Raw genomic sequence first — 288,358 nt, 5'->3', positions numbered from 1 at the left:
TTTCTCAGTGGGAGTGTTTGTCAAACCTTTTTTGGCAACAGCAATAAGTAGTTTATGGTCAATTTCATCTAACACTGGCCTCCCATAAATAAAGATGGGGAACTTTTTACACTGGTAGGCTCGGGCCAAAGAGGTTTTTCTTTCCGTACACATCAACACTTGGAGATTTCAGACACTAAGGGAAAAGAATATTGGTCTCCAGTTATGTTAAAAGCAATTCTTAGAATCTGAGAAACTGACTGAGATCTTAACTCATCATTGTCTCTATCACTGAAAAGGGAGGTTAACACTCACTTCATACTGGTTTATCTAAATGAGATGCCAAGTTACAAAACTGAATTTACACTCAAAGGAATCTCTTCATTGCTTCCTTATAACTGCTCTTATTTGGAAGTGCATGATCAGCACTGGCTTTCAAATACTGTGCATTTTTGTTGAGTTCTCTTTTCTCCCTGTTTTATTGCTTCTATTACAGGCAATTAATTAGTTTTTTCCCCTTTTTCATTCTTCTGTCCCTTAAATTTCTATCTTACTATATTTTTTCTCCTTGTTCTCCATTCTCATTTCTCCCTGTTTGAGCTTCAAAAATACTTGGTTGTGTTCTTCTCTTTCTCCTTCAAATTAGAATCTCATTCAGGTACTATCCCTTTATACCATGCATAAGGGATTGTTTTCTATAAAACTTTTCTGAACACAGAATAAAGTGCAATATGAGGAAATTAAGTTTTCCAAGCCACTGGAGTGCTTTTTGGGATTTGGGTGTGTATTTAGGTTTTGTCTTTTTTTTAATAGTAGGCCTTTGTAACGTTATCAAGGAGTGAACAATGATTTCTTGGCTATTTCTCCTGGACTTTCCCATCTCAGTAGCAGGAAGAAAATATCTTATGCTCTTCCCCATTTATTTTGGATGCATGTATGAGTTCTTGCCTTATACAGTGAAAAGGGAATGAGCCTTAATTTCTCATTTTGAGAGCGACTTGAATAATTTAACAAGTTTCCCTTGAGGAGGCCAATATGGACATTGAAGATTTATATAATATATACCCATATATAATAAAATTTGGTAGCTATCTTATTTTTCTTAAAAACATCTTTAGATATGTTTCCCACATTTTTCAGTCCACTGTTCTTCTGTTGAGTTTATACTTCACATGAAACAATGGACAACAATCTATTCTTAGCCCTATATCAGGCATTTTCAACTTCAGTGCAAATTTTATCCCCCATTTGTTGTCCTATGTATTTTCCCCTAAGTTTAACTCCCTGTGCCTGCCCATTCATCCTTAGGAACACTCAGATAGAACCTGGTTACTCTGACATTCGAAGCAACCTTGTGCCTTCCATAGTTTGCTCTCCAAAGTAATTTCTTGAGAGCTCCAGTTTTGATGCCTGTTCCTTGGGTCTCTTCTTAACTGTTTGATTGTTTGTGTCATCAGATGACTGGAAAGGTTAATTTTTTTTTCTTATTCTATGTCAGTCCTGATGGATGCTTGCCCATTTTGCCTTCAAATGTTTCCTAATGATGGAGACTCCATAGTTTCTGCAGGAAGCCTCTTGTATTTTATCATTCTTACCTCTACAAAGTCTTATCTGCAGACCAAAACTTCCATAGACAACTTCAAGTTTGATATTTCCACTTATAATAATCATGAGCATGATGAACATATTGTAAAGATGAAGACCACAATATCTTTTTTAATATTTAACTACTTGTTCAACCTGGCTTTTTTCCCCCTGAATAGAATAAAAAACCAACACTGGTTTCTTTAGCCTGCATTTAAATTCTTATTCTTATACATTTGAGTCTCCGTGTTAACTTCCTAACCTTTCCAGTTGGTTATACCTTTCATTGAAGTATTTTGTAGACAGAATCCCTTGAGACCATTCCAAGGGTGGATAAGACTGAAGTGCTATATTCTGTATCTGATAGGCTCCATGCCTGTTAATGCCTCCCAGTACATGAGGTCTTTACCCAGTGTTGCAATAGCATGATGCCGTTGATGGGTAGTCAATTTGTAATTTTTATAATTATGTTGTAAAAGTCTTTGTATAATTCTGTTACAATTGATTTTTGCTTGCTTCTTGAATTGTAATCTCACTTCATCCTAAAAATCAGATATCCAGTTTTCCAGGATCCTTTTAAATTTGGTATTTTCACTTATTTTGTCCCTCCCATTCTGGTGCCATAAATAGTGTTTAATAAGCATGTGTTCATTCATCAAGTTTTTATTGATTACATATATTGATACTATAGCTAAGGAGGAGTCCTGTAATGATGTCCTCAGTTTTAGCATTAAGTTGTTGATAGCTAGTTTGAGAAAAAAAATTCTAAACACTTGGGCAGCCTCCTGAGACCTTTTGTAATTCCTGAGTCAGCCAACAAAAATGGCATTTGAGGTAAATCCTCTACTAAAGCTAAGATGCATAAAAGACCAGTTCATATATCCACAAAACTATTTTTCTGACAGAAAAGGAAAATAAATTAGTTTGATCTAATCTGCTTATGTATGCACAGCATGTCATTCATGTCTCTGTTTTTTCCCAGGTGTTTTTAAATCATGTGAGTATTTGAATGGAAATTTGAATCAAGACTGAGTCATTCTTTTTTCTTTTTTGCTCTTGAAGGATGTTTACCAGATTTCCCATCATTTAGCCTTTCTGTACCTTACCCACTCTCCAGAGTTGAACAATATATTCCACAGATCATCATTAATTACATGACCAAGACAAAAAAAACCTGTCTCCTAGGACAACCTGTTCCAGTAATTGCTAGTGTCAGGGTGGAGTAGTTTTTGCTGTTGTTCAATCTGAACCTTCCAAGTTGCAATTTATGGCTGTTGTCCCTTGTTATGTTGTCTGCCAGAACTGAGTTATTGTTTGTTTGTTTAGAGAGTGTTTTTTCTGTTCAGAAGATCTTTATGGATGGAGGTTCTCTGTCTGCCTATGTTTTGGGCTAATAAGCAGAATTTTTTTCTTGGCCTTTACTGGAAAGATCATTTTAAGTGGAAAATACCAGTAATGCCTTCTAATACAAAAAACCATATACTTACCAGTTTGATTTTGTTATAATACCTATAGCAAGTGTTACTTGCATTACCAGAGGCATAAGAAGTGTGTTTAATAAAAGTCATAAGTTTTTGTAAGCTATGATATTATGAAAAGTGAGCCTGTATTTATGCAGAACTTATTCATAATTTCAGAACACTGGTTACTGTTCCTGTGGTGTTTCTTTTCTCTGCCTTAACTTCTTTTAGCCAGGAGATTCATCCACAGACAACTGAGATTTTTAAGTTGATTTGGTATTGATTTAGTTTTTCACAGAGGCTCCACAAATTCCAATAAACTGAATTCATGTTCTAGGGCTGTAATTCTAAGTTCACCAGGCAGAACTACCTAATGTGATGTTACCCAACAGGTGAGAAGAAACAGGAGACCAGAAAAATACCTTCCCCCTTAATCATGACCCTATCAAGGCTGCCTGATTTGATGCTGGGGTTTTAAAGAACTAAATTCCTGATTAAGTGAAGTCTTTAAAACCATGTATAGCTTTAATCATTTGAGTAATTGCAATGATGCTCAACAGAAGAGGTGAAATTGAATTCTTTTCCTGAGAGGTTTGTCTAATTTATACACTACAGTTCGTTGTATTCAAACAGAACTGTAATATCAACTAAAGAGAATCAGTGTTTTGCCTGAATTCCAGCTTCCTTGTATCATTAAATGAAAAACTAGATCATAGATTTGAATTTGTTAAATGTGCAAAGTTTAACCAAAATTGTTTTTAAAAAAACTGAGATGTCTGATTTTAAATTAAAGGGAATATTTTTCACAGCTTTATCTATTACAATATAAGCAAGTCTTATTTCATGCAACACTAACTTAAAGATGCTCTCCTAAGAGAACTATTATAGTATTTGTTTTCTTGTAGACAGTCAGTATCTTTAGTAAGTCACACGTGAAATTTATCAGGACCTATTAATTTTCTCTTGCTTTTAAGAATCACAGATGCTTGTATGTACTCTAGATGATTTAGAATTTTTTTTTCTGAGAAGTCTGATATGAAAAGTATGAAGAAATACCTAAATGTCAATAAAGTTTTGACTCTTATGAACTGACTTCATAGATAAATTATAAATAATTATTATAGGGCTTAAACAATTTTTACCATTTGAGGCTATTTTAAGACTGATTGCACAAGTCTCAGAAAAATTGTGGGCAGGAAGGTGATACAATGGCTGTAGAGATGCCTGTAGCCCATATATGATACTATTTCTGTAGCTCATGTCCCTCCTATATCTAAGCCAATTCTGTTTGCACTTTGCAGTGGTGCAAGTCAGAGGAGAAACAGACATCTTAAGGGCACAACTTTAAAGATGGTGTAAGTTCAGGTGAGTTTGTCTTCAGATAACCAATTTTTTATAACTAGTTCCTGATTTAACTGCAAGTGAAAGCAAGAGTACTGAAGGCCTTGGTGAAAAAGTAGTATTCTCTCACTAAATATTCAGATCCAGCAGTTATGGGAAGTATTTATGTATTATAAAAACAACTTATTTGTCAGTCAAAAAACCCCATGCGGCTGGATTGTAACTTTTAATTGCTGTGGTAATGGTTATGGCACTGTATGCAGGAATGCAGCTGCTGTTTTTTGATTTAATGTCCCAGTAGTGAAATTTAGGTGTTCATGATATGGCACAGCCAAAACTGGGCCAAAACTCTTCAAAAAGTGGGACTAATACAAATTTTCCTTTTTTTCCTACTGAAAAAAGGTCTTTTTTTCAGTAACACTGTCCAGAAATGACATTGTCACATCCTAGATACATCAAACAGCAAAATGAAAAACAGTTTACCTAAAACCTCTGGGAAAACAATAAAACAAACTTATCAAAATCAAGCTCTTCTAAAATGTAACTGAGAAGCAAAGGTTTCTCTTCTGTCTGAAAAATGAAAAGTTTCTATCAAATTTGCATTTAAAAAACAACAGTTAAAAAGTAACAGGGTTTGAATATCTCTCCCTAAGAAATGAAAATACAGGTACAGATCCTGGGGCTTCCACATGGAAATACACTGCATCTTGAAAAACATTTTCCTTTGTTGTCATCCTCTGAAGGCTCTCTGTTATTTCTGTTTCAGTGGGAAAAGTAGTTCTAATAGGTCTTCAGCAAACATAAGATTTCTGTCAAGGACTAAGGGAGAGGAAGGGAAGAAGACTACAGATGTAGATATAGATCTGATCTGTCTACAACAACTATGATGTCATTTAGATACTTGGTATCTGATAAGTGTTTGATGAGGGAAGGCATGCTAAGCAATTAGCTCTAGTCAGGAGAATTCAAATTAGACATTCATACATGAATGGATTACAGTCTAAAGAGAATTGACAAGATCTTCGTCTGTGGCACATCAGATAAGACACTAGACTGTATCTAATGTTTTGCAAAGCTCTGATTTTGTGAAAGCAGTAAGACACATGTTAAAGTAATTTTCAAAAACTGGGGTGATCCTTACCCAAAATTCAAGTGGACTCAACAAGCTATACTGTATTTAGCACACTCAAAAGCCTGCATAGAGTAGTGAGTGGTTTCCTCTTCACTAATATAAATGTAGTGCACTCACTGTATGCATAAAAGTGTATTTATTATTAAAAAAAAAATATATATATATAGTATTATATAAGCACTATAGATACTATTTGTATGTATATGTATATATGTATATTACAAAGCCTTTTTTTTGCAGCCTGTGGGAAGGGCTTGTGCTGGAGACATTAATAGAGGAGTGTCTCTGGGAGGAACCCCAAGATGGATCAGGGGAAGAGTGAACCACCCCCTTGGGGAGGAAGAAGCATCAAAAACAGTATGTGATGAACTGATCACATCCCACTTTTCCTGTCCCCCTGTGCCACTGGTGGGGAGGAGGTAGAGGAAATTGAGAGTGAAGTTGGAGCCAAGCCAGAGTGAGGGATGGAAGTTTTAAGTCTTGTTTTTTAATTTTCATTACTCTACTCTGATTTGATTGGCAATAAATTAAACACGTTTCCCTGATTTTTCCACACCAGTAATCAGTGAGTGATCTCTACCTGCCCCATCCCAGCCCAGGAGCCTGTCATTATATGTTCTCTGGTCAGCTGTAGAGGGGAGGGACAGAGAATCTTTGGGCACTTGGTATCCAGCCACAATCAAACCGCAACAACTAGTTTTAATATTTTGGCATAATAGCAGCATCGTTCACCCCAACAAGGCATGTAGAAGTAATTTTTTTTCTTTTTTTTTGTATGCTTAGATAGAGGTTTCTGTGTAACAAAACTACTGAGCTTTGCTGGGAAAGGGAAAAGTCTTTTTTATCATTTTTGCAGCTCATTTTATTTTGCAAGACTTAGAAATGCCTAATATAAATGCTGATAGCTAGAGATAATAACAAATATGTGCAAATATCAAAAAGTTCCTTGTATATTGTTAAGTTTTGTTCTTGGTTCTTTTCAGCCCTCTCTATCAGGGCCCATGAGGCCCTTTTAATACATGTCATTAACCTAATATATGATAGTCTTACTCTGGGTCTCCAGTTTCTGAAGGACTAGGAATCATGATCTCACATTCTGTCTTGCATTGATAGCTTTTATCACTGGAAGGCTTAAAAGATCCTGTGAAAGAGGTGTAAACAGGGAAGAGAAGAGTGGTGGAGGGTTGTTTCCTATTGTCTTTGCTCATGAGACTCAGAGCTTTTTAGCTAAAGGAAAAAACCTAAGGTTTCTTTTAAAGTACTAAAAGGTTTTGCACATGTGAAAAGATTGGTATGAGCTTAGTCATTTCTGCAGTTCAACTGGACAGTATGAAATGACTAACAGCTCACTTTAATGCTGGGAATCTGGACTTGAATGCCATATCATTCTGATAATTTACATTTTATTTTACCTTCTTTGTAGTCAAAATCCTGTGTTTGAAACTTTGGAAGTGATTAATTCTTATTAGATGCTTAATTTTTTTTTTCTGTAAACATACATGTGTTTTGTCAGTGTGTGTCTGTGCACCTAAATTCTAAACTAATTCCCTGTAAAGATGAACTCAGTATCCTTACCTTCAATGTCTCCCCTTCCTCTGGCTCATATGCAGCTAGGTATAGATGGGATCTTTAAAGGACTTTATTCCCTTGATAAACTTTGCAAAATTATTTATTTTACGTCAGTATTATTTAGGACCTGCCTCCATCCGTTCCAAGTATCTATTATCTCTATGATCTGCCAGCCCTGATGTTCTCTCTGGCAGTGAACTGCATGAAATCCTGCACACAGCATATCACATGGGTGTTGCTGATTGTCTCTTGGCTGGCAGGGTTGGAGGGGAAGGTGGGAAAAGGATAAACGAGAAGAGTCTTTAAAACTCCTGTTATCTATTTACATATTTACTCAGTGTTGGTATCCCCAAAGAGTTTGGAGAGGCCTTCACTTCAGATAGCTGATGTTCCTGGAGGTACAGAAGTCAACAGTAGATTTTTGATGACATAGAAATTTAAGTGCCACTTCTTGCTGCACTTAACCTTGGGTTGTCCACAGGGAGGCTGATGAAATTCATTCTAAGCGCTGAATGTTGATGTTATTAAACACTTTTATTACAGCCAAAGCTACTGCACACTATCTTCACAAATCAGCAGCATCAGCCTGTCTTCTGTAGAGATTGAGGCTGAGACTCTCAGACCAAGGATCTTGGAGCAAGCTGCAGCCCAGTACTTTGTAAGCCCTTTGCCTTCCCCATGCCTGTCACTGCCTCTGCCACGCTGGCACACAGCCCAGGCTAATGGCCTCAGTGGACTTTTCAGTCTAGTCTGGCTCTCTGCTCTGATAGTAAGACACATTTAATTAGCTGAGAACCAGCACACTTCTACAAGTTTGATTTCCTGAATACTGCTGGCCTTTAAACTTTCAATCAGTTAACCCAATATTGGCTGCAATAAATACTTGGGGTTTTAAACAATTTGTCTTAGTTAAAGCTTGTCTTTTGAAAGAGTATCCATTTTTGATACAGAGTTAAGAGATGGAGAATCCAGATCATCTTTCTCTACTTTTTACTATAATTTTTTTACTCTTCTCATTTAATTTTATTTTATTTCAATTTGGTTTTAAATTCCAGCTCTTGGCTTTAGCCTTTACTCTTGGATTAGACAGCTTCATCCAACCCATTTTCCCCCTGATTTAAAACATTTTTATATTATAATCAAATTACCTTACAATCTTCTTTCTGATAAGCTAAGGAAACTGAGATCTTTGTTTCTCAGTGCAAGGCACTTTCTCCAAACCTAAACTAAACTGGCTGGCTTCTTTACACAAGTCCTTCAATTTGTCAACAACTTCTAAGAAAGAAGGATGCCAGAGTGATTTGGAGCATTTTTGTATAGGTTTCACAAAAATAATATACAAAGGTAGAATTATTTTCTGGGTCCTACCCTCTAATCCCCTGTTTCCTAAAAGAACAACAACTTAGAACTCATTTCTACAGTTTTACATAATTACACTTTAAATGGTTGCATTTTATTTATTTAAAATGTTGTTTCAAGATGATAAAAACTCCATGAGCTCCCATCATTTTCCTCAAATGCATTTAACCCAAATGAGTGAATTTTTTAGGACAATATCTTTCATTTTGAGTATTTTTTCCAAATAAAAATTTTGTTTCTTATTGGAAAACTGACCTGGGCTTTAAAGGAAGAAAGGATTTTGAAAATTTTCCTGATGTGATTCATTCTTTTTCTTTTAATGATGCTCACAATTTTTTTTTAGTAAACACTAACAACAAACCAAAACAATCTGCAGCTGTTCCAGCTTAATTTATGTAGCTGACGTGGTTATAGATTGCACACAGAGACCATTAGAATTTTTAATGCTTCATGAAAGGAGTAACTAAAAAATGGAGCTAAATTCTTGTTGGAGCACTTGTAAGTGAAAAATGTAATATAAATAAATATAATATTCAGGCAAATATTGCAGCTTTATGCGAGGACTAAGCAGCAAAATACACTCCAAGCAACTTCAAATAAAGCGTATTCTAGAAGCAATCCAACTGTTAGATTTGTGGCTATCTATTTCTTTCTCTTGTGGATATGAGAGGCTAAAAAATGAGCAGGTCAAATCCCTACTTCCATTCACTTTAGTAGAAGGAGAGTAGACCATGTATTCACACTCTTAGGGGTAGGGAATGCAACAGCAGCATTGTCATTGCAGGCAGAGGAGGAAATAAGATCTTGCATAATGAAGGGTGAATTTCTTTGCTTTGGCAAGATGGGAGCAATCATTAAGTAGGTGATAAGCAGATCAAGCAAGCACTTTGAATTTTATTACATATGGCATCTTTATGCCATTCTATCATACTTTTAGTAGAATATTGTAGGCAAAATGGAGAAAAAGACACCTTTAAAGTCTTAACTTCTCTTCCTACCCTGCTCTTTGCCGCCTTATTTCAGCATGCAGGAATTTTTGTCACCTTTCACTATGGGTAATGTTGGATGGTGGTTAGCTTTCAGGACTAGAACAGGCTTGCATAGAGGCAAAATATTTGTTATATAAAAAAGCAATTAGTTCTGGAAATGTCTTTTTTCCTACTGCAAATCCTTACACATGTGAACAGGCTGCTTGCTTTATTAATGTCAGCCAAACTGAGCCCAGCCTGCAAAAGATGGTTTTGCCACCATGTGACGGCACTCAACACCATGCTCCTCTTGTCTGAAGCAAAGCAGGGGAAAATTAACTATTAATTTTAGGCACATTAAGATTACCCTTTTCCAATTCAGTTTTTATGTGCCAATAGACACACTGGGACATGCAGCCATGGGACAGTCTGCAGCATAATTCACTGGATGCAGGTGATGCTCTGCTTTCTAGCTCTGAGGAGGGAGTGGAGTCAGCAGAGTTGAGGAGTCAAGCAACATTCACAGGTAATGAGGAACTGTCAACAGATGAGCACTTTGTACTGGTTCAAGGCTAAGGGGAATTTCTGCTCTTGAGTTTCAATCCCTTTGCTCATGGATCTAACATTCTTTGGATTTGCTTGACTGTGTCTTTGAATTCAGTGGCAAAACTGTCGGCCTAGAATCTATAGCCTTCCATTATTTAAGTAAAACACAAAACTATTCTGTTTATTGAAACAATAAACATACTGGGATATGTTTTCCGTCTCCTCTATAATCAGTAAAGAATTTCAGAGCATAGATTAAAACCTCCTGAAGAAATATAGCCTCTGACCTCACAAGGCAAGCATTCTGGGAAGATCCCCCCAAATGCTAGAACAAATGCAAGATTATAGGACATTGAAAGATAAGGTCAACAGTATAGATAAAGGTTATTATTTAAGCTTAACAAGCAGATTCAATGCCATGTTAACTGATTAACAGTAATATAATGATGAATTCAGTAAGATGTGTAGTAATATGCTATTTAAAATGAAAATTATCCGAGTCTATTATAAGCTAATTTATTATATTCATAGAGAAACTGCTCTAAAAATTAATGTTGTGTCATGCTCTAATATTATCATCAAGGAATATTAGATTTATTGAACAAAGATAATGAAAGAAAGGGGGGAGAAAATAAAATAATTAAGCCACCTAGTTTTGAAATTCGTCACTTCTTAGTGTTCTGTGAACGAATAAATCAGTGGTAGAGTTGATTACTGCACTGCTGTATGAGCTAAAGTCACAACAAAAATGAAAGCTGAATTAAGAAATTTTGCAAACCCCTTCTAAAGCCTCAGAGAGTCACGTGCCAGAAAAGGCAGATTAGCAGAGCTACCTGAATCTTCCTGGACTTCACCCTTCATGAACTAACGGGCAGGTGGCATTTGCCCAGAAGGAGGATCTCAGCTAAGGCAGGAGCCTTAGGAGCTCCATAGGAGCCTATGCTGCTGGAGACCAGCCTTCAACACAAAAATGCAGTACTCTGAGCTCTTATCAATCAAACAGATAGGTGGGTGCAGCCACTCCTCTATGCAGGCACCACTGTCTAACACACTGACAGTTATCCAGAATCATCTTGCAGAAAAACTGTGAACTTTAGAGACAGAAGGATCCAGCACACTCCTTTTGACTTCTGGAGGCATCTTTGGATTTTCTGGGCCTAAGTGATATAATAAATGTCTCAAAGAAAAACCTGAGGTAGATCAAAGAACAGAGAAATCCATCTCTACAGTTAGACTTCAAAGGTAATTAGTTTTTCTTTCTTTCCTCAACTAAGAAAAGCACAAAAATGAATGCAGCAAAGCATCCCCATGCAATTCCTATATTAAGGGATAATAAATTGTTCACTTCCTCACCCCAGCAGAATTTTCTATTGCTAAGCCTGACATCTGGAGTGCTGTATATAGCCAAAATAGAACTCAGAGGTAAGACAATGCTTTCATCTCAAATCAAGGTGTGTGAATGTTGTTAGGCCTAATTATAAACACTTTTATCTCATGTTCCAATCAATTAACAGTTGTTATTTGGTAGCTGTAAATGTCATGAAGCAGTGCAGTTGTTAGCTTCACTCAGCTGCACTTAGGACACCAAGGGCTGATTTCCCTCAAATGATCCTTTTTGCACAGAGGTTCCTTTTCTGGATGTGCCATGTTATTTCTGTCCTGAAGGAGAGATTCAGATCCTTTTCTTTATAAAGCAGTACAGCTTCCCTGAAGTTAATGGAGCTATGCAGAGCCACAGCAGCTGGATAGGTGGCCAGCAGGAAATTTATTATTTCAGAGCTCAATAGAAGAAAAAGACAAACTGGAGAAGAACATTCAGGAAAGGAGTGCTTGAAAAGAATAGGTTTAATAATTTGGTTTAATAATTAGGTTTTATTATCACCCTATTTAAAGAAACATAGGTGTCTCTCAAGTAAATCTTTTCTTTTTCTCCAGTAACCTTATCACTGCCTGATCAAATGTGTCTTAAGTTCTTCTGTGAACAGAAGTTGCACTCTTTGAAACTCACTTCTTAATGCAAATCAGCTTGCTTGTTTTCAGCTTCATAATCTTTTCCACAGCAACAGCCTATCTGGATGTCACAGATAGAAAATGATGACTTTTGATGAGTAAAAAGCAGCAGGGGCAAATGAATCCTTCAAAAAAGAGAGTGAAAAAAAAAATCCTCGTTAGATTAGACCCAGCAAAAAGAACTGAATTCACCAAGCATATAATTTAAACCCAGTGATGATATTTGCAAAGTTTATTTGGTCTTAAACTTCCTTTAAGTACTCTCTGTGCATGATGCAGCATAACTTGCTGGTCTGCTGGGCTCCCATCAGCACAGCAGCAGAAAGAGCCCTAGAATTTGTCCCAAAAGAACATGAAAGTCTGGCAAAACATTCTTGATTAATGAAACCAATAAAACAAAAAAGAAACATTTTCAGTGAGGGAATTGGGTGGAGTTTAATGTCCATGCACCATGCTGAAGATTTTTACATGGCAGTGCCTATGTATAGCAAGCTTTTGTCTCTCCTGTCAGAACTGTCTGCCACCTACTGCTTATTCAGAGGGTGTTTTCATAGTTAATAGCAGCATAACTAACAACTAAAGGATATTTCTGGCTGCAGGGATTTTGCATCGCTGGGAGAATTTTTGACTGACTTAGAGATTTGTTTTGCTCTTGGTTAGGGCTTATATATTTTTAAAAGACTTAATACAGAAATATAGGGGAGCTAGAATCTTCAGACCCCCCTGAGGCAATAAGCATTAGTGATTAGGCTGGGTCCCCTCTAGCCAGAGACGCTTCAATGATTTTTAAAATTAATACGTGGCCACTGTTAAAATCTGAGTGTTATTTGCCTTAGGGACATGCAGAATGTTGCATACTCCCAGAGAGGGAAAGATCTATGTGTTTTTAGCAGGATCCATGCTGGGTTTAGTTCTTTGAAGAACTTTGCTTACTTGACTATGACATAAGTCACAGCAGCCCATAAGAGGCACTAAATAAGCACGCAGCTTCAGAAGGAAGCAGGGAAAATGTAGAACTTAAATTCAGCCTTCCCCTTTTGCACTCCCTAATTATTTCTCTGTAGCAAGGAGCAACGTGCATATTTTAAGGAGGTGCTCTAGTTCAGTGAAACCTCCTACAGACTACAGTTGAGCAGACCCTTCTGATGGAAGAAGTATAATTCTTCTTTCTTCCCCTCACTAATTCACCTTTACATGTCTTTTCCACATCTCTATTAGCCTCCTTTAGTTTCTCAGACAACCTAAAGCAGCCATGTTGGTCACAGTCACAATTAGTGTACTTTTGCCTTCAGGAATCATTATTACCCCTCTTGGGAAGCACAATGTTAATTCTTCTGTATTTTTTGGGCACCTAGCAGTGTGCAGTATATTACTTCAAGTATCATTTTAAAGCCTTATCTCTTTAATAGCTGCAAATGGATCAGGTCCACAGTTGACCAAGGGCTGATGGAGGCGGACAGGTTGAAATTTTGTGTTTGAATTTCAGTATGCAGGTTTTGGCATCTCTTGGCAGAGGCTGTCTGTGCCTTTCAAAGCAGGATTCAGCCTGACTTCGCTCTGGCATCTCTGCTGGAGTAAGCACGCCATGCTGGACTGCCTGCTGTTTTGACATACTTCACTGTTCACAGCTTTTATAACAGTTTTACCTCATGGAAGTTGGGAGAGGGACATTACCCATTTATAAGCTGCTGATTTAAGCAAAGTCAGTGGAATGTGGTGATACTGGATGGTAAAACTAATGCAGTTATGAGCAAAGCTGCTGGAGAGTGAGGTGCTTAGGCTGCAAAGTATTGTAAAAACAATATGAAATGATGTGTTTTAGTCATAATGGCATTGAATAAGGAAGGCTTCAGTAGACAGATATAAAAAATCAGACATGACTGTATGCATTGCTGGAAAAATAAATAAAGCAAAAATAGTAACAATATCTCCTTGGCTTGCACTTTATATTAAGATTCTCCCTAGGATTACATTTCCAAATAGCTGCAGCATCAAAAGCTGCTGGTCTCATCCAGTTTTTGTGACCCTTTGTCTTAATCCCGTGGGATATCTGTGAGATATTATCAACAATGCTTGTGTACCAACTGAGCTGTCTCCCTCTCACCTGTGGGTTAAAATAGTCTGAGCTACTAAAATCACTTTAAGATAGCCAGTCATGGCCTTTGCCTACATTTTAGTAGTTAACCTTTTCAGGGTTATCAGTGGGCCCTGGTAGCCTGCCCATGAATATTGGTTCAGGAAGACACGTGTGGAAAGTCTTTAGCAAGCACAGGTGAAGACTGGAGAATCTGTTTGTCCATGGCCTCTACAGAAGTGTGTGTTTTAGGTAACTGAGGAGATTAAATAGAACCTCAAATCTGAGACTTCTGTTTCTCTCCTCCTTTCTGTGTTCTCCAATCTTTTCATCTGCTGTTTATGCCAAGATTGTGCCAGTTTCTCCCAAGTGAAGATTTGACTTCGAAGTCATGGAAACAGTCACAGCACAGGCGCTCCTAGGAACCTGTAACATGTTCTGAGTTTCCTAAAGAATACTTTCCATGTCCAGGAGAGCGTGTCCATGGCCAGATGAAACTGAACAGGCATATGCAGGCACCTCTGGGAGGGCCAATTCAAATTCACCTGAATGCAGCATCACTTGTGGAAGTGAGCAGGTAAAATCCAGAATGATTGCTCAGCAGTTAAGCTGGATTTAAAATGGACATTAAAAAAAAACATAAATAAAGGTGCCTTGTTCACTACTTTGATCTTTTTTAGCCATTTTAAGATTTTTAATGATGTATCTGTAAGTGCTAGTAAATTCTGTATGACTTATGAGTGAGAATGACGCTTCCTTCATTAGATTCTGTTGGATTCTTCTGGTCAGTTACAAAAATAATTGACCTTAATATGTGAAAACAAAGGGCAAGCTGTATTTTAGTACACAATTTTAGAAACCAATTCCAAATATTCACTCCAAATGTCAATTTTAACAGAGGGAGATGATACAGTGCAAGATACATTTTGCATGTATGACAGCCTCAGGCATATTGGTTCCAATGCATTTCTATCAATTCTGAAGATCAAGATTTGGCTTCAGTTTGAAACATTCAATTAATCTACACAAATAACAGAATTTTGGCTAGAGGGAAAACTTGAAAAATTTTGGAGACTCCCTCTTTGGGCTGCTATGCCATTGGTAGTTTAGAAGATAATATTTGATTTTATTTCTAATTGCAGAATGATGTAAGCCATCAGTTCATATAACTTAAAGAATCAGTTTATAGTCTCCTTTTAATTACCATTTAAATGCAATTGAAAAACTTCCCTTAAATCAGTCCAGAAGTGACCTGGATCCTCAGTATTTCCAGAACTAAGATACAGTTAGTAATATTTTCTTAGACTTTGAAAAAGTTGTAGTAAGTTTTCACATTTCACTAATTTGTACACAGCAAGATAAATCATGCATCAGTGCCAGGAATATTGTTACTATGCAGTTTATTATTCTTTGCTTATCCAAATAAAGATGACTCGAAATCAGGTAAACAAATTGCCTTTATTTTTTTTTGTTTTCCAACAATTTTTAAAGTTGAAATACATGTTAGTGAAAAATTGACAATTTAGGAACATCCAGAAGTACAAATAGATGAAATGGTTTATTCAGTTATCTGTTTTAAAAAGCTGCATACTTCAACTATTGTTAAGTTCCTAACTGTATAAAATTCTGTTTAAGGCATATCAACTCTTGGCATGAATACATTTTCTTTAAATAGATGCTCAGTAAATGTTAATGAAAACAGCAAAACTTGAAATGAGGCTGACACAGGCAAGAGTTAATGCACAGCACTGTATTTTTGGATAAATTTTGTTTAAAGAATGCGTGGTTTGACTACTTTCTGTTTATTCTAACATTCAAACCAAGTGGAACTCCAGGGAATTATTAGAGAGACAAATTAAAACAACAGATGGACTTGCAGTTACATGCATAAGGACATCCTTTCAAAAAGCCTCCTGACAATTTCAGATATTCCAAGTTATTCTATTTAATTTCAAATGAAGAATGTTTCTTTTTCTTCAGAGCTGTCAATCTCAGCAAGCCCATAAGAAGATGATTTAAAAACATCATTAAATATATTTTCTACTTGTCTTTTTTGAAGTACATTGACAATCAGCTTAAAAAATAGGTAGAAAAATGCATTCCATTTTTTTAACGGATACAAAACATGAGCACTCAGATCTTTCAAACCCAGCAGACTGCAATGCTTGCACAAAAATTATTCCTCTGCAGTCAAGTATATTGACATGGTCTTTGAAGAAAAGATATCAAATTTTCCAGTGGTTTGTCTACTCTTAGAACTGGCAAAAGTTTTCTGGAGAGTGGATGTTAATCAGATCAAACCTACCTGAATGACTGTAACCCAGGCAGCTGGCACAGTATTGGATTTGCCTGATTGCAATGTTGAAAGATAATGAAATAATTTGTGAATTGCAGGGCAACAGAACTGTTATTGCTATGCCCTTTGATTGTTTGGCCTTCTGCCACTTTCTTTCAGCTGTCACTATTAATCAAGGGAGAAGAGCAGAGAGGGAAACAGAATCTTTACTAGCTCGTCCTCAGTAACATGACTTAAAGGGATGTACATGCAGGTTTTGAAGCTTCAAGACAGAGCTATGTAAATACCATGCAGTTTGTACAAAATAGACAAATTAAACCCACAAGTGCCACAGAATAGCTGTCTGTAGCAGGGGAGTATGCTTGGCCACCTCTGTGATGGGCACAGTACAAGGATTTAGACAAATAGGGAAGCAGTGCTAACGAGTCCCTGACACTGACAAAGGGCACGTCAGAGCAGGACAGACCTTCCATATGTATCGGCTGGATGGGAGCTAGTCAGTGTCTGGCAAATATATAGTTGCAGGAATCATTGTCTCTGCCAAATGTCCCTTTTTGTTAACAAGCCTGTGCCACAGCTGGACCAAACCTGGCTTGCATTGCAACGTCACGGACCATAAATGCTTTCAAATTTGTCTGGGCGGCTTCTTACACCTCTGCCCATGGTAAATACTTGTATTACACACTGAGGATTTCCTTAATTAGTCCTTTAAACAGGGCTGAACTTCACATGAGCTACACCCATTTTTTCAAGTAGGTCTTCCACTTAGGTATGGATAGATATGATCTTTGTGTTCATGAGCAAATACAGAAAATGTAACAGGCTGAATTTCCTGTGCTTTAGTAAAGTCCTGAGATGGAAGTTTGCAGCTTCATAAATGGTATTACAGCAATGGAATTTCAGATATATTGGGTCTTTATGACCAATAAATGAGTTCCCCTTCCTTGAGCGTTCCCAGAACCTCTTTGAGAAGTTTGTTCATGTTCATTAATACCACTGCTTTCCTACGAGTTTTCTACAAAGGCAGCAAATCCCAGAACTGCAGAATCACTGAGCGTGTGGGAATGGAGGAAGGAAACAATTTTCTTTATTTTGTTTCATCTTATTTTGCACTAATACCTTGCAATCAGACATGAAGTGTGAGTTTGAAAACAGTGATTTATTCATAAAAATTTTCTTATTTGAACTTATGTGGGTCTACATTTGCTTTATAAACAATCACTTTAAAATGCTGCATTTGGTTACTGAAATTGTATCTGCTACTTCCCAAGTTTGACTGTTTTCTTTTTCAAAAGAAGTAAATTTTTTAGAAACACAATGAAAAAATTTTATTTAAAAATGCAAATAGAGTGTGAACAAAACTGTATTTTGCTATTAATTGATGCTCCCTCAATTCCTGTTTTAAATGCTTTTTCATGAGGTATTAGTACTCTGTAACAAGAAAACGTGCCAATATCCTTTAAGAAGTAAATCTTAAATAAGACTTCAAAAATCAGCTGACATATCCAAAAGTGGGTACCATTTACAACAACACTTAGTATTTATAGTTACTTTTAATCTAATGGGCTAGAGGTGTTTTATTTTTGTAGAGGTGTTTTGTTTATCTAGAGGTGTTTTATTTTTGTAGAGGTGTTTTGTTTATTGTAGATTTTTACAGCCTGATGGTAGCTTAACTAATTTAGCTTGCAGATCTAATGCATTGACCTATTCACAAAATGCTTTTCTGGGATTTATAGCCATTGCAATTAGGAAAAAAAAAAGGAAATTATTACTATTTTAGTTATTTCTTCTCAACACTGAAGTAAAGTAACTGAACAACTTGCTTGTACCCAGTTAACTTTTAGAGCTTAAGAAAACGTCGGCAAGCGGAAGTGTTTTACTTTGCATTTTCTATCATACCAAACAACAACATAGTTAACAACATTTTGAGTCTTCTATTCTTACATTCCAGTCAATCAAGTGAAATCATCCTTTTATGTTGCAATATTGCATAATGATTTTTTAATGCTTTCCTTGTACTTGTACAGCTTCCCCCCTGGACTAATACCAGCATTGTCATCAGTTTTCTTTGGATTATGAGTACATAGGCAGAGGAAGACTTGGGCTGTCTCAGGTCTCCTTGAGATTTTATGTCTCTATAAAATGACGTTATTCTTCTATAATTCCATGAAGTTTTTCCTAAGATAAGACCAAAGCTTGCAATGAATTCATTTCAAGTCGTGCTCTGTCTACAGTTGAAAGGCTCCTACAGACTTCAGTAGGTTTTTGCATTGGTCCCCTTGTATCAATATCTTTTCAGAATTACTCTTTGAATTAAATCCAGTTTGAAGTTGATTGCATACCCATTCCAGCAATGCTGAAAAAAACAACCAAATCTCACTCTCTCATTAAGCTTCTGGAAATTTTCTATTAATGGGATCATGATTAGACACCTTGAATGTGAAGAAATTTTTGCAGGCTTTGATTAGATGTTTTTTGGGTCATGTAGACAGCTTTTCAAGATTTTTTCAAGTGTGCGAAATAGCAGATATTTTTTGTCTAGCCTATCCTGTTTGAGAGAAGAACTTGAACTTTTTGTTCCTGAGAAATTTTGTTCCTGAGAAATTTTCAGGTCATACTGAATTAAACTTTACTTGACAAATGGTTGATCATCTCCAGTTCCAGATCTCCTCTGACACAAATAGGTTTTCAGATCTGTAGATCAGAGAATGAGAGTCCTATCCCACACTTTTACCGATATTGTCAGTAGATTAGTGGGATGGGCTGTGTAAAGATAACAAACAAAATTAGCAAATTTAGAACCACTTTGTGCTTCAGAATAAATACACACAGAGAACTGCGTTTGGGAATGAGGAATGTTGAGCCCTCCTTTTCAAGGATGGCAGAATACTAAGCAGTGATTACAAAGGCATTCTAGAAAGCCTTCTGTTTCTCTGTGCTGAGAGGAGCCAAGGAGAGAGATGAAAGTCTAGTCTGAAATTAATATTTTCAGCTCTGATAACAAGAGCTGAAAACTGCCTGTAAATTTCATTTTGATAGTTGAGTCTCTATCTCAACAAGAAAGAGCAGCATTTGAACAGAAAATCATGCGCATATCATTACTAGTAAGGAAGGTATAGGGAGAAATTCTTAAAGCAAAGGAAGTAAGCAGGACTCAACCATTTATCTGCCAGAGTCTAAGACCAGAATTCTTGAAATTAGAGAATTTCAGCTGTGAAGCACCATAAGGAAACATTAGAGAGAGAATCAAAGCTGGATCTCATTTTGGACTTTGCAAGTTTAGTTGTTGTACCAACAGAGTGTAACTTACCACTTGAGAAAGAAAGGAGACAAGGTTTCTAGATCTCTAAGCTAGGTTTTGCTTTGCAGTGTTCCATCATGATAGACTGCAGGATGCAGGCTCAAAGTTGTGTGGTTTTACAAAGCAAGGACAATGCCTAGCACTCCTACTGTAGTCAGTGATCACAAGTACATTTGACACAGTACATGCTCTCCAATTCTCTCTCCTCATTATAGCATTTCAACAATTTTCTAAGGTGTAAAGATGTGCAGAATGAATTGCTGATTTATCTATAAGACTTTAAAGCAGAGTCAACAAAGTGCAAAAGTAACTGGATTCAAGCACAAACACTGATAGCTTAAAAAGATTGGTTTTGTAGTCCACATAGAATGCAGCAGCTGTTTCTAAAAAGGATGTGAGGGGAAATGTTTCTTAATAGCATGAGAACATTTGGACTCCGTGGATATTTATTTCTATGAAAAATAAAAGTCTGTCAACAAATGCACAACAACAGACTAGTCCGTATGCTGCCTTTTTTCTTTTTAAAGCATCTTTTGTGTATAACTTCTGTGTAAAATATACTTTGTGTAAAATATTATGAGTTTTTCTCTGCAGAATGATTCTGCCATTGAGATAATAGCTGCAAGTTTTTCCTCATTTTTCTCTCTGCAGGGTCCAAACTACTCCAGAGCCTTGCACGTCAAGAGAGTATCTTCATTGTGGGGTCTGAACATGAACTAAGTCTCATTATTTTGCCAAGATACACACAATACAGCTAAAAAGTATATAATAACTTAGGAAACCATTATAATAAGTTTATGGTAGTCATAGAGTTGGACATTTCTAGGCCAGTATAAGACTTCTGATGTCAAGAGTTCCCAAGCCCCTAGATGATGCTGCAAAGATTCACTCACTGCTCTTGAACAGAGAATGAGTGAGAAAGTGAGAGTACTTTAGCCTATTTCTTTGCTAGCTTGGTTTCTTATCTGTTTTCTGAAAGCTGCTGGAAAGCAATGGAGATTTAGCTGCCAGGTCTAAACTGCAGGGGAGGAATTGGCAGTAGTAAAAGCAAAAAGATTCAGCAAATAAAAGATAATATAGATCGTCTCCTGTTGTGCCTGTTTTCAAATTACTGTGTTTAAATGAACTTCTTGTTCTGCAAGCTGTCTTTAGTCTCTCGCTTCCTGGCCTCCAATGACCTTTCTCTGATTTTCTTTTTCCTTTACAGTCTCATGACATTCAAACTTTTATCTGCTTCTCTGGTACTTTAAACATGGGCAGATTCCATGTATACTTTTAATCCTGTGGGAAGTCTGATCTCAATTTCTAGCTGTTTAGGCAATGAAATGCAGTGTAAGACCCTGCCTTGTGTAGTAGATGACTGTATCAGTTTTTAACTTGTGAATATAAATATTTGTACACTGAAATTCTCACTCTGCCTCTTCCTTTCTCTGTCTGTGTAACTATTCATGGCAATAAAAATCAAAATCTCTTGTGTTAGAGAGATGGGACCAATGTCAAAATCACGTCTCTCATCTTATTCAGTACCTGTATAAGGATTGTGTAAAATGCCTAGTCAGATTTAACAGGATAAATATTTATTCTTCTTTTTTTTTTTTCAATAAACCTGCATAAAGAGACCATGTCTAAATTTTGATGGTCTTCCTTGGGAGATTTTTCCTAGGCACCTTTCTTGACAAACATTATTAAAGAATAAAAAATTTGTGTGGTAATATGAAACTGAGGAGAAGTGCTACAGAGCTTTGGTTTTGGTTTTTTGTTGGTTTTTTTTTTTTTTTCTTTTTTTTGAGATATTTGAGCATTGTTTTGCACTACTTCATGAGTTTCAGGATAGCCTCTGAAGCATTTTCTGAAGTCTGGAAGATGTTGAAGATGTTGAAGATTTGTCAGAGAGGTTTGTTTAAGAGAGACTTGTTTAAGACATGTTAATGTTAAACATTCTGGGTTAAAACAGTGGATGGGAAAGACAGATATCTTTTGTGTTCTTAACATTGTCCTTCCCTGCCCAAACAGCTTTGGTGAATGGAACATCATTGCCCCAAGAAAAAAAGTTGCATCCAAGACCTCTCGGCTGCTTGTTCTTCCATGGCCAGGGCAGGCACAGTGGGGCAGGAGTGCTTCAGAATGGAAACTGCGCCAACAGTCAGAAGAGAAGGCTACAGCAGAAGCATGGTGATGGTGAATCTTCATTGCATTCCCTACAGGTAACAGCAACAGGGGGGTGCCAGCATGAGGGCTGTAGTCTTGAGCAATGGTAGTTAGCAGTGATTGCGTGAGCCTGGTGACCTAAATCATCCCAGGCTGATCAGTCCTTTGGCATGTGGGATTAAATGGTGGTCAGAAGTCTAGAACAAGTAACTATTGAAAGGTTGCCTCATGTAAAGCAAAGGACCATGGGTCAAAAGCCTTGCATGTTAACTTCTTTGTCACCATGACATCAGTGAGGATTGTTAGAGAGTCCCTCCTGTTAAAGTCCCTTTAACTGAGCCTAGATTCCTAGATTTGTAGCAGCATATAAGGAGCCTGTGTTTGATGTAATTATGCTCATAATGATACTAGATTCATGACAGCTGTAAGCACAGAGAGTGCCTTGACTGAGGAACTTCAATACCTACAGCAAAATATTAGACTGAATTTGGTTTTCGTAAGTCTGATGTCTTGACACGAATCAGTGTTTATTCTCTTTTCCATTTCTCGTTGAACTGCTTGTGCCAGGAATTTGAACTGCACCAATGTATGCATGTGTAGTAATGAGTTCAGAGTCAACACTCAAAACAAGTGTTTGGAATATGGGTTGTTTGGCCTCTCTTTCTCTTTTTTACTAAAGTGAGATGGACCTAATTAAACTGCCCTGTTTATCTGACTATGAAAAACTTTGAGAACCACATTTTGTGAAGTAACTTGACAGGTGAAAGGCACCTTATTAATATTAAATGCAATTCTTTTATTAGAAATGTATACTTCTACTAGCAGAGAAGATTGGCAAAGTTGAAAGAGAAAGTAAAACTAAGTATGAAAACTTAGGAATGTGCTCCTTCTCATTTTTAACACAAACCATCTCATGTTTGAGAAGTTTTGAAATCTACCCTGGTTTTCATCTTTATTTCTAACATGGTTCTTTCCTTCAGGGACATATATATTATTTCTTTCACCTCCTCTTTCTTAGTGCTTGTGGGTCTCACAATGCTTTTCATTCATTTCTTTTCCTGTCCCAGTGTGAAGTGTGCAGGGAGGTGAAGAAAAGCATGCTTCTTACAAACTGCTAGTTAAATAAAGCCACTCTTAAAAACTAGAAGCAATGCAAGTCCTGAAATGTCCCAGGAAAGAACTATAAAGAAAGAAATCTCATTCCTCTGAGTTCATTATTGCTAGTTTGTGGCATCATTTTGATTCAGAAGACAGAAAAGATGATATCTAAATATTGCATGGACAATAGTATTCAGGTGACAGTATTGCTAAGACTTTGTTTTCTTTTGATACATAACTTTCCCATAATTTTTCTTCTTTATGCCTATTTTTTCCATTCTCTCATGTAATCATACAATTCTTTTAAGTAATAAGGAACTACTGCAATTTCTTCCATTTCTTACACAGTTCTTTCTAAATATTTTCTGTCAATAGCAAAAGTGGGTGGTTCTACTTCATCAGACAGTCAACAAAGAGATTGAAAACTCACAGAGTCATAGAATCATATAGTCTGGAAAAAAACCTCTAAGATCATTGGGTCCAGCATCAACCCAGCACTGCTGTGTTCATCACTAAGTCATGTTTCAACCCTGTGGTGTGTCCCAAACAAATCTACACATCTTCTAAACACCTTCAGGTTTGGTGAAACTTTTTCTACATAGAGAAATGTTTCATAGTGTGAGGGATGCTGCTGACCATCTTTTAGAAGGTATTGCCTCCTGTTGGAGTTAGGAGATTAGAAAGCTCCTATCAGCAACCAACTAATTGGAAAACAACTCTTGCTACAGATATCCCAAGAAAGAGCACAATGGAAGAGGGATACAGAGGTGCACTACTTACCCCTTATTTGATATGTTGTAGCAGAAACCATTTTATAAATCTCATTGAGGGTCCATAGTTTCATGCAAACATAAAATTTAGAGACTTGTGAAAAATATTGTTTCAAAGGCTCAAGTACCTGAGGACAAAATAAATATTGTCCAACAGAGCCAAGCAACACAGAACTGATGGGGTTTTTGCTGATTATTCTGGGGTTTGTTGTTACCTGAGGAAATGCAAATTTCATAGGTAAAATGGCATCCCCAGCCATCAATGGTTGCTGATTTTTATCAGCCTTCTTTGGCAGAAAATTCAGTGTTTTCTCTATGACTGTGAGCTGATTTGCAAGCAACTGTTTTCTTTCCCTGAACCTTGCCCCCTCTCTCTCCCCATGCCCTCTGCATTGCCATTGCTCTCCCCATTGATGGTAGATGTTGCAGAGCAGTTTTTGATAGGGCACCTTTTTCTGTACATTTTGTGTCTTTGTTAAGGAAATCCTTGCTCACCAAATGTATCCTGACTCCTTTGTCTCTGGGGAGTACATGCTGTTTAATCCAGGTATATACAGAATCCCAGATGCGATTCGAAGTCTTCCAACTCAGATGATGCAGCTGAGAAAATACGCAAGAATACAACAGAATTTGTGGCAGTTTAGAATTAAGCAGGAAAAATGTGGGATATTTTCTATATTTATGTCTTTTTTAAATGTTTCTTTGCTAATTTATATCACCCACTGGACAGCTTGTCTCTCTGCCATCTTTCCTATTGCAAAGAGGAACTATGTAAGACTGGACGGTGGAACCCAACAATTCAGCGTTTTCAAGCATTCCAAATTCTCTCAGGGAAATTATATACATTTGAGTAATTTTTCTGTGCTTTACCACATGCACAAGACGGAACTGTGACTGCAAGGTGAGGTTTTTGGTATTTTATAACATAATTCCAGATTTCTTGGCCATTTCTTACTTTTATTAAAAGGACCAGCCCTGCATGGACCTGACACTCTTCATGTGCCTGTGAGTGACTTTAAGAGCTTATCAGAGATACCAAAGCTCACATCAGTAAAATCAGCAAGCTGTAATTATTCCTTTGCCCATCCTCAACATAACCACAGACAAAGCATCTTCTGGGCTCAGTCCTGTCAGTAAGTTGCCAAGACACCTGGCTCCAGTCCCCAAGACACCTAAGCACATACTTACCTTGAAACAGTCACCTTTAACTGTGTCTTCAAAGAAAGACTGTGCATATATAAGACCTTTGTTGATTCAATACCTAAAAAATACAGCATCTTTCAAGAAGTCCTCTGTGCCCTATTTCATCTTCTGTCCTTTATCCTTTCCTCTTAGGCTGTCAATGCTTGAGGCAGCAATCATTCCTCATCCTCTCTGAGTGTGGGTATAACATATAGTGATGGAGATTTTTATCTGAACTGAAGTCTTTAATTGTCTTCAATAGTTGTGACTACAGTTCTGTGAAGAGAAAAGAGAGGGACCTTGCATTTCTTTTTAATAGTCCTCATTATTATTCTTGGCTCTTTCTCTTGCTTTCCTTTATTCTTGTTAAGCATTCGATTTTCATCAGGCTTTCATATTTCAGGCTGCAACTCAGAAATCCCCTTGTGATATGTTACTATATGTATTTTTGTTTTGTTGTTTTCTTTCTTGTTGGGGATTTTTTAAAATTTATTTCAGTTTTCAGTCAGGAAATGTTCTCCACTTGGAAAAGTGGAGAAAGAGCATTTTCTCCAAGGCACTGAACTTTACTACTAGGAACATGAGTAATAACAAAGTCAGGAAAGCAAGCAGCAATGGACCACCTTGTGCCAAGCAAGGTAAGAATTTGATCAATCTGGTTGGCTTAATAACATGAAAGTGAATGAGGGAAATTTGTGTATTCACAATAAAGGAGAAGCTTGGTTCCTCTTCAAGTCCTTGTAATAGGTTGGTATCTTTACACTACAGCACAATGTTTTACTTTTGGATTTACAGCATCCAATTTTCCCCTACTGCCTTCTATGCCTCTGTTTAAATTTACTGGGTGAGATATACCTTGTTATTTTTCAACATTTTTTGTAGTATTTACTCCCCTATTAGGAATATATTCTGTATTTTGGGCCCTTTATAAATTCTCTGTTTCATCTCATTTGTCCTTGGAACGCTGTATTTTCCTACATGTTTTCCTTAGGCCACCTACAAACCTTAGGACGCTGACATCATCTGAGGTTGTGAACAAGAAATGCAGTCAAATTTATGCAGTGATTTTCATCCTGGTTTTGTTAATCTTGTTCAGTCACTTGATTGAGATTTTTTGGCCTTTCTTCTCCTATGTCAGTTCTTACTTTCCTGTGGAGCCTACAGCTGCTTGGACAGTGTTTTGTTTTTTCTTTATCAGAGAGTATTTATGTAGTACATGGATATAATGGTGTGGGACTACTGCTGTTTGTTAATTTTTGACTATCACATAATCTCATTTTACCTGTTTGCATTCATCTTTGCTCTCCTTCTAAGCTCCAGTGACCATCCATGTCTTCCTGACATTTGGTCTCACATCTTAACAATGATTCTTGTATCCTCTCCTCCTTCAACATGAATCATCTTCCCTCCCCTCGTTTCCATCACCTTCAGAAGAGCCCTTCAATGTTTGTATTGATTATAGTCAGACTGAGTTTACATAAGACAGTCGTTATCTAGCCAATGTTCAGCAGTTCTGTTAGTCTGAATTATCTCATTTTTGCTTATCAGTCATATATAAAGAGTTATTCTTTAGAGAAATTTAAGAAGCAAACATGTCTTTCATTTTTTGAGAGCACTCAATTATTTAGGAGATTATTGTAAAACAAGGAGCTAAATTCATGTTCTCTTGCCAGAAGTAATCATTGATTGTCCTTTCTTTTCTGCTTTCTGTTCCACCTGCATAAAGAAGGTCAGTCTGTCTCCTTCATAACAGTCTCTTGTAGTTTATTTCCTGCATGTATCCTGACTCCTTAGAGACACATCACAAGGCATTTACCAAAATTCAGTCTGTCTCTTCACTTAAAGCAAGAACAAAAATCAGAACTTTGTACAGGCAGAAAGAAATCTCAGAGACTGGTGATCACCCAGAGAATCCATGCTGTTGAAGTAATGTCCCTTGGTACTCAGCTAGAGATGTGTGCTCTGTCCAGAAGAGCAATGTGATTGGGATGGATGTAGTAGTCCTACTGTGTAACAGTATATTCATTTCATTATGCAGTTAATTCTCTGCTATAAATGGGCATCTTTTATAATGAAAGTGTTAGCTAGGGCAGGTGAACGTCTCTCGCCCCTAAAGGCCATTAGACATGAAACAGTAAAAGGTGGCTGTGCTGGCTCTATGATAGAGTGAAATGGGATAACGAGGCTACCTCACAATGAATAAAACCTTGCTCTCCACTGTATTAAAATGAATGGTTTCATATTTGATAAACGTATCAAATACCCACAGAGAGCTTGATGGATAATTGGCAAATCATGTCACCATTCAAGAGAAGGTCATCTCTTAAACTCTTGTGTCTCAGCTATTTTAACTCCAGCTCTGCTGTCATTTAAATACTTTGATATTCTCAGTGTTGGCAGCTGAATTTGTCTCATTTAATAGTCCTTTCCCTTACAGAGCATCAATGAGATGCAATCCCATGTGTGACCTCTCATACAGTGACTTCTCCATGGTTGGAGTTTAATTGAAGTAAAGAGAGACTGCAACAAGAGTAATGCTTCTTTTATTTAGAAAAGTGATATCAGCTCAGCATTAAAATGTTTGGAGTATTTTGGAGGTTGGTTTAAAATACTTTAGCATTTATTCCAAGAGTATGCCAAACTATCATATAGTCCTTTTTCTTTAGCACTAAATTAATCTTGATTATTTGTCTCTTACATAAAAAAAGATGCAGACAAAGATTTCTCTCATATTAATTGCCATAAGCCTCTGTGGCTATTGAGGACTAATTTCACAGATATTAGACAACAAATACTGTATATACTCTAGTATCTAGATATGTAAATGCCAGATTTAATTTTTTTAATAACTTTTTTTTTATTAATATGGAGGACAATGATAGAGAATATAGTATTCAGAAAGTCACAAGTAAGTGAGAGTTGATTGCAAGAACTAGTTCTACCACACAATAATTAAAACCAGCTCTGTAACTAACAGGGAAAAGACATTTTTTTTAGTTTAGATGTATTTTCTTTTAAGAAAAAAAGAAAATTGAGTACATAGTTGTGTCCCTCATTCCGGAGTGGTTTAGCACTTGACACTTGACTTAAAAATAAAAGTATCCAAAACATTGCTCCCAACACAGGAGGTAAGACTGAGTGCACAGAAATGTGAACTACCACATGTAGTATGGAAGGGAGCCTCCCTTGGCCTGCAGCCCCCTCCTGTTTTAAAATTGGAGGACAAGATATATGACTACTGGGGAAAAAAGTATCAAAAATACTGTCACCTTTATTGTTATTTTTTAAAATACTCCCTCTCTAACTTTTCTGTTGAGCAGTTCTATTGCTGGGATTAAAAATTGAAATTTAGAAAGAAGTCTCATTCCAGAGAAAAATTATTTTCATTCATTAGAATTTCAGGGTCTCGAGAGTTCAGAGCAGACAGTCCTAGCATTGATGGAGGCCCAGTTCTCTATGCTGTGACAAGTCTTTTGTTTCCTGAAGTAGCCTTTAGTGTACACTTTGAGAAAAACCAGCCACAGCTGTGTAATTACCTGTGTTGTTCCGCGCCCTGTGTGATGGAAGAAGGAGAATCAAATTAAGTCAAACTTTGTTATCACTTTGTGTACGGTGCTACTTGTGCTGGTGGCTTCTTAGGGCAAGGAACTGTTCCCAAAAAAACCCATGAAGAGCTATCCAATAGATTTAAAGTTATCCAATTCTGAAGTCTCATTTACCTCTTCATTAAGATTAGAGTCATTAAGGGATGTAGATACTTTACTCAAGAGCAAAACAGCAAACCTTTCCATTTCCTTTATCCACCAGATAACTGAAGTAACAGGGATCACTTACAAAATAATTTAGGAAATGGGAGATTAATTTGAAAATATGGCCCAGATTCTGCAGTTCCTCCCAGGGGCATGAGCAAGAAGCAGAGCACTAGAACTCCTTCATGGTGTTTCTGTAAGCTCCAGTGTGAAGGATTATCTGGTTTTAATACATCCTGTGTGGAAAAAAAATTCTGTGCTAGCTATCAGGCAGTCACATGCCATTAATTTTTTGCTGAAAATGAGTACAAACTAAGGCATAAGGAAATGGATTTTCTTGCCTGGCATGTTGTCATATGTTTGTTGCAGAACTTTCTGAGGAAAAGTATTGTGCTTTGTTTTTTGTAATAAAAATCTACCGATTTTCACAAAGCTTCATTGTATGCTCTGACAAGGGCACTTAAATCCCTGATTCTATTATCAGTAAAATAAAATGTGAAATCTCATTATCTACCATAATGGAGTGGCACACTAAAATTACTTATAGTCTGTTCCTTTTTAAAATACACAGGTTTACAGTAAATTTTCTATGAGCTGAAATAATAGAAGATTTGTGGGATAACTGGCACAACCTGTGTACCTTGAAAGCAGCACACTAGGGAAGGAATATAGCCTTGCTTATGCTGGGTTGCATGTGATTTGTTATGCCATGCTGGACTGGAGACAGCTCTGCACTGAGACACCTTTCATGGCCCTGTTCCCAGGGCACAGCTTATTTGAAGTGGATTAACCTCCCTGTGGATCACAGAAGTTGCAGCCACATTAAGCAGAGGGACCAAAAGAAGGGAAAGGAATTCCTGTCCTGTAAAAAGGTGTGAGACATTTCTCCATGACCATGACCTCTTGTAGGAAGAGTATGCAAATATGGAAACTCTGGGTTAGGAGATAACAGATCTGCTTTGAGGCAACATATGCCAAAGCAGTCCAATAGTGACTTACATCATTAGCTCTGAGCAGCAAATTCCTAACCTCTAGCTTTCAATTGCATGCAACTTGAAATTTTAACTTTCTTGACTGTAAATTCATTCTTCAACTCTGCCTGAAAATCAATACTTTGCTTCTAGTATCTGAGAAGAAAACAGTAATTTCTTCATAGGAAGAAATCTGGAAAGGAAAATAGACTCTGTAGTAACAAGAAGGTATTTTAAATAAGAGAAATTACTGTATTTTGAATTACCTTTACTGAGGGAATAAGGAGGAGATTGACTTTAATTTGGCCAATGTCAGCAGTTAGAATTTTATTTTTGAGAATGTACAATAAATTCTTCTTCTATCTCCTATTCTCTTGCCAAGTGTACAGACCAGCAGGGTGATCTGCAAGTACACGTGAGCACTACAAGCATTAAGTTTGCCACTTAACTACCCAGGCAATGGGGCTGCAGCTACAACAGGGCTCCTTCATCCTTGGAGAATCTTGAAGAAATGAATCTGCTTCGAAAACTCATACGCCACTTAATAAGAGGGTATTATTCTGCATGGAGAAGAATGGGCAGCTGTTCACGTTTTCTCTTGTATGATCTCTGAGATATTTTTATTTCTAACGTACAGAAAGGATATGTGATGCCTGAGAGAAGTTGATGTCCCAATAATTGTGCCCAAGTGAATGGAAAAAAGTATTGTTAGAAACTTAACTTTATCAATTCCTTTCTTCTAAAATTGACCCTTTGTGATCTCCTTGAATTTTCTTTTTGTGTATGAATTTTTCAGAACAGACTTTTTCTGTTCTGAAATTCCTTTTTAAAATTGGAAAAACTGCATTTCTGTGCCTTTGAATTATACGACAAACACTGACATTTTTTGTCAGCTACCTGATGTTACCTTGCTTCAAGACCATATAATTATCTTTCTTAAGAATACAGGAGCTTGTAATCAAACAGTCCATGAGCAGTTCCTTGGATACAGATGTGATTCCAATCTCACTCCTGTTCCAAGCTGTGTACAAACAGAGAAAAGGCCTTAGAGAGTCTCCTCTCATCATTTGATTGCCCCACTGTTTGGTCTTCATATTTGGTTACAGACCTTTTATTTGTCTATAATTTTTGATATTATTTTGCAAACATTCAGATTTGATCAAAATTTTTAACTGTATTTCCAGTAGTAGCTCAGTTTTCACCCTGCTTCAAAGCCCAAGCCAAATCTGCCAGATTTCTCACCCTTTTTATTTTACTAATAAGGACTTGCTGCAATGTTCTTCCTTCCAGTCATGTCACCTGATTAGTGGCAGTCTGATTTTAACACGTGTGCTTCAGAGAAGTAAAGTCTTATTAGTTCATAAGAATTTTACCTTTGATTATAATCTTAGCTTGAGTTTGATCAGGTTACACTATCATTATCCATTTTACAGCCTTTCTGGACATATCACATGCAGAGCCTTGTCCCTTTAGAATATCCATTTGGATGGGGAGAAGATGGAATTTACACCATGATACTTTGATAATCCATCAAGAAATATAGTCAAACTGGATTGTTCTTGAATATGTACTGATCCATTCTATGTTAAAAATAACTGGTTTTTTTTGGTTTTTTGGGTTTTTTTTTTGTTTGTTTGTTTTTTGGTTTTTTTAAAACAGCATTACTAGACTTCTTGAAGAAATAAAGCAGTAATGGTACCTGTTCTTTTCTCTTAGGATTCTGAGATTGTCTGGGTTTATTTAAATTGGAAGATAATTTTACTTTCATGCTTTGTGGTGCTACTGGCCTATCAGTTAGCTAATGCTACAACCAGATGTAATAGACCCTTCAAATCACTGTAGAACAAAATCAGTCTAATTTGAAACCTTCTGCTGTGATATTCCTGCAGTACTTTTGCTTTGCCACCTTTTTTGAAAAAAATCTTTGAGATAATTAGCATCTGAGTCCAGCAGGTGTTTTTTCCCTCCAACTCAAGGAAGAAGGGAGGGTTTCCTGAAGATAATAGCAGAATGTAAAACACATAGCTAGAAAGATTGTTTTCCTGCTGTCTTGTTCCTGTCTTTGAACAGTTTATTTCTTTAGATACTACTTAAGCCTTACAGCATGGTTTGAGTGGAACATCCGCTGGTATGTGGTTGGGATTAAAATTCACATGATTTTTATCTTGCAGTATTCCAGTACTTTCAGTCTTATACTTTTCTTCCCCTGTTAAATTCTGACTGGAGTAGATAAAGCTGATGGATAATCAGCTTAGAATTTATTTGGATACAATATATGGATTTGGATACAGAGAGCCTAGATTTTTTTTTTTTTTCAAAATTCAGCTAATAATTCTGAACAAAGCTTCTTCAGTGACATCCAGAAGTTACTTTTGGAAATTGTAGCCATGTAACCTTAGCACTTCTCTCCATGTGGTTGATTCTGCCTGTTTGCCATCATAAGAGCCCCAAAAGCTCTACCTTTGCAAGTGTACCACAATGTATGAATAAGCCCAGTAGCCTACCTCTAAAAAGGTCCTGGCTAAAAATAATACATGTTTTACAAAATAGCTACATCAGAAGTGAAAAAATGCTATTACTACTACCCACTTCACAACTTTGAATTGATCTGGTTTTTCTGATGTCATGCTTTAGGTGAACCTTCCATGTCTCATTTCCAAGTTAATGATCTGTTGGTCAGTGGATCAAGCCTGGAATATTTCACAGCCTGTCTCAGAAAATCTATATCGTTTGCAGAGCTCTTAGGTACAACAGCTGAACACAGTGTGCCTTATCCATAAGAGGGTGTGCTTTGTGACTCACAGTGTCTTGAGGGATCTGAGTCTCCATGATTTTCCAGGAGGGTGGCAAAAAGCCCTTAAAAAGCGAAGAAAGTCTGCAGCCCCAGTGACTCTTCTTTGCCCAGCAGTGTATCTGTAAGGGTATGGTTTGGAGTGTCCAGGGAGGTAATTAGCATAACCTTTTGCAAAAATTCATCTTGATGTTCTCATCTGTTCAGAAAAAAAACAAAAAACGTATGACAAGACCTGATGCTTCACTGTGATTCCTCTCTGGGTGATATCTACATCTCTTCTCCTTTCTGAGCTCTACCCACCCACGGCTGACTTTGCACCACATTAGTCTATAGATAGAAATGCCATGCTCAGAATGAATTACATAACTGATAGCATCACTGCCTTCCCTGGAGGATATTAAACAACTTAAAGCACTTGTAGGGAAGACTAAGTACTAACCATGCTGCTGACACCAAGGGTGTTGCTTTTAAGAAAAATGGTTTGTTAATATTGAGGGTTCTGCATGTGCTGCCACTGGTTTGGGCAGGGCAATTTTCAGCAGGTGGCTGGCAGGGTGGTGATATGAAGTCAGGGACAAGGGAGAGGAAGACTATTTGTGAGCTGTCTCATCTCTACATGAATGCAAATATATATAGATATAGATATATATATCCATATATACATCTGAATTAACAAAGGAAACTTGTCTCATTCCACATCTGAGTTTAAATGTATGGTCTTTATGTGTGTTGTTGCCTGTTGTTGCCTCAGTCCCAACCTGTGTGGAGGGTGAAGGACTGAGTATTACTTGTTATAATTTGTAATTGCTGCATAGGTGCACCATTGACATTATCTAATCCTTTTTTCAGAGTACTTCAGATATTTTTTTCTTGTGGAATGGAATATCAATATGGCTTTCACCTCGTTATTTGGTCTTTGACTCCATATTCTGTTGTCAGCACTAAAACCCTGGAACACTGTGCTGGGCTTTTAGTTTTTTGGAAGGATTTTTGAAGTGTTTTGTGTCTGTGTGAACAGCTGAGTCTGCCTTTTTACTATGTACCCATCAACACCACATTCCCAAGGAAGTCTAGTGAAACTTCTAGTCATAGTAGCATTTATTTTAGCTGATATTGTCATGAAAGTATACCATCAGCCTCTTGCTCCACTAAAATGTTGCTGAGGGGGGTATTAGCAAATGTACAAGGTAGTTGAAGCAGTTGAAAGTTTTTTTGGGTTTTTGTGAGGAATCTAAAAAGGAGGGCATCTGCTGCTTTGGCCAGGTACAGACATCCTTTGTCCAGCACAGTGCTTACATGCTGCCCAGGAGCTTGGCAGGGGCAGAGGTCCTGTTTGTTCATAGCCTACCTTGTCTCTTTCTTCCATGACAAAAGTAATTAATGTGAGAAAATACATGAAAATAAAAGAAAATATGTCCACTACCACAGAAATCCTGCTCTATACAAAATCTTGTGGTCAATTTGAAAAAGTACAGCTGATTTTAGCAAAGAAATTTTCTCTGAGTAGAATGTATGTTTTGATGAAAATTTCTGCAGGAAACTTTGGACAGGATTTTGCATTAATTTTTAAATTTAAATATGTCCAATGGGTATATAAGGTGGTTTGGTTTATTTACAAAGTACTTTTTTTTCTGGAACAAAAATACATTCAAAACCTTCACACAGGATTGTGTATACTCAGTGATGATGAGGCAGACCCCTTGTTTTGAAGGACTCTTGACCTGACCAAATTAGCAAATAAATGTTGTAACATATCCAGAGTGACCTTTTCCTGTGAAATTAACCTATTCTGATGAATCATCAGTGCCCATGTTTGACAGAAGGCAGCAACTGGCAATAATATCTTACCTCTGAAGATGGGAAGCTGGTCACGGAATGAGTGCACTCACCACTCTGTAACAGGAACAGTCTTCTGTTAGCAGGATGTAATTTCTTCTGTCCGCTTAGGGGAGTTGTGGTGATTTTCCTTAAAAGGAAAAAAAGAAAAAGGGTGGGGGCAGAGGAGGCAGAGAAAATATAAAAAAGAATGTACCTTTTCTTTAAAATTCTTTCACCAATGATGCAAAAATAAATCTTTATTGAGATGTAATACAGCCTGCAATTAGGGTATTGATTTTACATGTGATGCTGAATATACCATTAAGTGGAGATTTGTAGTTAGAAAAGAATGGTGCTGCCCCAGTCATTTTGAGGCACTGTTTGCTTGATCCCCCACTGATCCATGGCCCTACACCCTGTTGTCATATTTTGCCCCTCCTGTAGATACTGGTACCTTTCTCTCCCTCTCTCACGTAACCCTTCATCTGTTTCAGCTCTTGCCTCTGCCCATAAGAGGAGACATAATCGCAAAACAACATGGGAGACAGTGTGAACAGCCACCACCGGAGTCCCTTAAACACATGGATTTGTAAAATTTGACTGTTCTAAGCCTGTCCAAGCCAGGACTACAATTTGAATTAAACATAAGGCAACTCCTTTCACTGAATCAGTAAGTGCAAATAACATAGCTTGCAACCATGTTTTATTTCCCAGACAAAAATGGTTCTTAACAGCTTTCTGAAGGCTATGCTTCAGCCACCTGCTGCTAAAGTTGTTTGCATTTTCCTAGAAAATTTGATCTTCTACAACATTAAAACTGACAAGTATGCAGTCAGCATGCTTGTACATACTTGGGGCTAGATGTTTGAGAGTCATATTTTTTGATGAGCACTATAACTTTCCACAAACTTTATTTTAGCAAGTATAAATGACAGGGATGGAGGGTGGAGAGCTGGAACTGTGGGAATCTTTCTTTCAGACTCAATTTTAGCTGCATTTTGGAGACAAAAGCAATCCTCACTGTTACTGAGAAACATCAGTTTGGTGTTTTGCCACATACCTCTTATTTGCATTTCTAATAATAGCTTTCACTACAAGACCTCATTCTCTTGATATTTTTCTCTGGTATGTCTGCTCTGGTATTTGGGTTCCTGCAGGGACCTTAGAACATGTATTTTGCAGTACTTGTTTCCATTTTGCAAATACACTATAATACCAGTTGAATTTTGCAGCTGACATATGAATGTATTGTATTCCCAACAGGAGAGTGATTGAAATACAGACACTGAGAACAGCTGTTTACAGTGAGACCCCAGTTCCCAGTTGATTTGTTCTGTGCAAGAGAAGTTTCCTAGAAAAGCAGATAACCCCTGCTTTTACTTTTCTTCATGCTATTCTCCTTCCTAGAGGTGTAAATGCTGAATAAAGGTTCCACATTTGCTATTTCACAATTAGTTTCATTAGCAAAGTTAACAAGAATGAAAATGCCCTTCCCTAGGAGCTGTTCTCTATTCTGCTATTGCTTTTATCCTCTCCAGGCCACCAAGTAGGATATTACTTCATACCTTCCCCTTGGTGTTCTACATCAGCAAAAGCATTAGGTACTGGCAGGGAGAAGTCATAACCTTCAGCATTAAAGATCATTAGAATTTCATGGGATTTACTTTCTCTTCCAATTCTCCCATTATTACAGATCACTACCATTTGTCAGTCTATTTCTCTACACACCTAATTGATACTTAAATAGCTAACAGGTAAATGAGGGAGAAATGAAAATTCAGATCCATTATTTTTAAATCTTTTCTGAATCTAACATGCAGGACGAGGAAGTGAAAATTGTATGAATCAGCATTGTCTCTGGGTGCTAATTTACATTATAAGAGGATCTTGGGTGCTGCATAATTTCCAGCTTTTAAGTTTCTGTCTTAGAGAACCTCTGCAGCTATGCATTAAAGCTGTTGTATGGACAGCAGGCAAACTGCACATAATAACATGCTGCTGCTAAATCGAAACTCTTTTTTTTTTTTCTATAGAAGTGCTTAAGGGGAAAGAAAACATCCCAAATCCAGTCCAAATTGTGTCTTTATGGCGCAACAAAAATAAAAAGTAAAAGCCAGACAAACTGAACATGTTTTTTATTGTTATTAAAAAGAATGTGGATCTGGACTGACAGCTTGTAAACTAAGAACAACTTGATCTGTTTTCAACTGCTGCACTATCCTCAGAACAACCCATGGAAATCATGATGTTCTGTTAAATGATTCAATACTTAGGGATTTGATTTATCTTCTTAGTAAAAGGAGATTATTTCTCAGAAGATATTTTTGTATTGTCATGCAGTTACCCTTTGACTTAACAATTAAAACCAACAGAAAACAAGCTGTATCTCAGAAGCTGTGCAGACATGTGCTCAGGTAATCTAACCCTATACTCCAAATTTCCCCCCATTTGCTTTTGTACCTCCATCTCTCTTTCTCTGCAATCTTTGATGTGGTAAACTTAGAGATCATGTAAGATTTTCTCAGAAGTGCAACTATACCCTTTTTAAACAACAGCCTTTTCATGAATTCCACTTCCACCCTGGCTATTCATGGTTTAATCACACTAAGGGCAATAAAATTCCTCTTTATTTACACTAGATTAATGCTTTCTTGAGTATAATGAGACAAACTTTGCCAGGTGCAACTCTGCAGATAATTTGTAAAAGCCAAATCGACATTTATTACTTCCCTACCATTAATTATATGTGTTTGGAGAATGTGTGTTAATAGAGCTGAATACATATAAACATGTGATAGTAAAACTAAATGAACAAGACATAAACCAAAACTGACAGAATAACTTGATAGGGAAGGAATAACCAAAGAAAAGAGGACTGACTACTTAAATATTAGGAAAAATGCCACATCAATGCGATATTTGGGTTGCCCTGGCAGAGGAGTGAGCCAGGAGCTGCTGTTACTTCCCAGCAAATGTTACCAGGCATCTCTGCTGGCTGCCAAGCCCACAAGTCTGTGCACAGGGATTAGACAGGAGGTATTTAAGTAACAACTACCACCAAGTGAATTAATAACAATAGAGTATAACCAAGTGCTTAACTTCTGAGAGAAAAGCAACATCTCCTTAAACAGCGTGTCTGTCATTCCACAAGATATAAACGCTATATTGCATAAATACTCTACTTTCCTTCCCTAAATGATGTTTTGCAAGTATTTTTTAGCAGCCCCTAAAGCAAATTGTTTATAAATGTGGCAGTGCAAAAACTGCATCCATTAACTTTATCTGAAAAATAAAAAAGAGCCCTGCTGTTAGCGAACTAAAAAATAGCTGACAGACATTTCTTGGCTCTTGGTGGTTTCAGTGAGCTTTTCACTGTGATAGAGGGGACTACACAACCACAACACTGTTGAAAATTACAAATAACTCCATAAATAGGTGCTAGAAAATTAGCAGTGTTCAACCAGACGAATATAGATGCATTTAGCTGCTCCTTACATGTAACATTGACTCACTGAGAGAACACCTGGGGGTGAAATTCACAACCCTGTGTACAAAACGTAGATGCTCATTTAACAGCAACCTAGTTCATTGCCTTGGTGCTTGTTCCCTCAAGAAACAACAATGTCTTTCAGCTAGGTCCAGGTGCAAGAGTTGTCTCAAACCTAAATGTAAAACTACTGGATGAAGGCTACAATGTGGTGCTCGTCCAGTCTTAATGCATGTAAACACATTACAATAATTATAATTAATGTATTATAGTGCAATGCAACTGAAATTATAAAAACCAAAATACTTTAATCTGTGATTTTTCTGTAGTGGCCTTTTCCCTTCTCTTTATCCTGCTACTCCTTCAAGAATTTTTTCTTATATTTTAATGGAAGTAGGCTCAGGCTCAGATTTGCTGCATTTATAACTGCTTTGCTTGGGGAATTTGCAATATTATTTCAACAAAATTCTTAGGTGTCACGTCAAGGCTTCAGCTGACACTCTTTGCATGCACATGAATGTATCACTCTTAGAAGGGAATAGGAAGATGAGCAAGGACAGAAGAACTGTGAAGTTGAAGGAAATAGCAAGAGAGAGCAAACCATACATGGTAATGTAGAAAGTAAGGATGGGGTCAAAACCAATACCTAGTATATGAACACCTAGGACCAAGATTCAGGTTGGGAGCCAAATTACTCCTCTGTGTTTGCTGAAGTGAGGGGTAAAACGGGGGAAAACACCATCTTGTGATTCACAGGTTGCACAATTTTATGTATATAAATATATCACAGATATACAAAGTAAGAAATTTTTATCCTTTTGGAATTTTCGAAGGTGAATTCAACACATTTGGTAAATAATCATAGCATAGATCATGTAAACCAGGTTAATTTTTCTCTGACTTTTAATATTTTGCTGGTTTTGAAGGTAAGAAGGTTGAGTAGCAGAGACAAGAGAGATTCAAATCTCTTACTTTTATATCTAATTTCGAGTTAGAATTTATATTTTTTGTGTGAAACTTTATTATTGCTTCAAAAGTTCCCCTGATACCAAAGCAATGCTTCTAAAACAAAGTACGTTGCCCTAAGTTTAGGACTGGTTTTAAAATTAGTTCTACTTTGCAATCTTACATCACATTTTAAACAAGAAAACAAATGAGGGGTGTCTTGAGCTACATTCTGTTGTAGGTAGCAGAACCGATTTAGCTTGTTTCATGAGGGATAGAACAGTGTGTGTGAAAGAGTTCCTTTTTGGGGTTCTGCTGGAAATTGCTAAGGTGATGGGTTTCTTGGTCCTCAGCAGATGAGCTGCTCTCAGGTTCTGTAGATGTATGAATCCAGTGAGGTGAATGTCCAGTATTTGTGCTTAGAGCTGTGTTCAGATCTTGTAGCTCAAAGGAAGAGCTAAGACTAAACTAGGACAAAAAGTACAGCTACACACTGGAACATCTGTGGGCTATGTGACCAAAGGACACTTTCTGTGAGATAAAAAACAGAAAACCAGATTTTCAGCAAGACATTTTATTTTTAAATTCTGGCAGGATGAAGGATTTCTAACATGAAAGATCAGAGCAATTAAAAATCAGGAAGACTGCTGAAAAGGGTGTCACATTCACTACCACTTTCATCATCAAGACTATGAGTAGAAGGAAAAAAGGATATAATGGAGAATGACACTAATTGTGAACTGATCTTGCTGAGAAAAGGTAAGTGACTTCTCAGGAGCACTCCCTTTGGTTTTTTTCCATTTTGAATGTTTTTTCAGGCTGTTTCAGACACAAGAGTGCCAGAGTGATTTTGCTAAAATGATAGAGATCTGTAATGTTTAAAACAGAATTATAGAATCATTAAGGTTGGAAAAGACCCCTAAGATCCATGAGTCCAACCATGAATTCAGCACTGCCATCCATCAGGACACATCTCTGCGTTTCAGTGCAGCCAGTTTTAGTTTATCTTAAGTTAAATAGTTTTCAGACTTGAGCTAGCTCTCAGTTTTCGGTTAGGAGGACAGATGGCACTCATGTGACACTCCTTTTGCTGCTCCTGGTGGACATATCCTCCAATCAAAATGATACTATAGATGTCAAAAACATGAAGGAAATTACACTCATCAGACCATGTAGGAATAGCAAATAGGCACTATCCCAAAAGCATGTTAATCGTGGAGAGGCATTTAATACTCTATGGCTGCACTCCAGTTTGGTGAGATCTTCTTACATAAGGGAACAAGACAAGACTTCAAACAACTTGTGCTAACATTTTGCTTTCATTGCTTTCCTGGAATGTCCCTTTTGTTCTTCTAAGTCCCCTCTTTCTGAAGAAAATTAAAGCCCCAGCACAGTTTCACTGCTGTCTGTTGGCTTTCCAGGAGAATTTCTTTTCTTGGTTATATAGATGAGCCAGTCAAGAAGCAAAAATGCCACCACATGGATGTAATGACTGACAGAGTCACTTCACTAATGAACTTCAAATGCTCAGGTAAGTTAAACTAAACCTTAAACTTTCAGCTAATGAAAAACTAGCCAGCTGAATTGTGTTCTCAACCAAGCATCTGAAGGGCACTATTTGAATGACAGATCAGTTCATACATATCACATCATATCCCCATGGGCTACCCACAGTCAGAAGAAGTGGTTAATTTCAACAAATAATCTGCAGTAAATAAATGCTTTACTGTAGAAGCTTTTCTTATCCATCCATTTTTCTCCTAGTTTCTGCTAAGCACTTCTGGGCAGACTGTTTTCCCAGAGAGCTCTGTTGATTGCCATAGGCTGCTGTTGAGGAATAAAGTTCACTCACAGTCTCCAGTGTAATGTCAAAAGGGAAAACATTAATTAAAAGAAGAGGATATCTAATACTTATGCCCTGAGGAGAGACCCCAGCAGCACAGAGCTGATTCTTCTGTTTCATTTCTCCATCATACTTTGGCATTTGTGCTGAGTCAGATAGATGAAACTATGCCTAGAGCAAGACTCTTTAACTGCTTTTTTTTTATTTTTTAATGTGCTGAACACCTGTCCCCTACTCTCCCAGTGCATTTTAAAGCATAAAAGTCTCACAATATAATTTCTGTGTCTTTTTCTGAAAAAAAATTAATTGAAATCTCTATTGATATTTAACAACTGCTCTTTGGTGTGAGACAATAATTGGTTAAAGAGAGATGCCTTTAAATGAGTGCGTTTCAATGTGGTTCTGCTTGTGTTCTTAACAGCTTTCAGGCCTTAAACCAGGAGGACATGTTCTGACACAGTGTAGTGATTCTTATCATCCACAGAGCAAGAAATGGACAACAGATTATATTCCAAAGGGGAATGCAAGAAAGAGAGTCATAAACAGTTTAGGAATCATTTGTTCTTTGGTAAAGTCTCTCCTAACATTGAACATTTTAGTTGTTAGGTTATGTCCCATGGTATCAACGCCTGGATCTCCTCAACAGAGATGTTAATACAACTGGAAAAGGCTATGGACTCAAGTACAGCTTAAATGAAGTCCCAAACAGTACTTTGCCTCAATTATTTTTTTCCAGCAATGAGCTCTTCACTGAAGACATAAATTGTTGCATTGTGTTCTGCTTCACTGCCAGGTTCTCTTGTCTAAGAATAGAGGGTTTACCTGATTTAATTTCTGTAAGGCATTAGTCATCACATATTACTTTGTTACCTTTCTTTCTGTTAAATAGATCATATTTTTCTCCTCCTCCAAAAGTTTTTTTTGAGCTGTTGGTACCCATGTCCCCAATTCTGAAGCACTTTTTCTAAAGAATTTTCTTGACATAAGGTTACAATAGTGAACAGAACAGTGGACTTTCTGTGATGCCTGGATCATCATCCAGAATTACCACTGTTTATTTAAAAGTCAACAGTGTACCCAGGTAGGTCAAATGCTTTGTCACAATTTGTGTTACCTTGCATTTTATGTGTTGTGCTCTCAGTTCACCCAGCTTTATTGCATGTCACTGGAGTGCCATAGAGCCTCTAGTCCTAATTATTCCATACAACTCTGTGGCATCTGCAGGTTTTTGCCACCTTGCAAATCATTTTTAGATCTCTCATGGATAATATGAACTAACCTGTCTCACTGCGGGGCTTTGTGCAGACACTGACAACTTTTGACACATTTAAATTTGACCATTATTTATCCTCTTTAATTTCTGTCTTGCAGCCAATTGCTATCCACTTTAGCTTTGGGTTTGCGTTTTCCACTGTACCTGTAAGCCATAGAGAGGTATTAATTCCTTGAATGCCACCCTGTCTGGCAGCTAATTTTCTCCTGTTGTATTAGCTGTGGATACCAGGCCACCTGCAGCTGTTCCTGCAAGGCAGTAGGCTTGGCCTCTTTCCCTAGGCAAATCCTTTCCCACCCCACCAAATTCCTAGTTTCCTCTAGAGAGACTGGGAGCTACAGAGAATCACATAAAAAATACCAAAAGGCTGCCCTTCCCAGTAAGGGGGAAAATTCCACTCCAAATCAACCCAAAATGCACTGAACAAAGCAGCATTATCTGTGACAGTCTCATTACTTAAGGGAATGCAGTAACATTGCAGTAATATTGCCACACAAATTGAGATGTCTCCCAGGTCCAAACTCTCTCTAAATAATGGCCATCCATAATTCTGTACTAGCTGGTCTAGCAGTAGTGGTCATTATAATGAAGCAGTTTGGGTAAAAACAGAGTCATAGGAAGGTAGCGACTTGATAAATATTAACAAGTTAGTATCACACAGGGTGTAAATCATCTTAAACTCCTCTATAATCTCTAAAACACTATCTGTGTCTGCCCTTGGATGTAGTTGCACAGGTCTGAAAATTTGCTTCTAATTCAGTCTGGCAAGGGTGATGGAAAGCACTCACCAGAGAGCAGAGTCTGGTTCTTGAGCTGCAGATATCACTTAGCATATACTTAATTAATTCTTAGTCTTCCTTGAATGAGAATGAGTTTTTAACACAAGCACCCACTTCTCTAGAGCTCTCTGAACCAAGGTTGTGTTGACTTACAGCCGCAAGAAGCAATTTTTGACCAGTTTTGTTCTCAGACACCATCTCTAGTTGAGCACTGAAACTGCAGTGCAGAAAAAAAGATCTCCAAGTCCTCTAACTGGAAATATTGCTCCTCTTCCCCACTGGAATTAAATAAAAAAATGTGACATTCATTTCTACTGATGTAAGTGTTTGCAAATACGTATATTTGTAAAACTTTAATTTTAGGTCTAAGTTAATCTGACATGTCTTTTTAAGGAGCTTGCCCAAGGCCACACAGTGGCTCTGTGTCAGCCAGGATTAGACCTCAGGAATTGTTGCTTTTCAGTCCACTAGACCAAGCTGCCTCTCATGCTGCCATCAAAGCTCTCCAGGCCAGATCAGATCAGTCTGATCACTTTCTACATGGGGTTGATCTTTAAAAACATGTGTATCCTAACTGCCTGAGAAACCAAAATAATGCTTTTCTGTTCCAATAGAGGGCATAACTGGTTTTTCCTCTTTTTATTTTAATTTTTGTGAGACAAAATTAAATCATACCTATGCCTTAAACTTTAGGGGAAAAAAAGGCACTGAGGCACTTAAACTCCAGGGATGCTCGTCTGCTTTGTGTTCTCATCCCTTTATCTTCAGCTTGTAACAGGATTGCCTTTTGCCATTTGGCCAACTCCAGAAGGGATGTGGATAGCATTCACAGTAGCAAGAAATACACACAAACTCAGGATAAAAGATTTGAACTCAGTTAAAGCACTAACACCTTCTTCCTTATCATTTCAGGTATCCCTGGACCACAAAGCAGAGTATCCAAAGATTGTATTTTATCTCCCTGTCTCAAAGGCTGTGCAAAACAAATTGTGGCTGCATCATGCTCCTTAAGGAGCAGTGGAAATCATTTCCAGCCAAGGTCTGGCTCCAGAATTTGACTGCTTCCTCTTCCTTCCCCACTTAGTCCAGTTTGTCCTAAGCTCCAGGACAAGACACATTTTTTGCACACACTTTGTCAGTCTGCTGCAGTTTTGTCTGTCTGCCTGATATGTTGGACACGGGCTGCAAAAGAGGGGTCTTGCAGCTGTGCTGCAGCAGGCAGCACAACATCCCCATTCCTGCTGGCAGGAATATCCATACCATGCTCTGCTGGGGCTGTACATCCATCCCAATCCAAGCACAAGCTTCCCTCGCTGTGGTATCCAAGGGATGAGCTTTGGGGGTCATGCCACATGGAGAGATTTGGGGTGCTGATGGCATAACAAACAGAAAGATCAGAGGGACTTTTTTCACAGTAGTTGTGAAGTATTTGGAGCGTGAGAAGAAGATACTTAGCAGAACAGAAGTTTTTAAACCACTAGCTGAAGGCCTGACATTAAGGCAATTAACAAATCAAGATAGATTATGTAGATTTCTCTGGATCTACTGGGAAACTGCTGCTTATTGCAGTTTTTCAAGGCCCTTTAAAATTCTGCCTGTACTAGGCCAGACTAAGTAGAAGACTATTGCAGTTCCTTTTTGTAATGTTACAGGAAATTTGCTAGCCTTCAGATTTTCATGATATACACACAGTAGCTGTGGGAGAACTTCTTACCATCTGCAGGTAATAACAATAATGCCTTGCACTGTTACCATGCCTTTCATCTGTGGCTATCAAAAGGCTTTCTAAACATTAACTAGTTAAATGGCACCACTCCAGTGAGATATGTACTTCTGACTTGGATGGCTTGGGTGATTTCAATTAATCTAAGAGCTCTCATAAGGCTGCCAAAGCTTTGCTTACAAGGCAAAGATAATGATAGGCAAGATGTGTTGGTTTGGAGCCTGAAGACTAGGACAGCCTAGGGAGGGGGACTTTAACTAAGCCATTTTTATATATTTTCACTGTGTTCTTAAAAATCCTTTACTGACCTAAAATCTGAGTAGCCGTGTAAAAGGAGATAAATATGCATCTAGGGATAGCTGAAAGTAATGTGTTTTCTAGGAGAAGGAATATAAAAAGTCTTGATGTTGACTCAAGGTAAAACAAAACCTAACCAAACTACTCCCACAGCAGACACAAACCCTTTGGCAGCCTGTGGTGGTGTTCCATCAAATCCCTGAAAGTTGAGTTTACCTTTAGAGTTTTTACCATCCTTTTAATAGATTTACTTTTTAATGGCAAAAGAGAAAAACCTTTTCTGGCAGAAATGTTCTATTCTTAGATGGGTTAATTTTTAAAATATATTTCTATCTGAAAAACAGTGAAATTTCTTTGGTCATTTTAAAGGGAATCGCTGGGAATATGAATTTGGGTGTTCCTTGTACTCAGACGGTGTTGTAATCATCCTGTCAGAGCTGAAAAACCCTCTCTCATTACAATTCAGCCTTTACTGAAGCCCAGCTTTTCAGGAGAAGGAAGGAAAGCCATCGCCTCCCAAGAGAGACTGGGCATCTGGCACAGATCAGCCCAGATAACTCTGAAGTGTCTGAGCTGTTCAACAGGGACTGAAACCAGGGCTTACACTCCTGTGACATAGCTTCTCCTCTGCTGTGATCTGATGAATCCTTTGGGCAAACCCCACAGAGCTCCACCGTCAGTATTGTGGTACTAACTTGCTAAGGCAGGTATCTGAAATTCTTTGTTGCTCTTGTTTTGCAAAAATCTCCACACAGAGGAGATCCTAAAGAGAAAATGTAGTCATCTCTGAGGCCAAGTGAGATGAAGCTCACAGTTGGATTGCAGCTGCCCTGTGTATTCTTTATGTATCTGCCAACCACACTGTAATGGAAGTACTGCCCAATTCTATGCTGAGCTTTTTGAGGCCAACACCTTCACAGAGGAAGCCCAGAAGGGAAGGCCAGACAGAGTCACCATCTATTAAAGTGTAACCATCTGCCAGGCTCCTCAGCACTTTTTAAGTTAGAGTTGCTGTTTTTAAGAAACAGACATGTTTTAGGATGCTCTCATTATGTTATCCTGTTTAGGAGACAGTGTAAGACCTAGAGGCAAAGAACCATGAATATGCATTGAGAGCTGTGTTAGAATTCAGTCACGCTCAACGCTGAAATATCCCAGTATAAAACCAGGTCACTTTAATTTCAATCAATAGACTTCCTGTACTTTTAAGCATGCAAAGAATAGTACTGGCTTCAGTGGAACAGTTGGAATCCTTAATATTAAGGATGTATTAGAATCCATGGGGGCAGGAAGACTAGGTATGTATGTGATCATCTCACTCCCAAACCAACACTGCTTTATCATTACAAGAAAACAGTGGATACTACTTGGCCAATGTTTGTCCCTAAGGGAGAGGAGTTACACACTCCCTCCTTAAGAAATAGGTAAAAAATAATCCACTGTACATTTACTGTGTGGACCCAGCATGAGAACATCTTTAACACTGTAATAAACACCCAATACCTCAGCTGAACGAACATACATCTTAGCAGAAATGAGTCTGTAATTATCAGTTCATTGTTTAATTGTGATCATGCCCCAAGGACTCATACCATTTCAGAGAAGACACAGGTGGCAGTCAAAGTAAATGCACAATAAAATTCTTGTATGTCATGATTTTATTTTTTAAACAGAAAGTTTAAAATCAGTCTTATATGTGTTTTCAGTGAGTAATGCATGGATCTTCTTCCCTTGAAATACTTTCCACAGAATTTGTATGTGTTTCTGACTGATCCTGCTGGGGGTGGAAAATTTCTTGTGCCCTCTGACAGTGTTCTATTTTAGCATTGACCCACAGACCCCACATGAGCCCCCAAGCTAACTGCAGACATTCCAGCAAGGAGGGGCTTATGCAGAGTCCCACTGGTGTTAGGAGGAGCAGGGAAAAGCCTTTAAGGAGGGCTCTCACACTTTTGCTGTGCTCAGCTGGAGATGTGCTGAGATGCTCACCATTATTTTGAAAAGCAGAGAGCATAGTGTGGCCATCAATCTCAGAAGATCACAGTCAGGCTGTCCCTCTCACCTGCTGGTGCCAACTTCAGAAGAATTCTCTTGAACTCTTCTTTGTGTCTCCTTTCCTGTTTTTTTTTTTTTTTATTATTAAATACAGTCATTGATATCTTACAGATAGCAAGAAGATAGGTGTAAGAGGAAGAAATATTCTACATAGGTAGTTTGTATTCTAATTATTGCTTGAGCATTCAGATGCCTTTAACACACATACAGTGCACGTACAGTTCTTGCTGTAACTGCAACATAGCTCACTGCTCATGAAAATTTATGGACTCTTTCAATCTTTAAAGACAATCCCAAAAACAACTTTCAATATACCAGAAACTTCACACTCTTGAAGGAGGAGGGAGAGTCACAACAAATTTCTTTAGTGATACATCATGCTTCATCCCAAGTGTTGGCTAGCTTTTATTTTTTTAATTTAGAAAGGAAAGGAAATGCTTATCATCTGTTTATCATCTGATAAACCAATGTAGTGGAGGGCAAGTCCTATTTCTGTAAACAGGCATTGATGCACTGAAAGTATTACAATTGGTGGTTGATGAATATTCAGCTTATCCATTTTCTTCTCTGCGAATTTATTTTGGAATAAAAGGGAAGGCATAATGAGACTAAATCAAGTATATCTCTTCTCAAAATCTTTCTGCAGTTCTCTTATACTGCCCTGGATGCACAAAGGATTTGTGAAAGCATTCTGCACTTTATTTGTGTCCAAGAAAAAGCCTCAGGTGTTGTGATGCTCCTCAGCATCTCCTGTGGCTCAGCTTGTGAGAGGTGCTGAGACCATTGCTCAGGCAAGCACTTGCAGGCAGGCAGCGCATGAGCCATGCAGGGTGCTGCTGTGCCAGGCTCTGGGCAGCTGAGCACTGCCCAGGGAGGAAGCACCTCAGAGCTGCAAGAGGATCAGGGTAAAGGCTGAAGGAGCTGGGAGGATGTGACTTGGATGCATTGCTACCCCCCACATGCATGTGTAGGCTGGGGGGTAAACGGCAAAGCAGTGAGCTCTTAAGCTGTATATATGAGGGGCTGAATATGAGTGCAGTGGGTCCTAGGGCTGCTCTAGATGTTAGAGGCAGTTTGCAGGCCATGGATGTCTGTTAAGTAATTCAGTGCTGCTTGAGGGTGGGAGATTTAAAAATGTACTTTCAGTGGAAGATTTGAGGTCAAATAATGACATGGCAATGACTTCCCAGGAAACTGTAAGCTTTCTGCAATAGTATTTATATTGAACTCTTTTCCCTATACAACATTAAGGAAAAAAAAAAAAAACAAACTCACAACAAAAAGAAATAAAAAAGAAAAAGAAAAACCCTGTCATGTACATACTCACAAGCCATGATTTTGCTTAATTTGAGCACTATTTGCAGTAGAAACTCACTCAGCCACCCTTCTAAGTGCTGCCATCATTTAATGTAAATGGCTTCATAACAGCTTGGAACAGAAATTGTTACAAGTCAAAGGTGTCATTCAGAGCAAATCCAGAGAGAAGTCAAGTGACTCTGATATGTGAATCATATTGAATTTGGCTGACTGCAGGATATAATTGCCTCAATTTATTGTGTTTATGAACATTTCTTTGTATGAAAAGCTGTTTCTTCAGTTTTTAAAATACTTCGATGGACACAGATTGAGATAAATTCCAACAGAGTGGGAGAAATGCTTCCCTGCACCTGTTTCTCCAGCACCTGTTTCTCCACCATTAATCGTGTTAAGTAGCTCAGAACAATTATGCATTGTGTTCTTACAGTGTGAGTTTAAAGAAAATGCCAAAGACAAGAAAAAGAGACATTATTAACACAAATAATTACAGGGAGCACCTTTCTCTCAGTGGTTTCAGCATCACATTTTCTGCCTGTGTCATATCTAATTGCTAAACAAGGAGCACTGTTTTAGATGAGTGACCAAAAAATCCTTCTCCAGTTGAAGTTTACCTTATAAAAGGGAGGAAAAAATTACTCTTCCCACTACTTCATTTGTTGGCAGTCCTTCTGCCTATTCATCCTTGATGTCTAAAGTCTATATTTCCAAATGGAGAAAAACTTTTAGTTCCTCACTTTTCATCAGAGATGTTATTTCAAAGGTTAGAGAAAGTGAGACAATTTGCATAAAACAACCCTTAAAGAAGTAATGTAGAAAAGTGACTCACTCTGTTCTCCCAGATTTTCTCTCTATAGTCAAATCTGAGAATTGTTTCTCTGCTATTTGTTTTTCTGGCAGTGCAGAACTATGCTTCGAGGAGAGGAAACACTTGGTCTGTTGCAGACAAGCATTGAGACAATGAAGCATATGGGCATCTGGCTGTTTCACACAGGTAATTTCAGGGAACTCTTTAATCAGGCTTAGGGTCTGCAGCTATACTGCCCAGGGGTTCCCATAACATGTTAAAAGTGGAAAATATTTGCCCTTGGATATATGCTTAATGTTTGAAAGCTAGAAAAGTTTCCTTTTTCAAAAGGCTGGAGCACTGACTTAGTTTGGGACTGCCCCTGAAACCCTAGATCTACAAAATGAGCTTTTCTTTCAGTGAACACAAAGATAGGCTGCAATGGGGTGTAGCAGTCAGGGAATTTTGTTCTCCTGAGAGGAGGTTTCTCAGGCTAGGACACAATGCCAGATGCACCAAAGCTGTCTGCAAGGGTCTGCAGCTGCACTGTTCATAAGTTGTAAGTAAAGCACCTCTTTCCAATGGATTTTGCTCTTTATCCAGGGCAACAGTTGTTGGAGTCCATGCTTATTTAACCACACAGACAGCCATTAACATTTTAAACATCTTTGTTAACCAAGAACAGCCAGGAAACCCTGACTTCCAGATGCCTTTGGGCAGAATAGAAGCAAACATATTGGTGATTGCCATGTTTCTGGGTACATTTCTCTCACTTTCCATCTGAGAAAACATGGCCAGAAATCTCTTCTGCCAAAATGTGTCTTTACACCTGCCTCTGTTCAGAATATGTCTTGCCTCACACGCATGGATGACAAATGAACAAACGCTGTGAGACCTGGTATTTGAGTACCTGGGGATGAAGAGGAGTATTGGCATGCTGTGGCATCCCTAGGCTCCTGTTTTCTGGCTCCCCTTTCTATCAGCCAGTGCAAAGGTTATCATCCAGCTCCTGGGGTCTTCATTAATGCCTTCTGCACTGGGCAGCAGGAGGTAGAGAAGAAGTGAAAGACCTAAATGCTGGTTTTTACATTTTTGCTACAGAAGATGCAGTTTCACAGGCTGACACCAGCTGCTCATAGGCAAATGCAGACCAGCACACAGATACAGACAGCCTATTTTTCTCCTTTTTTATTTCTTTAAAGGGCCATCCACTCCCCTTGAAAAGCCCTTCCTTAGTGCACTGTGTGTGCCCGATGTATCCTACAGACAAAGTAGCAGTTCTCTGTGAGAAAACCAAACAGCACCATGTTGCTGCTACCCCAAAGGTCTGGCTTCACAGACTCATAGCAGTGACAGGGGGTAGGATTCAGGAGAAGGGATCACTCAGAGAGAGGATCCTGCAATCTTTTCAGAGGAACAGTCTGAAAAGATTTAGCTGGGATTACCTTGTGCTGGGTCCCACAAATTCAGTTTTTCACTCATACCCAAATGTCACTCATACCCATGGGAACCCTTCTTTCCAGTCCCCTCAGCAGGGACAAGACAGCACAGGCATTTCCTTACTCCTGGCACTTTTCTGGGTGCCCTCACACTGTGCCCAGATGTCTGAATTCACATCGAGCTTGTGCTCAAGATTTCTGCATTCAATTAACTCTCAAGCAGTGTGATTATCACTTGGACCTTTTCTGATAAATGGCATTAATTCACAGAAATATGCTAATTAAATTATTTGCATTATCCCTGTTGTTGAAGAGGCCTGAGCTATAACTATCACAGCCTGGACACAAATGCCTCTCACATGCTTATTTCATGAAATACCTCTCATGGAGGATGGAAATGGGCCACACATGGCTGCTGCAGAGTTCAGGGGGCTATCCTGCCCATGATAATATCTCCAGTCTTCTGTAAGAAAATGTAGCGGTTAGCCTTTCTCTTCTCACTCACCTCTCCTCTGCTAACCTTTTTTTTTTTGAGCTTTTGCATTTATGTTCCCAATTAATTTAACGAGTGAATTGTGCCATTTAATTCAGGACATCATATCTCTTTGTAGTGCACACTCTTCAGTAATAAAGTGGCATTATAAATTATTCAATTTTTCAAGCTTTGAGTCTAAATCAAATAACATATGATATCTTTGAAGACATTTTTATTGCTGTTCTTAAAACATATGAATATGATAGTAGTTTTCACACAATGGAAACCAGCACCACTTATTTGTTTTGCTTTGCTTTAATTTGATAGGAAGTATATGTATAATTATATTTCTCCCTTTTATCTGTCATTCTTCTTGGACCCCAAATGGAGCATGTTTTTACATAAAGCAGGAAATGAAAGGAATGTCACTTCTTGAAAGAGATTTTGCCTGTTTCCAAACAGAAATATTTTAAGGTAGATTGACTGTTCTGAATAGGTTAGAAGCTGACTTTCATAACCTCAATTATAATGCATTGATAACAACATTTGTGAGATTAGACACGGAATGAGGTAGGTTGAGAGGTATTAGAAAGTAAACTAAAAACATACAAATCATCCTGGAAGGGCAATTTCTAAAGCTGTTCTATTAATTAAAAACCTAGTTATTGATGTATGATATATTGTGTGTTTGTAAATAAACTGCATTGATATGAGAGGAGAGAGGGAGGGCTGCATGTGACATCTGCAGCCAATTTGAAGCTCTTGCAAAGGAGTTTTTCACAGCTTTTTGACTGCATATAATGTAATATAACAAACACATAGGTGATTTGAGATATCTTTTTTTGCAAGAGACCCACAGTTTTAGGGTTTTCAGTTAGAAGAGTATAGGGGGAAGCTCAGCATATACAGCTTTACAAAGGACAATGGTGGGGTCCTAAGCAAACTATATGTGAAGGGTGTTGTTCAGGTTTTGTTCCTCTCTACCCTGTAGGATATCATTAGGAGAGTTCCTTTTCCATTATCCCTTGTGTGCTTGGTACTTTATAAATAAAAGTTTATTTCTGCCTCAAGAGAACTTACCTTTAGCCATTGAGTGAGTTTGTGTGAATCAGAGGTGGGTTTGCTGATGGCAGCTGCAGATAAAACTAGGCTGAAAGTAGGCCGCACTTAGAAATTTATAAAAGGAGCAGAATTGCAATGCGTCTGATGCGAATTTCTAGCATCAGTATTTGATATCCATCTCATGGTCCAAATTGGGACTAGGTGGGAGAAAGCACAACTGCACTGAAGTCAGTAGTTTCAACTTTGTGCTCAGCTGCTTTGCTCATTGGAAAAGCTTACAGCAACTAAAACAGGCTTTTGAACCTGGCACTGAACCTTTTAGTGCTTTACTTTAGTTAATACTTTTACTTTGGGGCGTTGCTTGTTCTTTCTACTTTTTCATATTTTTGTTTTAATGGTGAATAATTCCTATCTGGCTTGTCGGCTTTCATAGCATGTTTTGGCTTTGTAAAATTTGGCATATACACAAGTGACTGTGAATATTTTTGTTTGTTTGTTTCTAACCATAAATACTGCATGACAGCTAACATTTTTTGTAGCTCCATTCTGATCAACCATGAAGCTGAATTTCTGAATGGGCTGTCTTTCAGTTTTCTCATTGACAAAGTTAGGAGTGGACATGAAACAAATGAAAAGTTACATTAGATTGTTATTCCCATCAGACTTATCCCTAGTGTCTAAGCATCGATTTTACGGCAAAGAGTAAAGCTCAATGTCTTCAGCTGATTAATGTCCCATTCCTAATTTGCATGCATGGGTAGTGTCTACCCAAAGGTCAGAACAGAGGAGTGAGGTGAGCTGTGTTAGTACCTTTTCCTCAACCATGAGTTTGACAGCAAAGAGATGGAGAAAGAAAGCATGCAAAGATCCATGCCCATGGGAAGGGATCAAAAAGGTCATTTTCAGCTCCATTATGTATATTTTTCTTTTAATCATACATGATAATAATCAAATATACGTAATGCAAAAATAAAGGCTTGTCTACTTCTGCTTATTCAGCATTTACTAAATTTAGCTCCTCTCAGAAGATTGGGGCTTGATTTGTGATAGGGTTTTCTGGTGCTGTTGTTTTCTGAGGCAGAGAAATAATGCATACAACAAGGGCAACCACAGAGGGTGATTGCCAAGAAGAATGTTGTGGGGTTAGTAGGAATGAGAAAGAAAGATGGGCAAGAAGGTGAAAAAGTCAGGCAAATTGACCATAAGAGTCTGTATATCCAATCACTAATTAGTAAAGGAGGTAATTGCATAGTTGAAACTTAGTTTGGTATAATCATATAAGCCCATTTCTTGGAAATTATGAATGCAGAGAGGGCCACCAGTTTTTCTTTAAAAGTTTGACTTTAAAAGAATGAATCATTGAATAATTTCTACAGTAACTATCTGCTCCTGAAAAAAGGGGAAAAAAAACTCATCAAGAAGAGGCTCCACAGATGCAGCTTCTCCACTCACCATGTGCAGGACTGTCATTTCCACAGCCCAATGGGTCCCTCTTGCTGTGCAAGGTTTCCCATGCTGTATGTCATCTCAATTTCTCAGTGGTGCTGTTTGGGCCCACAAAGAAACATGGAGGCCTGGTGACCAGGCATCCTTCCCTCTGCAGTGGTGCCTTCAGACCACCTGAGAACTGGGCACCATGTTGGAAGCAGAATACCTCATGCAAATGGAAGCTTATACCTGAATGTAATCAATGATTTCCTTGTATTGCTTTACTTTAGGTCATGTTTTAAGTGATTGAAAGTGAGGTCTGAGTCCTGCAAGCACTTGCATGTGGTGAAAATCACACAATCAGATCATGGGGTCAAGTTTACTGTGGTTTTTGAAATGCCTGAGCAGCATGTTTCCTCTCAGAAGATTTGTAGATAAGAACTATGGAGTAAAGAGAGGCTTATACAGCATTTAAACTAATGGGAGGTCTGTCTAAAGACTGAGTATAGAGCTTGTGGGTAACAGGGTATTATGACAGCTTGAGAGGCCACTTACCTGTGTCCTACAAAAGAAAAGCAGAAATCTGGATAGCAGATTGTGAAACTGTCATTTGTTTGTCCTCAAATGCCATGCAGGATTCTCCCATCTTTCAAAACACTAACTCAGTCCATCTTCTACTAGGAATTTTATGTATTTTCTGTGTTTCACTCTGAGACCAGTCCAAGGTCCTGGATTAGTTGGTGTTGTCCCTGTCCTGCCATCTCCTGGGCAGGCTGGACTAAAATGCAGGTTAAGATGGTGGCACTGGGGTTCTGAATGCAGCAGGGAAGACACAAGGGGCACAAATGGGTGTGGAAGGAGAGCAATTCTCCCAATATATTAGCTGCCTCCATGCCACTCATCAAACAGCGGCTGGCATGGCAGATCCAGATTGTCAGGTACCTGGATATTCCAGGTGCATGCTTTTGTCCTCTTCTCTCCCATTTAGCAGGGGAAGTCTGTTTTCAGTCTGGCACCATCTCCTCTTCATCCTTTTGGCAGCAAAACAGCATCTGCTTACATTTCTGAGGAGCTTTGAGCCAGCCCTGTCTCATAAACGTGTGCTTTGCATATTTACTTTACATGCTTTGCAAGTAACTTGTTACTTTCCTTATAAGTAGTGACATCTCCAGGTGTAATGCATCCAGGATCAATAAATGCCATTAAAACCTTTATGCATGTTGTAGCTAAGAGACTGGGAGTGTTTGAATGAGTCTCAAGTTAAGCAAGCATATAAAGTTGACAAGCATTCATTTTAAACTGTGGATGTGAAGGTCAGATCTCAAAGATGGTTTAGTTACTCGTTCATCTGAAACACCTGCACTTTTACTTTCTGACTTGTTTTGATTTATTAAAATAGAAAAGAGACATTTTTTTAAAGCATAAGACCTATTTTATTTTCTTGCTTTGGACTCTTAAAATTAACCCTTTTATGTTTGCTTAAAAATCTTGAGGGTTTTTTAATCAGCAACATTTTTTAAATTATTCCCACTTTATTTGATTTTGTTTTCTATGTACCCTGAAACCAACTTCAGCTCTTGATAAATTGTGTTTCAGTGCCCATTCAGATAGTGTGCAATTAAAAACTAAGCTTAAGGAAATTCATAAATGTGTGATTATGACAATATTGAATCTGATATTTTGCAGGGGAGGGTGTGAGGGAAGGTGGGAAATTTCTTCCAGAATTTTTCAAAACTGTGTGGGATGAAAATATGGGGAAGAACTCCAAATAATCAACTTCTGCAAGTCTGTGAAAGTAGCTAATATCCTTGATAACCAAATGTGTAGGGAAGTTTCTAGCTTACCTTGGTCCGTTTTCCTTTTACCTGCTTCAGCTGTATTTTACCTCTCCCTTCAGCACATGATGTCATTACTTTTCAATCCAAATACACTTTCAGAACTCTTTCCACTGCAGCAACTAGTCAGCTCATGTACAGAAAAGGTCTCTAACACTACTCCTTCCAGACTTTGCAAATATTGTATATTTTGTGACACTTTCCTTGTGCATCCCTATCCCTCTGCATCTACCCAGTCTGTGAGGAATGAGACAAGGTTTTTGTTTAGGATTTTTTTTTTTTACAGTGAGTACGACTCCTTTTTATCCAGAAGCAATCCTGGTACATGTTGGTGTTTATTCCCAACCCACCTTCTTCTCAGAATGTGGAATACTCACTCAGTCTCCTCAAAGATCTCTTGTCTCTGAGCATGACAAGTGAACAAAATTGGTAAGCTCTACCTTGTCCAAAGAGTCCCCCATGGTTTTGTACGAAAGTTAGTGCCTGATCATTTCCAAATGATGGCGTACGGGAAGCATAGTGAAAATGAGGAGCAGAGTTAAGAAATACACGTTAGTGACATCTCTGACAAATGCTTCTGTCTCAGCTTCATACACATCCATCTTAGCCCTCCCCCTCCAGTTTGACATCACTCCACTCGCATACAACCTCACCTACCTCCAGTGCATATTGCAAGAAAAGAAGCTATTCCATTTTGTTAAAGACGCAGCCCACAGTATGATTCATTAATTTATCATTGTAACAAGTTCTTGAAGCCACATCAGTTTTATGGCCACCATAAAGTGTCCCACCTAACACAGAACAAGAGCACCTTGCAGTACCTGCCTAATACCAAAGTGATAATTGCACCATTGCACAGTTTTATGAGGCAGTAATCCAGCTCCTCAGCAGACACACTACCAGGCTGAAGGCTGAATAGTTTATCTTGATGTGGAAACTGTATTATTGCATTGTGAAATAGCACGATGGTACTATCACCATTTTTTGTGGTTTTTGTAAGAATTCATTTTGTTTATGGTGTGGTTTGTAGGGGGTTTTTAAATATTTGAGTACAGGAGACAACACTGCAGGAGATAACAGTGATTCTGTTTATTTTGGGATGTGTGTCTGTAATTTCTGCCACTGCTGAGGCCTAGGAAAAGCCCCCACAGGCTGTGCCTAGCTGCCTGGCACATCGCAGAGGTAAATTTTAGCTCCCCGGGGATTTGTGACCTCTTCCACAGAAGTGCAGATATGTATACAATGGTGTTTGTGTACGTATTCCTCTCACGGGCAGTGACCTTGTGTGATGCCTAGTTTCACCCATTGTGTACCTACATGGTTCTTGATGACTTAGGCATCTTTCTTAAGCTGCTGGTTTTGTTTTACAAAATTTGAATGCTGAATTGTACAAAATCAATAAATAAAAATAGGAGGCTATTTCATCAACCTTTCCTGCAAGCCTCTATTCCTCTTGATGTATGCAGGGAATGTTGAAAGGCAAAATTATTTCAAAATCAAGTGATAAACAGTGCCCTTTGATTAAATTTTTCTTATATAGAAGATTTTGAAGAAAAAAACAAAAATGTTTCTCTTTCTTCCTCATAACTTCTTTCCTCAGGCTTAATAGAAAAAGATAAAATGAGAAGCATTACAATGGCATTTGCCAATTTGCAGGCAGAATATATTGCAGGTGAGCAGGCATTCACCTTCAGAGATAAAACAGAGGCAGAGAGAAAGAGTCCACATTGCCCTTAGAAGCAATGATCGTGCACATCCCGCTGGATGTTTGTCATGCCAGCCGTTTGTCAGTCAAACAGCAGATGTCTTTCTGCTGCTCTCTGGTCTCACAGTTCAAATAAAATAATGCCATAATAGATGAGGCTGTCCAGGTCACAGGAGTTATTAAATGTCTTTCCTTTGCACCTAAACCTTTCTTGTTTCCACACAAGATAAATGATATGGTCCCTGTAAGATTTCTTAAAAAAAAAAAATTAAAAAAAAAAAACCAAAAAACCCCAAAAATCACTTGCTATTGTTACTGAGGAAAAACAGGAAACTACAAGAAGAGGACAACCTCAAAGTAAAGGTCGATCTGCAACATGGTTTGCAAGGGGATACAAGAGACAAAAAGCCACATCCTCCTCTTGTTCCTGTGTCACCTGTGGAAATGCCAGATGGCAGCCTAAGGAGGATAGCAGCTTCCCTATGTTCCCCATGTCTCCTGCCCGTCCTGAAGAGACGGTCAAAGGTTGGAAGTGGATCTGGGTTTGTTTTATGGGCAGCTCTGGTAGTGCAGGCTTACACTGCCCCTTCTTCTGGCATTGTTGCATGATCTGCAGGCAGACTGAGGTGTACATTTTTCTGTGTTCCCAAATTCTCAGAACTGTCTGTTGCATCAGGATGCCCAGCCTGGCATAAGTCAGAAGATCTGGCTCTCAGAAGGTGCTAAACCCATCTTTCTTTTTGCCCTCTTTCCTTGCCTCCCCTTAAACAGAGTTCTTTCAAGGCTCTGAAGTACAGGACTTCTAATTGCTAATCGATTTTTAAAGACTGTGAGTGGTCTATAGGTATTCCTGAAACACCTTATCTCTGGTCTCCAGCTGGAAATGTAATGCAGCACATAATTGCACAAGTGTCTTAGTAATGGTGAAAATTCAAATTAAATCATGGGATATTTCACACAGTGCACATACCTCCTGATGTCTGTTTTACAGGCTGCACAGTTTAGCAGCATGCTTTTTATGATGTAGCACTACAGTGGACATTAAAAACAAGAAAAATAAATGTATGAACTCTGCAACAGTATGAGATTTTTTTCCCTTCCAGGGATGACACCAAGGTAAATCAGAACAATTTATTTAATTCCGTTTCATTCTTCCTGGCAACAATTTCTTCAAAAAAGCAGTACAAGGAAGGTGACCAAAGAAGCCCTTGGGCAACTAAGTTAGATTTGGATTTTTAGAATAATTATTTATTTTCTTAGACTCAAGTAAAAGGAGAGTATTCCCTGTCCCAACGCCTCTCTGTTACCAGGCTGCTACACAACATCCTCATTCTTTCTGTGGCTCACTCTGACAACTGTTTCTTCACAGGTCCACAAGGACCTCCTGTTTTACATCTAAAGTCTACCCCTCAGCACTGATGCAGTGCTCTGGAGTGTGTGCAACATGAATGACATGTTTTCTGTATTGCAGCTCCATTGGGAACCAAGGATCCAAAAGGAGACCATGAGCAGCCAGCCCCTGGCATCCAAACACGTGGTCAGCTTGGCTCTACGGGCCCCCCATGACTGTAGGTCACACTACATTCATGTGGGCAAAGAAGAAATAAAAAGCAAAAAAGCTGGTGTTTATCCTCCATTCCCTTTTGCTCTGCCTTTTCTCTAGTTTTCCACACATGGGGAGAGATAATAGAATGAAACCCCATTGCACCATCTTATCCAACAAAACTGCTTTGGCTCAGGGGTAGAATTGTTCTTGATTCAGTCCAAAAGGATTTGGGGAGTGACATATTTGTGTTTCCAAGCACAGGAAACAGACTGGCTATTTGTTTAGGTTTATTTTTTTTCATATGACATAATCTCCTTCCAAATAATGTTTGCCATTATCTTCAATGATGCTGTGCCTACACGTGCTGTTCACAGCAGCATGTTCTACACTGACATTTTGATGCTAAGGAAAGCAAAAGGTAGGGAGTTCATTACAGAAGCTCCCTTCAGGCTTTTGGCAAGATGTAGTGAGATGCCAGTGGTTCCCAGTCACTTTCTGGGAACAAGAATATACTGGAGCATTCAACCAAGCAGAGTATATTCACCATTATTTCCTTTTGATACATGCACTGTATTTTGTAAAAGCTTGATGAAAAAGTTAAGTTGATCATGATCATAAATTTCCTTTGTAGCATCTTCTAAAACAGCAATTATTCAAGATGCAAGAAACTTTGAAGGTTGCCTGCTCCATGTGGTATTCTTGCCTTCTCCCCACTCCCTGCCCCCATTAACAAATAGTAGAAGAAAAATTGAAAGGTATTCAAACCTATGTTGTTCATCAGAAAAGGCAGACAATATGAAACTAATTTTTTCTTTTCCAGATCTCACACCTATATTATTTCTCCTGATGTTTCATCTAGTTGAGTTGTGTTGTATGTTGTGACAGTAATGAATTACTATTTTTCCGGGCACTTTTTATATGTCATGCAAGTAATTGGAGAAATTATAAAAAATTGGGCTTAAGGTCTAAAATTTAATTAATGTAGGAGTGCCATACCTTAGCCCTGATGGATTTTATTATGAGAGACCTACCCACCTAACTAGATGCATCTTTCTTGCTGCTCTCCCTCACCTATACTGGGCACTCCATCAAGGAAGCTTATGGTCTTCCCTGACAGCCCTTGTGAGTAAATGCTACTGAGTCTTCATCTCTTGATTTCTCAGAAAGGAACAGAAAATTCAGAAGTTTGACAGAGATAGGAAAAGTTGGACAGTGCCTCCTCAGAGTTTTGCCTGCACACTTGCTACACAGAAACATCTTACCTGTCCCTGCTGGAACCTCAAAGCTGTGTCTTCCTCCAAGATTTTTTCCCCTGCTTTTGCAACATCTGTGAGCTTAGTTTGAGAATGTTTTGGTCATTTGCACTGCAGCTCATTTCCTCCCTAACCATTTTCTTGTAGTCAACAAATGTCCCAATTCTCTGTTTTTTTGGGGTTTTTTTCACTTGCATTTCATTTGATCCTATCACCTTTCCAGAGTGTTTGTAAGCCTTTCTTTGCTGGTTCACAAGATTCGGTTTCCTTTCGGGAAGGGAAATGGAATCTTACGATTTCAATGGGGACCAATTAGGCAAGCTTTGGTCCATGTCCCTGCACTTGATGGCATGCCATGCCTTTTGATGGCTTTGACTTTGGGGAAGATTTTTTTCTTTTTTTTTTTAAGTATCCATACCATGTCTCTGATATTTTCCCCTCCAAGCTGTGTCTTCCTCTGATTTTTTCCCATGCTTTTGCAACATCTGTGAGGTTAGGTTTGGCCTGTTTTGGTCCTTTGCACTGCAGCTCATTTCCTCACAGACCATTTTCTGGAAGGCACTAAATCTCCCAATTTTCTGGGTTTTTTGGTTTTTTGTTCAATTGAATTTCATTTGATCCTGTCTCCTCCTTTCCAAAGTGTTTGGAAGCCTTTCTTTTCTGTTTCCTAAGATACCGTTTCCCTTTCCCAAAGGAAATGAAATTTCCATTGGGGAAGGGAAACGAAATCTTGCGATTTCAATGGGGGGCAATTGGGCAAGCTTTGATGTATGTCCCTGCACTTGATGGCATGCCATGCCTTTTGATGGCTTTAAGTTTGGGGAAGATTTTTTCTTTTTTTTTTTTTTTTAAGTATCCATGCCATGTCCTTCATATCTTCCCCTCCAAGTTGTGTCTTCCTCTTTGATTTTTTTCCCCTGCTTTAGCAACATCTGTGAGGTTAGGTTTGGCCTGTTTTGGTCCTTTGCACTGCAGCTCATGTAACCCTGGTCCATTTTCTTGTAGTCACTAAATGTCCCAATTTTCTGGGTTTTTTGGGTTTTTCATACAGGACATCTTTTTTTGTTCTACATAGAATTATATTGCAAGTCTGTGAATACAGTGCTCATAGAATTGGCCTGGTTTCATTCTTTTATCATTCCACTATGGATGTTGAGATTTTTGCTTTTTACGTATTAGTTGATCAAGATTTTTCAGTGGGATCATCTAGCTTGCCTTCCTTCTGCAAGTGCCATTTTTGACTGGAGCTGCAGTAAAGGCTTTCCATTTCACTGGCCCACAAATACGCATGAAGTCTGAAAACTGGATTGTGATTTAAGCTAGGTGAAAGAAGAAAACAATACCTGCAACATTTGTCCTGCTGCCTCTCCATTATTGAGCACAGAATTCATGCTCTGTGTTCTGTAAACCACATTTAGGTGTGTCAGCAAGAGCCAGAACTATATTAAAGGCTTGACACTGGAAAAATAATTAAGAACATGCAATGGCAATTACTTTTCATCTTCAAACTGCTGCTTATGGTTTATTCCCTCAAATACTAAAAGATCATCAGCATTTTGTTTTCTTTTTCTTATGAACAGGTTATTTAGATTTCTTCTTGGTGTACTCAGCTCTCTGTGGTTTGGTACAGAAAAAGAGCCCAATAAACAACCAGCCAAAGAGCTCATCTCTCATACTAAATGAAAGTCAGACAAGGATACTCCATTTTTCTTTTTAATCACAGGCAGTATTCATAGCATTTCCTCTATTTTCTGTTTTCTTTCTTATTATCATGGATAATGCAGTGGAAATGTAATCATTTTTAATCAGGTTTAATTATATACTTTATTCTCATCCTTTATCTCTCTCTCTTGCTAAAAAGGTGAGCTTCTGTCTCATTCTGTTTCCTTTGTTGGTGTATTATGAAGCCATCAAATAAAATGTGGCTTCCAAAGCTGATGTGCCTCCCCAGATACAGGCACCCACACCAGAAGCTTGTCCTGACTTTGGAATCCTCTTGTGGGCTCCCCTTGCCAAGAGGTTTAATGTAAGGCATGTCTTGAACTGCAGTGTGACGTTGTGTTCTTGTGCGTCCCTGTGCCCTTGGAGCGACTCCGCATCACAAATTCTGGAGCATCTCTTGCACTGCTAATAGGTCTGCCTTGTACCCATCATATTCATCTCAGAGGTCTGGTGCTTCAAAGGAGATACAAGACTAATTCTCATAAATATTCCTCAATTTATTAAGGCTGAAAGGTGTCCCTCTCATCTTTTGCAATTTAAAGTACTGTTCTGAAGAAAAAGAGTTACAGTGCTGTGTTTAAAAAAAAATCACAATTAAAAAAAAAATGTTCTTAGTTATGTTGCTTTAAAACTTAGATTGTTTAGGTAATTATAAGAAAAAATTAAATTCATTTCTGTTTTTTCATATTCACTCATTTTTCTTTGCATTATGCTGGACAACCAAGGTTGATGAATTTACTACTTATTTTCCTCTCTCACATCTATCTCCAGGTGTCATACACTGGCAGGGTTTGTATTTTAAGTGCTTCAGGCAAGGGTGAAGCATATTTGTTTATTCACATTAATCACCACTGAAATAATAATAAAAAAGTCTTCGGTCAGATATTTATATTTAATGAAGTGTTGAGCTTAAGTTACAAAAGCATACTGAACACTTGGAAGAGGGAGAAGAGCTTTGCCCCCACTCTTTCTTTAAACTGTACCACCTGGGCATTCCTCAGACAAGGGATTTATGGTGCAGGTCCAGTCTCAAATAAGGTCCTCTCTCTTAAGTCCTTTCTTCAGTGCTGGTGTGCAGTGTATCCCACTGCTTCTTTCATTTTTATAACCTATTGCCTGTTTGGTAACCTTTCCTTTTCATCTCCAGCTTTCTCAGAAGTGAGCCACAGGCAAAAAAATGGGGGAGGATGAAAATGGAAACAGAATTGGCACTCACTGTTTCATCCAGCACATTTTTTTCTGTTCATAGGGGAAATCTTTATAACCTTGTCCAAAATGTCGACATATTTTTAAACAAATGCTGACAGGGGTGGGCAAACTTCAGCAAGAGTGTTTACTGTAGAGATCATTTCCTTGGTCACTAAGACACCTATGGTTTTGATATATGCTAAGAAGGCATTTTCTGGGTTGCAATAAGACAGTCTGATAACCCAGCCATCATTCTCCCAGTCAAATCTGAGGGAAATGTGGATTTGCTCCTAAGGCTGGCTTCTAATAATCCAATAGAGACTAGCTGTAGGCAAGGTCATTTAACAGCTGAATGGCTATCATTGCTTTATGAGAGTGCTAAGTTGTAACAGGCAGGGTGGAGTGAGTCACAGATATCGAAAACATAAAGTAAAATAAGAGCTTTTAGACAGCAGTAACACCAGGAGAGGGAAAAACCATATATCTTGAACTGCTGTAACACAGGTCTACTGGACCAGGCTACTCACAGACAGAGGTTTCCCAGCACACTGTGCCAGGTTATTTTCATAAAGAGTGGAAAAAATTGAATAAATACAGGATAAGATGGTTTGTCAGTGACAGAGATGGTCTTGCTTCAGAGTGGGGTTTTCAACAGTATGGGCAGTGGCATAAACTAAAGGTAAAGTCCTGGCTCTGTTCAAGATATGAAAGATGTGGGATTTTTGTCTTTGACTGAAATGAAACCAGGATTTCATGCCAGAACACTAGTGTGTCTAATGTTGTAAAATATATCAGTCCCAGAGCCAAAGAATAGGGTTAGCTGACACAGAATTTGTCATATAGCGATGCTGTAGCATCTTTCACGGTGCCTGAAGATGAGAAAGTACTAGTAACAACAACAGAAATTGAATCCATGTCCCTTTTGTGACAAATGTCACCTGAGTTAGCTATATGTGTGATTTTGATTGAAAATATGAAACTGGAAATGGGTAATGGAGTTGTTTATTCTTTGGCACTTGGTGAAAAATGCAGAAGTAACTGCTATACTTTAAATCAACTGTTGATATTTTTTATATGATTAACAAGGATTTTAAGGTTCATGAGGAATGGCTGAGGCTGTTATCCCTGCATGACAATATAAAAAGGATTTTATTTTTAATCCTGTGAAGGGCACTGTGAATTGCTTTGGTGGCTTTGACAAAATAACAGCTGTGGTGACTGACGGTTCTCCAGCTGTGGGGGAAGTCAACAGTTTTATTGGTTTACTTAAAAAGAAATATGGAGTGAACTTCCTACCTTTTCAATGAATGAGGTACCAAAAAAGCCTCATGCAGGAAGGTACTAGCACTGGCAAATGTCATGGAAGTTGTTAAAGTGATTAACCTTGTTAGAGCAAGGAATGGAGCTTTCAATGGCTATCACTCCGTCTCTGACACAAAAGTTGCTGAGAACACAGTTTGGGGATTGTTTTTTTCAAGTTAAAGTGTAAGAGGAGATATTTTGAGAAAAGAAAAATATTTTTTTTCTCTGAGAATTAAATGCTAATTTTCATGATGAAGTCTTCTGGAGTCAATAACCTACTGCTAGACTGTATCAGCACAAATTGTGTAGTATTGTTGATTTGTGTAACTTGGCATTTGCTTATAAAGTAATTCTTACCTCAGGTTTCTTTTTAATAGAAACATAAAAGTTATTGGAAAATACAGTGGACAGAAGAGATTATCTTCTTCCTAGTTATCACTTAAATTTCTGCTAGAACAAAAGATGAAAAATGAATTATCCATAGAAATTGTTAATGTAATTTGATTTTCTTCTTCAGCAGAGGTAAAATATTAGTTGACACATTTTTTTGTATAGCCACACTAATTGGTGTATGAATCTGAGACAGGAATACAGGAGACCTAACACAGACAAAATTTTTACTGGATTCAGCAATTCATGCTGTCAGTCCTGAAAGAGTAAAACATGATGTGATGCATTACAAGGTACATGTTGCCACAGTCTTATTTAGACCATGAAGTTTGAGTAGGCAGCTTCTGAGGGATATGGAGTCACCTGCCTCAGCCTGGAGATGGCTGAAGTAATTAATCACTTTTAGCTGTCAGGATAGAGTAAAAACACAGAGTTGCATCATCAACCTCTTATAATCCATCCCTGAAATTATTTCATCCTGAAAGTAGAAGGAAAATGAGGTGAAGAAGACTCCACAACCTCCCTGGGCAACCTGTTCAGTGCTTAGTAACCCACACAGTAAAGTACTTCTTCGCATTCAGGTGGACCTTCTTGTGCCTCTTGTCCCATATCTTGGCCAAGAAGACGGTCATCTCTTCTCAAAGCTGAGCAGGCCCAGCTCCCTCAGCCTTCCCTTGTAAGTGAGATGCTTCAGTCCCTAAATTATCTTCCAGCCATTCACTGGATCCCTTCCAGAAGCTCCATGTCTCTACTGTACTGGGGAGCCCAGACCTGGACACAGCTCTCCAGATGTGGCCTCACTAGATCTGAGCAGAGGAGCAGGACCACCTCCCTTGACCTGCTGATAATGCTTTTCTCAATGTACCCCAGGACACCTTTGTCCTTCTCTGCCACAAGGGCCTTGCTGGCCCATGGACAGCTTGTTGTCCACCAGGACCCCCAGGTCCCTCTCCATAGAGCTGCTTTCTAGTAGTCAGATCCTGGCCTGTCCTGGTGAATAGAGTTATTCTTACACAGGTGTAGAACTCTGTTTGTTATCATTGAATTTCAGATTATTCCTGATAGGGTTTTTTTTTTGAGTTAAGTTTTATCAGTTTTTAGAGAACTTAATACATTTGAGATAGCTTAGTTATTTTGAATGGTATAAAATTAGTAGGATGGTTTTTGAGGTAGTGTTGGAAACAGAAAAAGGTTTAATAAAAGAAAAAATGACAAAGCTCTTATAGAGAAAAACTGAGTTAGGGGTAAGAGATTCTTGTTTTTGCTTAAATACGTTACAAAAGCAATTATTTATTTTGTTCTCTTCTTTTTCTAGTGAATTACTTAGGTGTGACTTCTTGGCTTTTGTCTAATTGGACAGCTTTTTTCATGTTAATTCAATTTTATGTCAGTGGTCCTGATCTTTTGTCATTTTAAGAGACTTATTTTGGTTACAGGCTACTGCAGTATTAGAAAAAGATCATTTGGCTTTTCAGTAGAGGTAATTTCTGTTCTAAAGGAATTCCCTCCACCTGGAGGAAATGTTGGTATAAATAAGAGCAGACAAGTGATTGTGCCTTTCTTGAGAATTACTGGTGCTATAAATTTTAGCTAATCCCAGAACCAAGGAATCAGCACTCTAAAGCTCCAGGCCTTTAAACACATGAATAGCTCTATTGAAAGCAGTGGCACTTTGTCTGTGCTTAAAGCCAAGTACCTGCATAAGTCTTTACAAGACCAGGATCCAAGGCAGAAATGTATTACCCTGGTAGCTCAAATACCTAATTTTTGATTCATAATGCTAGTATTGCTTGATCCTGCTGTCACACTTGAGTTGTACTACCAGTCCACTGTAAGATCTTCAAGAAGCTTGACGCAACTTCCATGTCCTGCCTCTTGACACTATGGAAAAGGGCAGGTGTACCATATTTGAGCTAACCCTTGTTTTCCGCACGTAAAAGGAACAGCATTCTCATCTCCTTATCCCAAAAACAGGCAGGCTTGTGTTTACCAATGCAAGCCATACACTGAAGTGTTAAGGTTGTGCCCTTAATTCCAGAAAGTTGGTGTTTTGCATGCCTCTCTGATATGGGCAGCTGTTTATAATCACAACTGAACCATCACCTGCTTCTATGCTGCATCATTCCTGATGCAGAAGGTGCTAAAAAGGACTGACTGAGAGGTGTTGTAGACCTCTCAGTGAGTGTCAAGAAGTAGTAGCACTTTTGAGGAAAGCAGCAAAACCCAGCAGTCTAGGATTCTCCATGTTTGTGATAAGTGGTTCAAGTGGCTTGGCCTTTTGCTTTTTTTTTCCATAACTGATCCTCTCTTTCTGACATGGTTATGTTTTCTGCTGAACAAAGTAGCACCCTGGAGCTGTTTAATGAGTAATGTATCATGTCATTTAACTAAAAGTATGTGTGGGATACCTTGTAAAGGAGAAAAAGGGCAGGTGACAAGGACCCAGACTTTTGACTAAGGCTACCCTCTCATCTTCTCTCTGTCTTGAAGAGATGTGAGAGCAGAAAGAACACTTTTCTCAGAATAGGATGCATGTAACACTAACTCTGCATCAGTTTCAAGGATGGATACCACATTTCAGTAGCTGGTCTGGGTCTATGGTGAAAGATGCCCTAATACTGTTGTTTGAAAGAGATCTTAGCATGTGTCTGATAAGTGTGGAACATTCTTTGCTCTAGTGGTTCATTTACCAAGCCCTCTGGTATTTCCTTATGAATGAGGGATAGGTAGAGGCATTTTTGATACCTGCAGCACATGGATACATTAAACTTGTTCCATGCAAAATCCCCTGCAGCTCCTAGCAAAGTTCTTCTCACAGAAGGCTCTGTGATCTACTAAAATCTGACAGAGACAGCTAAAGCTGAAATGATAACCTTGGTCTTTTGGGAGAATGAACTGCATAAAAAGCTGGTTATCTGTTAAGTGACATGAGGAAGCTCTCTTCTTTTTTTCTTTTTAATTATTTGAAAATATTTGATAATTATTTGATTCAATCAAATTATAATTTATGTATGCTAAATAAAGTGGTGCCATAATATTTCTGCAATTGGTGGTGTTGCCTCTCTTGATGTTACCAGAACATTTATTTTCACCTCAGAATGTTTATAAAGGCACTCATAGGGCATTTCCAATATTTTGGTAGTAGCATCTTTATTTTTCCAGTGACTGTGAGACTGGCTCCCAGGGCTGTCCAATGCTTTGAAAATCCTCCAATTTAGGAGCAGCAAAAACAAACAAAAAAAAAGCATGAAGTCTGCATGCAGAGTGCTGTGTCTGAAGATGAATCAATTTGATAGGTGGACTGTTTGTTGGATGAGGAATTGGTTAGGTGCTTGCATGCAGACTGTAGTGGTCAATGACCAGAGAGAGATGACTGATGCACCTCAGGGGCCTTGGGCCAGTACTGTTTAATGTCCTCACCAATGACATAGTGGGATCAGTGCAACCTCAGCACACTTGCTTGACACCAAGCTGAGTGGTGCAGTTGATATGCCTGAGGGATGAATTGCCATCCAGAGGGACCTGGACAAGCTCAAGGATTTTGTCCATGTGAACCTCATAAGGCTCAACTTGGCCAGTTGAAAGGTGCTACACCTGGGCTGAGGCAAACCCCAGTATCAACACAGGCTGGGGGGTGAACAGACCAAGAGCAGCCCTGGCGAGAAGGACTTAGGGGTGCTGGTGGATGAGAGGCTGGACATGCTCCAGTAACATGCACTCCCAGCCCAGGAAAATAAAAGTGCCCTCAGCTGTACCAAAGGCAGCCCTTCTGCTCCGGGGAGACCCACCTGGAGTGCTGACTGCATCCAGCTCTGGGGTCCCCACCACAGGAAAGACATGGACCTGCAGGACTGGGCCACAAATTATCAGGGGAAGGAGCACCTCTCCTATTAAGGACAGGGTTAGAGAGTTGGGGTTGTTTATCCTGGACAAAGCTCTGGGAGACCTTATTGCATTCATTCAGTACTGAAAGGAGACTTATAAGACAGAGGGGAACAGACATTTTGTGGGGCCTTTTGCAAGAGGACAAGGGATAATGGTTTTAAACCAAGTGGGATAGATTCAGTCTAGATAGAGGAAAGACTTTTTTATGATGTAGGTGGTGAGGCACTGTGACAGGTTGCCCAGAGAGGCTTTGGAAGTCCCATCCCTCGTAACATTCAAGGTAGGGTTTGACAGGACTCTGAGAAATCTGATCTAGTTGAAGATGGCCCTGCTCATTGTAGGAAGTTGGACTTGAGGACCTTCAAAGGCCCCTTCCAATCCAAACCATTCTATGATTCTAAAATTTGGAGGTGGAAAGCCTTTCTGCAATGATGAACAGCCGTATGACTGAAGAGGGAGCAAGGGTAGGACACAGGTGGCTTTTGGGTAGCAGGGTTTCTTGGAAGCAGTGCCTTGTCATGGGGGATCCTAAGGACAAGTTTTAATGGGCAGTTCAAGAACACCTATGACTTCAAATAGTAATCTGACTCAACCAGACTCAGGAGTCAGCCATGCTGACTGTAGCATCCTGGCAGAAATATTCCAAAATCACTAGTGACATTAGCTGCTTCAAAAGACACATCCTGACTCTCATAAGTGTCCTAAAGCTTCCAGAAGTCATGAGCATTCAGACTCTGAAGAGTGAGTTTCAAATTTTAGTGTATCAATTTGCCACTTCAGTTTGTGGGATGAGTGTTTTACCCTTCTTTTTGTTTTTTTTTTTTTTAAGAAAATGGAAAGGATAGCTTTTGAAACCTTAGCCTTTAATCTTAGGAATTTCTGAACCATCCTCTACATGAGGAGAGGAGATAAATTATTATGAACTCATCTGAAGATTTATAGTACTATAACTGCTCATTGGCTGACCTGCAGCATTTGCCTTGAAATAAAGGGTCTGGTGCAGAGCTTTGTCACAGAGCAGGTGTCACATTGCTGTCTGGAGTGAGCAAACTGTGTGTGCAGGGGAGATATTCTTTCTTGTGCATTAGTATAGCTGGATTTATGACTGCTGATGTCTTCAATCCTTTGCATGTCCGTTTTGTGACACTTGAATTATTGCATTTGCTAGTAGTGCTGTACCTAAGAAGTGAATTTCAGGACTGGAAGTACTTCTTTAGCGTGGCTTAAATCAGTATACAACAAATATATATATATATATCAGTATATAACAAATTTATGACTGTTACTTGTTACATGCTTTTTTTCCTTAATTTTCATCCTGTCCTTTACTTCCCTCAATCCAGCACCTTCCATGTGGTCACTCAAACCACAAGGTTTATTCAAGTACTGTATTTTAATGTTTCTTTCTTCTCTGGGGGAAAAAAAAATCAATTATGGAAAAAAGCATAGCAACAGGGAGTTAACCTGGCTGTACTTCAAACCAATGATGAACATAATAAGGATCTGTTACACTGTGTTTCAATGTAGGTTAAGAATATAACTGCAAAAATGATAGATTTGTTTAATTATAGTGTGTCCTGCTAGATTCAGTCTTAACCATAGTGCTCAGGCAGGGTGAAAGAACCTTATGAAGGATGCACACTACAATATCCAGGTGCATAAGCCTGCATGTTAACCATATCCATATTGTAGTGGTAACACATACTTGCAACTAGAATTTTAAATTGTTACAGTAAAACTAGCTCCTGTGACAAGAATTCCTAAAACCTTAAAGCCTGTAAAATAGGGAGAGAAGTGCATGTGCTAGAATAGCTGATAGTGCTAATCACTTGGGATGTACAAACCCGCCTGTGGTCACTGTCTTGCGACGCAGATGGATGTGGAACTGCTTAACTGCTGCACTTCTCTCTACAAATTTCTACATAAGCAATTGAGCTGCTGCTACTAAAGCAGGCAGTTAGTGTGGGGAGGGCAGATCAGGTTCCAGCCCTCGGAATCTAGCAAGGATGTCAAGCTGGTTGTTTTGCCCCAACACCTTTGCTGTAAATACCCACTCACAGAATGAGGAACCTTTCTGAGATCCTCAAGGTGCCTTCCGTGGTAGGTTACTCCTTCTTGGAAGTACAGTTCAAAGGAAATGTTTTCTTCATCTTCCTCCTTCCTCACTGAATCAATACTTTCTAGTGATGGAAGAATTGAGGTGCCATCAAGCATTTTTTTGGAGCTGAATCAAAAGCAGAAGCTTTAAAATAGATGCTTAAGGTAGAACCTAGCATGGTATGGCATAACTAGGATGGATAAGATACAGATTTCAATGACCTGAATCTCCTAGCTTCATTTATCCAGAAATATAGAGATTTTCATAATACATAAGGCGGTTGAAAGATGTAAATTCATGTTATTTTTGGGGTGTTGTATTTTCAAAAGCTGTAGAGAAGGGTACAAGAGCATTTCTATGCATATGTAGGACTTGCAAACAACCCATCCTCTATCATTCTCACAGGTAAAATGCAGCTCAAAGGATATGGCTCAATGCTCTGCTTTCCATGTCTCCAAACAGAGCTGCCAAATCTCTGGAGATCTTAAATTTTATAAATGTGAAGGCAGTCACAAATTTGATGGCTGGTTCATGAAGTCAAAGGGAAGCTGCTGCCTTCAGAAACCCTGTGGCCTTTGAGATGGAAAGCTCCACGTGCGTTCCATGGAGGATATTTTGCTAGCCCTTCTGGAAAGGAGGCACGTTCATTTTCACTGAATCGCTGGTAGGCGAAGCTAAACCCTGAAGCTGTGACTTGGCATAACTCTTTCAGCTGACAGATAGGAATGCTGCACTGTCAACTTTATAGTTGTAAATGACACTTCAGTATTGAGGGAGGCAAAATTTATATTTCGCCTCAACAATTTTCTGCTGTTTCCTTGTGAATGGCACCAACATGATCTTCTGAAGATGGAAAAAGTGTTAACACTTACCACAATGAAGTGGGGCTTGTCTGCTTTCTGCACATTTTGCATCACATCACTGAATTTAACTTTGGGAGGCAGGATTTTTTTCTTTTCCAGAATAAAACCTAGGTTGGGTTAATTCAAATTTTGGTGATTCTGGTTCTGTGGATTCTAGTAATATTTTATTCTTAAGAACAAAACAAAAAATAAAAAAATCAATCTTCTCACAAAAGCACTTGTTTCTGGATGCTCTCTTTGCTTCATCCACTTTCTAGCTGTGTGAAAGGAATTAATGAGGCACAGACCACAAGCTGATGTTTGTAGTTGTTCAAGGGCTTTTTTCTTTTGCTTAACTCAACTAAATAAAGACCATTAAATCTCTTCTAATTTCTTGATTATCAAACTACACTTAGAAGTATTTTCTTATTTATCTGCAACAAACCATAAAATGTAATATTTTAACCATAACTCTGGACATGAAACTCGTCAGCTTTGTCTCAGGTGTATACAGTGTTGTAATAAAGGATGTTTTCCTTCTAGAATACTTCTGGTTTCTATTTAATTTGCATGCATGGATTATTACACTGGTTTTGGTTATCAGTAAATTACCAAGTGGTTTATGCCAGTGATGGACATGGGAGCTGAGGCCCTCTGTATCCCCTGACCTAAAAATCATTCTGTCAGAGATGCTTAACTGTTTTCCAGCTGCCTCCTTTTTATGTGTGAATGACCTTTAAAAAAGGTGCTGAAATGACAGAGCTGAAAAATGCAACCCTATTAATCATTTCTGGTGATTTTATCACAGGCAAGAGATAGTAAAGGTACAGCAAGCTCGCATAGCACTGTAATTGCAGAATGTGCAAAAGCATCACTGGAGGAATGTGCAAAGGGCAAATATCATCAGGGCAGGAATAGGTTCATCTGTGGGTTTAGCCAAAACTGATGTTTTGAGTGAAGTTAAAATGCATAAGCTTTTTCCACACTAGCGGTACACAGACCTAAGAGGGGGTTAAAGGGTTTGAGTACTGTTCCCAAGGTACTGGTGTATGTGATCCTTAAACCTTTCCTCTTTTTGAGCTCCTGAAATGCTTTTGATTCACTGATTTAAAAGCAGAAAATCAGATCCACCCACAGATGTCACATCAGTTAGAGTTTCTGACAGGTGGAGAATTACATCTCCCTTTCAGGTCTTTCTGGCTGGATTCTGGCAACATGGCAGTGTGAAACATTGCTGTTCTGAAGGGCCCATGCTAGCCCAAATCTCCAATTTGAGGTCTGTCTGTCAGACAGAAAATGCATGGTGTTGGTATCATCAACCCAGGCTTTGAATAGCCAGTGGAAAACTGAAAGTGGTAAAGGCACTTTTCCTTATGCATTAAGAGCTTTGATCACTGAAAAACACAGGTGTCAGCAAAGAACAGCGCTGGGCACATTTCTCTCTTATCCTATCTTTTCTCACTATTTAAATGTGTGTTACGCTAAAGTGTACTAAAGTCAGGATTTTCACACTTTTTTCCTAGCTTGAGTCATCTTGCTAGACTTCAGTGGGCTGTAGGAGCTGCCTGTTTTCTAACTGAGCAATGCAGGTTTGGATGGTCAGTCGTGACATGAAAATGTTTGTATTTGATACCTGACATCGACCAACAATCCAAAACAGGTGGGGAAAATAAGTGATGGGATAAAACCTAACTAAAAATGTTCCAACAGTGTAGGTTTACAGAGGATGTGTTAACAGAGCTGAAAATTTGAGAAGAAATGCTTTTCTTCCTTCCTCCCGTTCTTGCACCTATGACAATCAAGGAAATATCAAAGTCATTCAGTGATAATGATTTTAGTTTAAAACAGATAACCAAAGGAATTGTATGAATTTGTAGTACCTAGACGGCTCAGTAGGAGAAGTGCACTGTCTTTCACTTGGGTCCCTTTAGCTGGCACTGACCTAACACAGGACCTGGGTGTCTTTGACGAACTGTCTCTTCTAAGAGTCCCTTGCTGCTGCCACTTTATAAATAGATGTATACTTATTTTTACACAGACATTTATTTAGATCAGTTTCTACACAACATTTAGAAGTTCACGTAATCTACTGCACCTATGTGCAACACACACATTTTAAATGACAATTCTAATGCCATTGAAATGTTATTTATCTGTTGATTTTTACACTCCTCAGGAGAAATTTTGATATGCGGAGTGCACTATATCTACTTCCAACTATTTTTCTGCTGAGTATTAGCATTGCTCAGTCCCACTGTTTCATGGGATTAGAGACCAATTTTCATACCTAAAAAGTCAATGCCTTCTAATTTCCTGTGTGAGTGCATTGTAGTAGGATATGCAATGGAGAACTCTAACGTATGATGTATGAAAACTTGGACATTTGGTAATGATAAAATTGCTCAAGGAGCTCTTGTGTTTAGTCTCGTGCTTCCTCCTTCTGTCTTCATTTTCTTGTTTACAGATTTTATTTCACTTCTAGTTGAAACAACAGGATACAAAGTAACTTGAGGGAGAAGGAAAGGTATTACTTTGTTTTATGGTTCTCTGTTCTGCAGGGGGGAACTTGAAAATACAAAGTAGCACACAACGCATGAACTGAAAACTGTTATAATTTTGTTGCTTCTTTTTCATCTAGGAGGGGAAGCTGAAAAAAATACATTAAAGAGAAAGCCAAAGAGAACTCTGACAAACATATATTGTCTTAATGACTCTCTGAAATAGATTTTGCATTTTCTGCTGAAGGAGATGATATGCTCTTGAATAAGACTCATAAATTTATCTTAAGGTTTTTTGAGTCTTTGCCTGTCTGACTGTATATATGCTATGCTTAGCCTGCAAAAGTCATATCTACTAATGTCTTGACTGTTCCTTAAGGATTAAAGCAAGGCAACTCATGTAAGTCTAGGTCAAAAGTTAGTTTGACACATCATCTTTAGTAAGGTGCCTATCTCCTAAAAAAAAAATAGAAGATACTGATGCTTAATGCTTGGAACAGATCCATGGCTATCAGGCTTCCTGAACGCAATGCATTAAATGTAATCCAAGCTCTTCATAACTTCTGATTAAATATTTCTATCTGGTAGGTACTTTTACTGTAGTTCTGACAATTGTTCTTCATCCACTCCTTTGTCTTCTTTATATAACCACTGCAGCATTTCTAATATATGTTGAAATGTGCAAAAAAAAGTATTCTTCCATCTTTTACATAATTCTGAGCAAAAATCCATCATTATAAAATTTCCATTGGGAAGTTAAGTATCAGGTCTTCTAAATTTCCCAGAGGAAAATATATTTATGCTGAAAAAAAAATCATTTTTCACATAGCTCTTGAATGCATTAGACATTGAAGATATACAAACAAACTCAAACTAGTCCAAAACAAAATCCTAACCAACAGCAATTCAAATAACTCAACTTATTTCTAAATTTTCTTTGCCTGTGAAGTAAAAGGCCTGCTTTATTTGTTTGAGTCTTGGTTACGGTAAGATTAAATAACAAATGTTGAATTGAGCTGTAAACTATGCTGGAAGCAGTGTCACTGTCCTAAGAAACTCTTCAAGGATTTTCAAAAATGTCTCCTTAAGCAGAGAGAGAAGGAAAGTTGCTTGCATCTCTTCTCCTTCTTATCCCTGCCCCCAGCAACACTATTAGCAAGTTAAGCAAAACACCTACTTGGAGTGCAGGGAACAAGCCATTCAAAGAAGGCCATCTGGATTTTGCTGGGAAACTATCTCTGTTGTCAACCTCTTTCCAGCCCTTCTTTTTTTCATCTCCCTCCCCCAGGTAGCCCTGTTATTCAAAATAAAAAAAAACCTTGCTTGTTCTGTCTTATCAGAAATAATATGGTCAGCTGGACTAGGGAAGTGATCCTCCCTGTGTCCTCGGCACTGGTGAGGCCACACCTCAAGTTCTGTATCCAGTTCTGGGCCCCTCATTATGAGAAGGACTTTGAGGTGCTGTAGTGTATCCAGAGAAGGGCAACTGGAGCTGGTGAAGGGTCTGGAACACAAGTCCTGTGAGGTTCAGCAGAGGGAGCTGGCGTTGCTTAGCCTGGAGAAAAAGAGAATCACTCTCTCCTAACCACCTGAAAGGAGGGTGTAGCCAGGTGGGTGTTGGCTTCTCCCAGGCAACAAGTGACAGGACAAGAGGACCTATGTCTCAAGCTGCACCAGGGGAGGTTTAGGTTGGATGTTAAGGAGAATTTCTTCACAGAAGGAGTAATTGAGCACTGGAATGGGCTGCCCAGGGGCTGGTGTCATCACCGTCTTTGCAGGTGTTTAAGGAAAGGTTGGACGTAGCACTCAGTGCCATGGTGTAGGTGACATGGTGGCGTTCGGGCATAGGTTGGACTCAATAATCTCAGAGGCCTTTCCCAACCTAATAGTTTCTGTGATTCTTATCAACAGAATCATAGAATACCTGGAGTGAGAAAGGACCCATAAAGGTCATCAAGTCCATCTCCTGCTCCTCACAAGAGTACCTGAAATTAAACCATGTAATTAAGAGCATCATCCAGATGCTCCTTGAACTCTCAGAGGCCTGGGACCATGTCCACTTCCCTGGGGATCCTGTTCCAGTGACCAAACACCTTCTCTATGAAGAACTTCTTCCTCATGTCCCACCTGAACTTTTCCTGACACAGCTTCATTCAATTTCCTTCATCACAGGTCACAAGAGAGAGAAGAGCAGCACCCCCTCTTCCCTACCCCCAGAGAGGAAGTTGTAGGCTAAGATGAGATCATCCCTGAGCGTTCTCTTCTCCAAGCTGAACAAGGCAAGCAACCTCAGATGCTCCTCATAAGTATTGCCCTTGAGAGCTTTCACCATCTTGCTCATCCTCCAGTAGTGTGGTGTCCTTATACTGCACCACCCAAAACTGCACACAGTATCAAGGTGGGGCTGCACCAGCACAGAATAGAGCAGATCAGTCACATCCCTTGGCCAGCTGACAATGCCTGATGCACCCCAGCATGTGGTTGGCTCTTTTAGATACTCTTGACACTTTGAACCTGCTGTTGACTCATATTCCATTTGCCATGAACCAGAACCCTCAGATCCCTTTCTGCATGGCTGCTCTCCAGCCTCTTTCTCCTCAATTAGCATATATAACCAAGATTATCCCATCCCATGTGAGGAACCCAGAACTTGCTCAGTTTCGGTACAGCCGATGATTGCTGAGCTTGCCAGTTTATCCACATCTCTCTGTTAGGCCTCTCTACCCTCAAGGGAGTCCACAGCTCTTCCTAGTTTAGTATCATCAGCAAAATGCTTTATGTTCATTCAATCCATGTGTACAGATCATTTATAAGAAAAGCTTTAAAGAGCACTGGTCGTAAAACTGATCCTTGGGAATCCCCACTGGTGACTGGCCACTACCCAGGTCTAACTCCCTTTGTGCCCAACCCATGAACCAGTTGCTCACCCATGACATGATGTATTTACCCAGCTGTGTGCTGCACATTTTGTCCAGAAGGATGCATTAAGTGTATCAAAAAAAAACCCCCACGTCTTCTAGTTTCCCTTGGCCAACTAGATGGGCGACCTTGTCATAACAGGAAATTAAATTAATTAAGAAGTATTTTCCCTTCATGTGTCCTTGCTGGCTGTGATCAGTGCAGCTCATTTCTTTTGTGCAAAAGAAGTCCAGTATTTGATAGAATAGGTTCTACTTGAGGGTTTTAGGCTTGATGCTTTGACTTGAACTTTGCAGGATAGAGGCAAGGTCATGTAAAATGTACCTTCAGAACACTAAGGTCCCTATCTGGAAGTCTTTTTGCTTTCTTTTTCAGCCCTGTTTGGATGATTAGGCACTTGAAAAACAACTTTGAATAAATATTTAATCATAATTTGCTGGTGGACTCCAGGAATTAATATCTGGCATGAATGGTTATTACTACTGTGGAAGTTCTGAAGTCAGAAGCTGAGCATTTTTTTCTCAGTTGGATAATGCAGACGCTCTGCTGCAGTAATCAAGAAGCAAACTTTCCCATTATCAGAACACTTAGGGGATATTAATCTGTTTCTTTATTATGTTCATTAGTCAATGGAAGTCTTAGCTAACTTATTTTTTCATTTTTGTTCAGACATGTACATACACCTATCTTTTCCATATTCTATAAAATGTCTCCACACTAGAAATAAAACTCTTCCAGTAATGCTTATTGTAACATGAGTTAACAAATCCCTCCTCTGTAGGCACACCCTAGAGTATCAGAACTTCAAATGAGATTTTTTTGGCTCAAAATGGCCTGCAGTGTAATGTTCCATTACAGACCAGAAAATTATGGTTCACTTTAAGACCTTTGTTGCTGGCGGCATTGAGTGAATTCATTCAAAATTAGTCTTTCTTGCAGTATTTTCCCCCAACAGTTCAGCCCTTTTGACTGGTACATACATTGAAAATATAACAATCATCATCACTTCTACAAAATATCCCATTAATGCACATCAACAACTCTATTTACATGGCCTAGGTCTAGAGACTTACTCCACATGTGTGTGCAACGTAAATAAATAAAATAAAATAAAAAGGTGTTATTTTCTTTTTTTTAGCAGAGCCTTGGTTAAAATAAGCAACAAATTGGAAAATTCCCAGATATTCATCAATCAGCGACCTACTAAAATTGATTTAAGGGCATAGAGGCTATGGCAGTGTCATTAATACATCGTGTTACAATGACATGAAGATGACCTGCCTGCCTTCTCAAGCATTTCTTGCAGGGGAGTCCTAGACAAATCATCTCTTATTTTTCATTGAGTAAGTCTGTGAGATCATGATAATGTATTGATCATAGAGTCATAGACTCATAGAATGGTTTGGGTTGGAAGGATTCTTTGAGTTGGAAGGGACCTTGGCAGTTCCAACATCCCTGCCATGGCCAGGGACACCTTCCATTAGACCCATCCAAGGCAACCTTGAACACTTTCAGGGATGGAACCTCCACAATTTCTCTGGGTAACCAGTTCCAGTGCCTCACCACCCTAACAGTAAAGGATTTTTTTTCCTAATATCTAATGTAAACCTATTCTTCTTCAATTGGAAACTATTCCCCCTAGTCCTGTCACTAGATCCATAGCTCGTGTTGGGCACTAACTTTTTTTACCCTCTATACTTCACATTCACCTGTGGGGAAGGGGGGAAAAAATCTACACAGAAAACCCCCCCAAGAACAAAATAAAATGACTGAAATAATCTTTTTTTCAAGGTCACTTAAAAAGGATCCTTAGGCTGTTACTTCAATAGTATAACAATTGCCTGTTCATTCTATAGTTCCTCAGTTGCAGGATTAGGCCTGAGACTTGCCTGAGCACCTGTAGCATGAACTTCAGACCACAGAAATTTTCTATTCCAAAACAGAAAATTTTACTTCTTTCTAATGACAAAACATACACCATTTTTCTCCTTCTAACAAAGTGTTGTTCTGCCCTTGCATTCTCCTGTGTTTGATTCCTGAAGAGTTGCTGTGATTTATACTTGAAGAGTACCTGCCTAAATGGAACATTTTAGGGATGCAAAAATGTTTTAAGGAGTATACTACTATTCATTTGCAAGTTGCAAAGAGAATATAATGTCCAGAAGTATTAGATTTTCTAATATACAAGTTCAAAAAAAATGGAGCATGTTCATTAAGACTTTGATGTCAGTGCTACAAAGCTGGTTCTTGGTATAACAAAATAAATGTAACTTAGTCATGCTTTTAACCCGGGCACTCTTCATCCTGTTGAGTGAGAGAGGCTTTAGGAGAAAATGACCTGATATGTTCAGTGTTCAGCTGGGTCATTTAATTAATGTTCTCAAAAGTTTGTCAGTTCCAATTTGCTTGCATAAAAAGCCCCACATAAAAAAGACGTGGTGCAAAATTTTAGATAGATGACCAAAAAAAAGGAATCAATATGTAGATTGCAATTTAATTTTTGCTAGAAGAGTCATTTTGGAAAGAACTCAAATAAAAGAGACGGGTTTTTATGGATTAATCCCTTTTACCCTATGCATATTAACCCAAATCACAAAAGTTTCTGTCCTAAAGAGAGTCCCCGTTTTGAAATTACCTGGATTAGGAAGAGACTGCAAGCAGTCATATGCTTTATGCCATTCTTGACAGTGGATGCAATGTAGATCTGTAGAAGTCAAAAACATGCATTCCTCATCCCTCAATTCTTCTTTTCCTGTCTCTTTGCACCTTTATTCCACAAAACACAAGGACTCTACCCACACTGTTTCTGTGTCTTAAGGGAGGAGCCCATTTCACAGAGATGCTCTCAAAGAAAATCAAAGTTGCAGAAGGTGACTTTCACAGGAAGATGGCCAAAAGATGCTCTCCTCATCTTTGACTACAGAGCTGGCACTCTGAGCTCATGCAAGGAGATATTGGGGGGCAATTTGTCTACCATCCTCAGATCCAGACCCACATGCACATTGATTTAGGACAAACATAATTAAAGTAATCTCAATGGTACAGTGCAAGTTATAGTAACAACTACCCTGTATATTTAACTTTAGCCTGCAACTTTACAAACAAATCTGATACTGCTCGTGAGGTTTCTGACAGTTCTAGGATAGAGAGAAACCTCTTGGCGACCAATAAATCTGAAAACTTTTATATGTACAAGTATGCACCTACCACTGCAAACCAAGCAATGTTCTTTTCAATTTCTTTTTTGTGTTCCCGTAAATAGCAATGGTGTTCACGTTTTTTAAAAAGCACAAATACTTGTTTGTTATACTGTATTTTCTGGACTGTGTGGGAATGAGTGAAAATTGGTAAGCCTTGATTTTCAGGTGAATGACACTGTTTTCTCTTTTATAGAATTACAACTTACAGAATCTCTTCTTTCTATAAGAGAAACTGAAAATAGGTCATCCAAATTCTCCATTACTACACCATATGTGCCCTTCACATATTGGAAAAACTGAGATGTGTCACTTAAATACAGCAGACAAAATAATATGCACATCAATCAGTGACTGGAAACAGTGTCCAAAATGTTATTTATTGCAAGTTTTCATCAAATATGCATAATTCTAATGATCGATACATTACAAAGACAGACGCTTTGGAGAAAAATTATATGGAAGTAGACTTAAAAAGATTGCAGTCAACTTGGTGGGGAAATGTGGCTTAATTTAAAAATCATGTAATTGTTATGGAAAGAGACATATAAATCAAACTTGTCAATTTTGACAAGGTTTTTATCAGAATTTCTAGTTCCCTATAGTCTCCCAAAAATCACCTAATGAGTATGTATAATAAAGTCAATATCCAAGCTGTTGCACTAAGAATAATGATATAAGTTTTCCTTTCTCTTTTATATTAGGAAAGTTTTATCTGATTTATGTGGATGACTTGGGTATGAAAAGGGAAAAGTGTGTAAATAGGGAAAAAAATCCACTCTGCCTATAAACTTACATACAGTACATTGTCCTAGGCATAGTTCAACATACAAACTGAGTGGAAGATTGTCTGATTTTTGGGCACTTTTTAAAATGTTTTCTTTTTTCTTGGTTCTGGCATGAATAGGCAACAGCTTTAATGGAAAATAGCCACAAGTATCAACATCCCTTTCCATCCCTACCTCCCCACCTCACACAGATGCACACAAACATATGCACACAATACCCATGGAATCCATTTTTCTCCCCCATTTTACAATAAATTCTCTGTGTTATTTAGTAATTGTATTGTGGTTTGCTCTCACATTCCTTTTTTCATAGATGAAGATGTATGTATACTGCTGTTCTTGTAAAATTGTTAAAAACTGATGAGGTTTTGAATCAGGAGGCTGTATTTTAGTGTCTCTGCAAGGGCAAGTTTTGAAAGAGTAGAGAGTAGCACAAGAAAAATCCAAAACCTAAAGTCTGAGTTAACTGAAGACAAAGCAAGCCTGAAGACTTTATTGTAATTAGCCGCAGCAGCTTCTAGTAACAGGGTGCCTTAACTTTACAGAGTGACTTGACTATGACATGTACTACTTTTTTTTTTTAAGTAAGAATTTGATTCCAAAGACTTAGAGACTCTGTTGTAGACAGTATTTTCCAATAACTCTCACAAAACAAAATAGCACTAATAGGGAGAAGATGGAGAAGGAAGAAGATAAATTTGTGGAAAAAAGAGCTTGCATCTGACAGTGTGACATTGTGACAACTAACACTTTTGGGAGTTTAACTTTTAAATAGAGGGCTTGTGTGCCAGTTCCCTAAAATTAAAAATGGATCCAGAGGAAATGACTTCCCAGAGAACAAGCCAGCCACTTTGGACAGACTGGACACAAGCCATCCACACAGCTGCCTGTAGCTCCAGCCAATTGCTGGTCTGCATGCTGCTAGGGGAGTCCTGTATCTCCCATAGAGCAAAGAGCATATGGGCCTTTCCACAGCTGACTCAGACAGAGGAGGAGAAAAAAGTGGCAGCAAAACACTAGCTTGCTTTGCTTAATTATGGTGGTCATGAGAATTTTAAATGACAAGTAAATGTGTATAAAAATGGCAAGAGAGATTTTTACAGGAAGGTTGATGTTCCTCCTTACATTGTAGCATGGGAACATATTTTGCACAAGGCTGTCTGATTTTATCCAATGAACATTTCAGAAAAGCTCCTATTTCTATCCTCTGAGTAAACTCTAAGCCACATAAGCTGCAGTAATCTGTGCAGGGCCAACAGGTAAAAGAAATGTTCATTATTCTTCGGCTCTTACCTTTCCTGAAGCTGTTCAGAACTGGGAAAACAATTCCACAGTGATATTTTTATTGCTGGTCAAAAATAGTTCACTGGACAGAAAGGGAAGAAAATCTTTGCAAGCCTGGCATGGAGCCTATATTGTGCAGCTTTTTCTGGGTATAAGCAGAGCTGCTCACCATAGACAGGTCTAATATCAAGACTCCTTTGGAAATACACAACATCTCTGGTGATCACTAAAACATAAGAAAGAGTATTACAATGCCAAACAACAGAGGTGACTTGTATAATGCTATCTAAATAAAGGAAATAACTGAATTTTCAGCTCTTTAGAGATGCCTAGATCACATAGAAACTTGAACATTCAGGCCAATCCTTTTCATTATGAATGATGCAATAAAGCCTCACCATCTAATTACAGAATATAGATGTTGGGGATGTTTTACTTGGTTAGTTAGTTGGTTTTGTCTTTTTTTGTTTGTTTGTTTTGTGTTTTGTTTGGGTTTTTTTGTGATGGTTGTTTGTTTGATTGTTTGTTTGTTTCTATACCTGTTCCTAATCCTTCTTATTTTATGAATTGCATTTGTATAGAAAGAACACAAATACTGGAGGAAATTTTTCCCTTTTTTGTCAACAAACACCAAATTGTTCCTGTAAAGCTGAAATATTAAGCAAACAGGAAACCTACTCCATATTTCTAGACACAGAAGAGTTAATAAGTCAGTAGAGGTACCATTGCTAAATGTTAGGTCCACAAATATGATCACAACATTGCAATCTTGTTAGATGTCCATTTATAATATAATACTTTTGCATTAGCATATGGAATGTACGTATTTCTTTTGAAGGCCTCATTTCTCCCTCCAAAGCAGAGACTCATAAAGTAGTTCTTCATAATAGTCTGGAGTTGGATTATGTTCTTTTTATATGCATAAGCTTTTCACCTTTAAAGTAGAATTAGACTATGACCATGTAGAGGGTTTAGCTCAATGTAAAGGAATTGTAACATATGTCATATTATCTAACTAATGAGTTAGGCTTTGAGATCTAGAAATAAGGTTTGGTGTAAGAATCAGTTCTTGCTTTAAATACTTTTTCCCTTCTTTCTCTGCACAGTAATCTCACAGATCTGACCCAACCCTTTTCTCTAGCTTTCTCAGTGTGATTGCTTAAAAATAGAGAGCCACAGCAACAATCAGAATTTTCCACCAGTGGGAATCTTCCTGCTGGCCCCATACGTACGGTATTGGCCATGTTTCTCCCTGGACATGGTGCACAGCAAAAGGCTGTGTGGGACATGGCTTTGAGGCATTTTAGGCATGCACATAGGGGACAGGAGCATGTGAGGCTGCTGTGCCCCATGTTTCCAGTCCAGCACATGGAGTTGCAGGAAGAGGATTGAGCAAGGAGTTTAAGGAAGAGCTGCAAGGTAGTAAAGTGCAGTAAAAACAAGGACTTGCATCTACAAGAACCGTTAGAGTTGATGGCGAAGTCAGGCTGAAGTTTTGTCTTCAGTGACAGAAGAAGGAGAGGCAGAAATAGAGAGTGCTTTTCCCAAGATAACAAGTTTGTGTTAGCTACCAGGACATAAAATCTTATGCAGACCAAATTTCCATAGTTTCTTCCACAATTTCAAAGCAAAATTATACACCCTCTCCTCACAGGTTCATCTTGCTTAGATTACAACACAAGAAAAAAAATTACCATTATGTTTGTTTGTCTGGGACTTTAACTGCCAGATGTAGCTTATATACACCAACAACGTGTACTGTTGGAAAAAAAAAAAACCATGGGATTTTTGTTGGGTTTTAGTACTATTGAAGGAAGAACACAGCTTCATTACCCCTGGAAAAAAGTGCCATATCTCTTTTTGGGTTTCTGGTGTAATAATAAGATCAATTAAGTGGGCACCTTTATTAGCCTGCCTTACTATGCTGCCTTCGGTTCTTCTCTCTACTATTTCACCTACCTAGCTCATAGCAAAACCCTCCTGAATTTCTTTCAACTTAATGAGTTAATGAAACATTTCTTGCTGGCCTATTTTTCAGTCCTCTCCTTCCTTCAAAACATCTGTGAACAGTGACCTGTCCAGCAAAAAGTGGGTGTCTTCTTTTAGGGGAAAATTGTGTGGGATGAGCTGTTACCCAGTGTATTGGTAAAACAAATATAATACTCGTGTACAAGTACTATAGCCACAGACAGAAATGTCTATAAAATTGTATATATACAATTCAGCCATCCTCAGTACAATGAAGGATGGTGTCTGTAGGACTTTTTCTTAAACTTCACCTATTCTCAGTTTTTACTTTCTCAGGCCATGGAATTTGCCCCATTTCCTCTGGGAAATAACTTCTATCTTAATTGATCCTGCTCCTTTTCCTACTTAAATGTAGCCTTTTTTTTACTGCATCTCAATGCTATTAATTCATGGTCACTTCCCATCTTAATCATTTCCATTTGTTACATATTATTGCAATCCTTAAAAGACAGAGGTTAAGAAGCTTTGAGCTCAATGCACCATCTCAACTAATTTGAATTGTGCACAAATTTCAAACCTTATCTTCTAAATACCAGTGGATGGCTTTAGAAACAGAAGCTCTGATTTTTTGGAGAAACTGGTACAGGATGGGCTAGGTCTAGGAAGTCTAAAACCTTTGATAAAATCATGCTGTAAGCTTCAGTGGAGTGTCCTAAATCCAAACCCACATTATCAAATTTGGGTCAGAACTACTCTAAGCATAGTTTATTAATGTTGAGAAATATATATTAAAATTCTGTGTATTATCTTGGCTGATTTCTACAAAGGCTTTGAATTCAAAATGCTATTATGGGAGTGTGTGCCAATTTTGTCCTTAATTAACCCATTAAGCCTTGTCCTGCTGTCAGTGGATTATATAAATATAACCAGAGCACATTTACCCTGCAGACAAGAGGAAGACTTGCTACTCTTACTACATTCATGTTCTGGTTTGATTTTCCCAGAGCCATTGTTCTCCTTTGGAAGATGAAGAGCATTTCCCAAGTTTATGACTTTGGGCTGGATTCTACAATAGAGAAATCTGTCATAAAGTCTGCTGATTCCAGTCAAGATACAGACCTGATTTATAGGCAGCCCTGATCTATAGCTATTGGCCTTTTTGACTGAGAAATTTGGTCTCAAGTGTATGAGTTGAAAAATAGTATTAACAAGACCTGAAATAAAACTCCATCTTCCCAATCTCTCACAGAGAGCACCATAATTTTAATTAAATGTCTCTGAAGAACTAAAAAAAAAAAACTGTTTAAGGTTGCAAATGTCTTTTAATTGTGCTTTCTGTTCCTCTGGGAGAATTCCAGCTGAAACAAGAGCCTTGTGAGAAAGCTCAAGCAACCGATCACTTTAACCACATTGGAACTGCATTAAGCATCTGAATATCTCATTTTGTCACATTGCTCCCCTTACAAATGCTTGTGTTTAAGATGTCAAAGCTGTGCCTTGATTATAAAGGAAGAAAGGGTTCTGAGATAAACAAGAGTTTTGGGAAAGAAAAACAAAAGAGTCATTTATCTCCCAGATTGGGACAATTTGCCATGCTCCTGCTGCTATGAGAAATATTCTTCACACCAGGTCTTCTCAGGAGATTATCCACAGGGAGAGGAAAGTGTTCCCACCATGCCAGAAAGTAAAAAAACATCCAACAAGTATCAAAACAACCCTCCCTGAGGCCTGTTGGGATGAATTTTTTGGCAATCCTATGATGATGAGAATGAGGCTGGAGGGAAGGAGAAGGAGATTTAGAAGAAAAATTACTTTTTTAATAGAAAATCTCCTTTCTTGGAAGCATACACATATCTAGGATGCAAGATACCACTCTTGCTAATGCTTACCTTGTCACTAACAAATGAATCCCGCTGCTTGCAACCAGGAATTTTCAAATATAAACATACAGGCAAGCTGCTGAACAGCACTGTGTGAACAGCCTGCTGCCAGGGCTGCTGCTGCTGGAACTGGTGCTTGGAGACCTCTTAAATGTGTGCCACTGTCTTTCTGTGCTCCCTCGTGCACCCATTCTTTTTCGTGATGACCAGCTAACTTGAGTATTGCAAATTTACTTGGGGGTGTATAACCTGCCATAGCTTTAAAATTTCATGTTGCCTTGGAAATGTTTTAGCAAGCAAAGTGTATCCAGCAACTTAGGAGACATTTGACCTCCCTCACCAGTTTCCTACTTGTGCTGCTCTTGTAAAGAGGCTGCTGGCAGGTTTATATTTGCTATTTAAGTACCCACAATTGTACTGAAATTTTTATGGTCATGCAAATGAATGAAGATTGAAATCCATTTTCTTGATTACCCCCTCTGTGAGCTCATGAGAGCTAAGATATCTTGCTTACTTGCCATAATCTTAAAGCTCATGAAAAAAAAGCTCACAGTCTGCATAAATTAGATGTACTAAATAGAAAGGGCTAATAAGGCCTGAGGGTCTGATGCTCAGCATGGAGTTCAGCCATGTGAGCTTTCCAACACTGAGCTTAAGACATAAGCTCCATATCCTGTACTGCAGGGTGATTGAGTATCTCTCCTTTTCTTTCTCCTGAAGACTGTTTCCTGATGCAAATGTGCTCTGATAGCTGGGAGCATTTAACCTTTATTTCCTCAGTAACAGACCCCAGAACTCTGATTTGCATGTATGAATCATTACTGGATGCCATTGCTCTGCTGCCCACTTAGATTCCTTAAAGCAGGCCTTCACTTGCAGTTGGTGCCAGCTGACTTAATTCCAGCATGAAGTTTACTTGAGTCTCATTCATTGAGGAGCTGACCCCACCTGCTCTCTGCCAAAGGAGACCATGGCTATGACTACAACGAGAAGAGATGCAATTCTTTCTTACTTCCAAATTATTCTTACATGTTGTAAAAAAAGATACACGTCCAAAAGCATGGTTTTTATTCACAAAGGCTCTGCAGATCAGTTATCAACTGTACCTTAAGGGGGAAAAAAAATTATTTCTGCAGAGTGCAGCCATAACTGTTGTCTCTGTGTGGTTAGAGAACAAATTACTAATGCCAGGATGCATCAGTGATCTATCTTAAATGTGTCAATGAACATGAGGTTTCTTTGCTTTGTATTATACATTATACAAGAAACAGAAATGGGATTGGTCAAAAGAGACTTGATGCTGCTCCTTTCTCACCTTGAAATATTTAGTTTTCCAAAGAATTTTACAGTCTGAGTGCTCCACTATGACAGCTTTTGCAGTACTGCACGTTTCCACCCTGCTCTACATTTGAGACCTTATTGCAATTACTACTATATTCCATATATATGTATAAACACTTATAAATATATTTATAAATCTTCTATATATATAGACTAGCAACATGGCAATGCTGTGTTGGTCCTGGGAATCTTGCCTGAGCCCTGAGTGAGCCAATGGGCATTGGAATATGACTGTTAATATTCATGCAGATGCTGGCTTGGTCTCAGGCAGCACAGAGAGGTGCTCCCCTTTGCTTTCTGGAATGATGTTTGCTTATGGATGCTGACTCCTTAACTCTTGTCTGGGAGACTCAGTTGTTTCATGGTTCCAGATATAAAGCTGATGCTTACACCATTCTTCTCCTTAAAGAAATTATCATTAACAATACTTAAGATTCATAGCACTCTATTGTAAATGTTGATAGCTCTAGAGGCAATTTTCACTTCCTATTAATGTCAGGCATAAACCTGATGAATTTATTAACTGGATTTATGCAGTTTGTTGGTGATGACAAGAAAAATATTAAAGCTTTAGTTAACACCTTTTTTCATGGGTACAGAACAGCAGGCTGAGCTTTTGATTTGTTTATTTGAACTTCAAATCACTGCATATATGTATATATATTTATATATATAAAGTTTGCCTCTGTGTGGATTATGTGCTTTTAATGAGTATTAACAGCATTAATCTCTATATATTTTGATTGAATTTGACTGTTGAAATTGGACTTTGAAACAAGCCTGCAAAGAAGGCCTTGTTTCAAGTTTTGGCAGTAGATTTCTGACACTTGTTAAAAGAATCATGAGAATCTTCATATCACAGGTTTAGTACCTCAAGTTATGCAAAAGCATTAAAAACCAAATGCCACACTTAGGGCAGAAGGATCCCAGGCAACACAGGCTGGTTATGGAGCTGCTTTGTACACGGAGAGTCCACTCCTGCAGAGTGCCCTGGCAGCCCCACCCAGCACACAGCCTGCACTTCCAGCAAAGGGCTCTTTCTCCTTTACAAAGCACTCGGCCCAGTTTGGGGCACCTAGATAGACTTTTTTACCTTTAGAGTGAAAAACAACGGAGAATTTATTTCTAATCTTCTGCTGCCAGAAGGAAGATCACTGAGAATACCAAGCCATACTTACCTCAGAGGGACACAGCAAAAGGGCAAGAAGAAGTACTTAAAAGGTGCAGTATTTGAAGATCTAACTGGATGAAACAGGGAAGGAGAAGAGGGACATCCTGTTAAAGCCAGTTAAGCATTAGATCAGTGTCAAGAAAGTCATGGGATCTCCATCTTTGGAGATCTTCATAACTCAGCTCTCAAAGGCCATGGGAAACTTGATCTAGTTTTGAAATTAGCCCTACTTTGGGCAGAGGGCTGAACTAGATATTTCCAGGTGTCCCTTCCAACCTCAATTTTTCTCTTATTTTGTGAGTGCACAATGTTTAAGCAAGCTTTTGGCATTTTTGGTCTGCCTTTTCTGGATACACAGAGAATAACAAGCATGGGTCTGGGATAAAATCCCTGGGTGATGTTAGGATTTAATCACTCGCTAGCAGCAGTGGTGTTGTACCAGCAGCACTAAACCAGAGATCATAAGATCAATGTCAGCCTTGGATGGTCAAGCATTCATAAAAATGTCTTGCCTTTTAGCTACAGGTTTTCCACTGTATTCCTCCACTTCCTCCTGTGTTCTCCAGGCCTGCCTTTGAACTTGCAATTTCTCACAGCAATTAACCAGGCCTCTGAGTTGCCCTAGTTGTGGATGCCCAGTGTGGAGAGATAAGGGACAATAGCTTGAACTGAAATTACTAATGCTCTTACCAGGGCAAGGAGAAAGTGACCAGCAATTGAAAATAAAGGCCATTTTATGTGGCCTAATCAGAGGATTATATTAGGAGAACATGCACTTGGCATGAAAATAAAACAGCAGTATTTTGTCCCTGGAAAATTCCAAGCCTTCCATCCAAAACAATGCATTTTTTCATGTGTGATTTCCAGTAGCATAAATGTCTGGTGAATTGAGGCTTGATCAGTATATCAGTATGGAAAGTGCACAGACTATCAATGGTCTGTTAAAAAAAAAAAGAAAATAAGCAATTAAAAAAATTATAGTGTCTCTTTTCACTTGAAGGAACCTACAATTCATTTGAATTTGAGAGGAGGGACAGAGAAGAAATGGTCAGTAAGTTATTTCAAACTAATTTTGGAAAATTAAAGATTTTAATGCTTTTTTACTGAAAAAAAATCACAAATAATTTTCTGGCATTTATAGTCTTTCAGCAAAATAATTTTGAAACATTTTTTTAAATAATTTTTCAATCACATACTATCTGAAAACTCTCTTATGAATACAAATCTTATGTCATTTAATAAAGCACTAGTACAGCAATTTATTGAAATAAAATGTTTATTTACCTATAGCATCTGACAACAGAATTCACTTGGGTAAAATTAGTGTGATTTATCCCCTGAGCTTCACTAAATATTGCTGCAACTGCATGTTTTAGGCCACTGAACACCAAAGAAAAGAGAGACATTAATTGTATCTCCTACCATGGCCAAGACATACATTTACTAGATTACAGCAATCAAATAGCATGTATGTCCTTTTTCAAAAAAAAAAAAACCAAGTCTGTCTTCCAAAAAACGCTTGTGTAGGGGATTGTGCACCATATATTTCCCTTCTAAAAGACCTTGTCATCCTTTATACCAGTTGTCATACTGTCAGCTCTAAGTTTGATTAATGTGGAGGAAAATAGAGGGGAAAGTAAGTAGGAGAAAGAAATTCTGTACCCAGCTAATGGCTTTGGAGGGGGCAGAGGGTGTTGGCCACAGGTACAGTGAGTGAGGATTTCAGAAAGAGAAGAATACTGAGTATACATGCTTGTTTACATCTAAAATGTGTAGTTACTGCAAGACTGATCAGACCTGCCTTTTTCAGGAGCTAGCTGACTCAGACCAGTGGACTTGATGTAGCTGCGTCTTTTGCCATTTCTGTGGGCATTTAATTTGCCACAGTGATATTCCAAAATTTCTACCTCTTTGTCTTCGTCTGCTTCTAATTCTTTCCTTTAGTCATGTCTAGTTAAGCCAAAAGTGGCTGGAAGCTAGAGAAAGAGTTTAAATCACTTGGAACATTGACCAGTGTTCAATATCTTTAAATATACAGTCACTGTATATTCTAACAGCCTTCTGGCTTTGCCACAGTGCAGTCATTTTATCATTTCCTAGGCCTTTTCCCTGATATTGTTTATGTGTCACTTAATATAGTAAAGCAGTCTGACTAATTATCTTTCGTACTTTTCACTATATAAGAAAATCTTTAGAAAAAAAAAAAAGGTAGTTTTTTTCTTCTTTCTGTCTGCAACCTGCTATTTGTGTTTAAAGAAAACAGTTTCTGGATCCTTGTTTGGTCACTGATGGTTAAACTTTTACCAGAGTAGGAATGGCTTGACCGATGGGACTTTGTAGATCTGCATCATGCAGTGCAATCTTCTGGAGGTATGGAGTTAAGGAGATGAAGACCTTTGGCAGCATGCTTTCTAGAAATTATTATAGCAAGGTTATAAAATACAAAGTTTGTAAGCTTGATCCTGGTGTCATTTATGGCACTGCACCACTGCTGACAATTTGAGGAAAAAAACAGATGTGCACTGGCATGAGTAAGAAGAGAATCAGGTCTGTCCATGAAGCTCTTGCCATTGTGTACTTAAAACTTTTTCAGCTGTCTTTAGGAACTCTCCCTCTGCAATTCAATGAGACACTCACCTGGGCTGGAAACTCTGAACAGGAAAGGTGATATTCAACTCTCCTAACTTTTTTACAGTCTAATAGAAAGCAAATCATTGAGACTTTCTTTGTGATGAAGAGCTACAAACAAGATTGAAATACAACTAGAAATACAGCTTGGCCTGCTAAAGATAAGCCTGGGGTGGCACACCAATGTGTGAGGGATGGGCTACAGGGAGATCATCCAGTCCACCATACAGAGCTAGGGAATGGAGATCCATGCAGTAGAAAAGACAAAAGGGTTATTAGTGTGCTGGAAATCACAGAAATGTCTTAGAATCATCACATGGGAATTAGGGTTTCTCCTGCTTAATAGGTGGTGGGATCAACAAGATCCCGGCTGAAGAGCATCTACACTAATACACACAGCATAGACAACAAACAGGAAGAACTGGCAGTCATGGTGCAGTAGGAAAATTATGGCATGGCTGCCACAAAACAGACACGATGGGACAAATCACACAACTGGAGTGTTGCAATGTATATCTATAAACTCTTTAGAAGGAATCAGCAAGGAAGGAAAGTAGGGAGAGTTTTGGTTGTCTAGACCTAAATAATGGTGATGATAGGGATGAGTTTATGGGTGAGAATCAGGTGGAAAGCCAGCAAGGCAGATAGCCAGGTGGGAGTTTGTTATGTACCATCCAACCATGACGAAGAGGCAATGAAATTTCCTATATGCAACTGGGAAAAGTTTCACAGTCATTAGACCATTTTCTCAACAGGGATTTCAACTTACCAGATGTCTGCTGAAAATACAATATAGTGGAGAGTCTAGGATTTTCCTGGAATGTGTGGAAGACAACTTCCTTACAGAGCAGGTGAGTGTATCAAGTAAGGAAGTCAACCCACTGGACCTGTAGTTTGTGAACAGAGAAGGGCTGGTGGGTGATGCAATGGCCAGGAGCCATCTTGGACACAGAGATCATGAAATAATAGAGTTTTCAGTTCTCAGGGAAATCAGAAGGGGAGTCAGCAGCCATCTTGGGCTTCCAGAAGGCAAACTTAGTTTTTAGGAGCATGGTTGATGGAGTCCCTTGGGAGGCAGTCCTGAGGGGCAGAGGAATTCAGGAAGACTGGACATTCTTCAAGAAGTAAATCTTAAAGGCACACGAGCTAGCCATCCCCATGTGCCCAAAGACAAATTAGCACAGAAGAAGAAAAGGAAGGAAAAAAAAAAAAAAGAGAGTGTATGACCTTTAGAAGAATGTCCAGTCAGTTCAGGAGAACTACAAGGGTATTGTGATGTTATGCAGGGAGAAAATTATAAGGGCCAATGCCCAGATACAAGTTAATCTGACTACGTTTATAAAAGACGATAAAAGTTTTTCTTTACATTATCAACCAAAGAAGGGCTAATGGAAATCTACGTCCTTCATTGGGTATTGGGGGAAACTTACTGACAAAGGGTGAGGAAAAGGCTGAGGTACTAAATGCCTTTTTTGACTCAATCTTACAAGATAAATTATTCTCAGGGTACCTAGCCCTCTGAGGTGGAAAACAGGGATAGGGAGCAGAATAAAGTCACCATAGTACAAAGGTAATGGTCAGTGACCTGCTAAGCCACACAGGAAAGTCTAAGGGCCCCAACAAGATCTACTCAAAGGTTCTGAAGGAGCTGATGGATGAGCTTGCCAAGCCATTCACAATAATATACAATCAGTCCTCATCAGTCAAGGAGGTCCCAGTTGATTAAGTTAGCAAACACGACCCTCATCTACAAACAGGGCCAAAAGAAGGTTCTAGGTCTTGTCAGTCTCTGTGCCAGGAAGATTGTGGAGCAGATCATCTTAAATGCCATCATATGGCATGTCCAGGATCACCTGGGGATCAGGCCCAGTCAGCAACACTACAGGTTTAGGGAAGACTCACTGGAAATCTTCTGAATGGAAAAGGACTTGGGAGTGTTGGTTGACAGTGGATGAACATGAGCTCTCAATTGCATCAGAAATAGTGTGGCCAGCAGGACCAGGGCAATGACCATCCCTCTATACCCAGCACTGGTGAGGCCACACTTCGGATCCTGTGTCCAGTTCTGGGCACCTCACCAGGAGGACATTGAGGTGCTGGAGCATGGCCAGAGAAGGGCAACAAAGGTGGTGAAGGATCCAGAGCACAGATTTTATGAGAAGCATCTGAGGGAGCGGGGGTTGTTTAGCTTGGAGAAACAGAGAACTTATCACTTTCTACACACTACCTGAAAGGGAGGTTGTAGCAAGGTGGGGGTCGGCCTCTTCTCTCAGGTAACAAGCAATTGGAGGAAAGGAAATAGGCTCATACTGCAGCAGGAGAGGTCTGGATTAAATATAAGAAAAATTTCTTCATGGGAAGTGATATCAAACATTGGAATGGGCTACTCAGGGAAGTAGTGGAGCCACTGTGCTTGGAGATATCTAAAAGACATGTACATGTGGCATTTAGGGACATGGTTTAGTGATGGACTTGGCAGTGCTGGGTTAGTGGTTGGACTTGATGATCTGAATGATTCTGTAAAAATGATGGAGTGGTTTCCATACAAGGAACTATTTAATAGCTTAGAATTCTTCAGCCTGGTAAATAGGACAGCTGGTTCAGGCTGAGACAGCTGATTAATGTGAGAGTAAACATTAAAATTGCCGACTGGATATGTTTGGTTGATTGCTCAATATCTTCCAACACAAGACCTAAGGGGATCAAATAAAAACACCAAGTTCAAAACAAACAGAAGAAGGTGGTTCTCAGCATGTCAGGTTAGCTGGGCAATTCTTTGCCACAGCAGTTGTGGTAGCAAAATGTTGGCCTGGGTTCAAAATCAGAAAAAATTTCCAGAAGGGAAAATTTTACATAAGTAAAAAGCTATACATATTTTCAGATAATCTATAGCTGAAAGTTGTTGAAGGCTGAAAGAGTATTTCAGAAAGTAACATGTAATTTCATTCTTTTTGTCCTCTGAGGACTTTCTTTTGACTACAGTGGCAAATACACTGGGGCTGAGTGAGCCATTGTTCTGATCTATGGCTGTGTGTATATTCTTGTCAGGGATGTGTATTTACTACCAGTCTAATGGATGTGTTACAGAAGTTATTTTATGAAGACACAGAATTGGAGCTATCATACCCTTTTTCTTATCAGGCAAAGTAGGTGGCATGTGAGCAAATAGACAATTGTTTTTTGCTCTCCACTTCTACTCTAAGATATTTAACCTATTTGCTTACTAAGAAAAAAAAAAGTCTTTATTTATGCTTTATATACATGCCTATTATGTAGAAAAGAACAGAAACATACTTGCAAGGACTTGATAAGATCTGATGATAGGAAGTTGATATAAGTAAAATTCATATCATAAAAGAGTTATGGATTTTTTTTTTTTTGTGGAGGTAACTAAACCATGACATTACTAATTTTTTTTAACAGAGGGAATCCTCTATTAAGTAATTATTTTTAAAAAAGCTGGACATTTTTTGAAAAGTTGCGGTGCTGCTCAACTGGAAGTTAAATTTTTGATGTAGGGTTTTTTTAATGCAGACTCCCTTGTGTGTATCAGCATAATATCAGAGAATTTTTGGCTTTAAAAATCAATGAAACAACTAAGACGCAAAATCAGTTTCAGTTCTCAGAAAGGAAATAGAGGCACAAGAAGATCAAGTGATGAATGCAAGTTTGTTTTGGGACAGACTCTATCTTCCTGACAATAACTTAGTGCTTTGTCTAGATTAGGTATCCTCTTGTGAAGGGCTTTATGGGTCTGTAAGAAGCTTTACAATAAAGCCTTGACTAAAAAGCATATACTTAGCTTTTCAGAGAGTGCAAGGAAGCATAGTATTCTCAGAGCAGATGCAGAGATTTATACCAACCAAAGAACTGGTTTACAAAATCTGTCAAGGACACTGTGGTAAAAAGGCATCATTCTAAATTGTAATTGTTTTCTGTGTTAATTTGTAATAAGTAATCTACAACCAGGCTGAGACAGCATTATCTCTGATTTTGTGAGCTAATCTCCAATCTGTAAAACATGCTCTGTTTGGATTATCTACAGGGTCCACATTTCTCAGTGAATTTGTTTTCTTTGAGTTATGGGAATACATTCAAGGAAATTAATTTGCAAACAGATACAGTTGCTGCTGGATGAATGGGTTCTCTCTTTGCACTTGAGGTGTCATGTTGTTGGTATCGGCTGCTGGCCTGTGCAGGAATCTTTGGAATGCTTGCCAGAAATTTTCCTATAATATTCTCAGGAAACTTACCTAACAGCTTTGTAGTCTGAGAAGTAGATACAAACCCCCTGCCTGCCACCTCAGAGCTTAACTAGTTTGAGTTGGAGGAGGGGGGAGAAATATCACAGCGCAGCATATTTCTTTTGATGCACCTGCAGACTGTAGCACATATGTGACTGCCAGCAATAATTTGCCCTCATCACACTTTTTTCATTTCAAGTCTTTCCATGGTCCTAGTGTGGAAATGCAGCACAAAGCTGCTTATGACCCAACTGATTTTATTTCACAGCATTGGCTCCAGTATGGTTGGTTTTGTGTTTGTACTCCAGGCAAACTGGAAACCATGCATCTCTCAGAGTCTGGGGTTGAGCACAAATAATGACCAGAAATTTGGCTGCCTGAAGGGAGAAGTAAAAGGCCACCTCATTATCCCATTGAATCACATAGCAGTGATTTGTCTACAACAACAAAATAAAAATCAGAAGTGAAACATAAAGGAAGGAAAATTACAGAGGAAGGAAGGATACGATAGTTCATTACAATTGCACAAGGCAGGGAAGTAATGCAAGGAATCAGGTTAAAAAATATAGTTGAAAAATGAAGGATTGTATACATCTATGAGTAGAAAAGTGAATCTTTGAAAACATGATTTCCTGAGGATCCTGTATCTTGTTCTTTGAAGCTCTAGCTGTTTTTTTTTACCACCCTTATTGTTAATAGCTGCATTGATGGAGGGAAAGAATTGGGAAGTTCATTCCTATTTTAAGCTCTGCATTCCTAATGCAAAACAAAAAGCTCTGACTTCTATCAGAAGGCTCTTGTTCTTGACTAGGGCTCAATTTTTAATGGAGATAGGGCTGAGAAAAGTTTGTTTCAAAGTAAAGGCCTAATGGCAGTCTTATGGACAGGATTCCTCTTGCTTAGCTGAAGTACCTTGAAAGAAGTGTCAAGTATAAGCTGGTTATCCAAGCTCTCTCTATGGTTGCTCTAGAGAGAAATGATTCTCCAAAAGGCATTACTTCCCACCTAAGATAACTGTCTCAGTTAGCAAGATGATTAATTTCCATTAAATGTCTATATCTGCCCTCTGGCAAAAACCAGAAGCCTGACAACTAGATTAAACTAAATATGTAGTCACTGGATGGCTACAGATAGGTGAGACGAATCCCATCATTAGCCAGAAGCATACAGCATAATTCGATTTACAACTTACTGGACTTTTTTTCTGTTGTGCAGACAGCAGGAAAAAGGTTCTTACAAAAGAGTGAAGACATCTGTAACAGACAGTCCCATCATTTTTGTTTCAGTATCTTTTGTACAAGAGAAAAATAAAGCTTTTTCACTCTATTTCTCAGCTAGGTCAGATGATGAGGTGGTGTACACCATGAAGAAGTCCTGGGTGGTGTTCATGTTGAGAGGCACCAGGGAGAGCTGTCAGGTGAGTCAGGTCCCACTGTGCTAAGGAACAAAAGTCTCAGGTGGAGATGCCAGCTGCTGACACTATGGGAATCTGAGAAGACCCTTATTATAACAAGTTTCTCAGATTCCAAAAACTCTCTACCAAGAACTAACAGAGCCAGAATATAGCCTAAGTTAAATCTTTCGTGTTTGTGTGCGTATATATATCTATACACACACACAAATATATATTTATATAAAAATAATTATTCCTGTAGTTGTCTGAAGATAAAGAACAAACATAAATCTCAACACTGAAGAAAAATTATTTTAGCAAAAAACATTTTCTTTTGTTTAGTTGGATAAAATGGCTTTCCCATCTAGGCTGGGGTCAATTTTTCAATTTGTATAAATCAATGTACTTCCATGAAATGAAAGTAATTCTTGTGCCTTGCCCCTTCATTTTTCAAAATTTTTTAGTCTCATACCGGTATTAAAAAAGATAAAATGACATCTCGTGTCCTTGAGAGATTTAAGGCCTTGCATTTAGCTATATCTAAAGAAAAAAAAATATTTCAGGAGACCGAATTACACTATCTTTATCCCTGCAATACAATTAAAGCATGTCTCCATTTCTGTGGTGTGGAAGGGACCTAAATTCTCTCTTCAACCATGCTAAAGCCTCTTTATTCAAGGTTATAACATGGTTTGGGAATATGATTGAGGCTTTTGACACAGTAGAAATGATTGTCCTTTAGCTGTATTCAGGTCGTCTTTGAAGCTGCCCATGGAACAGAGCCTGACCTTCATGGGAGCACAGATAGCCTTTGCCATACTGTTTTGTAATGTCATGGTCTAATTGCAAGGGTCACTTTGGTGCCAAAAAATCTGAAGGCCAAGGGGGACCCAGTAATTTTGTGCTGCATATGGGGTGACAAAGACTACAGCTCCTTGTACTGAACCTATTATAAAGGACTTGTAGTGTAATGTGAGGGACAACCATAAAGTTTGTAAATTTACATCTAGTTAACTAGAAGTCAGAAAAGGAAAAAAAAATATGCGCAGTCCGAGCTTCTCTACTGTGGAATGTATGTGGAATAGACAGTCAGGAGAGAACTAAAGTCTTCTATCAAGTAGAAGGCAGACCTGTGCAATCATGTTCATTCTACAGAGTTTGAGGGGAAAAAATTACAGATTTTGTGATGTTAAAACCTTTCATGAAGCTATACCAGTTGGGGTTTCTCTAATTGTTCAATAGAGTGTAAAATACTTTTTAAGTATGGCAGAAAAGGAAGGAACATTTTGTTCTGACATTTTCTGAACAAACAGTATAGTATTTATAAAGCTGTTTTTCATATTCTCCTACAGTTCCATTACAAAACTTCCAAGTGTGTTTTAAATGGATTAACATACACACAAGATTGCGTGTATTTTCTCAAAATGAAAACTTTAATTTCATCTCATTACTGTTGAACTTTTCTGTTTGCTTAAAAATGAATTTGAATTGTAAGATTCCCACTCACATGCTTAAGCAAATTATTTAAATGAAAGAAACACTATTTCAATAAAACAAAAGTGATTTACCACAAGTAATTACAGTAGGCGGTAGCTACAGCTCTCACTTAAAGTACTCCTGGCCATGTTGACTAATGTGTCAGAGTGCATGTTTAATGCTACAGGAAGCTCCACCAAGTTTCTGTTTCTGAGGAAGGTAGGCCCTACAGAAGAAGTTGCTTTCCTGTAACACCAGGACCACAGAATATTGATTAGTTTACTTGAAACTGTGCTAGCAGATTTCTTAGGACTTTCCTAGCACAAACAGCTGAAGATTCAGGAGGTACTCTGTGTATTCTCTGGGTCTTTTCACCTTGGTGCTGTCTCATCTGTTCATGAATATTTGTATACCACAGGTACACACATAAAAAGTATCATTTAATTGAATAAAGAAGAAAAAAAACTAATGCTCTTCAGCCCCTTCCATGCACAGCTTAATGTCCTGATGCAACTTTATTCTTAAGCAAGGAATAAACAAAACTAAATGTACAATGCTAGATCACTAAGATCAACTTAATGATGTTTGACAACCTGTCAAAAGGCAAGGAAGAGGGACAGGACAACAGACTGTAAAAATGCACAATAGCTACTGCTGATCTGCCAAAAAATATGTTCAGCCCTTCTGGGAAAGGTTTGGCTTAGCACAAAAGTGATGCTGTTGTGTTTTCCATGAGTTGTCTCCAGAGAGTTGGTGGGATTTGCATGTGATGAAAAATAGCCTCAGATTATCCTGCCAGAGAAGGAAAAAGGGATAGAAGGCTTGGCTGGAGTATTGAAAATTAATCAGGTCCCTGTAAAAATTAATCAGTCCTGCCTCTTCATCCTGTCCCCTAACATGAGGAATAAAGTACATTTTACTAAACTGCAGTACCGAAAACACAGGGGGCCAAACAGAGCTGAACAGCATTTAGCTGCATATGTCAGTCACCAAATATCATGATCGGGAAAGCTTGTCACAAAAGGGAAGAGTTTTAATGGAGGAACTTCATGAATTTACAGTAAATATTTATGCCAGTGCAAGCAGAATTGGTACGAACAGTAACCCAGAGTGCCAGGCTGAGCAAAGATCAGGGTCTGCAGAACAGAGAAGCCCTCAGCCTGGCCAGTCTCACCCATGTGAAGTCAGTAGCCCCTGTCTGTGCTGGTGACACCAGCCCACTGCTCTGCCTCAGCTCCCCACGTGTGCTGCACTCACTGCCAGCTGCCAAGAAAACCCACCAGGCTGCCCTGGTGGTCGCAGAGAACTCTTGTTTCACCATTCTAAATCATGAAGCAGATAAGGAGAGACCTGTGTAGTGGCATGGCTTTCCACCATGGCAGATCATACACTCCTGCTCCCTGGAGGGAGCATGCTGGGTGGGCCTGGCTCCTGTCAGAGTGAGCACACCATATTTCTACAAAACATATTTTGCAGTATCACTTTCCCTGGAGAAACATACAGAGACTCTTACATGATAACTGCTAGATCTTTAAAACAAGCAAAAGCAAAAATACGCACACACCCCAACAAACAAAACAAACACTATGCTAGTTATTTATTTCTTCTCTAGGATGAGGTAGGAGCAGGGAGAGGAGGAAGGGATTAAGGGTTTGTGGAGGGTTTTTATTTTCCTTTTTTGTAAGGCACTGGGAACAGCAAGGGATAGAGCTATTTACAATGTGAAATAAATGTGCAGCTGTGTGTAGTAGTAACTGGTAATAGACAAGAGACTATAAAGGGTGATGGGCTGGGGAAGGTGACAGGGGAAGAGAGCCAGGCATACTGAGTGGGGAGAGAGGTTTTGGGAGCCCTGACAGAAGCAGTGGAATAAGGAAGAGGAATTGTAGTGGAAAGGAGAGAGATGGAAAGATAATGAGAAATTGGGAAGCAAGAAGGTAGTTAAACCTATTCAAGACAGCAAGAAGTAGAATGGAAACTGAGAAGAGGAAATGAGATTGAAAAGCTCTCACTGATGCATGTCAGAGAGAGCATGTAAGAAATTAAAAGGAGAAAAATGAGGAAAACAAGATGATTACAGTTATTTCTGATACAGCTTAACAGCAAGTATAAATCATTTTGCTTATATATGTATGCATATGCATGCATTTATGTTAAATAAAATAAAGCATTCCCTATCTCTGAAATATTTCCTTCATGGTTGGGGTGTCCCTTTTAAGGCTATAGAATGTGACAAGGAAAACCATATGAAACAGACACTTTGTGCTGATTCCATGCCTTTATCTCTCCCTACTATTCAACATTTTGGATGATAGTTTTGGTAGAATTGCACAATCATTTGAGATTCTGGATTTTTCAGGCATGCCTGTGCAAATCGCTCTGCACTACATAGGGATAACTGGTTCTGACAGCCTCCAGGTAGGACTTCTTCTCTCTCCATATCCTCAGTATGTAAATTAGATCCCTTCTAGATGTCCACAGATGATGTGAAATTGAGATAGATTACTTGTTGACAAACACTTCCTGCTTTGAACTATCCCCTTTTGCAGAACACAGGGAGTTTAGAGAAAAAAAAATTCAAAATTCAGGTCACCTTTCATTTTGGTTCTACCAAGAAAAAACCAAACAGACAAGAAAATTGTACTGACAAAACCAATCCTGGTTTGCTCAATCTGTATTTATTGGTTTCTGAAAATAGATGGAACATTCAGACCTCTCGCATGCACTAGCAGCAGGCAAAGTTCATTCACATCTTTCACTCCTCTTCTCCCCTTTGGACAGTATAATGTAAAAGCCACATAAATAGAAATAAAGCTTTAAAAAGCCTGAGAAAATCCCAGCAATATTTTAGCAATATTTTAGCAACCTCCATATGCCTCTCAAATCTGAAAATGTTTTTTTAAGCAGTAAATAGATGTTTCTGAGTGCTACAACCAATTTGCAAAAGAAAATAAACAACTGTTATGTCTTGGTACATAAACTCAGAATATTCATAGAAGACAATATTTTGGGCTATGTGACCAACTCTGCTTTTCAGAGTTCAAACATGAAATGCACACTGTCATTACATCAGAAATCTAGTTGGGATATCCATGCTCCAGTAACCTTTGCATCATTAGCTGCCTGCTGAATTGTGTGTTCAGACAACATCCCAACGTGATAACTTGGTTTCCTTCACTTTGCTCTAGTGTTATTTAGGAGGTTTTTTAAATATAAGTTCATATATCTATATTTTATATACTTTGTTTAGAACCTTTGGCCACATAGTTTCTTCATAAGTAATCACATCGTAAAAGAAGAAATCTGAACTGGTATTCCAAGTGCTTCTTACACAGTTGCACCTCAATGCAAAGCATTGCACAAGCATAAAATTAGGCTAAAGGAATGTTTAGTGTTTCAAAGTTACTCACTCAGAACAGAGGCAGTGAAATAAATTATGTTATCCACAACTTTATTTCGTTTTGTGAATTAATTGCTATGTGTAGTGACATCCTTTAACATCATTACCATGACCAAGTTTTCATAGGATTCCTGCTCCACTTGCACATAGGCTTTGTTGCACCCCAAAAATGGGTTGAAAACTAAAATCATAGCAAAAATGAGCAAAAAATTTTAAAAAATTAAAATCATAGCAAATGAGCAAAAAATTAAAATCATAGTAAAATTTCATCATCCTTGTTTCTTTGTTGTGGGAAATCAGAGATATCAGAAGAATGAAATAGGGAGCAAAGACACGATAATCTTGTGGTTAAGGAGTTGAAGGGCAACTAGAAGGGCACCTAGAAATTTTAACATAATCTCACTTATATCTACAGTTCCAGCATGATATTTTGACCAGAAACATTTGTCTGTATTGTTATAACACTCTCCTTATTTTTTATTTTTTTTAATAGTACTGTTTTACATTTTGGTCCTGGAATCTTATCAGTAGAAGAGCTGCTATTTGAATAAGGAGGAGTCTACACAGCACTGCAAGCTTCTTTCTTTGGTCTCATTGAAAGTCATTTTCCCACTTATGAAATACTAAACAGAACTCACAAAAGTGTTGAGAATTATTATTTCTGATATACTTCAAAAAATAAAAAAGTAATACACCACCGCTGACATAGAAAAAAGTCCTAAAGAATTCATTGTTCAATTAAAATTTGGGTCTTGTTAAGTATGAGTTGCTCATTCATTATTTTCAAAGCAGAAGTGCCAGCATCTGCAGAATCAGTGTTCTCAATGAGCAAATATCCATTACTTCAACATTTTTCAATTGTTTCTCAGGGAAAATCTAAACCATATATCCCTTCAGCTTTAAACCAGATAATGTGGAATACTGTCTTAAAGGAATTGTAATTTGGGGCTGCATATGGTCCTATGCTAATAAATTAAGCAGCTGCCAGGAATGTTCCCCGACACTAAAATGTTATTGTCTGTGTCATAAAATTGTAAAAATATTTCTTGGCGTGACTTTGGGCTCAGCTAATTAGCACTTTTCCTGAACAGTTGCATGGGCCAGGGACCATTCCTAGTAGGCAGACAGTGTGTGTGCATGCTGTTTTAAAAGGTAAAAGACTTTTACAGCATGCTTGGATGCCACTGCCATGCATGTCTGTTGGTCCCAGCGATAGACAGTGACCTTGGCCCAGTTATTTAGAAGTGTAAGCAGGGCCATGACAAACAGGGTCTCAGGCCAGTTTATCTGTCCAAACATATTGTTCATTCTTCCTTCTACATAAGCCCATTGTTGCTTTGTGAGATCCAATGGAATACAGATATATGGAGTATACCATGGAAAATACCACTTTTTCAGGGGGCGTGGAACATTAATCTAACTCTCATGACACAGGAAATTACTGCAGGGTAATCTCTTTTATTATAGGTATTTTTTTCATGAGGGGAAAAAAGGGAGGAAAACCAATTTGTATAAACAGGTCACACCTGTCTCTAGTGTGATTTGGACTCCATAAAGACTTTCCAACCCACTTTTATTTCATTTTACAATTTCGAGGTAAACATTTGACTGAGAATAAGTAAGGTGTGTGCAACTTCCTGCCTACACATAACAAAAACAGTGATTTTCAAGGCCATGAAAATGTTCTTCTACATGAAACCCTTGGATGAATGAAAGTAAAATAAATTTTATCCAATGAGGAAAATGCTGGGTTGAGAAAATGTAGCAAGATGGTTAAACTGCAGTTGAAATGGGAGGTTTTCAGTATCGGTTCTCTTCAGAGCAAAACAGCAAAGAAGCTTACCTACTGATACAAAGTAATGCCCCAGGGTAGCAAGGGAAGAGCACAGGCAGAGTTCCTAGCTCCCACACAAAGAAATGCTCATTACTCTCACCAGTTCTGACATCCATGACATGGAACACAAAGCTTACATCTTCCTTCTTCTTAGCAAGTCCAAAGGACTTCCTTGAGGATCTTTTCTAACCCAAATGAATGCATGAGTCTATGAATTCATCTGACAGACAATGAGGAGAAACTCACATGCGCTTCTTTAGAAGGTCTGTTCAGTAACTGTAAGACACTTTCTTGGAAACCATGCCTTATCTTCACCACTTCTGTGTGCTCAATTATTCTCATCCCTTAATGAGGGATAAGTCATTCTCATCCTGTTGTGTCTTTTTTGTTCTGACCTTACATTCTTTCTTAATTTGCCTTCCAAATGAAAACCTGCCCTTGAAACAGCCCTTCAAGTTAACTTCCATTGTTGGTGTCCACCATAACAGCCATCTTCTTCTCTTTGCTCCCTTAGAATTGTTCCCAGCATCTGTGCTTTCATGATTGTCTTCCCTTCATGTCTTCATTTGAGCAGAATTTTTCACAGCTGCTATCCACTCCTCAGGCTCACAATCCCCTTCACCCATGCTTTTTGTCAGTCCTCACTGTTCTCTTTGCTGTGCCTATCCTTAGAAGTTGTCCTTCCTCCTGTCTTCCTCATCACTGACCATCAGAGTCTCCACTATGCCTGCCGTTCCTCATATTTTCCTTTTCTATTGAGTAGTTCATGTTTCTCAGTGGACCTGTACCTGAAAACAGATGCAGTTCTGGAACCATCTCATCAAGCTCGCCAGGCTTTCTGGTGCCTGATACCATAAGATGATGCTGGGCTGCAGGTGGGCACAACCAGCTGCTATCAAAGCACTGTGGAGTCATCATAACAAAAAGGCATAACAAAATATGTAATGGGGAGAAAATGCTCCTGGCTGGACTGTCAGCAGCAGCCTTTTTTCCTGGTTCTGTATTTCACCTGGCACAAGTGACTGATGGGACTTAACAAGTGAGGCCATTATTACATGCCCTTTTCTGTCCTTACCTTTCAGATGTTATGGACAGAAAGAAAACAGATTATAAGCTGTGACTCAGGGCTTTGTTTACTCTCTTCTGTCCAGACCAGACCTAGAAGTTTGCAAGTGCATTAAAATCTTTCCTTCTTCCTTTTGCTTTTCCTACCCAGCTAAGGGACAGACTGTGTGGGAACTGAGACATTTGCAGGAGGCATTCATGAGTTATTTTTACTTTCAGTCATGTCTTGTATAGGAGACATACCACAGGCATATGTAGAAATAAGAACCTTTGCCAAAAGAATTTCATTCTTGGGAAAAAGATACATCTTCCCTCCTGTGCAAATAGGCCTACTAATTTTTCAATTACTGTTTCTAAGGACATGAAATTTAGAATATTTTTTTAAGATATCTATTGCTTGAAATTCGAGTTTATCCTGCTGTTCCAATGAAAAAGCCTGTAAATGTCCCACACTTGTCTGAAGCCCATGCAGGTCTCTGTGACCTCATGCTCAATTCTCTGGTTTGATAGGTACCTCACTCACTGCAGTGCAGCGTCAGAGCCTGTGCCAGGCTACACAGCCCAGTGTGTCCATTGTAACAGGTCATCCAACCATCCCACAGCTGAGCCCAGCATGTGTGGCCACACTGCAGGAGGGAGATCTCACCTAAGGAAGGATGCCACTGAGGGTGCCCTATGCCCAAAGAATTCCCCACTGAAGTCAGTCTCCAGCTGCAGCTGCTGTCTTGCCAGGTAACTGGACTTGCCAGGCGTGTCCCTGGCACACAGTACAGTCTCACAGGCGGAGTATGAAGAACTTCAAAGGTCTGAAGTTAATTATCTCCAGACTGGAGCCTACAAGGTGCTACTGTCTCAGGGCTGAACTACAAAATAGACTTCCCCATTAACATCAAAGAAAGAACCTGCTAGCAGTATCCCACTGTGATCATTTGCTGCTATCAATCAAGTGGTGTTGGTTCAAATCACAATTGGTAGTTCTCCATCAGTAATTTACTACCGAACATTATTTTTAATTTAAGTTATCCCTTTTGTCCCCAGAAAAATAAAAGATTCCTTCCCCGGAGTTCCTCAGTTGTTAGCCAGCAATGAGGGATTTCTCGCCTTTGCCAAGACCAGCCTGAGCTTTTGTCAAAGCACTGAGCCCCAGCTGGAACTTGCCTAGTCTACATGGTGCAAAGTCCTTGGGCTTTGGACAAAGGAAGCGCTGCACATATCAGAGCAGCTGATACAGTCTCTGGTATTTATTTATGATAAAGAAAAGAGCAGTCTTATGAATGGCTGAAGGATAACAGCAACTTATGCTGTGAATATTAGAGTATTAATAGCTATGCTGAGTTTTTCTAGTCTGCATCCTGGGGCATTCGTTAGTAAGGCTGTGGAAAGAAAAGACACCTTCCTATTATCCCAACTAGTATTCTTTGACAGATTTTCAGGTATCAAAACCTTTCCACAAAATGAAATACAGGAGAAGAAAAGCAATGTATTATAAAGGCCACCACCACCAAGCAAATTGAGATCACTTGGCCATACACTCAAATCAAAAAGCTCCACAATGAAGAAATTTTGGTTCTCCCTTACATGAGTGAGGACTTTGAGATGGTCTTTCACTGCAGGATCACCTGCTGTTTTCCCTCTATAACCCTGCTCATACAAATCAGACAAGGAAAATCCCCCTTAGTTCAACTTATTTCTGGCATATTAAATCTGTTTCAGTGTTTCGGTATTTCACTTTTCTACTTCCCATTACGGTAATGTACTTCTCTCACACATTAGGGAGACTCCCCACCTCTTCTTTCATAGCATTGTCACTCCAGGTTTGAGGAACACCAAGGCCCCCATCACCTGTAAGGTCTTTAAAATGTAACCTAAAGTTTAATTTACTGTTTCTGTCCAAGATCCTGGAAAATTGCACTTCAGCAGCAGTCACACCTCAGTGGGAATGCCAGTTTCAATCCATTTCAGAGAGGGCTTTGGAAACCTTCCCCAGCCCCAAAACTGCTTTGCTAGCTGTTTACTCCCTCCTGGAAATCCAGGACCATCTCTCACCTGTCTCATGGTCTCTTGGACTCCTCCACTGCTCTTCACAGGGGGACAGGGAATTTTGTTCTGGTCACTTGGTCACTTATGCAGTTCTGCCACTGTTCATGAAGGGTTTTGATTGTCAACCTTCTCAGTCCTTTTTTTTCATAAGGGTTTGTATGTTTGGGACTATAGTCCCTGGAGTTATTTAAACATCTATTCTTCAGCCCCATGCTGTTTAATAGCTTGAAATATGCAGCTTTTGGGGTGTTGTTTTCAGTTGCTGCACTTTCTCATGTCAGTTCTCTGTAGCTGCAGTTCAGTTATTCTGCCTCATACCGACATTGCAACCTCAGTGACAGAGTGTGGCCCGGGATCTCTCTCAGCAGAGAGAGACCTTGCAGAGGTCAGACACGAGTTACAGCTGAGCATCAACAAAAGACAGATTGCCATTCTGAGTCCCTGTAAATACTCATTGTGATCATATATTATCACCCACTCTATCCTTCCAAGGACGTGAATGCATTTTCAAGCATTTATCAATTAAGCCTCAAAATATCACATTGAGGTACTGCAAATTAGGTGACAAAGGGATCAATTTACCTAACACTGATATGCACCTACTTCAGAAATTAAATGGCACATCACAGCTATTCAGCAATGCACATTTAAATCCCTGAATGATGGACTACAGCCACAAATGAAGAAATTAAGTCCTGCGCTGCAGCACTATCTGGTTCATTTAGCAACGGACTCAGCCAGGAGTTTTTGAAAGTGAATTCTCCTGGGTGAGAAAAAAACCCACTAAATAGAATTGTGAAATACATGTAAGAAATAGCCTTATCTCTGCCAGTGATCTGCCAGTGATCTGCCAGTGATCTGCCACTATCTCTGGTGGATGACTAGATCCCAAATCTACCCATCAATTGGTTACCTAAAGTCTCCTTTATGAAGATTGCTTTGTCTGTCAATATTAAGACTGCAACTATGGAAAAAATTGTGCTACCTTAGACAGCATTGTTCCTGCTTTGATTACTTCCAGCAGTAAGATAAATTTCAACCAAAAAATAGAGGTACACACTAAATACAGGGAGGTATATGTATATTGTGTATGGAGGCTTATGCACATACACATTCTGATATATATACTTTAAACATGCATATGTATGTACATATATATATATAATATATATAAATTATTTGGTATTTATTTGCTCCAGTATATTTACGTGCTGTACACTGACTGAAGTACTCAAGTGTTTGAATATGGCATTATTTATGAGATTTCTTTAGGTTGCCTGATATCAAGAGAAAATGTGGCAAGGAGGTGGCAAATAATTTTGTTTATGGAGCAAGATGCAAAATCTTACTGGTTTTAAACTTTAAAATGTCATTAGGAGCAGAAAGTACTCTTCAGAAAATATCAAAATTTAAGAATCTGGAAACCAGACCATAATGGGATGGGAGTTTTTGTTGCAGTAACAAGGCATTCTAAGGTTCAAGTTTCACATTGTTTCCAGCAAAAATAACACATCTTTTACAGAAGCTGTGAGCCTCAAGAAACTGCAGATGTGGTCTTCTCAGAACTTTCAAGCTCTGTGCAGAAAGCAGAATGATCCTACATTTATGATTCTTTCTCCACAGAAAGGCCATCCTACATTTGTAAACCCAAGAAACCAGGGCTGCCCAAGTGAGTGTTTATATAAGTTGAGGAAAAATTCGGACATCTTTCCATCTGGTTTCTGTCAGAAATCCTTTTCCTGGCTCATTGGTAGCTCATTACATGGCATTTCTGAGAGATATTTCTGTTTCAAAGAATTGACAACTTCTGGTGCAAGCATGTTTCTTTGGAAAATTTCCAACTGCTTTCCTAGTTTCTTCTTGACAATATGATAATATGGAAATTTCTTCTTTTAGAACCCTGATCATCTTAGCACTAGAGTAAATCAGGAGTAATATTATTGGAGTCTTTAATTTTAAGTTGGCAGAAAATTGTTATGGGGAAACTGGGTCTCTACTCTCCTTTTAGACTCCTGGCTGAATATCTGTGAGTTATTGCTTCTATCATTTAGAAATATTGGTAAATATGGTCTTTGAAAAAGAATAATGTAGAGATTAGATTACATGTTTGGTGACCTTGGAGTCTGATTACAGCAATTTTTTCTTGATTCTCTGCTAATTTATCAGCAGGTTCTTTTTTACACATAATGCAACAGCTACCACAGATTTCTGGCATGGTCTCAGGCCAGTGTACTGCTTTATAAATGCATCTTGGTGACTCTGAAGCTGCAAAAGCCATTTTAATTGCACATGTGGCCAACCACCTTCCTAAGCATCTTCCCAACTTCACTGTATTTATCCTAATGCACTGAACACCAGGAAAAGAACCTCTATTGTTTCCATTTCTCAGGAGGGAGAAGAAAAATATCCTCTTTCTTCGCTGATCCATCACTCAGCTGCTGCTGCCTGCAATCAGTCTATTGACTGCTGAGCAGTGAAGAGCTCTTGCTTGGCACTGTCAAGGCTCCTTTGTTTTGTGTTAGTGAAATGCTTGGTGAAGCAGAGGCTGGCTCCTCAGCCCAGTGCTGGCTCTGTGCATGTGGGGTGTGGAAAGCCCAGGTGTTTGGCTTCTGGCTGTAGAAAGTGGGGTGGCACTCCCATGAGCTTTCAGATTCAGGCTCCTGGAGAAGAGAACTAGAGCACCATAACTCAGTGACTCGGGCATTCATCTTGGAGGCCAGATCAAACCTCCAGCCAGAACCAGAAAGAACAATGGCTCCTAAGTGTATTCATTAGCCAACAAGCTACTGGCTGATTTTCAGTAAAACTAAAAATTATATCCATCATTGACAGGAAGTTCCACATTCAGTCTCAAAATTCAGTCCTCTCAACACTTTAAAAAAATCAATAACTTTTTAGAATTTTTTCTTTAAAATTTATCTTTTTTTTTAATTTAAAAAAGAAAAAAAAACAGCTTTTTTTTTTATTTCTCAGGGTCTCTTTTATTTTCTTATGTGGTAGAAGATTTTAGATTTCTTTTGGGTATGGGATAAGTTTTTATACTAAACACCTTGAATGGATAGGCCTAGAACAGTCTGGTCACTGTGAAGAATATCATGGTGGAAAAACAGATGCAATAAATTCTCCCAGAGAATTTGAAACAAATTTATTTGAAAGCCCCCTAGTACTCCCACAGGACTGAAGTCCAGTACAGTGCACTACAGAAGCACAGTAGAAGAAATGGGTTCCTTTGGTCCTGTGTGAAAAACCTACCCAGAATATATATGTGTAATAAGGCTGCTAACAATTTACCCATTATTAGGTCTTTGTATTCCAATTTAAAATTTCTTATTGACTGATTCCAAATCCTGGAGATAAGATTTCCTCTTGCCTTTCATTTTTCACTGTGAATAGCTGATAATCTGATGCTTTACAGAAACCTGTCTGGGTCCCTAACCTTGGACAGCTTTTGTGCTCCACTGTCAATTCCTCTGAGTGCTATAGCTGCTATGCATGAATGCTGTAATTTTACAGCATGACCTGCAGAGAGGAACAGAATCAACTGGAATCTATTAGACCATGAACTTCATTTTCTGAGGACCTACAGCTCCTGTTGAAGTTGTGCGTGTTGGCAATTTCTGAAAATGAGAGCCCCTCCCCCACCTTTTTATAAGAAATTTTGACAAAAGCCTCTGGGGTTAGAGTATTGTTTCAGGAATGCTGATAGTTAATAAACCTTGTCAATTCTGCCTCATTATTCTAATCACTTTTTACAGTGTGTTTTGGTTAGTTTTTAATCTCAACAACTCTCTCCTCTCTCTCTCTCTCTCTCTGCCTGTATTTTTAGCTTTATGACTGAAAGCCCTTGTTGGGAAATACATACACATGCATCACTTGCAGAAAAGTGAAATGTGTTTCTGGCACTATTTTTTTAGTTCACAGTACATATTCCTTTTTTTTTTTCTTGAAAAGCTTTACTGTAAAACATTACCCTGTCTACATAAATGGAAACCAAAGCTTGTTTGTTATGGATACACAAATGTTTTCAAAAGCAGATTCTTTCTTCTAATAAAGAATGGATGCTCCCAACTTTGTCTAACTGCTGAATCTAAGGATGCGGCCACTATGAGTCCTGACAAACTGTAGGACTGTATCCTGTGTTTTAGAAAGTTCACAAGCAGAAATCAATATAGCTGCAATAAATCCAATGATGTTACTTATCATTAGATGTACACCATGAGTCCATGTTCTCAATCGCCTTCTTTAAACCTGGGAAATCTTCCTTATAATTATCAAGTTAATGATGTAAGAAAATAATATGTGTGTATACATAATTTAGTTGAGATCAGCTTCAGCTGGGTTATATCAATAAATGCCATAAATACAACAATTGTAAATAACAGGACTGCACTTACAGGCAGCAATGAGCATGCCGCAGTAATAGATTCTGTAAATCAAAAATATTACAGAGAAATACATGTAAACTGATTTAATACAAAGTAGTAAAATCAATGAAGACTAGATGATTTCTTGATTGTGTAATGCATTTATGAATGTGTCAGGTCATTGTGAGTGCTTGAGCTCCAGGACAGCTCAGTGGAATTGATTGTGGTTCCTATATAGAAAAGGTTTGTTTCCTCATCTACAGCTGCAGCAGATTTTGTTTTACCCTTCGGTCAGCCTGTGGCAAGCCAGCCAAAGTAACAGCTACTGCAAATGTGTGCAGCATTGGTGCTACTTTTGGACATCTATAATCAAACCCATAATTTTAGATTGAATATCAAATGAGTTTATCAGTTTAATATACATGCTGCAAATCTGTACCCTGCCAGGCCATTTGGTCCCGCCTGAGCGAATTTAGTGACTGCTCATAAACACCATGTTATGTGACAAGATGAGCTTTGCTTGCTGCCTTTATTCCAGAGCCACCATGCAGTTGGAATAAAAAGGTCACACTAAAGTGAAAGGGTCGGACTAAATGTAACTGTAAATTACCCTTTCCCGGAACAACGGGCTTAAACCAATAAGAAGTTTCCCTAGATGCGTGTTCTTCTGGTGCCACTGAAAATCAAGCTATTAATCTGTCTCTGAAAAAAACAGCTGTTGATCTTCTACTCAGTTGAATAACTAGTTCATACAGATGTTGAGATGTGAAAGACAAAACTCTGAGCGGCAAAGTCAGCACAAGTTAGGTGGAAAATATAGGGAGAAAAAAGGGCAATTGTGGAGAAGTTGTGGGGTGGTTTGCTAGAGCATGAAGCAAAAAATGGTCTATCTTTTCATGTTCACTGTTGAATGTGCACACAGACATTAAAAGATCTGATGGCTGCAATCTGGTCTAACCTTTTATGTCTGAGGAGTGATCTAATAACTCAACTCTGGACTGTAGCAGTTATGAGTTATCACTTCTCTCTCGCGCAAAGATGAATGCAAACATCTCCACAGCTCTCAGCCATTGTGCATTCTGCAATTCTCTGTGTGTGAACAAATAAGCTATGCTATTAAATTAATAACAAAATTTGGCTTCACTTAAGTTACAGCGGGGGATATAGTTTTCTTTTTCTCTCTTTATTAGTAAATGAGAATTTGTAGCTGCATGAATGTTAATCACAAGCCACTAAGTGCCTGCTCACATCCTTTCTGTATGTTGATGCAAATGAGCTGATAGGAAACTGTATATTTTAGATTATAACTTTTTTTTTGAGAAAAGTAAAAGCCTGTATTTCATACAGTAAAGCAAACTAAATCCCGATTGTTCTTCCACAGCAAATAGGCAGCAGAAGTTTTTCCTGTAAAAATATTAAATAGTTAAACTATTAAATACATTTTTACTACTGTACCAGTAAACTCCACAAAAGTGGTCATGATACCATTTAATGACTGATTTGATGTGTAAAATTTTCACATTAGCACACTCAGAGTTTGCTTAGGATCATTAAATAACTGTGTTATTAAGTGTTGCTAACAACCACTCTTTTCTGCATTATTTGATAATATATACCTTCTGTGTATCTCATATGCAGCTCAGCATAAAGGCAAGACTGAGTAGAAAACAGATCACCAAATTCTCTCAATTTTTCACACTTCACAGATTGAATTTCGCTGCTGTAATAATTCTGATGTGTACTGTAATTAGCAAAGACAATCAGTCTTTCTATATTTAAAACAAACATCCATTCCTACAGTTGAAATGAGGGATTATATTACAAATACATGGCTGGTGAAGTAGTCCTCTCCCCCACACCAGTACATTTCCAGTCTTACCCTCACCCCAAAATACTTCACTAAAGAAGTAAAAATTAAGTGTTTTGCGTTTTAGCCAAAAGGTCTGTCCTCTCAAATACTTTTCTTCATCAGGCATGTTCTTCATGAATAGAAATTAATTCAGCTGCAAGTCTACCCCTCAGTCAAAGAGGCAAAATGAGGTAACATAATTAAGCATCTCTTTGTGGGGAGGGCAAGGGAGGCTGGCAATGGAGACCTTGGGGCAGTGAGAGGCTGGCTGAGGCTGTGGGAACATCTCTGGGAGCTCAGGTAATTTCTGTAACTGCTCCTTACAGCTGGAGCCCAAACAGCTCCTCTCCCCAGCTTCATCCCCCAGCCACTTCTGCAGGGCAGGAAAAAGCCCTTCTTGCCATGAGGGAGGACTTTTCTGAGCTGTCATGGTTTAACCCCAGCCAATAATTAAGCATCACATGGCCCCTAGCTTACAAACCCCCAGCAGAATGGGGAGGAGATAATTGGAATGGTAAAAATAAGAAAACCCATGGGTTGAGAAATGAAAAATTTAAGAATTTTAGTAATAATGATAGTAATAATGGAAAACAACAAAGAGAGACAATAAAACCCCAGAAGTATAAGTGATAAAAATGAGAACTATTGCTCACAACTGACCAATCAATGCTCAGTGGGTCCCTGAGAAGCAGTCCCCCCTGGCCAACTTTCCCCCTGGTTTTATAGCTAAGCACGACAAGATATCCAATATCCCTTTAATCAGTTGGGGTCACCTTTTCTGGCTGTGTTGCTCTCCAACTTCTTGTGCACCTCCAGTCTCCTTGCTGGGGTGAGACACAGGAAAGGCTTTAACCCTGTAAGCACTGCTGAGCAGTAACTTAAACATCCCTGTGCTGTCAATACTGTGTTCAGCAAAAATCCAAAACACAGCCCCATATCAGCCACTGTGCAGGAAATAAACCACCCCAAAAACACAGTATACTGAGCACACCTGAGAGAGCGAAGGCAAAGGGATGCTCCTTTTGAGGGATCTTGTTTTATTTTTATTTTATTTTATTTTATTTTATTTTATTTTATTTTATTTTATTTTATTTTATTTTATTTTATTCCATTGATGCCTTTTTGAGGAGGAGTAGTAGTTTTACAATCTACTTACACTGGATGAAGCCTGGATGGCTAATATCTGCATTTTTTCCCCAAGGCCACATTACTGCACAGTTCTCCCACAGGGTTTAGTTGTGCAGCTTGTTCCACTTTCAGAGAGATGACTGATTCTGCTGAAGGTACTAGTGCATAAAATTGGAGTGCCAGGAGGACCAGTAACATCTCTAGGATGAGAATGGCTTTAAAAGTGTAATCAGAATGATTCTTTCACTTAGCAGACAACTTCCTGCAATACCTCTACTCAACTTTTCACAAGTATCAGGCCATGAATCTTGAAACAGTCTAGTAACAAAGACTAGTAATAGGAGTTTTCGCTGCTTAAGCATTAATATTAAAACAGGTGTAAGAAATAAACTTAAATGTCCACAAAGTTTGCATATTTATAGTCTAAAGCTGCAAAACACAATCTGTCTTAAATGGCCAGGGGGAACTGCTTTTAAGCTGTCCCCATTCAACCCAGTAGCAAAACTTTCTGTGATGTCAGTGGTATAGGATCAGGGTCTGTGTTTTAATACAGGTGTAGCACCTAGCACACCTTTGGGATTGTTTAAAATGGTATATAGAAGCTGTAGTGTAGCTTGTCAAAAGAAGAGAGCCTGTGGCATTTCCAGTGTGCTGTACTCCTGTACATCTTAAGCCAGCTCAAGGTTTTTCAGAGTTTTGATGTTGTGTAGGAAAACTGGGGAGGAAATTGGGATTAGGCTGCTGCTTCCATGAGAAGTGAGGATGGGACAATGGCAATGGCTTGGAAGGCTGGACCAGGAGTGACCTGGAGTTGCTCCCATCCTGGGTGTGGGGAGAATGGGTTTCTGTGAGGAGCTGCCCCATATCCACCAAGACTCTTGGCAGTCACAGCAGGGCAAGCCTACTTTTTAATGCAGAAATGACCACTCTCAGCAAAGGTATTTTGCTGTTCTGGGCAATTGCCTGCTCTGCTCTGCCACTCCACAAGCTGATTCTGTATCTGCCTGGATTCTGTCAAGACTGCTTTCCTTCCCATACTGTAATGTATTTAAAGCTTTGGGGATTTGATTGTCATATTTTTTCCACAAGCTCTTTGATGCACAGCTGCAGTTTCACTTCTCCATTTGTCAGACTTTCCAAACATGTAGGGAGAGGTCACACTATGAGCAACCCCATGGAAGAAATGCATCCCTTAATAAGAAACCCAGTAACAAAGTGGAGCCTATTTCCCCATGGTGTCAGATCTCATGGTCAAGTTCCTCAGCATCTGATAAGGTGCCACTTGAAGAGGTCTTTTCAGTATAAGGAGCCTTTTTTTCCTATCAAGTGTTTCTGCCTTGTTGAATTTTTGTGACTAACAAAAGGTGAAGTTGTCTTGCAACTTTCCCCTCTGTGGGGATGCTAATAGGATCATTCTTCTCCCAGCCACCTGTTTTCATGTTACTTGTGGGAGCTTAATATCTTTGACAGCAGTTTCAACTCGATTTGACAGCCCAATGGTTTCAGAAAGTACGGTGGAGGGGGACACAGAGCACACATTTAGGGGAGTGCATAATCTCTGCTTCCACAGGGAACCAAGCAAAGGCATGCTCTTACAGTAACAACATTACTGTTCACCAGAACCAAAAGTATGAAAGTTCGTATAAAGCAGAATGGAACAAACATGCAGAGCACCATGCAACACCAACAAAACCTTTCTCCTCTTCTTATAGAACTGCTCTGCATTGGCACTGTACTTTTTTAATCCAGGGAAAATTTTAGGGCTCATGAAATAGTTTTAATTGGCATGTTTTCATTCCTTTTCCAACTTGCATCCTCATGTTTTTTTAAGGAGAAAGTGAAGACTGTGTTAACAACATGTTTACCAGTTAAAACTAGGATTTGAAACTCCTTAAATACCAAGGATCTTTTCAGCGGCCAAAAGCTGAAGGGGGGGGTGGGAGGGGGGGGGAATTTTTCCATTGGAATAATTTTAAAAATTAACACTCTTTTTATTATAAAGCAAAATATTTGGAAGAAAATGAGAGCACTTTCACAAATATATAAAATAGCTCCCTCTCAATTCTGACTTCAATATTGATTTGAAGGAGTGTGGAGGCAAAACCAGGGCAGGTTTTAAAATGGCCTCAAATGCAATGTAGGATTTTTTGGAATGCATCAGCCAAGCTGGATGCAGAGTGCAGTAAGGTGCTGTTCAGAGACAGGGAGTTTGCAAGACTCTAATGTGGGACATCCTGAATGGGTGGCGTGCAAGAGGCCAAGGCTGGGTTTCATGGTGTGGCCTTTCCAATTTGAAAACACCAAGCAGCTTTTGCGTTTCTTGTTGTGTTCTCAGCACTGGGTGCACAAGGCTCCAGCTCAACAGGGCTGCAGGTTTGGTAGTGGGCTATGCTGTTGTACCATTGCTTCAATCATACAAATCACTGCTGACTGTGTGACTGGGCTGGAAGCTGCACAGTTAATGGATTAAATGCTTAGTAGTGCACGGTGCTGTGCTAGCAACAGCGTTTCTATTAAGTTAATTTGGCTGTGAGCGGCTTTCACTTATACTTGTGCAGTTTGGCCAATAGCTCCATGAGCTGGTCTCTCATTAATCTTGTCAAATATATCCTAATATCAGTGCATACTAAGTTCTTATAAACTACTGACATATATTTGTCAGCAGATTTGAGTATTTTCTGTGCATATAGGCAAAATTTGTATCTCCTTGAGGTCATATTCACGTTTCACAATAGGAATGTAAAAAACACCTCTAAAGACGAAAACTGCAATTGAATTCCTCCTATAAGAAAGAAAAAGTAGCTGAAATATAATATGACCTTCAGTATTTAAACTGCAGATTAAGTAAATTTCCCAGCATATGAATGAAATCATCTCTACTAATAACAAGAGTGCACTTCTTCAAAATGTAAACTCCACTGCTGGTCTGCAGGGGCAGAGCATAAAACAAGGCAGAGAAAGTAATTATATGAATAGAGTCAAAGGTTCAGTAAGACTGCAAAAACCTTTGCCTGAACACCACCAAGTAAATTAACCCCAGCACTAAGTGCCACATTCAGTTAAATGGTTTCCTTGTTTTATAAAAAATATCATACACTGAGCTAGAACACAGTAGAAGTTCCTGCACAATTTGTGGTCAGCATTAGTTTTTTCTGGACATGCCCAGCATTGGTGAACATGGGTTCTCCCTCACAGAAGGAGCAGTTCTGGCTGCAAATCAGCAAGCCCATCCAGCTCATTTCACTCAAAGACCAATGACAACAGCACTAGGCTGGGTAAGCCACTGCCATTGTTTAGCTTAGTCTTGCAAAACTTCACTGGCAGAGATTCAACAACCTTTACTGCTATCCTGGTTCTCTCCTCTAGTTTACTAGTGAAGACCTTTTTCTTATATTATCCTAATTCAATCCTCCTATCCACAATCTGTTACTCCTACCTCTTGTTATACCATCTACTGACTGAAAGAAGTCAGGCATCTTTGCACCTTCTCTTCAAATACATGTAGGCTCCATCACATTGCTCCCTACCATCTTCTTCACCAGACTTTGCACCAGTTCATTCCACCTCTCCTTGCAGTGCATGTGTCCATGGCTTGTAGTCACCAAGGCAGCCCTCTGCAAGACCATCTCCAGTTTCTCCCCTGTATGCTGGCACTACACTCAGTACAGTGGGGTCCCACAAGCTTTCTCATATTTATACATATAAACTGGAAAGGTTTTACTTTCTATTGTTAGTTCATATACATATTAAACAAATTGTAATTCATGTCACCAACGAGAATCATACTGTGAAGGAAAAGAGTGGTAAGAGCATGAGGAATATAATAGATTTCAAATAGATTTAAATCTGTGTAAATGTCCAAGCATTCAGTAATGATGGAGTCTGCTTCACTGACTTGGGAGACAACTAACCACAGTCTGTAAAGTACTGCCTAGGTTTGTTTCTGAGCACTGAACAACAATGATCTGTACTCTTGAACATTAGGATATCACCTCGTGTGCTTTTGCCCCATTTCCAGTCCCCTCAAACAATTCCCAGCCAAGGTCTGGGAATTGGAATTTTCCAGAAGATATTCCTAACAGGTGATCTGTGGTCACTGCACCCTAGAGGAGGAGAAAATTTAATAGCATAAATCTGTGACATCAAGTAGCCCAAGCATATTCAGAGCCTAGGCACAATCCTGGGTGTTTAACTTACTAGCACAGCCATACATGCCCGTCCCATACTCAGGTACCATGTTCATAAACCAAACTAATTGAGAAATAAATCATTTTTCTTTTATGACTGGAAAAAAATAAGGCCCATGTTACTTGGAATGAAGGACTGATCAATAAAGTTATGCCAAGAAAATAAAACCCAGTTAAGATGCAGCAGAAATCTTACCATTTTCCATAACAATCTTTACTCCTATCGGCATAATAGTAAAAAAGGACTTCTGTGATTTAGAAATAGGCAAATGTGCTGCTCTTTGCAGAATGTATTTTTATGTCAGCTCATCTCTTCATCAGCCCTTCCTCAAAAAAAAAAAAAAAAAAAGAAAAGACAAAAAAAAAGAACTTGTTTGGAAAATTTTGAGCTGTTTGGAAAATTTTGAGCTATTTACAGTCTTTGAGCTCTGGACATCTCTCCATCATACTCATTCCATGGTTCCCTCCATCCTGCTTCCCCCTTCACCACACCTTGTCCATAGCTCTGTTGCCAAGGGCAGATAGCCTCTGAACTCTCACTTCTGTTTCCTTCTCTGTGCCAGCCACGGCACCCTCAGTCTTTCCACAATGGCATATTTTGAAAGGCTGTGAAGGTGGTTGCTCCATCCTCCCTGAATTCTGATAATCGAAATTGGAAAGGGACCAATTGTGCATCAAGTGTCACTGCAACTATGCTGGAGTTGAACAACTCAGACTCCTGCTGCTACAGTGACAGCAATGAGCATTTTAGGTTCCATCATGGATTTCTGTGAGCATATACAGACAGCTCCCAAATTATCCCTCCTCACTGAATTTTCATCTATCTTTTCTTCTGTTCTTTTTTCACACTTTCTTTCTTTCAAAGCATTTTTATAAAAATACAGAATAATATGGATGACATATTGACATTTTCTAAATGTTTATGACTCAGACAAAACTTCTGCAATCACTGCTTTTTGTCTTGACATAGTTGTAAGAAGAAGCTCTTCCTGAAAGGTGAGGAGGCATGGTGGTGGTGTTAGCATCCAAGAAGGAATCACAGAGGCAGGTGCACAGATGAAAGAAAACACCACCTTTAATGGAATCCAGTGACAGCAGTACAAGAATAAAAAAATCTACGGAATTTATTCTGTCTGTGGTGTGGCCTGAGAGGAGTTCAGAACTTTCTCCTGCGGAGTGATTTCCTCATCATGTTGCTGGTTAACAGAGCTATGAACAGTTTTTGAAAATCAAAGAAATTGAAAGGCAGTTACCTGATTCTACCATATGCTTAAGCCAAATTAATACATTTCACGGAACTTCAGTTAGCAATTCCCTCTGCTCTATTCCATTTTCCTGCTGTAATGAGTCAGTGTAACCCCTGACTAAAATGTAGTGCAGGAGATGTAGTCAAGGCAGAGACCAACACATTCAAGAGAACAGCAGTGAGTGATTTAGAATTACAATTTGCAATAACCTGTCACAACTCAAAGGAGCATCGTTAAGTTGTCACTCCATGCAAAAACCTTGCTCCTTGACATATTTAAATGGATGAAAACTTGCAGAGTTCCTCACATCCCCTTTTGGCTTTTTTTGAAAAGCCAAAGCCTGCTTTGGCTTTTCATTATGATTCAGGATGGAAATGGTACGCAAGCATTGAATGACCTGCAGGAAGGGCTCATGTATGAGCATCTCTACTGCTTGGGGTTATCCTACATGGATACATCCCTGCTCCTTGGGCAATGAGTAACCCAAACCCTTATAACCAAATCACCTAAGTGATTCCCTAAAAGTGGTAATTCAGTGGTTCCAGTTAAAAACTTTCTCTTTAAATTTGCTCTCAAGGCCTTAAGACAAGATTAATGGTGAGTTCTGCAATGAGGGCATGTGACATGAGGCATGTGTTAGTACCATTCAGGACTGTTGTCACATTCTAACTTGCTTCAGCAAGTGTTGTCAGAGCTGTGCAAATGTTAGTAGACAGCTCATCAAACCAAGAATTTACTTCTAAAACTTTGGGTTTTCTTCTTATTTCTGGTTTATCATTTTTGAAAGAGCAGTATTTGCTCTTCCATCATACAAATTTCCTTTTTATATTCTTTTTTCTTAGTTTCAGGAAGCTTCTTACTGGATTTTGATGAGATCAAACTTTCTCTAGCGCTCTTAAATTGGTTGTCACGGTAGTATCTTATTCAGTAATATGCAAATGCAGAAATTCAGTTTTGTTCTCAGTGTGATTGTGTGTGCACATACAAAATTATATTTTTTAAGCATCGCTCTCATAATCTAGACACACCAGTCAGCATTGTTTATCTGAAAAACTGATTAAGTAGGCTCTCTAGTATACTTCAATTATTAAAAGCTAAGTAGTAATCAATCAAAGATTCTTAGAGGAAGTTACTTCATTTTAGTTCAAAGTAAACCAATCCTATTCAAGTAAAGAAATAAAATGTTTTCTATTGTGTTTCAAACACATAGAAGTGATTTTTTTTTTTTTTGCTTGCTTGTTTGTTTTCAGTAGAGCCAAAACAAAAACATTACTCTGAGTCACCAGCCCACAGTACAGGACCCAGAATATTGTTGAGGTTAATTGGTTCTCAGTAGACCCTCAGACATTACTGTCTGGAGTTCATTAGATGAATTGCTAAAATTGCGTGAAATTTTTGTGATGAAAAGGACATTTATTTAGATAAAGTGATAGTGATAGTTTTAAATCGTGCATTATTTATCAATACAGCACCAAAAAGGAAACAGGAGTAAAAACACTAGTGATAATACCCCATAGGATGCACTTTTATATTCTGATCTGGCCAACACCAACTTTGGTTTTTTGAGAATCCTACGATGTCTTTATTTATGAAGTTTCTCTCTGATTGTAGTGGCTAGTTTGCATCTGGCCATAGATGAGGCTGATAGTGTCATAGCTGGTTGAAGTCATGGTGATGATTAGCTGACATAAAGTTTGCAGTGTTTTATCCTCTAGAAATTAGTTTTAGAGGTTCATGAGAAAGGCAGCAGTGGGAAAGCCTTAAGTATATAAAAGAAATATCAAAAATACAATGGTAAATGGTGTTATGTAGGAGACAAGACAGAAAAAAAAGTACAGTAAGAAATGCTTTCTTTAACACGCAGCATTTAACAATGTTGCATCCAGCATTGTTAGCAGTTGCAGGAAACAAAAGGCAGGAATTAATTAGGTATTGAGTTCTTCCAATTTCTGTTAAGAAAAACCATTGATTTTTGCTCTGTTTCTTACTGACAGTAACTTTATAGAGAAGATAACAAAGGGCTACTGCACTTGCCATTCTTCTACTCCTGCTCTCTAAAGTGGGTTTAGCCAAAGAAATCTGGGATACATTTGCTTATGTAGGTGTTGCCAAGGCTTTGTTGATTCAACACCTTGCGGTGAGGTGGAGTGGGAACCTCACACCCTGTGTCTGGGCAAGTAAAGCAAGGAAAAGGCAGATGTTGCAGAGCAGCTGAGCATCAGTGGCAGAGCTTGCTGGAAGGGAAAATTAAGCACTGGTCTGGGAACAAGCTATCATTTTAAGAGCCCTGCTCTACCGAGTCTAACTTCCTGCCTCTAGCAGAGATGTGTACACAGCAGGCACAACACGCATTCTGTCTTTTTCCTAGGATGGATGTGTAGTTTTGAAATTAAGATATTAAAATCTTGCGCTGTGCCTGCAGTGAATAGGGAAAGCATGCTTTTGCACTGAACTAGATATCCCACATAAAATCTCACAATGGACAATGGAAAAGAGTGGAGATTTAAGTTCATATTGCATTGCTGTTATCCGCATCAGTCTTATCCAGTGCTGTTATCCGCTGTAAGGAGAAAAGTATTTAATGCTGGGTTACTGCTTATATCCCTGGTTAAAAAAAGGAGGGAAAAGGTGTAGACTAATTCATATAATGTGTTGCTTTTGAGATTAAATTAATTGTGAAATTTCTAATACTTTCAAAAGCAGAGTTGACTATCTTTCTAAAAACATGGATGAATGAGGTTTGACTCTAGATCTGTTGTAAAGATTTTGTTTCCACCCTCAAAATCTCTCATTCCACCTTATGCAGCATAACAAGTTGCTCAATTTTTCATTTATTTTTTGACATTTAAATTCTCCCAAGGAAATCATCTTAGCATCATATAAAATATGAATCTCAAGCTCCCTTCATCCTTCCTCACATAAAAGCCACCAACACTTGCAGTGTGTCCCAGCTCATTTGAAGCCTAATTATCAAGTCCAGTTCATTGGCTGGATAATTAAGAGACTGAAAACAGAGTTTCTATGGATCTGAGGACACCAGGGACAGCTCAGTTCCCCAATATTTTTCTCAACAAGTTTCAATATGTGGGCTTTAATGACTGAATCAATGTGTTACAGGACAGACATCAAGATGTTAAAATATTGCTTTATCAGACTTAATTTGCAATGCTTTTCCTTTCCTGTCAGCACAGTTAAGATGACATTGTGCAGTTATTTAGTCTTGAACAAAATTTTTTCAGGCCTTTTCCCATAAGTCTTTTTAAGTAAGGAATAATGAAAGTTCACTCATAATATTTTACATATAAATACAGCTAATTCATATTGCGTATAAAGATGTGTAAAGGGCTCTGTTTCTGAGATTTCTTCTACTTTTACAAAGGAAAACATATCTATAATTAAGCTTATACCATAAAGGATTTTCTTATTGAATTTTCCTTTTGACATGATTGATTTCTGTATTGACTCTAGGAAACAGAAACCAGTAAGTAGAGTCTGACATAAAAGAAATATTTGGGCTCTGCAGTAATACCATTTACTACAGTAAGAGCTAAACTAGAATGTGAATTGCCACCAGCTTCTTCTGCATATGCAAATGGATTTTTTTTTCCTCAGGGTCATAATTGCATCCTCTTTGAGGAAAGTAAATAAACACAGCCACTGATTCATCTGTCACTGCAGTGGGGGAGGGTGGGAGGGAATTTGTACATAATTAGGATGCCTGGCTCAGAATTTTGGCCTAGGAAATATTACTGTATAACATGTCGGAAAACTAAAGCTGCTCTTTCACATGGAATAAACATGAGAATAACCTGCAGGTGAGTGGCTTTCTGTGCCAACCTGAAATAAGCATTGGCTCTGCTCCTGTTGCTGTTACTCACTGCTCCAGATGACCAGTGATACTGATGTTGCTGTTCATCTGTGTTGAGCAGCAGTACTACTGTGTGTCAGATGCGCTATAGGTCATAAAATTGCAAAGTGATGGTGGTGATGTTCCAAGTGAATTTTTACCTACTGTATAATTTCATAAAACAATAAACACAAATCTCCTGCATTCATCCTGCAGCATAGTTAATTTGCAGAGCATCAGGTGAAAAATCACTGCAAGTCGCTCACCTAATAATAATAACGGTCAGCCAGCATTGCTAATAAATCAGGCTTAGGCACTCTGAGACAGTCTATCTAGATTATTTATTTTTTCATTACGGGGCTTGATTTTGCGATTTATTATTCCTTTTATTATTTACATTCTACTGGTGCCCATGCTTTGCTCTGTTATGGCCCAAATTAGGCAGAAGATGCACATCTCTGCCCCAAGAATCCCACACCAGCTGTCATGACCCAGTCCATGCTTTGTTCAGTGGTAAATCCTGCACAGGGATGGCAGCTCCAGCCATCTTCCCCCAGCTTGATCCTGCAAGCACATGACATGGGGAACACACACAGAGGTAGAAGTCTGGAGGAGCAGGTCCAAATGCTGTGCTGCACCTGGAGACAGTGAGGCTGCCCCTGGTGGGACAGGAGCTTGGCTCTCAAAGACTCTTCTCTAAAAGGCATCTCATGGCAGTGTGGCAGTGGCTGGGTTTGGGTAGGTATTTTTCAGCTGAGAAAATCACAGTAAGATGTGGAGCGAAACGCCAGTCATTTCTGTATCTCTGAATTTGTAATGTGCAGAATAAAACGTTAACATGTAACATTTCACTGTTGAAAAAGATGAAAAGAGGCTATTTTCAAATTCCCCAAATGACATGAGTTCTGCAATTAGAAGTAAAGGAACTTCAAAGTCTCCCAAAAATGCTACAATAAGTGTCGTAATGCCTCCAGGGGAGAAAAGCAATAAAGCTGTCATGAGACGCGGATCTTGCTTTGCCTTCCATTTTGTTTCTGGGCTGAAGTGTGCAGTCTGCACAGCAAATACGTGCACGTACAGTCATGGCTCCTCTCAGTCCTGGGTGTCACAGAGATCTTCCCTCTCTCATCTTATTAGAAATATAATAGACATTGCTGCTTTCACTAACAGCATGGGGTCCAGAAACCAAGCTGGGACAGACTGTGGAGGGAACAATCTATGAAATGTCTTTGGAGACTCACTCCTCCAACCTTTATCTGACAGTACTCAAAATTGCTATTTTCCAAATGCACCTCTAAGCTCTTATTTTTCTATGCTTTTTGTGCAGATAGAGTAAATGGAAATAATTGAGTTGTGAGGAAAGGCTTTCATTTGGGTGCACCAAGAGGCTTGTAATAAGAAAGTTAGCACTCTTATTAAAATGTCTTGTTTGTTCATGCCCCAGGGTTTAGACAGGAGTATTGCATTTTCATTAAAAAAAAAAAAAAGAAATCTAAATAAAAATCTAATAGCCAATTTCTGAGCACAGCTGACTAGATGGGAACGTGCTAACCTTAATATATTCTCATTAGAGAAATTTTATCCTGCTCCAGTCCACAAAGAAGACATTTTTTTCGTAGATAACACTCAGTTCAAAGGCAGGACAAGTTCCAGAAGCCAAGATTGCTGTTCCCTACTGCACTGCCAGAAGTTTCTGCTGATAAACCTGCCAATCCTGGGTGAACCACTGGAGCCAAGAGGCAGCATATGAGCTGCCATGTCCCACCCACTGGTTTTGGGGATGTGACCAGTAGTTCCCTATCTGGTTGTTGCAGACTTCACCAGACCCATCTGGAGCCTGCCCTGAGCCCATTCCTGGGCAGAGGGAAGAGTGAAGGATCTTTCATGGCCTTCCTCTCATCTTCATATCACACCATGACCAGTGGAGTCCTGCCTTAGGATGCCACCCATGTGCAGGTGTACCAGTGAGCAACATATTGCAGCGCTCTCATTTGGAGCCTGCATCCCAACTGCTTTCCCCAGCCCTTCTTTTTGTGGATAAATTGTGTGACTGGAATGTCTCCACAGCCACTGTGTGAGAAAAAACGAGCCGAAGCTCAGTGCCAGCCTGGCTCATAGCTGAGCAGAGAGCCCCACTGCTTATTAATGGATTTTCACCAGGCCTCAGCATGTCACACTCAGCTCCAGGGGACCATGGCACTGCGACCTGGATGATACATTGCAGTTTTGCACCAGGCAGGAGGCAGTAATTGGGTGCACCCTCCCTGTGAGCAAGACAGCTGCAAAGATCCACACCTTGAAGTCATAGCAGCTTTCCCACAGTTAGCAGAGATTATGTAAACCCTGAGCCAAAGCCCCCAACATCTATTCCATTTTGAACAGAAGGCTGAAACACAAATGGTGAAATGTTCCAGATTCAGCAACCATAAATACAGGGATGGCATGAACAGCAAAATTAATAGCAGGATCTCATTACAGTGCTCTTCCCCTGTAAAATAACAAGAACAGAAAAAGCTCCTCATATATGCATACGCATTCCTAATTAAACTGCCTAGAATAGAAAGAAAGGCATTCTCGATTGCCTCAGCCTTTGAAAGACATTCTGGCACTCAAACCTTCTCATTCCAGCTGGACAGCTGTTGGAGGCTTTGAGATGCTCTCCTTGGTGGAGGGAATAAGGCAGATGGCCTCAGTGCCTGAGGTGTGTGTGTCCCCACAGGGCCCCCTTCTCCAACTCTCCTGTCAAGTGGTCCATGCACAAACCCCTCTGCCTGCCTCTGCCATGTTGCTTAAGTATCTGTTCAAAGTTAAGCTTTCGAGTAGTTTCTATATAAACTGGAAGCTGACAGTTTTGTGTACAAGTAATTACACAATAGCTTTATGCTTTGCATGGACTCTCATCACTTCTATAATTAAAATAAATCAATAGATGTATTTACTGTAAATGTTGAAAATCTGCAAAGTAAAAATAAAATCACAGTGAGTTTAATATACTACATAAATTTGGAAATATGCCCCTTATAAATAAAAGTATAAATAAAAGCATCTATGCAAAGTGCAAAGTGCAAAGCCTACTGGAATTCTGAGCAACAATGTTCAGATATAGCTGAACAGCAGTTTAAATTATATTATTTACAAGATGTGTTTTCCCTAGCATCAAAAAAAGAAATTTAAACCCTCCAAGAAAATCATAAATATTTTGGATTTGCATCTAATAAATCATGACAGAGCTGAAATACTATAACAGTTTCTCACAATGCATGATTTACTTTGTTGGGAAGAAACTAGTATTTGGCAATTTGTTTATGCTAGGCAGTTGTTTCAGAAAGTCACTAAGAAAGCAAAGGTTATGTTACCTTTCATTTGCTCTGCTGTTTTAGGAGGAATTTATTCCAAATATCATCCCCTCAGTCTAATCTATCTATATTCAGAATTAGACTATAAAAACAAAAAAGAAAGAAGGAAAACTTTAGAGGAGTTCTGCAAACTGCAGAGTGAAGCGTTTCCCTGAGACAACCACAGATATCTGCAAAAAACCCTTTCAGAGGTTTATTAGGCTTTTGTACGATGACTGTGATGCCTCTGTGCATTTCTGTGTAGCACTTCATTTGATATGTCTTAAGTTCCTCAGCTGCCATTATTTGGCAGGCTTCATTTACCTCAGTGGAGCTAAGCCAGTTTACATCACATGAGCATCTAGCACATGGTTCTCAGAGTTGTTTGAGATATGCATCGCCTTTTTCTGGGAGGTTAGTAGAAGCAGACAACTTCCCTGAGGAGGGAATATCATGTACATCTGTGGGCAAACCATCACATAATATTTAAGTAACTGGTGTTATAAAATATTAAATTTAAAAAAAAACTAAAGAAAGAAAAACAAAAAACAAACAAAACCAAAACAAAACAAATGCAAACAAACAAAAACAAACTGAACAGACACACACACATCCCAAAAAAAGAAAGCCACAAGCCGAGATATATATATGAACAGACAAACAGCAGATTCAAAGAAATTAAATATAAAATATATCAAAGTGGGCACACAGAAACATGGGAGAAACATCCATCTTCCAAACTGACAGAGAAGAATGACTTTTATGCTAGAAGTATGATGGACATTGGGATGTAAACAGAAAATGTTCCAGGTGTATGGAATTTGTGTCCTTCCCTCTCGCAACTTCTGCTATCAGGGAGCTAACTTCTGTCATTTGATACGCGGAGCTTTAGGGTAGCTCTTTTTCTTTATTTCTATTGCAAAGTTGTGAAAGCTAGCAAGGCAAAAAAAATTGCTGATGTTGATGATAAAAACTTATTAAAAAAAAAAAGAAGCTTATTAACATTTCAAACATGCTAAATGAAAAGAAAACAAAGCCACAAAGACCTCTGGGTAAATCCACAGCTGGTGTTAAGCAGCAGAGTGTCACTGAGGTGCACAACATCTTCTTCTAGTTCAAAGAGAAATTAATTCAGTGAGGCTCTGTAGTTTTATGTCATGTAGGTCAGACAGGATGAGCACTGTGGTACCCTGTGGTTTTATATATAGACTGCAGAGAGTGGCCAAGCTCATCTCCTTTTTTTAAGTAGCATCATTTATTCCCACCGCTGAAACAGATTCCGGGGCTAGACGGACCATTGATCTGACCCAGTCAGATATTCCTTATGTTTTTGTAATCTTATCTATAAATCTTCACCAACCCATACAGGAAAATTTCAAGCCTTTGCGCATGAAATATTTATCAAAATGTCTACCTAGGCTGTATCCTTCCTCCTATGTTCCACTTCTTCCTTTGCCTATATTTATTTGTTCTGCTCTTCAGTTAAGTTGTAGGCTCCCCAAGGAAGGGTGTATCTTCTGTGTGCTTCCACCAGCATAACTAATACATATACTAATACTTTTGAGCAATAAAACAGAGTAATAAAGATATTGAATTCTCCAGGGCCACCTAGTTTACTTTTCATATTGCATAATTCCCTAATTTTGAGTCAAGGAAACCAACAGGAAAAGGAGTATGTGTCAGAAGAAGTAAACACAGGCAACATAACCATTACAGTTGTGCTAAGGGGTGGTTTGGCAGATTGTTGACTGTAGCTTCAATAGGTCAGGTCAGGGCCTTAGAACTCACTTTCCTCTCTAGGAGACAAAATCAGAAGGTGCCTGTCTTTAGTTGATAAAAAACATGATCATCAACAGGTTTTGTCTATATTAAAGTCAATATGGCTTTGAAATGATCCAAGCCTACTTGGCAGACAGTCTATGTGCAATAGCCAGCTGGAGAAAACTCCAGCCTAGACCTCTGACAGAAAACACCCAAAACACTGCAAGCAGATGTCTATTGATGGCATTACCAGCACTCATATGCCACGAATAGAGGCTTAAAGATGTGTAAAATAGAGAAGGAATGGAGCAGCTAATTCACAAGGCACAGTTACATTTAGAGTGACCTGTGTAAGCCCTAGATTTTCTGGAAAGGAAAGAAAAATGAAAATCATTACAAAATAGGAACACCCTTATAGAGCTTTTTCTGCAAATATCTCAGAACTTGTCTTGCTTATGTAGGCAACACCCTGTCAGCACCATGTTGCTGTTCTGACTTGCAGTGCTGGAGCAAGGCTGTGAGCTGATGCTGCCCCTGAGATCCTCCCCAGCAGAGCACTGAGTAATCTCAGAGCAACAACTCACAGAGGCAGCAGCTCTCATGTGTGGGAGATACAAATGTGCCCAGGAACTGGGCTGTCAAAGAGAAGGTAGAGAGAGCACTCGCTGTTGGGTGACTGTGGATGACATTTCACTGCTGCTCCTGTTGCAGCTTTGCTCTGTCTGGGACATAACACATCCATAAGCACAGTCACTCCCTGCACATCTGTACCATATGGGCAACCATACACCAACCACCATTCACCAATCTTTTGCTCAGGCATGACTTACAAACTCTAGCAATTTTCTCAGATTAGGGCTTGGGACCTCCATTGTTAAGCACGCTGAGCTACAGAAGCTGAAGAGTTCCTACAGACAAGTTCTACGGGGATGGTGTCCTGTCTCCCATGACATGGGAGCCTGGAAGAGGAGTAAACAGAAGGCTTCACATCACAGTCTAGCATAACAGCCCAGAGGACCAAGCTTTTACTGAGTTTTGGGCTGAGAAAGCAGTGAGTGAAAGGGTGCAGCTGGCACACTAGTACACATCTGATGCAGTAGGAGGACAGGAGCCTCTACTAAAAAGAGTCTGGGAAATAACCCTACACAGCACTCCAGCTCAGTTGGCAAAAGTTCATATGTCAGAATCCCAAACACTCCTTTCTGGTAGTGCCTGGATATTTGCTGAACCAAGTCATCTATTTGCAGTAGGGTTCTGGGAGCCACAATTTCCCCTAAGGTTTTAAAAACTGATAATCTAGTATTAGATAGGATAGCATTAGATTAGGGAAATACAATCTCATGCTTCAGGGTGTGTGCCAATTTAAAGCCAGAACAGGTAGGGAGGAAGGAAGCTGCGCTGTGAGCACGTTAAGCCATAAGTATCACAAGCCTTGTCCTAAAACACCTAGTACTGAGTGTTGTCTTGAGACAGGAGGCTGGATGAGAGAGATTAATTCTTGTCTAAGGGCTACTTTTCTCATTGTTTATACACCAGCCTTATGATGTTAGACTAGATATTTTTTGCAGTCTCTTGACTTCTTATAGCTTATATAGAATTATGTAAACAATAGCACTATACTCTGATAAAAATGCAAAATAAGAAATAATCAAGTAACCATTTTCAAGAAAGAGCCCTGTAGTGATGTGCTGGCAATCTACTGTGTATCTGAGTATTTCCACAGCAAATACAATATTTGGCACTTAGAGATATTGCAGTGCTAATCTGTGTCCCCAGGTAACTAGAATATGCCCCAAAAGGTGCTGTACAAAATCATTTTTATCTTCATTCAACATGACTGCCAAAATAGCTTTGTGTGTGAAAGTAGTGTGAAGAAAGATGAGCAAAGGACTTCCAAATAAGTATGAATGAGGATCTTTTTATATCCAGTTTCCTAGTTAGTGGGAAAGGCCTTGCCATATAATACAGCACTGCATTTCTTCTACAGTTCCTGTTGTAATAATACCCATGAGCTGTGTACATCTACATATGTATATCATAGAGGCAATATTCCTTCAATGTAATGTGGGTTATGCCTCTTGGTGATACAACACATATGAAAGCTCCACAATTCAGAAACAGCTAAAAAGCTATTTAGCACTTATTACCTGTCTTCATTTCTATGTTACACTGATTTCTGGCAAAATTAAGAGAATCAATTTATTTTTCCCTGGAGTATCTTCTAAAATTATAGGAGTTTTTCACGAGTTTTTCTACCAGTACTTCTTTCTGTTCAGCTATTGAGGTGAACAGATAAAACTGAAAATGCATTTGGGCTATACTGATTTTCTACAAACATGACAGTAAAGTAACTAGTTACCTGAGCAAGTGTCCAAAAACTGTGACATTATCCATTTACTGCAGAAATAGATTTCTTCAAAAGCATTTAAAAATTGACACCATATTTTCACAGACACCTAAGAGCTGGAATAAATGCACAGCTTTACTGTTAGTTGGTTTAAGACTCAAGTAACTATGTTAACAAGACACTAGACCTAAATTTGATCAACATATGGATCTGTGACTTCCATATAGAAATAGCAAACAGGCTGCTGGTCTACACCTCTCTAAATTTACTCTCTGTCTGAACATTGATGAATTTAATGCTCTAAGATTACTTGTGATGGTAGGAGTACCGATGTTAATTTTGCCTAGCAAGTACAGCAACTCACTGATTCAGAAATTAATTAATTAATTATCTAATTAATTAATAAAGTTATGTTACAATTCCCAAGCAGTCCCTACAGGAAATTAGCCACTTGGAGCACCCATGCACCAAAATGCTATCTGGCCTTTGCCATGTAAGGAAGTGGAGATTTCCACTACTGTAGAAAAAAAGGCAAGTCGACAAGAAGTACTCCTGATTCTTTTTTTTTCCCATATAAGGGGAAACAAGTTTGTCTAAAAGACACTAAGCTAAATTTTGCTGAACTTCAAACTTTAATAAGCAGTCTTCCTTTAAATTCAATACTGAACCAATGTAGCTGAGTTCAGTATTACAGTATAATACACTGAAATACTATCATCTGCAGGCTTCCTTGATACCAAAGGTCATGTTTATGAAAGATTTTACTCATCCTCTCCTTCACCTGATCCACATTTCTCAATTCTGCTTTGTGAGACTTGGAGAAAATGTATTACAAGGAATGCCTAATATTTGAGTGAAGATTAGATGATTTTTGTCTCCAAATAAAAAGTGTTAGCTGATAAAATCTGTTCTCACATCCCTTAAGAACTGCCTTGCATTATTCATTTGGAAAAGAGAAGATAGTGAATGACTTCATGTCGTCGTGAAATAGGAGCCTGCTTTGGCCAGTGGCAGAATGGCTGTCTCCTGCCCATCGAACTCAGTGAAGCAGTTTTTCTGAGTTGAGGAAATGTTTCCTCTGGTGCATTACTACAAAATGTCAAAAAGTGACAAAATCCATAACCAGAAAGTCCAATAAAATTTGTAAATTAAATTACTTAATTTTGATTTTTGTGAAATCTTTAGGCTGGTTTTGACCTTTTTGAAGTGATTTCTATGTTAGATTGCCTTTTAACATAAATTATCTTCAAATTGAGGATATTTTGAACAAAATAGTAGTATGCATCATTACGACAATATTGAAACAGATATAATGTTAAAAGGCCCATTTTTTCATTCATTCACTTACTTGCTTTTGCTGTGAACAACTGAAAGCGAGTCAACAAACTTTTTCATTGAAAAGGTCCTGAATTTAAAGACTCTAGATGAGATAACTGGTGTATAAATTAATTTGATGCTCCAATTCAGATACTGATTGACCTGTCTGTAGTTGTTAAGGAACTGTGAAATGCAAAATTTAAGTTTCATGTACTGGCTGAATGAAAATCTTAACCAAGGAGATCATACCATATTGAAAAAAAACCCACAGTACATAGATGCTTTCTAACTCCTCTGCCTTATGTCTCTCACTGTGAATCTGTCATTGTGATCTAATTACAAAAAAAAGTTACAAAATTAAAGGCATTTACTTTATTCACTTTATTAAAACTTGTTAAAGCTTATGTCTTTACATTGCTATTACAGTCATCTTCATCCTTTGTTCCCATAACCAGGTAAACCCTAAAATCTCTTCAAATATTATCTTGTGCTTATTTAGACATCAGTCCCTTGGCCAGTGATGCTATTCATATGGCAGACATGCTTTAGAAATACCTTATACATCCTTTGAACAATCAAAGTCTCACCCTATAAATAACTAGTGGCTATGTATTGTAAGCAGTGTACTAGGTTGTACAGTATTCAGCAAAATGAAGTTGTTGTCTTTGAGAAGCTGAGACTTCAACACATCAGTTCATAAAATACAAAGAACACTATGAAAGTAATCTCAAAGAGCACAAGGAAAATTCTAGTACTTTATAAAGTCAGGATTCATTTCTTTGTTGAAGCTAACCATCTCATTAAAATATTCAAAATGGAGTTTACCTAATTTCATCCTGGGTGTGTTTCTATCAAAGTCTATACTTCTTCTGATTGAAAATCCAATATTTGAGAACAGTGTTCATTTCTATGACACTTTTAGCAGTATTCAGGATCTTATTCTTGCAGTAATCCTTTTCCCATTTAACCATCCAACATTTCTTTTGTTTCTTTTATTCCTTCCACATTTTAAGTGTCTAACTCACAAAAAGCCTTTTGGTAACTTATACTTTATGTTTATTTATATTTAACCTGTTGATTTCAGCAGAGGAATCCGGCCTTTACTGCCATAAATACAGAAAATAATTCATTACACACATTATCATTTTGTACAGTTGGGTCTGGTAACTGTTCAAACCAGAAAAGGATATTTTTTGCTCTTCAGGATACTAGGGCATTTCTGAATATTTTGAAAGATGCCATGCTTTATATTTCCAGTAGTTAAAAATTTGAAGTGTATGTGTGTAATTAACAGTGTCAAAAGCAGGGAAAAATATATGGTTGATTTTTTTCTTCCTATAGAAATGAAAGCTTTAATTTCTGAAAGAAGATTCCAGACCAAAGGAATGCCCTCTGCTTGTTACCTTGATAGTCAGGAGACATGAATAGTATTATTGATGCACAAACACAAAAGACTGGAGGCTTATAACTCTGTTTCTGTTTGATTAAAGACCTGCAGGAGATTCTTGGTGGCAGTAGGCAGAGGGTGTTTCTGACAAAAGGCAGCAGAAATGAAAAGTGACCTTTCCTGTCAAAAATGACACTGCAACAACTTTGGGGCTCAATTTCCCTGCAACTGCCTCTTTTGTCTTCCCACCCCACAATTCTGTACTTTTGGATGCTTTGTTTCTTATTACTGTGCCAAAGTCCAAAATTTTTAGCCTGCCAAGAAAAACCTAACCTTTTCTTTCTACCAACAATCCTTCTGATAAAAAAGGATGTTCTTCTATTCTTGTCTTTCCTTTCCCTCAGATATCAGAGTGCCTCTCCCTGCTCCCAGAGTGTTCATGAACTTCAAAATAGCCTGGAAAAGACAAACTGGATAGCTGCATTTTCCTTGGATGAGTTTTCCCTTCACTCCTCAGCACAGCCAACAAAGTAGCCCTGATGGCATCAGGCAGAGCACAGGATGTGAATCACTCAGAAGGTTCCTGAGCTGGTAGCAGTTATAGCCTGGGAGCATCCCAGATACCACTTCAATCACAAAAAATCACCAGAAGTTGCCATCAGAAGGCCAGAAGGAGAAAAACACAAAAGGAGTTATTTGGCTGCAATTTACCACATACAGATATACCTGTATGCTTTCTGAGCGCCAGGAAAGTAGACTAGCACTTGACAAATAATAATTTTGTTAGACACAGGTGCTGTAATAGAACATGAAATCAGAGTCTTTATTTTCTTTGGCACTGTTTTCATTTATTCTTCCTCCTTTTGTTCTTTACAAATTACTCAAAATGGTAATAGTAATGCTCATTGGTAAAGTGTTCCAAGGATTAATGGCGCTGAGTATTGCCCTCATTTAATAAGTGGGCAGGCCAAGATATGTCAGCTATGATACAGCACCATAATTGTGCCACAGACACCTTTAAACTCTCCTAGCTTTAGTCTGGATGTTACTCCTAACCTCAGAAATGGAGTGGAATGACTGGAGTCATCCAATCTCTACTTAGTATAATTTCACTGCTCAATATACATAACATAAACAACCATATTAAATCAGAAACCCTGCTATAGGTGCCGTCATGGAGTAATTTAACCTTTCTCTTAGACAAATATTGCAAAACATCAGTAAAACTTACCCTTGTTCCCATGCCCTTAACCATCTCCTTTTTTTACCTCTTTTGATTATCTTGCTGTGATATAGTTGACATCAAAACCTTCCACTTATGAACCCCAATGTGAAATGCTCTATAGTTTATCCTGATAAAGCTTCTGGGTCACTGTCTTGGTCATTTCACTTGTTCCAAGAAGCAAAAGCCTCATAAATCTCTGGTGGCATAGCCACCATCTTGCAGCATGTGATGGCCACAGGTTGAACGCCACTTAATTGCTTCTGTGCTTCACCACTGGTCATTGTGGAGGAATATAATGGACTTATTTTAAAAAATAAAGTAAGAATTCCCAAATTGAAACTTTTATATTCCATTGTTGCTGGACTGCAAAGGCAGCAACACTGCCTGAGATGAATAACAAAAGACAGTGTAACAAATTAATACAAATGAAGTCATTGCTGAGCGACTCCATCTGCTTTGGAAATGAGGCTCGGACTTTCCAAAATGTGGCCGTGATCCAGATAATTAGGCTTAACTCCAAATGAAGCCACACAGGTAACTTACAGCTTCATTAACTCTCCTCAGGAAGGCAGGCATCCAAGAACTAACCTTAATAGAGCAGCATATGATCCATTGACAATCTGTTTGATATTAAAATATGAACTTTGGTTTTACTATGTTACATCAGTATTAGGCCAATAACATATGCAGAGCAAAATGTTAGGGATTGGACATGGTGTTGCATCCTGCATTACACACCAGACACTACATCCAGAGAACTGGGATCATAATTTTTTGTTTACAAGGTTTAATCAAAATACATTAATAATCTACAATATCTAAGCAAGGCACATAAGGTGTCTGCAAGTGTCTTTGCTCTGTAATCAACAGGAGGATTATTAGGTAATAACAAATGTTATTCATCTTCATAATGGCTAAATGACAGCCTGCTTAAAAATAACAAATGACTACTCTTCATCAACTATTACAGGGTGAATATGACCTTCACGTACTTTAAGCAAACAAGTCATCTTTCCAAAGACTTCCCTAGATCTTTAATTGATAATGATGAGATGCTTTATCTGTGCAGAGAAAAAAAAGAGCTCTAGTTATACCATTTATTTTAGTCTTGGAGGCATTTTATATAGCCCTCTGTCAGAAAAGATACTGAGATATAATACCAATTTTTTCATCAATAATAAATTAATGCATAATTAAAGTGGTTAGTGATGTGCATAATGAACTCCTGTGAGATGTTTTCCTTTAATGTCTATCAGTTTTCTGTCTGATTTTTTTCTGTTGACTTGATGCTGCTTTAATGTAACAGAACTGGAGAAAACTGGCCTGAAAGAAGCCTCTGGAAGTTCTCTCATAAATCTATCTGTTCCACCCCTGGCAGAAGTCTCTCTTACTGCTTCTTGAAAACCTCCAGTGCTGAAAATTCCTTCCCCAGCAAAACCACTTCCAATCTTTGTTGCTAGACAAATACTAGGTAAATACTTTTATAAAATCTAACCCGAATCTGCCTTCTTGTTATTTCAGCCCAAGTGGGCTGCAGAATAGGAACTGAAGTTTTCAGTCCCAAGATCTTCTATAGACCAAATTTTTCCTTCTAATAAAGTTTCTTTGAGCCTGAAAAGAATAAAGCATTTGCAATAGCTTACATACATCAGTGGTCAGACTGATGAGGATGGACACCTAAACAAGTGCCACAGTAACACAGTAAAAACTGTCATTCTGCCTAGCAGAATCTTTGTACAAAGACTTTTTTCATCATTTAGGTAGTTTTGCAATTTAGGTTGCTCTGATCCCAGCTAATAATGGTTTACAGGAGTTCTGGCCTTTTGCAGATACTCACAGCCATAAATATATCTGTGTCTCTGTGTCTGTGTATCTGTGTTAAAGTAATGCACAGTGGTTACACCTTCTAGTGAGGTAAATTAGGATGCTCTTTTGTGAACATTATCTACAGACAAAGCAAAAACACAGTAACTGCCATGCTTGCTTCTGTAGTCTGAAAGATGCTGCCTTTGCCAAGTCACAGCCATATTTGATTCATTTGCCATACAATTTACACCCACAGGAACTGAAATGAGGTGGAATTAGCAGCTTTCTACTACCTCTTGTTTCTCTCACTGTACTAAGAGGTGTTGCAAACAAAATTTCATTTGCGAGATATGCTCAAAGTAGGAAAAAAGTGATGCTAACATTGGTGGAGATCATTTTAGCAATCTTGGGCAATTACTTGGACTGAAGAGTGCTGTGCATTAGAAGGAACATTTTTGCCATGCTCCATAAAAAGCAATCCAGTAATAAAAAAAGTGTATTATTGGTTTTACTTAGTTCTCATATTAATTATAGCAGAGCATAATGCTCTATGTCAAAACTCTGTTGTTCATTTTAAGGGAAAACAGTGATCCACATCATTCCAACTTGGTCTGGTATGCTCTAGTATCTAGCTGTTCCTGCAAATCAGTGTGTAGTTATTCTTCACTGACTTCTCCTTATTCAGGGACAAAATGCAGGAATTGATTTTTACTTTTTTACCATGTTTATTTAATTATCCCCATTAAGTCATCCAATAACTGAATAAATACTGCCATAACCAAAAGTAAATGTTATCTTTTTTATTTTCCTGGGCTACAAGTATGTCAAAATGCATAATTGTGTCAGAGATGTGTGAACGCACGTGTGCGCACATGCACACACACAAAAACAGCATGTTTCTTATAAATACATACATTATAAATTTCTTCTGATCTTTTTCCCTTTTTAACAAAGGGATATGTGACAAAAATTAACTGAAGACTGCTCATTAGATTTTATTAATAGCTTTCTGATTATCTGATTCAAGCTAACTAGGCACAGCAGCAGCAGGCATATGGCTTGATGTTCTCAGTCACAGTCAACACATGGTCTACATCTAAAACTACTATTTGCTCTATAAGGAACATACCAGTTGTACCTTCAGCCTTAAAGAGACTATTTGTTGAAGTTATCAAGATCACATCTTAGAATATCAGTGCTTTCCTGTTTGTGACAAATTTGAGAAAATCTGGAGACTGTGGGAGAGGGAACGTTGTCTGAGATTTGCTTTTCTGAGCTTTCTTCTTCCAACTCACTCCCCCTTTCAGGAGTATTTGCAATCAAACTACTGTGTTTTCTATATTTATTGTTTGTGTTGTGATTTTGTGTCCATTAGTCTTCTACATGAAATTAGAGAATTATCAGTGTGTTTTTAGTCTGAAAGCTCTGCCTTTCTTGTTATAATTGTGAATTTCAGAGTGGCAGGTAATATTGAACAGGAGCCTGTTTTCCTAATCTGTCTCCAAGGCCAGTCATTTGTTAAATAAACTGCTAACAGTATAAAAATAATGTTATTCACCTCTCTATATATTATTTATTGGAAGTGAAATGACTACAGGACAAAGACTGTAAGAACATTTGTAACTACAGGGTCACAAGCTGAGGGCTAGCACACCAGAGTTCATTTACTGCCTTGTGCCAAGGATTCCAGATTTGGAAGAGCTCTAACAAAGCCAGAGGATTGCATTCCTGGTGACCAGACAGGGTCTGGATAGACTGCAACACCATGGATGGCTAAAATGGGAGGAGTTCCTGTGTAAATGAATATAGGTGAGGTATCCTTGGGGCTCTTGCCAGCAAAGCACAGACAGGACAGGATGCTGCATGAACTTGTCATGGCTGCAGGCTGAACAGTGATGAACCTGATATGCCTGGGCTAGAAAGTGAAGGGGCAAGAGAGTTTTGGGAATTGAGGAGTCTTGGCTTCTCCCGCCAGCTCCCCAGGAAGGAGATGGATGACACTGGGAGATGAGTGAGTGGCAGGCATTAATGCTGAAATACAATAGGTGGGAGTCAGGAGCTGTGAATGCTGTCTCTGTCCCTCTGTGACTCAAGTTTCCTCCAGTTTGCTTCTGTTCTGCACAGGGCTGGTGACAGTCACATCTGAGCTCTCAGCAGACAAATAATTCTCCCCTATTGTATTCCCCTCCTGTTTCCTGCCCTAAGATTTTTTTCTGGTGTCCTACAGCCAGCTAAGGAGGGGACCAGTCTTCTCTCCAGAAAGGGCTGCATTTTGGTAAAGGATGTAGTGTGTGTTGTAATTTGAAATCAATGATGCACTAGGAAGTGGGGAAATGGCACTGCATAAATCAGTCAGCTATCGATATTATGCTTGTTGCTTAATAGCATAATTTTAAAAGCAAGCTGTCTGCAGACAATGCCTTTAGTGTCAAGGCAATTGTTTAAAATAGAAGGTTGTAAGAGGGCTTGAGCTTTTTCAAGATCAGCTGAGTAGTCCTCAAAAAATTTTGCAAGGTTTGTAGAGACAGGCAGAAAAGTATTTGTTCCTTTACTTTTGGATTCATTCAGGATTTTGTATTAAAGATCAGTGTCATTCCATATCTAAGGCAGAAGGGTTCAAGTGATTTCTGTGGCTAGATGGAAAATCATATTTGGGCCTATCAAACAAGAAAACATAAGTTCAAGTACAACCAAGTCACAAGAATTTGAGCAAAGTTTGATGAGTACCTCCTAAATGAAAACCTACATGTAGATATTATAATGCAAATATCATCATTAATTGCAGTTCTAACAGAAATACTTAAACACAGTTGCTGAAGATTCCTACTCTCATTGAACCAAATCTTGTTGATTATAGGTATTCTTGATTCAGCCCGTTGGGAGCATTTCCAGCATGAGCCCTACAGTCTGTGTATTTCCTACCTCCAGTCAAAAACACTATTAAAGCTATAGATTGTTTTTCCCCCAGATATATCTGGCATTTTAAAAAAGGAAGAATACGCAAGTCCCTACCAATACCAGTGCATGGGATATGAACTGTAAGAGTCAGAATTTTGATGATCAGTGGCCTTTCTAGAGCTAAACAGACCAAAAAAACTGCATTTCATATGACCCATTTAAAGACAGATCTACAGATCTATTGAAAAATATTTTAAATTAGTGAAAAAATATTACATTTCCAATGTACCTTCTTTTTCACTGTGTCACTTGAAGCAGATTTTTAAATGGTCCTCTATTATGCTGGCCCAGTAAGATGTGAGAGCAAATGTCTGATTTAAATGTCTGATTTGTCAATACAGTTCTTGTTTGCATAGTTCTTCTACAAATCAGATAGGGATCTGTTAACCCTATTTGTGCCTGCCATTTAAGGGCACTTCAGAAAACAAGGTCTGTCTGCCATTTTTCAGTATGTTTACATGCCTCATAGTCTTTCTTATATCTTTCCCTAGATATAGGGCCAGTGCATGGAGCTAAACTCTTATGATCTATGATAAAACCATAGAATCACAGCCTGATTTGTGTTGGAAGGGACCTTAAAGATCATCTAGTCCCAATGCCCTTGATGGGGGCAGGGACACCTTTAACTAGACTGGTTTGCTCAGAGCTCCATCCAGCCTGGCCTTGAACAGTACCGAGTTAGCCTCAAAAAGTAAGAGGAAAGGAAGAGATTATTTTTATATTGGCCCATGCTGACTGGCATCACAAAATGTACCACAGATCTTTCAAAAGCTTCCAGAGAGGTGGGTTTGGGAGTGTTGTCTAAGGATTCTTTTTTGACAACAACAACAAAAGAAAAAAAGAAAGAAATTTTAAAAATAGTAATTTTTTGTGTCTATTCTCTATGAATTGTCTACAGAGGTGTTATTTCCATTGCAGATAGTGAATGCTCCAAACTCCAGTTGTTTCCACCCAGCATGTTTGGTCTGGAAGCAGTATTAATTAGGCAGACCAAGTGGACTAACCAGCTTACATCGTTGCTAGTCTAAAGGTCTCTATCCTCCATGGCAACAACATCAGTCTCTTCTATTGTTTCTCTTGTTGTGTCACTGTATGCCTCTGAAACCTTACTTACACTAAACTGCCTGGGGTTTATCCAAGCTAACACACTCCCATTTTCCCTCCCATGTTAGCCTGGGTAGTGAAGAGTTACCTCTGATACCTTCAGATGCCACAGAAAAACCACTGGATGCTGGACATTTTTTTTGGGCAAATCAAAGACTGTTTTTTCCCAGGGCAAAGATGAAACACTCCATTGTAATATCTGTATAAAACAACTTGACTTTTTATTCTAGAAAATAAGCCCCATGATATTGAAATAATAGCTGAAGGTTTTCTACTTCACTCCCACAACAGAACAGTAACTCTGCATGATCAAGTAGTACACAATTTGCTTTGTGCTTCAATTCCAAAGAAACAGCACCATCAGCATCATTCTCCCTCCTTTCCCCCATAACTGCAAATAGTATTAGCAGATTCTGTGACCAGAGCATGGCACTCCTTTATGATCTTCCTCCATCCAGTCTGGGATCTCTGTCCAACACTGGGAGCATGCAGCACTAGAAATATCCTGTCAGTTCTGGCCATAGCCAGCCTGTTCACCCACATACATGGAAGAGTAACTATGGAAGAGCACTAAGAGCTTTCTCAGGGCTTCTGATAGTAACTGGGTGAACAATTTACATCCCACATCTAGGCGTACCTTCCTCTCCTTTCAAAATGCAGTTTGGGCAAACAGCTTTATCTGATTTCTTCCTTTAAAGCAGTGTTGATTAACACAGAGCCACACACGGTTTAGAACTCCGCTTGCTTAACCTGCCTGTAAAATGACTTCCTTTTTTCTGGAGAGTGACACAGACAGCCCTAATTAAGCTGCTCTAGTCAGATACATAGTCAGTGGAAGTTGTCCTCAGCTCAAGTGAGATTCTTACAGCCAAAGCTCAGGTTTTATTGATGGCTGCATAGGCCTTTCCAGGAATGAGCAGACTCCTGATAGGATGGGTCAGGTGTTCTGAAAAGGAAAAGGAAAAGAAAAAAAAAGGATGGAAGGAGGGTGCCCATGACCATGCAATATTCTGAGAGAGCTAAGTGACGGCAGATATGGGCAAATAAATGTTTGTGTGTATGAAGCAAATGCATTGAAAGCTTTGCTCATCCCTGCTAATTCAGGTCTGCACAGTGCTCCACAATGGGCCCCAGGGGCCATTAACATTGTTTGCTGCTGTGTCTTACACGTAGGGAGGAAACCTGTGGGCAATACCTGATCTATTACACCATTATGTGACACAAGGTTTTACCTCCTGTCTAGTCAGTGGTTTTCCCACAGGAGCTCAAGCCAAAACTTATCTCATTTACATAAGGGAAAGCCATCCCAGTGAGTGCTGCATGTGATACTGGAACTGGTGCTGTGGTATTTCTCAACTGAAAAAAAGAAAAAAAAATATGTTGGGCATTCACATTCAGTTGCTTTTGAAAATCATTTTTAAATGCAACATTATGGAAGTCGGTAATGGGCTTGGAAAAAAAAGGGCAAAGTTAATTAAATTAAATTGCAGGAGGTTTATTTTTTTTTCTCAAAGTACTTGTTTAATATTAAATGAGTTATTAAAAATAACTATGGACAATAAATGGACAAAAAAAGATAGATCAGGTGGACTGAAAATTAAAGTGAAACTTAAATATTAATGGAGTTTTTTCCCAGCTGGTCAGAAACTTTTTTCGACAACATTTCCTGTCAGAAAATGTTATTTCATCAGAACAAAGCAATCTCTGTGGGAATATGTCAATTATGACAAACTAGGGGGGAGGGCCAGTGAATGACTCATTTAGTAGTATCAAAACATTTTATTTTGAAGTGTTTTTGAGCATTTTCAGCATGTTGCTTCTTTTAATTATAATAATTTTTTAGTCTGGTTTAAAAGTGAAGATTGGAATAAAACATTCAAGCACTATAAAACAGGTCTTTCCAGACTTTCTAAAAGTATCTCTAAAGATTGCATTTTATTTCACATTCTTCATATTCAAAATTACATTTTGGAAAATTATGTCATAATTTAAGACAAAAATGTCTCAGGTCTTAATTCTTAAAAAGGGAACTTTCACAATTCACAGGGCTTTATTTAATATCTGTTCATATCTTTTGCCTCATTATTTATTTTAGGTCACTTCACACTTGTCTCAGGAGATGCCATAAAGGAAACCAGAGATGTTGTGTATTATTTTTGTTGAAAAACTTCTTCATTTAAGATATTGCCTCCCTTTCTTTTTTCTCTGATACCGTATTCCTGCTTCATTCTCACCCCACCTCCCCCTTGTAACATAAATCACAGCAAAAAAATAATTTGGTGGTTTAACCAGAACACAGGAAAAAATGGGGAGGGGTGTTGGGGGGTTTTTAAAGTCTATTTCACAAAATACTGGGATTCAATGCAGATAATTTTGATAATTATACCTATAATGTAACCATAAGAGAGGTGTCAGAAGTTCCTGCAAAAGACACAGAGACCAGGAACAAAAGCAGTGAGGAAGGAGAAAGGAACCAGACAACTCTTCTGCCAACCTAAGTACTAGAGCAAGCATGTTGTGGACTTCTACAAAGGCTCAGATCCACCCACAAGGATAAGCCATGGAGTGACTTTTTTGACCAACTTATTTAAAACAAGTTAATCTCATTAGGTACACACAGGCAGCAGTGGGGTTGTTTCATCTGCATGAGCTGTAACATTGAAGTTGCTAAAACTCTGAAGGCTCCTGCCTGTAGTCTCAGCTTTCAGTATTTCCAAGACAGCTGTATACACTGTTCACACATAAAATATACCCCTACACTACACATGACATTGGTATCATGGTTAAAAATAGGCACTTTGTGTCTTTTTACAGATGACTGAATAGACACCTAAGCAGGTTGGGATTTGGTATGAGGACTCTTGTTACAGAGGTCAAGGGTTCAATTCAAAATCAATACTAACTGAGAGTTATTACCTTTGGGTGGCCTATGCAAAATGAATGGTGGTTCTAGCTTAATTTCTATTTGACAGATATCTGTGCCATCAAAAAATCCCATCATTGCATTTGGCATCCCTCACACAAGCTTCAACATAGAAGCCAAAGACAGACTGGGCACAGAGGTGGAATTAATCTCTTGTGAAAGGCCTCTAGTTGGCCTTTATTTCCAAAACAGAAATAAAACAGATTATGGAGGCAGTTTAAGGAGTACTGAAATGTTAGTTCTGGTAGTTGGCTCCTCCCTGTGAATAAAAAGAGGGCAGAATTTTCATGGTTTTTATCCAGCATCTTTTCACAAGTACCAAATTGACTTTTGCAGGGGAAAAGATATAAGATTTGTGTTAGCAAGTTAAGATTGTGTCAGTGTCTCTCTTTAAAACCCCACCAACCCATAATAATTTAATCTGGGCTAAAAGCTGGCAGAACAGTTCTCAGCCCTCAAGTATGTTTTAAACCCCATTAACAAATGTGTGTTAGGCCATGTTAGGCCACTTATAAGCTAAAATACTCAAGGCTAAATAACAATAATAGAAAAAGTCCTTTCATCTGAGTGTGGAATGCAAAGAGGAAATCAAATGTCAAGTATTATATGGCTTAAAAAATATTCTTGTGTGTGTGCATCAAATGAGGAAGCTTTGGCAAGTCTTTCTGATTAAGTCTCAGGATACTTGAATGGTTCTTTTTGCTTGAACTGTTGGGAATATGTTATCAGCAGGTCCTGAAGACAGATCACAGAGAACTTTAAAAAATGTGAGTGATAACGTTTTGAAATAGCTGCAGAACTTTACTGCCATGAAACAAAAATATGTAGATTTGGCTTACTCCCAATGGGAAGATGAGCTGCATAGTTTTGTGCAGCTTGAAGGCGTTAAATTTGCCTGGTGGGAAGACCAGTTAAAAGAGAATTACAGCAGTTTAAGCATGAAAAATAAGAGCAGACTGCACATCAGCACTCTCAGTTCTCAAGCAAGAATTGTTAACCTTAATTCTTGTTTGCATTTCTCAACTGAAAAAAGAAAGAAAATGGATGATTTTAAGAAAAAAATTATCATCTCATTTGTGCAGTAAAAAACCACAATGTTTTTCAATATTCATCTTCCAAGACATCATGAACCTGAAAAGGGATAGATATTGTCCTCAAAAATCTTATCAGATAAATGCTTTTAAATGGCATATAAAGGGCTGGATCTGAAATCCACTTTAGGCTACTTTAAGCTCTGGACCTTGTGATGCCTCTCATTTGCTATGGCCCTTTGCTGCTCTGCCTTGATGTCAGAAGAATGAGTCCAGATGTGAACCAGGCTGAAACCCAGTACGCAGAGAGCTGCTGTCTTCTCTAAATTGATCCCAGCATAAGCAACTCGGAATGCAGGAACACAGAGCTTGATATGGACAGCATCTCATCAGATATTTAAGTTTGCCAAAAGTGAATGGACATTGTGCACAAAACAGTTTTAAGCCATGTGACCCAGGAAAAAATACTTCTCACCAAAACCATTTAGCACGCTGCAAGTTCCTTAATCATAAATGCTTCTGTTCTGTGTATGTTTAAAGAGAAAAAAAATCCTACACAAGATACTTCAGGGAGCCGTGGCACTTTTATGGGAAGTATGCTAGAAAAGCTAATATATTTTTTTTTCTATCTCTAAATAGCATGGAGCTAAACTGTAGATAAAAATAACAATCTGGGAGTATGGCATGTTGATAGGAGTGTTAGTGCAGAAATGCCAATATTCCACTCACAGTTTCCAGAGATCATACAGTCTTAAATAACAACTCATAGCCCAAAATCTGATTTACACAAGTGTCTCTAGTAGATCAAATAATCCCTAGATGAGCTACCTCAGTAGTCAGTAAAAAGAAGAAGAGTACTTCATCCTGATTTAGCTCCTAGCTCGAGTGCTGCTTCAAGAGGCTGCTCCACAGTGATTGCACAGTGAAAGGGACATGGTTGCTCTGGTGCCCAGTTGGTGAGAGCCAGGGTCTGGCCAAGAGTCACTGAACAATGAGTGAGCTCTTTGCTCAACAATGGCTCTTTGCTCCCTAAGCAAACACAGCGTTTACAGAGGATAAACTGCACTTTTGGGGTCACTTTATTAAGGCTTATATATTATATACATGCACAATGTACGCATATGTTTTGTATCTGGGGGGGAAACATTAGTAAACCTCTGTTCTGGGTGCAGGTGCATTGGTGCTGGCAGAGACACACCTGCAGCCCCAGGACAGAAACCAGTGGGACAGGTGGACATGCCTTGTGGGAAGTGGTAGCCCATGGGGAGCCCACAGTGGGGCAGGTTTTTCCTGAAGGACTGCAGTGGGGAATGCCCCAGGCTGGAGCAGGGGAACAACATGAGGAGGGAGTGGCAGAGAGGAGCTGTTATGGAGTGACTGCAGGCCTCCATTCCATTGCACAGCTTAGGGGAGGTGGTAGAGAAGTCAGGAGTGGACAGTAAAGTTCAGGCTGGAAAAATGAGAGGGTGCTTTGGTGCTTTTTGGTTTTGTTTATCCACCCAACTTTATTTTAATTGGCAACAAATTAAATTTTCCAAGGTGGAGTCTGTTTTGCCCATGACAGTAATTGGCAAGAGAACTCTGTGACCCATGAGCTTTTCCATCCCATTTTCTCTGTCGGAGAAGGCAGTGAGTGAGCAGCTGGGTGGGCATCTGGCAGCTGGCCAAGGTCAACCACATCTCACAATCTCACAGCAGCAAATGAATTGCCAGAGCTCCAATGTGTACCTTGTTGACTGTGGTATTTAACCACAGAAGAGAAAGCTGCTTATTGTCTCAAATTACCTATGAGAATTTGATTATGGTACAACATTCAGCATTTATGAGCCAGAGAGGCATCAGCTGCAGAATACCAACCCTGAAAAGAGAGCTCTTCTGAAACGTGCCAAATAACATCGGATCAGGCAGGAAGGCTCTTGCCAGACACTGTCACAGAGACACTGCTCTGAGGAGGCAGTTCCTTCATCCCAGAGTGAGAGGTACAAAGTGAAGACTTGCTCTTGTCCTTGTGCAAGTGTCCCCAAGAAGCAGCTACAAAAAAAAAGCTGCTTCTTTAGCCCAACACGCTGTAGAGTCCTGTGCCACATCCATTGGGACAGGAGAATGCTTCTTTGACAAGGTGGGAACTCTACCATGAAGAATGTGTCATGTTTCTTACTTTATTTTTAGAAAATAGAAGAATTTACCAACATTTAGAGTTCTGGTGTTCTAATGTCCTCATGTGCACACAGCTAGTGAGATGTATGTCTCTCCTCTTCAATTGTTCTGCTGTATTGTGAAGGCATGAGGAGGTTCCCTAGGGCAGTTCCCTGCTCTCTTAAGACATCAGGGACAAAAGCAGAATTTCAGTGTAATTGAGTTTTAGACCTCTCTGCTATAGGGAATGCATAGCTCTTTGAATTTATCTCTACCCAAGGAAAAGCTTTCATTTTTTCAAAAATGCTAGGTCTGATATGTTGCATAGTCTAACTAAAGATTTTAATATGCTTGCTAATATAATAGCCCTTGTGCACCTTGTTCTCACTGTGATTTAAAAGTTTTTCATTGCAAAAGATCTAACTGCTTAAGAAACTGAAAAAGCACCCCTAATCCCCCTGCCCAGTCCCTAAGTAATTCTATTGCCCAATGAGGTTTGCTTTTTTTATGAAGTGTTGATTAAGCAAGGTTTAACTGTGTCAGTCAGTTTCCTGTTACAGTTGTTCAACTGAAGAGAAGTTCTACCAAGAAGCATAGAAAACCTTCTAAACCTGTATTGCTCACAGCTCAGAATGGAGGCCCAGCTCCATTTCACTCTTCCAAGACACCTCTAGGAGGAACCCTATCTCATTGCATTCCTTATTTCCCCCTAATGCTAATGAAGAGAGGAGAATGAAGAAGAGGCAATTCCAGAGAACAGCTCCCATCTTCCTCTCTCCTTCACCATTTGCTCCTTCACACTTCTTGTTATTGCTAAGTTCTTCCTGAAGGAGTTTCACCTAAGCAGGCTGAATCCAGTAAGTATGAATCAGGAATGCTTAAACTCCTCCTGATAAAATGAGCAACCTAAACAACAAAGGCTGGAGCCAATTACCCTGAAGCAGTTGGAGCACTAAGTGAGCTCTGACAGCCCCATGGTTCCAGAAGTAAAAGGCAATCAAAATATATTTGATTGTTGTGCTGAGAGGAAGAAGCAAAATATGGAAGTCCCAAGGTTGCCTGGAACTGTGGAAAACAAGGAGAAAGGGAGATGGCTTTTGACTGTTGTCTGCAAAGAGCACCCACAGGTGCATTAAGAAGGAGAGACAATCAGAAGGTAACCAGTTCTGACAGTGGCTAGTCCGTAGGCATAACATTTTGTTCTGCTAAAAAGAAGAATGCCACAGATATTAGGAACAGATGCCAGAGACTCTGGGAAATTACATATATGCAGAGTGACAGTAAAGGCAAAACAACCCCCTCAGTGATGAGAGTCAGGGGCCCCAGGGCCACTGCTACTTTGTGGGAAGAGACTGTACCTACCCACGTCAGTAAATACTGGCTGTGAATTGCCGTGGTACCACCAGAGGTAGTGGTTATCTGCGGTTGCCTGGAATTGTCACCCCAGACAGTGGAGTCACCTTCTCAGAAGCTCAGAGAGGAGAGAGTCTGGGGCTGCCTCGGGTCAGCCAGCTCCTTCTCGAGGGGTCCTCTGCCAGGCAGGAGGCGCGACAGGCTGAGACGGGGAGGACTTCCAGGACACACATGTCAGAGCTGTATCATAAGGTTTACTGCCTCCCTGGGCAAGTGGCATTGAGGTTGGAAGGGAGGTCTGTGAGCTTAAGTAACAGTGCTGCATACTCTGTGTAAGCCCCTGGTGTTGGTGTTAGTCTTTGCTGCAAGTATGTAGAGAAAGGTCTTAAAAGCTTTGCAGTCAAGCTTTTTAATGGTAAGCATTTGTGTTGTAAGGGGACAAAAGCTGGGCAGTGTGCTCAGCTCCCAAAACACAGCTTCTGCAAAGTACTGAGAAACTCATGAAGCTATGCAGAGCTGTCTTGTTTTGGCTATAGACCCAGGAGTCAGCTCTCTCAGAAGTCTTAAGCCCTGAATATCTAATGAATATCTCACCCTGCTAGCAGGTGGGGGGCCAAGGTGCCCCCTTCACTGCAAGAATCCGTACACTTCACCTCTGCAGGGAGGTGGGTTCTAGGTGTTCTAAAGCACAGAGAAAGGACTTCAAGCAGCACTCAAATGCTGGGGGCTCTGATGAGTGCAGGAATGGATGGAGAAGCAAAGGAAGAGCTTCTTATAAACACCCTCATAAGGAAATTCTAGGCTGCTTCTTTGGGGCTGAAATGGACAGAAAGTTGTACATCAGATTTTAGAGATACCAAACATGAATCAGGAGCCAAAGGGAGACAAGTTACCTCCACTGAGAAGATATAGAGGCATTTGCAAATGGCAAAGGCCAAGGAGCAGGACTTCAGTAAAGCAGGTGCTACATAACAAGTCATATCATTTTAGAAACTGTCTCTCACCTGTTTTCATCAAACTTGCCCTTAAGTCACTGTCTGGTGTAAAAAAAGACGAGAAAGATGTTGTGGGTTCTCAAGGGTAACAATGAGCAGTTTTGCCTGTTTGTTTCTGGCTTTTTGTTTGACATCTCACTGGATGATTTTTACAAATAAGGTAGCAACTCTGAAGTTCGGTGATGAAAAGATGAAGACTGCCATGTTTGTGAATTAATAATGCAGAAGAGATGTAACAAAGGTGCAAACTGAGTGAAGCGGAGAGAATATTACATTTTTATTGAGTACAACATCAGCATGGCATTGTCAGATTCAGACAGGGAGGAAATAATTGTAAGTTTTGCCATTTAAAATAAGTGTTTGAGCCACCAGCAACATTGGCAGCATGATGGTTTGTTAGAAATCTCTTCAGTATGTTCAGGTAACTGGAACGTCATTCTTATTTATATATATTTTCAGTCAGATGTGCTGTTCTCAGCTCAGCTGACATACCCCTCAAGCAGCTATAATGACAGAGAAGGCCTGATCTGGGCTTAGCTCCAGCACAGCTGAGAGCAGTGTGTTGCACTAGGGTGTATTTTCACCTGTTGGTGGGGATGGCAGGAGCATCTGCAATGGGCATGTTATGTAGAGGTTAAGACAATCAGTTCTAGTTTGCCTTCTGCTTAGCAGTGACTTCAGATAGATGAATAAGGTGCTGATGTCATTAGCACTTCTGGAGGTGAGTGTGGGTACATTTTTGCGTTGCTTGGGCTAAATAAGGCTGCCTCCCCAGAAAGGACTGGGGTGCAGTTTGGTGAGGTTCCATCAAGCCTACCATGATGTGCTTGACACAGTTTAGATGCTGCAGGAATTTATTGCTTGGGTTATGATCCAAAGGTCGTTGAAATCAATATTGAGAGACACACTGTCTCTGAATCAAGACTTCCTGTTGCCCTTCACACTTGTGCAACAAAAGAGTCCCTCTGGATAACTGGATCTGAGAATACACAAGAGAAGTTTCTTTGTAGAGATCTCAAGATAAATTTGAATAAACAAATCCAAGCCATAGGTAAACATTTGGATAACGATATGTTGTCTGATAAAAACAGGTGGAAAATCCTCTGCTGGACTCTGGATAGGTGAATACTAGAAAACCTATGGGCCATAGTGCACAGCTCACCCTGCTAAGTGAAAATGCCCAGTCAAAGAGTAAGCATATGAGACAAAAAAATATTGAAGCATAAACCAAAACTGACTGCAGAAAGAAATGTCAGGAGAATTAACCTGACAATACTTTACTGATGTTGTAGATATTGGTAGCATGTCATCCTTTCAGTATCATCTCTGGTTCTGGTGGTCTTCACCTCAGAAATTATCTGACCAAGTATGTCAGTTCCAATGTTACTATAATAGTGACATGTTTTATTACGCCTACTGAATTTATAATCTTACTTATCAGACACTTCAGAAGCTTTGGTTATCTTCTGCTGATGAGGTTTTATGCCAGTCAGCAAAGCTCTAACATTAGAAATAGATGTAAATGGGAATTCCTCCCTGATTTTTACAGTGTCTGTCCCATGCACTGAGCTCTAAATCTCATCTTTACTAAGAATATTGTTTGAACATCTGTTTGTGCTCCAGGGAATTACTAAGAGCATTTTTATTTCCTCCTCTTTCTGTACCACATTTTTTTTAAGTTTTATTTCCCCCTGCAGTCTGTCAACCAAATCCAAATGTTTCACAGGCTGGAAAACTTCAGGCAGTTCTCACCTCTTCAGAAGTCCATGTTAGTTTATCGCATTTAGACAGAGAGTCACAGCCTGTGCTTAATTGCAGCCTACAAAGGTGACATGCTCAGTGTTAAGTCCCAGTTTCTGTCTTCCTCATGAAACACCTTGGTCTTGACCAGATCTGCCCTCTCTGAAATAAGCTGTGAGGTGAGGGTGTGCTTTGTCTTGTTCTGCATGGGCCCCATCTCCCTGCCATCCACACCATCTGACCACATCTGAATGCCAGAGCAGTGTGGACACAGCAGCCTGAAACCTACACTGGAAAATTCACATGGGACCCTGTCACTTGTTTTCAGCATTAAAATTAATCAGCTACAGTCTCGTAGTATGGATTCTCTGACTTTCAGTTTTCTTTTGATTCCTTACATTGAAAACCAATTTGTCTCTAAGGTACCTCCACATAAGAGTTTCAGTTCAGGCGAGGAATAAGTTTTTCAAGCAAATTTCTCAGTTGTCACTCTTACTCTGCTATGTTTCATATTTCTAGTGAAAACATGCTAACTTCTGGATGAAAACAAATGAAAATATACACTCTGGGTGCTCCAAACACTACCAAGCATTCAGCTTACAGGATTAGACTAGACCCAGTCCAAAGTAAACCCATTCCAAAATGTGTACATTTTCCTGTATCACCTGTTGGACTGTACACATCCCTTCCTATTGTGTAGCACTATTTGCTAATATAGACCCAGGCTAGGAGGATATTAAAGCAAAGCTATTCCAGGTCACATTAAGCTGTCTTAGACAAGTGGCCTGTACTTGGCAATTGAAGGGTGCAATAATCGTGTAGCACAAAAAATGGTCTGGAGTGATGTAAATTCTGGCATTTAATTTTCTGGTACTTTATTTCAAAACAATCTGGATGTGGACAGTATCAACATAATTGTAGTGATGTTTGTGAATACTAATGATTATAACATGAAAACCTGGCATTTTGAAGCATAGTAAACATTCGGATTTGGACTCTCCTCTTTCCTATTTTTCTATAATTTTTTAAGGAGTTGCCCCCCCAAAAATTAACATGAACATTAACTTTCCAGAGAACATTGTCATGCCCTCAGAAATGTGCAACAAGATATCTCTGTTGTATCTTGTGTGAGCCCATGGTCTCCTTGAGAGTGGAGGTGCTCACTTGCAGGAGCAGTCAGGGTCTTCACTCTTCAGAAAATCACAGTAAATGGAGATTGGCACTGCTTTTTAAGTCACACATGTTCATCTAGAGGTAACTCATTGACCCACAGGACCTTCAAAACTTGAAGCTACATTTACAGGTGTCTTACTTGCTCCTAGCTCTGTGATCTTCAGGTTACCAGATATAAATGTGATGTTGTGGCCAGCAATCTTTCTGATGCTGTGTTTGGTGGGTGGGTAAAAGAACATGTAGAGAGCCAGTTTCTCAGTGTATTTAGCCAGAATTTAAAATGAGCAGAAACTTTAGGAATTGAGAATGTTTTTCTTATTACTATGCAGGGATTGGAGAAGTCAGTGGAGAATGTGCCTTCTCTGTATCAAGTCCCCCTGATGATATTGTGGCAGCCACCATAACTACAAAAAAAAAAGCAAATTGGATGGGGAACCGAGCTGAACTGAGAGCAAGAGAAAGACTTTTATTCTCAAATATTCATGGCAGGGTGGCTGTTTCCCATGGAAAAATTGAACAGCTGGGAGCACTGTTCAGTGTACAATGACCAAGGACAACTCCTCAGTCAAGGATGACTTAATTTGTCCTCCTAGTGAGACACACTGCAAACTGCAGAGGATGAGAGCAGACCTTAGTGAATTCTTATGATGCTACTCCTGCCTATTCATGCAAAAAAAACCTCCAGAAATCATCAGAGATGTGTTAATTGCAGGAGTCTCAAAGCAAAACTAGATAATATTTCCCAAGGGAGGAGCATGCCACCGAACCATGAATAATGTTTACTGCATGGGAATTGGTATACAATAAATTACCCTTGTCTTATGTATGTTCTCACCAGCACATGGAGGCAGTGGATTACAAAGAAAATTACTCTGGGAGTAAGATCCACTGATCTTTAAGAAAGGTAAAATATTACCCATTTTTTCTGCCTTTTGCATGTTGCTTTCTCTTTACAGTTTCCTTGGTCTTATAAGCCTATGTGCCATTTGTAAACAGGGAAATATACCCTCATAGGAGTTCTTGGGAAGGAAGCATTGAATAGTGCTTGTATGACTTAAAAAGAAAAAAAAAAAACAAAAAACAAAACACAATACAACAACCCAAATAACAAATCAAATTATTCTGATAAACTATTCAAAACTACATTTTAGCCATGCAAAAAGGAAATGGATATTCTGGAATGCCTGTTGAGGATCAAATCCTACAAATTGGCACCTACTTGCAAATTGATCTCTACAAAAGAGTGCAACAGAATGCCTATTCTTTTAAATGAAAGGGACAGTAGCACTCCCTAGAAGCTCTAATTTGCAAAAATTTTTGCAAGTGCAGATGGAAAAAGCTGACATACATAATGGTGTGATTTACTTTTGTTTGTCATGAGGAAAGGGAAGAAAGTATTCCAGTTCCAAAGGCAAAACAGCTTCTCATTAGAGCCTCTGTGTAACAGATCAGGTGAAGAAGAAATTTTGTGTTGCAGGTATGAAAAGATTTAGAAGTTTCAGATTTTTTATAGAAGGCAAGATCATAAATGGTACAAGCTCCTTTGCCTAGCTTGCTACTCGGCAAGGCAGGAAGGAGATGGTGATCTCTTCCTCCCTGGTAACCAGTGGTGGGACACATGGTAATGGTTCAAAGCTGTGCCAGGGGAGAGTCAAACTGGACCTTAGGAAGCATTTCTTTATCAAGAGGGTGGTCAAACACTGGAACAAGCTTCGTGGACAGGTGGTAGATGCCCCAAGCCAAGTGCTGAAGAGGCACTTTGACAATGCCCTTAACAACATGCTTTAGCTTGATCAGCCCTGATCTGGTGAGGCAGTTGGACTAAATTATCATTGCAGGTCTCTTCCAGCTGAAATGGTCTGTGCTAAGGGAAGGAAGGGAGGAAGAAAAAGAAGAGAAGAGAAGAGAAGAGAAGAGAAGAGAAGAGAAGAGAAGAGAAGAGAAGAGAAGAGAAGAGAAGAGAAGAGAAGAGAAGAGAAGAGAAGAGAAGAGAAGAGAAAGAAGGAAGAATCCAAGTCTTACTTTCACTTTGCTGTATGAAGTGAATTGTATAAATTTCTTTAACATTCATATGTCTTCACGTTAATGTATAATATTTACGTGCCCAGCTGGATTTCATCTGTGGCTTTTAGTATCCTTAATAATCTTTATAATTGCAACAAAAAACCCCAGCTGCCTATGTCCTGGAGCCCTGATGGCCATGAATTGGTATCTCACTTCAAGGAAATGCTGGTGTTAAGGAAAGCAATCTAAACCCCTAGTTCCTTTAACTCCTGGGTTATCTGAGGTATGAAAGAACATGAGGAGTGAATAAACACCCCTATTCTTCCCGAGTGGTTCTCGTGAACTGAAACATGGTTTTGATGTCTGTACCAGATCTGTTTGCAACTGCAGGAGTGTAAGTGCATGAAGGACATTTTTATCTAGTACATTCAGTCTGGCACCTTTTGTCAAAACAGAACTCAAAACATTTGTGTCAGCCAAAACAGGTGTTTGGCTGCTAATGGAGCTGAAGCGAAAGTTTGAACATTGTGTAGGATGAAAGATGAGCTTGAGGAATGTCTAGAGAATACATTTCAGTGTGTAAATATTCCAGGCCTCTCACTGTTGCCTGATTCAAGAAAAAACAGAGACAAAAACAAGCTTCTGGCAGCCTCCATCCCCATGCCTTCCTCTCTGTTTTCCTCCAGTAGGGTTAAATGCAGGGAAATAGGGAAGGCCAATGTGCCACAGAAAATAGGCACATCTATTACTAGCCAATGTGCTGTCATGTCTCAGTAGGAGTACAGTTTGCTGAATTTCCTTTTTCACTTCCAAGACTGCCTGTCCACAGTCTCCTTCCTCTCCCTTCCCATCAGCAGCACCTATCCTGCAGTCTGGCAAGCAAACATGGTGTCAGGAAACAAATACTGAAGTTCCCAGCAGGTGTCTAGAGCTCAGCTTTTTCTTCAGGAATCGCTTTATTTTATGTATATTTTGATAACTGATCTGCCAAAAAACAAATTAAACTGTGTAATTTATTCTGATTTGACAAAATGCAAAGTATTTCTTGGAAGAATTTAAGATAAAATTAAAATCTGTGGTCTACTCATCACATAACAGTCCAAACACTCTGAATAAATGATAACAAATCAGCTAGTGCAGCCTTTTGACACAATGAAGTCCTTAATCTTCAGTCATTATGGTTCTCTGGTTGCCCTTCTCTGGCTGTTAATACCTCCTCCTGAGTCCTAGTGTCAGGAATTAGCTGAAGTAATTCTATTTCAATTATGGCCAATTGATGATAATCTGAATTTCTGATATGCTTCATATAAAATTATTGTCAGGCTGGTACATTGAGTCTGTGTTTGTGTACCTTTCCTCTAGGAAAAAAAAACAGAAGACTTTTATTTGCAAATTCACAAATTATGCAAGTTCTTTCATGATCACCAAGGCAAATTTAAAGAAAAAACAGAATAATGTACGCCACTAGTCTGTGAAGGATACTGCTGAATTTGTCAAAGAGGGATAAAACCTTGGGGTGCTATCTGAATCATCAACTAAGCCTGGATGATCAGATGTAGTGCCAGTGACTACAAAACACCACCCACAACAGACACAGTCTCCCCACACACACTGTGTATCAGCTTCAGATTTCAGGCAAATGCTGATCCTTTATCCCAAGTGTGTCTTTGTTTCCTGTGATCCAGATTAGGCACTTAACAGCTCCCAGCTGGGTTAACAAAATCCCCTGTACCTAAAATGATGCATCAGCTGCAGCCATAAAAGTCAACTTTCTGCTGCCTCCAGAGCCTGATTGCTGTCTAGAAATAGTCCAAAAGCTCTTTGCTAAGGTGAATCTTTCTGTTATAGTGATGTGGTTAGAATTGTATGACATCAACTGCAACCTTCATTATTATAGGTTAATTTGCAGGAGCTGTATTGAGACAGCCCCAGTTATCAAAACGGAAGTCCAAAACCCAAAGCCAAATAGTGACGATCTACAGGCTAGAGAATGGATACCTGGATATGAGAATAAAATTACCTCTCCCACATTTGAAGTTATCAGCATTTTATAGCATCCTATTCTGTCTCCCTTTCTCCTGTTAAAATGTGGTTTATGACATGAGAGATCTCACATCCTATCCAGTCCTACTGAAGGAAAACTATTGCATCCATGTAGCCATGTCTTGGAAAGAGCATTGACTGGGAAAATTGCTTTCGAGAGACTCCAGAACAAAACTCCTAGCCATGGTTATGACCAGGTTATGACCAGACTGCACAAAAGGATGCCAACAGCTCACTAGATAGTTCTGACCTGCAGCAGATGTCCAAGCCCCAGCTGCAAGAGCCAGATGTGTGCCCTGCTCTCTGTGGAAGGCTGATGTGTTTGTGACAGGGAAGGCGGGGACCCCAATATGCACAGTGCCTCAGCCAGCACTGGTCACAGTCCTGCATTGTTAGCAAAAGTCAAAGGGGAAAGCAGATTTGTACTAACATGCCAGAGTGATATGGGACAACTGAGATATGGACACATTTTTTGCTGCCCTCTGACATCTTCTGTCTTAAACAGTTGCCTACACTATCTCTTAGGTAGCAACAGCCTTGATAAGAAGTGCAGGGGAAAAGGGTCTGGAAAAGAAACTGCAGCAATTATGAGCAATTCAGAACTATAAACCTGGTTGTTGGTTTGGGTTTTTGGTTTTGTTTTCTTGTGAAGGAGAAGGACCAGGATCCATATCTGTATCCTACTGCATGGGAAGAACTTATACTTAGTACTTTTTCTTAGAAATACATATGACATGGAGTAAAAGGAATTGCATCTTATGCTGCAGTCTTTTGTGTAAATATATATATGTCTAATGTCTCTGCAGCCTGGTTTTGCTGGTTGTCTTGCACACCATGACTATTCCTGATAGCATATAACCTTGCCATTTTGTAGTGAATCCAAGGCCACCCTACTTCCATATGTGTAATATGCAGCCACTTCAGGTATGTGTAGGAAGTCTAAGCAGCCTGGGCAATTGCAGAGCTGTTGTCCATGTGAAGATCAATTCTGCACTGCTGGAACAACACGGCTTCCACCATGCTACTGGTTTTAGAGCTACACACACTGACAGGGACATATGAACATAAACGCTGTGAAAGCAAAAATTAAGGGGCTGTGGGACCTGAGCTGTCTGAACAGATATAGGAGCCCCCAAGTTTCAAATGAAATGGAGTGACACAGTCCTGTAAAAAAAATACCAACAGGGAGAGAGAGAAATATATTAGGATGTTTGTAGGTCATTGTTAATTAAAAAAGCATCCGATTATCATTAACATAAATTGTCACTGAAGGAAATGGGGCCTGCATTGCAGGAGACAAACTTGCTGAGTTAGCTTAAATTGCCTGGAGTACCATGTGATGCAACCAGTGAAGAAATTGAAAGCAAATTATAAATTTGCATGTAGGTAACTGATTCAGAAAACAGTTACGCTGAAGTTGAACCTCAGTGTTTTGTTTAATTTCAATAAAGCAATATAGGTAGGGTTTGAGCTAAAGCTGTAGGAGCAGCAAATTTGCTATAGCTGAAAACAATGTCCCTCCATTTTCAAAAGCTAACATGTGAAAGAGAGCAACACAAAAAGTCAGAAACTCCTGATATTTAAAGGTGTAGCTCAAGAAAATAAAATCTTATCACCTACATCAAGTTGTATCTCTCCACTTGCCAGACACTTCTGTGCCAAGCACTCTAATAGTTTGATTTATTAGTTCTTTCCTACAGACTATTCCACATAGTTAGAATTTGACTTGGTTGTCTTCTTGATCCAGAATTCATTCTGCTTTACTCTTGGATTGCCAGTAGCTATGCCAGGAATAGCCCTGTGACTGACACAGCCTCCAAAGCACTTGGAAAATTGTATCTGAAACTCCACAATTTGGAGAGCTTTGGAAATGAAATGTCTTTTGTTCTGTTTCCCTATTGTGTGGAAGAAAGACACTTGGAAGATCATCTGAAAGAAGGAAAGATACTAAATCAAGCAAGAAAAGCTGTAAATGCTACTCAGATCCTTAATTTACTTTCTGTGATACACATAGTGATTACAATGCTGTACAACTGGAGGAGATATATAATGGTAGGAACCTTTTGAATAATTTTGAATTTGTTTTTACCATGTCAACAGGCAGTTTAGCAGCTGGAGTTTTGGGATTACTTTACAAAGTTACCGTATTAAGTAACATTATTGAGTACTCTGCATTTACTTACTGTATTTCCATTTTAGCTATTGTGGCTGGTGCTATTTAACTGAGCAAGTAGACTACTGAAGTTTGCCTTCAGAGCAAAAATCATTCGAGGTAGGACTGCAAAAAAGTGTAGTTTAAAAGTACTTATCTCAAGAAATGTAGTTTAGTGATTCTGCAAAGTTAGTTTATACTGTCGGAAAACAAAACTAGCTACCAAGACATATATGCACAGATGTATGAGATAACCACTAAGGTAATATGTTATTAGTAATATCATTTGCAGATAGTAAATCTGAGGAAACCAACATCACTTTCTTGATTTTGTTGGAGCTAAAAGGATTTACATGAACCACATATTTGCCCCATCTCCCATAAATGCATTTATCAGAGTATCATATCCCTCTTCTAAAGAAGTGTACTTGGAGATCAGCTCCTGTGGAAAGTGCTGTATCATTAAACATTAATTAAACCATCTACATTACAATAAATTAATAGCTGATAGAGTTTATTCGAGTGCTATCTCTTCTACAGATACTTTAAAAGTAAATGCCTTATTTCATTTAAAAGTCATTGGGAATTTTTTTTTATGTTTTTTCTTTTAATTTTCTTTCCTGAAGGTCTTTAATTTTCAAGCAAGCACAAATCCTACCTTCAAATGTGCCTTGCTGTTTTGCACTGGGGACTGTTTCTGCATTTCTGAAACCATTTGAAAATGTCCAGACCTGTCTTCTCTATAGTGTTGCTAAAAATGTCTGCTGAATTTGAAAGCAGGTTGAGCTCTCTAGAAACTCTTTCATTTTTATGATTTTTCAGCTGGCCTCTGACTATGACAACCAGTTACGTGCTTCCTGAAAATGTTCTCTTTGCTTCTCTTAGATTTTTCTCTAGCAGGTACCTTTCCTCTGCAGAAGGTGAATGGCACCTTCTCTTCAGCTCTTGGACCCAAAGAGGCTATCAAGGGTGAAACCTTCTGTGCCATTGTCAGTTTATCATGGTTTGTTTACCTTAAAACCCTAAATTTGGGGTCCCTAGTAGTGAGGTAGCCAGACGTTTAAAGTGAAGTTTTTGCCCCCAGCAAATAGACCAGAGCTAGAATTATGGCCTAAGGGCATAATGTCTTTGACAGAACATCCCCTGGTCTTGGCAGAGTCCTAAAAATGCACTCAAGGTGCGGATTTATTGACCAACAGTTACTATTTTGAGCCCTTTGGATATAAAATGCATGCTTCTCATATTAAAAATATTGCTTCAAAGGAAAGAAAATTCTGAGTGGTCAATACTCCTTTGTCTGACCATTGTGACTTGTCTTTAAAGAAACTCACTCTTCAAACAGTTTTCTTTACTCATCTGGAAAACTCAGAGCCTTCTAACATATCCTAAAATTATAAAACTAGTCCCTTTCTGGATTTAAAGGAGGGTTGTTTTTATTTTTCATTCCCTGATGTCTTGATCCCTGACTTAAAGAACAAACCCATTTTGTTTTTCGTGCAGATATTCAATGATACTAAAATATGCATGTACGAAAAAAGGCTCAATTGTGCACAGGTTCTTTGGGGAAAATGTTTGTTGACATCAACAAGATTTTTTGCTTGAGTAAGGTCCTCAGGATTTGGTCTGATAGGTGTCTTGAGGTTTTCTGCCTGAATTGTGCTGTGATGACAGCTACAGCGACAGTAGTAGCAGACCAGACTTTTTTTTTTTCAATGTTGTAAATCCAGCTCACACACAGGTACACTGGAAAGCACACTTCTTACCCTGGGCAGGTGTATTTACATATGCAAAACAAAGTTTCAGTTGCCTTGAAGCATGTAAATTAGCCCCTTCTGTGTCTGCTTGTTAACATGTGCCTCAGAATTAGCTAACGTGCACTGAACGCAGATTTTACCATATTCCAGAGAAAATAATTTCTTCAAAGGAAAATAAAGATGAGGCATTTTGTTGACTTTGCTCTTATTCTATCTATTCTAGGAAAACTGAGGACATATTTCATTTATGAAAAGCTACTTCAACCAGCTTAACAATCAAGTTAGAGCCACCTCAAAAGTAACATATTGCCTTTGTCATTTTTCATATATTTCTATATTTTATGTACTGAACTGATATGGAGCTTTTCTTGGAGAGTTTGCTTTTGAATCACTAAATAGTTGAACAGACTGTCACTAGAAAATGCTTTGGAACTTTTATGAGCATACTTTTATTGTAAATATTAATTTACAGTGGAGCTATTTCAGTACCAGAAGTTAAAAAGCAGTGCCATGAAGATTCTTAGCTAAAATAATTTTTAGTTTGTGAGATTTATTTAGTAAAATGTTCAGTTGCAGATGGCAAATTTTAGTCTGAATTAATAAACATATAGGTCTGCTGGTTTGCAGTATTATTTTAGCTTGTTTGCCTTTTCTGTGTATGCATAAAATCTTTGAAAACTTTAAGCTTTATCAGTGTCTTTTAGAAAACATAATTATGGTACAAAATTCATTCTTCCTCGCTCTGTTGTTGGGATCCCAGTGCATTTCCAGGTAATACACAAATTAGTATTTTCCTGCTTAACTTGTCCTCCTCCTTGAAGGCAGGAATAGCATGTCACAAGAACATAAAAGTTATTGTGGTAAGATGTGTTGCCCCAGTCCTGAATCACAGCTCTGGTCTATGTTTGGTCTCTACATGTGCCTGCTAAGACCATGCTCTGGCATGGTGTGTTTCAAACCATTGCCTAAATTTGGCTTTAGGGGGACAAACAGGTCTGTTCCTTGCGGGCAGCCCAACCCTGCAGATCTGTTGACTGCTACATTCTGCCTCTCCCTGTGCCCTGCCCATCCCTGAGGTGATGGGGACGGATGATACCTTCCACTGCCCTGCTCAGAGGGGTGAGCTCAAATCCCAAGGCAGCAACCCTTGCCTTAGTCTTTCTTCACTGGAAACTTCCCCTTTTCATTAGGCTTGAGCTGGTAACTGAAATTTATTAGCCTAAACTGGGCTGGAACTGATGAGATTTACGGTGATATATAGAAGAAATGCCGAGCTGGAGAAAACTGATGAAAAATTGAAATGATAAAGTTGTATTGGTAGCTTGTTGAGGTAATTGAAAAGCCTTGTTATGTTGTATTGTGATGGGTTCAAATAAAATATAGGTGCAATTTGTCTAGATCATGCCTGCAGCACACTCCGAAATAGATTCCTCTCCTCTAGAGTTAGGGATGTGTCAAATTTTTGCCTGTCAGTGGGCATTGTGAAGGGATGAGATGAGACTAACACTTCTCTTAATTGATGTAGTTGACAGCTCAGCATTTTTCCCACCACACTGCTCTCAGGAGGTCAGGGAGCGTTCTTCAAAACACCCAGAGGCATTTCTACAAAGACGTCCAGCACACCCATTTTTGTCCCCCAGCAATCTCCCATGCTCTGTTCCCTTCCCAGAGAAAACTGATTAGCTCTGGTGCATTTCTGAACCTCAATGCAGCACCTTCTGCGGGCCCAAGGGTCGTCTGCTTTCTAGCAGACCACTTCTAGCACAGCCACCCTGTGGCTGAAAATTGCTTTCCAAACCCTTCTTTAACACTTGTGGGCTCCAATTTGATTATTTCAGGTGTTCAGGAGAAGATTTTGTTTAAATGTATTCCCAAAGTATAGTGAAAACAAGTCAGATGCTATTAATAATGCAGAGGAGGAACCAGGTTCTCAGACAGGTATTTTATAATTACATAAGCAACAGCACTGTAACAGTCATGGTGATCTAAGATTGTAACAGTAGCTAAGTTTGCCCAAAGAAATATTTTATGTAGCCAGTTTGAGCACCTGGGGAAAAAAAGAGTCTTTTTTACTCTGCGAAGGGCTTGTGTTTCTGATCCATCTTTTCATTCTAATCAGTTGGTCTAATAAAAAATATTAGCCATGTCTACAAACCTTGCCTCGCAAATACATCTGACTTGAATCAATAAATAGATCTTCTTTGCACAATAGATAATCATATGATAATTCAGTGCCAGAGAGTTTGTCAGTAGTGACATATAAGCTGCACACAAGATCTTTTTATATATAACCATATTAAATGTATTTTGAAAAATACTTTCTCTTTGAAAAAAAGAGTAATTTTATTCCTCTGAATGGAACCTATAATGTGCTTGTGCAGTGGAATTCATCTTTCTCTGTCAATGTAGTATCTTTCTCTTTCTCCATAATGCCCTTCATTCTCTGCTTTGTGCTAAGGATATGTATTGACTTTGCAGAATTGCTGTAGCAAGCTGTAAATGATATATTCAAAGAAAAATCCCTGCTCAGTTCCCATAGAGAGAACATGAACAGTGCTGGGCAATCAGAGTTATGCTGCATTTTGTATTGTCACATTCAGTGCAAGCAGGAAAAGCAGCCCAAGCACAGACGTCACTGACTTAAGTTCTGACAATAGAAGCCTGTTCCTTTTTCTATTCATATAGAGACATCTGAAGTGTTTTTCCTTCTTCACTTTATTTCATTTCTATTAGCCCCTGTCATCCTGCATGGCAAGAAGACAATCCTTGATTACCTACAGTTGTCTGTAGCTGTCTGCAGACAAAGGTATAGCTAGCAATTTGACAATTGCTTGTTTACCAACCAGCATCCTACCTGTGATTTGTCCATAATACACACTTCATATCCTGTGGTACAGGGACCACAGCAAATAATTCACTTCTTTTACCTAAGTGGTGCAGTTAGAGATATTCAGAATTGGTTTAGTAAATGCCTGGAAGAGCAGAAAATCTGATCATCAGCATTCCACTAGAAATGCTGTGGAAAACAAAATTGTTAAGAGTAGGTAGAGTTGTAATAATACAGAGGTGTGTATTTTTCCTTTGTTTTCATTTGGAAATTCCACATGCCCTGATAAAAATAAGCAAAATGAAATGGGTACAGTCAGGGAGAGGCCAGGCTGAGGCCAAGATGACATGGCATTCCTTGGCAGCTCCCTCTGAGGCTTTCAGCCATGCAAGTCCCCTGGTGCCCTCCATCTGAGGTGACATTTTGAGATGTGAATAGGATGTGGTAAACTTTCTTGCTGCTGTCTTGAAACCAAATCAGGTTTCAAACTAAATTAATAAAGTCCAGAGCTGTAAAGCTGACTCCTACTCTTGGCATTCCCTGCCACTGCTATGGAGTTTTAAAGACTTGCTGAAGGAAAAGCTAATGCCTCTCTCAGCAGGAGAAAAAGAGAGTATTTTCCTCAGTGACTCCAGACCACAAATTACTTTTCTGAAGACACTGATGGAGCAAACCATGCTCATGGTCTTTTTAGCAGAAATAGATGTCCATATTCTAATTAATCTCTTACTTATGAACAGCTATTGAGAAAGGAGATGCTGAATTCTACAGATCTTCCAAGAAACAATAGACTAAAACAAGACTAATATGATAAACTGATAATTAACTTTAAGTAGAGGTGGCAGAGAGACAAAGACTTTATTTTAAAGAGCAGGAGATAGCCCAAAACAAGGCTATATTTCCAGGTGGCTGTCAGATTTGAATATATGCTTAAATTTTCTTTAATTAATATAGAAAAAAAGGTGACTAAAAAGAAAGCTGTGTGAGATTTGCCTTCCCCACCCTACATAAGTAACAGAAGAGATAAACCACTATATTAAGTGACTGAGTAAGGCAAAACAAAAAAAAAAAAGGCAGAGCAAAGAGGGAGGGGATCCCTCTTTTCTGAGGAAGGAAAACATTACAAAGATTTTTTGACAGTGGTAAGCTCAGATAACCCCTTGAGAAGGGTTAAAATCAAGCCTTACTCCCAAGGGGAGGGGAGGCCTGAGGGACACATCACTGGCTCCTTGGAAGAAAAGGACAGTGAAGACCAAAAGAAAAGCATGTGATGGGGAAAGTCATGTCTTGGAGCATTCTGGGGTACATCTGTACACATGTGGCAGAACAGGAAGAACAGGTTCAGCCATATACATGTCTTTGTGTCCCGTACTGAAGTCTTATTAATTTCTCACTGGATTTTGTGTGCATACATAATTTTTGAACAGACTGCACAGCATTCAGGAGTTTCACCACTGTAGCACGTAACAGCCTGGGCTTTCTTGGCTGCAAGGACTGATATTCTTCCTTGTGGACATGACAACTTGAAAGCTATTCCTATTACTGGTTTAGTAACAATTTACAGAGATGGATGTGACTTTATGACCGCACATATTCCTTTCACCATTCTTGTTATAGATGCATTGTCTTGCTATGTCACTTCTTCAGCAATGTGCAATATTGTTTTATTGCTTTGGAAACTTACTGCTTGTGGGTCGTGGATTCATTTTATTGTTTGGTATATGGAATCTTTTTTAGTTAATATTCACTCTTTTTGCCTTCTCAAATGGATTCTATAGTGCCCTTAACAATTGTTGTATTTTAAAAAGCTGTGATTTATTGCACAATACAAATCACTACAGTTTAGTCATGATCAACTCAACTACAAAAGCAAATCAATGGTGAAATAAACACCCACTATTCTAAAAAGTCACAGAGGTGCTACAAAAATTCCATCATATCAATTTCTCTGACATCTCTTGGTGCAAATATACCATTCTAGTGTTAGTAAAGAGTGTTTCTTGTTAGCCACCTCTAAAGTGACACCACACACAGTCCACACCTGCAAAATCCAAACCCTCTTTTCTTGTCAGAAGAATAATGAACCAAGCTGGATAAAGTGAGGCAGAGGTATAAGAGAGAAACATAAAAGCTGTTGTATGACATGCAATAACATAAAAGTGGAAAATAGTTGTTTTCCTGCTTTCTCCTCTCTTGCTCCTTCACCTCTGTCATTTAGGTAACTTGCAACTCATGTCTTGTTTCAGTCCTGCGTGACAGAAAGCTATATGAACACACAAGCAATATCCATATATAATGCTTCATCTTCAAAGTCTTCCTTGTAGGAGAACAGTGTAAATACCTTGCAGCATACAAAATTCTCTTGTTCAAACAGTGATAGCAAAATGCTTCTTTCATCTCTCAGAAAGCCTCTAAATTTTAAAACAACTCAGCATGCTGCATTTTCTAGAATTTTTTTTACTCTGTATGGTTTTAGAATTATGTATAGTATGGTGGCAGGGAGTATTGGAGATGAAAGATTCACTTCTTTCATGTAAGGACACTTAATCACAACTGTGCTTAATAAATGCTCTAGATTCAACAATTTATTTTTATTGTTCATGTAAGGTTTAATAGTTCAATTCCTTTTTTTTACATTTAAAATTGTAATTTTATTTCTTGTTTTTGAGGAAGGAGGTGAGACACTTCTTCATCCACCTATTCTGTATGTGCATTTCGCATACGAATGTTTGAAACCTTCTCTCATTTTTCCTGAAAAAGCCTGGTGGTTGAAAGCATGTGATGCTGCGACAGGTGAGTTGATGAACACATTCTTTGCCACAATCTCTCAACTCCAATTTCAGAGGTAAGGAAAGCACTCTTCAGAATGCATGATTCAGCTGTGTACTGGGAAGGGAGCATGAGACAATGAAAATGTAAGTTCCTCCTATTTTACTGTGTAGCACAGGTCTCAGAGAAGATAAGTCACAGGCACATTACTGAATCATGTCCCTGTGAAAGAAGACAACACATGAGACAGAATTTAAAGTGTGTAGCCGCATCTGCTTTAGTAAACACAATGTTTGGATAACCCATTTGGCTGTGTATGTGAAACTGAGGAGTTTATTTATTAAATGCATGGATTTGTTCAAGTGCTTTACTCTATGTATCATAGAATTCTCTTGTGTTCTCTGTGTCACATAGGAGTGCTGCCTTATGTACTATATATTAATCCTAAATTATAAACTTAAACAATAGACAGTACTGCATTTTATTTTCATGGTACTGTCATACCATGCAATAATCAAAGGACATCCATTAGAGTGGCCATTCTGTTAAAGCTGTCATATGTATTTTATTCTGACTTTTTTCCCCCAATTGCAGTTCAGCTTCTGGGAAAAAAAACAACTCACAGACTACACTGAAACTGAATGCAAACTTTTCAAGTGGTATCTATTTAGTCTTTAAGATTGCAATCAGACTTATTCCAAGTATACCACGTTGAAGCAGAGGAATGGGATGTGCACAAAAACTACCAGAAGTCAGTGCATCGATTCAGTAACCAGGTCAGTTCTAGTAAGAGGTCATTGCTCTTGCGATGATACTCAAAGTAGTAATGGTGTTCTGATACTTTTCCAGATGTTATTACAAGTATTCTGTGCTAGTATTAGGGCAAAGTGGTACCAAGGGGTCTGTTTTGCCTTATTTTTGTCAGAAATGTGCCAAGTCTCTGTGGCTGACCAGTAATGCTGACAAAGGCCATTCCTGCCTCCTCCAACTGCTGCATTAAAAATGTTCCATCAGCCTGAGGATTAGCTCAAAGATGAACATTAAATAGAGGAAACTGGGAGAACATTGTATGGCTTTCCAACACACCCAAGTATTCATTTATCATAGCTGTAATTCATCATTTGTTTTGGGCACTTTGCCAGCATTCAAACTTCCAGCAACTTCTCTCCAGAGATCTGACTGCCCTTTTTTCTTCTGTAATGCTGAAATGACTATGTTATGATCAATATGAAAAATGCAGGGCCAGAAAAACTAGCCAGTGAGACCTTAGTTCTGCAAATAATCATTAGTGCAAATCTGGAGAGAAAAAAACAAAAAAACTCACCCAAAACAAATCTTGACTGTATAATCTGAATCCTCATCTCAAGATCGAATTGTTGAGGGACTGGCAGCATCCCAGGTAATGGATAATGAGATTTAGAGTCTCCTACTGCCACTCACCGGCTTGGCCACAGACTGATGGGGCACAGCTCTGCTTAGCGGAGTTGCTTGAGATTTACCAATTTAACTGAGACAGGGAATGGGCTGTGTGCTGGCAGCCAAAAGGAGTTATTACTACAGGGAGCTATTAGAGAGGTAATAACCTCCTCATACCCAAGTGGACAAGTTTCCCTCTCTTTTTCATACATACACATCATCAAAGTTGTTGCAAGTTTGCTGCCTTCCCATTCTGTGCAGAAAGATGAGGGCTAGCACAGGAATGCTGGATAAGAAATACCTGCCCTCCTGGCTGCTTCAGGTCAAGATCGAGACAAATTAGCTGGCAGAAAGGATGCCGTGTCCTGCCGCTGCCTTTGTAGTTGTTGTTCTGTGGATGGGGAGTATTTCAGCAAGCCTGGCAGCTTTTACGAATACTAAAACGATCTTTAAAGGTGGATGTTATACCCCTTTTATTATTTGGTTGTTTTTCCAAAGTCTTACACAAACCCTCCAGGAGACTCTACTGTTTGCCTTCATAAAAGTATCTCTGACATTAGTCTCAGCGTGTTTATTAACTAAAATCGAGCCTTCCAAAGAAATTCAGCTTTTATCTCTGTACCCTTTTAGTTAAATAAAGGATAGCTTCGCCTCTCCGGTGTGACTTTTGGTCTACCTCAGCAGCCAGTGTGGTGCGTTTCGGCATCCTCCCGAGATGTAGCCAGCCCTGCGGAGGGGACACCCGGGGTTGCTCTCCCATAGCCGGGGGCTGCGTGGAGCCCGGGGGCCGCAGCTGGGGCGGGGGGTTCCCCGGGAAGGAGGGCAGGGGGCGGCGCAGGAGGGCGCAGCTCCGGCACCAATCGCCTCCCGCAGGTCCCCGCGGCAGCGTTAGACCCGCCGCGACACCCACGGGCAGCCGAGCCGGGGGCAGCGGCGGCCACTTCCCGCGGGCAGCTCTGGGGAGCGGGGCGGCCGCGGGGCTCCTTCCTCCTCCTCCTCCTCCTCCTCCTCCTCCTCCTCCTCCTCCGCCCGCGGCCGTGCGCCCCGCGCAGCCCCCCCAGCCCGAGCGGCTCTCGGCAGCCGGGGACAGGAGCGAGCGGCTGCTCCCTCCGCGGCACGGAACGGGGGGCGCGGGATGTGAGAGGCGCACCCGGCGGAGCAGGGAAGTCCCGTCGCCGGGAAGGCAGTCGAGAGCTCCTCCACACTGCAAGGTAACCCGAGCTCTCCTTCGCGGACTTTTTCTTCTGCTTTTTTCCTTTTCCCCCTCTTTCTCCCTCTCCTTTTTCTTTTCGCATTTGCTTTATTTTTGTTCCCTTTATTTCTTTCTTATTTTTCTCCTTTACTTTTTTCTTTTTGTTTTCTTTCCCTTTTCTCCTTTACTTTTTCTTCCTTTTCCTCCTTAGGATTTTAGTATTGTTTTCATCTTAGTTGTTCCTCCTGGTATTTTTTTTTTCTTCTTTCCCCGACCCCCTGGCTGTCCAGCCGCAGTCAGAGGGCGAGGAGGAGGCGGTGGGGAACGAAGCGAGCCCACCCCGGGTCGCTCTGGAGTTTGCTGGGACAAGATTCCCCCGCTCCGCAGGTGCCCTGGCGCGGCGGCGGGAGCGGGCAGAGCCGGGCAGCGCAGGGCGGAGCGGGGCTCGGAGCATCAGGAGAGGGGAGCAGCTTGGAGAGACGAACAGTAGGCAGAAAGAGCCGCCCGGGGCATGGAGCGGCTCCCTCCAACTTTCCCGGGGCGGGGAGCCTCCTCCGAGATTTCGGCAAAACGAGAAAAAACTGTGAGAGAAGGTTTGCGTGTGTGGATGTGTGTGGATGCTGTACAGCCAGAGATGGAAATTATCCCCCCCCCAACCCGCCTCCCGCCCCCTCTTTCGGGCTCCCAAGGAAGAAGCGCCCCCCTGTCCGGGGGTGTCCGGCGGCTCCGGGGCTGTCCGGGGGCTCCGGGGCTCGGCGGGCGCCGCCGGAGCGGCGCGGAGGGGGTGAGGGGGGACACAAATGGTAAAAGATACGGAAGGAAGAGACCCAGTGGCTGGGACATAAATCAGGCAGAATATATGGGGAGTTGATGAGAATAGGTCTTTTCACCCTTAAAAAAAAAAATAGCCACTTTGGAAGAGAAAAAGGAGGCTGATTATTGGCATCCAGCTCTGAAACCCAGGCAGCTGATGCTGAAGGGAGCCAAAGGGAGCAGTTCTTCTTGGTTTAAAAACAGCAAGACAGTCTCTGCCAAAGATTGCTGTAAACACTGAATAAAGATTTCATTGTGGCTTGGTGTGACTGGAATAATTAGGCAGTTAATTGTTCATTCTGATCTTAAAGTGCAGTAATCAGTAGTGCACAGTAGGAAGAATACGGGGGGAAAGGGAGAAAAAATAGCATTAGGGAAATTATAGGAAAATGCATCACTTTTTCCTCTTCCACAGGTTTTTGCGTTTTTTTCTGTGGGCTGCTTTTTTTCTTTGTGTGTGTGTGTGTGTGTGTGTGAGAGAGAGAGAGAGAGAGAGAGAGAGAGAGACACTGGGAGCACGTGGGTCCCAGTCTATTTAGATAGAGAGCACCTTTGTAAAGCTGGGGTAATTGTGCTTTTGCTGTCACTGTGTCAATGTCATTTTGGGCTGGACAAAATCAAATTATGAGACTTAAAGAAATCCTATTTTATGGAAATGAAATCTGAAGATGCCTAGAGAATGAACATTTTAACTAGATTGACTAATACCAATTAATGCATTTTACTTATGTGTGCACTTTATTGCCAACTCAGCAGGGATGAAAGCTAATGGTGCCAGATTTTCTGCTGCTCTAAGACATTTCTCAAGCAGTCACACAAGGCTTTAATGGTAAAATGTTTTGAGTTTTTAGCACTGTGATTGTGTCCCTGTTCAGCTCAAGTTCCTTGCAGCGTTGATTCTTTCATGGTAATCTAATGAAATGATCTCTTGTTACACTGTGTTAGCTATTCCCTGTGACACAGCAGGAAGATACAACCTGTGAGTGTTTGTACTGGAGGTGGTGATAAGTTGTTGAGCAAGATGCACTTATAAGCAACAGAATATGACTTACTGATATTAACTGGAAGATGGCACCCTAGGCAAAAAGGTGTTTTGCTTTGCTATATAGCATGTTTTTCCATATATATATACACACATTTGTGCTAAAGAAGAATAATAGTGAATTAACCATCAGAAAGGATGGAAGGATGTTGTGTTTAAAAAGAAAAGGAAAAACCAACTTTGAAAGCAGCCCATAGTCATTTAAGCAAGGTAGAAGGATTTCTAAAAGGAAACAGACTTATCATTTGTATAACTTCCTTGACCTTACAACATTTACATGAAAGATTTATTTGGCTTGGAGACATCTATATGGCTTGCACATCCATCATAAAGAAATAAATAAACATGCTGAAATTGGGCAAGGTTTTAAAAGTAATTCAGTTAAGTCTAATTTCTGTCACTGCACATGCAAAAAAAATAAGAGCTACCCACCATGAGAAAAAACAGAAGGAGAGAGCTTTCATTCAGCTCTGAAAAGTAAAGAAGTTGGTTATATTTTGTTGGAGCTGTGTTTGCTGAAGGTTTTGACCTGCACTTTCTGAGATTTTTGTGGAAAGACAAGAGGTGAAAACATGAGGCATGTTGTCCATCTAAAAGTACAAAACTAATATAAAACACTTCAGTCTTCTCTCAGGTCATAGAGTTTAGAAGAGCAAGGACAGAATAACGGCTCCAGAATGGCAAAAACATCTCTTAACAACTGGGTATGTAAGGGCCAATGTTAAGATCCACTTCACAAGCATTTTTATTAAGCTCTTGAATGTGCTCTGTCCTACTACAGTGATACTCAATACTCAGTCTGTGAAGAGTATTCCTGATTTAACAGCAATCTGTGTTGAAAGAATGTCTTCAAGACATTTACCTATTGCTACAGTCTAGAGAGGGATGCTGCCAACTTTATTTACACCTATGTAGTCTGAGAAATCTAGGGATGTTCCACTTTCTTACAAAAATCCAAAAGGTATGGTGACATGTGATCACATGAGACTCTGCTCAAGTTTCTGATTACAATGTTTTGTCAAAGAGGGTTTCAAAAAATTTGCATGGTGCACCCCTTGCACAAATATCATATTAAAGTCTAGAATAATTTGAAGATTGCTAAAAAGATTTTGCAAAGAGCCTGAAGTGCAAGTGGCTCCTCATTTCTATAATAAAATACATTGAAAGCACACTTAGGTCATCACAGTGAGTTTGGTAAGGGGTCTTTCTTGCATTGTTATATTGTGTAGCAAAATACACAGAGGATTACACACTTTTATTCAAGGAAAAAAATTTCCATCAGATTGTAGCTTGAATCCTGGATACTATCTTATACCTGTCCTTAATACCAATTTATACCATTTGAAATGCATAGTACATCTTCATAATAAAATTGCATTGTCACAGACATAATTGTTATTCATAACAAGTAGTCTCACAAACAGATTCCATCCCTTTAAGTACTGAGTCTCAGTCAGGCCAATTATGACTAAATTACTGCATGTTCTCTCCTGTATCAACTAATTAAAGGGTAATTAATAAAATGATAATTTCATTCCATGGCAATGTCTACATCTGGTTGTCATAGCAAAGATTGTTTGACATATGGTTAAATGGTCAGATACTACATTGTATGAATGCAGCATTTGCACAGAACACCTGGCAAGCCAGAGGAATTTAACCCTTAAGACATCAATTTCAATGAGTGTCAATGTGTTATAACAATGGTTTGCTTATTCTCTCCACCTAGTCTTCTTACGCCTTTAAGAAAATTTAGTGCTCCAAGTTAATTTAAGTAACTCTGTTGGGGCGGAGGAAGAGTGGGTAGACAACTTGGGATATTAGATTGGAAATGAGAGATAAAATAGTACTGACTTTTCTGTGGGAAATAAAATGGGTGGTTCTAAATTAACTTCTGAGAAGAGACACTCCATTGGTCGTCATATTACTGGGAGCTTCCCCTTTTCAGAAAATCAGGCTGAAATTAGCATGGCGACAAAATTATCTTTTTTTTTCCTTAGCTACTGTTGTATGCCAGGCTTAAGGCTGTGATTGTGGTCACAACAGCATGAAACAGTCTGCATTGCAGCCTTCCCTCACTGTACCTGTCATATATAGATAAAACAAAACTTACCTCCTCAAGGAGAGTAACCAGAAAATTCACACATGCCAAAGAAAAGAAATAATCTTTTATCAAGTCAACAGATTATATGAATAAGCATTTCTCCTGTAGGTAGCTGTTGTACAAAACAACATATGCACATACTCTGAAGTATTAGTGGTTGAAATTGTCAGGGCAACCCATACATAGGATTTTATACATATCTTAAAGGAATCTATATTAGGCCTCATCGTTGCCTTGAAAAATTTCAACCACTGCTTTTTCAAAGTGTTCAACAGACTGTCTGTCCTTTAAAACATAAACTCTAAGCAGCGATATTTTAACATAAACTAAATGACAATTTCTTATCTATATTGGGTCAAGCTGAATGCCTCATAAAACTAAAAACAAGAAGCAGCAGGCATAATGTTTTCCTTCTTTTTAGAACAAAAAAAAAAAGCTTAAAAGGGGGAAAATAACTAGTGCTTTTTCCCAAATAGAGCAAAGTAAAAAGGATGTAGTAAACTGCAGGAAGACATGAAATTCTGTCTTTTCCCATGCAAAGGATCCTCAATGAACAGTTCCCCCAGTGAATAGTCGGGGTCGCTCATCACCTCATATGGTCAGGTGCAGAGCGTGGCCAGTGGTGCTTATAAAGCGCTGTTTGTCCGTCTCTCTGAGAGCCTGAGTCCTGCTCCTTGAGAATTTCCAAGCACATGGATCCCCCTCATTTTAATTCGGCTCGTGCAACTCATTAACACCTGGAAAATCTTTTATAGCATTTAACTGCATCAGATGCACGGTCCGGCACATGTTTTCTTAATAGGGCTTTCACTGTGGTATTGTCAAAGAGCCCTTATGTCACAGCTGGGAACATGAATCTGTCATGTCAGTGCTGTACCTTGGGGTAGACAGTAATCGTGTATGAGTGTGCTTTATGGAGGAGCCGAACATTTCCATATACTATGTTAGCAGGGAAGAATGCAAAGCTTGTTCTCCTAAATAAAGATTCAGGCTGGTGCTAGTAGAGTACTTTGTACCATTTAAACACTGCTGCCTCTAAGGCATTGCACTTAAGGAGAGGGAAGTTTGAGGAAAGCAAGACACATCCTAGTATTTTAGTGGTGTAATGCTGCTAGTTAACGATATGTCATCATTTACATTTCAGTAGGAAAAAAATTGCCAGAGGTTTCTAATTCAACAGAAACAACCAGAAGTTGATATGAAAGTCCTTACCCTGGGAATATTTGTTTTTAAAACAAGTTTGATTTAAACATATTTGGCAATGTAAGAGGAAGGGGAAGAGAAGTAAATGTTTTCTAATTCCGTATGGTTTTTGTGCCCATTAGATCACTGTAAAACCCAGCTTTAAATAGATTACTTTGTAGCTCTGTAATCAGAATGCCTTGGGTAATTAAAAAAAGGATAGAACTGTGAAAACTGACAGCAACGTATGTATAAGACCTACTTTTTTCAGAGGAATTTTTAACATAGTTACATACATTTCATCTGAAAGCTAAACACTTAAAATTCACCAGCTACAACACTAGCAAGCATGTCTTGATGGCATTCCAAAAGATAGAGCCCACATTTGAAAAGTGTTTGCAGACTTGAGAAACCGTAACTGTTGTGAAGGAGTTGACTCGGGTCCTCATTTACAGAATGAATGGATGAAAGAAGCATTTCATGCAGTCACAGTCAGTTCCAATTTTTAAACTACTTGTTTTCCTTTGAAAAGCATAAGTGTAATTCACATGCTAAGAAATAAATTCAAGGTACACTACTAAATGCATTCTGTATGTTAAATACGTTTGTCTGTGACAATTTTTGTAATGGCTCTTCAAAAACCTGAGCATTCAGGGGTTGATACCCCAAACCACAACCAATTCAAGCTTAAGCTGGAACCAGTGAAACACAGAGGTATTTGGGTAATAGGGCTGCCTTCTGAATTTCCCTCTTGGTTTTCTCCTTTTCACCATCTTCTGTTATTTCTGACAGTGACAGCATTGGGATGTTCTTGTGCGTCCATGCCATTAATTCATGTCCTCACCAAAGAGGGAAGAAATAGTGCTGGCTAGGGCTGCCATGGAGCCCCTGGGGAAAATGTGGATTTGTTTTTCAGTAAGGCCTTTTTGTAAATTATTTTACTTTTTTCAGAAGATCTGATGCCCTTCGTGCTTCTGTGCAGATGCCCAATGGAACAAGTACTCACTGTAAGGTGTAGGGTTTGCCCTTTTAAGCTATGTAGCACCCAACAGCATAGACCAAGAGGTGCTAAGAGTTTTCAGAAAGAGAGCACACCAGAGCTGAGTTCTTCTACATGATTCCTTTCAGCAAATCAAAGCTAAAAAATGAGTCTGTGTAATTGGAGTGTGTTGACCCTGGCTGGACCCCAGTGCCCACCAAAGCCTCTCTATCCCTTCCCTCAGCTGAACAGGGTGAGACAAAATACAAGGAGAATACAGGTCAAGTTGAGGACAGGGGATATCCCTCACGAACTACTGTTACCAGCAAAACAGACTCAGCTTGGGGAAATCAATTTAATTTATTACTCAGCTCTTCTCCCCAGACTCTACTTCATTCCAAATTTCTCTGCCTCCCTGTGGAACAGGGGGACAGGGAATTGGGGCCACAGTCAGTTTATCATTCATTGTCATTGCTTCTCCTCCCTCATGGGAAGGACTCCTAGCACTCTTCCCCTGCTCCAGCATGGAGTCCTTCCCACAGGACTCAGTTCTCCACAAACTCCTCCAATGTGGGGCCTTCCCATGGGCAGCAGTTCTTCATGAAGTGCTCCAGCATGGGTGCCCTGCAGGATCGATCACAAATCCCAGAAGCATAGGTTACCTTCACCATGGGCTCTCTACACATTCACGGGCCCTGCCAGGAGCCTGCTAAAGCATGGACTTCCCATGGGGGTCACAGCCACCTTTGGGCATCCACTTGCTTCGATTTCAGGTCCTCCAGGGGCTGCAGGGTCACAGATGCTTCACCGTGGTCTTCACCAGGGGCTGCAGGGGAATCTCTACTCCAGTGCCTGGAGCATCTCCTTCCCTTCCTTCTTCACAGACCTTGGTGTCTGCAGAGCTATTTCTCTCACATGTTCTCACTCTCCTCTCCAGCTGCTGTTGCACAAGGGTTTTTTCTCCCCTTCTAAAATAAGCTATCCCAGAGGTGGTGCCATCAATGTTGATGGGCTCAGCCTTGGCCAGCAGTGGGTCCCTCCTGGAGCCAGCGGACATTGGCTGTAATGGACATGGGGGAAGCTTCTGGCAGCTCTCACAGAAACACCCCTGTAGCCCCCTCACACCAGCAAAGCCTTGTCACTCAAATCCAGTACAGTAATTAACCTTTGCACATGCCTAGGTATTGTGAGACACAGTCGAGAGCCCTTGCAATATGTCACTTTGTTACTGCGAAGAAAGTTAAGGATTGACGGAAAGGCTTAACTATAAATTTTCTTGCCTGTATGAGTTTAATTTAGAATTGCAATCACGATGTAACATAAATTAAAATAGCAGTAGTAGATCACTAGCTGGCAAATCTCTTAAGAATAATGTAGGTACTTCATTAGATTATGGAGTACCTTCTATGTGCTTAGCCCATTGCTGAAATTAGTCCGTTTTTTCAATTTTAAGATACTTTTGAAGAGGAGAGACAGGCTTTAAGAGATGAAGTTATGGTGGCTCTCTGTCTGATCTAGAAGACTGACTTCTGAAAGGGGAGCTTCCTTAATGAAAAGAAGCATTTCCCTTCAAATAAAATTTGAAGTTTTGCCCCAAGCATCCTCCAATCCATGCATAATCTGGAGGACATTAACCATTAAAGTAAATATTATGTATTACTTGACCTGCAGGTGTAATATATTAAGGCTTCAGAGCAAAAATGTGGTTTTAAGGAAGACAGTGGAGAAATAAAGAAGAAATCTGCAGACCTCGTGAAGGACCTATGAAGGACAGAAAAGTGCTTTCCCAGAAAGGGAAGTATGGGAACACTGTGTATCCTGTGTGTTTTAATTGAACACTCAGTTTCTTTCAATATCAAAGGAGGGCTGCATGCAGCAAACAGCTAATGTACCTCCTGAGAGGAGCTGCTGCTGTCTCCATCAGGAAGGGGTATGGAAATGGATAGTCTCCATGCAAAGAATGCATGAGGAGTGAGCACAGGTTGGTAAATTTGTTCCAATAGCAAGGTTAAACACCATCTTTTCTGGGTTTCACCCCATGAACACCCAGAGGAGATCCTGTCAAATGAGTAGTGCATATCCTTGACAATGACAAGGGGAAGGGCTGCCAGGCCTGTTGGAAAGGCAGCAGTCAGCTATTGACATTATCAGACCAGCTCTGTGGCCCACAGCCCCGCACACCTTCTCTCTTGGAGACGCTCCTCAGGAGGAAGGGCCACGAGGAGCAGCTCTGGTAGAAGAAGCTCCACATTAAACACTTGTAGCGGAGGAGGCGCATAGGCACAGCGCTGCAAGGAAGAGCTGAAATCAGCCTTCAAGCAGATGACAAGAGAGGATCTGTCAAACCAGCCTTCAAGAGGACAGAGAGCATGCTGAGACAAAATGATGATAATAGCAGCAAAACCTTGAGGAGACTGAACAGAGAAAGAAGCTGCAGGAGGGCAAGAAAACAGGATCTGTATAGTGAGGCAGACAGAAAGAAATGACAAATGTCTTCATAGAATAACAGAGACAAAAAAGGACAGATCTGATAGGTTGCAAGTACAGAATTTGGCTCTGGCTTGGAAAGAGACTAATACAAAAAGAAGACAAATAACTGTTCCACAGGGTTGTAAATGAGCATGGCAGTAAGCAGAGGAGTTTGTGGTAACAGATAAAGATTGGAATGACAGCACCTGGATCCCACAAGAAGTCTCCAGGGTGAGTAAAGAATATTGGGGGAGTTGTTAAAAAAATCATATTCCTAGATTTGCATGTGGTTTCATTGTAGCTCACCAATACACCAAGAGAAAGGCGTCTATCAGCAATGTGTTGTAGATATTAGGGCTATATACAAAATGTAACCATTGTATAGAAATGTTGGTCTGAACCATGGCTAAACATTTTTTTTTTTTTGTGTAGTATAGACTTGGGAAAGGCGAATCCTCGTGAGGGTGAGCTCAGTGGTGCCACTAAAGGCGCTGTGTTAAATACAGTGTGGTGGAGGATGCACTCTTCCAGGTGGGCTCCTGCTGTCTCATGCCCAGGGTACATCTCAGCATGAAGTGGAGGACAAAGGAACTGGCTGCTAGATTCAAATGTGTAGAAGCAATAATGGAAGCAAAGGCAAGAAAGGAAAGAGAGCAGCTCAACTGAGCTGTCAGTCTCTGCCTGTCTGTTTTGCTTCACTCTGCCTTCACTCTGCCTTGCCTGTTTGGCCTGTGTAGCTCCTCAAGTGCCCTCATTTGCTGTCCTGCTGCTCTGTGCAAGAGAAGGGGCTCCCATTAAAGACTCATTTGTATTACAGCCTGCTAAACAGACGACTGTTAGTGAGGCAATGCATCAGCCATGGCTAACAGCAGTGATACCCAGTATAGCTAATAACTTTTCCCTACTACTGTTTGCTATCTCCACCTAATTTGTTTCTCACCCGTGGGAGAAAGACCTCCACTGCATTACCTCTGTAATCCTCTATTGGGCTGTACAGGTGTTTATGCAGAACAAACATATATGGTTGTCTGGCAGGTAGGTGTTAATTTTTTACTACAAATTCCTAGCCTCAAAAAATCCATTCCCATTAAAATCTGTTGCCACTTTAATCCTGTTGCCAATGAACCCTTTGGCTGTGAAGTCCTTGTTTTGTTGAAACATCAGTAGTTACCATATAAAAAATAAATTATAAAGTGTTCCAGTTTCCTCTTCATTGTGTCAATTTAGTAAAACATTAGTAAAATGCTCATAGATAGCCATCTAACACTGGGGTTTTATGCAGTTTGTTCTCTTTCTTTTCTGAGTGTTTAAGTGTTAATACCTTAGCAGTGGGCAAAAAGTAGTTGTCCCCAGGGAGCATGGCTAAGAGTTTTGAAACTGCTGTAGGATCTGGACACTTAAGTTCCCATTATTTTTAATGATCACTGAGCATCCAAATTCCCCATGTAGTAACAGTTACCTGTCAAATTGCCTCATAGAGTTGGTGGACCAAAACTCTTTTTATTCTGAGATAAATTGCCTTCTTTTCTCTGGGAACTTATCGAGTTATTTATTGAAGAGGTAATTACCAAATGTCATAACAGATTTGACTTACTAGCTGTAAATAGCCAATCTATCAACAACTACGTGCATTTAAAAGCATTTTTAAGTCAACTAGTCAGGGGTTTTTGCCTCTTTAGGGGATATCTAGAGGGGATTGAACCACTTAACTTCTGATTTACAATATCACTCTATGCAGGATGATTGTTTTATTGGAAGACCACTTTGCTTTGCAGGGCTCCAGGAGAGTTAGGAGAATGTCCAGTTTCTGTGTTAAAGGTTTGTGTCTTCTCTGGCTAAAGAGATCTTTCCTGTTCTGTATCCTCATGGGCTATTCAGACACTGAAATCACTGCCTTGATAAACTTCATTTCATAATAATTTGCTCACCAGGGTACCATTTCACAGTGTTGGCCTGTTACTGTGTCATTAACATGACACAGGAAAGTAAAAATATAAATTAGAAACTTATTTTCTACAGAGATTTTTCTTTTTATTTGCTTTACTGTGTAGATGGAGATGACTCAAAAAGCATCAAGCCAACTACATAACCCTACCTTTGATAGCAACTTTAAAAATCATACAGTCCTTTAATGTTCACCATCTCCTTAAGGATAAGAAACACAGGGTGACGTAATGCTGCATAATTAAAAATTGAATGTTCAGCATTAGAAAATTTCTCATCAATGAAAAAAGAGTAGGAAGTGGGGGTTTTTTGGAAGCTTAATACTAGGTGAAAGTATTTAGAATGGACACAATATCAGTGAACTGCAAAGGAGGATGCATTTGCAAATTCTGTCCATATTGACCAATAAACAATTTATGGAGAGAACACAAACAAACCCTTAGAATATTTTAAGATCATAGCTTCTGACAAGTATACTTTATTTATGACTTTGCAGTACATTCTTCTCCAGTAATGTTTAGAGGAAATAAAAAGGGAAAGGGGAAGACACAGCATTCACAACGTTTACTGTCTTTTATCCGCTTGTCCTCTGCCATGTGTGGGGTATTGTCAACATAAGTTGATCAGATAACCTCAATGTTCCTGTCTTATATAAAACCCTGGAACCAGAAAAAGTCACAGATGTGACAATAAATGTTTAAGGATTAGGACTGCATAAAATGGTGTTCCTTTATCTGAAACTTGTGCAGTACTGGTGCCAGTAAATGAGTGCTGCCAGCATAGCCAAGTGAGTCTGTGTGAAAAAGGAGGCAGAGATGGGGTGGGGTAAGTGTCCAGCCTTAGCACAACTTCTGCCACCATTGGACACTGTACTGTCAAAGCCAATGGTTAACAATCTGATGGGATTATTTGCCTAGATAAGAGCATATTTGAGTTTAGCTTTGAATCTGCTGATACAACAGAATTTTTTTAGCTTTTGTCCACAGAGTGGATCTGAGTGCTTGAAGAGATACGTCAGGTTTAGGTTTCTGAGACTGAATCACCAGACAAAGATAAAACTTCTATTATTAGTTATAAATTGTGGTTTAGAGGTGCCTGCAGGTGTTAGGTAATATGCAGATCCCCTACAGTACAAACACATAGGACATAGTGCTTGCAGTCCAAATACCGGAGCTGGGAGATCACAGTTCTGTTTTGTCAAAGCTTAGATTTCAAAGTCATGTTTTAGAGGGAAACCAAAGCCTTTAGCAAAAGCTCAGACAAAAGACCTGTCAGAGCAATCACACTAAATAATGAACAGGTCAAGATTGTGATTTGTGTCTCAAAGTGCCAAGAAGGAGCCCTGATCTGAGAAATCTTTTCCTGGAAAAGGTTGAAGTTCATATGTTTCTGGTGGAAAAAAAAAATTGCTTTTTTTGCTTGAAGAGACTATATCTCAAAACCAAAATGCTGTTGAACACAAGACAGAGTGAATGTAAAACAAGCCCAGAGAACAGTGTGGGCCATCAAGGAAAAAGACAAGAGAAAAACCAAACATTGGAGTCAGCCCCTGGTTCCCAATCCCGTACCATGAATTTGCCATCCCGTTTCGCCAGCCATTTTCCTCTTTTCAGCCCAGGCCAAAGTTTCTGGGAAATGGGCTGCAGTCCCTGGGGTCAGGAGGCCAGCAGCCCTCTTTGCTTTTGACACTCACTAGTGGTTTCACATGCCCACAGCACTGAGGGGTGCAGGTGTCCACCCCACTGTACCAGGAGTCCCTTTGGACATCACCACATCTTGGGTCGAGGCCGCCATACAACCCCATAGCCAAGGAGGGTCCCTTTCTGGGGGGACCCTCTGCTGTCTGAGGACCCCCTCCTAGGGCAGACTGCTTCCATTGCTGGACAGACACGGTTGGGAGAAACCTGGAGTAGAAATAATAAGGAGGCCCTTAACAGTATTGTCTGCTTTAAAAGATACCCTGACAGTGTTGGTTAACTAGACAAGTGTGCCTCTAACAAACCCATCGAGCTTGATAAATGGTTCTCTATTAATATCCTAATTTTGATGGATCTCATGAGCAGCTTTTGGAATTCAGAGGCAGAAAAAGACTGCTTGAAAGATGGCTCTTACAAGAAGCTAATTGCATGCAGGGTTTCAGTAATATTAGGTCAGTTTCTGTTCAAAAGTTGGGTGCCTGTTCTTCTTTAGTGGCAACAAAATTAATTCTTCTGGGCTTGGGGAGAAAAAGAAGTACTTTGAATTTTACCAGTTAATGTACTGCTGAGTCTTACTTCAAGTAAGTTCAGAATTTTTTAAGTTTTCAAACAGTCCACAAAGGAAGGGATATAATTTCAAGGATGAAGGATGGTGTAAAATAATTTCAACAAAATTGATTGTGTTGGAAGCACTGTGTTTATATGACTTTTGTAAAATACTGCTTTTTTAATGTTAATATTTCAGCAGCAGAGAAGAAATATTGCAGTTGAGTTCTCTTCTGGACACATACATAAAAATACCATTTACACCAGTGCAGCAATGAAAACAATGTGATTTAAGTGAGGAAAGATCTTTCCCCATAGGCTATGTTTTAGTTCTAATTACAACCCATCTATCTTAAAGACCCAGGATTTACTGTGTAAGGACAGACTGGTGTCTGGAACAATGACCCATGTCATTATTTCAAAGAAAGATGTAAGGAACTTTTACAACATGGCATGTCTCTGTTACTCCGCTCTTTAATACCATAATGCAAGCTGACTGGTTTCAATGGGGTTATGGTGGTGCAATGAGAATACATTTCACTCAAAGAGGGTCTGAGGTCTCTTTGTAGCAAGCAACTGATTTTAGATTGTTTTTCTCTGATTTTTTTTTAATGAATTTATTGTTACTGTTCTGTTACAAAAATGACCCCATCAACCTCTGGCTTGGTCATTCTATACATCATGATAGACCTTGCACAGATTCCCAATGAGGTCTCTACCTTAATGAGAGTTTTATAGAAAAGTATTCCAGTGTGCTTCTTGATTTCTAGTTGTAAAATAATTTTTTAAATCAGTATTGCCATGAAAAGAATTATAAAAAGAGTTGCTTATAAAACTTTTATATACTTTTAAAACTTGAGGCTGCAAAGAAAGATTCATCTCAAATCTTTTCAAAGTCCTTTCTTATTTACAAATCACACTGAGATTCTAAGTTGAATACTAGTCTTCTTACCTGATATTCTGCCTTGATAGCCACAGCCAAAGGATTCAAAAAAGCAGGTTGTAAAATAACAACTAGGTTTGATCACTGAAGTATCAATTAAGTATTTTATCTGTTGTTCTGTTGTATCTGTTGTTCATTAAATCTAAAAATGTTCATAGTGAAAATAGACCCTTTAGTAAAATGCTCCACAGGAAAATCTGTCTGACATTTACATTTGTAATTGGGATGAGATGTTGCATTGGTGTGAAGCCTCTTGGGAGCAGCCACACCATGAGATTCTCATGTCTGGTGGAGTTCTAATTCTGTCTGGGGAGAGGGGTCCATAGTCAGATAGAGATGAGTGGATCAAGAATATCAGCTCTCAGCTGTGGCCATCTGAAGTTGGAGTGAAGGAGCAAGATCACCACGCCCTTCTTGCTCCTTAACACTAAACATTTTATTTCTAAAACTTTGAGATGACCCATATCATACCATAGATATTAAAGTTTTTGCCTTTTTAAACTGATTTTTAAGAACTCCATGGAAAGATAAATTGCATTATTTGGGCTTTTTAGCCTGACATGGAAGAAATGCCAAGTGCTATAACTTCTTGCAAGATGGAAATTCTGTTTTTCAATCTGACATAAAAATTGTATGATCATAGTAAATATTCTATCTTAAATCTCTTGTGAAAGGAAAAGTAATAGGTACTGTTACATTTCTTTCAAACAGTCTTAGCTAATCTAGACTTCGTAGTTGCAGTGGGTTGCAGTCATCACTGTGGGTGTGTGTGTGCGCAAGACTGGAGAAATCCCAGTCATCTAACTTGTGTTCCAGAGTGTCCTTCATGCAGAAGAATATCTTCATTATTCTTCCAATCTTCCTTCCAATGCATTCTATAATACTGAACTCTGGGAAATGTGTCAATTAAAAACATAATGAAAGGCAGAATGAGTAACGCAAAAAAGAATCTCCTTCATGAATGCAAAAGGCTTTGAGTATTTGGGAATCAGCTTTCCCAGTGAGATGAGCCCTTCCAGTGGGATGAGGAGCAGGAAATTCCAAACATTCCTTGGTTAAGGAAAGTGAAAATGACAGTGTCCTAATGCAGGGTGAGAGGTCCTGCCCTCTCATTTTTATCCCCTGAAGACTCATCCAACTAATGTGTTAGTGCTATTTTTTTTTTGCTGATAATTTCAATTAGATCCTTACACTGCAGTTCTGCCACATATCTGTCTTCTTTCATAGCCTTCTTTTTCCCTGTCTTACTTGATAATGACCCTAAAGTGGACTTGCATTTACATGTGCTTTTAGCCTGAGCTCATCCACAGAATTGAAATGTGGAAGTACTGTTTTGTGCAGCCTGTAGAAAGACAAAGACATAAGGCTAGAAAAGTGGCATGTGCCTTTTTGTACTTCCTTCCTGATCTAACCTGAAGGTATGCAATAGCCTTTCAATGTTTCCTGAGCATCCTTGCATCTCTAACAGCACATTTGCCCACTTACATGTTTCAAAACACATTGATAACCTCTCTTCTGTGCTTCCCTGTTTGGAGACAACCCCTAAGCTGTAGGATGTTAATCAGAAAAGAAAAGGGGAAAAAAAAAAAAACAATAATCAATGGAGTAGGTTTTGCTCTGTATTGTCCCAGCATGTAATATAACAAAGCAACAGACTCCTTTGAAATGTTGTGATAGGTAGGCAAGTGCTCAAAGCTGGACTTGAACTGCTTTTACACATGGAACAGATGCAATTTTCCAGTGCATTATCATTTCCAGCTCCCTGTGACAGTCTGTGAAGTTTGCACCTTTCTATCAGCTCTAGCAGCCAGCAGGAAGCTGTGTCTTCTGGGAAACTGGGCTGAGACTTTGACACTAACTTCCTCAGAAACTGATGACCATTTAAAACCCCACCAAAACCCCACCACCTTCTCCTTCACAAGCAAGGTGCTGCCCTTGTTTTCCTTCCCAATATACCCAGCATGTAGATTTAAAACAACAAAAACAAAGTCATGCCAAAACAAAAAAATCAAACAAAACAAAACACTACAATGCATACCCAGTTCTCCCTTGGGAGTAGGATGAGAGGGAGAAGCCTACATGGCAGATGTTGGTTCTTTAATGCTCTATAGAAAGACAGTCAGATGCTACAGTGATGTTTGACCCCATGGGGAGCAGGGTAAAACAACTTTCATGTCCCCCTCCTCAGTAGTGTGAGAAACAGGGACAATGTGCAGGTGGAAGCAGTCAAGCTAAAAAAATGACCAGGAACAAATACCAACACTAAGCAGACTTAGTGCTTCCACTAGGTCAAATCCTTGCTTTGGAGGATTTAAGTAGGACAGAACCCGATGCTGGGTTTCTTTCTGGCCATGGGTTCCACTCTTGTGTGCACATGCGTGTGTGCAAGCAACACCCAGTCTAGTCCAGGCAACAAACACAGCAAAAGTTCAAAGCTTTTGGATTCCTCTTCATCGTTTTTTTTTAAGGGACTACGTCTGATCTTTGCTTTTCATCCCTGGATTTATTTGGAAGCATTTCTCTTCCCATTTCTTCATGTGGCAGGTTGCATGCAGTTTGGTTTTCTGGTATTCAGTGACCGTCCGCATTGCTTTGTACTTAGTTTACATCTTCATGGCTGTAATGAAACCGAGACTTGAAGGAATAACTGGATAAGCAGGTCTCTCTCTCCAGCTGTCATGTCTAGTTGTGGCAGAAAACTGGTGTTTCATTGTAAAGGATGTTAATTTCAATCTGAGCTGTGGCTGTGTTGAGAGGAGCATAAAAGGAATTCTTGATTATCTATATCAGTACCGTTGTCCCCGGGGACAGGCTCTGAATCTTCAGATCACATATGGCAAGAGTGCTGTGATAAAATATGCATCAATAAAACTTTGCAATTTATGATAATAAAGGAGTGGAAAGTTTTATACACTGTGATAATTATTCCTGACTGGTACTTTTTTCCTTCCTTTCATTCTTCTGTATGCCTTTGTTTTTAAGCCTTTTCTGCGTGTTGTAGCAATGATTGCATCATTGAAACTGCAGGTTCACAAACTGGGGTACTCACCTTGTTTCTAGGTCCATTGACCTTCTGTAGCCATTAGTTCACTTCTAAAGCAGCAGGAATTTGCCATCTTTGGAAAGGTTCTGCAGTGCTGTGACTCCTGACTCTTCTTTCTCTTCTGTGCATGCACACACAATACATACAGCATGGATTTCAGAGTAGCTTCCAAAAAGGATCAAATTATATTCCTCTGATTTTTCTTTGCATATCTTATTACTATAATCAATGAGAGAAGTGTACATTTACATGCAGGTAACATTTATCCCATACTGCGTGTTACCTGCAATGTTTTAAACTTATTTCATCTAAATAGAATTCTTATTCTTTTGAAGCAAGAGAAATAATGATATGTTTACATTCACAGGAAGTAAACAGTAGACTATTAAATAAAACCAATATATTATCTATGAGCCTATTTTTTTTCTTCCTCAGCTCATTATATCTTTGGTGGCCATCCTATGAGAAAGCCTGTCCTCTGCTTTGGCACACTCTACTGCAATTAATCATACAGCTTGAAACGCGTGGCCTGGCAGTACAAACCTCTTGCATGCTTGGGCTCTGCTGACTTCAAAGGGACTTCCCCTTGCAGTGTTTACAGGCAACTGCCCTTCACTGAACACCCTCACTGACATGTTTGCACAGCGTCTCGCTGTGGGATCCCAGGCTTTACTGGGACATCTAAGCCCTGCTGCAACACAAATAGTCGTTAGTCCCATCTGTCTCCTGTTCCCCTTTTGTTGTTTTTTTCTGTTTTTTTCTTTTCTCAGTCTTTTGCTCTGGCTGGCCTGCAGGAAATAAATCAGCCACTCTTAACCATTTCCAGGCTTATTTCTTCACAATTATAGATGAGCTGTGAAACTAGTTAGGAGAAACAGCGTAGCCATCAAGCTATCTCAAGAATGTTTCCTTTACTCCTGCTCACTCCACTAAATTGTGAGCTCCTGTGCAGTGGTAGCAAAGTGCATATCTTGACACATGTGCTTACTTCCTATCAGCTTCAATAGTACTTGGTCACCTGCCTGAGGTTCAGTATGTGCTCAGAGGTTTTGCATGTCTGGGTACCAAAGCCCTACCTCACAAAATCCGTAACTATTCAGTCTTGCAAGTTCAGCCTTTTTCCCAGATTTCTGCAGGTGCTTGAACATCATCAAAGGCAGTAAGATTTAGATCATTTGTGTAGGTGCTTGAGTGGACTTTGACGTCAATAAAAGTTCTGCTGAATCTGGACCTGTCTGATTAAAAGAACCCAAACATTTAGCAAAAAGAATAGGAAGGCTATTGCAAGTACATTTCTTTTTTTGTATAGTAGCAGTTAAAAAGATGAAATGCAAAACTATTAGTTCCACATTAAAGAATGATGGGAGATTTAGGTTACAAAAATAATAATTTCTAATTCTACAGATGTAAGGAGAACTGGATGATAAGACCAGCAGTGAAAACAAAGGGGATAATGTGAGGGGTTTTCTGTCTCTGCACTTGTGTGAATTAATAGGAAATTAAAGACTGTTAGAAAGTTGATTGAATTTTGTTTCTTAACTTCTTCATTTTTCATTAAGATGATCCTAAAAGCAGGTGGCTTTCAATTAGTTTTGTTCAATGCTGGCTAAAGTTGTAATGATCCTTGGGAGAGTGAAAGAAAAGAGATTTATTGCAGTAGGGATAAGCTAGGCCAGGCAAAGAGACAGAGTACATAACCACTAATTAACTCATGTAGTCATTAAAAAAAAAAAAAGAAGAAAAGGAGAAAGAAAAAACAATGTGCAACCTGAAAGAGGATTGTAAAGCATCTCTGCACTGCAGATCAGACCCTTGAGCTTTCATTACACTGTGCATATCATATTAGATGGTATATATGAGCCAATTGCATATAAATCACATTCTCCCAATGTTGCAAGTCCTTGTCACAGAACATATTTAATTTAACATTGTAATATTTATTTTCTAAAGCTCTAAGTAGGCCAAAACATACCCAGTAAATTGAGTGCTCTGCCACAGCACAGAGCCTGACCTACACTCCAGTAGAAAATTAACCCTAATTCATCTTCATAGTGACCCTATGCCAAACAGCTATTCCAGATGCTCCATTCCTGCCCTTCACTGACTTAGTAAAGTGAAGCTGTAGCCGTTTTGACTAATTCAGTTTGGACTTTTAATTACATCTATTCCATTTATTTGTTTCCACTTAAAACCATCATGTTGTGGTTGGGTGGCTTGTAAGCAAGCTTTGCTTGGTCTTAGTATCCTTTAGGGACAGGCTTAAGCCAGAAGGCGTGTACGTCTGTTGAAACCATGTCAAATGGGAGCTGCTATCTTGGATTTGAACTACAAGTCTTTGTTTTCTGACACAAAGGGTCAAAGTCTGCCTAGTTATTTCCATGTGTCCCTTCCCCCTCTCACTCCCATCAGGATTATTTTAAATTCACATTATGGATGAGCGTTTGTGTGCATATGCACAACTCACTGGAAAACAGAGGCTCTTTATTGTTCAAAGCTTCTCTAGAAGTGACTTGTTTCAGGCATTCCTCTCACAACCATTCGCACATCTCTAAAACCAGAGAGATTTCAGTCAATCTGCTAACAAAGTCTATTTTCAGACGCCATGTGGAGACACCTGAAATGCTTCAAGCATTTTTATCATCTGTTTTTTTCCTGATTGTTGATAAGAATTAGAAGAAATTGATTAAGAACATTTGTACTTATTCTGCTATTATTTGAGGGATTAATACTATGTTTTGTAGTACATCACACATTAATACTGTGTTTTGTAGTGCATTACAATCAAACTGTTTCTTCTGCTCCTCCCACAATTAACAGAGATTGTATCTGATTTCTGTAATGTTTTCTACATGTGTAGAGCAGGGCATATTTGGACTGCAGCTAGGGTGCAAAGCAAGAAGGCTGCAGAGAAGACACCAAGATAAGAAAATCTGAGTCTTCTCACTGACCTCTTGCCAGGCACAAATGAAAATGTTTCATGACAAAATTTATCAAATTTTATGTATCTTGTGCATGTAAATTATTCCTAAGCTAGACTGTTGAAGGAAAAGATGGAATTTATTTAAATTATTTTTTTTTTGAACCCTGGATTTATCAAAGTCAGGTGACTTCTGGTTTTGACATTTCAGGCACACAAGTAAAGCTTTGCTGTCATTTCTTAGCTCTGGTATAACTCCGCTTATGAAATAAAATTGGACCATATGGGAGCATATGGAAAAAACAGAAGGTTCGTATTTGTGGGAAAGTACCTCCTACAGGTGGCATTGTAATTAACCTTGTGGGTCCAGAGTACACACGTCACTCGAGTGCACACAGGTGCCATGTCCCTGCATGGGACAGGAGCACATTTCCCATGCCAGCACCACCAGGTGCCACCTGGCCCTCAGGCCACCCTTCCCCACCATGGGTGTGCTGACAGCCCTGCTGCCCCACATCCCACAGGCACCCAGTGGCCAAGGGGGAGGGTGTCCCCTCAGAGCTGGGGCCATGCTGACAGGTAGCGCTGTGCTCTCCCACAATCCCTGTGGAAGCAGTAGTTGGGAGGCTGCTTTCTCTCCACCCGTGATTTCCCACATCCCCCATCCTGGCACAATCCTGGTGCCCAGGGTCTTGCCAGCTGGGAAAGGAGAGGGAAGCTGTGTCGCAGTCTGGTTGGCCTTGCTCCTCTTAGTTGTCCTGGCTGTTACCAAAGGGCTGGTAGGATGTGACATAGTAGACATTTGGCAGGCTCCTTCCCATATTTTGGGCAGAGCTGGGTGTGTCTCTGTGTAAGACACCAGCTTGTGGCCATGTCTCCTCCATCCCTGTCAGCAGCTGAGACCATGCTGACTGTGCTCTGAGCATCTTAGCATCGGGACAACAAATAAAAATGAGGAATAGCCATATACACTGAGGGTCATGTGCCTGGGACATTGGCCTGTACCTTAGGGAATAGGGGGAGCAAATGTGTTTGGAACTGTGAGTTCAAGAGAGAAAATAGGAAAAGGTGGGATGGGATCAAGCTTGGGCAAAGGGTCAGATCCATGTTTTTCCTCTCAGCATGTTTGCCAAATAAATTTCATCAAGAATTGCTGGAGAGGACACAAATTGAAGTGGATTGAGAACTGGCTGAACAGCATATCCCAGAGGGCTGTAATCACTGTCACAGGATCTAGTTGGAGGCCTGTCACTGGTGGTGTCAATACTGGGCCCAGTATTGTTTAACATATTCATCAATGACTTGGATGAAGGGTCAGCATGTTCACTGATGGCACAAAGCTGGGAGGAGTGGCCAATATCCCAGAGGGCTGTGCAGCCCCTCAGAGGGACCTCGACAGGTTTGAGAGGTGTAAATGGGCAGAGTGCAACTTTCTGAAATGCAACAAGGGCAAATGCAGGGTCCTGAACCTGGGGAGGAATAACTGGACCAGCAGAAGATGGGGTCTGACCTACTGGAAAGCAGAGAAGAACTTGGGGTTCCTGGTGGACAATAAGCTGTCCATGAGACAGAAGTGTGTCCTTGCGGCCAGGAAGGCGAAAGGTATTCTGGGGTACATTAGGAAGAGAGAGCATTGTTGCCAGCAGGTTGAAGGAGGTGATCCAACCCGACCCCTCTGCTCAGCCCTGATGAGGCACATTTGGAGAGCTGTGTCCAATTCTGAGCTCCTCAGTATATGAGAGACAGGGAGCTCCTGGAGCAGGTCCAGTGGAGGGTGACAAAGGTGATTGACAGATGGGAGCATCTCTCTCATGAGGAAAGGCTGAGGAAATTGTGCTTCTTCAGTCTTGAGAAGAGAGCACTGAAAAGGGACCTCTTCAATTTCTATAAGTATCTGAAGGGAGGGTGTCAAGAGGATGCAGACAGGCTCTTGGTTTTTCCAAGCAATAGGACAAGAGTCAATGGGCAGAAACTGGAGCACAGAAGTTCCACCTGAATAAGGGGAAAAGCTTCTTTACTGTGCAGGTGACTGCATATTGAACAGATTGCCCAGGGAGGTTGTGGAGTCTCTCTCACTGGAGATTTTCCAGAGTCACTTGGATGCAATCCTGTGCCACATGCTCTGGGATGACCTTACTTAAGCAGGGAGGTTGGACCAGATGACCCATTGTGCATCCCTTCCAGCCTGACCCATTCTGTAATTCTGTAATTCTGTGAAGTACATCTTAAATAACAAGAACCAGCACAGTCAAAATGTCCTCACCTTTGAAAGGATTTGAAGCTTCTGCATAGCTTTAATAAATGCAATTTGCAGAAACAGTGCAGTGTTTTAAAATAAATTATGCTCACAGAGTCACGTGCTGTGATTTTTCTTTAAGATCCTCATGCAGTGTGTTTTATTAAATTTCAACCTGGGCTCTCAACTGTTCAGTTAATGTAGATAATTAATTTGATTATCATTCAATCAGGCTGTTTTGTGACTGAAACAGTCCCATATTGTTGCTACAAATATTTCAGTTAGCTTGTATGAGGAAATCGTAATTTCTTTTTTTTTTGCTTCCTTGTTTGTTTTATTCTAGTTTTGTTCTCACTATCTTTCTTTCTGGCAGTGAGTTGTTCTAAAGCACGTAGTGTTGGATTACTAATGCCTCTCCCTAATGCTTTAATAGGTTTCTTTGAGCACACAGTTAGTATTCATTCTTAGCTATGCATGCATCTTCTAGTCACATTAGGTGACTCTTTTTTCTTTTCTTTTTCTTCATGCAGAAGATAGAGGAGGAGAACTGCATTACACTGCAGTTCTTAATGAATATATGTGCATTACTTACTAATTGTAAAAAGCTGTCTGGCTACAGTATACAGGATGAAAAGTGTTATGCATTAGTAGACTACATTGCACTACACTTCTTGGCTACAAAATTTTATACTAAGTACATTACTTTAAAATTAGAGCAGAATGTAAGTACCTAAATACAGTTGATGTGTTCACCCTATTTACTTCTTGTGACAAAACAAGCGGAGTTTGTTTTTACTAACATCCATTAGATGTACTCTGCTGTAAAAATTCCACAGAATTCCAGAGATGGAGGTGGCTTTATGTGTTGTCACCTCATCAGGCAGAGTGTGCAGCCTACACACCACACATCTCAGAGGAGGCCCAGTCCAGCCTTGCCCAGGGAGGTGCTCACTGCACCTCCAACCAGCAAAGGGAGCTGAGTGAGAAAAGGTAGGAACCCTTGTTGGTCCAGATGGTGAAGATGGGCAAGATTCTGGACCCATACCTTTGCTTCAGACGTGTCAGCCTGTCCAATGAAGGGTATTAATTCTGCTCACAGGACTTGTTGCGTGACATCCGCCCTGCTCTCTGTTACCATGCACTGCACTCTTCTGACGAGTTCCTGCAATAACGCTGAAATCCCTCTCTGGGGAGCTTGTTCACATATGTCATGGTGAGGAAGGCAGAGCAGAAAAACTATAAAGAGATAAGGCCTTTTAAAGTGATGGTGTCCTTATTCCCTTTCAACAGCCACTGCAGACTTTGAATCAAGGGTGTTCAAATCTTTTTTTTTGTTTTTATCCAGGATAGAAATTCCACCTTGAACTTCTGATAATAGCTTGGCATGGATTGTTGATTTCACTTACGAAAAAGGCCTCTGAAATTGTATTCAGTCTTGCCTCAAGCCTTCAGGAGTATTTCTTCCCAGTTTATGGAGTGCACTGCAGTGGATGCTAGTAAAACCAATTATTTCATGAAAGTGACTGGTAGACTGCAATGAAAAGAAAGCCCTTTCCCATCTGACTAAACGAAATAATTTCATTTCCTGACTTGCCCAGTTCAGACCAGTGGGCAGTGTTTGCTGCAGAAGGGTGACAGTGAAAGCCTGCAGCAAATGTGTTCCTTCTTCCTTCACCTTTCCCCTGCTCTAGGTGAAATGGGCTTGTCTTAGAAAGGTTATGGAAAAAGGCTGTTATTGTGGAAGTGCAGAGATGTCCCTGACAACAGACCTCAGTCATTCTAATGCCAGGTTCAAGCATGAAATATTTGCTTATAAAAGTACAATTGAAAATTATCAAATGTATCTTAAGCATCAGGACTGAATCCAGTTTCGCTGAGATTAATGTGAGTTTTGGCACTGAATTCCTTTGAGATATTAGGCTCACCAATGCACATAGCAAAGGGTAGACAATATCAGTAGACCTTGGAGAAATAAGGAGCTAAGCTACATCTTACACTGCTATTATTTATTATTAAAAGCCATTTCTAAAAGAGTGCTGAGTACTAGGGTACAGAAATGTGTAGAAAGACTCAACCCATGCAGCAGAGATCTTCAAACTCTAAAGCAGCAGGTCTTGGTCTCTGTGGAAAGCTTTTTCAAAAAATTTTAAGTTGGGGTTTCTTTTTCCCCTTATATTTGACATGGCCAAACAATAGTCACAGATCTTCTTGTCAGGCTCTCTATGTCACAGGAAAGATGTGGTGCATTCTTTTTCCCAAAAGCCCCATATCCCACACAGAGAGTAGATAAAATGTAGTAATTTTTTTCTTCCCTTTTTTTTCCACTCTTTAGTAAATTTTTTAAATGCCATTCAAGTATTGTGCATGATATTAATTTGCTTTCAATAAAGACATCAGAACTGTGCATAATAAGTACTATGGATCAATTTAAAATAGCACTGCTTTAGAATTGCTGCAGAAGACACAATCTTAGTCTTGTATTTTCATTTAGATTTCCATTCTATTGCTATATTACCGTTGTTACTAAATTCAGATAGCATTCAGTGTGTGTGTGATGGAGGAATAAACAAAAAAAGCAAGGCTGACGTTCCTGCCACTTGAGAGCCTGTGTAGAAGCTGTATTCAGACAAAGCCTACTGGAAAGAGAAGAGTTAAGGCAGCAATAGGTCATGGTAATGGTATTGTAATATCGGTAATGTAGGTCTTGATTACATAATGGCTTTGCTCTTAAAGGTAGTTACCTGAGAATAAACAGATTACAGTTATTTGTACATTAATTCAGCCTTATTAAATGCCCAAGAACAACTGGAAGAGAGCCTTCAGGAGTTTTCTGACTGTAAACTAGAGCATATCTTAGGGAGACTTTTCTTGTAAAGGCTGTGAAGACAGCTTTTGGGCAACCAAAGGATGTGTAGGCCTGGGCCAGTAGATAAATAGAAGCAGTGCTGATGCAGAAAAAGGAAGTTATATAAGGAAGCAGAACATATCCGGATATTTAGAGAAAAAGATGACCCTTGAACCCTTGACCCTTGACCCATGAACATGTTTCATGTAGGTACTTTTGCCTATTGGAGTATGTTGTTAACAGTGACCAAAATGCTTGATTTTGAGGGTGAACCGAACCTCTTGCATTACAGGGAGATTTTCAAGAGAAATAGAAGATGTGGTTACTTGGTTAAAATCAGCCTTTATACAATCTGCTTGTTACTGCAGAATTAATGGGCATGCACATATCTTGCTAAAGTTACTTTGAAGTATATTGAAAGGCACATGTTTTATTAATCTAATTCTGCTAAGACTACTTTAAACAAAGTTGTGAAGGAAATACTAAAATATTTTCTGCTGAGATTATAATAATTTGCCTAAGTAACATTAGTAAAGCAGTAGATAATGGTGACAAATGACTATGGAATATTTTAGGCAGCAGAAATCAGGCTTACAAGAATTGAAGTCACTAGGGACCACAAAGGTAAAATAAATTTCCTGACTCTTAAATACTGAGTTCTATCCCATAGTGAGACGCAAAAGCTCACCGGGGATTTGCTTCATATAACCTCCAAATGAGAAGTCAGAAGAGATACAGTCAGTATCATAAAATTTTACAAGTTGTTCCAGTAGCAGCACAATTTAGAAAGCCTAGAGTCATATAGATTTATTTCCTATACCCATAGACGCCCATGCCTCCCCTGGAGTAGCCTTGTTGGCCTCTGTTGTGGCTCCCATTATCTCAGCCACCCCATCTCAGTTTTCTGTCCCCATGCCCCACCAGTGTCCACACAAAACTAAAGATTCTTTCAAGGCCATGGGGATCTGTTCAATGACAAGGTCTAAGCCACCCATGTGATAGTTGGCCTGCCAAATCCCCAGGCTGCCCAGCAGAGGCCAAGGCCAGAACCACAATTAAGAGAGAAGAACTTGCTGCCGATTTTCTCTCCATAGGATATTCATTTGGCTCTTTCTTCTCTTTGTTGTGGTTTTGTATAATATGTGTAGAGCCCTGATGATTTCTCTTGCTGTCAGCTCTGAATTAGGCCAGCTGAAACTGGCTGAAAGAACTGAAATTGGAATAGGCCAACAGATTTGAAACTAATTATAAGTAGCCAGGACAGACAGGCAGAAAGACCCCTGTCTTAAGGAGTGGGCTGCAATTGTGTGAGCACCCAGGGACCCAGCCTTGAACGACTCTGGAGACCCATCAGTCTGTGTTAGGATTGTGCTTGATAATAGAGATAATCCTGTATTATGCAGTCCTGTATAGACAGTCCAATCCCAGATCTCAGATGGGGAAACCTTTTGAGGGAAAGGATATTTTCCGTATTTTTGTGGCAACAACATCCTCAGCACCCCAGGCTGCTGCATGTCCAGAAACCAGCTGCTGTTTGCTTGCAGATAAGTTGGCTGTGGGCTGTAAATCTGATGTACTGGACTGCATCTGTAGGGAGGTTGTACCTCCCATGGGCAGCGTGCCTGCCCAGGCCCTGCTTCACAGGCCAGGGAGAGTCATTCCCTTTTGCAGTATGCATTTATCCAGGATCTCCAGGGCCCTCAGTCCGCAATGCCCTTTAACATTCACGTGGTGGCTCTGCTGTAGACAGAGGGATGGCAAAATGATGTCATTTCTTTATGAGCCTGTCCTTTAAATGGTGCAGTCTGGGAGGGATCATATTCTCAGATCAAAGAGGGAGCAGAGAGATGTCGGTAAAGCAGGAAAAACCAAGCCTAAACTGCAAATGAATATTCCCCTGGTTTTTTATTGTGAAATTGAGTGAATTTGGAACCAGCCAATTTAAAAATGAATGTGATGCAACTCTTCCACATGCAGTTAAAACTGAGACATAAGCCTGACCCTGTTTTTCAGTAGCACCCTGTCCTCTGGCACTGCCTCTATTCAGTTAAGGACATGCTTAAGAAAAGATGCACGTTTCTGCCTTGGTGAATTTAATGGTGCTGAAGTCCATCCCACTGCAGGACAGCAGTTAAGTACCTGCTTAACTTTCAGAAAGTCCCTATGTACCAGCTGTAATCCACTTCTGAAGCAGAAAATCATCTCAAGTACCAAGATATCTCCCTAGAAATGAACATGCCTTGAACTGTTCAATTCATTACAGGTATTGAGGAGATAGAATTCTTATATAGTTAATAGGCTAATACACTATTATTTAAAAATTTATGAATAGCTATTGAATAACAATATAACTAGTGCTTACCTGCAATTAAAATCTATGTTGATTAGGTGCTGCTGGAGAAACTTCTGTAATGAAATATGTGCATTGCCAAAACTTGAACAATCCTGTAGTCTGTTATCCCTCTTCTAAAAACCAGAAAAACAAAGCAAAACCCCTCCAATGGGCTTATTCAGTTATGAAATACTGTGGAGGAGGTGCAGGAGGAAGAGAAAAAGAAATTCTTTCTAACCCTTGTAGTTATTTGGCCTGAAGATGAAACCCCAAGTCCCTGACTCGGATTTCATGCTTGTTTAAATAATAATTGCTTTTATGTCCTAGGAACTGTGCAACCCACATAATGCCCATCATCCCAAACCAACAGAACATTTTTTCAGACTTCTTACCTTAGCCTGTCCCTTTTAGTGACTGTTGCTTTCTTTCTTTTTAGGAACCTGCCTTGCCCTTCAAACGAACAGCCAAATTCCCTCTCCCATAAAATATAGGGCAAAGTCATTAACTTCTGGAGTCAATGACTGAATGGGCCCTTGCTTCAGTGGGGTGAGGCTCACAATGAGCTGATGAACAAAGCTTTTCCATTTATGTGCTGAAGTCAAAGAACAGGGTATTCAGCTGACCTAATTACCTCTCCAAATAGGGCAGACCAAGTAGAAAATAAAGACCATGGGTCAGATCTGGATCTGTGTTATGCTTAATCAGTGATGCTACTTCATATTTAAAATTGACTCTGTGTCCACTTTGTGCATTAGTCCTACTCAGAATCTGTAATGAGCAACCTGCAATTAACTCACTATGTTTGTACCATTCTGATTCATTTTAACATTTCATGTTATTATTAATGCAAACGGTTACCATGAAATATTTCTTCATTAGTTCTGACTGATTGACTTTTCGGTTTTTCTCTTTCCCACTAGGAAAAATAATTAGACAGGAATAATACAATTAAGACTGTTTAAAATCAGTTCCATTAACTTGCTTTGTCTAATCAGTTGCGTGTACTTCGGTCTCCTTTAAGTTTTATTGGAGGAGCTCCTTCTGCACCGGTGCCTCCTCAGGGACTGTTACGTGAGCTGACTGTGCTCCCCTGGCGACTGCACGGCGCCAGCATCCGTGGGGACAGTGCCATGTAAGGCCTTGACCCTTAATTGGGATGAGTGAGTGAGCTGGACAGTGCTTGCTTCTGGATTGGAGCCAACACTATTAGACAACCCCAAACTGAGCTACATCCTCCCCTTGTAATGCTTCCATCTGGCATCATCCGGCAATGCCGCTTTGCAAAATGCTGTGGCGTTACAAACCCGGCGCATGATGGGCAGGAGCAGCCAGTTGGAAAGACAAAGGCTTGTCCCTCTTCTTCACCTTCCTTATGTATGGGCTGCCAGGGCACAGAGATGACTTTCAATGGAGGTGGGGGCGGTTCTGTTACTGCATTGGGCACAAAGCCCTGATAGGGCTTTTCTAGAAGAGTATTGTAAATTCAAATTAAGATGGTAGCAATTGTATTGCAGCATCTACTTGCAGATTGCAGGCTCCAGGTAACTTTAACTTGGTCAGTTTTAATTTAATTGCTTTCCTTCTCTCTCCCCTTCTCCTTTTGCCTTTTCCCTTTCTCCTATGAGTCAAACCAGGTATTCAGTACATCTGCATGGGTAACTAAATTATTAGAGACTGTGAGAAAACAGAGCCTTTTACTTAATGGCCATGGGCTCAAGTGCAAACTACACAGAAGTCAGAAAATTGTCATAGGCTTTGTGTGTTATAGTCTGCCATTAGTTTTTTCATTTGTGAACATTTAACTGGTGAAATCTATTGGGCAAAATTAGCTTCTCAGTCACTGTGAGGATGAAGGGTGCTGGCAGGACCACTTAGATCAGCACAACCATCTGCTGTAGAGTCATGGAAAACTTCAGTCTCTGGGACAAAATCTACGTGCCATCTTCTCAGTGATCCTGGCCAAGTCTGGCTTCTCATCAGTCCAAAAGAAAAAGGTCTAAAGGAAAGGCATGACTCATTCCCTGTGATTTGGGAGTGTGATATGCAGGAGCACAAAAGCAGGAATGAAATTTGTTGGATGCCATGTCATGCCACCATGTGGGAAGATTTGCTCTGGAGAGCATTCAGTAATTTTCAGACTAATTCTAGGGTGGCAGCATAGAGTAGGAAGTATTGTCTTCTTATGTAGGCAAAGTAATTTTATCGCTGCTTTTCTAAGCTCCTAGGTTTTAAAATTGGTTATTATTTGAATACCAACAAACCCAGCATGATTTCCAGGAATTGAAGCTCTGTTACAGGATTGCAGAAGCACAAAATACGTAATATTGGAAGTGAATGCCTGAGGTCATCTAGCCCAACCTCCCTCCTCAGGCAGGGTCTCCTCAAGCACCCTCCTGTCTCTTACCTCTAAAATTTCTAAGTAGGGGACAATCCTAGTTAATATCTGGAAAAAAACTATGGAAGGGTTGTGGTTTGAACCTATGCTGTGCCTTGAAAGCTTAGGGTCAAGATTTTTTGTCAAAAAACTGAGCTACAGCAAGGCTGCTTCACATTTATGTTATTATTGGTTTATTTCCTTGTACTTTAGTTCCTTCACCCTCTTGTTATTTAAGACAGACCTCTCTTGCTCGGAAAATGGGGGGCTAAAAAGTCATCCATGGCTTCCCAAACGTGTCCCCGAAACAACAGAGCTGCTTGATAAAAGGCTTTCAAGGAGGGGCATGTAAGAATCAATTCTATGGCTAAAATAAAATGAGTTCAGGCTTTACTTCTGAAAAAAAAAATGTCCAAAAGTGTAATCTTTTTCCATTACAGTGGTAGACAGGACATTTTTAATGACAATGACATATTAGGATGAGAAACTTATAACTGGAGGCATGATGCAGCCAAGCTAAAAATGTAGTTAACTTAAGAAATTGCCAGCAGAGACAAAACTAGAAGTAAGCAGCAACATTTTCATCCAAGGCAAATTAGCCCTCATGGTTCCTCAACATGAGAATACCTGCTCTGCCTCAGTGCTGTTGTGGTCTGGGGCAGAAGCAAAGACAGATGCAATAGAGGAAAATCTTGATTATGGATGATATGAGAGATGACCAAAACATCAGAGTGTGATGAAACAACCAGCATTATTGCTTAGGCTTTCTTCTCATAATGCTTTGGCTTTCCTTTCAACCCACTTCTGGTTTTTAACTCCAGAAAGAGTTCTTAACACCAAAGTATTCTGCTGTGCCTTATGGTAAACTTTATTGAAGACCAACTAAGCTAAACAAAGATCAGCCTGCTGCTATGGTCATTTGGCTCTCTTTAATTATATCCAGTACCTTACTGTTTCCTGCCTTAATTTTTGTCTTCAGTAGCTTTAAGCTTATTCATTTCTAGCTCAGGGCTTGATCTTTTCCATCTTCTCTTTGGTTCTTGCTTTTTCTTTTCACTTCTCTTTGCTTCAGGCCTGACTAGTTTGATCATTTAACATACTTTTTAACACATCCCTCCTGAAGGCAGGTTTTCCATGCAGGTTGGGGATGATGATTTCACAGAGTTCTCCATTATCTGCTTCCTATCCCCAAGTCCTCCATCACTGTTGCTCCCTGTTCTGCAGGCCTGCAGGCTGTGCTCAGTGTCCTCCTATTTTTTTCTGCCATCCTGTGGCAGTTGGTCCCAGCTTCCTCAGTGGAAGGGCTCATAAGCAGCCCTCCTGCCCCCTGCCACACTGGAGGAGGTTGGCTTTCCTCTAGGAAGCCTTGGTACTGCACAAAGCTCCCTGAAAGCAGCCTCTTGACCCCAGCCTTGCTCATTTGTTATCAAAGCAGTACATCCACGTTTGGGGCAGGGAAGAGGGAGAGGGATGATAAGACCCATTAACCCCAATGCCTATGAAAAAATAACTTCTGCTCCTTTAATTTTTAGTTTGAATTGTTTTTTTCCATAACAATGTCAATGCTTTGTGTTTTTTCACACCACTCCTGCAGAGACAATCCTCTCTCCTATTTTGTCTCTGTGGGATATGTTCCTCCTTGCTGTCACAGCTTTTTCATTTTGGCTTTCAGCCCAGTTTCTACACAAAAGGCACCTGTAAAAGATTTTTTTTAATTACTTTGACTTTCTTTAACCTGCTTGTTTAGTTTTTTTCCTCAGTTCCCTCTCTGATTTAGAACTTTTCTTTATGCAACCACTTTCTTAACAAGTTTTCACTCTTTACTTATCTTTTATTGTTGTAGCAGGCAGAAAACAGCCTGCAGCTTAGATTGAGATGCAAGTCCTCTCCTTCCAGGTATGTGTTTTATTTAGTTTGAGGACCACCTCGGCCATGCTACATACAGAAGATAGGAGCTTATGGAAACAGAGCAGCTTTGCTGACAGTAAAGGTTCAGTTAATAACCTGAAAATGACACAGAAATAAAAAGTAGATTTCAGAGCAAAACTCTCTACTTCTCTGCACTTCTGCATAGCACATGATATCAAGAATAAAACCAGTTTTGAGTGCTTTCTCTTTGAAGCAACTTTGTAGTAAGTTATATGGCTGCCCAAAGCTGAGGGCATTGGAAAGTCAGGCAAGACCCCTTTTAGCATCACTCTGAGGAGGAGGTGTACCTACTTACAGCTCTTCTTCTTAAACTCTGCACTTTCATAGATTTTCCCCCCGAACCTCCAGGAATCTCTGCTGGGCCCATCTTTTCCAATCCCTGTGAATGTGCTTCCACTGCCCTATACATAGGGCATATTTATAGGGATGTATTTTCAACATCCTTCCTTATATTCTCCTGTCAAGTGGTCATAGATGGTTTTCTAAGTTCTATGATGCAGTGACAATCTGAAGGGAAAATTGTCTGTTCTTATTGCAAAAAGAATTAGCCTCTTAATTGTCTTTCTCATTTGAGGGGTAAGGCTGCCTACTCGGGCTTTTTTTTTGTCTCCAACTTTCTTTTTTTCCCTTTTTAGGAGTGCCCTTTATTATGAGAGTGACTTGTATCAGCAATGTAATTCCTTCAGCAAACTCACTCTGCTAATTTCAGGAGCCTGTTGGTGCTGTTTTATTCTTGTCATGTCGGATGCAGTAATCCAGTTTGCATTCACGATTAGATTAGGAAAGACATGAAGTACCTGCATCTGCAAAATTAGTGTGGATATTTACCAGTTGGCAGCTTGTTCTCTTACTTCCTCCCCACCTCACTGCTGGAAGCCTTTAATCCACTACTCAGATGTATAAGTTAATGCCTTGCTGTGAATCAAGAAAATGTCTTTCTGCATTGTTAATTTCTGTGACATGATCTCGCCTCATGTTGTCTTCACAGGCACATGCCATGGCATAGCCTGATGAGATGTAACCTGTACTCCAACAGGCAGCAAGTAGTCAGTACGCTGACAATGCCTCCCAGCAGCCTGTCTTCAGAGAGCTTTGTAAGAGGGAAATTAAAAAGGAAAAAGACAGGTTGTCTCACCTAGCTCCTATGGAGAGGTACACAAAAACAACACTGTATGCTGAGATAGGGCTCATTAAGAGCCCTTTACTCTCTGTGGAAAATAATTATCAGGGACTACTTTTATTTTGTTCCCCACTTCTGCATGTTGCCAGGACCTGCAGGGCAGTGAACACAGGGAGTGCAGAGCAACTTCTGAGCCTACAGCAGCCCAGAGCCTGTTTCCAGCCCAGTCTTAATGGGATGCTGGAGAAAATGATTTGGAGGGTCAGAGGGCCCATCAAGTCAGCATTCAGACTCCACCTAGATTTAAACTGACCCTTTCCCCTTTTCACACAAACACGGCTGCCTGAACCTTGTTGCCTGTGTGTCATCCCTCCACTGAAACCTTAAAGACAAAAGTTCATCTGAGTGCACAAGTTGGATTTCTTTTACTATTAAAATGTTGATAGCTTTCAATTTTCCAGGGCTTTTGTAGGAACATTCACAATAGAAATGAGTGTGCCTAGCCATTAAACTTCACTATATAATGGGAGCTAATTCCTGCAGTTTAACTGCTTGTTCTTGGTTCCCCCACACATGATCTCTTAAACTTCAGTCCCTAAAACTCTCCTAGCTCAAATTCAGATCTCCTTCAGCATGCTTCTCCCTGGGTAGACAGGAGTCCCAAAGCAAGAGCAAGGACTGGTATGCTGCACATCCAGAGCTCAGCTTGCGTCACATCCAAACCTCAGTTTTGTTTGCAGTCTGCAAAGGATGAATAGATGGGCCACACATCATTAGCCAAGGGCTGCTGAGATGTTTGTCCTTCAGTACCAGCCAGGAACATGTATTTCTAAGGCAGTAAGTCCCTTGTGAGAAGACAGTGCTGGTAACTCTTTTATGTTTAATCTGCTGGGATGCTAGTCTGAGCCCCTTGGCGAATTATTGTGATGTCATCTCAGAGGTGCAAACCTGTATGCTATTCTGCCAAGTAAATGTTTTCCCAAATATGCTGAAAGCTGCCAACTAGCTATTTGCGCAGCTTAGTAAGTGCTAGGTAATTTTCTTCTTAGAAAAGTGGAAAGAGAGTAGGGGAAAACAATAACGAAAAATAATTTACAATTCCCCAGAAATTACCTAGAATCATCCCTTAGGAAGAGCATCAGTGGAGGCATCAGGGGATGCTCCTCCTGCCTGCAAAGCTGTTCACATACCATCACTTCCCCACAATGTTTCCACCTTTTGCCCCAACCTCTGCAGCCTCTCTCTCTGCTCACTCTTTTCCTTTGTCCCTCAGTCACGTCTCTCCCTGCAGGCAGGCTGCACTTTCTAAGGCACAGACTGCTCCTCTCTGACGGCCAGGAGCTGCCTCTCTAACATCTTGCCCCTGCTGCCACCCCAAAGCAGCCAGCCAGAGATGCTCTGGCTAGATCCAGCCTGCTAGTGGCTGGATGGGCACAGGAGTGAGCAGGCAGACTGCCAGATCATCTCAGGGGAGCATCAGGAAAGAACAGCCTTTCCTGGGGGCAGGTTTTTCCCACTGAGGATTCATCCAGCCAGATCAAGGCAGTTGGCCAGCATTTCCCAAGGTGAAAGCTGCAGTGCCTTGAGCAGCCAGGACACTAAAATGTCAGCATCTGTGCCTCCTCCCTGGTGCACGGAGGACAGAAAGGCCCTTTTCCTCCCCATGGTGTCCTTGCCAGGGGATGAGAACCAGGTGGAAGATGGTATAAAGCACAGAGACGACGGCTGCAGTGCTCAGGCCTTTGCAAGTCACCTTTGTCTCAAATTGGCTTAGCCCAAATTTGGGAGGAGCAGGGCGCTGGTGGGGTGAGCCTGGGCACCCAGGGCTCTCTTTGGTCAAAGAGAGCAAAGCAGCCAGGCTGCAGCTGCCTTCAGCATGGGCAGTGTAACTTTTCTTTCTCCAAATACATCCCACCAACAAGGCACACCGTTTGCCTCTGGGCTTTCAAAATTGCTCTGGGTCCCCTCACAAGATCACCCTCGTGTGAACTACCACCACTATTGCCAGATCATCTTGGAATGAAAATATTTGGAAGACAAAGGAGTCCAGCCAAAGCTGTGACAGAGAGGGTAAATGAGTAAGGCTTTAAGCAAAGCCAAAAATAAAAGCCCTTCTCAATTTTCACACAACTGTGTTGACATATGAAAGCTAAGCGACAGTTTATTTAAAGCGACTCTGTTACCTATTAAATTGCAAAAGACCAAATCCTTTGGTATTCATGAAGAAGAATTCATTAATTCCATAACAGTTAACTTTAAAAATGCAGCAATATGCTGAATGCTGATTACTGAGCCATGTAAAAAAGAGCAAAATAAAAAAAAAAACAAAAAAAACCAAACAGAGCAGTATTTTATTCATTTCATGTTGATTGTATTACTTCAGCAGATGCAGTGCTAACCACTGTGACCCTAAACTGGTCTCACAAATGGCATTTCTCTAGGTCCAAAACGCCCATCTCTCACTGAAGCTTGCCCACAGCACTGCAAAAGAGCACACTTGGCTGTCAAGAAAGGCTTGCAAGAGCTAAGGATAGCGGGAAAAAAAGAGGTAGGAGTGGGAGCACCAAGCACAGAGTTAAAGTATGCATTTGTAATGTAACAGTGGTGGTGTGCTGGATTATTCACGCTTCTGCTCCACAACTTGAAATTGAGGGTGGTAAAAACAAGATGTTCAAAACTCATCTAGATGATTTCTCAAGGGGTGCTGTGTAAATGTGATAACCATCACCAGTGAGAATAAAGCAAACAGCAGGAAAAAAAGTAAGCAGCCTGGTCTTTGGTGAATTCACTCAGAGTCTTATATGTCAGGAACCATTGTACTTATCATCTGAAATCCGACTCCCGGCCCTATCCTGGCTCTCCATCAGCCCTCGGTCTGCAGTGAGCAAACTTCTTCTGAAGGATTGTCGGTTTGTAGCCAGCGCAGGCAACGCGTCTCTGTCAGGAACAGTAATGCATGTCGACAAGTGCACATTAATTTTAGATTATTCATCCTGACAAGGCTGTTGATTTGGAGGTTTGCTGCAACTGTTGGTTTAAACAGGCACAGAAGGAAGCTGGAGGCATGAACAAAACCCAAAAGGGGACTTCTGGGAGGGGAGCTAATATCCTGATGAAAAGTCTTCCTAAATTTGTCTAGAGCTCAGCTTTGAGCTTGGAAAGCTAAAGTGAAATAGAGATGTATTTCAAGGCCTAGCAGCACAGGAGAGGTAACCATGGCAATTGAACCTATTCAGTCTGAGATAGGAAGGAGCAGGATCAAGTTCCTTCACTCCTTTTATGCAGAAAATGCTTCACATGCGATAAAGGATGAAGGAAAGGTTGTCAGAGAATGAATGAAGGAAATTAAAGAAAATTCATGCAGAAGGAGGAGTTCTTGTGCTCCAGAGCTGCTGGGGAGTTGTCCAACAGAGCCAGTCCTCACATCTAGGGCTGACAGAAATGCTGCATTAGATTTTTACCCCAATAAAGTTAATGACAACCCCCCACACTTGAAAGAATAAAGGATATTGCTTTACATCACCAAGATGAGCTCTGCTTGGGACTTCTCCCAGAGAAGCATATGGAGAGATACAGCTCACCAGTGTGTGCTCTAGAGGAGTTTTCTTTAGTGTGTGCAAAGCATCTGCATCTGCTCTCTGTGGTGCAAAACAGATGTAGTTATTTCTCTGCTCTCCAGACTCCCTGTGCTCCTGTGCACCCAGAGCCATGCAGCCCTTCCGTGAGCTGCTCTTGTGTCAAGTGTTGCAAATGCATTCATAAGACTTTGGAGAGCAACTTCATGGATCATCCATTTTCATGGATCACAGGTGATTTAAATAAAAGAAGACTATTAAGTAGTTGATAAAATTAAGTAGTTGATAAAATTATTGGAGTGCTGCTCCCACTCTTTAATATTAGTAAATCTCTCTGTGACCCTAAAGCAAACAAAAATGAGTAAACTCCAGTCAGCCTATTCAAGGGACCTGTAACATGTCACAGAGTAAAACTGTGCCATTCTTATGACCAGAAGGAGAATCTATTGAAGTGAAGATGAAGGGAAGTGAAAAATACTGTATATTCAGGTTTTAATATTTGTTATTTAAAATATTCAGACAAATATCTAAAATACAGATAGGAGTGATAGGATGGGTGTGCCCTGCTCTTACAGTGGGGAGTTCCACAATTGTGGGGTAGGAGGCTGATTCTATGCCTCCTACTGTCAAACATCATTGTTTCCTTTTCTCTGAAGACTACATTTTTGATGTGCATTGCACAAATACAGGGAGCACTGCTTTAGCATTATCTTTTGATAATCACAGCTTAATGGTCTTCAAATTCACATTGTCAGACAATAGTTCTCGTCATGCATAAACTTTTCTATTATTAAAATAAAGTTCTGGTAAAAAATAACTTTTTTGAGATTTCCACGGAGAGAGTGCAAAGGACTAAAACTGCTATCCTGTTTGAAACTTCAATAGCAAGCAGACTCCATTACAGAGGTCTTCTCCTCAAGGAATGATTTAACCCATAGACTGTTAGTATTTACAGTAATAATGATTTTTGTGAATATGGACCCGAGCATTCCAGACATGCAAGTCCTCAGACCCTTGGTTCACTCCTCCTTACAAAAATGCTGCCTTCTTGTGCCTAGGGCAAGGAGAGATGTTGTGGTGGTGTATGGGCTTTGCCTCTGAGGTTAGTAGAAGTCAGCACTGTGAAGTCTCACAAAAATGACAAGCAGGTCTCAAGAGACCAGGTGAGCACCAAAACTTGCCACATCGAGGTTACATGCAAGCTCATGGTTACAGGGTGTTTTCCAGAGACTCTGTTGCTGCCTGTTGAGCATATTCCTTACCCAGAACACCTATTTAAGCTCTGCTCTTCTCTGCAGCAGGAACAGCACTGTGCAATGACATGGAGAAAGGGGCAGCTTCAGAGGTGAAATGGTTAAGCAATAATCATCTCCCTCTGTCTGTGGAATTAACATTGGAGGCAGAATGTAAAGAGTAGCACGCAGAGCAAGGTGGGTGCAGCTTCCCAAAGGGAGGATGAGCAGCCCAAGTGAATAATTGACTAAATAGCATGAAATGTGGCAATATTCAGTCATCTGAATTCAGGTGAAAAATGTGGGCTGAGCTACTGAACCTCCTGCTGCTTCTAGCAGCAGCACTAAGCTGGCAAGCCATAAGACACATTCCCTCCTTCCAGTCTTACCAGCCTCCTGCAGCTGGATGTGGCCAGCACAGGGGGGGCCTAATTTTGCCTGACTTCTTAACTAAGGAGTGTTTATGGTAGCATGTAAGTTTTTGGGGTTTTTTTTTGGTTTTTGGGATTTTTTGAGTTTTTTGCCTGAGCACATTTGCCCCACTGCCTTTATTTTCCTTTTTACCTGCAGAACTTTCTTCCCTAATGTTTCTTCCCTCTTCACCTCCTCTCCATATGCCCCAGAGTGCATCCTGTACACACAGGTATAGCTAAAGGAGGACCAAAACCGTGCCATTTAGTTTATTCTTTACTTGGAAAGCATGGTGCAAGGCACAGGCCATTTCTCCACAGTCTGCAGAGGAGAGGTTGATGTGGTGTGTTTGATTACACGGAGAAAGCCAACGTTTTGAGTCCCCATCAATTACAGTTAACCATCAAAAGGTTATGGCTTGTGAGTACAAGGGATTATGGCTTGTGAGTACTCTTACTGACTAGAAGGGTGAGGTCTGTGGGCCCTTCCTTCACTCCTTTGGGAAGGTAAAAGTTAAAAAAACAAAGCAGAGCTGCAAATGGAAGATGATTTTGTAGTGTGGCCCTTGAAATGAGGTAAATGCTGAGTAAAATCTGAGTAAGAAAATCCTCACCCATCACCACTCAGTGCTCTCAAATGCCTTACTCATTCTTTTACATACCAGTGCTTAGTGGATTTTTCTTTTTCCTTTAACTGTAGCTGTTTCACTAAGATTAAATAACAAACTGCAGGATTTTCTAATATTTGAGCGTGTTGCAATTTTAGTGGTCATCTTTAATCTTTTTTCCCTAGCACAGCTCTTTCTCTCATCAGCTTAGTATTTAAACTGGATTCATTTTTAATGCGTTAATATGCAAACACATTTATGTCAAAATTGATTCAATATTTAAACTTGTTCAGTTTCAAATACATTTTATGCTTCAGCTGTTTCAACTTGTAGATTATTTCAAACGTGGAATTGATTCCAAAATTAAGCAGGTTTAAATGTTCAGTCAATTTATTTTAAACTATGTGTGTGTTTTAGAGACCTATATTGAGAAATGCTAATTTTTTTTAATGGTGCTTTCACAGTTTTCAGTGTGTCAGCAGTTTAAAAGTAAGTCTCTGCACATACAACTTCTCCCTAAAGTTTAACCAAGTCTACTGCATGACTTAGAAAATGGCAAATGATTAGCCTGCTCTGAATATAGTATGTGGAACCAGCCAACCTCAGAAAGATATTTTTTTCTGTCTTCAAAAATGATTGGTGAAAATTAGGGTGAAAAGCTATCTGCCTGTCAGTATATTTAAATATATAAAATAATGCTTTTTGAAAATATGCCATTTCCAGACATAACTGTGAATCTAGGCTGTATCTGTAGAACTGTTTGGCTGGACAGTGCAGTGTGTTAGCTAAAAGGGAAGAAGGTCTGCAACTGATGCCCACTAAAAGGATCCCAGCAATCTCAGTCAATTATCTCTTCCCCCTGAAAGCCTGCATTTTCTGGACCCTGAGAAAGGATACTGGATATTTCAGGCAGCAGCATCTTTGCTCTGCATCCTAGCACTCTTGCTCCACAGTGTGAAACAGACAAATATTATTTTGAGGGGAAATTGAAAGCAGCTTCCCTTATTCTCAGGTGAATATCCTTACTGCAGAGCTATAAAGTCCTTCTCCTTTCCCTTTTCTTCTCATGGACACTTAATTATTTATGCAAAGTGGCATAAAATAAGCATGAGAGATTAAAAGCAATGCATAACCAAATTTCTTATGACCCTCTAGCTTTGGAAGTCCAATCTGAGATGCCTCTTCTTCCCCTATTTCAAAGCAGAGATTTGAAGCCTGTTTTCATGCTTCTTCAAGTACATGTAGAATGCTCCAAAGTTTACTTTTAAAGCTTTAATTTTTATTGATTTTTTTTTCTTCGAAAAACTTCAGAAAGCACTGAAATCTCTTTTCAGTGAAAGTGAAAAGAATGGGAGGAGGAAGAGTGAAATGGGGATGTTTTGATTAATTTTTATCCATTTCTGTGGTGAGGAGCCAAAAACCAAATGTGGCTTGAAGTACTTCTCTTTTGTTTGGTTTTGGCTGTTTGGCTGTCTTCCTCTCAGGAAGACCTGATGTTTTATAGCTGCCTTTTTATATCACAGTAGAACAAAACCTCCAGTTTTCCAGCTGGCATGACCTTCTTTGTAATCTTAGAGAAAAATTACTGAATGGTTGCAAACACCTTTGCAATTGGATGCACAGGTGGTGTGTTTTTATGGTAGGTGACAAAAGCCTTTGGTTTTGCTGTCTGGATAGAGCCAGTAGTGCTCTGCTTCTGTTATTATTGATCTGATATTTTTAATGAGTATTAAAAGAAGAAATGTTAAGTTATTGTCAGACAACTGCTTGCAATGTTGTTGATGCTTTGTAGTAGAACCCCTCCTTGCAGCAGTTACTTCCTGTCCTTCACAGTGCTAATTTTGCACTGTTAATGTTGTTAATACATCATAATCCAAAGAAGAAAAAAGAAAACCTCAGGTAAATTTCTTCTCAGTTTGCTTATAATGTGTGAAAATAGGAATTAGTTAATTTGGGCTATTTCCAAGATTCCTATAACTTAAAAATTATTTTGTTCTTCAGAACGAAATGTTGCATAACAATAGTTAATCATGCAGATGAGCTCTTTTTGTTATTCTCTTCAAATTAAAATTTTTAAGTTGGAGACATCTGAGTGTTGGCAAGAGCACACATATTAACTGCTTTCATTTCAGCTTTAATTTCATTAAATGCACACAGAAGTATTATCACTTCACATTAAAAACTGATAGGCTATATGTACCTGCCAACATTATCTATAAAAAACAAGTGGGTTTAACACCTGGATAAGCTCAGGTTTACAATATCTGGCACATTTTATTTGAAGTTGTACTTTAACAAAAGCATAGGTAACAAAAGTTGATTGCATGGGCTTCTTGAGAATTTAGGGAGTTTCAGAAGACACTACGCACAGACACACCGACAGACCCACACACTCCTACAGAATGTTGGAGAATACAGAATACAGAAGTTACTGTCACATTTGCATATTTATTTCTATCAGGTCACAAATTATGGTCAGTTTAGGTACTGCTGACTGGTTTTTGTCCTATGAGGGACAGCAGTTGTCAGCCAATGAAAATACTCAGATGCTCAGCAGTAGCAGAATCAGGTCTGAGAGTGAGAAATGCAGCCAGTCAGCAGATGATAAAAGCAGCCTGAGGTTGCATCTATCCTAGTTAATTAAACATGCCCAGGACTTCTGTCTGGCACTGAGACCAGTAAGCATGAAACATTCCATGAGTCTGGGGACTATTCTGACAGTCTTGAAAGACAGATTGCCACCATCCACTACTCAGGCACCATTATTTAATTTACTAAAGGTTAAGAAAGCCTAACTGTTCAATTCCAGAGCTGACATTCTCAGGGCATACTCAAAACTCCAATGGTAGCAGAGGCTACATGTTTTCAGAATCAATACAACGGCTCTTGGATTAGTAGCTGCTGTTTCCATGCAGCTCCCTTCCCAGTGGATGCAGCAGTGCAGCCCCTGTATGCATCTGTGCTGTGCCCAGAGTTCCTCCAGTGCACCATCATGCACCCAGCCAGCTTGGTGCATCATCACACAGGAGCTGCACAGATCATCCGGAGTGCAGGCATGGCCTTATTTTTGAGTTTCAGTTCCCTGTGTTGGGGGCTGATGGGGAGTCAGCTTTAGAGCTTCAAACGCAGGCTTCCCATGAGAAGCCAGAAAAGCAAGAAGAATGTGGTCCAGAAATGATTCACTAGGCTGGATTTCTAAAGACAGGTCCTCCATCCCTCTGGAAGAACAGGCAGCCACTGGAAGCTCTGCCTGGGACCTGTGAGGAGGAGTAGCCTGTGGTGCCATGTCCAAAGGAAGGATAGTGATACTCAGTCTGCCAGTGGGAAAACATAACTTAAGTGCAGTCTGAGAGGAGATGGGGAAAATTACCTGAGTGTGAGCACAGGGAGAAATTTGGCTTGGAAATAGCTTCTGTGCTTCCTGGGACACAGAGTGGCATGAAGGGAAGAACAGCTGAATTCTGTGTTGGTTTCAATGGGCTTAGGGGTGTTAGCACAACCTTGTCACTTCAGAACATTGTACAGTTAAATACATTTATGGTTTTGACAGAGAAATCTCAATCTATTTTATACCATGGTAAACAACTAGCCTAAAAATCTATCATACTTTATAAAAGATTCAGAATAAAAAAAAGAAGAAGATTAATGCCTCTGACATATAAACAGGGAAGTAACTTCTTTTTAGCAATATGCCATATTTCCTTAGACTTTAGCTGTAGAGAGACCATTTGGCAACCATTTGACTGATATTAGAAATTATAGTAATTGCTCTTGTTAAAGATAAAATGTCATCTGGGCTGGGTTGCAGCTGGTTTGTCACATCTTGGTTCCCTGAAGGACAAAATGTGTGCCAAATAAGGAGCAAAGAGCATCAAAGACAGAAAAATTTGGCTTTGGACTCTCAGATTGGCTCTTGCATCAGTGCTCCTAAAGAATAGCAGGCACCACATCTAGTCTTCTTAGCTTATTCAATATTTGTACTGGTGTTGGGCTGACTTGCTGGTAGCTCCCTTTTGATGATATGCTCAATGTAGCAACAAAAGCTGCCACCTTAGTCAAGCAGATCAGATTCACACAAAAAAGACACAGACACATCAAAAAGCACACAAATGTATATAAGAACATCCAAATCACACACAAAGGAAAAAATATTATGGAAAAAGAACAAATAGCATAGAAAAAGAACAAATAGGGATAGATGTTGAAAATAAAGAGAAAGCATAGAAAGAAAGGAGAGAACTAGGAATTCAGTCATTGCACAAGATAGATCCTGGCCACAAGTAGTTCTGTGGCAAAAAAAATGCTCATGTCCTCTAGAACCCCCCAATGCTTACTTGGTTCAATCTTATAGTTTTCCACAAACAGGGAAAGTAAAGTCCCACCGTGTTAGGGTGCAATGTGTGATCAGAGGAGGTGTCCCCAACACACACACTATTATCTTCATACCTGTATTATACACACAACAATTTCTTCCAATTAGCTTTCCAAATAGAGCCCTCCCAAAGGAAATGGTAGGTGGAGTAGCATGTCCACTCTATTTTTTTAGCTTATTTCTCAGCACATTGGTTCTATACTCTTGATTTCTCAAGGTCTTATGCTTTTATGCCTGCTGCTCAGACTTCAGCACACTTGCTGGGCTTACCAGTCAGACACATGTCCTCCATGACTTTTGCTGACTCTTACAACCAATTTTGTGCAGCAGACTGAACTGGAATCATGTTACCTTAGGGAGGGGGGGGAAAAGTGGTTTTACACAGTTGCTCTATTACTGTGTAAAACACCATAAAGTAATGAAAAACAGCCTTACCAGATCTAAATATTCAGAAGTTGCAGTCCAACATGCATACAGTCAGAATAGGTCTATAGAGGTTTAGAAGTAGCAGCCAGTGATAGAGGAATCTGTTCTAAACTGTAGTTTGATGCATGAATAATCAAATAAATAAAATTAATACTTATATACTTCTAGTACTCAAAGGCTGGGACTCTGAATCCATCTGCTCTCTTTATGAGTTATCTGCATTAATGTAATATCCAAAAGGCTGATCAGCTGCAACACTATGTCTGTATTTCTCAAATAAAACTACTGTGACCCAGAAGATCTCAAAGAATGAGATTGAGATGAGCATGGGAAAGTTGGCTGTCCTAACTTGTAATATATATTTATGAAATGCACAATGCATTTGGTGACACAGACTGCTATTTCATTAACTACACATTTTGAAGAGAGATTTTTCTTTGTCTTTTAAATAGATCTTGTAAGAATAGAAAATATCATTACATCAAAGAAAATATTCATATAACCCAAAAGATCTGACATAAGCCCTCAAATGCCAGGCAACCCATAGATGATATTAGAATTCTTTGCCTACCTCTAACCATAATGCAAATCAGTAAAAAGTTCAAACAAAATGTCATCTTTTATGCTATAATTCTGTGACAGGAAGACCTGAAGGCAGATAAAATGAGTATGCCCAGCTGATCACTTCTCACAATGGTAACGTTGTCATTTTTGAAACACTCTGATTTGCTACCTGATAAGGTAGGGTTCAATACCCCACAGAGACATAACTCTGCTCTCAGGAAGCTTGAGATTCCCTTTCTTCCTCAAGATGCCCTTATGACGTTCTGCCTGGGGGAACCTTCCTCACCTCCTTGATGTTATCAAACCCCCCTGTCACTATTACTTCTGCTGACGGGGTCAGTTTTGTACTTCTTACATTGCCAGTCAGCTCCTCTAGCAAGTGTGTGGGGCTGGCATTGAGTTTAGGGTGCAGTCGTGTCTTCTCAGCCTCTGTCTGCCTATTAGGAGTCAAGATTGTGCTCATGCTAGCAATTTGCTTTAGAGCAGAAGTGCAGCATTGAAGCAAAAGTGCAGATTATCAGCACGCACCACACAGTACTTGAAAAATCCACACAGTTCTTAAAAAACTGAGGACAAGGACAAGAAATACGAGGGTCCCTTTCATACATCGTAGACAAGCAGAACAGAGCATACAGTAATTTGCAGGTTGTTCTGTATTTCCTTATATTTAATTAGATTAACTTTAAATATTACTGGAGAAAATAATAATCAGTTGATTATTGAATTTAATTCAGTTTTTTGCTATGCTTTTAAAATGGAAGAATACATGCCACCTGTAACAGAAATTCTAATAGGCTAAATATAGGTTATCAGAATTTTTTCTAACCATCAGATTTTATGGCTTGAGACTTAAGTAATGAAGAAGGATCAATACAGACAAAGAAATCAATATGTTTTCCACGCACTGTTTCCCAAGTTCAGAACAAACTTGCAGAACTGTCTGTAATTCCTGCACTGTAGCCATATATTTTGAAATCTGTGAAAAATCAGCCATGCAAAGAATGTTCCAACATAAAATCTTCCCTCCCTGCCCCTAAAAACCCAAAAATACCCATGCATTTTCTTCCCTTGCTTCAGTTAGAAAAAAAAGATTTGCATATGCTGGTCAGCAGAGATGATTCAGAGACCAGTGATGAAAATTACTACAGACACAAAACAACTTCCATATGAAAAGATAGTAAAAATCTTGAACCTCCTTAGCCCGGAGATTAAATAAATAACATGGAGCATGATAGAAGTACACCGAAAATGAATAATGTAGATGAGGCAACTTGGGAACTCCTAATTACCTTTTCTTTATAACTCATAACTAACTGCTAATATGGGATATATTTTTACCCAAAAGCACAGTTAAATATGGAATTCACTGCCACTAGCTACCACTGAAGCAAATCATCTAGTAAAAAATGATAAAAGGGTAGAAAAGTATATGTACATTGAGAATGTCTATTGTTACCGTGGGTCAGCTTAAAAAGGCAATGTGTCATAAAGCCATAATCTTCCGAAAGGAAGCTAAATACTAACACATTTTTGACATCTAGTTTGTTCCACTGCTGCGTTACGTAGTTTTTGCACATCCTTTGAAACTTTCATTGCCAACCATTGGCAATGGTGAGAATCTGGGACTGGTGTCAGTGCCCTACTCTGGACTAGCAGCATTTGTACAGCTCTAAAGTGGAAATAAAGCAGGGCTGCAGGGTCAAGAGGCCACTCCTGCCTGAGCAAAGGATCAATTATCCTGTCCTGGGTTTAAACATTGTTGGGAATGGAGGTGCAAGAGGCTCCACATGCAACTTTCTGCAGTGCCTGATAAGCCTTGTCCTTGCAAGGTCACATGTGGTCCAATCCTCCCTTGCAGGCAGGAGGACTCCCAGGGTCGGGCATCCACTGTGGGCACGGACAGTGAGCTTTGTCTCTCTAATTCACACTATACTTCTATGTGTTTGGTGACTGTTGTGATGCTGCCTCTTAGTACCTTCTTCTTCTGGCTAATTAACTGCAGACTTTCCTCTGAAGCCACGTTTTCCAGACCTCTGATCTCACTCGGGACTTGCCTCTGCCCTCCCTCCAGCTGAGCCACACACTGGCTGAGGCAGGGTGCCCAAACCTGAATGCAGCCCCCCAGGAAGCCTCTTCAGTGCCAAGTGCAATGAGAAGGGCTGTTTCGGATGTCTTGCGTTTTTCTGCTCCATACCCATTCCACTATGGTGTTTCCTTTTCTTGGATCTGCAGGACATTTTTGAATTTTGTTTGGTGTGTGTGATCCATTACAACCTCTGAGGTTTCTTCTCTAGAACCGTAAAAGAGTTGCAAATTATTTCCCTCAAGACATGCACAGCTGATTAACCCAAATAAAGTGTGTACCTTACTTTTCCTCTCTCAAATTACTTTCAGTATAAAATAAGAAATGGGATATCCATTTTGAATGACTGAATTTTGTAATATACCACGTGATCAGGATAATATAAAGAGAATAATGGGAAAGAGCTCTTGTTATTCATTTGTTAAGTGTAATTTAGCTTTCATTATTTCTTACAATAGCAAATCATCTAGTCGTAACATCCTGTGCTGAAGTCTGAATTCTCTATGACTGAGAACTGCATGACAACATTTAGCAGTATTGAAAAATTTGGTTGTGTGTGGATTTGCAAAATAGAAACCCTTTTGGAGTTTTCACAGAATTTGGCAATAGTCTTGTGGAAATGTGTGATCTGACTAGTTAACTTCCCTCAGGAGCTGATGGCTATTGATCTTCTAGGAAAGATAAAATACAGAAATGTATCAAATCACTAAGTGAGTGTTTTGACCCAGATAGGAGCTAAGGTTTTGTCACTGATACTGCAGTGATATATATATACAACAGCAAATGGAAATTCTCAGATATGTTAATGTCATTTAGATGCTGACATTAAAAAAAACAAATATTCAAAACCAAAAAACAAATAATGAAGGAACTCTTGAGAGAATAATTTTGTAATTATTAGTTTAATATCTTGAACTTAAATTTTCAGAAGTTTGACCATTCATGGTTTTTTTTTATAAATTCGGAATTTGATTCTAACTGCTAATTTTATAGAGAGAACTTTTCAAGTATTTGTAAAGAAAAGATGCTAAATTGCTCCTTTGCTTCCCAAGTGACGAAATTGTCTAAGCCTTGAGAAATATGAGACTTTCTCCATTAAATACACAGTGCAAAATTTCTGGTACAGCCATGGCTGTATTCCATTAAACTGCCTATGTAAATAACTCTGGTTTTCCCTTTTATCTGGAAGCTGTTATACTGACATACTGGCAGGACAGTGGTTCCTGCAGTCTTTTGTAGCCTCTGAGGGTTACAGCTCTCTAACACCAATGAATCACAGAATCAATTCAGGTGGACAAGACCTCTGAGATCATCAAGTCTGAATATTAACCCAGCACTGCCAACTCCACCACTAAACCATGTCTAAACCAAGTGCCACATCTGCACATTTTTTAAATACCTCCAGGGATGGTCGCTCCACCACATTCCTGGGCAGCCTGCTGCAATGTTTGACAACACTTTCCATGAAGATATTTTTCCTATTATCCAATCCAAACCTCCCCTGGTGGAGCTTGAGGCCACATTTATCTTGTCCTGTCACTCATAACCTCCAAGAGGCTGACCCCTACCTGGCTACACCCTCCATTCAGGCAGCTGTAGAGAGTGATAAGGTCTCCCATGAGCCTCCTTGTCTCCAGGCTAAACACCCCCAGATCCCTCAGCTGCTCCTCATAGAACCCCAGCATACAGGGGTACAATCACTGCCCTGGTCCTGTTGGCCCCACTATTTCTGATACAAGCAGGAAGCCATTGGCCTTCTTGACCACCTGGGAACAGCTGGCTCAGGTTCAAGCAGCTGTTGACAAGTTGAAGAGACAAGCCCAAAGATAAGCCACACGTGCAATGACACTCAGTACTAATTAGCCTAGCTAGCCTGGTAATTAGCTCCCAGAACCCCTTCAAAAGTCCCAGATGCACATCTTTGCCTCCACACCTTTGCTTTTTCATGAGATCTGATCATTTTCTGGCTCCAGCCTGAAAGAAATTTCAGGAGCTCCTACTTCCCACCTCCTGCCTCCCACCATGGGTATGGGTGAAGCAGCTGGAGCTGGAGCTATCTCCTAGCCAAGAAAAGACATAAGCAAACCTCTCTTGGTTTGGATTAGCTTATTCGTCCCAGAGGAAAACTGGAGAGACAAAGAGGAGCACTTTCTGAGCCCTGACTCATTCATCTGCTCTTCCATCCTTACATGTAGCATCCTCAGTGTATGCACATGGCTACTTTCTGTTTAGTTTATAAATCTTGGGAAATTTTTTATTGGGTCTCAAAATTTGAGCCCATACTTGGTAGGGTATGTTACTGCTTCCAATTCATAGCTAGGGACGGTGCTCAGCAATGGAGGTGAAGGGGTGTGACTAGGAAGAAATATTTTGGTTTTTGCTTTATTCCCACTTTCTGCTAATCTAATGGCATCGATCTGTTGCTAATAATAAAAGCAATTGTTTACCTCCCTCATCTGCAGACTCCTAACATCCTTGCAAACACAACAGCGCTGTTTGCTTTATTTTCTATGAAAGCATTTTTACTCTCCATACTCCCACTCACGTACAGACAAAGGCTGTTAACATACCACAGCTATCTCATCACAATCAGAACCTTGCAATTTGATTTTACTTAATGGATCTTTAAGCACAGGAAAATGTTATTATTTATTCAAAATTAGTCAAGTCTCTTGTTTTGAATGTAAAGGTTCTTTCTAATTCTGCAATTCTTTCTTCATTTATTTAAGGTTTCAGAGAAAAAAAAAAAAAACAAACAAAATAAAGGTAACCTTTAAGTTCCATTGTATTTAAAGCAATTTAAACAGTTCACAAAACAGAAATCCCTGCAAAACCAGTCCTGGTATATTATTTAATCAGACATTGGGCCTCCATTTAAAATATCTTGATTTGAAGGGCTAGAGAGACCTTCAGAAGTCAGAGACCTTCAGTCTCCTGGCTGTTTAAGAGTCAGATTCCCCTCTAGGTGGAAAAAGATTGGCAAATGCCAGCACTGAAATATCAACTCCTGGTACACAGCACAGAGGTCTGTAGTCTCCAGACTCTGGTCCCCAGTTACCCAAGCTGTTGACAAGCTTTAGCTGTCACAGCCTTCTTAGAAGTGGATGATGCCCTTACTCCCATTTTTTGCTTTCATTTGCTACTTTCAGAAGAAAAGTAGCAAATACTAGCCATGAGCAATGTGAAGACAATGTATGCATGGCAATGGAAGGGAGTGAACACCAATTGCTCACAAAGCACTTTCCTATTTTATTCCCAAAAGCTATCATGGAAAGAACTGGGCAGCATATTTTAGTTTGTAGCTCCCTTAAAATCCTTCCTGGCCTTGTGTATAAGAAAAAGGCTCATGAACTTGGAGGGAAGATCCTGAATTATCATTCCAATAGGCTGATAGTCCTCTGTCAGGGATTCCTTGTCTCTAGGAGAAAAGCATCTAATAAGGCATTCAACAGCCTAAAGACAGGGGAGTGGGGGGATTTCGATCCATTTGTATGCAACTTTACTGTGAAAAATTACCACATAAAAAGAGCATCTTCTTGCTCAGGGGGTCTAACAAAACTCTGAGTTTCTCCTGTTGCTTCTCCCTTTATTTTGTCCTGCAGACTCAATGCAGATAGGCAGACAGGAGGAGCTGAGGTTTCTATTCTATCATAAGCATCACCCTCAGAAGTGTTTACAGAGAGCTAATTAGTTGCAACCTGACTAATTGCAGTGAGGCCAACAGAACTGTACGAGGTCCAGCAGCAGCAGTGCAGTTTTGCCAACTAGCTATTCATGCTTGGTAGCTGTGTAAAAGACTTCACCAGTCCAGGTGTACATATGGTTTGCAAAGTCTGCAGTCAGGAAACAAATATCCCCTTTAGTCTCAAGCTGAATGTATGTTATGCAGAAAATCACACATGAAATAATAATTACAGACATGCACAATGTGATTTTTGCTGTAGCAGAACTTCCTAGGAGAGCACCGCATTTTAATAGTCCCAGTTATGCTGTGGGACATAGAGGTCTTGCAGGTCGTCATGTGTAGATGTCTTTTTAATTTTTTTTTCTGAATTTAATCATGGGATTGTATCTACTGCAACATACATTGGTTTAATGTTTAATTCATTAGGTCCCCAAGGAAATCTGCAGGTTCTACAAAAGCTGTGAAAATCTGTCTGCTCTGTGCAGACACTCCATTGTCAGGGCCACCTCTCCACCTCTCCACAGCAAAGATCTTCTGATTAGAGGAAAATGATATTAGGCTGTGATGTGACTGTTGAGCTGTTTAAAGCTCCTCACTTCTGCAGTTCAGAGTAATATTAAAATATGCAATCCCTGGTAACTGAGACCAGAGCTAAGGGCAGACCTGTAAAGCAAAGGCAACTGGAAAATGGCAGCAATCATTATGAATCCCCCTCTGCCCTGGAACAGGAATGTCCAGTGGTGGCACAGGCACTGCAGAATGCACAAAAGGGAGGAAAAAGAGAGCTTCTCTGGCAAAAGTAAACTAATGTATTTCAATCAGAAAGACCTGCCACTTCCAGCCAAATCTGAGGAGCAGCAGTCGCACTTGGCACCCCTGTCCTTGCTGTGGGATGTGCGCCAGAATGGCCCCTGGCACCTGCCCATTGTAGCAGCTCAGTCCAGGATGGATGTGGCTGGGCCTGCACCGTCACCCTCCTCTGGGCATTCAGCTGGGTCCTGGAGGAGTCACAGGGCAGCCCAAGTACCCAGAGGCCTCTGCAGCACTGAATTTGCACCCCATTGTTGTGAGAGAAACAGCCCCTAGGGACCTCACCAACATGCTGGGGGGAAAAGGGAGGCTGCTAAAAAAACCCAGACCTAAAGAGACACAGACAAAGGAGAAAGAAGAACCATGAGCAAAACACATGGGAAGAGGAGAAATAAAGACAAAGAAACTGGTCACTGCCTACCCTGTATCCGTTTCCCATTTTGCCAGTGCCTCTGTGCATCAGCAGTCTACTGAAACTCATTTACAGCTATGTTCCTTCCCAGATTTGCCATAACTAAACCTCTGTGAGGCTGAAGCACTCTGTAAGACCTCAAAATAAAATGAATGAGTGTTTCCCATTGCCATTTTGCTTAAAAAACACCTACAATGCCTTCAGTCTTGTGACAGTCATTCCTTCCTCAGCTGTCTCCTTTGAGTTCTTTTCTCACCCACTTCTGTTCCTCTTTCTGCTTCTTTGCATGATATTTTTGGTAGAGAGGCCATGAAAAGGAAAGGCAAAAAATACAGTGTTGTTCAACCATTGCCAAAAGCTGGAGTCACTTCACAGAGACAGAGTGATCTAGGATTTACTCTGTAATCCCAAATATGTGAAAACTGAAACAGGTCATTGTAGGGCTCAGATCACAAGATGCACTGCCAGAGGATGTTTGGGTTTTCTGTCCTGTGAGACAAAAGAAGCCTTTATTATGCTATTGCTAAAAAATGAAAGAAAAAGGAAAAAGAAAAAGAAAAAGAAAAAGAAAAAGAAAAAGGAAAGGAAAGGAAAAGAAAAAGAAAAAGAAAAAGAAAAAGAAAAAGAAAAAGAAAAAGAAAAAGAAAAAGAAAAAGAAAAAGAAAAGGAAAAAGAAAAGGAAAAAGAAAAAGAAAAAGAAAAAGAAAAAGGAAAAGAAAGAGAAAGAGAAAAAGGAAAAGAAAAAGAATGTCATGTCTTAATACTCAGTGTGCTGGTAAGCAAATTCATTTTACTGTTCCAGACCAGCTGATGACATTCTTAAGCTTTTTTTAACAGGTGTTGCTGCTGTAAATTTTATGCCTCAGTTTACTTGCTAAAGAATACAATTAAGCCAACAAAAAGCTGGTTGTGACTCACACATAATGAAATGAGAACAGTATCATCATCATTAAGCAGCAAATAAAGCTATTGATTCTTTGCATTATGCTGTCAGGTTTAATTCAATTTCATTTTTTTCTCTTTTCAGCCCTTAATTACACAGTTCATGCTGATTCCTCATTTTAGCAAACAGAATGGAGTGATGCCCTATCTTCTTACCTTAGCAGCAAAAGCACAAGCCTACTGAGCCCCAGTGTATCTTTGTTGGACTTAATTAAAGACAAACTTTCACAGCTTCTGATAAAGGCAGGTATTTCAGTCCTGAGACAGTCTAGGGGCTTCAAGCACAATATTGGTGCTGCTGAGCTGTGTCTGGCTCTTTCTGCCCGTTGCCAGCTGGGTGCACCATCATTGCCTTCCATTTAGCTAGTAAAGGTAAACCAGGCTGCTAACAAATGCCCCACAGAGCTGGAGCCAAGGAGAGAGGGACAGAAAAATGCTGCAGAAGTCAAAATGTGAAAATAAAAATCAGTGCTACTATGTGATCTCATCAAAGGGCCACTGTGGAGCAGGGTATGAAGGAAAAAAATGTGGCTGAGGGAGAGGGGGCATCTCCTCTGAGCCCTTTCTGTCAATAGCAGGTACAGAGAGCATTGAAAGCAAGTTCATGGACACTGGGAGCCCTTCATTGGAGGATGTGCTGTGCCAGAGCTGTACTGTCAGCGTGGGTTGGGCTGCTGGATGCTTACAATGGCAGGAACATATTGTACCATTTCTGGAGAGCAATCTGAATAGTGGGAAGAGAGGGGGAGGTTTTGTTGATTTTTTTTAAACAAAAACCTTACAGATCATCTGAATAGCATATTTGCTGGATATTGTTCAAGCAGCATTTTTCCCCTGCTTGTGGCCAGTTTGCAATACATGTATTCATGCTGATTCCTTATTCTCTGAGCTATTCATAAACACTTTCTTAATATGCATCAATGGCAAATTTGGCCCTGGTTGAGTAACTGCGTTAGAAACAGTCTAGACAGATGCTTTTTTTTTCCATTTCTGACTTTCTGATGAATGTGGACATATGAATATATGACTTAGAGACAGGTTCTTCTCTCTTGCCTCAGATCTTCCAAAGGGATCTCCCTCAGCTCCAGCTATTGCAGCAACACAAACTTCCATGGGACCACTCAGTGACTTCACCCCTGCTCACTGCAAGTCAGGGGGTCAGACCCCACAGCACACAGCAAAAACTGATTCTTTTAGAGGTGTCATGTCTTCTAAATGTTTCTCTTCTGCCAAGGTCCAGAGGGATTTCCAACACAATTAAAGGAGTATGTATGTCTCCTTCACAGGAACTGGTGAATCATTTTTTTTCTGCTCCTCCAGATGAACATATCATAAAAGGAGGAGATTAGAATAAATCCTCTGGCATGAATTCAAGCAAACCATACCTGCCAGCATCTTAATTAAAGACAGAAGGTAGCAGATCAAGTGAATTTGTGAAAATATTCACTGAGGGGAAAAAAAAGTCAAAAAAGGACCTAAGGATGCTTGTTTTCTTATGAGGTCTCAGGCTCTGTGCTTCTCATGTTCTCTGCAACAGCTGCTTAGACCTTGGAATAAAAATCTGCCTTCCCTCCTTCTACCCCACTTCTTTGTTTCTCACAAGAATTAGCCCATTTAAATATAAGAAAAGTTGAAGTTGAAGTACTGTTGTCACTCAGGGTGTTTTTTAACAGAATATTTAAACTCTTGGGAAAATGCTGATTGCCTGAATGCCCCTTAGGTTTATATTTTTTATGCCCTACACCCCTTTACATTAGGATTCTCAAAACAGTGGAACTGTCTCCACCTGCAACAGATCTTAGAGAATTGACAGATGGTTTGCAACCATGAACAAACCTCAGAGAAAAAGTTTATTGAGACTCACTAAGTCTTCTGAGGATGCCACCTCTGAATCTCACAAACCTAAGTTTCAGCATCAGCTTCATAATGATGTGAGGGTACTTTTCCCTAAGATGAATAATTGTTATCAGTCGTCATCACCTTTGTTTTAAACTTCACCAACAAGCTAAAAGAACATGGCACAAAGTGCTGCTAAAGTCCATTTCATATCCTGTACAGGTCTGTGTGGGTATTGTGGAGCCTGTTTCCCCTTGCTAAACATTTTTTTTACTCTGTCTACCTTACAGAAAATGAAAAACAGAAAAGGTGTAGTGATTTGGGATCTGTCTTTTGAGTGAAGGAGGTTTAGATCTATGTAGGCTTAACTTTCCTGCAGGCTAATAATAATGCAGCAGGATTTGATGAAATTAATACAATTGAGTCCATCACCTCAGTGATTTCTTGCAAAAGAGCAGAGATAAAATTAAGCTTCTATTCCTCTCCAATATGGCCAGGATATTTCTTAGTCTGTATATATTTCCTTGAACATCTCTTAGAAAAAAGACAGTTGTAACAGCAAAAACAACAAAAAAGAAAATGGTGTTTTAAACTGCTTTATAACTTTAAGGTCTCTTCTCTTGCTTGTTACACAGTCTCCTTCTCTCCAATTTTCATCACCTCCTTCCTCCTGCATTTTTTTCTGTTGCAATATGCTCTATACTGAATTAAGTACAAGCAATTATTTGCAAAACTTACAGATGCAGGTTTTAAAGCCAGCAACACCAAATGATAATTTCCCTAAGCAGTTTTGTTTGTAGCTTTGTTTACTGCTCTTTGCAGCTGTTAGCAAGGCTCTTTCCCCATTATCTGCCTGGTAGCAGTCATAATGGAGAAAGTACTGTGAGGGAAGAGTGCCCCAAATTTCCTTCTTGGTGAGGAGCTCTCAGCCATCATGGCTGCAGAGAGTGCTTGACTGCTTCTGAGACAGAGCCTCTAAGTAATAGCACTGAAAGCAGGAAATTGTTTTGGGCTTTTTTTCTCCCCTTCTGATTCTCCAACTCTGTGAATCGTTAATATGGTTTAGAATGGAAATGAAAATGCCACAAAAGAGCATCTCATTGCAGGATGTCTGTAAAGATATATAAAAGGATCTTTTCAGGGGTAATTATTCAAACTACTTCATATAACTGTCACCATTAAAAGGTCACTAACTTTTACCACACAGAGATAGCTAAAGATGCCGTGCTGGCATCATCTTCTAAAACTTGGGAAAGTACTCTAGTGTCACTCATGGTCATCTGTGATACTGCCTGGTTTTATCTTCCCTTGACTCAACTCAATTCAACTTAACTTTATTATGTTAGTAGAGAGGATCAAGGTGACCGCTCTTACTGACAGTGTACAACCTTATAACAAATAGCAGCTCTTTCCTTGAGGAACTTTCACTCACAAAATGATAGACAGACCATATCTCAGGCATGTCATCTTTTTACTGGTAATAATTGCATATAACCTACAATGTTCTTGCTGTATTTCATTTCAGATTTTAATTGCATACTATCATTCTCATTCCAAATTAAGATCCCAGTGCATATTTTAAACTGTCTGTAAATACACATTAAAAAGATGACATCCATTAGACAACCATGCAAGAAGTGTATATGTGGCATATTAAAGAAGCAGATATACTTGAAGAGCTTGCTCTCAACCCAAATGCATGCATATACAAAATTTTCTGTGAAAAAATAAGTCCTTTGGGTATATTGCAGATAATCCTCTTCCCTATACACTATAACATCTTTTCTGTCAAATGGGGTTGAAATTGGCTAAATGGATTCCAGTTTATTAGATGAGGACTGACAGGCAGAAAGAAACGACAATACACCCATTTCTTTGGGAAATCCAGCTAAAAATCCTTTATTCTCTAGGTAGACAATACAAGTGGTATTACTCCCAGCAATGTGATATGCAGCTGAATTTTGAGGCTTCAAGTCGTGGCAGGCTATACAGATGCTCTGTATCAGAGGCAGCTCTTCTGCTGCCTGAGTGAGTCCTGGGCATCCCTGAGCCATTTAAACATCTGCAGAGCCTAGGGAGGTTACTTATGAGCAAAATGAGTGCTAGCAAAATTTTCCTGCCAGCCTCATAGAAATAGGTCACTGCCCCCATTGTCTTGCAAGTCAAGTGAACTCTGAGACTCAAAAAAGGCAAAGGAAAGGAACGTTTGTGTCTGCACTGAAGAGGCAAAAAGTTTTGAGCGTTCAGAGAAAGGTGCAAAAAAGCTGCATAAACCCCTCATCTTGCTCAGACTGAGAATTCAAGGGAGATAAAGAGTCTGCCTTAGTGAGATGGTGGATAGAGCGGAAGAGGGCCTAGAAGTGGAAGATGAGCAGAGCTTCCTTCTTTCCTTGGCCAAGAAATTTTCCATATGGCTAGCTTTTCAGAGCAGCAACTTTGTGCTTGTACAGACCAAAGTAGGTTGTGTCTAGTGTTTGCAAGACAATCTGAGAAACCTGAAATTCTTTTACCTTTGCTGGTCCTTGACCTCTCCAAAAGCCAACAGTACAGAAAAGAAAAAAATTACAGACTTCACTCATTATGAGAAACCTGGAGGAAAGTGCTCATTTCAGCTGAAAATTACTCCTGCAAATACAGGTTATATTATGGGGAAATTGTGTTTTCCAAACACATAAACTTTAAAGTGCTATAAGGTGCTGGGTTTTTCACAACAAAGTTGTCTGCCACTGTACCATCCCTAGCATTTCACATGAAGCATGGTCAGTGAATGTCTCTCTGGATGCTTCATGTCAGTAGGAGCTGCCAATTTGGGGGGCCCTTAAATGAGTGCACAATTATTGATCCAAACATAGAATTACAAACAGCTTTTTGAATGTTATTCTAATGCTTGTTCATTATTCTAATGTTTCAGTAGCAGTGGACAGAGGCGTTTTTTTGGTACCATAGCCTGTGTTAGATAATGTAGAAATTAGTGCAGTGCTCATTGTTAGTGGTTATTTCTTACTAGGAATATTTGTTGAGTGAACCTTTCTTCTGCACAGCAATAGGTGGCTGATTGGTGCTGATTTAATGATTTATAGCATCTTATTTCCTGATGAGACTGCAGCTCACAAGAAGTGCTAGGGACGTGCCTTTGGAGCAGCTGACATGGGCTGCATATTTCATGTACTGCTGGAGAGTGCAGACAGGCTGTGTAGTATCAGATCATGTAAGATGTGCGTATCTACAATTTTCCTGTGTAACAAAAATCCTGTCATCTCTTGACATAAGAGACACGAGATAACAGTTCTGTGACCCTGCATAATTCTTCAGTCTGGACAGATGAGACAAATCTAAATAATTGAGTATGGGCTCCTCAGACTTTTTTCATGTCAGTGCAGTGCCACAGCCAAAAAGCATAGAATGGTTTTGAACTGCCTTCACTCTCCTCCCCCACTTGCAGCAGTCATTGTGCTTTCCAGTCACCATAAGTGGAAAGGCCAGCAAAGTCCTGGGTTCATGCAAGGCGCCATAGGTAAGACTTCCCAGGCTGGCCAGCAGCAGCTTCTTGCTCTGCCTTTTCTGCCACAAATTTGGGAAGTTGCTGAATCCTCTTTGATAGAATGATAGTAGGGTAACTAAAAGGTATATCCATGTATATGTAGATACACGTGCTTTCACTTGTACTGACATTTCCATCTAGCCATGGGACAATATCCAACACCCTTTCTCACCTCACTGCTCACTGCCTGTAGTCCATTGTTTCACTGAGACCCTGGACTCTGTCAGGCTTGAGAGGAAAGGAAAATTAATACCCCTGGATTGAGTGGAAAGTTCCTAGCTGCCTCCTATTGGAATAAGAGAGCTGGCAGCCATTAAGCCTGTTGTGATTACCAATGCAGAAGATTCCTTTTTAGAACTTAGTCCTGTTTTCTTTTAATTGCATCTGTTGGTAGGACTTAGAAAAAGCAACAAAACAGCAGAACATTCACCAATATGTTCATAACAACCTACTACCAGTGCTTTTTTATTGCTATCCCTATGTAAAATGACTGCAGTTTGTATTGACTTAACCTGAGATTCATAACATCATTTCCAACTTACTATTTGATTTTGGGTGTTTTTGTTGCTTTAAAGCTTTACTTGTTAATGTATTTTTCTATAATTACACCACAATCACTCCTAAGTGCACAGTTTACATTGAACAGAGCCATTAAGGGTTGCTGCTGGTAGTTGATTGTTACACACAGTTGTGCAGACAACTTTGTATTTAGACCCAAACCAGCTTTACAGAGCAAAGATATATTTAGCTGCAGGAATTTCCAGCCATCATTTTTGTTGATGTCCGTAGTTAATCAGGCTGGACAGCCTATAGGGTAATTGTGAGGCTGGTGTTAAGCAGCCCTGTGCTCAGCAGAGATCTCAATGTCTTTGCTGTGCATATGGTGATGAGCTTTAGTGGCTCTGAATTGTGTTCTGTCTGATGCAAAGGCTTCATGGCACACTATAAGCTATCAACAATGCATATTTCTGAGCTCTTTGTTGTTTCCTTCTCTAAACTTTTCCCTAGGTGATGAAGTGATTCTCTATTCACAAAACCTGATTTTGATCCTACCTCTTTGGTGGAATTCATTTGAGTTCTGTGCCAAATTTGTTTAAGGAGCTACAGCTCTTTAACATGTTTATGGCTCAGGGGGGTACTCTATAATTTGAGGAAAACATCAGTATGTGTTATACTACCAGTGATGAATAATTAATGTACAATTATAAAATCTTTCATCAAGATTTTAAGTGAGCAAGAATCATTTCATTTTTCCCCAGACCACATTTGAAATAAAGCAGAGCAGCAGTGAAAGAGGATGTACACCCTCAAAGAGTCCAGGGTAAGCACTGAAGATGACTGCCACACACAGATGAAACAACAAAGGGAATTTACTTAGACAGAAGGTATTAGCAGAAATCCAGCATCCATTGATGGGGCTTTGCACAGTGCCTTGCACATGTCATTAAACTGATTTGGAATTTGGAAAGGAGACAGAAGACTTCATTACTGCCTTTGTTGAATGGACCAGTGCATCTTTTATTAGCCTCATATAAGCAAGAATTCATTTTAATGTCCTGTTCAGAAGAAAGAACACCATCTGCAGAATTAGCAAGAGGTATCTGTGGCAAGTGTATGTTCCTCAGGAATCTCCCATTCACTACTTTTTTCAGCCCTTCCACAGCTTTTAAAAACATGGGGAATCATAATGCAGAGTGACATGAGTGCTTAAAAGCTACTGCAGGTTGAAACAAGGAAGGGCCCTGTTTCTGTTTGGTCACTGGAGGTTTGCTGAACCAGGAAAAAAATTTATAAGAGTGTATGAAGAAAAAACTTGAGCAGCTGCAATGGCCCTCAGAGTGCTCTGGCTCTGAGCACGAGGCCAGCACAAAGGCTGTGGAGATCATTTCTGCCCCAGTACATCAAACAGCAGAACAGGCAGTTCTGAGAACAGACCTGGACAGAGGATTTGCTTGTCCTCTCAAGGGAAGGCCAAGCCTCTTTGGCCTGATATTCAACAGTAATTACCAGCCCAAACTGCTGATAAACTAAGTAGTTGCATGGAGCTTCTGACTGAGACATGCAGCTCAGTCATGAAAGCAGGAGAGCTCTGACCCTTCAGAACCACCCACTATTGCACTAAAGGCTGTTGCTTGCTGTACAGTCTGGATCCCCTGCTTTAATCCAAATGGAAGCTCCTTTACTTGAGCCATTGTCTCCAGTTTTTGGAGGGAAAGACTGTAAGAAATTATCTGAGCCATCAGTAGCAAGGGAAGGTAGAAAAGGGGTGAGTCATGCACCGGTTCCTCTCCCACTCGTCCCCTCTGGCATGGTTGGAGGTGCTGCCTTGTTGCAGGGGCGCTCTGCCTCTTGTCCTAGGACTACTACAATGGAGGAAACGCCCCAGCCAGGGAGCCCTCAGGTAGGACTGCCTACCTCCAAGGACAGGGACAGCAAGGCAGCCATGAGCCTACCCACACAAAACTGCTTGTGGCTGCTTTTCACTCACTGTGGTTGCAGAAAGGCTTTTTAAGACTTTAGCGACACCCACAATGAGCCAAAAAAGGTCCAACAGATACCAATCCTGCTGTGATTGGTTTGGGAAAGTTTTGTTCCTGTTTAAAGTATCAGAATAGGCAGATTCAGTGCCACAACCAGTAAAGTCAGCCCTCACTTCCCAAGGCTCTGAAGAGGGGTCACCAGTGGGCAGGCAGGTGGGTACTAATTCCTCCCATGAGTGCTGTCTCTTCTTAACTTTGCACTGGCAACCACTTTAGAGGTCATCCCTAACTTCATCCTGACATGCAATTAGTCTTCTATGTTTATCTTCAAAAGTTTATTTTCATTTTTTCGTTTGTCTGTTTATAAAAAGAAAGGACAGTTTTATTCCATATTCAGTTTTCTCTAGCATGGCTCTAATTAAGGCTGATGACAATCTACCCCACATTATAGGCATGGAATACACTTTAATGACTCCTCCTAAGTAATAAATGTTTCTAGACAATAAATAATTATTGAAATTGATCATATTTTCTTGGCAGTAGTATAAGTTTTATTGACTTAGCTGTGGTTTCAAGTCCAAAACAGAGAAACCTGAGTTCTGTCTTCACTGTAAAATACCCTTTTTGAACGTGAGCATTTGCCCATGGGATGGTGACTCACCCATGTGTGACCTGACCAAAAAGAATAACTGGTAACAAGAATGCATGGAGCACAAAATACTGAAGACTCTCTGAAGTCCATTCTTCTGAAAAAGTTGAATTATTGGGCTTATGACGATAAAAAAATCAATTCAGAATGGACTTTTTGTTCCAATTTTGCTGACTGTTCACAGATTTTAGAACAAAAGATCACACTGTAAAACTTACATTTTGCTATTTTTTTTTCTTGCATACCTAATAGAGAATGAACCTATTTTGAATTTTGCACCACTTCCTCCAGAGACACTTAAAAATTATATAAAATTATGCCGTGTCCTTAGTTAATTATTTTAGTTACAGGCTGTTTAAGAAACAAAATTGCTTATTTAAGTTTCTGAAGTTATTAAGGTCACAAGTTACTGAAGTTATTAAGGTCAAAGGGGTACTTTTGGGATTGATATTATAAATGGAAAATATGACTTTGCATTTTACTTTTTTTTTCAATCTGTCTGTTTTTTTTCCAGTGTTTTCACTTCTTTTACTAGATTTTTGCTTTTTGTGTGTCATGCTAAAATGAACTCTTCTGTATAAAAGACAAAAGCAAGACCCTAGTACTTTATTATGTTAGGCAACCATTTGTCCTAAGTACTTAGAAAATATTCTACAACTCAATGTAGGCATGACTTCACCTCTGGTACATTGTGCAGTTTTGGGCTCCACAATATAAGAATATTAAAGTATTAGCATATGTTCAAAGGAGGGCAACTAAGATGGTGAAAGGAGTAAAGGGCCTGACTTAGGAGGGGTGGCTGAGGATAATGGGTTTGTTCAGCTTAGGGAATGGGAGACAAGGGTGTGACCTCATTGCTGTCTACACCTTCCTCCTGACAGGGAAGTGGAGAGGGAGGTGGTGATCTCTTCTTTCTGGTGTTCTGTGATAGGACACAGGGGTGACCTTAGTAAAAGATGTTCCATCCAGTTCTAGCAACCTGAAGTTACCTCCTCTGGTCTTCGTTAATTACTCTGTCACACTTCGTGCTTGATTTTCCAACATGGGTCAGGAACAGGAGAGCTTGAGAAAAAAAGAGCTGAAGAGCTGACAGTACTAAGAACGGCTGGAGTTTTTTTCTCTATTAATTTCTCCCTGACCTTGTGGCTGGGGGATTCTGACCAAGACAGAGAGGTAGTTGAAAAGATAGTTTACAGTAAATGATGGTGTTTTAGAGCTTGGCTGACAATAGTGTGTTGAAAGGTGTTTGACATATTCTCATTTGATAGCAGTAATCATGTTGGTCAAGAGAAGATCCGAATACTTCTCATTGGCATTCAGCAGCCCCAAGAATTAAGGGTCCCTTTCAAATCTGATAGTTCAGATTTCTATCTGTCAGACCGTGTCAAAGAATTCATTCCTTTGTGTGGTTTCCAGTCTGGCTTTGCCTGGAGAAAGCACTTCGAGTTCATTTTATTTCATCTGCAAAGGAAGATGACAGCTCTTTTCTATAGAAAATTTGTGTCTGATAACTATACTATCTCTTAATACGGTCTTTTCAGCCCAAGACTTCCAAATACCCACTGCAGAGACAAGGCAGAACTCTCCCCATTGATCTGTCATAGGTTAAGGCTGTACTTTGTGATGCGTTCATGTAGATTTAGACACAAGATGTAAGTGGTGGGGGACAAAGGCAGGGAAGGAGCTGTGTTTGTGTGGGGAAATATCCAGAATGTATTGAACACTTCATTTTTATTTTTCAAAACATGCCTACATATCTGCAGTCTGTACTGTGTTTCTGGGCTGCCCAGTCCACTCCAGTATAGAAACATAGAATGGTTATGTTGGAAAAGACCTCTAAGATCATCAAGTCCAACCATTAACCTACAGGCCAAGTCCACTGCCAAACCATGTCCCTGAGTGCCTCATCTAAATTTATTATCAGAAATAGTTCTTCACTTGTGGCAATGGTAACTAGATAGTCTGCTCTTAACCTCCCAACTCATTTCCCGTTTGTCAGATCAGAAGCACCCACTGAGTCCATGTAGCACAACATCACCTCACTCCTCCAAGCAGTGTCCTGCCCCTGCTATCTACAGCATGACTTCACATAAGCTGTATCCAATCTATTTCTATGCCACATTGTCACCAGCTAAAATTGGTCTTGTTCCTCCATTTTCAAGCTGAAAAGAGAGAGGAACAGATAAGCTCCAGTTTAATTTGTTCTGGCAATTATTGGAAATCTCCCACAGAGAGAGGAGCCCTTGCCTGTCGGTGCGGAATGACATACAGCCTCACAGGCCCAGACAAAAGGAGACCCTGCTTTTCTGCAAGTCTATTCAGGCATGTATAGACATATTGGCTGAGGTACCAGCCCATCCGCATCTTAATGGGGAAAAGAGAGAGACAAGGACCTAAGAAAAAGAAAAAGGAATAAAAACTGTGAAGCGAGGACTGACACTGTGGCATTGAAGGCTTGAAAACAAACTGTGCACTGGTGAAGAGAGTGGGGGAAAAAACTCTTGACCGGCTAGTCCAGCAGATAACTACATTGCTGCTGTCTGTGTTTCAGAAGTATCAGAATAATTCTGTTATTACAGATAAAGGTCATGCTGAGATTGATTTAGAAATGTGAATTGAAGATAAGTGTGTTTTGGAACTGGGGTGGAAGCTCAGCTTTTTTTCTGTTCTCTTTCTCTTCCTCTCTTCCTCTCCTTCAATTTCTGAAAATCAGGATTCAACATTAATTCAACCCAAATGAAAGTGTTATGATAAAACACCTCTGAGAAGCATTTTAAAATATAATTTCCTGCAAAATGAGTGTGTAAGTTTATTAAAAAAAACCAAAGTGCTAGTCAAAAGGTGAAAGAAATATATTCCATGATTATAGAGGAAGAAAGAGGTTATTTAAGAAATAGCTGAAATGGCAGTTCTTTTTAAATTGTCATGTGAATGCTTTTAAAATGTAATGACAATGGCAGCTATTCTTTAAGGCTTTTTCCTTATACTCTGCTCCTGAGCCAAGGGGAAAAGTGTGGAGAAAATCGCTTTAAATTCCAGATAGATTTTTTTTTCCCATGCCTCTGGATTAATTTTCTCAATTTATCCCTTTAACAATGCTCAATAATAATAATAATAATAATAATAATAATAATAATTCTTATGGCCACCTAATTTGTCTACACTGAAAACAGCTGACAGGAAGAAATGTCAAAGTTTGGTCATTGGCATCCCAAAAATGGTTTCTTATTGCATTAATAACATATTGCAGAAGAAAAGCTGTAATGTAAATTCAGAAAACAGCAGACCCCCTGCTTGTTTTTAAAGAAACTGTCGAGACCTATCCAAAGCTCACTGCACTGATTGAAAATGCTTTTGCTAGCTTTGCTGAACTTAGAGCTGATGCATTGTTTATAGGGATTATAACCTTTGCTGTTGTTGTCTGCAACAAAAAATTAATAATGTACGAAGGTAGCGAACGTCAGCCTTCTTTTTGCTAATGGTAATTTCTGTGCAGGACGATTAGAGAATTTTTATGACTGACCAATGCTCTAGTTAGGTAAGTTGAAAAAACAAAGCTTAAAAGCAAGAACTGTTCCACCAGATACTTAGAAAGTGCATGTGTAATTGCTGGGAAATTAGTTCTTACTGCAATTAGTGGCCATTGTGTCTGAGCATTAATAGCCTGAGGAAAGCATAATAAAGTTGCTCCTAACTGTTGGTAACAACACATTTCTCAGGCATTATTACTTAATTAACAATTTGAAAGGGTAGTTCTTCTAAGATGAAGCATTCATTTATATGGTGTATCTAAACAATACCAGATCAAAACACGTCACCTGCTAGGATTTCTCTTGGTCCTTTGGTTTCAGTTGTGAGTGCTTGCTTGCCTACATAAAATACTGCATTTGCATCTGAGCTACTTCTTCTGTGGGTCCACATAATAAGAATTTGTCCCCTTTGGAAATTTGTGCGTGGTTTTCTCATCATACAATGTCTTCTGGGTCTGAGCAGATTATGATTTTAATTAGAAATGCTAACATGATCAGGGAAGTACCTCGCACACCCACTCTTTCCACGCCCTCTACACCAGAACGGGGCAACTGTTTCCCCAACACATGCATTATTCATTCCCAGCCACCTCAACATGAGTTTGCTATTGTTTCCACTGTCCTCTCATGTAGCTTATATTCTCCCAGCATCCTTTCGAGTGAATGGTGCCTGTATACCTCACCTCCTGGATTACTGGTTCCATTCACACACTGGTGCATCAGTTGAGAAAGAGGCTAGATCGTCAGACAAAGAGTGTCTGATTGGTTTGTGATGATGTCTTTTCTTTTTCCTGAAAGTTGCTGCATGCTGTAGTACAAACCAGACTTGTTCTTTGGAGTGGGTTATGTTGAAAAGAGGGCCGAGCTGCTGAGGCAACCTGTTGTACACATTGCCCAGAAGAGCACAAGAGAAATGCAGTGTGTAAACTGAGCTGCAGCAGCAAATGAAAGAACAGAGAAATGCAAACATAGTGAAAGGTACGTTGTAATATTACTATTTATTTTTCTCAGTGGCAGAAAGTACAATTTCTCTATTGCTTCCTATTGTATGCAGTGGATTGCTCAAAACCAGGAAAGATTTTAAAAGCATTGTATTTTTGTGTTGGTAAGAAACAATTCATATGTTATGTCCTCTAATATGTGGACAAGCTGTCTGAGGCATTGCTTCAGAATTATTTGGTAGCTGTTTTTTGCATTCACTGGTATCCATATAAGAGGCTCAGAATAATTCCATTATTTGCTCCTTATAGTCTGTTCAAGGAGACTGGAAGTTTAGACCTAGGCATTACTGGAAAGTGACAGTGACATGACCAAATTATTCTTAAACTGGTTGCAAAACTCTTCTAATTGAAAAGATGTTTTGTAAAAAGGCATTAGGCACATACATTTCTATTTGTGCATTCAGAAAATTCCTGTTCAAACAGCTAATCTGCATGTCTTGAGTGTCTAGATGGAAGCTTATATTTGGAAGTAGATTAGACTGGCACTTATGCAGAGCCCGGACTTCTGTGGTGGATTAAGATTGATTACAGTGACACAGAATTTCATTTTTATTTCAGTAGAATTTTAAAATTTCCTAGTTCACATAACATCAAAGGCGTCCTTCTAAATAAAAATCCATGCAATGCTCTATCTCAGGGCATATCTTATTATGTACAATATAATCAGATTGATATAGTATTGCATCAGAAACAACACAAGCTGTTTTGAAATGGGCCTTGTGGGAAAACAAAATAGGGGATATATAACAATGTATGTGTTTCTTTGAAGAGAAAGAAGAGTTACAGTGAATGAAGCTAATGCTAATTAATAATGTTGGAGAGACACTGTTTTTTTCTTGAAATACTGAATGAATATTAAACCAGAAATCAAAAGTTTCATTGTCCTTGACATATTTTTTCCAAGTAACATTGTTCACATTTTACTAGTTTATTCAGTTTTTTTTCATAGCAAAATGACCAGGAACTACTGCTGCAGAGTCCACTCTCTGAAGTTGATGTTGTGTGGGGATTATCATTAAAGAATAAACTCCTGCATTTTTTTTTTTAAGGCTGCAAAGACAGGCTGCCTGTGAAAATTCTCTGCAAGCAAAGCAGTGTGGTCCCCATGCATGGGGAAATCCTCACTTTCCTCCTCCTGCCTCTGACACTGCATGAGAGGCAATGATTATCTTGCTGCTCCACTGGTGCCATCCCCTCCAGCTCCCCAGCCAGCTACACTCCTCACACAGTGGACTGGCTCTCTATCAGGGGGTCTCTGAAAGCAGAGCAGGAAGAGATTCTGCAGTCCATGGGGCAGACACTTTCCTCTGCCTGATTTTTGCTGTACAGACTCTGCAGAGCTTCTGTCCAGGACAGGCACTGCGGGGTCTTTCATCTCCATTTCAGAATGGTGGAGAGGATGCAAGCCAGGCACCCACTGGGGGTCCACTGCCATTTGTAGGTGCTTCTCAAAGCTGGCATCCCTGGCATGCTCTCTGCCAGCTGGAGCAGGTGGGAAGTGCAGGCAGGCAGAGTGGGTGCAGTGGACAAACCACAGCTCAAGTAATTTGCTGGTGGTGCTTGAGACTGCCTCTGTGCAGAAATGGAACAACCCAGTCCTCCACATGTCTGTGTCACTCCAGCAGACTGCAATCTCCCTATATCAGTTTTGCAAGATACCACTTCTCTATTTAAATCCTCTAAAAATGCAGATGTTTGCTGAGGCTTCCCAAGTCAATCACAGTCACTGGTTTATTACTCTACCTTCAATATTTAACTAGAAATTATCAGCAACTGACTTAATCAAATCTGATCATTTCTTCAGTGCATCACAAACTGTGGATTTAAAGGTGTCTCATAACTCCCTGCCTTAGAGCTGGGACGTGAGCTGCATGCATCTTTGGTTTGCTCTTCCTGGTATTATCAAGTGATGCATTTTCATAAGCACACCTCATCTCCTAGGTAAAATGGACACTGTGCTTTCCATATGCATCATATTGTATTAAATTATGTTATATCCCTTTATAGTATATTATATAATATTATATTATGCTATTTAATTTTACTTGAGTGAAATATTTAGAAAGCCAATCCCCTTATATTATGGAATTGGAGATCATTTTGGCACTAAAAAGTAGAAAATTTCATTTAGGCTACATTTTGCTTATTATCATGTGATTGGCAAGAAAAATATTTCTTGAAGGAAAGATATTCTAGGGGCTGGAAAAGAGGTGATAGATTTTTGACAGGTAATACTATGAATTTATATTTCACATCCATCCCCAGGAATGTCACAGTAGTATAAATAGTATCTGAATAAAAATTTTAGTTTCTTGATACATATTTTGTGCCTGCCGTTATTCATTATTGATAATGAGACAATTAATAGGCTAATGGTACAATATAGGCATTTAATTCTCCCATTTCAATGCCAAACCTACAGGTGTACCTGCAAAGTATATAGGTAGGTGTTGTAATTCTTTTATGTCTTTCAAATGCATCTGCAGAACTGTAGGTCATATCTTCATGGCTCTGCTCACCTGAATATTCTTACTGAAGTACCCTGGGAGGTACAAATGAGCCAAGCAAGTAAGATTTATCCTGAGCAAAATCTGTAGAAATCTAGAGACTTGCACAGAAGCTTTTTTGGGAAAAAATTGGTTGGGGAGGGAAATTTGGTTCTTATGCGTATTGAAACCCTTCACATTGAAACATAGCAAGTCCAAGATCAAATGCAGTAATGTAAAGAGCATCACTGTTAGACATAGGCCAAAAGTAAAACAATCAATGCCAGCTTTTGGTGGATTTATATAAACAAAAAAGTGAGTTTAAAAGAGATGAAAAAGAACACTTGTACTCTTACAGAAAGTGTCAATCAATTTTTAAAAGGCAGAGATACCTAGGGTCTCTTTTCTGTGTTAACTGCCTAATGCAAAGAAGCATTTCTTGCTGTGTCCCATGATGCTGTACAGCAAGATAGGATGAAGTCACTGGCATTCAAACTTTGTTTTATTGAAAATACCTTGTACTTAATAGGAGGGGTCACTTAATTATTTTTGCTTGGATATATGGATGTGAACCTATTCTCAGAGGTGGGAATCAATGAGAAAAAATGAGTAGATAGTCCTTATCTTCTCTTATAGGGATTTAAAAGGCAATGGGGAATAATAGTCTTTTACAAAGCTGCAGGGAGTTTGGCCTAGTTAGCACTTTTGTATGCTAACTTAGACTTTAATAAAGTATCAATTAGCACATGGAGAATCAGAGGCTCCTTCTGCATCAATAGAACATCTTTTGATGGTCATTTTATGAAGTAAGGAAGCTCTTCAGTGTGGTTAGGGAGATATCAGAGTAGCTTGCAACACAAAAGTCCTTATATTGGGATCGAGGGTACAACCTCCTGCTTGACAGGATAGTCTCTTTTAAAAGAAACACCATTTAAGCATACAAAGCTCTGGATCTGATTTACCTGTCATGAAATTACTGCTGTTACAGAAGTGGGAACCTTCCAGAGCAAACAAAGTACAGCTGGAGTAAGTGCTTTATTCCCCATTAGCCCCACAGTATGGCAATCCTGAACAAACACCTTCTGATCATCTCTTCCCTGGAAAGAACCATTTCTTGTGATGATCAAGAAAAGCATGAGGGCTCTTTTCTTCATTATTTTTCCTAATTATCATAAGAAACACTGATCATACCAGGATTCATTTGGTATGTTCACATAAGCCTAACAGTATTATCCATGCCTGATAAGGTTTCTTTCTACCACACAGTACAACCAGCTGGTTTATTTGAGTACTCACGCAGTAAACACAATTGGAACATGTGGATTCAGCCTAACAGAGGAGGAGACAAAGAGGTAGAAAGATCCAAAGAAATTATAGAGTAGACTAGATATAATGAGTCTTCAGATGTTTTATTTTACATTATAAGATGTGATTTTTATTTGCATTTCAGAATTGTAAAAATGTAGGACTTTTCCAAATTACTTCTGTCTTTTGTTTCTGATGCAAAATCAAAGATGACCTGAACAACTTCCAAGATTACTCTCAAGCCTTTTCTTAAAAGCTAAACAAAAAAATTAGATTTCACAATTTCTATTAGTCACCTGTTCCAATTTCCACCCATCTTGTTCTTAGAGGTTTAGTGTGCTTGTAACCTAAATTCCTCTTGCTTCAAAATAGGCTTATTTCACCCTCAACTGTCCTGGAAACTAAAATGTATATCAGCACTCTTCTTGTTATACCTGTTAGTATGCATTATACTTTTTTTTAATCTGGTTTTATGCCCTCACCCAAATCTTGTTTTTCCAGACTCAGAAAATACAAATTTTAACCTTTTCACCAGTCCTGCTTTTCCAGACCTCTGCTAAAGTTTCTTGCTGTTTTCCTGGCAGCAGTTTGGGAGTCTGTCCATGTCTCATTTTCAGCTGTGAGGTGCTGCCTTTTTTATATTGAGGTTGCCAGTAAAAATGCTCCACAGACACGACACAAGAAGCTTACACAGCATCCTGTGGACACAGCACAGAGTGGCATTTTCCTCCTTTGGAACAACCCTTGCAATAGTGTTGGCTCCTATTCATTTTGTGGTCATCTCCTTTCCTACAATGCTGACTCATAGGCTGTTACTCATCTCTCTATACCTGGGCATTTGATTTTGCTCTTCCAAGGCTTGTGTTTTTCACTTGTCCTTATTGAATTTTCTGATATTGATTTCCAAACATTCTCCAGTTTGCCAAGATTTTGAATTATACCCCCATATTCCCGAGTGCTTACAAAATCTCCCAGCCTGATGTCCTTCTCACACTTTGTAACTTTTAGCATAACCATTCAGTGTTCTGGTCATGAAGCAAAACCCTGCAAGACCACTCAATGCTGACTCCCAGTTTAACACTGAGCTGCTGACAGTGGTTCTTCAGGTTGTTTTCCCGTCTGTCACTGTCATTTCACCTGGGTCTTACTGCCCTATGCTGCCTTTGACAATGAGTTGTGGAGTTGTGTGAGACATTTCACAAAGGTCAAGTTGTAATGCATTTCTCTCATTTCACATAGTCTAGGCCAGTTATCTTAACCAGAGAGTTGAAAATCAGTCTGGTTTTGTGGTCAACTTTTTCTTCTCACACGTATACATGTTTGCAATTCCCTAGCACCTTATTATCCTCTAGATGCTGAAAATTTGCTTGTTGGTTCCAGTAACTTTCCACATAAAGTTATAATGAAGAGTCTGTAATTCACTAATTCAATGGTTCCTCTTCCCCACTGCTCCCTTCACCTTAAATATAGTATAATAGTTTTTCTCTGCCAGTCCTCTAGGAACTCACTTATCTTCTGTAATCACATGAAGCTATTCACTAATTTTGTCTATTGCTTTAGCTGGTTTCTGAAGTACCTGAGGGAAAATTCAGTGTGGACTGATTAATTTTGCAAGAGATTTCAAAAATGTAGGTTATATGACTTGAGAGGAGACAGAATATAATATATAATATCCCATCAATTTTCACTGGGCACTGCACCTGGCTTTTAGCTATGATGAAGTTGATGAAATAAAAATGGATCAATCTATGTCTTCATGCTTCCCCCAGATTTAAAAGAGAAGCTGAAAAGCTTCAGAAAAAGGCTGGGGGAAAAAAAGGGAGAAACTGAAGGTAGTATTTATATGGCTACATTTTTTTAAAGAGAAAAAAAGATTCTTCAGTCAAAAGGAAGACATCAAAACTCACGCTTCAGTGCATAAACTGATTACAAGGGTCAGCAAGGAATTGTTCTCACCATTTCCATCATCTCACAACAGTACAGTCTTATTTTTTATGGTTAACTAAAGATTATGTATCAAGCAGTATCACATTATTGACCTCAGCATTGAGCACTAGTGCTTATTCCCATTGTTCTTTATTTTCCACTTCTTCTTCCCCTCTCTGAAACTTCAAATACAAAATATGTAATTAATCAGACTTCTCCAACAAGGAGGAAGAAACAAATTACATCAAGTGTGGAGTTTTCAGCTTTAAGTTGAAGCAAAATTTCCATGTGTAACCATCTTTCAGGCAAATTATTAAAGTATGCATGCATGTCTTTCACATCTCATACATTTTCCCAACAATCTGTAGTTCAATATCTAAGAAAAATACCACTTTTCCTTCTTTTACACGTTGTCTCATTAGGATTTCACTTGTGCCAGACTAGAAGACCACTCCATTTCCACTTGGGATGTACCATTTTTCCAGCTTCCTGGTGTAATCCTCTTTGCTGCTATTAGTCACAGCTATTCTGATGTCAAATTTCTTTTGTCAGAATTTCTTTCATTTCTGAATTATCTCTTTCAAAGCATGTGAAGAGGGAGTTTAACTATTTGGAAGTACCAGCTACTGGCAATTTCCAAAGGCAAAAATCTCAATACTAGAGCAGAGATCTAGTTTGACAAGCCCATCCTGGTGTCTCAAAAGATTGCAATGCAGAACTTGCTGAAAAAAAGGCAGATCCGTAAGTAAGAAGGAATACATCTAGAAGGTATGTAAGAAGAATCTTGTTGCTGAAGTACACATACAGATCTAAGAAAGGATCTTCAAATTATTTGAGGGGTTACATGAAGTGGCTACCAACAGTGGGAGAAATGGGCCTTGATGTCCCTGAAGTTGCTGCTTGTAGGGTTTCTCTGTGTTAATGAGCTGTGTTCAGGGTCATTAGTTCTTTTTACACTGCCGATGTCTCCCTGCCTAAAGAGGAGGTGTGCCTAAATATTGAAGAGGCACCAAATGACGTTTTAGTGACCATCAATAGCAGTGAGTGAAAACCATACCTTACTTTCAGGTCCATATCAAAAGGTTGCATTGATGTGCTCTACTGATCGCTGAAAATGCTTTAAAGCAGCAGGGAGGCCCCTAGAATTTATATGTGAATAAATTTTTTCTCTAAGACTTTTAACAAACAAGTGAAAAGGAATAGAACTACAAAGCCTGGTTTAATATGGTAATGTCTTTCCCTCATATCTCTTCCTTCATACACAATAATTACAGCTCCTTACAGCTGCCTTGTCATAACAGCTAGCATACCTCAGTTACTATGGCAGAGCTGCATGCAAGATGATCCCTTAGTCAAAGAGATTGTATAACTGCCCGCACTTTCCTCATGGGGACATTAACCTGGTTCTCACTTCTCAAATAAATCTGCTAATCCCCAGGGAGCAGATAGAAATGCTGGGCAAACAGTTGGACTCAATCTTAAAGGTCTTTTCCAACACTAATGATTCTATGATTTTATGAAATACAGTAATCCTTGGGATCTCTCCTTTCACAATGCTAAGAGAATATCAGTGCAATTATATTACTGCATCAGCTCATTTCTTTGGGAAATCAGACTCAAAACAGCTGCAGAATATTCTGTCCTCTGAAGGACAGCAACCAGATGGCTCACAGCAGATAATGGAAGGATGGGAATTTTGGCCAAAAACACCTCAGCTCTTACAAAAGCTGCTATTACATCACCATTACAAATTGAATACTAAAACAGATGGAGCACAGGGTTTTGGATTCTTCTCTGAACGATTCACCTGTAACAAAATGACAAGCAAAGAGTTTGCCAGCAAGACAAAAGATCTTTTATATTCTAATAAATGCTTGTTCTGCTTAGCCATTAAGCAATCCAGACAGAGGAAGAGCTTCATCTAGGATACTCATCCTATGAAATGGGAGGCACTGGGAAAGGTGGAAACATGTCCCAACAGTGGATTATGAAGAAGATGGAAAATAGATAATACATACTTCTTTGTGAGGGGTAGGTGGGAAAATAGATAATACATACTTCTTTGTGAGGGGTAGGTGGGAAAATAGATAATACATACTTCTTTGTGAGGGGTAGGTGTTGTTAGAGTATGTCACATTTACAGAGGACAATCAGATAACACATTGCACACACTCTTCATGGAAACTGCAACAGTTGAGTTTGAAGACCAAAACCTAGAGGCTGGCATGCAAAGCATGTGAAGTTGTTTTTCAGGCTTTATGAACTTTTAGCTTGCTGTCTTAGAACTGGGACAAATGAGGTCAGCACACATTTATTGCTTCTTACTTTATTCTCACCGCTTGAAAGTGTCCTGTGAAGGCTAAGCACTCATATTCTATTATTTCTAGAAACACTTTGAAGCTAGATGATAAAAACAAGGTGGACTCTAGTATTTCAGAGAGACAATGAGGCTGTAAGACTTCTGTTTCTTTTGCTGGCTTGGTTTCATATACTGTAGTTTGGAGATGACTTGAAAACGTTCATCCTGTTGGTTAGTAGTGTATGTCCTCATGCTCAGACAAGGCAATCAATGAGATCAGGGGAGGTGCAGGTGCCAGTGTTGTACTGCTGAGCAATGTCAGAGTCAAGAAATGGGAATTAGACGAGAGATTTTCACCTTTAGAGCACCTACAGCTATTTTCTAAGTTAATTTAAAGACTATCTTTTCCCTACGAAAAGACACCATTAAAAACAAACAAAAAAAAAATCAAAAACCACAAACAGACAAACCAAAAAAAAAACAACAGAAAATCCCACTATCCACTAAATGCCAGTGGGTGCATACAATAATTATGAGAGATGGCAAAATATTAATTTCTGGTTACAAAAAGAAATTACCTGTTCACTTCTTCATCTTCAACAGCTGCTTTTGGAAATGGGTTGGGGTCCATTTCTAATATGACAAAATGCTGTATGAAATGCCAAATTAACAAAGAACACAGTCACAATGAAACTAGGAAATTGTCTTCACCAGCAATAGCACAAAGGTCCTTGCCAATCATTGGTTTTGATCTTCATGCATGGGAAGAAATATTACCTCTACTTGGTGCAGGCAGACAGCTGCTTCTCATATCTGTCACCAGAGAGGAGATAACACCTTTTCTATCTTTGGCATTTGGGGTTATCAGAGAGCCTTAAAACTATCCAGTAGGTGTGGGATAAAAAAAAAAGATCATTTTTCACTGCTACGTAGAAATATGTCATATTGTGGGGACTAGCAGACACAAAATGCAATGGTTTGTAGCTAAAGAACATGATCTGCTACCGTAGCCACCATGCAGCACAGGCAGGGACACCTCAGGTTCAAAATACATTCCAGGTGTGCAACAGGAACAGATTTTATCCCATAGCAGGGGAATGGCAGATGCCTGAACTCCTCAGGGGCCTTGAGACAAGTCTGAGCAAAGGCTCCTGGTACGGCTGCAAAGAAAGGTCACACTTTGAGGAGAGGAAGGACTTTACGGTTTGTTTTGGGTTTTGGTTTTTTTTTAATCACCATATGTGCTACTTTATATGAACATCAATTCACAATTTAGAGTTATTTGTACAGGCTTTTGACAGCATGGCAAAAGTAGTCAGGATGTGAGAATTAAAAGGAGTTTTTGCTTAATAATGAAAGCATAATTAGTATGATTTTCATAGGTTTTGTGTATCTTTGCACATCCTTGCTGAAAGAGGGGTTGTTTTATCTGAAATTTATTTGAATTTTGCAGTGTATTTGCAATGCTACACTTAGTTCCTGTTGAAGCTCACTTCAGCAGAGTTAGTTAGACATGCATGGAGCTTTAGAAACAGTCCTGTACTTCTGTACTGCTCTTTACAGTAGCATTTACAGGGCCTAACGCTGAGTAAAAGCTGGGGATCAGATCTTCCCCTGATACAATTTATCAGCATAATTCTATTTGGAAATTTTTACTTTGTGATTGTGTATGTCTTTTATTCTTTTTGATCTTTTTATGCATCTATAACCATAGGGCTGGGATTTATACGATGGGACTCCCTCTGTCATTCTGTGGGATTTTTCACTCTGCAGACACTCCAAAGCTTTGAAGGACTTCAGATCTTGAACAAAATGAGTTCACTGATATGTCCCAGGAGAGATTGTTGACTAGTCTGTAGATATAATTTTATGACAATGGATTGTATTTGGAGTTAATGTTTATGCACCATATGGTACATTGTCAAGTTTCATTGTATTTATGAAGATCTTAATAAAGTGAAATAAAAATAAAAATACATGTTTAGGCCCAGTCTGTTTTCAAGAAAAGTAACTAGTGCCTCTAGATTTTTCCTTTTAACTTAAACTTGCCCAGAAAGTATAACAACAAGTAATAGTAACAGTAGGACTGTCTGGGCCAAAGATAAAACATAGGAAGTTCTGGAAGTAGTGCAGAAATATTTAGGACTATAATTATGCAGCCTGTTTAAAGATAACTAACTTAGGTACTACAAGCATTAGGATTTCTAAAATCATACAGTTACAGGATCACAGGATGGATGGGGCCAGAAGGGACCACAGTGGTCATTTGGTCCAATCTCCCTGCTCCAGCAGATTCATCCCAGAGCACATGGCACAAAATTGCAACCAGGCAGCTCTTGCATATCTCCTGTGAGGGAAACTCCACAACTTCTCTGGGAAATCTGTTCCGGTGCTCAGTCATCTCCACAGTAAAGAAATTCCTCCTCGTGTTCAGGTGGAACTTCCTGTGCATCAGTTTCTGCCCATTGCCTCCTGTCCTGTTGCAGGGCACTGCTGAGCAGAACCTGGATCCATTCTCTTGACTCTCTCCCTTCAGATACTTACAGACATTGATGAGGTCCCTCTCAGTCATTCTTGAGACTGAGCAGGCCCAGCTCCCTCCGCCTCCCCTTGTAGGAGAGATGCTCCAGTCCCTTGATCATCTTGATTGCCCTCTGCTGGACCTGCTCCAGGAGCTCCATGTCTCTCTCGAACTCGGAGGCCCAGAAATGGAAACAGCACTCCAAAATATAACCTCACTAGGGCTAAAAAGGGGACAAGTCAGGCATTAATTTCTTAAGAAATGTTAGTTTCTGGATCAGCAGAGCCTCCATCCCTAGTGGGTGATTTTAACACCCATTGTGGTGGTGTGTCTGGTGCAGAATACAGCCTACAGCTGCTTACTGACTGGTGCTCCTGTGGGCTTATTGCAAAAGTGTCTTATGCCAAAGCAACAGCAAATGAGGGTACAGGAGCCCTAAGAGCTAATCTGTGAAAACATAAAAGAATAATCCATTTCATGGTGAGTACTGCACAGTACTCCCACCTCCACCTTGGTTTAAAATATCAAAATTGAGAAATTCAAGAAACAAAGTAAATAGCTCATTTGGAGAATTCTTTTTAGTCAAATTTAATATCTTCCTACTGTGGTCATTACCAATCTGTTTAGTTTCTTTTGCAAAATACTGGAGGGAAAATCTTTAAATGTGTCATTCAACACAGAAATCATTTTCCTTAGCATATTCCTAGTGCAGTGTATGTGCTACTAAGAAGCATGACATATTTGAAGTGTTTACTTAAGTATCACATGAATTTGTGTACTCATGTATAGAGAAAATGGAAGGGGGAGTTTAATACTGGTTGCGTCTCTTCCCCACTTTCTCAGTGTAATACTACAAATGAATTGCTCCCACTCAAGCCATGTGCCTGCATGGGTTCCACTAAGGTCTGTAGCATTCTACAAGAGTGCTGAGTCCACACAGCAAAATCCCTTGCAAGGACCAGGCATAAAAGATATAAGCATGTAATTAATTTTATGAATGCAAATAGTGCACTGACTTTCTGGGAGACCACTTGCTCATTGTGATGATTACAGTAAGCATGTCAGTAAAGCTTTTCAAGTCTGAGCTTTTTGACTATAAAATCCTTGGCATTTATGTAAATATGTATTGAGCACAATACATTTCAATCCCAGTGGAACTCTCTCGGTGCCCATATGGTCATCCAAACTATTAATGGTTTTATCCTTTTGTTGGAAGTGTTGTTCTCTTCAGAATTAACAGGATAAATGGGTCACTTGCAAGAAATGCCAGAAGTTGGTTCTGGCAGTTATTTCATTTTCCTTTTCATCTTTGCGCAGAATTAGCTATTCAATTAAGAATAACTTAATTACAGAACAAATATGTGCTGGGGAAGGGGGGAATGTCTGTAGAATTGGAGCATGAAGAGTAGTTCACACTTGCAATATGCCTACTTTAATTTGCAATACAAGCTAAAAGAGAAATTAATATTTTCATTGGTGAACTCTATTTTTGTAGAATAATTAGGTAGTTCCTTTGTACCATGTATGGACCACAAGTAGCACAAAGATCAATCAGATCTTCATGGGTCTTTATGAAGCCAAAAGTTGTATTGGTAACTGCTGACTGACAAAAAAAAAAAGGATTGTCAGCAATGCTTGCAAGGCAAGAACAGAGAAAGTAACCTAAAGAACCGAGTTGATAATCAAATATTCATCACAAAAGCAGGGATAAGAAAGGCATTCACTTTGGGTCAGGGATATAAACTGCATAGATACACCTACATGTTTTACCACAGAATAGACAACTGTGAGAAACAAAATGAAACATTTAAGTTATTCTTCAAAAATAAAGCACCCTCTGCAGAAATCTCACAGATTTTGGTCTTGTAGTTTTGCCAGGCTCAATAATTTTTGTGTCTCAGCAAGGAAAACAAGATTTCCCTCTCTTTACTGCCTTCAAATTCTTTGCACATCCCCATGCTGAGTCATGAAATATGTTTCTGTAATATATATTTCATACGGCAAGCAGAGGCTCATCAATTCCATCTTTGCAGATTTCCTTAAGAATGCATTTTGAAGGGCTCCAAGAAACAATTTGCATTAAGGGAACATTAAAAGTCCAGTTCTGCCTCACTCAGTAAGGCCAAGTAACCCTTGCTGTATGATGGGTCCCCCCGATTCCCTGCAAGGAACAGAATCTGCCTCCAAGCCTGAGCCAACCATCTGTGGCAAAAACCACTGTGGACCGTCAAAGTCAAGAGACCCCACCAAGCTAATACACCCCAAGCACCTGGCTCTTATCCTAACCAAGTGTTGTGTCTACAGCTGAAGTGACCCTGTACTCCTCCATCACACTCATCTGCATGAGTCCTCTGAGAGACTCAGTCACCCATGGCCGTAACTCTATCTCAGCCATCACTTGTGCTACCACACAGCCCAAACCCTAAATGTATGTGAGTGCCTTTTTACGCCACTCAGAAATGCATTCCTTGGCCTGCAGGCCTTGCAGATGCAGAAGCCAAGAGCACGCACCTGGGGTTGGTGACACTGTGGGAAAGAGGACCCAGAGAGATCAGCAGCACCTCAGCCCAGGAGTTAACAGAGGCCTTTTTCATCCCTTTAACACCAGCTGAGGACCTGAGACAGAAAAAAATGTCATTCTCCTTCCGTCTTGGAGAGGAACCACTGTGGGCTAAACATTTTTATTAACGGTATCAATTTGCCCTTAGGTGAGGAGCAAAATGCAGTGAGTTTGATCCTGCTTGCTCATAGTTTTGGAAAGGCATGAGAAAACAGAAACTCTGCTATTAACAAAAGAAAAAAAAAAAAAAAAAAAAACTCTGTTCCACTTCAATACTACTGTTTTCTTCCATTTCTACAAAAATATATGACCATGTCGCCATGCACTGGCAGTAAATGGGGAAATTACTGGTACTCAAGGAAGGAACATCCTTTTACAAGACTTTACATTACTTAATGGCAAGTTTCCTGACAGTTGCCATACCCCAGAATAAGATTGCATTGGGAATAAGAAATGTTCTTAGGGATATTGCTGCCAGGGACCACTGAGTCGTACACTGTTATCAAGAAAGGTTCCTCATGGAACTGCACATTCAGGTGGCAAAAGCTGTTCTCACAAATAGCCTGAAGCATTTATATCACTCCTCTTGACCTTTTTTTCACTGCTTTTACTTACCTGGCTTCTTCCTGATTTAATGCACCTGTGGATGAAAAGCATCCTGATGATCAGATTTCATTTGCTATTGCCTCCTTACAGGTATACTGGTAACTCTGAAAGTTCATTTAACAATGTCTTGATACCTTGCTTAAGCACTGTTGATCCTTGATGGCTGAACTTAATTGCAGGAAGCACCTGACACCATTAGTTTTGAATTTGTGGTTTGAGAATTCACCTACAAACACAATTCTGATTGCCACAGGAATTGGTCCATTGCATTGTATCACCTCTTTGCCACATTAACAAAAATGCAAGTGATCTGTGCAGTTGGGGGAGTTTCTTAAAGCAAAACTCCAGGTAGGACCTTAGCTGCTGGATCATAGCCTGCTCACAGTTTCTCTTCCCGTTGCAGGGTGTTTTCCCTCAAATTATATTGGGAGGTGGTGGGAAGCTCTTCCCCACATTTACTCACCAGCAAAACATGGATTGTAAATAATGTCCTCCTGATTTTACTAAGAATAACTTGTTGTTTAGAACGCACCAAGAACATGGGGGGCATATTTATGAGTGGAGGGCTTCAGCTTTCTTTCCCTCATTGTAGAGGTGTGTTGGAGGTTTGGAGCAAAGCCATCGCAGGACAAAGAGAGGCAAGTCTTGCACACATAGCTCTTGGACATAGTTTTCCTATGGCTGTGGGCATCCAGCAGGGACTGTGAGCCATGTCCCTGCCTCTCACAAAGAGCTGAAAAACTTAATGAAGTGACAGACACACAGACATTACTGTGGTCCTTCTGGGCTTGTACTGCTTAGGGTAAATCCCCATTCTTTAGCTTTGCAGACAATAAACCCTAGCATATTATGTAGCCAGTATCTAAACAACAAGCAGTTCTGGACATTGCTCTGCTTAGAAGGATTTTACCATGTTCTGTGCTTATAGTTTTGACTTTCTTTGTCATATCTATTCAGGCTTAGGTTGTAAACTTTTTCAAGGTAAAGGGCCCATTCGTTTGCTACACTTTACAGCTGTATAGGTTAGCAGCACTGTGTGGTCATACTCCTGGGCTTTATACTTGGAAACATTATTTTGTGTAGAAATTAGTCTTAGATGGTCATTTTATCTCTACTCCCCTTGTGGACATCACTTCCAGACTTATACTGCCCTTTTCAGATTTCAGCCAACATTTGGAAAATTTTTTGAATTTCTGTTTCAGTAGATTCTAAGTGTACCCAGTTCTCCAGTTGTAACAACCTTTATGCCAGGGAATTCACAACCATACTCTTAACCATACTCTTCCTCTCTGTTAAAAACACTGCATTGTCTCAGTCTTTACTTTAAAGTCACACAACTGTCTAAAATGCTTTTTTATTATTTTGAAATCTTTCAAGGATTTCAGTTGGAAATATTTGACAGACGTCTCATACATTTATCTCCACAGGATGAAACAATTAACTAAGCCTAAACACCTAAGTGTAGAACAGCAGTAAAAGGAAGTGCAAACTAATGGCTTAAGACTCAGAGCTCCACGTACCTTTCCTAATTAGTCTGTTTGTCATGAAAAATGTCTATTTTTTGTCATGAAAAAAACCCATCCTGTTAGTCATGAATGTTCCTTAAAGGAGCAGTAAAAATACTGGACCAACAGAGGATATATGGAGTGCTTTGACAGAGTAACTTGTGTGCAGCACTAGATCATTAAGTTCAGCAAAATACTTTGCTAAAGGTTTGCTATAATCCATAGCCTGGAGTGAGGTCACCAACTAAACTGTCTTTATAAGAAGAAAAGACCCTAGACTGATGAGAAAGCATCCTCTGATAGAGGTCATTATTCCTTTGTCTAAACAGGTCTTTAAGGACTGTGAAAGAAAAAAACATGTTAGCATGACTTGCTTGGACATAGAGTATGTGGCCATCAGCACTGTGAAACATTTTGTGGGTTATAAAATTATTAACTGACCATTCAAATTCTAGAAATGTTGCATTTGTAGCAGCAATCAGTTCGTCAGAGAGGAGACAATAGAGTGTGAAACCTGAATTCAAGCAACAGATAGGCTGAGAGAATAATTAAAGCCAGAAATAACTTGGAGCTTCCAGAAATTATACTCAAGGTTTGCAATATAGCAATAATATCTGTATTTATGTAGACGTGTGCATGAACGTGTGTGAAATGACAATGGCACAGTTTCCAAACAGAAAGATGGTTGCCAAATATTGTTCTCCAGCTGTCATAATTTTCCAGAGTGAACTGGATTTAAATATTCTCTAAGGACTTCTGGTCATAAATATTTCTAAAAAGTATACACTTAACTCATGCCAATCAATATCATAAAGCAACCCTACAGCTAAATTAGCAAAGTCAAGAACTCATACTTATTGACTAAACCCTGATATGACTTGTACCTAAGGCTCCAAGTCTTCAGCTTATATGGTAATAGTATTTCTGTTTTCAAAAGTTGTGCATGCTGATCTTACATTTTTATATAGAGGATTAAATACTTTATAGCATATTTGCCTATTGAGAAAACTCATTTGCCTTGAGGAAAAATGCATCCTCTTATGAATTTCCTTTTACTTTACAGGATACTGCATTTCTGAGAACCAGGATCTCTCCTGGACATTTCAAAGGACTACATAGAGGACTTACTTTATTCTCAAGGGACCCAAGTTAATGTGTTTGGACTTTTAAGTCAGTCGTAGTATACGGATGTGGACTTCAGGTAGAATGAGCAATGCAAAGAACTTGTTTGGACTTGGTGTCTCCTTGTATTTTTGGGGACTGATGGACCTTACTACAACTGTGCTGTCAGGAAGTACCAGGCCCCTCACTGAAGGGCAAGAAGACAACCTGTCAGACAAGCTGCATCAGCGTATGAAGAGGAGCTGGGTGTGGAACCAGTTTTTTGTTCTGGAGGAATACACAGGAACTGACCCTCTCTACGTTGGGAAGGTAAGATCCACAGTGGGAAGATGTCTGTAAGAGTGTATCCGAGTATTTGCAGATTGTGGTGAAACACAGGATGTTTCCTCAAGTGCCTTTGCCTTCTTTCATCCTCATTAATTTCACTTCTGCTCCCAAGAGCTTTTGCCCCATGTCACCTCTGTTTGGGAAGAATTTCTGTTTCAAGGGGCTGTCAATATATTTGCCTATTTCAAAGAGATCTGCTGCATCAATCATCATCTGCAATTTGAGGTAGTGTTAGAAAATCTGCAGCAATTTTTCCAGGGACTCCTACAATGTCAAGGCAAAGCAAGGTTATATTGACATATAAGGATTAGGAAAGAAAGGAAGAGTTTGTGATCATGCTTCTGTCCATGATCAAGTCAGCTAGAAACTGCAATTCAAAATCAAATTAAGTAGCTAGTTTCCCTTGAAAACTGACATTTTAGGGTTTTTTTTCAGTAAATCTTCAGGGTCAGAGTATATTCTGGCTTACCACATCTTGACTGCAGGTTAATTTTGTGGACTACAGAGAAGTTGCTCCACATCTAGAAGGGTAGATGGGCACCTCATTAAATTCAACTATGAAGGGCCCTATTTTTAGATCCCTTATGCCCCAAGAACCTACCCATCATTACAAATATGTGTAAAATATATTCTGACCCCATCCTGTACATATACTTGGTAAAATTTTGCATTTACTTTTCTGTGTCTCTTTGAGAAAGAAGTTGATTGAAATCAGACCAGTGACGTCTGTTGTCACAATCTTTCTCACTATAACCATCCTCCTTTTTTGCTTTTAAAGACCTGAATGACTGACCCTGTATTAACCCTGTTATTCAAGGTGTTATGGTCAGCGTCAAGTTTGCTTCTATTCTACACCAAGGTGACAAATCTGGACAATAATGCAGAGAGAGTTAATGTGCTTAAGTTTTTGAACAATACAATCAAGATTTACATGCCTAGAATATCAGATACAGCTATGAGAGAATACACATAGGCATATATGAAAAATAACTTAGAAAGTATGTCAGAAAATAATTCCTTCACATTTCATTGTTTATATTTTATGAGATATAGGCTCCGGTTTTCTTTCCAAGCTATCCATCTGCAGAAAAAAAAAAAATATTACATATCCAGAGGCCCAGTTTGGACTCATATTTATCATTCTACAGCCCCATAGAGCTAAACTGTGCTCTCAGTCACACCAATATAAATCAAAGTGGATCTGCAGACTTCAGAAGACCACCTCCTGATTTATCCCTGCATGACTGACAGCAAGATGTGCTCGCCTTCCTCCCACAGCAATGGCATTACTAGTGATTGCCTCCAGATGAGACCTCATTAGTCTTCATTCATCTGTGCACCTAGCTTTTCAGGTCTTGAGATCTCTATTGAATAAAGAAAGTAATATTTGTTTTCAGGCAATTCCCAGCTTCGGAACAAGGGCCAGACTTACTTATTATTCCATATTCTCAGTTACATCTGAAATTACTTCAGGTTCCCACTTGTGAGCCGAATCTTAGGTAAAACACATATGGGGAGAAACCAGCTCATCTTTTAGACCTGCTGTTGTCATTAGGAGCACACATATTTGACGCAGTCAGCAGCACTCCTGAGCTTGCCACTGCTCAGCTTTGCCCAAGGGAAGGACACCAGGACGTCTCCTCATGGCCTGTGCCCGCCACTCTGAAGCCCAAGCTGTCGTCAGGGAGCTTCTCCAAGGCTGCCTGGGCTGCTGGCTGTGCTCACACCGGGGTGCACAAGGGCTAATTAGCACCCACGGTGAACAGGGCCAATTAGTCCCATGCACTGCTGAGCTGACACAGCTGGATCCTTCGGAAGGCCTCCTAACTCAGCAGAGCTCCATGTCGTCCCGGCACCAGGGAATTCTGCTGCCAGGAGGAGCCTCTGGGGCTCACGCATTCCATGGTCTCCCACCCCCAGTGGGGTGGGGAGCAGCCAGCAGAGCGGTGGGATGGGGGCTCTGGGGCTCTGTGAGGCAGAGGCTTCCCCTCGCCTCACCCAGCCTGAGGCACAGGCGCTCTGGAGAGGCAGCAGCCTCCCACAATTCATCACCCGCCTGCATTTGCACTGCCTGAGTCTCAGGGATGCTTGGGAAAGGGGTCAGCAGGGAATAGACTGTGGGGTGAATTAATTGTTCTGGCAGGCCAGAAATTTTTCAGCCCAAGTCACCCCAGGCTGGCTCAAAAATAGCTCTGTAAGGCTTGCACAGAGTGGGGCGGAGGTGCAACAGGGCTTTCAGTCTGCTGTTGGCTGCTCACACCAGCCCTCCAAAGCAGCCCTGGGTCCCATACCAGGCCAGGCAGGGCCTCTTCTTACTGATGTCACCCACAGCATCCTGAAGCATCCTCAAAGCCAGGCCTTGGTTGTATCCATCTGCTCTCTCCAAGCCCCTGTCAGAAGGAGAAAGAATGCAGAGCACAGAGCCAGCTGTACAGCTGGTTCTGGCTGGTTCTGTATGACTGGAGCAACCAAAAAAGCACCTTGACTTGAACTACAGGTCCAGGCTTGCCTAATATGATTTCCAAGGCTGCTATGATTCTGTGAACTTCCCTAGGCAACTGTTAAGGCAAGGTGCAAAATATGTTTTGGACAGAGAAATGAAAGAAACTTCCTGACACGAAGTCAGTACAATTTTCCTTTTCTCCAGTGGTCATGATAGTGATTTAAAGTACTTCAGCTTCAGAGGGTTCCTGGTCCTGTCACAGATAAATACAAGGCTTCAGTTTTCCTAGAGGTGGCCATTATTGGCTAATAGGATGAACCAGGGAAACCAAAGCCCCTTCATTTGCTACAGCAGGTATTTTCCACATTCAATGAGCAGCCTACACTGTGTCAGTAATTGAACTGGGAACACACTTCACCATTTTGCCATGTTGGAGACTCCCTAACCCTGTTTCAAAGAAGCATTTGAATCACAGCAGCTGAATAAATGAATAAAATGCAACCTCTCTGCAGACTATCAATGTGCATCAACCACACTCACTCCTGCATCCTTACAAAAATCCCCTGCAGGTGCTACCTCACTGGAAGCAGAGAAGAGAGAAGCACATCAAGGATGGAGTCATAGACTCACAGACTGTTTAGCAGAGCTGTGTGGGTTCTCCCCTGAGCTGCTCACTGCAGTGCTACTCTCTTCCACATGCCCTTTGCCAGGAAATGTGTCATTCCAATGCAGATGTAACATCCTTATTTTTTTGTACTGTTCTCATCAAAGGAGCAACGCGGGTTGACACAGTTAAAAACTTCTCAGGAGTTATCAGCTTTATTCCTCCAATAACCCATTCCTTAATATGGAGGAGAAAGTAAAAATTAATTCCTCCTACTCTGTATCAACCACATGGCAGCACAATTTATTGTACCACCCATAAAACAGAGCCAACTTAAACCTAGATCACCTTTCCAACACAGTGACTTTTACACTCCAAACTACAGCATCCTGATATTAGGTTTGGTGTGAACTTCAGTCCCTTCAGACACCAAATTCTTTCAGATTTATTGCAGTCTGGCAGTGTTATGTCTTTTTGTCTTTTACACTCTTTTTTGCTTTGTCTTGAAAGAGTGGGTTATACAAGAAGCTGCAAAAGTGCTGCTAGCATTTGTTACTGCCTAGCCTTGGTTGAGACCCAATGTTTCTAACAAATCACAGCTAGACAGAGATCCTCTTGTACTCCCAAATTCTTAACAGCATGCCATGTTCATTCCTTGTTTGCTCCCTTCACAACTGCATTTATTCCAAACAGGGCCTTGGGCAGAAAGTGTAATTTAACCCATAAGTTTGATTCATTATTTGCTTCTAAGTATTCGGAAAATTCCTGAACATCTAATGCTATTTCAAAAAATGCTTTTTTTTTTCTTTCTCTTTTCCTTCTTATATTTCTCCTTCATTTTCTTTTCCTGTTCCCATTCCCTTTTTCTTTTCCTGTTTTCTTTTTTCCTTGCTTTTAATTTCTTTTTTATTTTTCTCTTTCTTTTCTGTTTCATTTTTGCCTTTTGACTTTGCATTTGACTTTGCCTTCCTCTCTCTCTTTTCTTTTTTTTCTTTTCCTTATTTAATGAGGACTTGTTGGTGTTCCGAAACACATTTTCTTCCATCAAGCCCAGCTCTAATTCCCCAATCAGGTCTAACATCTGTATCTGTCTCAGCAGCTGTATTCTTTCACTGGAGCACTAATGCACTAAAACAAATGCCCAAGACGTAGCTTAGTGGTTCTGAAGCAATTTGAAAAGCTATAATAGTGTCCTCTTTCTGGAAGTATCCTGTTTACTAGGTCCTACAGCGATAATCTCTGAGTTATGGGTGTTTAGGGTAAATAATGACAACCACTGTCTTTTTTTAAACTAATCACAAGATGGTATTTCCTGAAGATATACCAGTTTGCAGTCCTGGGGCCCGCATGTGAATTAATACACATGGCAGCCATCTAAATTTAACTGTTTACCACTGCCAAATTTTTCTGGGCTTGTTCTTCCACCATTCAGTTAATACATTGCCTGAGAGCTGCCAGCTTTTCTCCAAAATATCGATGTTTCTCAGATGCAGTAGCCTCTGCAGGGATGGAGGCAGAGGAGGAGGAAGTGAAATACCAGTGGCCTGACACAGCCATTGTCACAACCTGCACCTTCAGCTCCTGCAGCCACATTGCAGCGCTGCTGCCCTTAACATTCGCTGTCCCAGCACCTGCTTGGAGCCCATGGGCCACCTCTGTACAGACCTGTCTGCAGGACGGGATATGCCATGGAAAACCATGGGATCCCTCCTCATGAAAGCACTCTTGCCCTAAAATCAGGAGGGTCCGAGTTTTGCATAGATCACCTGACCTACCTGAGAAGCTAGTAAGGCAGATACCCTTTGGAGAATGAGTTTCTCCCAACTAGATCCTTCGCTGGGGGAAAAGGTCTTTCCACTCCCCAGTCAACAGGATTGTGTGCCCTAAAGCAGCTGAGGAGCTGCTTCAGTGGCACTAGAAATGCTTAGGTCAGATAAGTCATTTTGCCCACATTCCTATTAAACTTTCTCTTATGTAATAAGTTATTGTATATGTTCTTTATGTTTTAAACAGCTCAGAGATGAGATTTCTTCTTTCTTTCTTGACAGAATAGTCTATAATCAATTGTACAAAGTTTGACTTCTGCTTTTTGACACAAATTATGCATTTCTGTTCGCATTAATTCTTCAAATACTGTGTTCATATATTCAGTCTATTATTCTAAGATTTTTCTCTCCAGTTCAAATATTTACCTATGTTTGGCCCCATCTTCCAAGATTACTCCCATCTGTCCTTTAAGCTCATCAAAGCATTAAACACATACCTAATTCTGACCATATTTCTGACATAATTTGCCCATATATGCATTTTAAAATGTGTTTAATTGAATCCAGCCCACTTTCACTGCTTTTTTAAAATTATTATTTATCCTTTATTCATCACCCACAATGATAATCACACTGGAAAACAGTATTCACATGTGAACCATTTTGATTTTTGTACCTCAAGTCTATTGCCTTCCTGTCTTTTGGTACTGAATGATTACTGCCACTGGGCATTGATCTTTATGCTCTGTTCCTCAAAGGCATGGAAGTATGAGCATACCATTGTGGATTTTCATAGTGTGAGTGAAATTAACCAATTTGATTGCTTTTGATAGTCATTCTAGTATTTCATGGGAACCAGGTGTTTAACAGAATATAGTCCCCAGAATGATTTGTTTCCCTGTTTTAGATTATAATTAGTACTGTGTTTACTCTTGCTCTTTTCTGTTGCATTCACAGTTATCTGTGGCTGCTCAGAACTAATTAGCAGTCATGCAATAAATCCGTTTGCTAATTTCCTAGAAAATCTGGGATGGTTCTCATTTCTATAGCCTGCCATGGGCATAAGCAACTGTTTTTTGCTGCTTAGCTTACTTACTGTTTGACAATACTCCTTCCTGAAGATGTAAGGATCCAGACTAATTTTATTACTAAAATTTAATGGAAAAAGATTAAAATATTTCTGAGTCATAACACGTACTGTGTAGCTCTTCCATTCTGCTTTCCCCTTGATCCCGAACAGATTTGCCTTATTTGCCCCAGCATTATGCTACCCCTGTAGTATTTGACTCCTCTTAAGCCAAGTGAGAAATTACAGTCTGCAGCTTTGCTGACCTCACTTTATCCTAAATCTTCTCAGTGGCCATTCTAACAAAGCAAAAGATAATTATTGTGTTGAGTGAAATTCCAAAAAGGCACAGAACCTGTTCCTGTTTGGGTGCCTCTGCCTTTTCTTTTGGCACAGCTGTGGGTGCAGAAGCAGGAAGACAGGAGAGGGTTTTTAATTGCAGCTATGCGATACAGACTTTACTATGCCTCTTTCAGCAAAGCGAGTACATTAGAACCAGCTTGTGAGTCCCGACAGTGAGACCAGAATGCTGGGGATGATCACGTGCTCAGTGTTTCTCAGCAGCTGCTTACCCAGCTCATGGTCTAATTGAATCCTGTTCCTTTCCACAGCTCCACTCTGACATGGACAGGGGAGATGGCTCTATCAAATACATCCTCTCAGGAGAGGGAGCTGGCATTGTGTTCACAATTGATGATACGACAGGGGACATTCATGCCATTCAGCGGCTGGACCGGGAAGAAAGGTCACAGTACACCCTCAGAGCACAGGCTCTGGACAGAAGAACAGGCCGGCCCATGGAACCAGAGTCAGAGTTTATCATCAAAATCCAAGACATCAACGACAATGAACCCAAGTTCCTGGATGGACCTTACGTAGCCTCTGTTCCGGAAATGTCACCTGTGGGTAAGACAGATTTTGTGGAGTCTCTTTCCCCTATGAGCAAATTGGAGATGGTTGCCAAAACACAAATTCCCTGACTCCTTGATCTCAGCTTCTGCCCATTGGGCAGGGGCTGCAGGACAGAGGAGCTTATCCTGGGGTGCCTGCTTGCTGTAGAAAAGAGACAACAGTCTTCACATCAGTAGCAGCTCCTCTGAAAGAAAATGTGTCAAGAGAAGCCTGAGAGATGAAAAAGGTGTGATTCAAACATGCCATGTTTAGACAATTTGTATAACATAGTGCCCCTTCTCCTCTGGCATCAGATGGTAGAAATAATAAAATCCATTGGACAGCCATTACCATCCTGAAAATAACACAGTCTTAGCAACCCAATCAATTTCAAGGGCTCCTACTGTCCAGGAGCCCTTGAAAACAGGGAGACATGAAAACAATCATTAGCTCCTTCTAATTCATGTAAGCCTGTACTAAACAAAGTTCAGTAAATCCTGAGATTCTGTTACTATTTGCCCTCCACTTTTACAGAATGGGATGTTGAAGACACTCCTGTTATTGCAATGCAGAAGAAAAACAGCAGCCTTCCTATTTTCCTATCCTGACACAAGTCAGGAGAAATCATTTCCATATAAGAATTCAAATAATCACATAAAATATTGGTTTTTTGGACTTTTTTTTCTTTTTGAGTTGTCTTTGTTTGCTTTTCAGCTCTGTGACATTGCTGCAGAGATAACAATATCATATAAATTTCATGTCCTGAAGTTACAGATATGCTTCAACTTCTCGTTCTTCAATATTATGTTGACATAAAGCTAGAGAGAGGCATCAAATACAGAAGTTCCAGTCAGTAATAATACTTTTTAATGGTAATGGCTAGCTTGAATTCAGATTTATCTTCAAGTGCTTATCCAGTAACATCAGATTTGTTTGTAACACAAAACATTATGTAGAAGGCTAGATACATTCATAAAGGCATTGTCTGATATTCTACGGAGTCAAAACCTACACATACTTCAGTTGTGCCTCACCTTCTCCTTGCTCTTGATAAATTACATCACCTACAAGCCATTACTAGCTTCAGAGGAAGCAGACCTTGAAAACCAATTGAAAAAAGAAATATATATGCCTCTGTGTGGGTTGCAAAGGCACTTCAGCAGTGTATAATCTTTAGGCCATACAATGTAAACTGCAGTCCCACAGAGAGATTATCTCTGAGATACATCTGTTCATGCTCACTGTTTGTGTACAATTTCCATCCCTCAGTTAACCTACAGTATCTATGGGCCTGTTAAAACAGTTCATGATTTATGTCAGCAGAGCTATGGAACTTCTTTGAGCTGCCTCCTAAAAATATTTAAAATCAAGACAAGGGAAAAGAAGCAAGCAGTATATAATTACCATCTCTCTGTCAACCATAACAAAGTACTTTTAGTTCAGCAATTCTGTAATTGTGGTCCATAGAGTACTTGCTCTTTTACATCTTCTTATAGAAGCATGATGAATTAATACCTATTAATTCCTTTAGTGCTAATGAGCTACAAGTATGAACAATAAGTACAAGCACTACGAGCATCAAGTGAAAAAGTTCGGTGTGGGAAAGCTCTTGTTAGGCATTTCAATTTACTTTGAACTGTGTACTTTTCCTGCCAGCTCTTTATCCCACAAAGTCTTACCTTGATGGTTTTTTTGTCAGGCACCTCTGTTATCCAGGTGACAGCGACAGATGCTGATGACCCAACCTATGGGAACAGCGCGAGAGTCGTATACAGTATTCTCCAAGGACAACCATATTTCTCTGTGGACTCTCGGACAGGTATGTTATTTCATCAGGGAATGAGTCAGTGTGGAAACCAAAAGAAAAAGTTGCAAGCAGAAAAAAAGGGCAGTGCATCATAGCTGTGGTCAGAGAAATGTGGCTTGGAGCCAAGACAGAGCAGCACTGTGTGAGGGGTAAAGTAATGCTGTGGTAGTGAGCTCCAGAAGAAGAATGTGCTTTTTGCAGTGATATATTCCTTTGAATGACCATATTCTGCAACTCAGAATCTGGATAGGTTTGGTGCTGTAAATACTCTTGGCTTCTATCATCGAAAAATGTCTTAAACAGATCTAGTTGATAACAAGGCTTAGGGGGAAAAAAAATCTATGAACCAGCCAGGACTGGAAAGTGCAAGCTAAAGGATGCAGTTATCTGGAGTAGTTTTACCTAAGGGTATTCTTGTTAATAACCTTACATTTATCCATAGGACACCCTCTCTGTTTCGCTTGCTTTCTCTCTCTCTTTTCTGTATACATCCAAGGTTTGTATTCAAAAGTGGAATCTGACAGATTTTGACAGTTTCTAAAGGGCATCTGTAGCACTAAGGTCAGAAACTCATGAGACGATAGTCACTGCAGAGCCCTAGGGGACAACATAGGAAAAACACTGAATAAACTTCTTCCAAAGTTAGCAGTTTACAGTGTAGGTGCTCTAGCCAAAGACAAACTTGTATATGGCATGCTATTTTCTCAGTTTTGTTTATATTTACAATATAAAAAAGCTACTAGTGCTCCTTTGTAATCGGGTGTCAACGACAAACAAATAAAGGTGTAATAATAGATTTGTTGAGAACCAAATTATTTCTAAGAAAGCAAAAGATCAATATTCAGGGTCAGATCCAGAACAGATTTAGCCACTAGAATGCAGCTTATACAGAAGATAGGCCCTTAAGTCCAAAAGCATGTACTTTATCAGTATTTAACCCAGAAAAGGTCTTTTTCTCCTCTGATTAACTTCCCAGTCACTTAGACCTGCATCTCTAGAGGCTCAGAAATGCCTCAGCCTTTAGCTGCCTCAGCCAGCAACTGGACTCCCATTTAGGGTAAGCACTGTTGTGAGCCAGAAGCCATTTCCCTATGACAAACACAGGACTGTAATCAACTTCCCCTGTGCAAACTCACCTGTGGGATTTAGTAGCTCACAAAATGCAATTGCAGCTCTGACGTTTTTCTAAAATAGAGCTAGAACATAAGTGACCAACAGCTCCTTTGTACTGATAGATAGTGATTAAAACACCCAATAGTGGACAACTCATTTCAGTACAGTCCTCCTCTAGTAGCATTTGGAGTCCTTACCATTTACCTCCCAACACAGACTCTTGGTTCCAGAGGCATGCTCCTATTCCTATTCTATCACTGTCCTCACAGGTGCTGAACAAGTGTCTGTGAAAGCACAACTTCAAAGGAAAGTTGAGAGCCTCCTCCTCCCTTTTTCCAGAACACTTTTACAGCCTGACCACAATCATATTCTCCTAGAAGATAAAAGAACTCTCCCACTTCCTAAGAAACCATCTTGCTGTTATAGAAAAAAAGGACCTTTGCTCTTTACTGTTTCCTTAAGAGCACAAACCTCACTCACTTTAGTGAAAGAAATGGTTCCAGTACATTTCTTTGGCAGACCTGAGGACCTTAACCTTTCCCATAGCCTTTCCCATGCCTTAAGTATGGGTTTTATGTTCACCACCATCCTCAGCATTTCTTTGCTGACTGACTGTGTGCAGCAGCACCAGATGCTCCCTGCTCTGCATTGCTGCATCTCTGGATACCTGATCTGGTTCTGAGTCCTGGTGTCCTCTAGGGACTGGAGGCCCCAAAGATAGGCATGGCAGAGCCTGGAGTTTAGGCACTGATGTCTTTTTTTAGCTCAAGCCAAGAGTGGAAATTCCCTACAAAGTGTTCATATATGTAGAAAATAATTCCCAAAATGCTAAGTATTTTCATATATTATTTATATATCCATGGGAGCTGAGGAAATACAGCACTTCACAGGAGGCACTCAGCTTTGCAGGATGGGACTCTGAAGGGCCCCACACACGAAGATTAAAGCAGTGCACTGCGAGCTGTTCCGTACCGGTCACTATTTCTTCCCTTCACACACAGCAATAATTGCCAACACAATATCTTTTTACTGCTTTTTTATTAAACCCATACATTGTCTTTCTGCTAAAAATAAAGGCTAAATGCAGATCAGTCAAGTTAATAGTGTCCTGATGTGCAAGTGCTGCCTGTTGAACCGTGCGACTGGGATGGTGCCTGGGGCTGGCACGCCTGCCCCCACCCTAAGGACATCCCAAACGTGTCGCTAGCAAGGGATTACCCCATGGCAGCGCATCCCCGGGCTGCACTGCCGGCTGCTCGAGGGAGCACCCGGAGGTGCTGTGAGGCTGGCTGGGGCCGGGAGGGCTGCAGGAGGACAGCCGGGGGACACGGAGCTGTCCCGGGCACAGCGGCAGCGCCCAGGAAGGAGCGCCCGGCAGTCCCGCGGCGCTGCCCGGGCCGGCGCTCGCAGCCTCCATAAGAGAAGTGTTGCTGCCACCTGATGTCCTCTCGCAGAAGTGTTACCCCGAAGGGAAGGGACGCCCTGCGGTCTGGGGGAGCACGGTGGCCCCTCCGGAGCGGGAGCAGCGGCGTCTCCCCGCACTCTGCACTCACAGCCCCAGCCTGAGTCCCGGAGCAAAGCCCCTGGGCTCCTGCCAGGTGGTCTCTAGGACTGCGTGCTCTGGAAAACTTGTCTTGATGGATCTTTTAACAAAGCACATCACTTCCAGTGATGTGCAGAGTTTGTCATTCTCAGCAGAGCCTTTAATTCGACCTAGCGCACTGTTCCCAAAAAGCTTTTCCTTGGAAAGCAACATTTTAATTTTGAACGTGCAGCCTGTCCCAGAGCTGATGCATTTTAACTGGCTTCTTTAAAATTCACACCTTCTGTTAACCTAGATTCCACTTGGGTGAGTTTTACTCTGCCAGGAAAGGTGGGACTTAGCGCAGAGCCTGGAGTCATTCTTGACACAGAGAGTAGGATTCAGGAGCAAGAGCCCTCTACCCTCTTCGTGTATTCTCTAACAGCCATTTTCTTTTGTTCCCCAAATGCCTTTCCACCCTCAATCTCAGGCTTAATTAGAACAGCTCTAATGAACATGGACCGAGAAGCAAAAGAATATTACGAAGTGATTATCCAGGCCAAGGATATGGGTGGACAGCTGGGAGGATTAGCTGGAACAACCACAGTCAACATCTCTCTCTCTGATGTCAATGACAATCCACCCAGATTTCCACAGAGTGAGTACACTTGGGGCCACGACAGGAAAAAAGGGGTGGCTGAGTTTTGTGTTTGCTCTCATGACAGCCATTTTCAAACTCAGGATAGTGACAACTAGAGATGGGCAGAATTTCAGATTTGATATGGAACTCTCCTTAAAAAAACGTCAAAAGGAATTATTCAACACCTTGCCTTTCAGAAAAAGTTTCTGACCTCCAAAATTATCAAAAACAACACTTTTTTTTTTAAAGGATGGGAAATTAATTTACAGAAAAAGGCAGGAAGGAGAACTTTTGTTTTTAGACTGCTCATGGCCATTGCCTTTGGCTACTAATTGCTGCTCTGATTGTCTTTTCATCCTATCTCGAGAGGATGTCTCTCAAATCAGGGACATGTGGTGGTGCTGGAAGTTGAAAGATAATTCATTCAACACTCCAGCCAGGCCACAGCAGGGGAGCATCTGGGAGCTGTGCTGCCAGTGTGGAGTGGGTTGTCTGTTGACACACACGCTGTTCTCCAGGAAAGGTTCATCTAAACCTTGGCAATATACAGTTAAACCCTAAAATATGTAACAGCCATACTTAATGGATGCAAAAGTAGGCAGCTCCACTCTTACCAGAAAAGCAACTTTGTATTTACAAAAGTGAACTTCAAAACAAGATTTGCAATATTTTGCCCTTTGTTAATAAGATTTTTTATCAGATTCATTTACATAATTCTATATTGCCATTAAAAATTTGAAAGAAGCTTTTCAGTTTTGATTGGACTAAATCTTCCAAGGGATGTAATTTGGGATTTTTAAAGAAAACGGATTCTTTTAGTGGTGTAAATCAATCTTAGGCCATTTTGGTTTTGACGGTTTTCCCATTTAGCTGAGTAATGCAAACTCCCGCAGTTCTTTTTGATAGTATTCTTCTTCTCCATCTGTTACTGCATGTTGCACTGGTAAATCAAAGTATTCCACTAGGATCAGCAAGAACTCTCAACTTCCACTTTTCTTCTGTTAGAGCAACTTCTTGAGCACGCCATTGCCAGCTGTGTTTTGAAAGTGTCATGAATTGTAACTGATATCAAACTTTTGATTAAGAAAAATTACAATTCATCAAACCCCGTCCTTGGTGTTATTCTGCTTTCTTATGCTTAAAATAGTCCTTCTAAAGTTGGTGCAATCAACAGAGGGGGTGCATTCAAGGAAGGTTTGAAAGTAAAGCATGATGCCAGAGAAGTATTTTAGGTACAGCATTTATATTTTCAAAATACACTTTTAAAATAGCAGGTCGTTCTTTCCCCACTCTTGCTGTTAAGCAAATTAGCAATGCAACAAATGTGGTCAAGATAGTATTTGTAGGGAGAGGCAATACATTTTAATAGAATAACTGGTAAATTCCTTCTTCAGGGCTGAAAAGAATTTTGTAGGGACTTGAGAAAGGATTTGTGGTGCTCAAAACTTGTTTAGTCCTGCTGTACAAACTGATCAAATAAAGAGATGCCTGTCCTATTAAATCTGTTCCATATCCTGCTTTATATCATGGCTGTAACAGCACTAGTGCTAATTGCCCTATTTTTCTAGTTGAAGTTCCTATCTTCAGATGTATTGCTGTCTTTAAAAAAACCCATTCAACGAACCTGTTGCTATAACAAACACCTAAATAAAACTTCCCCAGGAAATTTAGCTGGGCTGTGGCTTTTCAAAGGAAATCACATGGCTGTCACAGCTTTGGCACACAGGTGCTAAAGACTCTCTGCAGGCCATGCAGTGTCGTGGCCTCCCTGTTCCACTGCATTGCTTTGCAGTTGTTTTGGTTCCTCTTCACAGCCTGTTTTTCCCCTCTCTCCCTGTGTGCTGCTTGTGCCAGAGCATTATCAGATGAGTGTGCTGGAGTCTGCTCCCATCAGCTCCACCGTGGGCCGTGTGGTTGCTAAAGACCTGGACGAAGGCATTAATGCAGAGATGAAATACAGCCTTGTGGATGGAGATGGACTGGATGTCTTTGATATTAACACTGATCCTAATTACCAAGTTGGCATCATCACTGTAAGAAAGGTAAAAAAGTTTCCTTTTTATAGTGATTTATATGGCTAACTGTCCTGGTTACATTTTATGTGTGGAATATTCCCTACGCCTGCAATAACTTGGTTCCCATTATGTGACAGTAGCCCCTTTCTGGCTGTAAAACACAATTTCTTTAACATTTATTGCTAAAATATGAAAGCAGACTGCATTCCTAAGAACAACTTTTATAAAGAGGGAACATCATTAACATAAACATGTCTTTTCCCACCAAAGGAATGCTCTGACTCCTTATTTATCTATTTAAATATTCTCTGTAGCTTAATTATCCTACAATGCAAGATATTAGATCAATATTTGCATTTGAACTGTACATATTTTTCACTGTGGTGTTCCACAAACAATAATAAAGCATGCCCTGGAATTATTTATAAACCAATAAAACCCAGGCAATGTTTATTTTTTTTTAATTGCTGCTTGAAGATCCATAAATGTTAATTAGTCTAGAGGAAGCTGTCTCTAAAATGGCAGCTGTGAAACTGCTGGTACTCTGTACCACAGTCTATGCAGGAAGGCATTGAGTATTTTGCTTAGGCTCCCTGCTATGGGATATTTATTCTACAATCATACATAAATGTTAGAAGTTCAACTCTGTTTCTAGGTTATGAAATTGTAACCATATTTCTGCCTAAGCATATCTAGTGTACTAATAAGGAAGTATAGTTTCCATTTAAATGGCCTGGGATTAAATTGTGCACTAAAATGGAACAATACAGGGGAGAGCTTTGACCTTGCAAGCCTGTATGCCCTAGAGCAAAGCATTTAAGCATGTATTTATGGTCACCTTTCCCCAGCTCTTTTTTTGTACATATTAGTCCCTAAAGTTAAGCATATCGTCTGGAATGAAATAGATGTTGAATGCAAACTCTGATGTAATTTTCCACTCATTTATCAATGAAACAAAATAGTTTCTTTGCAGTAAATGTGTCAATAAGCTTGACCTTTGCTATTAGGAATACAATTTTGCTACATGTTCATGTATGTCCGGAGGAGTTACAAAATGTATGGTATCAATCATACCAGATATATACTGGCATCAGGTACATATTGCTCAATCCACCTACTGTACACAAACATTTGTAATATTTTATATATGTCTCCAGCTTTATGTAGTGCTGAGATTATCAATAGCCAAACACTGGGAAAGTTGTCCTTTGAATCCCCTCAAAAAAAAAAATCAACCAGTGTCAATATAAAAGGATATCAAAATGGGAAGAGAGGGAAGAGAGAATTTCTAAACCAAGAATGAAATCTTTTTTAAAAGTAAGCAAAACTTCCCCTTTAATTTTTCTTTACAGATTTCCCAAGCAAAATAATTAGCACTTCTAACACAGGCATCAGAAAGCCAGAACATACAGTTACTGACAAGACTGTTGCTTGTGGTGTTGTGGCTACTTATCAGCCTACTAATCCCACAAATTGTTGAGCACCTCCTGAAGATTTACAGTACCTTCCAGGCTGCCTGCCTGGGAGAGTGATGTTCACCCTACCTTCCTCTTCTGCCTGCTTTCCCTTCTGCACTGCCCATGGAAGGCAGTGGGTTACCCAGCCAGCACAGCACACAGGAGAGCCCTGTCCTGTCCTGCCTTCCTTCCCTGACATTGCCTGATCAATCACTTTCTCACAGTGGGTCTTGCTAAATTCGCCCCTGCATGGTGCCACCTCTCAGTGCCTGTGTCAGCGCTGGCAGAAAGAGGACAAGGAGAACTTTCCATGGGCTGCCTCTCCTCTTCACTGTGTTTTGCAGCATGCTAAGTTCACAGGAGAAGGTAACTTGCCTGTCCTCCCCATGGGACCAGCATTGGGAAGAGGTTTGAATGCACCCATGGGAGAAAAATCTGATGAGGGGGACAGTTGTGCTGAGGCATTAGCACAGGAGAGAAAAGGGAGGGAAAGTCATCTTTGGCAATGAAGGCAAACAGGAGCATCAAAAATTCAGTGGTCTAGCACACTTGTCTGATTTTTCTCATGACTTGATCTAGGTGATTATGTGTTTTAATAATGTAATTGGGTTTTATAGCTGTTAATTCTGTCTGTGATTTAACTGCTTTTTTTATAACTTAGCTTTTTAGTGTGCACGCAGTGTTTCTCATGCAGTTTTCTTCACCTGGGAAACAATTCAATATAATAGCCTCTTTCTTAGTTTATGTTTAGGGACCTTTGCATTGCACATTCCTTGCCAGATGGACAATAAGTGAAACTTGATCCTGTGAATATCTTACTGCTATTTTACAACTCATAAATACACAACTGGTAGATAATAATGACTCTGCAGCCAGGGATATTACATTTGTAGACCTCACCAAACCCTAGCTGACAAGTGCTATGCCTGCAGTAGTCGCTGACGTACCAGGTGGAGCTAAAGGCAGCAGGAGCAAGTTTCAGATCACTTGTTTGTAGCTGCTGCCACAGACTGCACAGTTTGTACTGCCTCACTCACTGAGCAGCATCTCCAGCAATACTGGACCATCATGTCCCCAGCACAGAAACCTGTTCCCATTCCAGTCTTCATTCCTCACTCTCATGTACTAAATGCTGAGTGATCTTCAGTTTTATAATTTCAAGAATGCCAGTCTTTAGTCAGGCATTCCTATGCAGGACATCAGTACTGGTAATTTCCTGTGAAAACATGAGCTTTCATATGTCACTGCAACATGTCCATTTCTGAAGAAGGAAGCTGTTGGGGCAGCAGACAAGTACTGAAGACTTGGTTGGATCCAGGAGGTGTTTTGAGGCCCATGCCTGAGCATGGAAATCTTCTGCTGATGCTGCTTAAACTAATACACACCTCATGGCTGCAGAACTGGGCCAGCTGCCCCATTGAGCAGGACAGGAAACAAGTGGGTTATGACTGGCAAAGGACAACTTTACTGCCACAGTCATGATCTTTGTACCTTTGACTTCCAATTGCTTTGGCATCCTCCTTCTCTTTTATTTTGCTTCCCATCTCCATGTGTCAGTCTGGTGATTGGTCTTCAAATAGAAAGAGCTGAATAGAAGAAGCAAAGGGATTGGATGGAAACAGTAGATATCTTACTGCAGTCGAAATGAACTGCTGCTGTGTGTGGTAATTCCATACATGAGGCTCAAATCCTTATGTCCATATAAAGCTGCTCTATTTGAAAACTACTCATATAGCAAAGAGGGGTATGCCCCGCTGGGTGACCCTGAGATTAGCCATTTCTTTCCTGGTACAAGATTTGTCTTGCTCAGAATCTGTGCAAGCTGAGGGAGTTCACTGTGCTGGTTTTCAGCATCAGACCTGCCCAGATTATCCAAGTAAGGGGTTGTGACCATTTAACCACACTGCAATTGCTTGCAACTTCTGACTGCAACTTGAGAAGTGTGACTGTATCCTCTGTGAGCTGTACTTCATCTGGTGGCATTTTTTTATATTTTGGACTGACCCTTCCATACTGCTTTGTCAAATCCTTACTGTAATCTCTTACCAAGACTGGCAAGTAGTACATTAAATATGGAATTTTTCATTCAGATCTAAAGAAGGTTTTGGAGATGCCTTATTTTCTTCAGGGATCTGTAAAAAGAAGGTGGAAGGGAGATGAAAAATTTATTTATTGAGAGGTTCAGTGTCAGCATTAATTACTTCTATATCCATGTATACCAAATAAGTAGTTTTATCTAGATAGGAAATCAAATTCAGGTAACTACTAACAGAGTAAGCTGGCCCCCTTTATCCATTGTCTCGGAAAGGAAAGAAAAGGGAAAAGGGAAAAAGAGACCATTCTCACTCCCTGCTTCAAATAATACTTGAGTATTTAATATTTCACATTTCATATGAAGTGAAAGAGTTCCCAGAGGAAGATATCAGGAATACTTTATAATTAAACTGCTTTGAAATTAATCTGTTCTCTAGGTAGGGAACAGATTCAAATCCTAGCACTCATTACACCTGGATGATCAACCCATGTTTAGAATACTTACTGAAAGGAGGAGGTGAAAAAAACCTCACTTCTAGGAAGGATGGATTATGGATAAAAACTGGAGCAAGAACTTGAAAGAGAGGCTGACCATGTTCCCTACTCCCACTGGAGCCCCTTACCAGCTTGGCAAACAGGGGTCTTGGAGACAAGACTCTGGTGTCCTCAGGGGAGGACACCAGAAGAATGAAAGAATATGTCTTTTGAAGTGATCTGCAAGTATTTCTCCTGGCCTTTTCAGCTCAGCTATCAAATTCAAGACAGAAAACGTATACAGTGCCATTTCTAATACTACTGTCTTTCAAAGCTTATTCTGCATCTGCAAATATTCATCTTTGTTGCACTTGAAATTAAAAGTAATAATGATATGGCTCAGTGTGCCTGATGGTAGATTTATTTTTTTCTCCTCAGCCTTTAAGTTTTGAGAGCAAGAAAAGCTACACCTTGAAGGTAGAGGGTGCCAACCCTCACCTGGAAATGCGGTTCCTGAATCTGGGTCCCTTCCGTGACACCACCACTGTCCACATCAGTGTGGAGGACGTGGATGAGCCTCCTGTGTTCGAGCCCAGCATCTACTTCGTGGAAGTGCCCGAGAATGTGGAGATTGGAACCACCATACAGATCATTTCTGCCAAGGACCCAGACGTGACCAACAACTCCATCAGGTCTGTCCTCTCTTTGTGTGTTGCCCCACAAGCAGTCCTTAACACATCTGGTTGGTGGGGCAGTGGTGAGTGAGAGGGACTCCTTCTTTCCAGCCAGTAGTGGTCATCAGTGGGTTTGGCAAACCAGACCTCATACACTGAGGGCTCTGTCAAAGCGATGCAGGAGCTCCCCCTGTTCTGTGGTGTGGAAGACATCAGCATCAAGCCTTGCAATGAGCTGGTCAGGCATGTCCTGACATTAAAAACAAGCCTCAGAATCTTGCCTGTGCTGGCACAAAACCTGACAGCGTCGCTGAGGACCCACTGCCATCCTGATGGCAAGGGGATCAACTTGCTTCTCCTTTTTCCCCCCTTCTCTTTCAAAGCTTGCCCTTCTCAACAAGCTCAAACATGCAGCTACTTTTGGAGCAGAGCAAATGCATGCTAATAAATATCCAAGAACTGTTAAATTATCTAGTGTCTGGTCAAAGATACAGAGTTAGATATTCCCATAAGGCAGTAATAGAGGTAAAGGTGCATTTACAACCATGGGAGCTTCATAGATGCAATTCAGCAAGGAGCCAAAGGAGCAGATTTGTGTGATCATAGCCCTCTCTTCCATAGTGGCTGCCAGCCACTGCCAGCCCCATTTATCACAGGAGGCTGTTCTTCTCCAAGGCCAGCCCACACAGAAATTTTCACTACCTACTAGTGCAGGCACTTTGATTATCCCAGGAGGTTGGCTGCTCCTCTCGTCTGAGAGTTTCAGGTGTTGAGCTGCTGTTTGAGTACCCATGCATTGGCCCAGCTTCTGAGATGCCTGTGTTCAGGAACAGTCCTGGGAAATACAGGAGGGAGTTGAAACATTGAGTACTAGGATTTTTTGAAAAAAGTAAAATCTAAATGAGCAATCCTGTGGGCTTCAGCTAGAAGATCTGAGTAGACACAAAGCCTGTTCTTCTTAATGGTATGGCACTCTGTGTTGCTGGTCTAATTATTTTTTTCATCTCTGCTACTTTAATATACCTATCTTTTCTGCCTACATTATAAGGTTATCATACTTCTCATGACATTGCCTCAAATTCCTCAGTAAAACTATTATACTGTCTGCATCATAATTTCATTACCCTAAACTTTTTTCCATTTGCATCCTATTTTGCTGATTGAATACTGTCTGGCATCATCTAAACCCTGCAATGCAAAAAGCTCTCTGCTAATCTGCTTAAAATAGTATAAGAATAATTCTGAGGACTATCAGAGGGTAGAATTGATCATTGTTATTTTTAATGAGTTTTTTCTTAGTTTTTTTCAGAGCTTTGCAGTGACTGCCCTTGATGAGCAACATTCTATAAACCACAGAATCCATCAACAAAGATACATTTAAAAAATAGTTGTAAATATGCACAGACTCTTTTGTAACTCTGTTCTTTGACAACTTCCTTCCTCTTTTCTCTCCACCTTCCTCCTTTTCCACTGCCCTTTCTTCCCTCATTCCTTCCCTTCTTTTCCCCCATGTTGAGGTAAAGGAGCAGATTTAAAAAGTAATAATAAATACCATTTGTAGTACTGTCTAAAATGCAGACAGTAAGAATTAGTTCTTGCCTTTTCTGTGGTCTCCTCCATTCATTCCAACTCCGTGCAGTATCAATCTGGCAATGTTTTAAGCTGAATTCTTCTTCAGCTTGGCTTGCTTTGCACAGGGCAAGGCAAGCTAAGAAAGACAATAATCCCAAAGATTTACTATGTTGCACAAGCTGAAATCCATCTCAAATTTAATCTGTGACCTGGCTCAAATCCTCACTTTCCCAGCATCCAGTACCTGGCTCCCACACTGTGAAATTCTGATGGCTGGAAATATGCCATGATTGTTTTTAAATTATTCAGGAAGATTATCTAAATAGTACAGTGGAAACAAGCGTGCAGGAGCAGGTACACTTAACAAGAGAACTTAGCTGGAGAATCTAGAAAAAGATCCACCTGTGCTTCTTGACACCGGTGCTTAATTCTGAACCACTAATCACAAGGCTATAGTCAATTCCAGATACTCATTGGCCTTAAAATGTCAGAGAGAAATTATTTTATAGCCCTCATACAAGAATAATTATACCAAAATATAGGAACACTCATACTTATTGTCTAAATAAATCAAATGCCTGAGGAATCTTTTTATTGATGAAGAGTTAGGAAGGACTGGGAAGGAAAGGGATACAAACCTGCCATCCCTTCCTCTTTGATTGTTCTGAAAAAGAGTGTAAAGGAATTTCCCAACAACATATCTCAATAGTGTTTTATATCCTGGTTTAATAAGTCCCTATATAAAGAAAAGGCTGTCATGCTTGTTCCAGTGAATGCATTCATGCTGAAAGGAGAAAATTCAGAAGAATGAGCCCTGTTCAGTGTCTGTTGTGACTAATGCTTTCAATTCCCATCCACTCTGATGAAAGTACCAACACAAAGGACAGAAAGTCTGGTCTCTGTTCTAGGCTGTGACATTTGCTGAGGCCTGTGTGTAGCTTTGGCCAAAATATCCCTTGCCATGCTCCCTCCCAGTCAGCTGAGAAGGCAGCTTGCATAAAGTGCCTTTAAGAGCAAGGTAATGCCTGTGAAGGACACTGAGTATTTTACCCACCCTGAGAAATCATCCCTTTGCCCGAGTACTGCATTACCTCTGTCCATCAGCTGCCTCCCTGCCCAGGTTTTCTGGCCCGCAGGCACCACCACAATCCCCCACTCAGAGGTGCAGGAAGCTGGTTCCCAGCACTGAACTGACACAACATTGGTCAGGAAGGCTCAGTAACTACAATGAATCAGCCCTTTTCTGACTGGATGCTGTGAGAAAGGCACGCATCATCCCCCTCGTGCTGACACAGCCCCATCAGTAACAGTATGCTTCAGGATGCAGGTGGAGCTTTTTCCCCTCAAGAAGGAGAGAATACAGAAGAAAAGGAAGGGAATGGTTCCTCCTCATCAACCTAGGTGCTCAGAGAATGAGCTGATCTGAAGCCATTTTCATCCTGTCTGAATTTGCCTAGAGACAGGGCATAATTAGTTCTCTCAGAAAAAGAAATTATACTCCTCACTGGCAGATTTTCTCTGTAAAGCAGATGTTCCTGCACTGTTCTGTGCCTTACTTTGAGGCTTCTTCCTCTACATTTTCCTGTCTTCCAGCTCCATTCAAGTACTAACTGCCCTGAATGCCATTAGCCACATGAACTTTTTCCAGCATCTCACTCTGGACCTATGCAAGTCAAAGGAGCACATAACTAGGTTATGGAAGAATGTGGATCTGCTTTGTACGACACTGTCCCCACTGCTGGGATACTTTGGTGGCTGTAACACACAGTTTTCACAAGGGTTGCATAATATTTTTCGTATATGCTCTTGCAGATACTCGATTGACAGGAGCAGTGATCCAGGACGGTTCTTTTATGTCGACATAACATCAGGAGCACTGATGACTGCAAGACCTCTTGACCGGGAGGACATTTCTTGGCACAACATCACTGTATTGGCCATGGAGCTGAGTATGGAGAATGCAGACTGTACATAGATTAAAGAGATACAGTAGACAAAGCAGGCTGAGAGACCTGAATTCAAAGTTCACATATTGTTATGCATTGAGTGGGAAGGCGCATTAAGTGAATTGCTCCTCTGACATCAACCAGCGAATACTGCATTTTATTTATTTTTTTATGCTTATTTTCACAGGGTGGTGGGAGGCATAGAGGATGGCAATTAAATGCAGAGTCCTTCTTTTTCAATTCATTAGCATTCCAGGGATTTATTTAAAACTCTTCCTGATGTGTTTCTGGCAGAGCCCTCTCACTTCAGAAAGCCAGGCTAAAGAAAATACTGCAAAGGCTGCACAGCTGCTAGAGCTGCCAGTCCTGCCTGGGAGGATTGAGTGGTGCAGGGATGGGTAGGCAGCAGTGATCCTACACTGCTAGGTCGCTAGTTGAAATCTGCTCTGGTTCAGCAGCAAGTAAATGACATCGCCATCTGCTTGCTACATAAATAATTTGGGCCAGAGTGCTTTGGGATCTTCGAGTATGCTGAACTCATTATGCATGTGGGTTTTACAATGAGCTAAAACTCAGCTCAGGATTCATCTGTGCCGGGTATTTTTCAAGGCTGTGAGAAGAAGGAAATGCTCATTTCATTGTGTCCGTATGAAAAATTTAGCTGAGTTTGAAATGCTCACAGATGTGAGCTTCATAAAGGAGCTTCAGATATATAAGCAAATAAAAGGTCCTCCTAGTCTTCACCTGAAATTCCTTCCGTTCACATAGCTTTTGCTCAAGATCTCAGTTCATCTGTGAGGGCAGCAGCTTTTCTGCAGCTTGGTGCCAATAGCTGAGTCATTCCTTGTGTCTCAGAAAGCTTCCTGCACATCTAGGCTGTACCAGAGATATGGAACACTTTGAGAGAACAAAGTTTCAACAAGTTTTCCCAAATTGCAATCGGCCAGCTTGAAAGCCGGGGAAATATTTCACAAGAGTTGGAGTTACTCTGCCCCATATTTGCAGGCTATTCCAGCGCATGATGCCTTTCTGTGCCCTTTTAAGTAGTGAAAGTGGTTGAGAGAATGGGATTTCACCCCCATCTGTTTTGACACTATTTTTATTTGCAGCCACCAGTGGCTATTGCAATACCATGAGTCTGTAAAAGCTGCCCCTGTAGCAGCATTGAGGGTGAGAGCAATAGGAAGGCATGTCTTCCTTTGGATCCCTTTCCATCAATCCTCTGTCAGTTTTGCTTTGTACATGTGCAGCACAATATTTTAATTTAGTGAATAGTTTCAAAAATTGCATAGCTCCGCACTCCTGAATAGCCCTAAAGGTCAGATCAATTATTTCTAAGAGTGTAAATTCAGCTGCCACAACAGCAGGTGTGTTAGCAAGATGTATGTATGCATATGTGGGAAGCTGAAGGATTACATTACAAATTAGGGAGAAACAACAGAGTTTGAGCATTATCCCAATGACACAATGCAATACATGTTGTGAACTGCAGTACACTGAACATTTAATAAAAATTCCAGAGTTTATGCAAACTCTCTATTGTTTATATGAATATATCATTTCTTGCTATAAAGGGAGATATATTTGGAGGTAAATGTAGAAAATGCTACAGCTAAAAAGAAGATTAAATACTAATATTAAAGAATTTTCTTGATTTTTGCACTTCTTCTGATCCCTTAACATTTTTTTCTTTATGATTACAGTTTCATTTTATCATTAAATAAAGGGGGGAAAGACAATTTCGGGCAGACAAGAACAGTAAGAAAAACAAATTATTCTGTAGTCACTTAGTTTGGAATTTGTGAAGATATGTGAAAAGATGTACAGATTTACTGACAAAGAAAGTTAATGCACCAGTGGGACAGAAACATCACAAATGATGTCATGCAGAATGTAAAATTTTCATTGCAATTTTAAGCTTCACTGAAAGCTTTTCTGTTCAATTTCATGTGTTATTACATTTTAAACCTCTCTGTACAAAGTATCAAAGACTTGACACTATTTTTGAGTTCAAGGAACATAAATTTTGAGCAAAACCATCTCTGAACTGGAGATAGAAACTGCCATTTTTAACAAGTTCTAAATAACAAGTCTGTCCTTAAAACAGTACCTTCCTAATTCATGCTATCAGTAGGGAGGCTCAACAAAGAGTATTGCCCAGTTGAAGGACAATAAAAAAAATGGGGCATTGTCTAAAACGTTTGCTGTAGAAATAGTTCATTGGACTGAACCAGGTTGAAGTCTTTTACAGAATTGCTTTGTTTGTAAAATATGTGATTAAATGGGGAGCCAGGCTAGACATAGAGCAGCATTTGCAGCTTCACTCGGAGTCACACAATACCCAAGTCACCACAGTTGCCAATGGGAAAATGTGATTTAGCACAAGCACAAGCTAGTAGTAGAAAACCTGATTTACCTCTTGAGCCAAGTGAGGAGCAGCCTCTTCCCCTTCCCACATACTGCCTTTCCTTACATTAAACCTTCCTTTTCCAGATAACCCCTCACAGGTGGGCAGCGTCTCTGTGACAGTGAAAGTCCTGGATGTGAATGATAACGCGCCAGAGTTTGCAAGATTTTATGAAGCTTTTGTTTGTGAAAATGCCAAAGCAGGCCAGGTGAGAAATGCTTGCACCCCCAGGGGTTGGGAAGGATATGCTGTCCTACATGGAGGCAGCATGCCAGGAAGGGTGAGTGTTGGGAAGAGCTACTCACACATTTCATCTGAACTCTTATCAGCAGCTGTCTGTGTTTCATTCCAAAGGCAAGAATATCCCACTGGAAGGAGCATCACATATAGTACCTCTTCTGTTTCTCCCACATTTCTTTTATTCTCCCAAAGTAGATTCTAGGCTGACTGCACAATACATTTCATAGCTGAAATAAAGCCTTCCCTTAGGCATGTGCCAGCAGGCAAAGAGCCAGTGTGTCCTGTAGCAGCATCAAAGAGAGGAGAAGTGTTATGAGAAGTGCCACAGAACCAGCTTAGGCCACGTGTGACAGACAAGGCTTACTACTAAATGTTTTAAGAGCCTTAAGCATACCTGGACTTATGGGAGCTGGACATAACTAGTACATCAGGTTCTAAGGGGTGCCAAGCAGAATATGTTCTGCTGTGAACTGGAGATGACAGGGAGTCAAAAGCAACACAAGACTTCCCGTTGCATGCACTCTAAAGGAGCAGCTTCAAGCAAGCGGTGAAGATTCTGCTCCTCCCTTCCAAAATCACATCAAAGGCTTTGAACAAGGTCATCAGTGCCAGAGATAGATGTGAGCTCTCCCTGGCTGGACCTGCTGCAAGCTCTGCTGCTGATTGTTTGTAGGGAGCCTCTTGCTCCACCACCAGGGTCCACGGTGGGGACTGATGCCTCCTCATGCAAAGCTGACTAGCTTAAATAGCACTTAAACACACAGACACACCTCTCATGATCTGTGAAGGAAAAGTTATACGAGTAGTATCACTGTGTGTTTGCTGAAGCTTCTCCCAGCTGTGTGAAACAGAATGAAATAGCTGCTCACTGCTGGGGTTGCTGTCCTTACAACTATCATATATAGGATATTTTCATCTCACCAGTTTACAGATCTTTTTAGTAATATAGGCAGTAGAAGTCATTGCCTAGACCTTTTTTCCTGGTTTTGAAGGGTGAGTGTCCTAGGTAATAAGCTGTTTAAGTTCAATATTGTTATGAATGCTAATCTGGATTACTTCCTTCAGCAGGAAACACTAAATTCTATTACCACATTTTTAAAAGTTCTGAAATCAGTTTTAACATGGTGAAAGAGCCTTTATGGGTCTGACATTTGCCTTTGAACCCCAAAATAATTTTCCAGTTAAAAAAATCCAGGTGAAGATTTATTCCTTGTCCAAAAAGATGCCAGAATGTTTATTCAGACAGTGCTCATTGTGCTTCAAGCTGTTAGACCTACTTTACAAAGCCTCTATAAGTGAAGTAAGAAATCTCTTTCTGCATTTAGCATTGTCTTTGTTTCTTTAGTTTGGTGATATTTATTGCATATGCATTCTGCATGGTTGGCTTTTCTCTCATTTCCACTGACATCTTGGGAAGAATTTTATTGATTTAAAACCAAAAGAGTGGCAAAATAATCAACCTGAAGTCCTTTTCTACCTGCATAATGAAGCTGAAAGTAAGTATGAGCTTTCTTACAAGCTCTCTAATGCACAATGAATCTTCTGAAAAACCTGGGCCCCCAAAAGACAAAAAGAAATGTGCAACAGAAGATAGAGATGCATGAGAGGAAAGCATCTGTTATTTGAGGTAGACTGAATATCTCTTCCTTTGTTTAAAAGTGATGTGCATGACCACAGCAAAATAGATGACCCCTGCAAGTTTTTGAGTCTCTTCTTGAGAGAAGATTGTACCTCTGGAAGGCAATTTTATTGAAATGTTCCAGTTGCTTATATTTATAGACATAAAATACACGTTATCAGTTTGATTGTTGTTTATATTATAAATATTTTGCTTCTCACCCATTTCTACTTTTCTCTTGTGTTTTGTAGCTGATCCAGACAGTGAGTGCCATTGACAGAGATGACCCACAGGAGGGTCAGCACTTCTACTACAGCCTGGCTCCAGAGGCAGCCAACAACCCCAACTTTACTCTAAGGGACAATCAAGGTAATCAGAGTGGACACAGACAGTTAGCTACTCTAATTTCTAATGCCTGAGTTGGACTTGAGAAGCTGTGACTTACAGTGGGTGTTAAGATTGCCATTTCAAATGATACCATTTGACACCTGCTCCTTAAAGGCAATAATAAAATTACATATTACTTAATACACTTGAAGGTTATAGGATATTTTCTTCTCTATAAATATTCTCTAGCAATAGGCTCCTTTTCCTTTTTCGAGGAAATGTGCCAGTGTTTTGTGCAAATTCACGTCTTTTGGTCAGGCTGCAGGCATCTCTGATTATCGGAGTGGAAATTGCATTTGCTCAAAAGGAGATGCTTAAAGGTAGGATAGTAACTGGAACTAGAAGACGAATCTGAAGGGAATTACATTGCTCTTTTTTTTTTTTTTTTGTACTCTACATGTTTTCTCCCAGGCACAGAAAAAAGGAAGGTTTTTGTACTGTTCCAGTCTTTTCCCCCAAGCACTTTTTTCTTTCTCCTTGCACATCCTCATTTCCCTAGAGAAAGAGGGAAGTAGGGAGGACTCGCAGACCCTTGGGGAAGTAACTTGGTGTACAGCTAAAGGTCTGTGTAAGATGACCTAAGTAGAAACTGAAACACCAGTGGGAAGACTCATGGCAAATCACTGGCATTTGAGCATTTCAACCAGTGGAATTTGATTTTTTGGGGAAAGCTTTGGTGGTTTTGGAGCCTGCAGGAAAGTCCTGCCATAGCAGGCCTTTGCATGACTGCTGTTGATAGATGATTTCCATGGCTAAAATCAGGCCCACACCAGCCTTCATTAGGAAAGAGGGATGACCTTGAGTGACCTGGTGCAGAGCTTGGAAAGTCAGTATTGAGGGGCTGGGTTTCAGTATGAGTTTAGTGTGTAAAATACCATGAATCAGCAAGCAATTCCAGAATAAATGGAGAGAAAGACTGGCCACCTGCAGCATCTATGGCCAGCCTCCAAGCCCAGCCTTGCTCCCACACACGCCTGCTTGCCACACTTACTTCCATAAGCCGCTATCTGGGCCACTCCAGGCATATGAAAGAGCAACAGAAAGGCTTCTAAAGAATCCCATGCATTCACTTACCAAACACGTCTTAAAGCATGGTACTTGCAGTGTCTGGAGCCTCATCCACAGCATGCTCTTTCATCCCAAAAGTATTTTTCTCTATAGTGTCCCTGAAGGCTCCCCACACAATTTCCTTCATTTTTATCCCCTTTTTTCTCTCCTTATCTTTTTTATCTGTGAGTATATATTGCCAAAATAAATGAACAAATATAACACAACTATTGCTAAAGCATTTGGCAAAGAAAGCTCATTTCATCCTCAAGGCATTGCTCTAAAAAAAGAAACTCGCAAAACTCCCAGCATCAGATGCACTTTTTCTGTCTCAGGCCATGCTTGCATAATTTATAGTGACAGCAGTGACTGAATCGCTGTGCCTCCCACTCTCTATAAAATACCAGTTTTCCATATACATATATACATATACATATATATATATATATAATTATCACAAGAAGCTTAAGGTACTATTAGTTACTAATATGAAATAAAAATTATAAGTATCAAACCACTGACTATTTGAATGATCCACATAGTAAAACAGTATAAGAATATTAAGCTATTAGAGAGCATCCAAAAGAAGGGCCATGAGGATGGTGAAGGATTTTAGGGGAAGCTGTATAGGGTGCAGCTGGGGTCATCTGGTCTGATCATCCTGGAGGAGACTGAGGGAGACCTCAATGCAGTCTATCATTTCCTTGTGAAGGGAAGCAGAGGGGCAGGTACTGATCTCTTCTCTCTGGTGACCAGTGACAGGACTGACCAAAACAGCATTAAACTAAGTCAGGGAAGTTTTAGGTTGGCTATGAGGAAGATGTTTTTCACCCAGAGGCTGTACGAGCACTGGAAAGGCTCCCCAGGGAAGTGGTCACAGCACCAAACCTGTCTCAGTTCAAGAAGCACTTGGGCAAAGCTGTCAGGCACACAGTGTGACTCTTGGTGTATCCTGTGCAGGGCCAGGAGTTGGACTCATCCTGAAGAGCTCCCCTACAACACAGCATATTCTATGACTCTATGATTAAGGGTTTATTTACTGCCTCAGAAATTTGGAGAGCAGTAGTCATTTCAGTAAAAGTAATTTATGCTTATATTTTCATCAAGGGGCCACTAAGAGCCCTACAAATCATGTAACTTGGGAACAGAGGGGGTAGCTATACTGTTTGTCACAGGGGGGCTAGACAAGAAACAGAACACACTTTGCTAGTCACAGCCTGTGCCCATAAACACGAGACAGGAATGCTTCCCAGGCTGTGGGAAAGCACTGTTAAGATTAGCAATTGTGCTGATTACTTGGTTGTCCAATATAGCAGTAAGAGAAACTGCAAGACATGGAGCCTCCTTGGCAACAATTAAAACCTTGATTTATACTGAGCAACAGATAGATCACAGTTTGCATTCTGATGAGCTGTTTTACATTTTTTTTGGCCCTTGTAATTCTGGTCTCTGAGAACTTCTTCAGTCTATTCATTCTTTGCATATCTTCAGCAGACAGAGAAATCCTATTGTTCTCCTTTATAGATGGAGATCTGGGGCAAGGAGAAATTAAGCTACTTACATGCTGGGTTCTCTTTGAGTTCAGTAAAACCAGTGAGAAATAGACATGATAAGTAGCTGCAACAATCTGGGCACAAATGGCTTCTCAAGGCCTTATAGGATAAATGGGGTGAAGCAGGGAATTGAGCTGGAGTCTCCCATCACTTTGGTGTCTGCTGTAGGGCATTGGCAGGACATCCTCCTTCCACCTTCTTCCAGGTGAGACTATGCTGGGAATAAGTCAGAAAGAGAGGCTTGCTGTAAGAATGAGCAACAAAATAAGCTTACTGCACTTCTAGATTAAACTCTGAGCTTATCTTCTGTTGAACCTCAATCACCGCCCTCCATCTTTGGGAGCCAGGAACCGTAGGAGACAGAAGACTTTTATAACAGGTGCAGAATCAGGGTCTGTCATGCCCCCACCAGGCCTGGTGTCCTGGCAGCCCTTTGCAATGCAATTAAATTTGTCCTAAGAAAAAATTTGAGCTATTTCTACCTTCCCTAAATCTGTGGTTTACTTCACACATGTAAGCAGTGAGCTGAAAATCCTCAGGAAAAGTTGTGACTCTTTCCCCAACCCAGTCGTGTCTAGATTGCCTGCTTCCTTGTCTTCTTTCTCCCACTCCTGATGGAGTATTTCTTTATATTATTCCTAGATCTTCATAATTACTACAATCAGGTTTAAAGTTTAACAGGCTAATCATCCCCAGCTCTTCTACAGGTGTGTGCAGAAAGAAATCAAGCCTTTCTTCTGAGAAGAGCATTGGTTAGGTTGGGACCTACACAGTGGTCCCCTGACCTCTCCAGAGAGGTACATCATTTCCAGAGAGGCAGAAAACTGCAGGAAGATGGTGCTGCCTGGCTTGTTCTTACAACGACGTGAAGACACCAGCCTGCAGACCTGTGGGAAGCTCAGTTTTCACACAAACGTGGAACCAACTATGCTGCAATCTTCAGCATCTCTGCTCAGTGCTGGAGCTAAGTGCTGCCAGCCAGCCTCTATGAGCCAAAGTTGCTGTGCTGGATGCTGAGAGGAAAAATATTGTGCATTCTTATCAGGCCTGCTTTTTCTTTTTGAAAAGAAGGGCTTTCGTGTCCTCACAAGCCCTCTTCTCTTGATGGCTGGGGCTTAGCAGATATCAAATTTGGAATAAAATTGTGTATTCCAGTCTCTGCCATGCTGCATCACGTTCCAGCTCATACTTCACACTGCGCTAGCACGTCAAATCACATTGGATTTTGATGAGTCACACAACAAGCTTTGGTACCAATGTATTTCACTTGCAGAGTAACAGGTAGAACAATTCTTCAGGCATGATTTGGATGCCTGCCTAGTACAAAGCAAAATGAAGCAAAAGGCCCAGAATGTAATCCTGAGAGTTACAAAGAGAATTTAATTACCAAGAACATTTAAGACCTGGATGATATGGTCAGGGCATCACAGCAGAGGTATATATACATATATATCTTTCAATATTAGATCATAGAAACTTGGTTTTGGCCTGAAAAAAGAGTGGTTAAAAACCCTTGAGATCTCTCACTAGCTGATTTTGCACAGCTTCTGTCAACAGCTTGTGACTTCTTTAGCAGGCAGAGTATGACCAGCTCAGAATAATTAATCTTTTTCTCTCTCACAAAGAGCAATTTTACATGAAATGAAGGTTTGCTGTCACCTGAATAGAAGCTGTGACTTCTAGTGTAAGTCAGTTTAAAGAAAGTGAATCTTTCACCCAGAAAAGAGAAATACAACCAAATTACTCCAGTTAGGGTGACTCAAGTATTTTCATTGACACAGCATAAAAGCACTTTGCCACTTTCTGCCTTTGGGTTGATTTTCCTCATGACAAAACTGGCCCAGTGATGAAAAGATGTGATATTAATAACTGTGGAGCATATATAGAGGGCACATAAACAGGCCAAGGGAGAGAAAGCGCTTGTATGTGCCCCAGTAGAGAGAAGGGAAAGGTTTGAGCAGGCAAGGGCTCCTGTCCACAGCATTCCCTTTGCCCAGAACCCATGGGAGGCACAGGGTACTGCTCTCTGATGAGCTTTGGGACACATTCCTGAATCATTTAGGTTGGAAAATGCCTCCAAAATCATTGAGTCCAACTGTTAATCTAATGCTTCTGGGTCCCCCACTAAACCATGGCCCTAAGTGCCCCATCTACACATCTTTTGAATGTCTCCAGAGATGGCGACTCAAACACTTCCCTGGACAGCCTTCTCCAATGCCTGACCATCCATTCAGTGAAGAAATTATTCCTGATATCCAAGCCTCCCCTAGCACAACTTGAGGCCGTTTCCTCTTGTCCTATTGTTTGTTCCTAGGAAGAGACCTACTAATGTTTGTCCATACCCACTGCACACACTCAGAGCTGCACTGCATATCAAAGGTGAAATCAGTAAACACTGACACATAACCAGTTTTAAGCAACTTTGGGATTTTATTTTGCACCTGGTGTTTTTTCCTCAAAGCTCCAGCTCTTAGGACCACACGATTTAACAAGACACTACAATTTCACTGTATATTTGCATGCAGACATGTAGCACACTTCAGAATTTTATGGTTTTAGAGTAAAAGCTTGAAATGTCATTGACGTGCAAGAAAAAAGACCCTGAGATTCTTTTCAAAAAGCATGTCACAAATTCAAATTGATCTCACAAACTGTGGAACCTGATATCTCAATACTTAGGTGTGCCTGTACTCTCTGATGCCATAAGATTAGAGGCACAGAGTTTGTAACTTCGGCCATAGTTTAAGTCAAAGAGACAAATCTGGCTAATCTAGCTTGGTTTGCCTATATTCCATTCTAAGGTTTAAATCTTAGCTGTACATGAAGCTCCTGATTTCCCTTCAAAAAGCCATCAAATCATTTTTGGTGTCTAGACTACAGTAGATCATATAGCTGAATTTATCTGCATGTAACCTGAGTATCTACACTGAAAAAAAAATCAGCCAAGATTTAAATCTTAGCAGAGAATGGACAGAGGAATAATAAGGAAATTGAACACTTCTATGTTAATATTTTAGGTTTTTTCAGAGTCTACCTGTGATCAGAAGGTTTGTTGCCTTTTCCAGGCAGCAATCCCATTGTGCTAATCCACCTGGGAGAGCTGCTCAGCATCCTGCATTTTCAAGCATAGTAAATGTACATTGGTAACAACCTGGAGATGCAGATGGCCAGACTGTGTGACCTCTTTGGAGCAGGAAATAAAACTAAGTAGTAAAAGAAACTGCATGAAGATAATTTCCCAAAAACTGCCACAGCATCAGTGCAGAGAATCAGAGCTTGTAGGTTTGCCAAAGAGAAAAAGTACCTGTACTGTTCCCCCAGTAATCTTTCTTGGCCCTAGCCTTGCAGACATGTTTGTAAGAAAAGACAATTTTCATGCAAGTTTCTTTAGTCTCTTTGGTGACTCAGATCACACTGGAGACATTCAGTCCTGCACTTTCCAAAAGCACTGAAAAAATCAACACTCATCTCCAAAGACTTATGCTTTGGCATCCTGAGATGAGAATTGAGAACAAGCTCCTGAATCCATTTTTCACTTTTTTTCCATTTTTTTAGATTAGGAAACTTGGTGCACATTCTGAGAAATTTGAGAGAGGAGATAGAAAGGAATTCAAATGCCACTGGTAAATGTTGACATTTTAAAAAGCATGTTGAATATGAAGGAAAAAGCCCCAAAGGTAGGAATTTCCCTTTAAATGGCCAACAGCAACTGGCTGTTAGGTCACTCTTTTACTATTTTTGTCAGCAGCATCATTTTGATTCCTTTTGATTTAAGTTCTTATAAAAACAGGCAGTCACACTAAATGAAGCAGAATGGTCAAATCAAAGCAGAATAATTCTGACGATGACACAAAGCATTCTGGCTTTTTTCTATGGCAGAAGTACTAAAGAAATTGCATGTACTTCACAGAAAAAATGTTTAGTTGTGAATTTTCAACTCGCTGCTGCTTTAGGGTAGCAAGCTCGGTTTTTTCCTTTGTCCCCTTGTTGCCTCAAGCAGATGATCATGCCATGTATCAAAAACCACAGAGTACCATCACAAGTCCACAAAGGTCATATGCCAGCATCTCCAAAATGGTGGCAGCGTCTGAGACCTAGAAAAGCTGCTGAGCATAAGCAAATAGGAACAACAAGTTGCCTTCAATTGCTCATTTCTGTCTTGCCCTGGGAAATCTGAATACTGTGAGTTTGCTCTGGGCATCTTATATCACAAGGGGTAAAGGCAACTCCTAATGTGTGTATGCCTCTCAGGTTTGGATCTATGGCCTGAGAGGATACTGGAAGAGGGGAAGGAGAGGCAAAATAATTAGTGTTTAACTGATTAAAAAAAAAAAAAAAGAAGAGAGAAGAAAAAATGAATGTGGCTCCAAGGCTGATTTTTTTAACGTTTTTTTCTCTGCAGAATGTATTGGCTATGCAATATAAGCTGTTCTCTCTGTTTATTTCCTGCTCCTAGACAATACAGCATGGATTTTGACACGGCGCTCTGGCTTCAGACAAAATGAGCAGAACACATTTTACCTGCCCATCCTCATCAGTGACAATGGGCGCCCGGTGCTGAGCAGCACGGGCACGCTGACCGTGCACGTGTGCAGCTGCGACGAGGAGGGCGCGGTGATGTCCTGCAACGCCGAGGCCTACGTCCTCCCTGTCAGCCTCAGCCGAGGGGCGCTCATCGCCATCCTCGCCTGCATCTTTGTCCTGCTGGGTAAAGCCTGCACTTCTTCCTGGGAGGGACAGACTTTTCGGTTCTGGCCATGGTGCTGATGCACCAAAGGTGTAGGACCCAAACACACACACACATCTGTGTATACCTATATATGTAGATGCATGCATGCCTAAAGGGCCAAATCATGGACCCCATGGTGTAGTCAGCTGCATATGGCTTCAGGATCTGGACTGTAGGAATGGGGGAAAGGTATGGCCTGCAAATATTTCTGCCAGATGCCTGAAGTGCTAGGGTGTCTGATATGGCCATGCTTTCCTGCAAGGGTATGGCAGTGGAAGTATTGAGAGCTGTGGCTTGGGGCAGGTTAGTTTCTCATCCTGATCTACAGGAAACAGTAGTGGTAAGCCCAGTTCCATTTCTTGTCTTGGAGAGAGATATCCCCACCTCCATCCTTTTTCCTTGAGACTCTACATTTAAACGGTGCCTGTGCTGCAGTAAAGGGGCTGAGGGTCTTGCATGTGTTCTGTCTCCACAATTAAATTTCATGCTTTCCTTGCCCAGACATCCTATGTCCCCTGTTAGCTGTTGGTATCAAAAGAACTTCAGTTCCCTTGTTCAGTCTATCAAATTATGCTATACTAGTTCAAAACACACATTCTCTGGAATTTCAGGGGACCCAGTTTAAGGAACAGTGTAGTAAGATACAGGAAAAATTCTTTTAAAGTGCCTCAATTCTGGTTCTTCAAAGGAGCCTAGATACATCAGCTCCAAATTTCAGTATCCAAAATCTTTGCTGAGTTCTAACTCTGGAAATAGTCACCAAGTGATGGCACACTTTCAATAGAAAAGGGCTCCGGTGCCTGTACGACCACTTCTCCCCATGCTAATAAGCACAGCGAGGGTGAGGAGCACCAGCACTGCAGCACTGCAGGAGGCTTGCAGATAAACAAAAAATTCCTTCCAGCAGACTAAGGGGCTAGCTCTGCGTTTTGCTGTGTAGGCAGACATATCACCGTGGTGACTTAGAACCATCCATCTCTGTCACATGCAGCATCCCCAAAGCAGGCTACAAAACCCACCCACAGAGCAGAAAACAAAATATGTCTATGGCACTATGCTGCTGCAGATAAACTGTTACTGACCTCTGAGCTGGCTAGCTTCAAAGTGGCAAGCACCACTAGATATCCATGTCCTAAGTATCACCAGGAGTTAAGAATTCAGGTGAGAAAGGGGACAGATTAGCAGGACCTCAAGCTCCCAGTTTTGACTGGGATGTGAGAGAGATTTCTTCACCCCTCAGCTTGCAAACACCACAGCTCTTTAAATCCAAGGGGCTAGTTGGGCTCACCCAGGGGAAAGTAAGGCAGAGGAAAGTCTGAAGCCCTGGCAAGATCTGTGTCCTTGCTGACAGCCCCGTGTCTTGCTTGGCTCCCGCAGTGCTGGTGCTCCTCATCCTCTCCATGCGGCGCCAGCGGAAGCAGCCGTACATCATCGATGAGGAGGAGAACATCCACGAGAACATCGTCAGATATGATGACGAGGGTGGTGGGGAGGAGGACACGGAGGCCTTCGACATCGCTGCCATGTGGAACCCACGGGAGGCCCAGCTGGTGGTGAAGAACCGGCAGGACATGCTCCCTGAGATAGAGAGCCTCTCCCGATACGTGCCTCAGGCGTGCGTCATGGACAACAATGTCCACAACTACGTGCTCGCCAAGCTGTACGAAGCTGACATGGACCTGTGGGCGCCTCCCTTCGACTCCCTGCAGACCTACATGTTTGAAGGGAACGGCTCAGTGGCGGAGTCGCTCAGCTCCTTACAGTCCGTGACGACAGACTCAGACCAGAGCTACGACTACCTGACGGACTGGGGGCCGCGCTTCAAGAAGCTGGCTGAGATGTACGGGGCCACGGACAGCAGCGGGGTTCTGTGGTAACAGGAGAAGAATGGCAGAGGGCTTTCTGAGTGAAACGCTGTCCAGTTCGGTCCATTCTCATCAGATGCTTCCATGGACATGGGTGAGGCCTCATAAAAAAATAGCAATACAGTGCTTGGATGAGAATGGGAAGAAGGGTGTGAATGAAAGTCTCTCCGGATCAGCTTTACTCAGTTAAATTAAGTCACATTTTTGAAACTATGAGAAACAGAAGGAAGGAAGTTTTTTCCTGGTTCTTTCAGCAAAATTGGAGAGCTCCACAGCATTGCTCTCTCTCTCTCTCCCCCTTTCTCTCCCCTTTGTACGCGGCAGCTTACTGAGCTCTATACATCAGGGTTCAAAGATCTATAAACTCCAACTGTAATCTCCAACTCACTGAGAAACTGTCACCACAGAAGAGTTGCTTCCCACTGGTCATTTCTTTCCCCATTAAAACAGAAAAGAATTGCTTGCTAACAAAAGAAAAAATCCACAAAGCAGAAAATTGAAACTGGAATCTCAGAGGGCTCCTTGTAAACTAAACTCCTCCCTCTGTTGCTAACAGAGCTCTTTTTTAATCCTTTAGAAACAAGGCTGAGGTTGGAGGTTCTTTTCCCACGTGACTGAGAGGGCTGGGGAAGAGGCTTTGAATTTCTGCTCTAGTTTAGTGGCTGATCTGTGAGTCACTGGAGTTAACACTAATCCATCTCCTATCAAGTTTGTGTAAATTTATTCTTGACTCTTTAAAACCATGACTCTGCTAAACTGCTCAGAACAAAACCAGAAAATCTGCCTCTTTTGCACTGTAGATGTCTCTTCCATGTGCCAAATGTGAAGATTAGATTCTACCAATGAAAGCCAAATGAATTTTAAAATAAGAAAAAGCTATATTTGGTAACTACATGGGTTAGATGGGCTTTCCTAATCTGTGTGAGGTCAATCCAAGGGATGTTTACATACTGTAGATAACCTACTTGAACAAATGCAGTATTATAGACCAATAAATGGATGTAAGAAAATTACATGTATAAGTTTTGTATATTTGTTAATTTTGGTAATAAATATGATGTACTGCATACAGTACAGTACCTTAGCACCTCTTTTAATAAAAGTTAAACAGAAGGGAAAGTCTGATGGCAATTTATTGACTACTTTGCACACAGCAGTTAGTGCTTATCTGCAGCTTGACATGCCTTGAGCATCAAGAAAAAAGGGTTCATCAGCATCATGTCAAGGAGACAAGGCTTCAGTTTGCAGAACTGAGCAGATTGTCTGCTTCTTTTATCATTGTTCACTTGGACATTGCCCTTAGCAGTGAATCTGCCCAAGTACAGCCCACCAGACTAGTTACTTTTCTAATCGAATCATGATGAAATCAAAAGAAAGTCTTGCTTGATTTTTTTGAAACATTAAGGCCAGGGCATTGATAGGCTTGGAAACCAATTACACAGCCCTGACAAGTGTCTCGTGACTTCAGAGCCATGACAGACTAAGATAAAATACCTATTTATTCTTACTCTGCAGTCAGTTTTGTGCCCAGGTGTTTGCATGTGTAAATGAGGAGAGCTAGGGAAATTACACTAACACAAATTTCATGGAAAGTGGCAAAAGGCCTGTGAAAGCAGAACAGTCTGCAATGGAATTTGCAGGTTTATTTCTAGCTAAGGACTCTCTACACCTCCAGTTGCCCAGAAAATATATGTGCACACATAGTGCACATAACCACCCAGTTACCACACTTTCACTATGGGCATGCCGTGCTCAGTTCCTGTTGCAGATGTACACAAAACATTGCAGTCTCTCCTTTGCTAATCTTAGGTTGTACCAATTTAAGGCAGGAGCCATGTTTCCATAGACTCACACAATGTCACACATCCCTGGAGAGCTATGCACCCACCAAGGAAAAAAGATTTTAGTGACTTCTTTCTTGTTAATCTGATGTGATGAAAATCTGGGCCTTCACAAATAGTATACCAAGGGTTCTGCTTATCACCTGAGCATGCTTTACACCATTGCAGAAAGGGCACTGATAATTATTTGATAGTGATTCTTTTACTCATACCATAGCACTCACCCTCACATGTCATATTGATTTTAAAACATTAAATTAGAACTGCAGCCATCATGATGAAGGAAGTAGTCTAAAGGACACAAAGCTGCTGTTGAAAGTCTGAGAGATTCCTCACCTCCTGCCACCACAGATACGACAGAACACAGGCAGGAGGACATCTATTCCACCACTTCCCTGTCTGATCTAACCATTAGTTTTACATATTTTAAGCAGATGCCTTTTTCTTCTTAAAGCCTCAGCTGTTAAAGCTCTGTTACCTTTCTGGGCAGTTTTTCTCGGCATCAGTACACTCATTGCTGAAAGCCTTCCAGGGGAAGTATAAGGCATGTACCCCCTGCAGCCATACAAGCCTGCAATGCACATAGATGACCTTGTCCCTCCACAGAGCTATGATTTGGTATTTTTAGACAATTACTGTCTCTCACAGTAGTCACAGTCTACAGTAACATAAAAGCCTCTAGATTGTTCTTCGTGTCTTGATTCCATGATGGTTTAAATCTCCTATCGTAGGCAGAGTGGGAGGATGGGGTGTAAAAGTACAGTCCAGCATCACACTGCCTTCAACCTCCTGCATGAGTGTTACCCCAGGACAAGCTGCCTGATGCTCTGTTTTGAGTCCACAGAAGCCTCCAGACGTGGTCTCTGCCAGACAGGCTGTGCAGCAGCCAGGAGCAGCTTCCCAGGGTGTGTATCCTCCATTATGGAAAGACCAGCAGCCCTTTTGCCAGGGGCTTGCACTCATGTCACAGGGGAATTCATAACCCACCTTCCTAAGCTGCATGTCAGCAGTAGGCTCTCTGATTGTCCTCAGGTTTTCCTCCACTTGTGATCACAGTCAATAGCTGCACAGCTTGATGTTGTGACACTTACCAGCTGGTGTTTAGTAGGCACTTGGCAGCCTGGCACCTTTTTTTCCATTTTATGGAACAGGTGACAGTGTTTCTGCAGTCTGTGAAATCTCTATGCCAACAACCAACACTTGCATCTATCACAGTGCCACAAACAAAACAGAAGAACCCTCTGGTTTTGCTGATGAGATATGAAAAGGATCCATTTTCAGACACATCAGGGCTCAGCAGGCCCAGAGTAGAAGAGGAGATTCCAAGCCCAAAGGAAATGCGTAGTGCCACAGACTGTCAGTAAAACAAGCACACTGGTCACACAGGTCCTCAGCCTCCTGCTCAAGGGCAGCCCTGGCTGTGTGCATGAACATTTGCAGTACTACATAAAACCTGCTCATGGTTTACAGCCAGGGAGTTCAGCCTGCCATGGTGGAGGGACTGGGCTTTTCCATGCCACCAGACACCTCCAAGGGACAGTCCCAGTTCTGCATGGCAGCCACTATCCACTGCCCTGGTGTAAGGGCAGAAATGTCAGAGGGCCAGGACAAGGTCCTATGTGCCCTCACCAGTGTCCCTAATCCCCTTGTGAATCAAGGTTGGTCTGAGTGCACAGAGCTTTTACCACTATTCATTTTGGCTTGTTTCTCTGATGACATTTTTTCCATGGCTGCCAGTTCTCAGGGGAAAAATAAAAAACTTACCATCCAGCAACAATCCCCTAGTCTCAGCTGTGGCTGCAAATCAGTGGTTCAGAGGAAAGAATAACAGAGCATGCAAGTCATTTTACTAATTTCAGCCACTTGAAAATTGAGCATATGGGCTAAGCAATCCATCTCAGCTCTCTGCCTCTAACAAACAGAGCTAGACAAAGAGCAATTCATTCCCCCCATCCTGGCCATCTGTATGATGCTATGGGCCCCTGGAGCTGTATGCCTCTC

General features: G+C 39.9%; 1 protein-coding gene across 3 annotated transcripts; it reads left to right on the top strand.

Moving 5' to 3' along the window:
- The first annotated feature begins 167,041 nt into the window (after positions 1-167,041).
- CDH20 (cadherin 20) lies at positions 167,042-285,629 on the top strand. Of its 3 annotated transcripts, XM_036404494.2 has the most exons (13): positions 167,042-167,337; positions 231,787-231,966; positions 248,261-248,628; positions 255,137-255,431; positions 257,116-257,235; positions 260,349-260,516; positions 262,353-262,540; positions 266,917-267,170; positions 270,537-270,673; positions 273,164-273,285; positions 275,187-275,304; positions 282,379-282,630; positions 284,029-285,629. In XM_036404494.2, exons 3-13 carry the CDS (start codon positions 248,386-248,388, stop codon positions 284,526-284,528), a joined length of 2,397 nt encoding a protein of 798 aa, XP_036260387.1. In that variant the 5' UTR covers positions 167,042-167,337; positions 231,787-231,966; positions 248,261-248,385; the 3' UTR covers positions 284,529-285,629. The 3 variants fall into 3 exon arrangements, with proteins under 3 accessions (XP_036260387.1, XP_036260381.1, XP_036260395.1); XM_036404488.2 differs by lacking the exon at positions 231,787-231,966; XM_036404502.2 differs by lacking the exons at positions 167,042-167,337; positions 231,787-231,966 and adding an exon at positions 175,799-176,138.
- Positions 285,630-288,358: the final 2,729 nt, after the last annotated feature.

Source organism: Molothrus ater, chromosome 1 (genome assembly GCF_012460135.2).
Source record: "Molothrus ater isolate BHLD 08-10-18 breed brown headed cowbird chromosome 1, BPBGC_Mater_1.1, whole genome shotgun sequence".
Lineage (NCBI taxonomy): Eukaryota > Metazoa > Chordata > Aves > Passeriformes > Icteridae > Molothrus > Molothrus ater.
Note: the sequence above shows the minus strand (reverse complement) of the source record. Positions and strands in the feature narration are given on the sequence as shown.

Coding starts and splice junctions, on each gene's coding strand:
- CDH20 (XM_036404488.2), top strand. CDS start 248,386: ATGTGGACTTCAGGTAGAATGAGCAATGCAAAGAACTTGTTTGGACTT. Junction 267,171..270,536: donor GTGACCAACAACTCCATCAG/GTCTGTCCTCTC, acceptor ATGCTCTTGCAG/ATACTCGATTGACAGGAGCA. Junction 282,631..284,028: donor CTGCATCTTTGTCCTGCTGG/GTAAAGCCTGCA, acceptor TGGCTCCCGCAG/TGCTGGTGCTCCTCATCCTC.